Here is a 288,358-nt window from a genome sequence, read left to right as displayed (position 1 = left end):
TTAGACTGTTCAGGCTCAGGAAGTAGCAGAAATCCCAAAGGACATTCTGTTCTCAAACTTTTCAGCTCATTTTTCTGGCCTAGAAACCTAGCTAATACAGACAAGTTTAGGTAAACATCAACACCTTCTGGTTTGACTGTCTTTGAGAGAGATTACATTAGAAGTATGTTTAGATGTAGAAAGTTGAAATCACAGTCTTCCACATAATTGCTCCTTAAAGAACAAACACACTCATCTTTTTTTCGTGAGTTTTTCAATACCCTAGACTTTTGACATGAAGTTTCATAGTTTCAGGCATACTCCCTTAAGTTACCAAACAGTATTATGTCTGCCAATAAGGACACTTACAAATATAACTTCATAGTTTATATCATAATCAGCTGACACCATTGTCTTCAGTCTAGAAATCCGATGTGGTCATTTTAACTAAAAATCCCACTGAAGGCCCTTAATGAAAAATTATATTCCACAGCACTTGCAGAGTTGCTTTTACAATACATCATGTTCTTGAACAGCTTCTCTGGGGAGAAAATCCTGTGGTACATGTGGGGGTGCCAGAAGTTTCCCCTCTCATTGCAGTTTTGCAGTTGGCCAGCATTCCTGAAGCATCCTGGAATAGAATACTTTAGACTACTCTGGGGACCACAGCAGGTTTCCAAAATGTTTTTATTAGTAGTGAACTTAATAAACAACTTAATAGTAATATACTAATCTTGATGAGAAAATATGCTTTTTGTTTAAAACAGCGCTTTGGTTTGGAACGAAATTTTGAGGGTGGATGGTGAAGATGGGAGGAAGATTCTCAGTCCTTATTTCTGTAAATTCTGTTAGTTGACCAATTTAAACCATATTGTCATCCCCTTTAGATCCATTTTTCCTCACTGCATATTTCTTAGTTAAGAAGAAATCTCTCTAATTTAAGAAGATAGCTCTTTATTTTTATTCTTGGCCCCTAATTGTCCTTATATGACATTAAATCCCTTCAAGCAAATGATGAGATCTGTGCTCCAGTTTTATCCTGTCTTTACTTGCTAGAACCTCTTTTAAGAGAAGCACATGTGTATATGGGCTAAGGAAGAGAAGATGGTTTGTGAAAAAAATCCTTTTCCTTTGAGTAAAAAGTATTGAATACAGTTCCCCCAAACCACACATTTCTGGCATTTTCCCGTTGTATGCTTTACTTTTTCTGGAATGAGATGACTTCTCTTTTTGCCTTGTATGAAGGACAATGACTAGAGAAACAAGTAAAGTCCCTCAAAGCACTGGCAGGTGACTTTCATAAACCTTCCAAAAAATGCAGGCTTTAGACAGAGACAAATGCTTTAACAGAAACAAGATTTTGTTGTTGTTGTTGTTATGTATCTGATCAATAGAAAGATATAGAGATTCTCTTTAATCCGTGTAAGGCCTTCTTATGGCCTGCATGGCTCCCTGTGATTAGCAAGGAGAAGGTATTAATAAACTCACATGTATTACCTCTAACCCACCTATAATTTGAAAATCTTCCCCCAAACCACCTGTGTGTACATTTTTTCTCAATTCCTTTTCTATTTGCAGTGTGACTCAGTGGGTTTTTCTAGGAGTAACACACCAGAGAACACAAGGTGTGGATAATGATATTTCTTGGGGCTTTGAAGGTTTCCTGAGGTCCAACTGGCAGAGTTGTGCTGCCTTAACTCTTGTGGAAAGGAGCCTTTTAGCCTTTTGCTAGTGTCTGCTAAAGTAAAGACTTTTTGAGGGCAACAATGGGAAAGAAAAGCAAGGCCTTTTTAAGGAAGAGGCAGGAAGGAATCGATGGTCTCCTTGAACTTTGTTCAGGTCAGGACTGAGTGGGAAGGCTGCAAGTAAATATCTGGAGAAAGGTGACGCCACATACTCAGGAAGGTCTTAGAACAAATCATCAGTGGCTTAACAGGATGAAATGCACAAGTAATAGCAGTTAAGCACAACAACGATGTAAACTGAACAAGACAGAATATATGTGTTACACTGGGCATAAGATGGCACGTGTGTTGCAGGCAGTGCTATGGTAAGGTGTAGTGGACCACCTCTTCTTTCCTCTGAGGAACAACACTAAAATTTGTGTGAAGGAAAAAGCAGCCACGGGATATTGTCTGGTTCTCTTCCTCTTTTCAGATGTCCACACTCTTTTCTTGCCTGTGACACAATAACGCTGGTATGTCTTCTCCAAAAGTCTTATCTCCTGAAGTGATGTGACAATCCAACTTTCACTAGAAAATGAAATTTTTAGTCCCTGTCTTGAAGAAAGGCTAACTGCCTCACCGTGAGTAATATGAATGCAAAATCCCGAGATAAGTCAGAAAAGCATTGTTCCTAAAATTACCATGGTATTTTCACTAGATCCATAATTTTTGAAAGTTTGAGACAATTAACTCTACAAAATATTGAGAAAAATGCCTTTACGTTTTCCGACAACAGTCTGAGAAACCCTTTGCACGCAGCTGGTGGCATTCTTACCATCATCTCAGCACCTCACAACAATGGTGTTGTTTCTAAGGCATTCAAATGGTTGTAGGTTTTCTATATTTCAGATATTAGTACATTTCAGACATTAGTAATATATTTTTACTAATACCACAGAATTCAGGTGTTTTAATGAACAACAGTCATTATACTGTAAAGCATGTCTTCCAGATCCAGTGCATTTGCCAAGTATTCTTTTATTACTTTTACCTTCTAAAGCTATTTTTCAAAGGTCAGGATACTTCCTAGTTTTCCAGATATTTTTATTGTGATGATGTTTAAACAAAATGAATGTATTTTTAAGAGAGGAAGAAGAACCTCAACATTTAATTGCATCAGGTTTCTCTTTTTGGCCATTCTGACTTGGTTTAAGCAATGAAAATATGTCAGACTCCTTGGAATAAAGCTTATTCTAATACTAATATTACCAATACAACTACTCGTAGTACTTAAATAGAAATCTTTTATCATTAAGATTCCCACTACAAAGAATAGTTTGTCATAACATTGATTTTTTCATATGCCACCACTCAAATTGTAGCTGTCAGGTTGTCTGAAGACATGGATATTTTACAGGTCAAGATTTTTCTTAAAGCATGTGCTCTCCCCATCATACAGATTTCTCAGTGAGCTGTGTAATGCATAGGTAGAAAGAGTTGTGAGCTCTAACTTACACAAGATTCACCTATCCAGCTGTCCTTTCTTCTTTCTCCTCCAAAAGCCATATTTGCTTTTTATTTGCCATGCAATAATATCATAAAGCAGGACTTTCCAAACATGAAAAAGACAAACTCCTTCTAGTAGGAGTTAGTTCTTCCATTGAAAAAAAATAAAAAAAGAAAACCCTCCACTAGCTGGCATGCATGATTTTTGCGCTCCTTTAACAAACAGCTCATCTTCCAAAGAAGACCTGTGTATTTCTGTTACTGTTAGCTCTATTTTCAGTGCCTTGTGGAGCCATTAGTTAGTCTAGTAGGTTAGAATCAAATTACTGAGCAAGGAAGAGTTGTTCTGAGTGTCCCCAGGGACAGCAGCATAAGTGTTTTTGCACAGCCGTGATCCTGTGCATCAGGTTGGTCTGATATGTAAATGAGAGGAGCCTCAGGACTAGCCAAGATATCTGAGCGACTGCTGACTGACTAACGTCCTCCCTGCTCTGGTTCTGAGAATAGTACAGCCAGCCTGATTCCTGTCTCTGAAGGGTGTCTCCTGCTTTGCGCTACTTTTCTGTCCTCTTTGCTCCCCAGCAACAACATCTCGGTCTTAACTGCTTGAGCTGCATGGGCTAGCTTTGAAACAAGTAAGGGCTAGATGGATCTAACAGGATTGTTCCTGCCTTTTAGGCTATTATGGCTGAACAGAGTCCTGTGTCAAGACTGGCATTTTGTACTGTAAATTCTCTGAGGTAGGATATTGTCTTCCATTCATTGATAGAGCCCCATAAAGAATGTTGTATAAATAAATAATGATTGTAACCATAGGTGGTCTAAACCGGTAACTTGGCCTCAAACACATCTCACATATAGGACTTTATGTAGGTCTTTTTACTATAATTCCTATTGCTTTTGACATTTTTACTGTGACTAATCCATGATTTTCCCCATAATTTACCGTATCAGAGTCCAACCCCAATACTGCTCTATATCATAAAACCTGTATGTCTGCTACTGTGCAGTGTGACATGATTATTGTGTGGCTGCCTTCTCCATCAACCCCACCAGACAAGGCGAGTCCACCCAGGAAGTAGTCTTTTTCCAGGCTTGTTAGTACAGAATTTCTGCTTTCTGCTCCATTCCCTAGTGGACTGCAGCCTGCTTTATAAAACTGCCATATTTAATATAGCACAACACAGCTGACTCAGTTAATGTCTCTTACTCCCCTAGAGAGTGGTATGGCCATGTGGCAATGATCTACTGACAGCTTAGAGTCACTGACAAGGCCAAGTGACAAAACTCACATTATTGTTGTCGGCACCATACCTGAGGCTGCAGATACAAAGCAGAGGAGGTCAGAATCTGGTGTTGCAACTAACAGTGTTGAATAAAAGTACATACTTGGAGGCACATACCCAAGCATATTTTGTGTGTGTTGTAAGTTTAATCTGGAAGGGCTATTCAAAAATATATGCAAATACAAATACACACATATGTTGTGCATATTCTATCTAAAACTAAATTAAAATTTTGTTCTGTAATACTCCTACAATGAAACTGAAAAGACTTACTTCCACTAGATTTTAGATGAAGCCAAGCATTTATACTTTAAATATTGTGTGTATGTGAAATGAAGTGTTTTACTACTTGTATTACAGCTCTGAAAGTACTTAGCTATTTTTTATTTAGAAATAATGCTCTGTGAAATGATTTCCATTCATTGCATCTTGTCCTCCATAATAAAATGAGTTTTCACCCACGTACTCTTTTTCTTCAGCTGTTCAGGTTTTATTTTTGCTATGATGGTCCAGTGGAAATTCATCTACCTTTGCTTTGCAAAAGGGAAATTTCAAGTTAGATTTGCAAACTATTTTATGTTTTACTCCCTCTGGAGCCACTGGAAAAAAAAAATATGTGTAGCTGAACTACATTTAACATATGTACTGATTAGAAAGTGTTTAATCTTTCTCATCAATTACTTTGGAGACTTGGAGCTTTCAGTGCCTCATAAGGTCTGTATAATTTGTGAGTGGGTCTTTGTGGAAGGGACCACTCTGATTCAAAGCAAGGACAGCAATCAGGGTGGAATTAACAGGTCATCTTTTGTTTGTTGGAAATGTGTGGTTCTAGTCATGAATGTATAGTGCCCTGTGGGGGACCTACAGTAACTCAGACTGCTGGCATAGAGATTTTCTCTTGTTCCTGCTGTAACTGTGCACGAGCACACCCACACCCCCCAACACCCCCCTCCCAACATACCTGTATGTAAATACCTACATTCATACAAACACAAATACATATTTATATAAGTGCTGCCTTTCCCTTGTTATGTGCCAAAATATCAGAATGATTTGAATAATTATCTTCATTAAGTTTTTAAATGAAATTGACTGAAAGGTATGTATCCTTTGGAGGCTGCTATGCATATTCTCAGCTATATTCTGATTTGCATATCTTTATTTTTCTTGTTTGGACATACTGCACCAAGTTCTAGGCAAAGAGGAGTGGTTTGTCTGACACAGTGTCAGACAGCAAGCTTCTGTTTATGACGATGTCTTCAAAATTTTGAATGGTATGCCCAAAGAAGAGTGAGGTGGAGGTAAGAAAAAAAAAGAGTAGGGAAAAACAAAAGTGGAGGGAAATATTTTTGCAAAGACTCATAATGACACAATCCACATCAACATGAGGTGAAAATTTGAGGTTTCTAGACAAGACAGTTAATGTAATCAGATTCAGCAGGTTGTACGTGACTTGAATTAGTCAGGGGATCTGCTAAGGGGTTTCTGGTTAGAGAGCTGCTTATGTAATAGAGGTGGATGAAATAAAATACATCTCATTCTGCAGGGGATTGGTTATGAACCCATCTAGTTCTTTCAGGCTAGAAAGCAGATGAGAAATTTCATGGCATTTGTCTTCTCCTGTAAGAGTCCCAGAACTTCTTTGTTTGGCTCAGGTTGCTTAATAGCAAGAATGATTTTTCTTCTAGTGCTCTGGCTCCAGCGAAGAAGTACTGAGACATCCCAACTACTGAAACATATGAAAGCAGAACAGCTGATCTTCCTCAGCCTGCCAGAACGGGGTGAGAAGGGAGCCCCTGCGAGGAAGTCTGTGTGTGAATAAGGGACGAATGGGGAGAAACATTACCACAGCCTGCCCCAGGGCGGAGGGCTAGCGGCTGCTCCCCACACCGACTGCTAAGGTAATACCAACCATTCCTTTGGCACTGAAGCAGGAACTTGTGGTTCTGCTTCCACAAAGTACAAATCCTAAAATCCTTTCAGCTTAGATTTCCACGCTCGGTGTCAAAACTGTGAAGTCTGAACCCCCAGACTAAGAGGTCTGTTTGCCTGGGATGGCTTCAGTTCTATTTTAAATGTAATCAGTTTAATCATTTCAAGTTTGGAGCATGCCCCCTAGGCCTGGGCTGCGCTAGGGGCCTATGGATTTGCCCCTCAGTTTTTAGCAGTGAGGCCACATGCAAGTCCCTCAAGAGCCAGGCTGTTAATAGAGTTGTGCATGAAAGCTTCCCGAAAAAGGCCCGAAGGACCTATAGGAAACCAAGAACAATGCAGCAGACTATCAAGATGGCAAATGGAGAAAAGAGAGAGAGAGAAAGAAAGAAAGAAAGAAAGAAAGAAAGAAAGAAAGAAAGTGAGCCTAATGGGATGAACTAGAACTTATCAGGACAATTAAGGGGGAAAAGAATTATAGACAGGTTAAAGTGAGAGGAAACACATTTTGAAAAAAAGATGGAAGAGAAACAGTGCCAAGACAAAGGGTACAAAGCCCCATGAGGTGAGGGTATGTGAGAATAAGAGTAAGAAAGAACAAAAGTAAGAGAGAATTTTCAGCCAGATGTTTCATGTTTTCTTCTGTAAAAATGGATTAAAAATCTTAAAACAGAACCATGCCTCCTGCTACATACAGCGGTGTGCATAGGCTACAAAATCTGCCATAACCTCAGCTAATGAGTTGTTAAAGTCACATGGTCAAAAAATGCTGATGTTACAATTTCAGCAGCAATGTTAATTATACTTTCTTTTTAATTTATGATATAGTCTACAGTTCACAGAATATTAACCATATCACGGAAGAAAAGCCCATGTACACGTGAATGTCTTTGGGGGAGACCTGAAGTTTTGAGAAACCTAGATCTTAGTTTTAATCTCCACCTGGCTTTTGAAGATACATCTAAGTCAGTTGCTGTGTAAAGCATGTAATTAATTATAGCATTAACATATCTCTGAATGGAAGGAATAGTATTTAAAGCAATTAACACACCAGAATAACTTTGTGAAACCATATTGCTTTTAAGTACAAGTTTGGTGGGGGGGGGAGGGGGGGGGAAGGGGAATTATGTGAGATTGAGAACATCCATTATTTTGCAGGATTGGGCCCGTTAATAAACCTAATGAGAGTTTTAGGTAACAACCCCCCCCCCCCCCCGATGTCTTGACTTTACTGTCACGTTTTTAATGTAAAGCCTGTTATAAGAAGATACTGCCAAACTGGAAGTTTATATGATATAGTTTTTGGACCTATAAAACTGGTTTATAATTCCTGTGCTAAAGCTGTCCTATTTAAACTCATTACGCTTGGGAGATACATACACTGTGTATTTAAACAAAAGAGTAAGATTTTCTTGTTTAAACCTCCCCCTTGTCCCCTTCCTGTTTTCTCCTTTCCCCCACTTTCTCCTGATGAATGGTCAGCACCAGGTGACAACCATGAGAAATGTCTATTTCCCAATAAAGTTCTGTTCTCCAGATGATAACATAGTTGACAGCAGTACCGAAGCATGATCTCTTTCAGCTCATGTCTCTTTAAGGTCTCTGTAAATAAACGGACTAAAATTATGGTGCTGAGAGAGGTCAGAATAAAAATATTTTCTCATTTAATAGTCTCCTTTTTTCTTCTCAGTTGGCTGGAATTCACATTTTTTTAACCACTTTTTAATAAATTCCAAGTTTTGGACACTCTGCATTTCTATACAACTTGCAGCTGGAAATAAACAGACTCACAATGGCTGAAGGTAATTCAGCAATTATAAGTTTTTATGAGGATAATGAAGTGAGAGTTTCTGGAAAAAATATCTTTGCGAACTATCTCTTTTCCAGAACCTTTTCCTTGTTTGCAGGATAGTGTCCCCTCCTTTAACAGTTACGATTTTTCATTAGATTGCTAGATTATCTTTTCTCATAAAAAAGACAATTTTTCCTATGTTCCTCTTACTCCCCTTTCCTCACTATTTATTAGAAAGATGGGTTACATGACAGCATAAATTATTTTGACAGCTATTCAGTGAGTGCAGACCCTGGTCTGTGTGCAATAGCTTGCTTATTCTTGTCTTTTGCGTTGACCTTTTTTTGGAAGACAAATGCTTTTGCATCCTTTGCTCTCTGTGTATTTATGCTGTAATATACTTTAAGACCATCTTCTTCTAAGCAGGTAAAATATCTTTTAGGCTGAAGATTTCCCTTTAACCCTTTTGAGGAAAACAGATTCTAGAGTTCTTTCTTGAGCCTGCAAAAAATGTGCAAATTGCTGTACTTTATGGCTGCTGGAATATTGTGGGTACAGCTGAGACCCATTAAAAATAACCGTTCTGTGTTGAACACATTGATGCCCTCTAACAAAGGAAAACAAGAAATTTAGGTGAATTTGCTGGCACACTCCTGTCTTGTTTCTGCTTCTGTGCTTTTTTGTCATATTGATTCTATAAATACATAAAAGCTCTTTTAATTGACAGAAGGAAAAAAGAGGTACAGCACTACAGAGTCAACACTGCAGGCTCTGGGATGTTATCCTTCCATGGATACCAGGCTGTAGCACTGGGGCAGAAGTACTCCTGAACTCTGGACTTTTGTTCACTTTTACACACTAGGAGGAATCTAAGGGAATAAGTGGGAAAAAACTGAAGCTTGTATTCTGTTCTTTCAGATGCTGTGGTTTCCCAAATTAATGTTGATTCCTACTCTGCTTGACAAACTTCTGTTTGATTTTATACCCGGCAACTATGAGCTACCCTAGGAACTTAGCAGAAATATTTGTATTTTTCTGACTTGGAAGCTTGGTCTCTAACAGATTTTGTTTTCTAAAATGATAAACTCTCCCTGTGCTGTCTGAAGGAAAGGTTGGGTTACAATATAGAAGTGCATTTTCCATAGTATCTATTTTATTCTAGAATCTCAAATTCTTTTATTAACAGTGGTGAAAACAAGGCTGGGAGTTATGTAAATATTATGCCTATTTTATTGATGGAAAAAGACTGGTAAAAATGTAGCTAGATGAAGGTCACTAAAGAAAGAGCTTTGGATTGGGACTAGAAACTGTATGCCCAAATCTACTCAAATGTAGCTCAGGGTTCATGAACCCTGGGCTAGGATGGTAAAAGTTGCATTAGTAGAGACTGAAGTTACTCACATGTCCGGGAAGGCTCCTCTGCTTCTCTGAGACATCCTTCTCAGTCCCTTGCAAACCCTTTCCTCCTCCTGCAGGCTTCTCATCAGGAAAGAGGTTTCTGGTGGTGTTTGGGCTTGGGAAAATTGCCTTGTGGGAGGCATTTGGGGATATCTTCTAGAGGCTGTTTTAACTGGATTCTGCCAGTGGACCTTTCATTGTACTTTGTTTATCCATCCCTGGTAACTGTAAGGTGAAATCCATGAGTGGTGCTAATGAACCAGCATGGAAAGGCCAGCACCACACTTGTGGAGACCCTTGGGGCTTTCTGCACGCTGCGAATGGGAAGCGGTGCACAAGCTGCGGCAGGCTCAGGCCAGGGTCCTGCGACCTGGGCAGCTGCAGTGACCATGCACCACCCCTGAGCTCAGTAGCCTGTCTGAAAATTGTGCTAGCATGCTCAGAGCTAACCTGGGGTCTCTAACATGATGCCAAATAGTATTGTGAAGTGCCTCTAGTCCTTCGCATTAGCCACTAGACAACCCTGATGCAAAAGAGAAGTGCTGATGTGTTTGACTCGTTATGGGCTTAGCTGCTTAGCCCACTGTCTTCCTCTGTATTGAGCTTTCTGCTTATGACACTACCTGCAATCGCAGCAGATGATGAGACACTTGTAGTCCTGCCAATCTCAAACACAAAAAAATCAGGAGATAGGCTCACCTCCCTTCTCAAGAAATATAAGATGCATGCATTCCGAGGTTGAAATTTGCTTTTGGGTCTTCAAGCATTTGTAGTAGTCTCCACTCATTTTCAGCTTCCTTCTGCAATTGTAAAAGTTAAGGACTCACTTTTATACATCTGAAAGCTGAGATTCCTGTGCAGCTGTTTGATTATGAGAGCTGCAGCCTTAAAAACTTAATGCAAGGTTTGATATAAATTGCTGGACCTGTTGCTCTGCATTTAAGCTTACCCTTGGTTTGATATGTTTGCATATGTGTGCTGCTGCTACATGACTGCGATATGGTAGGTTACAAACAAAACTCCTCAAGCAACTGAGTAGCAAAAATAAAATAGCTGTCAGTGTGAAATGAAGCGATTTTACATCACATCTGTACATGCATGTTCCACACTTTCTCCATCATCCTGACTCTTTGGGTTGCCTGTAGACAGGGCTCTATGTTTATAACTCCTGAAAATTACCACCTATGTTATGCTAGATTTCACTAGCTCTGGAGAAGTTAAAGAAATAGCATAGCAAAACTATCCAGCTGAGCATTTCCAGTGTTGAATAAGAAAATGAAGCCATTATGTCAGTGAAAGCACATTTTGAAACTCAGTGCTTGCTTTTAAAAGCAGTGCTTAAATTAAGTTTACTAGGTCTTTTTTTAAACTATTAGACTTCCCACAGGGGACTGGGATTTGGGTCTTCCTGTTTTGAATGGTTAGAAGTATGTCTGTTTTCTCCCCCTTTCTCCGCCTTCTGAACTCCAGATACAGCAAGTGTGCTTTGCTGGAAAAAATCCCCCTATTTTGGACACCTTCTCTTGTGCAGATTCACTTAGTCTACAAGCTGAACGGTGGTAGTGATGGTGCAAGAATTCATTCTGCTTTAAGCTACAAAAATTTACTTGGACTGAGGATGAAAAACAATTCACACTCAGTTATTCCAGAATCAGTGAAGAATACTAACTTTGAAAACTTTTCCTCATGCTTAACCATACAATAGCTTTTAGCACATAGATGTGGGATGCAAGGCGTGCACCTCAAATTTTGGAGAGTGGGTTTTGTTCAGACAAGTATCTAAAATTTGAGAAGCTCTTTTGAAATTTATCCAAACCTCTCAATTCCTCAAAACTGTTCTCACAATATTGCTATCCTAGTCTCTGCTCACTAGTTTTTGTGTAATTTTCCTTCTACTTAAGGTGAAGTTCAGTCTTTTTCACAATAATTTATTACATCTATTTCTGATCCTGGGGGGGGGTGGTGGGGGGGAAGAGAGAATGCTTACGAGAACTTTAGCAAGCTGGGCTCTCAACATTTCCCCCCCCTCCTCCCTTCTCTCCACAACATTCTGGTTACGTGTTCATTCTGCAGTGTTTTGAAGCTGGATGTAATACTCTAAGGTAAAAAACTAGCTAGTTTGAGCTAGTTTGATGAGTGTGCTAACTGCTTCTCCATCCTTTTCTTCTATCCTATACCATATTCCTCTATGAAAAATGCTGTTCTGAGATGCTATGAACCATGAAACCTGGGCTGCTGGGTCTAGACAGCAAGCCTCACATAGTCTTGATGGGTATTCTTTGTGGTATGGAAATATGTTTCACATGTTGTGGGAAGAACTGGGATTTAACTGGGGCGAGATAGCAAAATGGTGGGCACAAGCTTTTTTTGAAATCATCTTTTTCTAGTTCCTGTGGTATTGTAAGACAACGGGTGTTATGTTCATATCAGCACTTATCCCACCCTTTATCAGCAGAACACAACACAATAGACTCACACGTGCAGGCTGTATCAGGTCAGGTGTAGATGACTCATTTTTCTTTAAACAAAAGGTTTCCTACCTCTCGGTAAAGGGCAAGAGCTCTTCTGAAAAGAAAATTGGAAGCACCTTTTTTAACTCTCCTTTTCCTCCATCCTGCACAAATCCTCCAGGCTTTCTAATTTTCTGTAGCTTCATAGTTTACATACCACGAGCCAGCCCTGGAGTCTGTCTCCATTAGCAGGCAGGCAGGGCATAGGGGCACTATCATGGGACCTGTTTTGATTCCCCAGGTCTGCAGCTGATGTCTTGCAAGCTTTGGTTGAATTTAGAGCAACTTGAAGGCCACCCTAAACTGTCAGCTGCTAATGGCTCCAAAGGAGTCATCAGCCTGTTGATGCAGCATATTTGAGCAGATATCCTCCTCTTGATGTGCTTTCTATAGAAGCTCTGGTGGGAGATGATAATTACAGTTAGCTGCCCTGGGGGAAGTGGAGTGGCCTCTCAGTTTGAGTCTTTAATTCCTTTTTCTGAGATTCTTTTTTGGTGAGTGCTGCCTCCACAGGTATGACGATGTCAGCTTGACAGAGGAGGGGAATACTGAATATTGCTGTTTCGGAGCTTGGGGAAAGTAATGACTTCAGACTTTTTTGAAATCAGTAGACTGTACTGTAATCTGGTAGGTCTGACTTTGCTAGGAAGTATGTCTGGGTATCATTTCATAACTGTCACCAGAAGAGCTTTTCTTTATTAACTGTGCAAGTTCCTCTGTGTTTGTTATTCCTGCCTTGAAGGTAAGGCATTAGAAACAGTAGTGACAGACAGCTGGAAGCATATCTCTGGCAACAAAGTTAAGGAAATGCAAATAAAAGAATTTGATTCACCTTTGAATCCTAAAGTTTCCCTACAGCAGAGTGCAACCCACACCTTTCCTCTTAACTATATGAGACATAAATGGAACATGTTTGTTTTTTATAGACCTCTGAAACTGTAATAAAGCATTTATATAAACTTTGGCGAGGTTCCAGGGTTGTTCCTGCCACTGCACTTCATGATGATTTAACACTGTTAATGTCTGTGTAGCTTCAATTATAATGTCGTTATAATTTCATCTGTTTTTTAGAGTAAGAATTGTGATATTTGGTATTTTCTTCAAGCTTGGCCTTTAGAGATGTAAGAATCTCATCTTTCACATTTATTTGAAAGAGGAACAGTTTCTGTTCTTGTAGTTACAATGAAAAGCTTGAAATGGAAGCTTTCCACAAAGGAAGACAAGTAAAATTCTTCCACTATCCTGAAGTCAGTGAACATTCAGTGGATATTCATGAGATTTTTTAGAAATCTCATGATTGAGAAGTTATGAAGAACAGCACAAGGCAAAGCAAGGCAAGATAAGGGTGGGATGCAAAGCTGGAGACAGTGCTTTGCATATTTACAGATTTACATTAGTTGATGGTCAGTCCTCATAGCTCAAAATCTAGGCATGATCCAGTCCAGCCACCTCTAGGATGGCTGTGTTTATGCATCCCCTGTGTCAGATAACTGAACTATTCCTAAAATGTATTTCTGAGCATATTTTAACAAGCCTACCACCATACCTACTATTTCTTCTGGTAGGTGTGGCTACTGTGGAACCAGAGAGCTCTCTGCCTCCACAGTGAACAGTTTTTTAATTGCCTCTTGGTTGAACTCTAAAACAGAAAATGTCCATCTAAAAGCAAGGTTTGTTTAAATCAGTTCAATGAGAGAAACCAAAGCATACATACCCGTACCAAAAACTGAGTCTTTGGTCAGCACTACCAACCAGGAAGACCTGCAGTAGTAAAACACCTTCTTTCCAATTGTAATGATAGTTTTAGCAACTAGCCAGGGAATTTGTTACTGGATGGATTTAATTACACATTCCTTAAGGTTAACCACAGACAGCATGTTTATCTAACTGCACAATCTGTGAGCTCTGTAATCTGGAAGCAAGTGGATCATTTACTATACTCCAGGAAGATGACATGGAGGCCAGGGAAATCTACTGTGATTTTAGTATCCAGGCAAGATCTGAGTTTCCATTTCTTTGTTGACTGTAGTAATACTTGTGTGCAGACAAGAACAATTGTGCCCCTCTGCAAGTCTCTGGTAAACTGCACTTCAGCCTTTCTGCAATGTCAGTGGACAAGGAGAATTAAAATAAGCTCCTTCTATGGCTTGCTTTTGTGACATTTAAAAAGTTATGCCACTTGAAGGTATGGTCAATGTAGTTGCTGCTCCACCAACATCTTTTACCAAACTGAAGGAGATACTAACCTTCACTGAACAGTCTGGATGACACATTTGCCATCTGGAAATTACCATCACTACTGCCTCATGCTGGTATGCTTGTACTTTTAATTCCTTTCCAGGATGTGTCCTGGTTTTATGGTTTCAGTTTATGTCCCCCCTTCACTTCAAGACAGTGCCCAGATGTAGCGCTTTCTAAAGTAGATGTGCAAGTTTTGGGATAAAGATATTGTTTGTCCCTTTCTGTATCACTAAAAGTGTTAAACAATTCTACAAACTGTCTGAAAAACATGTTGAGCAAACAGCTTGTCCTGAACTCCCCTGGACTGACTGTCCTCACTAATTTACTCCTGCTACTCTACATGAGGATAGGCTTTGTCTAAAAGACAACTTTAGAGGACGACTTGTAATACAAGGAAAATTCCAGCTGCATTGTTGCAATCCAGCTTCTGCCTTTCTCTTGTCCCACCTGTCTGTCATGCCTCTTTTCGTTATGTTTTCATCCAGCTTTCTGCACCCCATATTCCTGATTTGATTTGCAATTATTGTGGGGCTTATTGTGGAGAAAAGTACTGCCCATGATAAAGAGATGCAGACTCTGCTTGAATCTTTCGATGGAAAATTCTTCTGAGCTTTTATTTCCCTGCGATGAACCTTACAAATCCTATGTGGCTGACTAAATTAAAGGACTCAAAATAAATGCTACCAGGGTCAGCTTTCAGCAAAATGGTTTCCAGAAAGGGTGGGTTTAGAAATGCAGATTCTAGTTCCATGCTTAATTATACAAAACATTTGAAAACTAGATGTCTAAAGAAACGAGTACAATCTTTTCTGTGGAAACATATGTCACGGACTGAGACGGCTGCACAAATTAGAAGCAAGATATTCTTTAATGTCCTTAAAAATAAACTGATGTTCTTCCGAGGGATACAGATGGTGCATGGACTGTTACATAGCATGGCTTACTGCCCCTCCTATAACTTTTTTCTTGTGGTTCAACTGTGGGAAGTATACCCACCCATCTATTCCTCCCACCTTGTTATTCACCTTTTATGCTGTGAAAAATGTGCACATGTAAGTAGTCGGTTTCTCAAAGATACTTGTAATTTAGGTATTGCAGTATGTATGGGGGGTTGGTGTCCCACTCTAGTGTGCTGAACTTGAGAACAAAGGCTGGGGCTTCAGCTGCTTAAAAATAACCATGAGTTAATTTGTCGTGCCTAATTTAGAAACTTATCCAAACTCACTGCTTATGCTGATACTGGAGCAGGATGTGCAGTATGAGTCCCATACGAATGTATTTAAAATCACTGCCTGAAGCAGATGGTTACTCGACAGAGTTTCACACGGACAAAGCAGGAGCACCATTTGATGAGACACAGATGGTGCTCCTGCTCTGGTCTTTCAACCCAGTTAGTTTTCATGATCGTCCAGCCCCATGTTCAATACCAAGTTTTGAGTGCTGGTCAAGATTTAAAAGATATATAGATATTTCTGTGTGAGGGGAAAGCAACTGAAGACACTTTGGGGTGCTTAAGAGCAGGACAAGCTTTTGCGTAGACTTTCACTAGTGCATTGGTAAGAATGGTCTTATCAGTAAGATATCGTTTTGCAGTTTGCAAGATCTAGGTTCAATTCCTCACTCTGCTGCACATGTCCTTTGTGAGCTTGGATGGGCAGCTTAATCTCTGAGCTGTAATGTTCCCACTAGTGAACTGGCAACAGTACACTTTGACAAATCACTAAATCTATATTAGAGTGGGAGTTATATGAGATTTAGAGATGTTCCCATAGCTGTGATAGTGAAGATCACATATATTTCTAAGCTGGTTAACCAGGGTTGAAGTTAGAGTCCACTCAGGTGGCTTGGAAAGTGCAAAGTTTTTTAGCTTTATGTTTTAAATACATGTGATTTGGGGGTTGAGAGATATCAAAAGAGATGTAAATAGGCAGAGGAAAATAATAGATATGAGCATCCTGTGAAAAAAAGCAATTTCTTTGCGTGGAGGTAAGAAAATTGTCTACAGAACACTGGTATGAGGTTGGCCTTAATATACTCATAACATACATGGGGATAATTTGATAATAATTCCAGTGGCTGAAATTTTCCTGGCCTTCTCTCAGCTTGGAGGAGGATTTTCTTAATGAATGCTTGAGTTCAACTAAATTAGTTTTACCTAAGTTCAGCAACCACTTTCTTTCTACACCCATTTTTGCAGTGTTCTTTTTAAGGACCTCTTGTGGCAGTGTGTAATAAAAAATAAATAAAAAAGAAAATTCATAATGGGAATTGTTTTCATAGGTTAGTGCTTTCTGAGTCTTCTACCGGAAAGAGACTTTTATTTGACTGAGTTATGGCCCATTAACAGCTGTGCTTTGCGCATGTGCAGCAAATCCATAAAAAAAGCACAGTTCCCTTATGGCATGTTGATAATAAAAGACGTGCTGTGCATATGGCCAGCTTAGCTGCATATCCAAGCAGAAAATCCTGAAAGTGCGCATTTTTTATGCTGCACAATCAATGTAGTTCTTATTCTACAGACATAGTTTTGTTGTATCTTGATGCTTTATGGCTCATCCTTATAAACATTAATGTCTTATAACATGCTTCAATATAAAGGGATCTTGTAAGGTTTCTTGGACAGCCAGTGAGTCAAGCAATCTATGCTTTGCATTTTGACTGCATTCAGTAACTTAAAGCTGAAATATTATAGCTGGAATGAGGGAGAATGCAAATTGCAAAGCTGAATCAATTCACAAGGTAGAGGATGCAGATTTTATCAATCAGACTGTAGGGTGGTTAAACAAATAAGTAGTTTATTGGAGCAAATGAACTCATGCAGTATGTTCAGCAACATTTTTCATGTAGTGTATGTTTCTTTGTGTGTCTGTAAGCAATCTCTGGAGGGAACATTAGCTGCAGACTTAAATGATGAAAAAATCTAGACAAGAGAAGACAAAAAAGAGTAAGTGCTGTCTAAAGGAATTGTCAGTCAATACTTATGCCTTAATCTGCAGTGATAAATTATCCATTAGCTTCGTGTTTGTTATCATCCCTAAGGAAATTAATATAAATTTCATCCAGGAGAGTGCCAACTTTTTGTCGTATAATCAAGATCAGAAAGAAGGACTTTGATAATGGTAATGACAGAAAGCTTTCAGGCAAAGCAAGCTACTTATTTAACAATGTCTGATGTAACCTACGGGAACAGTTTTGTCATGCAAATTAAATGAGAGTTTAGAAACAAGAGCCTCACCTCTCTGCTTAGTATGGTAGGAGTTAAGCATGATTTACTTAATCATTTCAGTGAAAGTTCTCATGAGTGGTAATGGAGAAAAATGAAAGAAGAACCAGCTCCATAGCATCTTTGCCTTCCTTGCTCACGTTTCTCCATATCTGTACCGTACTCTGGTGGGCTTGTGGGCCCCTTTCTGGGCACTGTGTTAACTCTGTGCCTGTCTTGGCTGATGCAGGGCTCTGGATTCCCTCTAGGACAGTAAAAGGAGAAATACTCTTAGGGAGGCAATTTACAGGGGCTAACAATAGCCACAATGGGTGGAAGTTGAGTGGCCTTCAAACGGGAAGCTGTGCAACTCGTTTAAGTGAGGCAGACGAAAGGACTGGCTGGGACAGAACAACCTTCAGTCTCCTATGTAATTTCTGCAGGGGAAGCTGCCATGTGGCATGGCTATTGCTAACACTGCACTTACTGAGGTCAGTCTTTATACATGACAATAGATGCCCAGAAAACTGGGGACTGCTGTTTTTTCTGCCAAACATAATGGTGCTGCCTGTAATAAGACTGTGTTATTATTCAACAGAGACAGTCAGTACTTCTCAAATCTTTCGTGAGCTAGAACCATAAATGCTTAGTAAATGAAAGGGGCTACCACCCCGGCCTGTGAAGAGGCAGTACACACTGTATAACTGCAGGCTTCATGGGGAAGGATACACCTACCCATTTTATATGCGTACGTGTGCAAAGTAATCTCACCACACGCTGCAAAGCAAACCACTGCGACGAACCAGCTCTTGCCAAAGAGATTGCATCCACACTGTGAGAAGCCTCGTCTAGGGACTCTCACCGTGGGCTCAGGAGCTGTGTTTATGCTCAGGCTATTGCCCCTCATCCTTGCCTGAGCTAAGTTGTCTGAGACTTGTTCAAGTTCATAGGCTATCATTTGTGGAACCAGCACCCCTGTTTACCCAGTGTCAGCTTTTGTGGATCTGTGAATGAAAGCCTTTATGGAAATGTTACCTCTTGCTACTTTTTTTTTTTTTAATTTTAAGTTCAGGGAATTTTGCCAAAACCTTAATGAGAGCATATTTAGCAAATAATAATATAAACCACAGGAAATATACATACAGGAGACCTCTTGTGAACATTCCCTAGGGCTAAGATGTCTTGGGATTTAGAGAGAGTTAATCATTATTGTAACTGAGGATATGAGACTGCTTTATGAACCAACAGAGCACAGGGGGGAAGTGAATGCATCTGAACCATGTCTGAAGAGTTTGATCCCATGAACATCCATGTTGAGTGTGCACCTACTGTGTGTGTAATGTAGAGCTGAAACTCACTGAGCACTTTCACTCTTCGAATGTGTAGATGGGCCTGAAGCGTCCATTCAAACTGGAGCCTGATGCAGTGGACCGCTGGCTGTTGACAACACTTAACTGGAGTGTAAAAGGCTCATCTGCCCCCTTTAGCTCTCTGTACCTGAATTGTGCTGAATAATGAACTCGCAAGTCTTTTTCTTATATGAGTTTTTGGCATTGTTTACTATAAAATGAAATCCTTGTACACAAGTAACATCTCTGTTCCCATTCTATTCAATGACATTAAAAGTTCCTCTCCTAAATAGCATTAAGGATCTGTTGTAAGCTGGCAGAAGCCATCAAAGCTAAGGCTAGTACTCCATCCTTAACTCGCCCTGTGTGCTTTTATTTGTTCTCTAAGATGGATTGATTTGAGAGATGGAGCGCTAGCCTTAACTGTGTCCTAGACTTTCTCAGTGCAGGCCAGTTCCTGACTTTTTTTTTTAATATTGGATTTTCCCCTCTTCTTCATATGTAATGTTATTTTTAACTGAACTGTCTTGTTAACCTTGGGACATCACTGGAGCTGAAGACCGTTCAAGCAGTCATAGCTTGATAACTTGCTCCCTGTGGGCAGCTCTGCAGAGTCTGTCTGAAAAAGCTCATATTTAAAGTGAAATAACTGAGTAGTCCCTTCTCTTTGAGTTCATCTGGAATTTTCTTTTTAGGGACAGTTTTAGCAGAGGGAGCTGCAAATGAGTGAAACACCAGAGTCAAAACAAGGGGCTGCTGCCACACTAATTAAAACAGAATTCATTTGTATAAACTGGGTCTCCTCCTGCAAAAAGGATGAATTAATGTAGGGCCCCTTTCCCCACAGAACCCTTTAATCTTCAAGGAGTTATATTTGTTAAATGAAAAATAATGCCACTTTGTTTATTATACTTTGCTTGCCAAACTTGAGTCCTACAGAACCTGCCAAATGTTAACTTTAAATTTAGTATGCTGAACAGCTTTCCAAATGTTGTCATACTCTCAGAGAGGAGCATGAGCTGTGAATTGTCCTGCATGGGAGATATTAGCAACCTGCTACTATAGTCTACAAAAGAACAGTTCTGAGGAATATATGGTAAAACTGGAGTATTATGTCACTAACCTTTGGGACAAAAGCCTGCTTCTGTTCTACTTGTAAAATATTTTAAAGGAAGAACAAGATCAATGAAGTCTTCTTTTTTACTCTTCCATTCTTACCCACACATAAGACAACAGATACATAGCATAGTAATAATCCAAGAAAGTATATCAAACAAAATCAGAAATGTACAAACTTGCCCATGGAACATCTTCCATTTTAATAGCATATAGTGTTACAAAGTGCAGGTGAGATTTATTCAATTTTTCTCTCCTTGTCTTTCTCTACTGTGATTTACTGTTGTCTATGTTTACCTCTAATTAATGAACACTCCTGCTGGTGTGAGTTATTTAATAGAGAGCATTTTGTTGTTTTATCTGATTTATGTTTTCATATTTATCATTTTAGCTCTGTTTCTAGTGATTAGGGAGAAGCATAACTCAGCACAAAGCAAGCAAAGAAAGCCAGGGGCAAGAGCTGTAATGAAGTTAGAAACCTTAGCACAAGCGTTCTTGAATTTGAGCAAAACTGCATCTGCATTATAGTAAAAAATCATGCTTACAACAAATATGGGCAAACATTTTATGCCAAAAAGTTTTTAAATGCCAAAAAAGTTTTTAAGTGCCAAGCCTGGGCAAGGGAAGAGGTCAGATCTGAGGTCTGCATTCCAATGTTGCATCAGCTTTGGGCTTGGGTCAGCTCCAGACTGTTTTGAAGATTTTTTTAAGGATGTGGCCCATGCATTTGAAAAACTGAGAAACTTTACTGCTCTTACGTATTAGTCTGAATTCAAGCATTCACTTGACTTCTCTTCTGAAATCTGATCCCTGATCAATAGGATGTTTTAACTTCCTGTTTTTAGTGAATAGTGCATGTCTGGTTTTCCCGATCAATATGTGAAGGCTCTTTCCGTCTGAGAACCTGGTCTTGAAATATAAATACAGTTCACAGTATGGAAAACTGTGCTTCTTTCCATACTGCCTAGGGAAACTGCACTATGAATCCAATACTGTTGCTAATAAAATTTTCATCATACAGAAGAACTTAAGACTCATGCATTTTTGAACTGATATGCTTATGCTTGAATGGTTGTAATTGCTAACTAAATGAGGGCTTGTCCGTGTGTGCATCCCTTTATACTTTTAATAAAGAATACTTGAATGTGCACTTTAGGAATTTGAGGCAAGTGACAGGTTTCATGTCTTATTGTGTTTTGTTTAACCCAAAGACATTTGCTGGAGTGAAAGAGAGAACGTGTAAGTAAAAGTAAAGGGCTGGCCCTTTCTCTTCCTGTTAATGGGCAAGATGATGCAGTGACTAAAGGATGTAGGTGTTAGGAACAAGCTAAGCTGTTCTTTCTAAATTCTACTGGTGTTTAGAGGGGCATTTGTACTGCAAATGTGCATCAGACTAGACATGCAAGTGTAGTAACCTCTCCTATTTCCTACTATGATTCTAATTAGTCAAAAAGCACACTGCTCCTGGCCATGGCACAAGTACAACAGGAACCAGACTCAAAGACCGTTCCCTGTTGGCAGGCTGGTCTGCTGTAGGACATTTAGAATAATGAATTACTTTGGATTCTGGGCCAGCACTGGTACCATTAACTTGCCATGGTTAGATGTAATGAAAGCCAAGAAAGCATATAGCAGTATGGTAAGCATGAAGAAACATACATTGATTCCTGAAAGCCTGAGCAACTCAGTGCTTTGATGTGACTGCAGTGTCCCCATCAGTACCCTCAGGGCACAATCTGGCCAAAAGCTTTGCCAGCACAGTCCTCTCTGTGGCCACCTATATTAGCATTATTAATATACACCACCATGGGAAGAAGAAGCATGTGAGAAGCTCTGAAATCTACACTGAAAGTTGCTATTTTGTTTTGAATAAAACATTTCTTTATCCTAGATCATTCTTGTGTGAAAGTATTTCCAATGGCACACAGAGGTATATGCAGTTCCACTCATCAAGAAATTGTCACCGGTTCAAATAATTTTTTTAAAAAAGCCTTAGAAAATAAAGTTTCTCTGTTCCCCAGAGAAGAAGAAAGGGGATTATTATGTCTAATAAAACCTCTCTGTTCTTGTTTCACCTTGAATTTTTTGCTCGTTGGTGGCTGGACTAGGAGGAAATGTTTGTTTCTGTAGATTTTTCAGTAGATAGACGTTGCGTGACATCAGTCTATGGAGACTGCAAAATCATAAGATAGACATAATGTATTGTCTTTACCAGCCTCTTCTTTCAAATTTCTACATCCATTAAGGAGCATAAAGGAGCAACATGTATGTTTGCATTCTTTCACTGAAGAAAAGATATGAAGAAATTTGGCCATTTTGTAATATCAATAGCACTGGGACAGTCAACTTTAAAAATCTTATATCTTGCATGTATTGACGTGTCAAATAATTGTTGAACGGGATGGTGGTGAAAAAGAACTAAGGATAAAAACCTCCAGGTACTTACCTTGGCCTAGTACTTTATAGATGCATTTGAAAATTTAGTATTTTTTTCTAACCCTGGAGAAAATGCAGGACAATGTCTTTTTGTGACTTCTCTTAGAGAGGAGGTACACTCTGAAAATGATCGGCTTGGGGTGCCCTTGAAATGATTTTTGTTGACAGAAGGAGGAGCATGAGAGAACCATAATGATATCATGTTTTCATGTTTCATGAAAAAGAGTTAAAATAAATTTCGGGGAAAAGTTCAAGACATTCTCTTAATTTACATTTACTTCTGAACCTTATACATAAACTGACCTTGAGAATATGGCAATCTGTTTATTCCAATACACCGTATATACTGTCTGCATAAGCTATTGCAGAGTTTCATTTAATAAAAAGACTTGTTTTTGCCTTGAAACAGCAAGATTTCAGCGTCTTTCTCCCAGCTTTCACCTTTTCCTTCCTGAGATTAAAAACAATTATTCAGACTGAAACCCAGGTACTAATACTCTCTCTAGTTTTAGAGTCCTTTGAGAGGCAGGTCCAGAGCCTGGCCTTTCTGCCGACTTCACAGTGATATGGATCAGGCCCAGCGCATGCTATAACTTACGTTGCCTATTATCTGTACACAGGCTTTCCCCAGGGTAGTTTTCAATCTGGAAGTTGCTAAATGGATTGCTAACCTTGTACCATCTTGCCAACCTATCATTTTCTTTTATTACTTTTGATCTTCTCCCATGGAAAACTCACACTGACTTTCATGGATCAGGTTCAAAAGTAGGACAACTTCCCAACTCTGCAATACATTTCATCTCTATTGGTGAGACTTCTAAGCAAAAAAAAAAAGCTTAAATGTGAGGTAAAATATACATCTTGTGCATCTTTCAAGGCAGAATTTAACTCATTTCTATTTGTATTGTCTGTTAACAGAATTGGGAAGCTTATTAGGCCTTTCCTACTGTAGTATTTCTTACGGTAGTATAGTATAGTAAAGTATTTCTTACTATATTATTCTCTTTGCTGGCAAGTGTCAAACATGCTGCACAGGTTTTCCCAGCATCATGCTGACAACTCATGTTCATCTATATTGCCTCAGTGGTATAGACAGTTTCAAAGGAGCTCAAGACCTGCTCTAAAAAAATTTTGGCAGTCGCTGTGGGTTGAAGCAGCACATATCGCCACGGGTAAAGCAACAATGCAGTAGTGTCCAGTAGAAAAGCCATGCAGTAGCAGTATAGTAATAGTAGTGATGATGATAATAATAGTAATAATAAAAGGAATTACAGTAATATGCGGCAGCGCTGACTAAGATCAGGACCCCCTGATCAGGACCCTATTGTATTAGCCATCGAAATAAACAGTGGAAGGTTTCTCCTGATGACTTTACAGACTAACTAGGAAAAACAGATAAAGGGAAAGACAGACTAAGGTTGTTATCCACCTCTAATACAAGTGGCCATCCTGGATGCAAGGGGATTATGCACAATTCCATTAAATTTCATCCTTGAACTGTTTTCAGAAAGAGATCATAAATATACGCTTGCATCTGAAAAAAACTTCTGTTTCTTCAGTTTTCCATAAAAGCATCAAAGAAAAGCTAAATGTCTCCAAACACTGACAAATTAGACATGCAGTGAAATGTAGGTTTCCAATTACCTATAAGTAAGACTTATATTCCACCAGTTCCGTGGCCCAGGACTGAGAGCTGCATTCACATCTTCTGGAATCTGAATCACTTCCTTAACTACAGGTCTGTTCTATATCTTACTGCAAAGAGTAACTGAGAAATACAATGCAGAGGATGAAAACCTTAGCAGAGGATTTTATGGGAGAGAAAAGTAATGGTAAGGGACTACTCCATATGTCTTAGATATTAGCTAGAGGGTTTTATCTCTATCCGTAGACCAACCAGCCCCTGTGGACTGAGAAAGATGAAATAAAATAAAAAATGAAATCTTAAGCGCTGAGTTTTTCTTGAGTTATTCTGATCATTTGACTTGGGAGGGAAATTTCTACCTTTCTCTCAGAAAATTGCATAAAAACTATCTGCACTCTGCATACTGGAGAAGAATTTTGCTTTGGAAAACTATAGTAGTCAGTAGTTGTTTATTTATAGTTACAAGCCATGCATTTGTGCGTATTTAATATCCTGAGCTTTTCCCTTACATATATAATTCTTTTCAGAAGAAATCACTGCTTGGGAAACTACATATATAAAGTGTTGTTATACTTTCTTGTTTAATTCTGCTCAATTTTTTCTTTTTGTTAATCTCTCTAACTGCTTCTCTTGCTCTCTAATCCAATGTTTATGCTGAATAAGCACTGAAGAACAAAATGCAGCACTGTCTGTCTATGACTGATAGCAAACAAAGCTTCCAGACAATGCAGACATTTCATTAACCTCCAATGCTTTCAGGTGCAGAATCATAGTTCTTGGCTGAGTTCAGTGTCAGTGCTTATGTAGGTGCAGGGATTCAATGACTGTTGATTTTAGTATACCTAGGTCTAAATCAGATTTTTTCCTAGCATAATGTACAAAGAAAAAGAGCATAAAAGTTTAATATATTTTTTGTGTGTCTCTTGAGTTTTCTCATTACTGACCTGGGATATTGTAAATATTTCTCCAAATCCAGGGAATTAGCTGCAAAGTCCACTTTATGGAAGTTTTCTTCTTGTCTGATTCAGCCCGTGAATGGGCAGATAGCTCTATGAGAGCCTGGAGCGGGTTATACCCAAGTGTATTATGTATGAGCTGCTTTTGAGGGGTGCTGATGCATAGCTGAACTTGGGCTTGGGTGAACCCTCTCGTATAAGCCCCGTGTTAGCAAGAACATCTAGATTCTCAGCTAAATCTACAGGTAAAGCACTGAGGAGTTTGAAGGGACTATCAGTCACCAGGAGAGATCAGTAAGCAGGAGAACAAGTCACTTTCAAAACTGACTTTCCACTTTTGGTGGAATTTCGAAAGGCAGGTATGTTTGGTGAGAGTTACTTCACTTGCATTTAAAGCCAGTGCGCTATAAGCTTCTGTCTTTGCCTGGGGTGAATAAACCTACCTGTCTGGCGTACTGGTTAGAGCTAGTTCTCCAGTTAAATGAAGGTTGCGCAGATGCATCGGCAGTGGGAATGTTAATGATGTTCTGTATAATCATCTATCCTCAGCCCAATCATATGATCTTTTCTTTCAGTTAATCAAAGGCTTCTAGGGAAGTCTAATGGCTTGTGTTAGGTTGGGGGCCAGCCCAGATGAACAGTCTGTGGACTCTTTGCTGAATAAGGACGAGGCTATTAAATAAGTTTGCTCCCTGGCTCTACATTAGTCTGTGCAGATGTCTAAAGGAGTGTAACTGAAATGAAATGAATGCTGGATGAAAGAAAAATATAACATTTCCCTCTTTTGGGTGGAGTACTGTCATTGAAACTAAATCCATCATTTCCTTCATCTTGTAACAGGAAAGCAGGATCTGAATCTGTGCTCTTTCATGCCATGCAGCTAGGTAGAACCAGGTCTGTTGTTTATGACAGCTGCATATACCTGCTATAGACAGTACAATAAAGATATAAATTGACATTGTACAGCAAAGACAGATGCTGAAACTATGAGACCTATTTTCCACATTGGCAATGACATCTGCAGCAGTCAGCAAATACACTGACATTTCCATGATAACATAAGCATTAACCAGAACCTAGAGTTTGTTTTTTACAAACTATTTAGACACAGTCTGTACCATAGTGCTATATGAGCAGGACTGAATCTCTAGCATTAGAAACTGGTGCTCTCGCCTCCAGAAATAGGAAGTGGCTGTGTTCCTCGCCGTATAAACATCTCTCTTTTGAAGAACGTGTGGTTCACAGCACCCGAAGAGTGTAGTGGCACATCGTAACATTGTATGATGACTAATATCTCTGGAAGAAAACACACATCTTTCCATTCCTTTGATTATTAAAACTTTAGTACTTTTGCTGTTCTTAAGATAAATGTCTGATTTACCTAGAGGAAGGTGGTTCTCACAGACAACTGAAATGTTGGAGAAAGCTTGAGGCAGGCATACTTGCTTAAGAAATAGCTTGATAAGAATTAAGTCTAAATAATTTAGTGTGTATTTGTTTTTGGTTGCTGGTGTTTGTCTCTTGTATTAATTTAATTAATATCTTTACTAAAATTTTCTATATTTCTGGAAATCACACAGTTGTTAACATTTTAGCTTGTTGTTAACATTTATATGGAACTATAAGGTAGAACAGTGTCTTCCTTAACTTACTGCATTTTTATTACAGGACAGTATTTACTTTCTGCTGCACAAATAAGAAAGTTGCTACTTTTCCATTTTAAAATATCTGTCCTGTGTAACGATCCCAGAGGAAATTAGAATTCCAGTGTGCAATGCACTATGCAAACACTTAGGCATGAATCATTGTCTTGAAGTCTAAATAAATAAAAGGCTAAATTTACGGTTTGAATTAAAGAGAAAGTAAAGACTGACAAAGAATTGTTCCTCTTTTGCAGTTGGAAAATGGAGTCAATGCAAGATTAAGTGATTTGACATGACCAGGGTCATATAGGGAATCTGTGGGAGCTATTGGCATTGGACAGCAGTCTCCAGACTGCCAAGGTTAAATGCAGAACCTTCCGTCTTCTTAAATCTTTCACATGTTGATCTGGTAAATGGAGTCATAGGGTGGCAGAATGACTGCTTTACCACACTTTTCATTAAGAACATGTGCCAGAGCTATAGCACTTCCTGTATTTCCCCCTTTAATGAAGCCTCATCTACATATCTCCCACAAAGCTCTCTTAAGCTTAGTCTCGAATGGACCTCTCATTTCTTCTCCCCATCATTTTCCCGGTCACATGTTTTTCTTTCTGTGGTAGCAGCACTCACATTCAGACTTAGTCAATCCTTAGGCAGATGTTTAGACCATAAGGAGAACTTCCTTTGTGCAGCAATGTTTTTTTTTTTCATTTGTCTTCATACAGCAAGAAGACCAGGTCACCTCAGTGCCCCACAGTAGTTTATCAGCCCATAGGTTTATCTGGCTTTTTTTCCTCCCTTGCTGTTGCCAAAGGAAGAAGCATAAGGAACTAGTAAACTCTGCTGGAGAGCAAACAAGCTAGGCTATATTCGATCTGTTTCAGGGAGTTACTTTCTCATGAAATTCAATCACTAGAATGAGAGTTCACCTCTTGTTTTAAAACAAGATATGCCTGATGGAGTCCTACATCCTGGCTTACCAAACTCCAGGCTGTTCAATACATTGTAAAATGAATTGTGCCTGCAAGTTATGGCAATAGTCACTTTACTATAAACACAATTGCCTGACACTATCAAAGTATGCACAATCCCTCCTGAATTACAATGTGAAAAGACTTTACAGGTAGCTATGTCAAAGGTTTAGAGAGCAGAGCACTGTCACTGATAGAAATATTATACCTCTGCTTTATAAGGAAGTTACAGTGAGCATAAGGACGAATGCAATGCTAAACAATGTTATCATCGGTGCACTGGAGGAACGCATTCACTTCCAGTAATGTTACGGAGGGGGTGACCTCAGCCAGTATGCAGCATACAGTTGCAATCGTTAAACTTTCTCGACCTTTTGTTCACAGTAAAATGGTGTCCTTCAGTACAGCTGAGATGGAAATTCTCCTCCTGCTTGTCTAGTCACTCTGGTGAAGTTTATTTATTATGCTATTTATGCTATTCTCTATTTAGCGTATACTAAAAGGGTCCATATAAATCTAAAAGCAAGAGGGAAGATTTCTTTTTTTAATGTGCTCTCCCTAGCATTGCGCTCATAACTATCACATACACCACATGATCAAACTACAGCCCATGTGAAAGCAAAGAGGATGCAATAATACGGAGGCATCCCCCCTCTGTTTTCTGGGATTCAGGTTCCCAGGGAGCACGGCTATCAGTCTGGACAGTTTGATGTAATCCTACCAGTGGAGCTGAAACTATCTGGGCTCAAGGATTTATTAGTTGTGAACTTTCATTTTTGTTTTTACTGGGATAGTGCCAGTAAATAAGTCACCAAAACCACTAGCTGAGTGTCATTTGATAGGAAAAGGCTGGGATCACAAGTAAGCCTTCTGTCTTTAACAAAAAAAAGTGCTGAGGTAAGCAGTGTCAAACCCAGCTGCATCAACATGATGGTGGGAAGACAAATGAGAGCTTTCTCTGCTGGATACAGGGGATAGGGAGCCTACAGCTCTGACAAACCTCCTCATATCCCAGAAACAGCTGTCATAACTGAAACTGCAAGGGACTGCTTTTTAAACTACTAGCTTTGATAAGGAGAATTCTCTCACCGATCCTCTTTCTAGCAGATAAACAAGCTTGTGGCAACAGAGCTCATCTGAAAGGTGACTGGAGATTTAAATATCTTCAAAGGTTTCCAAACCCTCTTTCTGTAACCTCTCCCAAACTCTCCCAAAGCCTTATGCCCAGCCCTGAGCCGGCATTTCTGAAGTGTCTGTCTCCAGAGAGTGGGGCTGCTGTGCCACATGAACTCCACAATTATCACGCAATGTAAAGCTCCCTAGATTTTTTCTATGGGAGGTTGAACTTTACAAAGTTAGATCTGACATTGACACTGTCACTGGCAGCGGGGAATCATTAAATGAGCCACAAGAGAAGGAACAGGGGGTCATTTCAGAATAAATATTCAAGCGATGACAGTTTTGAAGTGTGCGACTGGCCTCTCCCAGTGCCTATTCTGGGGACAGAGAGTCAGTTGGAGTCAAGGGTGATGAAATGTGTGCATTTACCATCTGACCTACTGCACAGAGGCCAGGTGTGGGTGAAGCGTGAGGGTCTAAGCTCTTTGCGTGCGTGTGTGCGTGTGTGTGCGCATGCACGTGCTCACGCATACGTGTGGAAAAGGAGGAGAAACATGAGGAGGGGGAGGGAAGAGCTTGGTGCTGGTGGTGGAGTGAACTGGAGACAGGGACGGCTTTCTCTTCGCAAGGCCCATCAGCTCCTTGCGGCTGTTGCCTGGGCAATAGCTGGGGAATTACGAGGAATGCCCGGAGACGATATCCTTCTTTTGGGCTCGCAGACAGAGCAGAAGGGGGAGGATGGCTTTTCTCTTTCTGTTTCTTCTTTTTATATTCAGCAGATTAGACAGGCGGGTTGCTGTGGCGACGACACAGAGGAGGTCTCCAGCACACCTGCGCCACAAACAAGGAGTCCCACCAACAGGGACTTAAGGAATTCTGGAGGCAGTTTTTTCCTGTGGGAAGCACACTAGCAAAGGGGAAAAGGAAGAAAAGAGAGGAGGAGGAGGCGAAAAAAAAGGAGGAAGAAGAGGGATGGGGGGAGGAGAAAGACGAAGAAAAAAGCAAATCAATACTCAGCTCAGCTGCGCAGCAGTTGCAGCTTGCAGGTTACAAAATAGGGTGTGCATAAACAAGATGGACACAGACTGTTCATAGAAGCCCCCTGAGCAAACTGCCACGAGGAAAGAGAAAAGACCAAGAGTTCTTTTGGCTTAACCTACTGAGTATCCTGCACATTGTGAAATCTGTTGGGGAAACCAAAATGAAGTATCTATGGAAATGGCAGAACTCAGACATGAGACACAGAGATGTGGATGGGGCAGTTAAGGCTGGAAACTGAAGTTACTCTTGTGCGCCTGGCTGAGAAGATGTATATGTGCTTACATATGCACATAAGGATGTAAGATTTAATTTCTGAGATGCACGCTGCCTTTATAAAAAGGGCTGTAGAGTGGTGTGAAAACTGACATTATATGCCTTCTTCTTCACTAAAAAAAAGTATCAAGAGGTAGGCAGAGGTGGGAGGAAAAGGAAAAAAAAAAGCTTTTATAACTAAGGAGGTCCTAAAGGCAAACATGCTGCTCTGGAATGCTTTGGCATCTCTCCAGCTTCTCCTAATGAAGCAGTCAGCCCTGTGCAGGCTCACTGTCCTTGCTTCACCTCTCCTGGACATCCCCCTGCCTCTTTCATAGCTGTTGTCCTGTCTCTCCTCTCTTTCCCTTGTCCTTTTTTCCCCTCCAATTCCTTTCCAATCCTTTTCACATTGTCATTTCTTTTTCCAGCATCTGAAATGACTGTTTGCATGCCTGCAACACTTTCCCATGCAAATAAACACATCAGATTAAATAAAATAATAATAATAAAAAAGTGTGTAGGAAAAGGTAGTGAATGCACAAATGAATCTCTGTTACTGTGTATGCCAAAGTGGCGCCATTCAGAGACTTGTTTCTCTGCTCTCTCTCAGTTTCTCTTCATTGGAAGGGCAAAGGCTCCCAGCAGTCAGGATGTTTGATAACAGAAGAAAAAAGCTTTAAATTTTCAAAGTGAAGCTGAGAGTTCAGCTGTTCTCACGACCGGTTTCGTCTTTGTAAAGAGAGCTACATTTAGACTATTTGTGAGGTGAGACTAGAAAAGCCAAGTTTCTGCTGTTCAGATTTTAGTAATTTTGATGCTTTTATGGAAAGTAATGGTTTGTTCTGGTCTTACACAACAGATTTCCCCTTCCTTGTCCCTACAATTGAAAGGCTGAGTCTAGCTTTCCTTCTGGATATACTGCATTGTGGTAGCTGTGGCTAGGTTTATAGATAAAAGGCTCTGGAGATTATTTAAAAACATCATAATTGTAAAATAAACCTATTACTCATAGGTTTATTCAGATTCTGAGCTTAGAGTTCATATTAGTAACGTCTTTGGAAGAACAGCTATTCTGAGAGATTGCATGTGTTTTCTCTCAGCTAAAGTCAGTGTGTAATGCTTCCCGTCTTCAGTCAGTCTAGACTGAATGGGGGGCCTCACATAGGGACATGTTTTAACTAGTGGATGGCTGTGTTTTTTTGATGTCCTATATTGTGTTCTGTTCAAGTGATATCTCAAACTGAACTATATTCTGTACAGACAATCCAGACAAAGTGATGAGGGAGAAGATATATGATCCTGAGTCTGAAGGCAAATGTGAATTGACTATTTAAAAGAGCAGACACAGCAAGCCCACAGAGCTGGCTGAAGCCAGTGGGATTCTTTCCATGGGCATCAGTGGACTTCTGATCAGGCTTTATGCATTCAGGGAATTAAGCTGAGTGTTTACTACTCTTCATCTAGACCTAGGAGTTCACCTGGAAGGAATGAATGTGATAGACAAGTCAGTGCGCAAGCCTGAACTACATGCCCAGAAGGAAAGAGAGATTCCTGCGAGATCTCAAAGTGAGGGAAATAAGAGAGAATTCCTGAAGCACCCATCCAGCTCCCTTCCTACATCCTGGCTTCTTGCTACCATGCTTCCCCCCGCAACTTACAGGTTCCCAAGACGCATATGGCCTTGCCCAATCTACCCCAAGCAAAGCACTTGGAGAATAATGACACTCTCTTCTTTGAGGGGTGACCAGGTCTGTCTGTGGCTGGTGGGTCTCCTGTGCACCACAACTCCACAGCGAGCCAGTCAGACCCTGGGAATTTACATGGGACTGGAAGGCTTTGTAGTACAGTACCCATTGATGGGTAAAAGAAAGGAAAGGAAGACAACATCTATAGACATTGGAAGTATTTTCTGGTATAAATGAAGGAGATGTTACTTCTAAGGTCTTATCAGAAGAGTGGGGCCAAAATACCAGATTCTGAGTCAGATTCTGATCTGTTATGTTTTGCAAAGCCTAGCACTATTCTTTCATGCTAATGGAGTCACTCTAAACTTATAGCAGAGCAACTGAGTGGAAACTAGCCCATGGTTATTTGTGGGTAATACCTTTTGTTGAGCCTACTTTCAAAACCCAGTAATGTATCTAGGGGTGTAATCCATAATTTCAGTGCTATTTTTCTGTTAAACTGCAGAAAAGATTGAGGCAAATTATTTTAATGATGCTAGAAATAGGCTTTGCTTATGTTACCACCTCCCTGTGAACTTTTACATTTCCATATTTATAGAAGCCAAGCTTTACTACAGGGCAGTCTATGACTATATAGCTGCAGCTTCTTCTTCTTCTTCTTCTTCTTTTTTGAGAAGAGAGCAATGTTGTTTCTCCTTCAGTGGATACTACTTCATCAGAAAATATAAAACACAAATAAGACACTGTAGAATCTAACTTCTCTGAAGTGCTTAGATGAAAAAGAATTTAGAATAAATAAGAGTGTTTTTTAAGCACGTGTAATAAACACAAGACGAGACAACGCACTTGCAGAGGAAAGAAGATTTTGATTAAAGCAGCATTTGGTCAGTGAGTTTTAGTTTGTTTTAGTTACATGGAAAATGATGGATTGTTTGTTTATAACTGAACTAAACTGAACTTTCAACCATGCTTGACAGTTAAATTTAAAAGAAAATGATATGGAGTGGTCCATGCCTGATAGAGAAATGCAACATGTTACGAATCTACCTAAAATACAAATTGAAAGAAGATTATCTTTGGTCCGTAATAAAATAGATGATAAATCCTTCTTTAAAAATACTGCACAAAAAAATTTTATGTTTTGCAGCCTCTGTTGACTTCCTGGAGGAGAGAAAAAAAGCAGTCAAAGGAAATTCAAACTGCCTTTAGAGTCCAACCATGTGCTAAGTGAGTTTTTACAGAGGCCGTAGGACACTGCTATATGCTGTTTAGTCTGAAAGCTTTTAAAATGCCAGATACAGGATCTGTAATTCCCTTTTTAAGGGTTACAGGCATTGGTCTGGAGAACTAATAACATCCAGCCTGAGGAGGCATGTGAGCAGAGGATCTAGGAAGGAGCTACTGTTAAATGGAAACTGTTTTCCCTGATTTTCGTAACCTTAGATTTATTCCCAGGACAAATGGGAGGGTGGAAACGGATCGGGTCTGTGCTTGCATGGCCCTACCTTTCTGGAAAGAGGGAAGCGCAGTGGGTTGATGTGCTGTGCCACGTGCGTGGCAGTCTGTGGGAGACCTGCTGTTCTGATCTGCTCTTCTCGCTGGAAGCATAAACATAAAAGTAGCTCTGAGCGGGAGGGAAAAAGGACATATGGTAAAAATCAGGGTCGTACTGCATGGAGAGCCCCAGGCAGGCTGCACGGCAGAGTGAATTCCCTGCAGAGGCTGCAGGAGAGGAACACAGGTTCCCGTTATGCTCTCCCTGTGCCTGGCCATTAGCTCCAGTGCACGGGCTTCTTCAGGGTCTCAGAAAGGGAAAATGATACTCTACAGCTGGCTGACACCCGCCCCTCTCCTGGCCTCCATGAGGAAAAGGGGAAATCTGTTTGTGCAGTGCCCCTCGAACCAAGTTATTTCTGAGTTCGTAAAGAAGTTCAAAGCCCTTCAAGATGAAGGACTATGTAAAAGTGAGACAGTTATCAATATACTCTGAATACCCATGCAAATTAAATAGCATGAATGTGTTTGGAATGAAATCAACAATTAACATGTTCCTGCCTGCAAATATGGAATGTGATGAATCAACATGCTCTGAACGACTTTCCAAATACTAGCAATGTATCTATTGCCAAACTATCCAAGCAATTCAGTACCCATTTAAGGTACCCAGCTAGGTCCATGGAAAGGCATGTCACTATTGTATATTCTCATTTGCCCTCTTAAAAGCTGTTGTTTAAAAATAAACATTGCAGAAAGCATCATGTTCCATATTTAAGCCAGTTCTGAAGTGCAACCACCTCTGTGCTGAAACGTGGCAGCTGTTTAGCAGTGCCTATTTGACCCTGCCTACCATTTTAGGAGAAGCGAAGAACAATATATAAATTGAAATTGTAACAGAATTTTAAATGAAATTTTACTACTTGGAATTTGATGAAGAAATTAGAAATAAATCCTAATTCTGTTGGTTTTCACCAAGCTAGGTACTACTGTAGAGCTGAGTGACTACACTGAACACCTGAAAAATGATAAGTATTCTATCTTGATTTAGTTCTTCCCTCTTTGTGAAAATGTTGTTTTCAAAACAGTGTTTTATTTTACAGATCTGGTATGAATACTCATTAATCTCATAATTTGATGCTGTTTTCCTGAGATTTTTTGAGCCTTCAATGTCCTTCTCAATAGTCCCTGTGGTTTGCCTGCATTTAAGCATCTGATTTGGAATAGACAGTGACATTAAGGATTAATTCTGTATGCACATAAAAGTTTAAATCCCGCTCTTCTTGCACACTTCCTTTCAGAAGTAAAGTGTTATGTTCTGTTAATGCTAATTGTTATTACAGAGTCCCTCTTTCCCAAAGCACTTTGGGAGCTCAGTGTCACTCTGGAAGGCTGCTCTGGCTCAAGCTCCTCTGTCCTTTTCCTCAGCCAAATGTAACGTATGAGGATTAAAGACTCAACATGTCTTCCAAAGTTTTCAGTGTATTCAGACTCATGGCCATGACTTTGATTTATATTTTTATATGTTAAGTAAAGTGAATAAATGGGAAGCCCTGGATAGCTGATTCACTCAATGCAGTAATACTCTGAGTAACAGCAGAGATAAGATTGTTTCTTGGAAAGACTTTTGAAAGTCTTTCACAGCTTTTGCCAAGACTTTGTACATTATACATGCATGCGAGTATGTGTGTGTCTGATTTTGGTTTTCCTGTTGAATAATTCTACATGTCCTGTACATACGGTCCCAGACCTAAATTAGGACAATTGATAATAACATTCCATTGCCATGTCATTTTTTCTGTGGATTGTGCCTGTGTGGTCTCTCCTGTTTTTTGAGAGATTTGTTTTTCTTGAAGTTTTTTCATTATTCAGCCTATCACAGCCACTGGAGTCTGGCTGACGGCTTCCTCTTTTTTTTACCTTTCTCTTTGTCTAGAGGATTTTCTGTTAGGATTTTTAGCTTCATTAACTGACATGAGCAAAAACTAAATACTCTGTCTGAGACATTATATATATACATAGTATTGCTATCTCAGTCTGGAACTTGAAGCATGATTGTATGTGCAGCACAGTGCACTAATTTGAGTTTATGGTGCTTTATTTTTCATTTAAAAAACAAGAAGGGAAGTAACCAAACTGCCGTAGTGCCTTTTACTGACCACATAAACAGCTTAGGCCTGCAAGCATGTTCTGCAGTGTTATTAGAGGATCTGTTACTATTAGAATGGCTATTAGGCAGCCTGAAAACAGATAGTCCTGATTCCTCAGCCTCACCAGAGGTACTACAGATAGGTATGAGTTCAGACACTGGGCATTACAGGCCAATGGGCCATTGCTGTGTTGTGAGAGTTAGGAGGATAAATACAGCCAAGGATACGGGCAGAAGAGATGAAAATAATATTTTTGTCCCCCCAAATTTGGGGAATGTGGTCCGCATGGAGTTTGTTGGAGGGTTTTTTTCCAGTTGTGCTCACAGAGGTTTAAAGGCCTGAAATTCACTCAGCATTTGAAACTTTTCCCAGACAGTAGGGTAAAGGCAAAATTTCATAACAAAACCAGTCAATGCTTTCAAGTTTTGTGTGATGCCTCTGGGTTTGTAATATGTTCTTATGCTTTGAGAATCTCTAAAAGGGTTGGTTTGACCTAGGATATACACTATCTGAAAAGCACTTTTGGCATAAAGCCAAGATGAAACCGCAGCCTTTATCATGAAATCTATTCCTTTTCAAAGAGAGCAAGAGATTTTTCTGCTTTATCTATCTTACAAAATCAACTTTCCAAAACCAGATATACACCATCCTTATTAATGCATTCTTCTTCAGCAGCTGCTGCTCTGATACAGATGTAAGTGGAACTAGTTCCTGAGCACTTCCTCTCCATCCCATTTAGTTAAAGAATAATATGGAGTTTGTCAGTACTTGCAGTTCAGTACATTTTCTGCCTCCTTTTTCTCAGTCACCTGGTAATCTTAGGGTTAACAAACCATGGATTTGGGTTCAAATTCAAAGCTGCAAGCAGAAAAGTGCTTAATGATCTCATCCTACCTCTCTCCCCTTGTGACCTGAGCACTTAGCCAAAAATCAGGTTATTGCAGGTTGTTCCAACTATGAGGAGCAATTGATATAGGGCCAGATATCTTTGATGCAATCCTTATTTACAAAAAAGAGATTCTTTTTTCCCTGAATATGGAAAAAAAAAAAAGCAGAAGATAGCTGTTTGCTCACAACTTCAAATCTCGTGCACCTCATACTAAAAGCTGTTTAAACTTGCTCTCATTTCCATACTCTTTGTATTTCTATGGCTCACGTTTCATGTGTGCCTTCTTTTCTAAGCATTTTTATTTTCTTTGTTCTTTCACTTTGAGGCCATCGATCCTTCAGAGAATGAAATCCCACCAAGTCAATTTGTGCCATTTTTCTGGGCAGCAAAGAGTGCCTGCATCGACACAAGGGCTGTGTTTGTTTCAGCTGTGAAAGTATTTAGTAGAGCTTAATGGTTTCTTTGCTAAAAGCTGGCTGTTATGTTCATGGACCTTCATCCTAATGGTGTAACCCCAGCCCTGCAATTAACTTCTACTCAAATGACTGATGTTCACATAAAATACAGAGAAAATTTCGCAAACTCCTGAAGTGGGCATATGAACATTAGGGACCAGGAACAGGATGTAGGAAGACACTTGTTTTAAGTTTTTCCAGAACGTCTGGATTCTACGCATCAATCTTAGTGTAGCAGTTCTTCAGACAGAGATGTGGATGACCAGGTATTAGGATACAGCTGCTTCACACTTCCATTGACAGAGACACCTTAGAGGTACTGAATGCAGCTATTCTTCACCCACACTGAACTGATTGCATCTAAGCTTTTTTGTGGCTGAGTAAAAGAATATTAATCCAGTGAAGAGTCTGGAACCGGCTAGTGCTCACATTGGCTTGATATAAGCTGTTCATTCCTTCCCTCTCTGTCCTGCTTTCTACCTTCATGACTTTATTTTAAGTGTCCTGCCCCATCCCCTTTCTCTGCTCCAAAAGCCAGGGTAGGCTGCTCTTGCTAACTCCTTCATTACACTCAGTTCCGTGCTTCCATGAACTGTGTGTCTTTCAGTAAGGAAGGGCCTGATTCAGCCTTGGTAAAAGCAGAAATCTTTCCATTACTAGGAATAGGCTCAGGCCTCAGTGAAAGAGAAGACAAGGAGAACATTTCCAGAATACTTCTGGTTCCTGCCCCATGCCACACTGCTGCTGCTGCAACAATTTGCAGCAATGTTAAGAGCCCTTGAGCAATCCTCTCCCACCCAGAATTGTCTGTAGAGAGAGTCTGGGATATAGGGAGAAGCTTTGGTAGTTCAAAGTGTGAAGACCACATTCCTTATCAGCTCCCCAGATGGTCCAGAAACAACAGAACCTTCAGACTACACATTGTAAAGATAAACTTTAAATTTCCAAGGAAAATATACTGTGGAATTCTCACACATCCTGGGCACTTTCTCACTCTGCTGAAATGATGCACTGAATTGTAAAACTCCTGTTGGGGTCAATTTTGTCATCCCATCATGCACTGAATTCTGGAGTCAGTCTAATGAAGCTGATGCTGTTAATAATTTTAAATTTACGCCAGGGCACTGGAGATCAGGCTGAACTGGGTTTTCTAAGGCAGCATGGGAACAGTCTGTTTGTGTTGAACACTTAAGCTGTCTGCTACCCCCTTTGTCTTCTTCGCCTAGTCCATATGTCCTCTTCCAGAGTGGTATTCTGGGCTTGGAAAAACAGAAGAGGAAGAATACCAAGGAAACAAAATAACTCCAAGAGCTCAGCAGCTCTGCTATCCCACCATCTGTTTAAAAGGGCAAAACAATAAAACAAAACAAAACTTGTGGTCTCATAGCAATCTCTGCAAAGAAGAAACAGTGCTATAGTTGAAATTCTCTGCAACACTCTTTGGATCAAAATATTACGACAACAAATAGAAGTGACCACATTTAAGGGGTACTCAAAGAGCTAGGCCATGACTTGGATTCTTAACTGTTGTTTGGAAGTGAAACCTAAGAGCAGAGAAGGCGGAGGGAAAGAAACCTTGCGTTAAGCTGGCATGCACCAGTGAATAAATGGCTGGCATTTGCAAAGCTGCATTGCAGGGGAGCTTTTAACAGTTTGCCACTGCCAGCTGATGTCTCTTTAAGCATCACTGCCAGGAAGCCAAAACTGGAAGCAGGTGCAGGGGCAGAGGAACTGAATGTGGAAAGGGAGAAAAAAAAGAAAGAACAGAACTTCTGTTGTTAAAATTCTTTTGCCTTCATTAAAACCTAAACAAAGCTTTACTTTAGACTTGAATAATAATTTTTAGTGTGATAGACTCCTGCATACCCATTTCGCCAATCCTCTTACATTTATGCACTCAACTAAAAGATTTTTTTTTCCCCTGCAAAGCTTGGGATTGTCTGAGAGAATGCTGCATGCTGATTATAGCAGCTTTCCTTCAGAGACTGAGAGCATCTGCTTCTTAATGCCCCTTGCCCCACCCCCGAAGCAAACCCCTTTCTGCAGCCTCCCACCCCCATTAGTCCAGGGCCTGGGAACAGAGCTGGTTCCTCAACTCAAACCTCTCTATTTACTGTGCCATGTCGCCAGTTCAGGCCCTTAGTGTGCTGCTGCCTGATAAGACACAAGGCAGGAAACAGTTGGTGCTAAGAATTTACATTCTTAAAGACACTCATGTGCTGCTCATGTTTTTTGAAATGGCTTCTGTACCTTTTCTTAAGCCCAGCTACACAAAGTGGGGAAAGACATTACTGCGCAGACTTGCAGGGTAAGGGTAAGCTGTGTGAGATGCTTTGTGAGAGGTCTTGGTTACTGATGGGGTCCCTGAAGGAGAAGATAGATTCCTCAGTAATAAAGAAAACAAGACCAAAAAAGAAAATGTCTTGTTAGAATGGCAAAAGATCAAGAACTTGAAATGCACAAGGCAGAAGGTGGGGACCTGAGGCTTTTCTTCAGTTCTTTGCTAAGAGCTTTGATTTTACGAATCATTTAGTAGTTACTGTTCCCACAGGTTAGACAAAAAGTGTGACCTCTTTTAACAGAGTCAGGACCTTGGGCTTTCTTGTTGTTTTCTACCTCTTAAGAAATTCCTGGTGTCCTCAGTCAAAAATTTTTCCTTTTTGGTTTGCTTTCCCATAGAGAAATGTAAGACACACTGGACAAGATATTAAAGTTTATGTGTATGGCTTTACTTCTGTGTGTCCTTGTGTTTGAACTATTATTATAAAGTGATTTAAAGTAAAAGATTAAGAAATCATGTTCTTAAACACTGTGATTTTAAAACACAAAACTCTGTTTTAAGACCAGTTGTATTTGTTTGCTTATTCCTCACATTTCTCTCAGAAAAGATTGTTAAAAATAACCTGGTCAGTGTCTTACTATTTTGCAGCAGCACAGTCCTGACAATGCCTTGATTTTCTGGTTGTACAAATACTGCTTAATTTGAAGGAAAATCCTCACACTTTTTCAGTTTATACTGCATATTGTATGACTGCCACATTTATATTGACACTTAGTTTTCCTCTATTTAACTTTCCGTTACTTTCCAACTACTTTTTACTCTCCTTTTTCTGAAAATATCCAGGAAATTAAACACAGATTGGTTGTGTCTAGTCTGTAACTCATCCTTTCTTTATAATGGCACCTTGTTTGGAAGGTGCTAAGTGACTGCTTTAAAGCGATAATTCAGCCTCACTTCCTCTGGGTCAAGAGGAATTGGAAGCGTTCAGTCTGCCTCAGGATCGGAAGTGCACAGAAGGCACAGTGCAAAAGTGAATTTACAAATGAGCACTGAACTCAGTCTGAGCATTGCTCAGTAAGCGTGAATTAGAGTGTGAGATAACCCTTCAAAATGGAAATTGGTGTAGACATTGCAAGCTTTTCAAAACAGTTATCCTGGGCTTTCAGGATGTTCCCTCCAACTCTCACAACCTGTGGAGACATAGTCTTTCTTCAGATGAAACGAATGACTCCAGTAACTGGAGTTTCTTACAAAGGCACCAAAATGTTTGGTAAAATTAGAATGGAGGGTGAGTCTGTGATCCCTTCAGAAACAGAGAACAGACCTTTTCTGTTCCCTGTGAAACGCCACCACACAGGACAGAGCCCAAAGGTGTGAGAGCACCGTGACCTTTTCAACACACAGGACTTTCACAAGCCCTGTGGCTTTAGATCCCCTACCCCCACGTAGTTTTGACACGTCAGGAGTTGTTTTTAAGAACCTCAGTGAAAGTGAAGTTGTCCCCCTATCTTTATTTGCAGCGTAGGTCAGGCTGAAACTTACGTGGGGGAGGGAGAGGTACGGGGAATATCCTGCTCCCATCCTTGCGTGCAGGCATCTTCCAGGCAGTGCTCTGGGTGAGGTTGTTCGGAGTCCATGAGAGGAGGGCGGAAGACCACAATCAGTGATATGCATTCAGGGTGCATTCTGGTGTGTGGTGGAGAGGAAGGCAATAAGGAAGGCACTATTCCTTTCGTGTGCCTCTCTTCCCCCTGGTGAGCAGACTGGAAGCTTTTGCATAGAGGATGGATCTGAGGCCCAAGGGAATCAAGCCAGAAACTTCTCTCTCTGCTCTTCATTTTAATCCTTGCACCGACATTCTCCTAAACATTTAAAAAGACTGGAAGAAAGCTTACATTTTAAGGGATTAATGCAGCAAAATGGAACACTGTACCTTGAAGCACTTCATCCCTGCTAAATGCCACCATGACTTATCTGATTTTATTTCTGTAGCATTCAAGAAGTCATTTAAAACTCCAAACACTTTGCAGTTTTTGTGCATGACTAGAAGTTTAAAACAATGAGTGTTCGAAGCTAACAAACATATATTTGTGAGTGAAGAGATACACAGATAGGTATGCACACAGACACGCACACACTTTAACCAAAGCACAATAGCTTATGAACAAAGTCATGAAACTGCTAATGGTGTACATTTACTATAAACTGAACTAGTTTAAAGATACAGTAATAAGGCAGAAAATATTACAGTTTTTAAAAAACCAAACCCTAATACAGCCAAGACCTATTAAATGAAACCATAGATGAAGGGAACTTATGTCATCAGTCTTTGACTTTTGTACATTTTGAACATCATCCAAAAATGGTAATCCACTGTTTGAAATATTATAGCAGCAGAGAAGGAGAAATGGTCTCCCCATTACAAACATATAGCCTCAAACATTCACATCCTACTGTAAATATATCACATACTGTATCATGTTTCTTATGGAAAATAAAAAATTTTAATTTTCTAACCCTTTTGTCGAAGGTTAGTGTTTGGCAAAATGAAGACACTAATTATTCTTTTCCATTTTACTCTGCAGGAAATATGCTTTCTCTGAAATAAAATAAATTATTTTCTATTTCCATATTCATCATGATCTGTATATATACATATTGAAATTCCATGAACCTTAAAGATAATTTACTGTGCTTTCTTAGTCTTGGAACTGCACTGTTTTTATTTAGTGCAGTGCTGCACTTAATGATCTCTACATTTATAATGTGTTGCTTGGATAGGCTCTGAGTGTCCTGTGTTTAGAAACACAATAATAACAATGTAAAGTATGTAACTATAAATCGAGCTACCTTGAATTTACCGATAAGCAGATCAAATAAAATGGCATAAGTAAAATTCACTATCCTTTGAACCAAGCATTATTCTTGCTGGAAGTATTGTGTAGATACAGTGCCAGTAACACACCAGAATACCTTCCAGGATTGGATCCTCAAGTATTTTGGGTCCAATTTCTATAATAAAACACAACGTTAGACCATCATTAGTTTCTGCTGTGTTTTTAAAACCAAAGCCTGACTCCTAGCTTTTCTTGTTTTAAATCCTGGTAAGTTGTATGAGGACTGTTGTTCTGTGTCATAAAAGTGACTCTACTTACATTAAGAAAGCAGTTGTTTCATTTCCCTTTCCAGCACTCTTTCCAGCAAGTATCTTTTTTATTGTTATTTTTTTGGGTGGGAAAACAAATATTGCCATCTAAATGGCTTGCATAGTATTTACTCAGTATTGAGTATGAGAGGGCATGAGAGAAAAGATTCATAATGACTGTTTCTGGTAGTAAACTTTAACAGTGTGGTGCATTTCTTTTCACTTTGGACTTATCCAAAATATAGTTCTGGTTTGGCACATTTTGTGCAGCATCATTTCTGACTTAGAAGTTATATATTCTCTCACAGTTATTTGTGTTGCTTTTATGATATTAAAATTTAGTATTTGTTTCTCAAAGCCTGTGAAATTTCATCAACACCTGGCAATTGTCACATTTCATGTAGCTATGAGAAGGGGAATGGAGGAGGGTGTCCCATGTAAGCAAATAGGAAGTCTGGCAACAAAATGAAAAAAGATAAACAGGACATAAAAATTGTGAAGCCAGAATCTCTGTTAGCCAAGATATATAGAATGGGAGTCATGGTTTCAACTAGGGAGGAGTCAAAAAGAAATAAATAATACTATTCCAGAGTATTGTATTAATGAGAGTGGCAACTGAAATTGAAGGGTTACATAATTCTTCACTGTGCATAAATAAAACCGGCAAGGTAATGTGCATTAATACTGTATACATTTGGCTAGGTATTTGGGCGTGATTCTGTTCTCAGACATGCATGATTTTTGGTGTTTTTTTCCTGTAAGTGTTGCAGCCAAGAGGAATGAAACGTGGATGCCTAATGCATTTCCTGTTTTTAAAAAGATTATATGAATTGGGAAAAGTTTGTCCTTATTCAGACATATGCACCTTGTCTCCTATAAACTCTTGAAGTGGGACTCATGCAGGCCATAATTTATGCAGAAGTTGGCTGCTGAAATATTACTCCAAAGTAATCTTATCACTTAAAGCATACTTTTTTTCTCCAAGATGCTGTACTATCTGCATGCTCTGTTTCCCCTCTACATCCTCCTTTTTCCTCTCTTCACTACCCATGTCCACCCAAATTTATTCACCTCTTGGTAACAGGGCAGTTCCTTTCAGCTTGTTGTGTAGCTTCTTTTTCCAGAACTTTGGACTGACCATAAGTGAACTCCTCAAGCCACAGAAGGCTTTCAGCTAGGATAAGAATACATGTTTTCTGGCTGCTTTCTAAGTAGAGAAAAAAGTCAGATGATCTTGTAGATACAGAAGACCCAGAATATCAGGAGCAATTGTAAAAAAAAAATAAATAAATAAATACTGTAAGCAGTAGTAGGTAATACTCTACTACAATAGAGAAAATCACACAATGCAGAGTGAAGATTTTGTCTGAAGAGAACTGCTGAAAAACCAAGGCACTATTTAACTTGCTCTTGCTGCTAAAGGAGATTTAAGCCATTCATAGGTTTTGTGTGTAAGCCCTTTACAGAGGGGATTTTTCTTTTCCCTGCCTATACTGGGAAGAATAACCTATGTATCATATTTCCTCACATATTAATGCTAAGGCCATAAATTTATTATTTTCATGGATTTTCATAGCAAAATGATGCTTAGGCCCAAAATTTCTGGCACATTCAATTTTTGAGCTGGAAATGAGCACTCGGCAGGGCTGTCTTGGAGTGAAGGTAAAGTAAGCTGGGGTCTTACCACCACTAGAAACAAAGATCAGCCAAAGGCAAACATGAAGAAATTATAGACTTTTACTACTTGTCAATAATAAAGGCTTCAGATTAAGCTGATTGTCTGTCAGGAATGATGAATTATTTCAGGGGGAGGTTGGGACATTAGCAAGGGAAACTGAAAAAGAGTCCTGCTACTGCTGATGCAAATAGGCAAATGACAGTAACTCTTTTAGCATAACTGGGAATCTGTTTCTGACTATTGCTGGGATTCTTTAATGCTTCTCTAATCACTCTGACTTGTGAGAGTGCCAGCTAAGGTGGGACCGCACAACTTACACTAAAGTCAATTGGCAATGAGGGCGGTTTCAAAATCTGCTTCAAAGTTCTCATGGCCTAGGGGCTAAACCACTGTCATTAGCAGGATTAAAATTGGCATAAAATATGGATGCACTTGTGCTGAGATTTTTAAAGCTGCAGGAGGGTTTTAGACAACAGCTTCCATAATATTTGATAAGCTGAGTGCTTAGACCACTGTTTTCATACACTGGAAAGCTCCTACTTAATTCTTCTGTTCCTTAGTTGTGATTTAAACAGTGGTTTCTCAGGTTTTTCAATTTATTTTTAAATTTCAGAGGGACAGTGGTCCACAAAGAGAACATATGTGATTGCAAACTTTATTATTTCAATAACTCAGTGTCGCTTTGTTTACCTGAGGAAAGCAAAAAGCATCTAAAACCACTACTTTTTTTCTCTTCGTAGGGGGAGAGCTGTCTAGCTCAAAGGAAAGAAAAACATTTATTTTTCAAATTTGGATGGGAAATTGAATACATCATTGTAATCTGGACTTTTTTTGCTCACTGTTAATTATCACTTTTAAATTACAACTGAGTCAGAATGACAATTTCAGATAGGATACCAGTGTTCCTCCAAGTCTGGGAGGTGTTCAGTTTTGGTTCTGTTTATTCTTTAAATGAATAATAACAACATTCTTACATAGCATATTCTGTCAGTAAATCAAATGTTTTTACAAATGAGTCCTTACCCAAATTTTATGGAGGGGAAAATAAGAAACTGGGGTAGAATGGCATGTCCACGGTCAATAAAAAGCTCAGTGGCAGTTCTGGGACAACAAGAACTCTGATCACCTGAGTATCAGTCCACAGGGACTCCCTATCATTAGTGATAAGTAAGGCTCCATAAACTCAGCTGTTTCACTTGGATAAAACACTCAAACTTTGAAGAGTAATCTGAATAATCCCAATCTTCTGGTGCTGAAGCACTGAAAAAAAATGCCTGTCATCTGAAGGAAAGCAGAACATTGAGTTGTGAGGCAAGGCAGATGCATTGTGAAATTTATGTATTTAATTCAATCAGGTTCTGCTTGATAATAGTTTCACGTATTGAATTTTTTCCTAAAATAAAATTTTTCCTGAGGCAGAGGTTTTTCTCCAATTCTATTGGTATGTTTCTAGCCAGAACAACTTTAATTTTCTCTGGTGGTCATCCAGTTTTTCCTGACCATTCTGACTTTATCATTGCAAAGAAGAAAAATAATAATTTATTTCTTTTTGAAATCAATTCTTTTGGGGCATCCAACAATAAGATTATAACTATTGCCCAGTTTTCAGAGAAATGTTGTTTTGTAAATGAGATTACAAAGCATTTTACTTACCATTGGGTAGTACAGCAGATGTACAGCATTGCAAAATGGTAATGGTTTCAAATAAACTTCCACACTAAACATATTGCGGACTGCAATGCCACTCACTTTAATTGAAGATGGCCTATTTTTATGTGGATGTGTGTGCAGAACAGTAATTCTTAAATGAAAACAAAAGCAGACATAGCTAATCTGCTTTACTGCAAGAGCGTGGACTTGTGCCTAGAAGCAAATTGATAGGACAAGGATAACGCCTTTAATGTTTATTAAATAACTCCATTCTGAATAGGCATTTTTCATTCACGTGCATCTAAAATGGCTGTTCAGGTAGGGCTTTTGGTGGGTGATGAAAATGAGAGACAGGCATCTACTTAGTGCTCTCGTATGTGCTACAAAGAATGATAGAAAACAAAGAATGCTTTTTTAAAAAAAGAATTTGAATAGGTCACAGATTATAAATCACTGGAAATCCTTTATTTTCAGAAATGTAAACCATATGCATGGATGAAATAGCTGATATTATGGTTGTTATGTAAGTGTTGCCATTTTAGCATGAGCCACGAGTTTGTTTTAGAAACAAAGCTCATGGTCATTTGCAAGTGTTTAAAGACAGAATGAGAATAAAAATGGGCTGAAAAACACTCCTACGCCCTCCTCATGCTTATTCACTATATTAAAGATGTGCTTGTTGTCAAAAGCAAGGATTTTAAAATTTATGATAGCTAGAGTCATTTCATCTTGGATATATTCATTTCTGTCTACTTGTTTCAGTGAAGCCATACTTTCAGAAGAATGTATCAAATCCATACTGGTCAAGGAATGTGAAATTTCAATGAGGTTTTAGCTTCTCATATGAAGTATGGATCTGGTCCAGAGTGCAGTATTATAAACCATGCATACGTTAGTGATTTTGTGCAAATATTTAAAGATGAATCTGCTCTAATTCATATCTACATAATTAGTTCAAACTCAGATAAATTAAGACTTAAGACTCTGCTCAGAAAACTAATGGCAGGATGGGAACTTCCATCTTTCAAAAAAATGCTTGCTAAGTCTGCTGACTGCTCAAGAAAAAAACAATAAAACCAAAAGTACAGCAACGACAAATGTATTTCCCTAAACTTAACCTGTGGTCTGAGAAATAAGCTGAGCAGTTTCTCATGTAACATTGTTAATAATGGTCTGCAAACCAAATTCTACCCTAATTTTTACCTCTGCAATTGCTTTAGGTTTTTGCTTCCCTAAGAAATTTGCAAAGATGAAAATTAGAAATTATGTATTAGAAATCTGTTGTACAATGTGAAAGGAGACAATCCAGCTCAAAGCTTGCTCAGTTTCCTGGCTTGTGGAAGAGGAAAGTCACAGAAACATTGTTTGTTATTGCTAGTGTAAGAAATTATGATACTGAACCTACCAAAGGATAAAATCTATTGAAGATATTTTTCACAGGAGCAGTATATTGCCTGTCTATTACTTTGATGAAGAATTCTTTTTTTTTTTTTTCCTAAGATGACCATTGCATGTTTTAACAGTAATATAAACAATACGTTAAATTTGGAATGAAATGTCCGTTGATGTCAAAACATATCAATAGGCTTTCAAAGATAAACTGCCAATGTGTATTTTCACTGGCATAGTAACAACTCCTTGTATGTCAATATAAGCCCAATTTTCTTTGCTAAATTTTGCATAATTAGAATATACACTGAAGCCTAAGATGAAACCAAGAATGTGCTTTGTAGTTTAATTGCAGATGGAGTTGAGTCAAAAGTTTGGATCAAGTTCCAGCCTTCTTCAAAGCTTAGGGGTGTTGGATCTGGGACTGTGGTAGTATTGTACGTCAGTGCAGTCGATGGAGACATTCTTACCGGGTTACACAGGAGTTGTATCAGGCTCTCAGAATGTAATGTAAAGGGACAGTGGTGAACAGTACCATGAATTTCTTTATTACAAGGGCATGGACAGTAGTATTTTGCAAGGAAAAAATGCTTAACACTAATAAGTCTGATTGCATTTGCACTTCAAGAGTTCTGTTTATAATATGACTGTTATTACCAAGGCAACTAGCAACTAGCAGTGGAAGTATTTGGACTAATTCTGTTTGATATACCAGCTGAGTATAAAATACAAATGTGAAAAAAGTTAATTTGCACAGTCACTGGATGAATTTATTCTTTACAATAAATGCATTAGTCATTTAACCTCAGATGTATGGGGGGTGACCATGCTCTTTGTTAAGCTCCTACAACAATTCTCACTTCTTAAGACAGCTTTTTTTTTCTAGCCAAAGGGAAAAATAATAGTACTATATCAAAAATATGTCTAGAAAAAGAATGTTTTTGGCTTATCTCTAGCTAAGAAAATACTGTCCAAATCAATTTCAATCACATTTTATGCAACAGAAACCAAACAGCAATACAACTCTCTGAAGATAAACTTTAGTTGACTAAAATTTGTACTGGAGCCCAATTTTCTAACCACATAGGGCTTCATAACATAAAAAATAGTACCATTTGTGTACGTGTGTGTGTATTGCAATATCAGCCATCTGCATGCAGCTGGGTAGCTAGTAATTGCATAAGCTGGGCCAGATTTTCATCTGGAGCTTCTACATACCTCCATGACACCAGAAGATATGTGCTGGTTTTTTTCCTACGTATTTTGTATGTCACAGACAGTTACCCATCCTTGTTAGCTGGGGTGTAGTGTTTCTGCAGCAAACAGTGCTACACTAACATCATGTGCGAGCTTCTTGCTAGGAGACTGTAGTACAGCATCCTGCAGTTCTGAGTATGCCACTTCGGAAGCACCATATAGAACTGGCACCAGTGGTTTTGATTAAAAAATTAATTCCCAAAAGGATATGTTAATAATGGAAACTGAGGATGTGTTGAACGAAATGTATAACTTAATGGAAATCTCATATGACCTTACTGAACTGGTGAGATTCAGACAGGAGGATCATCAAGGTCTCATTTGATTAGACATTAGTATACACAGAAAAAGGATGAAACATGCTAATGTCGTCCTGTGAGGCTATAAATACATGCAGGTAAATACATACCCCAGATATTCTGGATTTTCATTCCTCTGTAAAACTGTATAGTGATTTTCTGTGTCCTGCCTTAGCAGGCCCTGGAAATTCTGGAAACTTCAGAGAGAGCCATTCTGTAAATGTCTGCTCTTTAGGGTTCATGAGGCTGGAATAGTCTGTAGGGGTCCTAGTGGTGTATCAAGGAATGAAGCGCTGAATTCAGATAGCACACATGCTGGGCAAAGGGTAGACTGTGTCGTGGTCAGCATGCAACATTAAGAAAAGATAAAAACTGTCCATTGATCTTTGGATGGAAGGTCTTTAGGCTCTGTGACCTCAATGACGACCAGCAAAGCTACTGGGTAGAGAGAAAAAAATACAAATTGACATTACTGCAAGTTTAAAAGTATCTTCTATTTTTTACAGAAGGAAGAAATTGAAGCACTTGGAGACTGATATCACTTACATATTCAGAGGCTGGGTTTACAATGCCAGCATGCAGTCAGGTTCTTTATAAAGCTCAGTTTTTATGGATCACTTGTAGTGATAGGCCACTTCACTCTCTAAGATCTTTCAGGTTTGTCTTTCTTAATGAGGAGACCGTTATGAAGAGTGACATTTGAAGCTGTGGTTTTATGACAAGACTGTTATCCTTTGTGAAGGGGACAGAAGCCACTAGCTTATTTAAATAAAGATTGTCAGGGGATAACTACCCACTTTCAGTTGCTCTTTACACTGAGCCAAACCTATAGCTCAGGAGTCAAAAAATGCTTGAAGTGATGGAGCAGCAAGAACGAGGCTGCTTCACAAGGGAGGATAAGCCAGGAGCTGAGGGCAACCCCACACCAGCCAAGGATCCCAGCCGGCAGTCAGTGGTACAGTTGTACTTCTGTAGCCGTAACAGCTGGAGGATGAGAGGAAAAAGCAGGGTGTGGGGGAGTCTCTGAGTGTGTGAGGGTCGTGGTTTATGCCAAGGGGGACAGTTTCACAGGTGAGGGCACCCCTTGGGTACTCCTCCCATCTATAGAAATGACTAGGGCTAGGGTAGGTCAGGGCCGGCTAAGGATCTGGGTGCAGTGGACAGACTCAGAAGCCACAAAACTCTGGGCACACTGGACTGGACAGTCCACTGCCCTGGATGGTGATGGTGGTGGCATCATATTTGGCTGAGCTGATGCAGATGTCCCGAGCTGCACTCCCTTTGTGGTGGTCAGAGCAGGGGGTGTAGCTGGGGCATGTAGCATGTCTGTGGCCTTTCTCATCACAGCAAAAGCATGCTTATTCCCTCCACCTGTGTTCCCACTCTTGGGAAGCAGGGTGAGTTTCAGTGCACCTACCTCCAAGGGCTTCTCCTCAGTGGCTCGTAAGGAAGGTGGAGGAAGGTGCCTGCGGTCTCTGATGGGTTCAGGTGCACTCTCTGGTGCGACATCGAGTGCCTCTCCAGAGTGACAGCAGGGCTGGAGATCTGCCCCAGGCTCTATAGCAGCTCCACCCTGGCTGTCCCATCCTTGACGACCGCTGTCAGCCCTGAGCTGTAGTGGGACATGAGGGCTTGCGGCTGACTGACAGCCCCGCTCGGTCTGGGACCCTCAACCACGGCTGCAAGGCTGAGGTCCCTGAACAGCTGCTCCAGAGCAGTGAGCAGGGAAGCGGGGCTGTGGGCAGGGACCACTGCTGTCTACAAGGGGGTGGCCTCTGCTAGGCACCCACTGGGGACAGGGAAATTACTGCTGAGGAATGACTAACATCTGTGGGGTGGGCAGTAAAGATTAGCCACATCTGACCTGTGGCACCAGGGCCCATGGTGCCCAGCTGTGGGGGTGCTCCTGGCTCCTTGTGGGGCACAGCCCCACAGCAAGGCTATGGGGCAGCCTTGGCTCCCTGTGGGGCCCGGCCCACCTGTGGGGGGTTACAAACACATTCAGGGTCCTCATGCTCTGTTATATTTACTCTGCAAGTCATTCATGAATTGATTTTTCCAGTCAGCATATTTTGTGAGCATATTGTTTGATTTCTTTTAAAACAAATCTGTGATCGGCTATGCATGAAATCATTATCATAACTTGAGTTCAATTATTATTTCTGAGCATGCTGGTTATCCAGGGCTAACTAGTTAATGGGTTTACTGAAAACATTTATGTTGGGGATCTCTGGATACATCAAAGTAGACATAGACTCTTCTCTCTTCTCCTCAGTTTTTGCTTATGATGTAAAATCTGTATAAAACACTACAATATTGATTTATTTGAATGAGATGAGAATTTATCTGTACTACAGACAATATTCAGGAAAGGACACATTGAAATAAGTCCTTGTTTATTTGTACAGATGGATTATACCAGCAAGTCTTCCACATTTTAGGACTGTCCTCAGGAGATGAGACTTTGTTGTTTGGTTATTGTATAGCAGTAGTTGTGAACTTTTTGTTTTCTTACATTAAGAAAAAGTGAAATTCCTGAGAGCTGTAAGAACATTGAATTGATCTTAGATTGTGTTGTGAGATTTCAGTAAATTAAAAAAAAAAGTAAAATACAGTGAAAACAATGCTACCATTCATAATTATGAAATGTTAGTTGATAGTCAATTGTTAGAAGACAGTCAGCACTTCAGATGCTCATATCTCAAAGTGAGCTATTAGTAATAAAATACTCGCTGCCTGTGAAGAATTATACCCTGCCAAGCTCAGCCATTGCTGTTGGAAGTAAACTCGTTTATTTGCACAGATGGATTATCCTAGACTGCATTTCTGTTAATGTCGCTAGTCCCATCGATGTCTTAGGGACACAGCCTAACTGAAAGTGTGTATTTGGTTCTCTCAGCATGTGGGATCCCCATTTGGGTAAGTGGCATTGATGGGGCAGAACTAGCTGAATGGCTATTTTTACTCTCTGTCCTCCAGTGAGGACTCAAGCACAGAGCAGTTTCTGGCCTCTGCAGCAGGGGAATTTTGTGGCTTTTCTCAGTAAAACTGTATCAGATCACTGACATTTCTTTTCCCAATCCATGTGCAAATATTCATTATATATGAATTCTTTTTGATCTTTTAAACAGGTTTTTAACAGTCTCTCTTTCACACTAACCATATATACCATTACTGTCTTAGGAGAACTGAAGAAGCTGAAGGGAAAAATGAAAATTATTTTGACTATTGCTCTATTACCTTCACTCTCAGACTTGGCACCTTAGTATCCTGTCTGCATTATGTTAAAAGCAAGTCATTGGCTTGCATATAAAAAGTTTAGATTTATGTGTTCTGCAATTTCTTAAATTTCATACACTGGACCACTTGAAAACTTGAAAGAATTGAATTGTATATAGCAACTGTCAACCTAAGGGCCAGCCCTCTGATTTATATACAGAAATAAAGGGTAAAGTTTCAGGGTTGCCAAATTGTTCACTTGAAAAACAAAGTAATTACAAGAGGGAAAGAAATGGAAGAAAGCCTTCGTGTTTACTGTCATTCTCTAATGGAACAAAGCAGTGCTATTGACTGGTAACCCCTTTGATAGGTTACCCTAATTATCACAAAGAAGGGCTATTTTTTCCTAGGGACATATCAACCATGAATTAGCCATTGAGGGTCAAGGTCTATCCTCACTGAAGAAAAAATATCTTAAAAAATATAACAATCTTTTGAGATGCCAGCTGTTAAATACCCTGTCTTCCCTCTGGCAGCTTCTACAATTGTATAGCAGTCCTTAAGTCTTGATGGGACTGTGAAGATATTGCCTTTGAAGTTAGCTAATAACTCATGAAAAATATGAACTTCATCCAAATTGAAATTATTGCTAAAAGCTAAATTACATAATGCAGTTAGATAGGCAGGAGCCAGCTCTATCTGAGAGGACTGGGATGGATGAAAGCTTGCCTTCTACTCGCCTTCCCAAGGGAGGTGAGACTGACATGCAGAGCGACCCCAACAAGGAACCCTTAGCTAAAGTTATTAAGACAACAGTCCACTAAGGAAACGTTGTTCTAGATGCCTGGATGAGAGACAGGAAACAGAGGAGTTCAGGCAAAAGCTTTGACTGAAAAAAAAAAAAAAGTCTCCACAACAGAGCAACAGGAAAGGTACAGAGATACAGTAGCAAAAAGCTGCATTGCAGCTGGGGAAGGAAAAGTTGTTTGTAGCCAAAGAGTAAAGGAAGAGTTGTTCCAAAACCACAGCCAGAAAAGAACAGTATCATTGTTGCTAGAATGGAACAGGACTTTTTCATTACACCAAAGTGGAATCCTAGTCCCATGAAAAACAGTAAATAAAGCTTTTATTAATGCCAGGATGGCCTATGATTTTCCACTAACCCATTCTATGATACCCTTCATGAAGCTGCTCTACAGCTCTCACTAACAAAGAAGCTAGACCAGTAGCAGCTTATAGCTGCTGCTTCAGAAATAAAAATACCTAGCTTGCTGAGCTGGCAGCACCTAGCTGTGCCTCATTAATATGTTATCCCTTCCCTCCCACCACACATGGCTGCAACTCCTCAGGTGGAGCAGTGTGATGTACTCCTCACTCTACAACCTTTTCTGCTGCCTTTGTACAAAGCGGGTCTGCTTTGCGCTTCCTGCACTTCACTCACGCTTACTGATCGTATGCCTCTAAAATTTTTCTCCATCTCTAGTTATCCATACTTCTTTTTCTTATTGTCAAACTCCATAAGACTTTGAAGAAGTACTTAGGGTTGCAAATACACCACTTTGACACAGTGTTTGTCCTTTGAAATGAATTTCACCCTGAAGCAAATGCTCATGGCACGTGTTTGCTCAACACAGGACGTAGCTTTCTCCACTTTTTCCCTGACCCTGCCTTCGCATCCCATGCCTTCAACAAAACGGTTCTCTAATTTAAACAAAATGTTTACAGTATTTTCCTATGAAAATTGAATTTTGTTTGGGGGGAAATGGCAACTGGATGCAAGGGGAGCTTCATGCCACAACACAAATATTTTGCTTTTTGGAAAGATAATGAAATGCGGGGGAAGAGAGGAGAATAAACGAAGCTATGTGAAGTTCTGCCCTCCAGGAAACCAGCAATGGCAGGTCCTCTGAAGTGTTCAGAGTATATCAGAGTATCCTGAAGTATATCAGCTTTATGGAAGTTGAAGGATGAGATTCAGAACTGCCAGCAGCTCTTGAAGAAATTCTCAAAGGGCCTTCTGCTTCTGTAGTGTTTCTGTTTTCAGAGTGTTCACAGGTAACTCCTGGCTGGCACCCAACAGGAAATGAGAAGAAAAAGAGACAGACAGAGAAAGAGAGAAAAAACAGAAAAAAAAAAAAAACAGAAAAAAAAAAAAAGTAGTTGTGAATTTTGCCATTTTGGCTGCTTGGTTGCCTGCCTGACTTACCTAACTTTGGGGAAGAAAAAACCAACTTCCTTCCATTTTAACAAGAATAACTTGGCAATTGTAATGAATCTTCGCTGTACTATAGTCAGCACAGTGCAGATAACAGTTTCAGACTGCTGAGCAAAGTCCTCTGACGCACAGACTAATCTGCAGTTGTGTCACATTTTCTGCATGTAGAGGCAGCAGACAAAAACTTTGTAAGTACTGAAGGTTTAGCTATAACACTTTTGATGAAGCCTGTAAAACTCACCCAGAAACACCCTCCAGGTAGAAGCCTAAACCTAGCCTAGCTCCTATCAGACCTAGTAACACAGACAGTTATGAGAACTATACCAGTTTCAAGCCTAATACTTGTCCTGCTAGAGGAAGTGAGCTCCAGATGCTATCCTTCATGAGAAGGCAAATCTGGTATCTCCTCCTAGCTTCACATTTCAAATCCTTGCTTCTATGCCCATCTGGTCCAAAACTTAATTACAAAGGTAAATCTGACAAACCCACGCCTGAATCAGACCTGTTTGACCTCTCTCTGTAAGGATAGCCTGGCATCCTCTGTCTCATCTGGTTCCTGCTCTGGATGCTCAGTCTCGTCTAAGCCTCGTGTTCTGGAATGGATACAGCCCTGGTTCTAGACTGAGCCTTTATCCTCATCTGAAACCTCATTATGCATCCAAATCAGAAACTTTGACTGGGTATCGCTTCTGTTGTTAGTCCTTAATCTATGAGTCCTTTTGGACCAAGCCATTGTTACTAGCTTTTGACTGAATTGCATACTTGCTCTTATATCCCAAACTGGCTTTATTCCTCATCCGTAGCACAATTTAAAGAAGATGGTATGTATATATGTGTGTATGTATATATGATATATATACACACATACACATATATAAGTGTATGCACATATGCATAGTCTCAAAACTCTGCTTGACTGAATCTTGGCTTGATTCAACTCATTCCTAGGTTGCATATGTTACCTCAGATGGGAACCATGCAATTCTGAGAGAAGGCAAGCCCATGGAGGAAAGCAGCAGGGTTAGGCACCAAAGGCTTGCAGAGTTACTTTGTAGGGATGTTAGCTTTTCTCTCTAGTTGAAGTGTGTCTGCAAAGATTTTGCTCCACTATAAGCTCTTAGGAACATGGTGGTGACTATTTTTGTAATGGAAAAGGTGATTTACACAATGCTTAGAAAACATTGTCTGGAAAGTTTTTAAAAATGGTTACAGATCTTAGAAGGCTGGATGCAGTCTAGAATGTATGATAAAATATTCTATCCAAGTAAAGCATTTAGTACTGAGCCTTAAGACAGTCTTAGTACTTCAATATTATGGTTACAGTTTATACATACTCACAATTCAGTATCTGTTTTACTAATGCAATAGAACATGTTTTTCATATTAATTTAGATAAAGAATTTCTTGGCAAAATATTAGAATGAAGAATGTGCATATTGGACTTCTGTCAGTTATTTCAACAGGAACAAATATTGGCATGTTGATATTTTTCACTCTTCCATTTTAAAATAGGGGTTTTTTTTAGAATTATAAAGTCACACATCATTCTTTTTTCAATAACCAAGTCAGCAATTACTGTGAAATATGATCATAAAAAAAAAAAAAGAAGAAGGAAAGAATAAAATCAATTCCCTTGCCTCCTTCTCAAGAACTAAATTTATCTGCTATCTGATTTTCTCAGTGTTTTCCAGACTTCACATCACAACAGAAATGTTTGGGAAACTCTCCACTCCTTGTGATCCAGACATGCAGCTGGGCTGTGGGGAGGTGGACATGATTTGAACTCCCACATCATCCTCTGCCAGGTAAATGCCTATTATACCCAACTCTTGTTTCTCCTGACATGTATTTGGGTTATTCTTCTCCATTTTTTCAAGAAGATAGCCTGCATCAGACTGAAATTTTGTTGAAACAGATGCATTCATATGAAAAAGTTTCTATCTTGTTGAGTTCACTTTTCTTATGAAAAAATGATTTTGTCAAAAACCAAGAAATAATTCCTATCTAAGCAACATATGCATTTGGAGAAACAATGCTGTCTTTTTTCAAATTCTAATGTAACCAGACCTAACTGCTAATACTTAGGTAGCACCTAATTATAGCCAGAACATCCCTGCCTGAATTCTACATACTAAAGCATTCGTGATTGTGACTTACTATGCCCTAAACTATGTTACCAGGAGTTTTACATTAGGAACCTACAGAAGGAAGGATCATAATATAATTTTGGTCTCCACATATGTCAAAACATCTTCTAGTTCTGAAATCAGGGACAAAAGATTGAAGAGAAAATGTCCCGATGGCTTTGTGGAAAGGTAGTGAAGGGGAAAAGGGAAAATCAAGCCAAGGCAGCTTAAATTCCAAAGGCCAAATTGCTGCTGGACTTTCTATAACATCTTAGAATAGAGGGGACTTGGAGCAATGCTGATTATCAGGGAACCTTTATTAGATGAAAGAACAGTAGTTGGTGTTATGCTGAAGGGACTAAGCCCTCTTCTTAACGCAAGATAGCATGAAGGTATGATGTCCAGGGCTCCGGGAGCAAGACTTCAGCCTCAAGTCAGACAACAGACTGTCTTATGCAATTTTTTAATGTCTGCATGACTTGCCTGCCCCCTAAATGCAAACTAGACCGGAGTTCCCTCTGGAATGAAGCACTGTCCAACTTCGCCGTCCTCAGCATGACCAACATGGTTTGTCCGCATAGAACTTGTCTGTTGTGTTGCATAATTCTGATGAGGACTCCTGTGTTGCTGCACTGAGTTGCAGCTGTGCCAGCAAACTCCCTTTCTACCTTGTCAGGTTATATTCATTTCTAAAATAGTCTGGTTAGTTGATTAGGCTAAATTGCTTACTCTAAAAAATCATTTAAGTATTTATTTACTTGTTATTTGATGTTCAGCTGTTAGAATAATGGGCAATCACCGCTTATCACCAAATTAGAACCTGTTTGCAGGTTTAGGATGTCTCTTCATCCCAGAGTTGTTGCAGAATATCTCTTTACATGATAGACTACAGAGTTTCAGATTAATTTCTCTCCAACTGTTATGCATTTTTTCCAGAAGATCTTTCTGCTTTGTTTGCTTTTAAATAGATTTAAAAACAATGGTTAAAGAAAAGAAAAAGAAACCAGAAAGAATTGTTTTCTTCTCACACAGAACAAAGAATTTTACTAAAATAGAGAGCAATATCATTTCTAAAACCACTGTCTCTGCCTAATCCCCCCTCTGTCACTTCCTGCTCTACTCCCTGCTGCTTTTTAGCAACCAATAGACTCTTGCATCTTTCCCACTTTGCCTCTTCTCCTTTCTCACAGTAACATTTTTAATCGGATTTACTATTTAGAACATGCATTATCATGTGCTAAAACTGTAGAATCATGTTTAAAATGTCAAGAAATTTCTTAAAGAGATTAATTTCTGTCACAAAGGCACTGAGATCATTAGTATTGCTAACAGAATCACATGAACATTGTTTTCCTCTGAGGCCTGGGTGTGGTGCTAGGTGGTAGCTTCATCTGTGAGAAAATGGATCAGTGTAAGAATGGGACCTTGTCTTTTCTGGGGCATGAATGTTGATATTTTATGGTGGAGTGAAACCACATCAGTCTTGTGAGATGGGGCATGATACAGGAAATAAATCTGTTTGGCAGAAATACTCATCCACAAGCAGACCTGTTGCCAGCTAGGTTATATTTGGGGAAAGAAAAGATCAGGTGCTTACATAGTATGGAAAAATGTTACCACCCCATCTACTCACACTTCCAGGCACCTTCCCCTCTTAGAAGGAGAGAGAGAACTGTTAGGGTCCCTCTGCCTCAGAGGAAGAAAACCATGATGCAATCTCTCACTTTTTGGTGGGGTGGTGGACATGAACCTGGATGTAGCTAACTCTTCTGTTCCCTCTCTGCTAACTAGGAGACAACAGATCTTTCCCTCAGAAGAAGGTAAGACACATATTTGGGCAGGACAGAGTTAGGACTGCTCTGAACCCAAGGGAGAGGCTATGCAGCTTTGGAGCAGAGACTGGAAGGAGAATGATAGTTTTCAGGCAGATAGCTTTCAAACAGGGGAATGGACATCCCAGATTCACCCTTTTTTTATCCTACTTATCCTTTCTAGCTAGCTGGAAGAATGACAAGCCTCAGCACCTGCAATGTCCTTGTTACAGGATCTTTTGAGGATCCTTCTGAGTCTGCTGACTTCTGGCCTTCTTTTTTTTCCACGAGTCCAGGGACAGACATCTGTGAACCTAGTGGCCCATCTTGCAGTTGTATTAAGCAGCTACTTCTGCGAGGGTTATTGACTCAACAACTCTAGAAGAGCTGGAATTGGAAATACAAGCTGACTAATGAATGCAAAAAAAGAAGCAAGTTTTCACTGTCATCAGCTGGAGGAGGAGAGGGGGCATAGGTCATCCAGAGGGGCTGGTTTACCAAAGTTAATCCAGGGTTCAGTTAGCAGGCGGGGTAAAGAGAAACAGAAAGGAACTGGAAAATGTGGTCTGCTGGTCAGAGCTGGATAGAGCAGAATCCATAGGGAAACAGGAAGAGAGGAGAGGCTTTGAAAAATATAACTGAAGACAGGGGAAAAAGTGCCAGGAGAGATGTATTGTGTGGTCAGAGCTAGAAAAAGGTGTTTGAAAAGCCATGGAAGCAGTGAAGGATATATCAGATTTGTGAAAAGGAGGGAGAGCAGCAGCATTACAACAGAGGACTTTAAAGGAGGGAAATGTATGGAGGCAATGGGAGTGAGAAGAAATGTTAGAAAGCAGACAGTAAAAGAAGAAGGAATCAAGAAAACCATTGTTTACACTGGCTTTAATTTCTCAGTAATTACAGTGGAGATGGTACTAATTTGGAGCCCCTTTCCGTTCAGAATGGAGAATGTCAGTGCAGGATAAATTAAAAGTCTGGTATCGCAAGATCTTGGAAGTGATGAGTTAGAAAGTTACAGACTTCTTGTGCAACCTCTGTGGGGTTTTGCCTGCAATACCACACCAATTATACAGATCTTTGTATTTGTCAAACACACTTGTGTAAGCATTACCATTCACAAATGACCCATTCTTTGAAGATGACAAAGCATTCATTGTATAGGGCTTTATAAAACAATTATAACAGGTGAAAAACATCTGCATTCCTTTTTCATTATGTCTTAGGTAATTCTGGGAACAAGAAAGGTACTGAGCTGCTTACATGCCTAACAAATGTCATGCAATTCTGAACCTGACAAGCTAGTTAGACCTCAGCTAAGCTGAAGGAGAATAATGTTCTCATTGTCAAGCCAGAAGGAACAGCAGCTGCTATATGTGTAGGTAAATACACAGAAAGTGGAGACATTTATATGCACCCTGAAAACTGCTAGTTTATGCATTCTACCATTTCTGGTCACATCAAACTGCATAGGGAGAGAAGAAGTGCAGATTTCAATTTAGGTAATGTATATGCAGCTGGAGTGGAGCAGGGGACCATGACCATGACAATCTATCTCCTGCAGATTAATGTCCAGTGCAGGCAGGTATGTCATAAACTATGGTTTAATATGAAGAACCTCTCAGTGTTTCTCTCATTTTCACTAATGCATTGTGTGTGCCTGCAAGAGATTCACAGTAGATGTAGGGCTATTGCTTTTAAATGTTGCCTCTGACCCAGATAATGTCAAAATGTCTGAATGCAGGCTATGCTCTTTTTAAAAAGAGCATCTCTAATGTAATGCAAATGCACATTGTGGGGAAATTCCAGCTGAGAAAATGAGGCCTTATATTTCTAAAACCATATACATGTCAATAGCCCATTATTCTCCAGTTTTAAATGTAATTGCAGCCCTGCTTGGAACGAATTCCTGAAATAATAAAATACACTGAGTAGCAGTTACTGAGTCTCCTAGTTATTTTATGCCACCCTTTCCCACTCTGCAAAAAGAAAAAAAGTGGAAGAAGTAAAAAAGGAGGAGTGAAGAGAGAAAGAAGGAGGAAAGAATGGAGTGAGGAAGAGAGGCAGAAGATAAAAGTGAAAGTCATATCCCTTTCTTTTATATGTTATTGGAACACTCTGTGCAAAAACATGCTGGGCTCCTAACAGGCATTACAACATCAACGCATCTGAAGGTTTTGTATAAACGTATCTTGGTCCAATTTTGTATGACAAATTATTTCCAGGCAATTAAGAATATTTATAATTGTTTTCTTTGGTAGGAACTTTCTTCTATTTCCAAATTTCTTTTAAGCTCATGTCTCCTATAAAGCCTGGCAGCCGTCATTTTGGAAGAATTCTGTCTTAGTCATGTGAACGGCTGCTTGCAACCATCTTTTTCTGATAAATTTAACATGTGCATAGTACAGCCTTTATCACCAGTACTGGTACATTTTAAGGTATGATTATTTCACTGTGGAGTTTTCCCCCCTTGATCTTTTTTGGGAGAACTCCAAGAAACAGCTCCTATGATTAAAAACAATGTAGATGAATACTGCAGTGGGGCTGAGCTGCAGTATTTCTTTCCTTTCCTTGCTCACTTTTGTTCCTTCCGTCCTTTCCTCTCAAAGCATCAAGCCGCATACTTCTCAGTAAGTGGGTCTTCAATGGTTCAGCTACCTAGTCACACATTTAGGGTGGAGAATATACACACAGAGTTCCTGAAAAAAACAGTATGCTAGCAACTGATTAAGGAATCTGAGGAGATATTATGCAGTGAATCCCAAAATATATAGCTCTTTGGAATACTAAATTTAAAATAAAAATATATGTGTACGATAAATGTCTTGTGAAGACTGAGGATTCAGTTTTTCAGTGGACGTGGTTCTGCAGAAATGAGCTAATGCATTAAGAATGGACTTTTCTTCACAGTTTTACACAAAGCAAGAGGTAGCTGCTGATATCATTCAGAGTGCTTATTTGCCTTTTTGGTCTTTTTTTTCTCCTTTCACTTAAGGGGATCTAGGATCTTTCTATCTGACTTATGGAGGTGCCATTAATTATTTAAACCTTTCATCTTTCTTTAATTTATGTCATAGTGTAAGCATAAATTCCACTTTTTATCTGTTTCTCATCAAGCTGAATTTCTGTCATTGTTTGTAAGCCCGAGGATAGACAAAACTGTAAAATTAACTGTGCTTCGATCTTTGAAAGAAAAAAAAAAAAGGTACAGATTAAAACAGTCTCCTCAGGACTTAGAGCCTCTGGTAGTTGATTAGTCCCTGCAGTAGGGAAAATTAAATTTTGTGGTTGAGACCCAGCATGCTTGGATGGTTTAATAATGCTGTGGCCGCCATCCAATGGCTGACAACCAAGAACTGAGGTACTTTCTGTTCTCTGCTCCCTCATGCAACACCTGAAAATCCCGGGGCGAATCAAACAGAAAATTAAAGCTCAAAAAAACCCTCACCTGCAAAGCATGTATAAGGAACTCATTTTAGCACTTTCATGCTGAAGTCATCAGGACAGCAGCCCAAAAATGAGTGACAAAGGTATCTTGGTAAGTTCTTAAAGCACTTTTTTCAATTTGTTGTAGCTGCAATTGTGCTTGCTGTTTCAATGTATTTCTGTTTCCAGTGCATGTACCAGCCAGTCAAAGCCAAGTAGCAATCAAGTCACACAAAACACTTCAAAAAGCCAAATGAGTGATTATGAATAAAGGTACAAATAAATGCCTGTGGCTTCTCAAAAGTAACTGCGTGAGAAATTTCTTTCTGGCAGCTAAGCCCAGCCTAGTGCGCTGTGTGCACTCTGTGCTGCATCCTGACTCTTAACTGGACAAAGTGGTGGTTTGCACAATATATACAACCGATATGCATCAGGCTGTCCCTGAGGATGACTCTTTGGTGGCCCTGCTTTTCAAGAGAAAGATGGCAGAGAGTCACCCACAGGGGCAATTTGCCAGGTAACCTGGTGAAAGAAAAAGCAGCTGAACTGAAGTAGACTGTGTTGTTCTGAAGATAATGAACAAGAAAGGTTCAGCAAAGTTTGAGGTTGAATTTGGATTATGTTATGTGTAGAAAATTCTCAGAACAAATATGATATGAAATAACATTTTTGTGGTCGCTATAAGGTTTTTTTCCACATTGTTTTTAATAAAAAAAAAAACAACAGAAACTTGAATGTCTGGAAAACAGCCATTTTATACTCTAGTGCTGAGAACATGGTGGATTTTTCCCCCTCTAAGTCAAATTCCCTTTTAGATTCACAGTTTTGGCAAGTTTTGGTTGGAATTTTGCCACTTTTCCCCTTTAACTCCACATTCGCTGGGGAGAAAGGTGACGTTTTCTTTTGGATCCGGTGTATTCTCAGAACATTCTTGAAGAAACAGCTGTCAGCATTGTTCTGTTCTTGTTTAGGCTGAGCTCTTAGTCACAAAGACAGCATTTTTTTTATCATCGAACTCCAGTATAGTATCAGAAATCTGCAGTGCAAGTGTTGACTTAAGAACTATATTCTGCTGTGCTTTTTTCTTTGGATTTTGCTCGAAGCAGGATGGGGTGGAGGAGACGAATGAAACTGTGCGAGTTAGTCCTTAAAGTCTAATCTCCAGTTATAGTCTTTGAAACTATTTCCATGCATTTTCATTGTGTTCATCTGGAATGCTTGGAAATGAGGCCTCCAGGACTACACCGTGCTGTTTGCCTAACCCCGTCTGACATCCCCCCTGGTAGATTTGAAGCCAGTGGTCAGTTTCAGGAAAATTTGAGAGAGAAAGAGGGGTATCAAGGATATTACCTCTCCCTTGACTTTTCTGAGGAGTGGCAACTGGATGGAGGAGATGTAATTAAAATCAGAGCCCTCTGAAGGACCAGCAGTTGTAACTCCAGTCCTGAAGGCCGCAGCCAGACGCCAAATCAAGTCTGCCTGGTCAGTCAAGTCATATCCTGCCATGAATCTGCTGCGGCACATGTGGAAGCGTGGCTAACTGAACAGGAGGGGAACAGAGACAGAGCAGAGGACAGGGAACACAAGAGTAGGCCAAGGGAACTGTGCATGATAAAACATAAATTTATGAAATGAGCTGTTTTTTAGAAGATGTTCTCTGAAGGACACTTTTATGCCCTACATTTGGACAACAGCACACTCGGATGTAACTGAAACCTGAACTCAGATTTCACTTTCCCTTCTCTTTGTTACATTTTGGGAGCTGAATTAACCCACTGGTTCTCAACAGGCCCCAGTTTTGTAGTTCAATAGTATTTATTATTTATTCAGCGAGGTATTTATGTCACACCTTCCTTATGGCTAGGCCTTTGCTCCAGCAAATATCCTGACAATTGCACCTCCCAGGTGAGAGAGTAGTGCCATCTTCATGTAACAGCTGGCAAGCCAAGAAGGAGTCAGCGTGACTGATCTTCCCAAGGTCATACAAAATGCTCACTGCAGAGGTTAACACGGCTGCCCTGAATGCACGCCCACAGCTTAACCCGAAGGGCCAGCTTTGCTGGGCCAGCCAGGCTCTCTTTCGTGGGGGCACTTCTGCTCCCCAGGCGCCTGGGAGCCTGGCAGGAAACAAAGGGCTCCTGTGGGAATGCAGAGCACATCGGCTCCCAGCAAGGTCGTTGTGTGTAGGCAATATTTCCTCCCCATTTGAATCTAGAACACAGCGCAGCATTTGAAAAACCGCACAACCATTCTTTCCCTTTTTCTCATGTTTGAGCGGTGTTTTTCAGTTTAATCTCATGTTGATTTCACTGCTAGTCTGTATAAGCAAGTTTTCAATATTCTGTTCTGACATGTTTTGCTCAGTTTAGACAAAGTTGTTAGAGTTACCCAGGCTTCTTTTCCCTGTCTAGTTTTTAACCTAATGTCAGTCCTGTTTTTTCTGCCACTCAGAATAGCTGATGTTGTACATGCTCTCAAGGGCATTTACTAGTGCAATGGTTGCTCAAACTCTCAGACCTATTGGTAACGTTGTTTTCACAAGGGTGATTTGCATTCAGTCTAGAATGATGTCCAGTACGTGCCCGCAACTTAAAATATGCTTGTTATGGGTGAAGTGCATGCAGAGCCTCTTAAGAATTCACCCAACACAGTTAGATACACCCTGGTTCATCTCAATGTTATTCAAGGGCTAAATATCCAAAGTTTTAATTGAAAAAGCTCATTAACTTTAAATATGGCTAAAGTTGTTGAAAAAAAACTCAGTGGGAATAGTACATTTTCCATGAAGACTGACAATAAAAGCATTTGAGTCTGAAGCTATTAATCATAAAGTTGACTAGCATATTTGTGCTAGTCTGAGTGCTTAATTAAAAAAAAAGAAAGGAAACTTGTGCATGCATGTTAATTAAATTCTGCTATTTTGTTGCATGTTCAGTGGATCTCAGACACTTAAAGGAGCTTGAAATAAAAACAATTGCTTGATGTAGAAGCACAGATCTACAGTCAACTTGAAACAACTGTGGATTGCAGGTGGTACTTGTCCATAATGTAGTAAAGCAATAACCCTTCTTATTGCAGGTCATACTGGTAAATAAAATGCCATCACAACAATGTTCAAAGTTTGTATATATGAAATTTGTTATCATAGCCAGTTGAATTTAGTATCCAGCGGTAAGCGATGCTTAATAAGTAATGTGCAATGAAGCAACTAAAGAAAGCTCGTGTAGCTCCATACTGCATAGATTATATTGACTTTATGCTTCTGCACAGTATGGAAAAGAGAGAACAGCAAAGCTGTTAAAGTTTCCTAATCTTTGCATGTGATATAAAATGACCATGATGAGACAACACTATTACTTGACTTGCAGAAATATTACTGTGAAAAAAACATTCTGACTTCCATAAAAGGATTTGGTGTGATGTTGATGTGACAAATGCATTGAAATGGAGCTGAGCATCATATTCCTGTAACTGGAAATAGAGCTTTCATGGCTTCCTTGATACTCTTTTTTCCCCCCCTCTATTATGAATGCAAGCAGAAACGAGAATTGTCTGGTGCTTTAAAGAAGTGATTGTGCCATGGGAGTGGCACCAAGGCAGATTCTTCAGTCAAGCTCTTTTTCAGATGCACATGAATCAGAATGGGGGCATACACCAAAAAAACTAAGGAAATAATGTTGGGTAATACTGGTAATGTGAGAATGTCCTTCACAGTCTGCCAAATATGGATAGGAATTTCACAAGGACAACAAAAAGCATCCTCAATTTCTGAGAGGTATTCTTCTACAAGTTTTTATGCTCCAAACCCTTGAACTACAACAGCTGCTCAGAATTAGTCTAATAATTTCTCTAGCTCTACCTAAAATGTCAATTTTTCATTAGTTTCAAAAGATTTCTGTGGGAAAACTGGTAAAGCAGGACCAGGCTTCAAACTGTAATTTTCTTTCATAAAAGCAACAACTTTTTCCATTAAAATGAAATTAATAAAATTCCAGCCCAACCTCTCTTCTCCCTTACTTTCACAAAAAAATCTATTAGAAATACATTTCTGAGACTGATATGTATATACATACAGAATGTTACAGTAATACAGCATACAAATATATAAATTAATAAAAATATAAACTTGTGCAAAATCTAAACAAACCGTTGTGAAGTGTACTTTTTTTTTGTCTTCACATAATTAGATTAGTCTCATGATTCTAAGTGAAGAGAATATTTGTGCTGAAGTATGCGTGCCGTTGCTTTCCTCCACACTGCTGTTTTTTACACATTCAAATCCTCCAGAAGATATTGTACCATTATAAGGATGGTCATACATGGCTCATAGCTTCTAAATATATATATATTTTTTTCTGGTGGTCACATGTTGAGAAAGTTAAGAAGTTTTAAGATTGTGATAGAATTTTGTAGGTGTTTTAAGAGAATGTGACTGATGCTGGTTTGGACCTGACTCATAAAAATTGAGGTCAACATTTACAATTGCGGTTGTGCCACTAAGTTAGCCACCAAATTAGGCACTATAGTTAGCTATACATATAGCTATATATGTGACTATAGTTAGCCACTAAGAATCATTCTGAGTGCTTGGAAAATTCATGTATTTCAGCACAATCTTTAGATGCTTATAGCCTCTTAAACCTGGCCACTTACATACCAGAACAACTAAATTAAGTGCCTAATTATAAGACCCCAAATTAAAACAACAAAAAAAGTAAAGAGCTTTTATTTTCTGTAGTGAGGAGGGAATAAATAATGAATAAATTTGTGAATTGGATTGCTAAACCTAACCTGCAGTTCGGAAAGGTCACATGCACCCTCCTTCTTAGCTGTTTTTTTAAGTTGGTACTCATGAAACCAGTCTTGTTCATGAAAGTATTTGAAGAAAAGGCAAATTCAGGTATTTTCTGTTGTTCTTGATGAAGTCACTGGTTATATCTAATCTTTATACACCCAATTACTTGGTTGGAATGTGTCAAGAAAAGTGAACATAAAGTCTATTAGACAGCTAATAAATCTGGCATATCTTTCCCTTGTTGGGATGAAAATCAAGTATTTTTAAATCAAGCATTCTTGTATGTAGACAAATATAAGACTCTTTCCTGTTTAAAAATGTACAGGAAAGAGATTTCAAATATAAAAAATCTGCTGGGCTGCTTTTTGCCTCTTCTCCTCCTTTAAAGTGGTGTCGCTCTCTTCTCTTCTCTTGAGGTATTTCTTTTGCCACGGTTTCTGTATACAGGATTAAGTCCCTCAGCTGGGGAACAGAAACTGCACCACATGACAAATGTGACCATTTGCACAGGCTGAATACTGGATTCAAGGCCAAATGCGTGCAGAAATGCTAGCCTTGGGCGCATTGAAAGAGCTGTAGACCAAAACACTTCATGTGTTCATTTAGAAAAGTTACAATTAAGGAATTCAGTCCTACAATCATGCTCCATTTGCAATCAGTCTAAACAGGAAAGATCCCAAATATAATGAAGACATTGATTCAAGAGTATTTTTATTCAGCTGTAGTTAAAGTGAGACAGTACCTGCCTTAAGAATGGAAAGTTACTTATATGTAGATTTGTCTGAAGATCCTACTTTCCGGTAAACATCAAACCCCCTTCCCCCTTGCAGGGCGGTTTATTTCTCTTTCAGTTAAGGCTGAGGTTGCAAAGAAACTGGGTGTGATATTTACATGCCTGAAGGCAAATGTAATAATACACACCTAAACAGTTTTGCTGAAAGGTAAAAACCTTACATAATCAAGCTAGAAATCACGCCCCCTGCATCAAATGCTGGAGGCTTTTAAGACCCAGAAAATGTCCAGAAAAATTACTGGCTTTGGAATAGTCTGCCCTCAGACAGAGAAAAAAAATTTCTGATAGTTAGTAATTATCACTGAAAGGCACAAGGTGTTTTTCGGGACACATCTTATGATTCGAAATGCTTGAAGCATTTCATGAGAAGGATTGATCTACAGGGTGAAAAAATTGGGGGGAGGGTATTTTTTTTCTTTTTTCCTCAAAAGAGTTTACAAGCTTAATGCACGTGTCTGAAGCAGAGAATCCCTTCTTGCATTCTGAAACTGCCACTGGAGGCAGGAACAAGATGATACCAAACAAAAAGGAATACTTTTTGTCCTAATCTTAAAGTGAGTTCTAAGAAAACACAAACAAACAATAAACATAATTGGGGTGGATTATCTAAAATATGAATGATACTCAGAACTTTGTGTAAGCTTTAACACAATGAGACGGTCACATACTACAGCAAATGATTGATAGTGTGTTTAAGTTAGACTTTGGTTGATGTGGTATGTTATACTGCTGTGTGCTAAATTTTGTACTGTGTTCTAACCACCATAGCTTGCTACAGGGAGTAATGGCATGATGGAAAAGAAGGGACAGAAATAAATATGAAAGCAGGTTGCTGGAACTAATGAGTAATCAAGCAGTATTAGATTTTTCTTGTGAGCTCATTCTACAATAAGTGTTGAACAGTAAGGAAATCTGTTTCGGATTAGATGTCCTTGCCTGGCTAGTCTGAACTCCCTGCCTTGTCAGAGAAATGGGACAGAAATACTGCACAGTATCTCATGGAATATTGTTATTACAAGGTCATTGGCTTTTCATGCTAAATCTTTGTTCTAAGCATTGCTGTCTGTGCACAGGTGGGTAACAAGGAGAAACAGGTCAGCTCTCTGGAAATGGATTAAACCAACACAGGTATTTGAAGTACGTAGAAGCTCTCTTTGTTCAGCACAAGCACAGTTGTTTGTCAAAGAGACTTAAAAGGGACGATTGGAACATCCTAAACAGTCCTCACCAGATCCTCCTAAAATTAGAGTTGCTCTAAAAAGCAACATGGTGAAAACAATGCCTCACACGTTTTTAAAATAGGATCCATTCTCTGTTTGAAATTAGCCACATGCACACATTCCTCACTGACAAAAAAGGTACATATCATTATTTTATTTACATACATATTATTATATTATTTAAGGTACATATGGTTTCTAGTCAACTATAAATGGCAGTGTTAAAAAAAAGTATTTTCTAGTGCTATCATCTTCTGTGTATAAAAAAGAAACTGAAGTATGAGCTGAGGTTTCTTTTCCTGACTAATTTTATTCATTATCTGTATTAAAGAAAGATCTCCAACTGTTAACACTTAATTAATAATTGTATTGATAATGCATGAATCATGAAAGAAACTAGCTCATTGTCCCCTTGCTGGATTGGCTTCTGTGAAATAAAGAGGAATAAAAGTCTCTTTATATGCCAAAAAAAAAAAAAAAAAAAAAAAAAAAAGGTATATGTAACTCAGTGCAAACATGAAGCAGTTTTTACAGTCATTCTTCTAACCATAAACACAGCTTAATATGTAATTTAGGGTGCAAAGTGGTAAGATGAACTATGTAATAAATGAAATGAAAAAGGACAAATAACAAGCTTCCACTTGTTAAAGTCATTTGGAATGATGTCACTGAGCCAAATTCTGCTCTGATACCACATGTGAAATGGGAATTACTTATGTGTCCAGGAAGTTAGGCCTTCACACTGCAGCAGATGGCAATCAGAGCCAGGTAATGATGAAATGACCAAGTGGGTTTATAACTTTCTTCTTTAATGAATACCTCTTAAAATATCAGAAAACTGACAAATATCAGAAGAATAAAGCAAAAGAAAAGAATGTAATATTGATATGAGGGGGAGGTGCCAGTTATTGGATGTCTCAAAAAGATGGTGTATGAAGCAGACAGGAAATCATGGGGGTTAATTAGGTACATTTTGCATCATGTTGTGTTGTGGGGAAAGACATATTTGGTAGCTCAGCACATTTTCACTGCATTTATTGCTGTTGTGATCGAAACTGGTCATCAACTCCATACATTTCAATGGACCCAGACTGGATCAGGAAAATCTCTAGCAGAGATATTTCCTCTACCCTTCTCTACAATAGCTTTAAAAAACATCGTGCCTGGTCCCCTAGAGAGTGTCTCTGTTGTTGTTTTGGACCAAACAGGAGCAAGTGTTGGAGATGCTAAATATTTGACTTCCTCAGGTTTTTTAACTTTTGATAGGGTCATATCTTAAATGTAGGAAAAATAAATGTCTGGCAGGAGATAAAGAAGGCAAACAGGCTTGATGTAAGTGGTAGCTGTGACGTGCAGCGTGAGAATAGAGAGCTGGAAGTGATATCCCTGGAGGCAGCACTGGCCTGCTCTCAGGGTTCTTGGCCCTGTAATCAAGGATGTCTTTTACACATATTCATGTTTTAGACGTAAGCTAGGCTCCTTAGCCACTGATTTCACAGTTTTGACCTTACTTAGGACTCTGGTATCAGTATAAGTGTCACGAGGGGTTCCTGTATTTCACCTTCCTGACAAGGGCAGGGATATCGGCCTAAACACTCTCCCATATTGATTCCACTGCTGGAAGCAAGACGTCACGGAGCTGGCATCTTCTGTCTAAAGGAGCTTGAATACCCTGTTCCTACTTTCCCTCAACTGCTGGAGGCCCACCTTCTGTTTAGGCTCCTCAGTCCAAAGTACAAGTAGTTCAGTAAATCACTGTACCCACCTTTCAGTAGTTCCTTGAATTCCTTCTATTTCTGCTCTCCAATTAAACAGTTTTTTGAGATGCTCCCACATTATAAGGCCTTTGCTAGTTAAAATGGAATAAACGTAGGTATTCTCCATCCCAGGTTCTACATGGGATTTCTGTCCAAAAGTATCATACTCCCTTATAAAACAAGCCAGCAGCTTTCATTCCACCCACTAATTCATAATAAAATTATGAATCAACAATCTGATTGTGTCTAAATTAAAAAACAACTAACCCTTTCTTAAATATTTAAAAGCAGGTTTTGAATCATACACACACACACAAAAAAAAAAAAAAAAAAAAAAAAAAAAAAGAAAAAAGAAAAAGAAAAAAGAGAGAGAAAAAAAGGATGTTCTAGCTATATTATATATTGTTGAATTGAGACTTTGAGGACATACATAATGTAAAATTGCCATCATGTGCCATGGAGTCTGGCTGATCTCAGAAGGACCACTTAATCTACCCATCTTCATCTGAAAGCAAGATAACACTTCTCTACCTCAAATGCCTGTGGTGAGGATAAAGCTCATTAATGATTTTACTACCCTCTTGAATTTTGGCAGTCAGACAGTCCAGTGAAATGAAATAAACTGAAATAAAACACAAACTGCATAAATACATATGTACATAAAACAGCCTGAAAGCATTTCTAAATTTCTAGTTGCATAAAATGTTAACTTGCCAAATCCCTGTGTCTGTACCCAGTACTCCTTTCACAGCTCTGCTAACGATTCAGCACAGGCCCTGGTTAAGTCACATTAGGACTCTGTACTGCTTCCTAGTTATCATTATGCTCATTTCATACACTTGCTTCTCAGGGACATTGTGGAGATTAGTTAATCTCTGTAAAGTATGCTAAAAACATTAAGTAGTATTCATTGCATATGTAACAGCATGGTAGATGTAATAGTATAAACTAGGAAAATTACAAATACTACAGACACAGCTAGATCCATCAAATGCAGTTCTTAGGGCAGCCTCCTGCAATTACTACTTCAGTGAGAGAAAGATCAAACTGTTTAAATGGAGTCTGGGAATTCTTAATAGTTAGATATGGTCAGAGAAACCTTTCACAATTATCTTTATCCACCTCACAGTACAAGCGTAATTTCTACTGATTCCTAGATGGAACCTCTGGTCATGGTGTTCTGTAATGCCCACTATGACATTTCATAGTGTAAGTAAAAAAAGAAAAGCCAAAATGTATTTCCTGTGGTAGAGAGAATTTTACCTTTTGTGTCATCTGCTTAACTTTGACCACAATGTATAAATCAGCAGCTGTAACTTCAAGAATATATTTGTGGGCAACAGCTGTCTCTTTGCAATGTTGCTGAAAGCTGTATTCTCTGTTCAAAAACTTTCATATAACATTCAGCCATGGACAAGGCACCGGAATGAGTGTGTTTCAGGAGCACTGAGAACACTTATCTGTTTCCAAGTATGTATTACCCATTTGGGAATATAAAAGCCATGAATATTTGAGAGTGCATATTTATTTTGCAGAAGTACCTGCCCTGTAACCAAAACATGGTTATATCTCCCTGACACCATGAATGTATATTTGTAGGTAACTGCTCTGGTTTAGAAAATAAAGGAAAATCTCACAGATCTCACACATTGTGTCTCTTTAATTCCTCTAAAATAGCACTGTGAGTGCACACTGAAATAGCTGCAAGATCATTCTGACAGCCTGATCCAGACTTCATAATAGCATGTAATCAGACGTAACTCTGAGGACACTAATAACTGAATAGTTTTCACTGAAACCTGTTTTGTTTCTTTTGGCTTTTCTCTTCACTGTTTTTGATTAAATGGCATTTTTGAGAAAAAAAATTCTACTCACATTTTTGTTTTTACTGAAAGCTAATCTTATAGTGAAAAACATGGATTTCTATTTGGAAATATGTGGGAGTTTATTAGTGTTTTTCAGGGCATAGAAAAATGAACAGCAGAGGAAGAAACAAGAGAAATAACTTGTCTAGCCCAGCTCTAGCAACAGAGTTATGCCAGTCAAACAGAGAATGAGGATTCATGTATAAGTGCTAAATGGAAAGCATCATCATACATATTGTTGCTATGTTAATGGCAGGTATGTTATCCTAGAAAATAGCTCTTGAAAAAACATTCTTCATCATTCTAAATCTTAGGTATTCTGATATTCCTGTGTTAGTAAATATATTCACATCTTACAAATGCTGAGGAAACATACAGACTAGCACCATGGTGAACAGTAATACCTATATCTTTTTCATATCACTGATAGTACGGGGATTGTGTTGCTTCTATTACTTCACCTCCGATTACTCCAGGACTGGAAAGAGTCAGTCACCACGAGCTTGGCAGCTGCAGGATCCAGATGTAGCCCCTGGAATGAATCTCCCCAGCAGTGGCAGCTGGCTATCACTTTCCATTTTCTGGTGCTCTCAGCAGATTTGATATGATAGTGCTGTGCATCATACCAACATTACCCTTTTTCACACTATTTTCCTGTAATGGTGGGGAACTGACTCACTGTGGCATGCTTCTGAGGTGAGAGAGGACCAAATTATATACAGAGACCCTGTTTCACTTGCTTACATTGCTTTAACTCCAGTGACCTGAATGGATTTACCTTTGATTTACACTGACTGAGAAAAATAAGGTTCAAAATGCATGGTAGTTTTTCAAACTAGCAACAAAGCAAATCTGCCCCTTGCTTCTGTTTTTAAATAGTGCAGAATGTTCCAGCCAAAGTTCAGAAAAACTAACTTGCACAGTAACTAGGACTGAGAGAGGAATTCCTGTATACTCAGTCTGAACTAACCCTGGCACTTTTAGCCAGGGTTAAGTTAAATAAAAGAACAGTGAAAAGAAAACAGCTGAGTCTCAATCACCCTGGAGAATATGCATGGGAATGAAACAGAGCTGCCTGGATAAAACCGAAAGTATAGATAATACAAACTGTATGTAAAATACACTTAAAATACACATTTGGTATATAGACTTTGGGGAAAACAAAAAACCAAACAACCCTTCATACTGATTTCTGTTGAGAACAGTCACTAGGTAAGAAGCGACAGGCAGAGCAGAGCCTTGGCGGGTGGCATGCCACGCTTATTACCCTGTGGCACTAGGCACTTACTAGTTTGGATAATCTAACCATGGGTAACCCAGAGTTGGCTACATACGTGTTTATTGTGTAGTCCTCTGTTTAAGCTTTTTCTCATTCTTGGATTGTGATCAGTTCAACCACATGCAAAGCAGGAATGAATTGGACCTAATTCTTCTGGGTTTTCTAATTAAAATCAAGCTTTAACTGAAATCTATTAGGGGAAGATAAAATCTCACCAGTTGCCTTCTGTTAATGGCAGATGACACTGTGAGTTTCTGGGTTCTCTAGTGATTGTTCTTACAACATGTGCAATTGAATTAGTAGGACTGCTGTCTGCTGCTGAAATTGGAGTATGCAAGTATGTCCCAGCTACATCAACCAAAATCCCAACTGCATCATCTGAAAAGGGGACTGAGAGGAATAAAATACAGCCATGGGGTTTGTTTGTAAATATATGCTGCTAGACTTAATTGGAATATTTGTCATCTATTATTGTGGTGGCCAGTTCTGATTCTGAGGGAAGCAATTTCTCCAGGCATGTTTATGATTAATCTAAAGGACGACTATTTTCCTTTCCCCTATGCATATGGTAAGAGTCACACTGATGACTGACGATGATTCAGCTCTGAAGTCCCAACTGCATGGGCATATCCGGTCAGAGCATGCCTGCCTATATCTAACTATCCCAAATTCATTCTCTGCTTTTTTTCATGTAAATAAAGAAACATCACTTTAGGTCTTGAAATAGAGACTGTATGTGCATATCCTGTAACACAGCTTGTGAGCAAAAGGAGAGGGTAGACATGGCTGTGTGTGTATCCTTGGATACCCAGTCATAAAACACCCTCCGGTTTATGGCAGTATCTCACTGGCTTTAGTGGGAGCTAGTTATTACGCTTCATGGTAAGGCTGGCAGCTGCTCTCTCCAGTTCCTGATTTCCTTTTACTTTATTTGTCCAGCTTCTCTTTTTCTAAGGACAAGTCCAAGCCCCAGATCCCAATTTTTGCGAAAGTTTGAGTCCAGATCTTAATGGAGACTTTAATGGCATGCAGCCACCACTCCATTTTGTGGAAGTGTCCATTTGTAGCCAGTGAATAGCAAAGGCTTGAGCAAAGCTAGTAAAAGAATTTTTAGCACATAGCTTTCTTCAACTGTCCAATTAGTACTTGAGTTACAGCCCAACACAAAGATCTGAGCAGTGAAATCAAGTGGACTATCAATTTTTTTTTCTTTTTCCTGTTCTAGTTGCAAATTTAATCTCCAAATGTTTCCATTTTGTTGTCCTGGATTAGTGGATAAATGGGTAGATCTTTTTTTTTTTTACATTCCGGACAACATGGTGGGGGTCTGTTGCCTTTTCACTTGTTATGAAAATGAGGTGTGTGGAAGAATCTAACCAGGCTCTTCCACTCGCATTTCTTCCAAGCTGGCAGACTTGTTACATGATTCTGTCAAGGGTATGAAGGTAAGGGATGCCTAATGCAAAAAAAAAAAAAAAAAAAAAAAAAAAAGTGGAAAAAAGGGAGAAGAAAGAATTTGTTTTATTTTTCCCTAAAATGATTTTTCTTTTTTTCCCCTTTTTTTGTCGTTTTAAAAGAGTGGAGGAGGAAGGGGTAGAAGACTCATTTACTTCGCTCTAGATTAACCCTCAGTTGCACTGACACAAATAGCCAGTGATCTTTATTTGGATTTGTCTTCTGCTTATTTTTGTATCTCTTATTTTAAGCATCACAAGACCTTTTAATCACTCTTTGGGCAGGCTGAAAAGACGTAATATAAAAAGACACTGGGAACTTCAAGAGGTCCAAATATATCAGATTAGTATTACAGGTATAGGACTCTATCCAAACCAGCTTACGCCAGTGAACTCTGCTTTGTATCATTAATAATCCTGACACTTCCTTTGTGACCTAATCAATACTCGTGATGTCTGGAAGCGCCAAAATTTCACACTATTCTTTTAGGACGATTTGTTTTGGGGTTATTTTCTTACCAAAGCTAAAGTTGCAGGCATCCACTGCAGAGTACAACAGGATGGCTTTGCCATGAAGGTGCCATTGTGCCTTTTCTTTCATTAATATGAGAAAAAGTTTAGCTTCATTACTACTTCTTTCATTACTTTCTCACACCTAAAGTTATTGTGTTTTTTCCTCAACAGTAGTATCACCATTTGCTGGCATATGTTAATTGAAGGGAGTATATTCCCTGACCCCAGAAGCTGTGTAGGATCTTTGGTGGAGATACCAATCACAGTGATGTTCCTTATCTCCCTTTTTTATGAGGACAGCATGTCTATCAGTTGTAGCAGAAAGGGAGAGTCATTCACCTTAATTAGTGTTTTCAGTCTTGTACAAGAATACTGCTTAGGAAAGGCAGTTCTTTATACATACAAAATAGCTTTCCCACACCACTCACCAGCTCCAACTCAGGTCTCATGGCCTGGCAGACTTGGAGATGATTAGGGTAACCGAGAGCAGGATTACTGTTTGATGCCTTCAACAGCTTATTCTCAAAGGCCCACAAATAGCAAGTTCTGCTTTTTTTCTGTGCACGGTTCTATCAGAATATTTTTTAGTGCCTTTTTATTATTCTTTTCACCCACAGAACTTCTACATCTGGAGCAAAAGCAAGCCCCTAATTTCATCTTTCACCCTGAACAGGATCATAATCTAAGTGTGTGTGGGGAGAAGTATGTTATTAACAAGAGAAAGAAATAGCTGGGATCACCTGAGGCTGTGAGATGAGATTCAAACAAGCAATTGTAGTGATGATTTGAGAAAACGAGGTGATGGGACTTCTGAAACACACAGTCTGATCTGGGCTTGGCTGAAACATACCAGAAAGCTTAGGTCAGAGCTGCAAGGTTCAGTGCTTCTAAACATATATAATAAAGGACTTTTGCTATCTTGCTATTCCTTCCTGCTGAAGAAAGTTTTTGAGGCATGTGATTTGAGGACACATGCACCTTCCAAAAGTAGTACCAGTATTATTGATATCTTTTATATGTAATTGAAGAAAATGTATATTTTTGAATGCATATGGTTGTAATCGTCTAGCAAAATGGTTTTGTTCTAGGAACAACTGGCAGAGAAAGGAGGAAAAACTGAGAACAGTGCAGTCTCCGAGAACATTCTCACATGACTATTTTCAACAATAGGAAGATTAACATGGGAGAATGAAAGGCTCACACTAGAGTCACAGACTTTTTAAGCTCTGTTATCAGTTGTTCTAGGATATAAATTCTTTTCGAGCCTCCTCTTATTAATAAGCATGAAAATGATTGACAGCTTTAAATGAAGTGTAGGTGTATGTCAGATTCTTGGCAAATGGTCGGTGCTGCAGCTCTTGGGTGGTGTCAGGGAGGGAGAAACACAGTCCTGAAAAGACCTCAGTACCGCAAAAATTCCAATCTCAGCCCATTATCCTGTGCATATTTTTAATGTCTCCATGTTTTTTTCTGGAATATGTAGTTTTTAAAAGCTACGCACATACATTATTATATGGACTAGCTAGATCAATGTGTTTTGCTCAGAAGAGTTTGTATGTTCTATTGTCTCTGTCACATATTGTGGTAATTATCTTTCTCAAGTCTTTTTCTTTTTTTTTTTAAGACGAGAATAGCTTTTCTCCTTTTTTTATGATCATGTTACAGTTAACCCACTTCCACAAATAAGAGTAGTCAAGCAAAAATGACACGGTGTCCTACCCCAAATATTTGGGGACTACGCTGTCTCTCAGTAGTGATAAAATTTTCATTATAAAAGGACTCCAGTAAAATTTTGATGTAAGTGATAGACAGTGAGAGAAAAGTAAGTGTTGGCTTGTCTGTCTGCTGGTTTTCCAAATACAGTTCGGCCTAGGACATAACGCACGCAGACAGCAAGCACCGAAAACAAACACACAGAAAGAACCCAATCTCAGCATAGATAAGTTTAAAATAATAACATAATAAAAAGAGCAAACAATATTTTGCAGACATCGAACACAGAGTAGTTTACCCTGGCATGAACTGTGGTCTAATGATGAAATGATATTTGGCACTGCACAGCAGATAAAGCTCGGTAACAATGGCTGCACTGTAGCCTGTGTGGTTTATACATTTGCCTAGCGCCTTACTTCGGACAAAGAATTTAAAACAGAGGCAATGAAGAAAAAATAAATGAGTGGGTTTAAGTTTACTGTATTATAAATACACATAGACATTGCTGCAGATGTTATTCATTGGCAAATGTTGCCACACAATTATGCCGTGTGCTTCATAATATTTTAATGAGCTTTTACCCTAAATAGCAATGAAAATGGAACAAGAAGAAGCTCTTAAGGAGCAAAAAGTTTGGGAGGAGGGAGAGTTGTTAGATTTTTTTGTTTGGGGGGTTGTCTTTGGGAAATGCACGTGACAGATATTGGAAAACGTCAGGATCAAAAATTGTCTAAGTATAGGAAAACAAAATCAACCCTTATACATGGGTAGTATGCAAAACAAAACGGTTGGTTTTATTTACTTATTTTTTGATTCATTCATTTTTGTATAATTTATTTGTGCTACAGGAAAGTAAGAAAAGGTTATAGCGTAATTCAGGTTGGTTTTATTTTTTAATTGTGGGAGGGATAGGGAACTCTTAACTGGAACTGTTATAAAAGTGCTGTTAATATATTGTGCCAATTAAAGTCTTGAAATAAATAACAAACCACTTAATATGTGTTGTAAATGTCATGCTGATTTAAGCATTGTTATGCATAGATTAAATCTCTTTGGGGGATGGATCACTAGGCAGTCAGTGAAGGGTTTGATTTTTTTTTCTCCTAAAAAAAAAGTACAAACCCCAACTTTGCCAGGGAGAATTCCAGTGCAAAGCAGAGACGTCTGATAACCACATTAATGCTTAGCATTTTAATTCTATTGGTTTGTAAGAAAGATCTCTTTTATTCTCTGGATTTGGCATGCCACCAGCTACCTGTGCTGCCCCCCAGCCTCCCGAAGCAGAATAATCCGCTTGGATTTCATTTCGGCATACCCCCCATTACCAACTCTGTGCATCCTGCTCCGGCAGCTTTAAGCGCAGGAAATGGGCTTCTGCCGGGGCCTCCTCCCAAGCCCAAGCCGAGCTCCTCCCGGGCTCGCGGGGCGTCCTGCTGCCGATTCGGTCGGAAGCAGAGCTGGGCCCTTTCCCAGCACCGAGGGCGGGCTGTGGTGGCGGGGACAGCGGGGGACAGTGGCAGGCACGGTGGGGAAGGGGGGGTCAGCCCACGGCAGCAGCTCTCCCGGCTCCCTGCTCACCCTGTCCCGGCATCCGCAGGAGCAAGGCGGGTGGTGTTTGCTGGAAGTGCCCATGGCTGCGGCACGTGGGAATAAAGTACAAGTGGGTTACTGTGATGCAGGACTGCGACTGAGGTGATTTGAGCTGATTTGGGCAAATCCTTGGCTTACCTTTGGATAACTCCCCCCTTCACAGCTTTCTCTGCTCCACCAAGTCAAAGGACAGCAGCACTGCCATGCAGAGGTCATTCAGCAAAGTCTTCTCCTTCTCATTTCCTGAAATTAGGACTGAACTGACTGCAGACGGGACTGTAACAATTTGGCTTTTATATGCTTTCTAGCCTCACATAGGGACACATGAAATACAGGACTGGTGTATTTTGACTCTTCGTGTCTGCATTTTTACAGCAAGTAAGAGTAATATCTGGAGTTTATTTCCTTCTGCAGGGCATTTGCAAATACAGTGGGATGCGTAGGAGAAAATCAAGAGAGTTCCTAGGCTGGAAAGTGTCTGATACAGCTAATTCACCACCAGGGGATCCAGAAGTACCAACATCTGTGGGTGCAACTAATTCCAAAATTGGGATATGAAATACTTACCAGTCCTCCACACCCACAGCACAGCACCTGAAAGGAAGGAACGGCTGGCCCACCATCTGGGAGAGCACAGAAGGAGGAGAAACACAGCCTCAGGACTTCTACCATTTTCACACTTTTGTATGTAGAATCTCCCAAACTGTTTTCATTTGTTCACAAAACCCGGATGAGATGTCCTGGAGGATATCGTGAACAATGAAGTCAGGGTTCAATTAACGTGAAAGCCAAGGCAGGATTGTATCTAACCAATCAATGGAGAAAGCACAGATGGGTAAGGGGAGTTTTAAAAGAAGGCAGTAGAAAACAAAAAGTTGCTATGAGGGAAAGAATGAAGATTGCTAGATGCAGAAGATTTTCAAATTCTGTTTCCACTCATCCTTGTTTTCTTCCCTCACTCACATCTTGAAGACAGATGTCTGATTTGTTCCTGCTGGGTTTGAAATGCTGCAGTACAAGCTGAAGAACATGCTGATATCAAATTCATCCAGTATAAATTGTCAGAAATCACTAGAAGGACACCTGATTTGTAAAAGTGTAAAGTGTGCAGAAGTTAATCTTGGGATCTGAGGCTTCATCCTTAGAACATGTTAATGTTGCCCCTTAAACTATTACTTAACTAAAAAGCACATGTGCGTCGAACACTGGCAAGAGGCTGAATTGAACTTGTAGTGTCTTTTACAAATGTTCTTTCCCTTTGCTGCTGTCTTGAGATCAAAGACTTGCAAAAGGCAATCTGTCTGTAAAGAACAGTTTGGGAGATACAGATAGCTCTTCTTTTACTGGTTCAATTATTTTTGGTCATAAGTTTGAGGAAGGTTGACTCTTGTTGTGCGAGACTTCTACACTGAAGGCCTTTACCACAGATACAGCAAAATCCATGTCATTTTTGGACAAATGTATGACAGAAAAGTAGTGGCCGGCAGAGGAATATATAAAAGTTGCATTGGATTGGAGGGGGGAAAGGCATAGAACTCCTAAAGATATCTTTGCTAATTCTTCATAGCTCAGCTCTGTGAGGAGATTGTGAGAGCTCTGGATGCAGCCAGTGACTAAGCTATGGAAATAATGGAAAATGTCCTGCCGTGCTCTCTGTTGTTTTCTTGCACCTGTGGTACCACTGCAAACTACTGGTCAGCAAAGGACGGTTTATTAATGCTAAGAAATAGTCTTAATCCCATGATGTTTTCACACTGAAGAAAGTATTCTTTACTCTCATTGTCTCATAAATAAGGAGAAACTATCATAAAGGCTATGAGGTGCTTCAAGAAAGATGACCACATGCGAGTGTGTCCTTATTGTCCTGTAGAGTACTAAATCAAAAGTCTATAACATTGCTGGTTTGAAAGCAATATTTACTTTTTTTTCTCTTACTATTCTTCTCCTGTTTGAAATGTTCAGAATGGAAGTCATACATTTTTTAGAGCTGGTTAATTTTTTGTTTTCAATAATAGATTGTCTGTTTCAAAATTATATATATAAATCACATTCATTGAAAAATTTTCTTTGTTTGGCAAATCTGAAAATTTCAGACACTGTTTTTCCTTTGTACCTACCATTATTTGTTTTCACTGAATGCAGTACAGTCACGAAAAAAAAAAGTTTTTTGTTTTTGTTTTACTTTTTTCATTATGATACATTCTAAAGCTACCCATTTTGGAAAAGCGGCAAGGTATTTATAGCAATAATGGAGATTGTATGAAGATGATGACAGTGAATGAAATTTTCACTCTGTCCTGTAGACATTTTTGAAGTTGGAAAAGTTTGGAAAGAATTGAATGGAAAATGGGAGTGGGTGTTCAGAAGTGAAAAGGAGAAATAAACTGAAATCGATGTGACTGCTTAAATATCATCCTTTGGATTGTACTCAGTGACAAAGAGAGCAGATTATAACTGCTTATTTTCAAACTTAATATTTTTCAAAATATAATTGATGAAACACTTCGGAAAGATGGAAAACTTCTCAGTTTTGAAGCTCAGGTAATGGAAACTAATCTTTACAAAAATAAATTTCAGACATTTCCAGTCTACCTCTAATGAAAGTGGCTTTGGAGCTGTTTATTTATTGAATGTTGCTGCCTGATGGTTTATATTTATATTTGCGTTTTACTCACTTTTAAGAATTATGCAAGTTTTAAAACTTTTGGTAAAATTATGTTCTCTCTCTCTCTCTTTTCATCTTATAAATGATGTGTGCAGGATGATTGATAGAAGCATAAATTTCAGGGAGCTGCATTACTTGATGGAATGAACTACCACCAGTGCCAGCAGTACCCACTTACCAAACTCTTCTTTATCTTGCCACAGATGGACAGGAAAAAAAAATATATATATATAGGCTTATTTACAAGAGACAGGTGAGTAGCTGGACTATAAATCAGATTGTGATTTATCAGAAGATCTATTGCCATACATATTAGTATGTTTATCAGACAGGCCTCTTTCAAAGGATAAAACACTGTGTTGAGGAACTAAGAAATCTGCCTTCTTTTGTGTTTAGATGTTCTGTTTGAACATTAGGCTTGTCATCATTGTGGGTGACCAAATGCAAATTTATGGCACATACAAGTTATGCTGTAAATGGTGGACTTGGCACTCTCTTTGCTGTTCTTTCCTCTCTATGATGAAAACTTTCCAGATTATTATTATTATTTTGCAGAAATAATCAAATTTGAAGAGATATACCTAGTTTAATAGTGCAAACAGTGGACCTTGCCCTGAAGATCTGTGTTTGGTGATATTACATTAGCTCCTCTATAGCATAAAGTATTATTGTAATCTGTTAGAGATGAAGGAACTGCTGACCTGCAAAACAAAATGTCTCTTCCCAGATCTTGCCAAAAAAGCTTCAATCTAGACCTCATAGTCTACTGGGAAAAATACAGTGAGAAAAGCTTTTCAATCTGTCCTCTCTAGAGGATACTATTCCTGCTATAATGTCTCTTACACAGTGGTAATTCCATTGTGACTCTACAGTAGGAGAAAAGCACTAAGAGCATCAAACAGTGCTTTTCAGGCTAGGGGGTCACATCTTTCTATGTTTGTGTGGTGTTCATTGCAACATCTGTTATAGCTTCTGAATAGGAGTGCAGTACAAATATTAAGTGATAATTCTAGATCTAAAGAGAGAGATGTTATGGAACTCTGGAGTTTTGGTTGTGGGGAAAAGAAAGGTTTGCCCCCCCCCTCCATTTCCTTTCCTCCCTATTCAATAATTCTTACCAATATTTTAGATAAGGATGGATTTCTTATATCCTCATTTCTTTTAATCCCGCTTTGGGCGACCAAGAATTTACAGTGGCCATTAAAAACAAAAACAAAAACAAAAACAAAAACAAAAACCCACCCCTCTGTGTAACAGTTCACTGAAAGTAATAAAGACAAAAGAAGACACTCTTGTTCCATCCTCTCAACAGTTTTTGTTTTGCATACAAGCGAGAAGCAACATCATTCCCCAGGAGTCTATTCACCATTTTCTATTGTGCAGCACTTATTGATCCAATAGTAATTATCTTATTGAGATAGCACGGATAAAAAAAAGGAGCTGACAAAATTCAATGCCAGAAATAGAAATTCTGTGCTGCTGATTGCTCATGGATTGAGGAAAAAACCACCCTTCTTATAGGTATACTAAAATAATGTCATTTTCTTTTGTGTCTGTGCAAACAGACCTACTTTGCACCCAAAACTTATGAACTGGGCACAAATCCTTCTTATACTTGATGGGCAGTGTAGTGTAAAACAGATTTAATCTGTTTAATTCTTAGGTCTGTTTTTTTCAGCTTCACTGTGTTTTATAAAGGTGCAGAATATCCTTTAATACCTACGCCTGTACCATAATAGATGCCTAGGGGATACAGCCATTCTTGTACGTGACTATAGCTTCTGGTCCTTTGTGCTGAGGCCTGTCATATCCAGGAAAACTGTGACTGTATTGTACCTGAATACAGAAACAGCCAAAATATTGATTTGTGGGCCACATAAATTGTTGCCACCAAAATGAGTGTAGAATTAACCAAGTTGTCTTAGACAAGGGAGTATTTAGCCCATTGATTTTTATGCATCTATCTGGAACAGAATATTTTATATTTTTACTGTATTGCTGTGCAGAAGATCTATTTAAAACAAAAAAAGGTCATGAGAGCCTAGTGCAGGCAGGAGGACCAGGAGCAGTATAGAAAGTATCTTCACCACTGCTTTTTGTTAGACAGCATACCTCTAAAGAGTGAAGTTGTCAGGAGAGAAATGAGAGAAATGTTGTCACTATATTACCCCCCACTTATAACTACAAACAGTTCATTAGAAATGGAACTTTACCCAGCAAAAGACTTATGTTTGCTGTTCTATATACAAATTCAGTGGTTAAAAAAATCAATTGGAAAATATTCTGAATAGTGTAAACAATGTTAAGATCAGCAATTATGAGATAAGCACTGAAGTAATTTTCACTTGACTGGATGTGGGTGTGCAGGAGTAAGCCTACTGTCTAGTGGTTGATGCAAGACTTCCTTACATACCAGTTAGGGTTCATTGCTGCTAATTATTAAATGCGTTTTAAAGTTGCAGTTATAAAACAGAAAACACACCTGAATAGCATCTTGTGACTGTGTTGTAGTAAGTCTCTAGCATTTTCTCTATCAAAAAGAAAGTGGCTAAATAAGAGTAAGTAGCACTACATAATTTTTTCAAAAAAAATTTTTTAAATAAATCTCTTCAGACATACTCCATCCTGAAACTGAAGTAATTACTGGGATATGGCAGTGTGAATTAGGATCTTCTACACAAGGGAAAACATACCTGGAAGTTCAAGAGAACTTTATCTAAAAAAATACCTAAGTGCACCACTCAGCAGGAATCACAAAAATTGAGAGAAGGAACTCTACGCTGTATTTCTATTGCATATTCAGTATGTGGTGCATGAATCCACAGTCACATAACCCATGGCGGTGCATCCATGTCACTGAGCTGATATGCACAGTTCTGCTGAAACATGACCTATTTGGCCATGACAAACAATGGAGCAAAACAGTTTGGGTTGATATAGCTGGAGGCAAAGCATCACAATCACACTCGTACCGGCAGGTTATTATGAAACAACCCATTTATGAAACAATCCCTCTTGCTGGGAATTCTACATTTCCTGTGACCTCATGACTGCACACCAACACAAGGAATTCTTCTGCCTCATAAATACTAGAAAATGAAACAGGAAGCTACACCAAGCAAAGGCAGATTAGGTCATCTACTTTTGGCCAGAGGAGCTGGAGAACAAACATGGCTCAGCTGTGACAGACTTTGGCTGAACATTTTCACAGAAGTTAGTGCTTAGTGGTAATATATCATGTAAGTTATATCAGGGTGCTTGTGGTTGTGACAGAATTGCCAAACAGGACCAATATTAGCATTTGGATAAAAAAAAATAAAGAAAGGAGAAAACCTGTAGCCTAAGCTTTTTCAAGCCTGCCTTCTCTGAAGACATGTTTTAAAGAACATTCCTTGCCTCTGGAAAAGAGAGTTGGAGATTCACTTCAAATATTGGTGTCCAATATTCCTTGCACAAAGTTTCACTTTTGTAGACATCTAAAAGAACTATTCTATTTAACAGTCTGTTAGAAATTTAATATTAAATTTATTTCCTTGTTGCCAGCTAAAAATCTTGCACATATATCTTAAAATCCCTTACACATATACATATTCTGATGTTAATCCAAATGCTGGTCTGCTTTTACTAACATTTTAAAACAATAAACATTTTGGTTATCTTCATTGTTATCTGATATAATGCTGAAATATTTTGTTTGATTCTAAAGTGCCATTTTGGTATACAATTAACCCAAAGGAAGGCAAAAGCAGTGCTTATGTGAAGATGGAATTTGTTGATCAGAAATAACGATGAATTGCTGAAAATCCAAAGGAAGATAACAAGAACAAGAGGTACAATGAAAGGCTGGAGAAATTTGTTTTATTTAGTTTGGAAACCTGAGAGGAGGCTGAGATGTGATGGTAATCTTTCAGTACACAAATAGTTTTATGAAGGAAGCTGTCATCAGTTGCTGCTTGTGGTTACCAGGGAATCAAATTACTTTTTGGAGGGGAGGGGTGGGGTGACTTGGAAAAACAAGAAAAGCTTTCTTAAATATGATGAACTGAAACACTCAAACAGGGTACAAATGGAAGTTGTACAGTATATTTTGTAGAGCATTTTAAAAACATGTTGATAGACTTGTGTTGACAATGGCCTAGATTCTGCTTCTGAAAGGAACTGGATCTACAAGTTTTGTGGTGCTTTTATAGCCTAGCATTTCCACAACCACTCAAAATTTGGTTTTGATCACTTTGGCAATGCATGTGGTCTGACAATGTAGAACCTGTTTGGATTGAAATGGAAATCTAGAGCTCTTTCCGTAATTCTTTGTCCATGGTCTGACAGACAGACCTGTGCATATTGTAAAAACAACAACAACCAAAAAAAAACCTATTTTTTTTAGTTGGGCACTGGGAAGGACTCACTTGTCTATACATTAACAATTGCATCTGGTTTCAGCTTGGAGAAAGGTCAAGACCTGACTAGAGAAAATGTGAGGAAGGCCGGTGGGAAGACAGAGAAAGAGTGAGAATTTGAGACTGAACAGTGAATAAATGTGCCTAATTTCTCTGTTGGTCCATCTCTGTCTCTTTGTGCTCAAGAATTCTCAGGGCTCTGTCATTTCTTTTTTGTTCTTTCTGATCACCCAGATGTGCCTATAAATATGTTACAGTAGAGTAGGATCAGCCTTGATCATTGATGCCCAGAATTTATTTGTAAGTCATCTCACACTTTAACTTCCTTCATTCTTGGGATTCTAGGCAAAAGCGGGTTCACTGCCTCAGAGTACCAGAGATCAACGACCTAGTGTGCTCTCTGACTCCAGCAGTGCCCGTGGAGAGCACCAGTCCAGGCTCTGGAGTGTCTGGAATAATCAGATTTTAACTAGAGCTGCTGAAAACAAGCCTTTTTCATGGTGACATTTTTTGGCTGAAGCATCAAAATCAGTTTCTGTTTATGCAAAATGCAGCAGTGAGGAGTCTGAATAAGCAAGAATGTTAATAATCACTGCAATATACTGCAAAGTGTGGATTGTTTCCTTTAACACTTCGTATCTTTCCTCTCAAAGGTTTCCAGTGGCTTTGAAAACTCAAAGCATGTTTCATCTTTAAGATTCCCAGCTGCACATTGACCCAGACTTCAGGATCATTTCAGGATCTGAGGTTTCAGTTCACCCCGTTTCAGTTAAACACTCCACTATACCCAGAGTTGCTCACAATAACGGTTTGATCAGGTACAGCAGCTGGGTTCAAACTAATCTTTAGACTATCTTCAAACTGACTGTGTACTTAAGGATAAGGATCATGGCATTGCTTTCTAGGTGGGCAAAGTAAGGCATGGAAAATTAAGTGCATTCCCATTAAATGCTGCAGTGACCGATTGTCAGGGATAGGCAACAGAAGGCAGGAGGTCTTGTACCTCCCCCTTGCTCTGACCACCAAACCCCACTCCCCACCCCAAAGTGCCCAGGTGATTCATGCTTAACCTGCAAGTCAGACACTAAAGAAGGCAGTTATGCAGGAACCTGCTCTTTCCACAAATTACAGAGGAAGGTATATAACTACAAGGCAGTAAAGAGGCACTGATTAAATTTTGGCAGAGAGCAGGGTGAATGGAAAGGGTTGTCCACAAAGACTTACTGCTTCAGAGTTGGTGCAGGAAGATCACTTTCCCCTCCAGTGCTTGCTTTAGGGAATAACTATGCAAAGTTAAAGTAGTAATAGTAATTAAAAAAAACTTGGCTAGAATGCCTCATAGTATATTCAAAAAAATAAGCTATGCACATGCACCATCAATTTTATCCCAGTGGCATCGCTTAGCATAGTTAGTATTAAGATTTGGAGCTATTTTACATAAATAGGATGACAGCTCAACACAGTCGGGGGTGTTTTTATCGCCAGTTTAACTGGCATTAAATTAGTGGGTATTTAAGTGTCACTAAAACAATTTAGGGTCCAATTCACAAAAGTGTTGGCTCCAGTAATATTCTAATACCAATGAAAAATTGCATTTTAGGTTAATATAAAACTCATTTATTGTTTTGTAGCAGGCAACCATGCTATTTTGTTGGTAAGTGGCTCCAAAATGATGTTGTCTGATCTCAGTCAGAGTACATTGCCTCCCTGAGAACCATCCTATCTCACTATGAGAGCAGCTCACGGGTCAGTATAGTCCCAGACAGGTGCTCTCTGAAACTCTTCACCGGGGCTGTGGATGCACAGTCCTCTTAAAAAGTGGACCACAAGATCTGTAATCCCTGCGAATCAAACAGATTCATTCAGGTCTTTCAGCGCACAAAATACACCTACCGAAGTTGTCAGCACACTTTTTTTTCCCCCAAGGAAATGATTAATACATGGAAATAAAAAGCTCCAACTCTAAATTTGTTCCTCTCTTTAAAAGGTCCTGCTGTGCATGTATCTACTGGCACATGTATTATTTCTTTGTTTTTGACCAACACAAGGGATGAATTATTTACAAGGCCTGATTTCATATGCCTATTGTGTCTGCTGGTAAGGAGGCAGTATGCGGCAGCACCAGGAGAGCTGGGCGCTGTGCTTGCAAAGCTGTGTGATGTGCCTTCCAGGGGCTTATTGTGTGCTTTTGGGTTAGTGGAGCAAGCACACTGAGTTAACGGTGGCATCAGCTGCGGAGGCAGCTGTTTTGCCCACCCTCTGTGCTAGAGGAAATGTGCTGCAGGTTTTTTCTTTCTTTTGCTTTTTTTTTCCCTCTTCCCAATAGGGTGTGAATGAGAAGGAGTAAAGGAAAGATTTGGGGGATCAAAGAAAAATTAATGTTTCACAGTTAGTACTGCTGTTCTTTCCTTTTTTTTTTTTTTTTTTTTTCCCCCCTGTTTGAACACACATTGCAGCCTCCAAATTGTTCATGAGTCATGTCACTCTGGTAATTTATATATCAGAAGTTTTTTTTCTAGTGGATTTCAGGAATGATTTATTCTTTAGTTATTGCTTTATTTACTTACCTAATGGATTGATTGATGTGCCAGCATCCCTCAGGCAGTAGAGGCCCCCTGTTTCTGTTTTTTTCAAAGGAAGTCAATCACTAACAGACAGGAGTTTCACAAACATGCTAATGTCAGACCTTTCTTATTGTTCTGTGTTCATAATGAGTTCCTGTTGGCCCACATACAATACCTGTCACTGCCTACCCATTGAAACCAAATCCCGCACCAGGCAGTTGTGAGCTTGGGCAGGGACTCCATGATAAAGTGCTGCAAAAGGCTCTGGAGCTCAAGCAGTGATTTTCACTGGCCTGGACACTTACAGCATGGAGCTTCTTCAAGCAGCACGTTCCCCAAAGTAATCAGGCTGTCCTGTAACAACGGCAACCATTACCATTGCATCTGGCATCAGTTATTTGCAGATGAGAAATGTTTAGGCATAGCGGACTACCACAGTTGGTAGATTTGCTCAGGCGGAGACTTCAGATAGCCTGATGCTTTGTGTACTGCTCTAGCTCATTTTAATTTTGGACTGGATGCTCACTGAGGAGCAGTTAGAGAGAGCCATCATGGGGGACAGGGGAAGTCAAGGCGAAAGGACTTGCTCACACAGCCTTCGTTTCCTCCTCCACCCTTCCCACCACCTGCTGCTGCTCACTGTCTTATTTCTTGTCCTATCATCTTGCAGTGGATGATAATATACTTTAAAGAGGAAAGATTTTGTAAATCCTCCACGGAACTACCTTCATACAAATGTTGAAGTTTTAATTTAAGGGTGCTGATTTGCACCTTGCTGCCCCTGCTGGGCAGTTCCAGTTGGCTGAGCACCTCTGGAGGTTTGCCCCATCTCTAAGGGAAGCGCTAACGCAATAAAGGGATGTAGGTGAAGATCAGACTGAATGAACAGGGCATGAGGCTCGTATAAGACCTGCTTTTCTTCAGAAAAGCTTGATGCTGTTTGTTTTTTGATCTCTGAAGCATTTTACAAATGTGAACTAAGTCAGTCTCACAATCCTTTGCAAAGTAGGTCATAGGCCATTTTATACATGGAATAATTTAGAAAGCGAGGCAGAGGACTTGCTTACAGAGACAGAAAAAAAAAATACCGCCAGACCCAGAATAGGTCCCAGACCTGTATTAAACCTCTTTGACCATTCTTCCCTTGATTCAACATAACGGAACAACAAAAAGCAGCACAGCTGATGGCATACACCAAAGTGCATGTTATTTGATTCAGTTCAGCTCCTAACCAGCTGGTTCCCAGCAAATCAGAGGGGGTATCTGAGTGCTCACAAATCAACAACCGCTACTTCTCATCAAACTGTCTTTGTAGTTGGTTTGGCACCTTGCTGTACAGATAGGTATCATATTATTAGTATGGGGCTGAATACACTAATGATGAGGTAATGTTCCTATGGATGTATCTATGCTAACAGATGTGTTTGTACAAAGACCTATAATATCATTATGCAGCTGCTCAAATGGATTCATATTAAGAAAAAAAAAAAGCCTTGCTGAATAATTGTCCTCTGGAATCTCAGCTTTCATCAAAAATATTAAACACTTGCCTTGTGGCTGGAAGGATAATTTTTGAAATGTGAATGGAGTGACAGCCTGAGTCTGCAGTCAGCCTTACACATCGCTCTTAGGTCATTCAAACTGCTTCTATTGCTGTTATTATTATTTTAATTCAGAAGACTATTGGTGGTGCTTTAATTGCTGATATTACCTAGAGTCTTACTGATACTTTAACAGATCCACTGAGCATGCAGTCAGCTCTGCTACTGATCTTGAGAAGTGGATGCTTCCTGGGTAACATGGAATTCAGCTTTCTTCTTCCAGCATCCAACTTCATAATCCAACATCAAAAATAGTCAACGACTTTGGCTGAGTCTGGAAATTTAAACTGTCTCCAAAGCCTTCCTGAGGACCAAGCACCCTGCAGTTTCTCAATAGCTTCTTCTACAACACAAGTACGTATGACATATTCAAAGTCTATTCAACTCCTTCTCACTCCCCAGAGTTACTGACACAGAAATAAATAAATAGAAACGAGAACTGAAAAAGTCATAATGTAGCATAACAGCTATTTCACTGATAGACTGCCCTGTGAGAAAGGCTCTGAGGATGAGAGAGCCAACAGAAAGCATCTTCTCAGCTACATCATTTTAGGGTTCTTGCCAGATAATTTGTATCTAACATACAAATATGGCCCCTGTGTATGCCTGGCGCCATGCAGAAGTGTTCTGACGTGTTAACAACGCACAACAGAAGAGCATCAGGTAGTTATTAGAAATCTCAAGTTTTCCTTCCAAATAGCCAGCCTCCCAACAGTTTAATAAGTATTACACCCTCCCAGAAATGGTAGGAAAGCAAAGATATAAGTATCATTCAATAAAAAATGATGAAGTAACAGTTAATATGTCAGAAATAATCACATTTTCAGTTCTGTGTACAGGGCTTGCCTTTTGTCAAGTTAGATGAAGTAAGTTAGATGACTTTAAAAATACCATTTGAAGGTTTGAAGCCCAAGCAAATGCCATTTGATATTAGTTATGCTCCTGAGGAATTCTGAAGAGTAATTTCACAAATTTTTGAAGGATTACAAGGTCCCGACATTGTAATGAATGATGATTGAATTTGGCTTGAGAATGGTATAGAACAAGGAAAGCCTATGGAAATTTCTTTTAAGGATAATTGAAATCTGTGAATTTTTAGAAGTCTGAAAATCAGTGCAGCAGCCATTATGTCTATTAGATATAAATTGAACAAAGATAACTTAATTGCTAATTCAGATGAAATAAAAACAACAACTGAAATACTGCACGCATAGTGCAAAGTGGATCTACAAAGACTTACATGTTCAGATTAAATTCTTTCTCCATATGTTGATAGTCAACAGGCCCTCAAGGGACCTGCTGGAAAATTACTTCCCCTGATACTGAGCAGACATTTACAAACAGGTTATGTGAGCAGTTAAACTCTGATCCACCATTTTTAAATTATTAAAGCTTAACTAATCAGTTGCCTCATGAGTACCTCTTCAGAAAAAATGTAACACAGTCTTGGACATTGCAAAGGGATTCTGCTTCAACTCATGGCTGTGTTGCAAAGGCCCGGTGGGCGAATGTCTTGCTGCAGAATGGCTGACGGCTGCCTCTTGCTCCCCTAATCTGACCCTGGCTGTCCTCCACATCAAAGGCTACTGCTTCAGGAATATTCCCCAAGGTGCTTGCACCTTTCTTCTTGAGTGTTTATGGTAGTTGCACAAGGCAGTGTTCAGTTGGGTCCCAGATGTGCTTTTCCTGCAGCACTCAGCTAGTCATATTTACATCGAGATCAGCAAACAGCATCAAGAAAATCTGTGTTCAGACTGAAAAGAGAGGAGAAAAAAGGCCTATTAACAACTGTGCCAGCTTTTCTTTAAGTGTAGTAGCCATGAGTAATGTAACTATATAAATTGCACTGGAAGTTATTCCAGAAGTTCCCTCCCCCACAAAACACAATGAAAATATTTTTACATTTTACTACTCTCTACATGGTACTGAAACTATAGAATTGTGCAGCTGAATTTACGGCTACATTGTGAAAAAGCCACCTTGCAAAAGCATCTTGACAAACAGCACTCACTTTGTGGGCCCTGAAGCAAATAGGAGACCAGATCTGTTTCCAGGGTCATGCAAAACCCTGGTGTCAGGGAAGGCATGGTGTATTAAGTCACTGCTGACTCCAGCATGACCATAGTTACAGAGTCCAGTAAGCAGCAGATGAAAGTTTAACATAATCAAACTAGAGTGAGTCACGCTGGTCCCGTGTCTTGAGAGAGCCGGCCAGATACGAAGAGGACTGAATCCAAACAGCATGGACTGATTAAGTGAATGGGCAAGGTATTAGATGACACATTGACCAGATACATGCTGTTTCAAAGATAAATGTTGTCAGAGGGGAATTTGAATAAGTAAAGGGGGTGAGTATGTGTGTGGGCATCTAGGGGGAAATATAAATCTGAATATCGGTTTACTAGTATGGGAATGGATAGACTAACACGACTGTGGATGGGAAGCATGGCCATGAAGTGGCCGTGAATTGAGCTTCTGAGCATGTCCAATGTGAAATAGACATTTCCAGAAGCTAGAGCAGACCCAGCTGTGCTAATTATTCATGTTGTTAATAAGTGCTGTTTCTTCTTTCCAACAAACCTGCCTCCTGAGTACTTATTAAACACTGCAGTCATTACTAAACCTGTTTATGGGGAAAAGCTTTATCAAAGTGATGAAATTATCAGAGGAAAGCTTCAGAAGTAGTAAAAGAGCACGGTGGTGAATGATAACCAGAGAATGTTCCAATAGTTTATGAATTTGGCAAAGCAGCAGTGGGTCCTTTACATATGAAGATCAATTAAAAATGCCAGCCGCATTGTAAACATCATTTTCCATAGAACAGTGCCATACAATGTCCAAAGTAGTCCCTTAATACAAAATATCAATTTGATTTTCCTCGGGAGATTAACTCTCCTTTTGCAATGCAAATATTTTCAAGTGTACTAAACACATTCTAGCACCTCAACATAGGCACGAAACTATTTGCATGCAAAATTACCCAAAGTAGGCAGACTGGCACAAGCTTATGCTACCACCATATGTGCTGAAGAATTTGAGCCAGGAAACTACCAGTATCTGGACACTATTTACAATTTAAATTTGATTCTGTATTATTATTCAAATAGAGAATTTATTTTCTTAAATAGAGAAAATAAATACAAAGCTTCCATTAAAATTAATGCTGTATGCGATGCTAAGTCGACCCCAAAGTTATCTGATTATATTTTTCTGGATAAAAACTGGTTCAGAAAATGCAGAGAATTAAGTCATTATACCTGTGGCTTTTCTTTTTTTTTTAATTCATTGTGCTTCTATTTTTAGTTACTTTTTTTTTAATCTGAAAGCTGTATCCCTCATGTTTCTTTTGATATTAGTATTTGTACTTCATGTTATCTCCTACATGCTCTGTGAAGTAGGTTGTCACAGAACTTTCTAGTATGGTAGAGTAGAAACAGTACGTCAGCTGTACCGAAATTCTTTTCTTAGCAGGGATTCTGGGCCTCCCACAGCTTTTGTTTGCACCATGGCAAGTTTGGAGCAACTCCACAGATCTGGATGAACTGCTGCACTTTTATATTGACAAAAAATGGAAAAACAATTAGACCTGCTGTACAAATCAGTGAAATACCAGTCATGCGAAAACACAATTCTGCGTTTCATAGTTCCTAGAAGCACCGTTTTCCAGAAATAACAATAAGCATGAAATGGGACAGAGGGAGAGGGAAAAAAAAAGTCATTTTGCCTGCCATTTAAGCTATGCAGCACCTGACACACCTATCACTGATACCAGAAGTTAGCTTTGACAGTCCTGCTACGATGACTTGATGGCACGGGTGTCATCTGCCAAGGAAATATGGGCATGTGCAGCTGCACTAATGTGTTCTAGGTGGAAGAAGTACATGGTTTAATCGGACTGAAGCCAGTTTTGTGCCTATGTGTAAGTGCCAGAAATACAAGTCACAGATATAATTTCTGTGGCTTCAAGCAGCATAACCTTGAGAGGCTAGATGTTTCATAAGATCTTTTCCATGCTAAGATACAAGGTGGTATTTGTATCAGTATCCTCCGGTAAAATATATACTTTTAATTTGAATAGTTTTTAGTGGTAAGAAATACTTTGGTTTTTTGGCTCTTCTATACTTAGTGGAACTCCAAGGACCTAAAAGAGGTAAGTAAGATCGAAACAAAACAAAATTTAAAGAAAGTGTCTTCAAAAGCAGTTTTCAGCTCTGGGAGCAAAATAATTTCCAGCTGAACCTGTCAGATATATTTTTTTTTCCTAATTTATTTCCATGTGTAGCCTTAATTGAGTCAAACAGACTGGTAAGCAGACATGCAGAGTGGCTGGGAAGCGGGAGCTATCAACACGAATCACTTCTTCCCCCTCAGGAATAGCAGTGTGCTCTGCATTCAAGGGTGGAGCGGCAGTTGGAGAGCTTCCCTCTGGTCACACACAGCTTTGGTGTCAGATCAGTGGAACCACTCCTGTGGAAATCTGTTTTCAGTCGAAGCAGAATCAGGTGCCCCGTGTATCTGCTTCTAATAGAGGCCTAAAAACAAATTTAACATTTGCTTGACTCATAGATGAGAGAAGTATAAAGAGTGAGCACAGAAATTGGCATTCATTTTAGCTGCAGCATTGTCACTCAAAGTTAGTAGATATTCTTACAAATATAGAAAACAAAATGAAAATACTAGGTTTTCTTTTTTCATTCATGAAATTTTTACACAAACATTAGACTCTCAGGTGGTGTAAAATTGGCATAACTTGCTTCTTCTGAGCTTTGCTAACTTACACAAGTTGAGGAACTGAACAAAGACTTTTTTATTAACACAACTTTCCAAGGTAAATCCAATCAAGTGTGTTTCATCTCACCACAAGCCTGGCATCAAAGTATGTCCATATATCTATCTAATGTATGCCACTATCGCTCAGAATTGCTTACCCACAAACTTCTCTTCCTTTAAAATGGTTAGTGTGTCTCATTCTTAACTAAAGCTTGTTTTTGATCAGATCCTTTCTTCTTAAAAATAGTCATGTTTCATTCGTTTTCAGTCTTAGAAATGCTGAATAAATGCCTCAGTACATGAACTCCTTCCTGAGATTTCATTGTCAGAGCCAACATTTCTCCTACATTGACATTCCAAAAACGTTCCACAAAAGTACTTAAAATTTGTGGTTGTGTAGAAAGTTTAATGGAAATTTTCCACATTACATGTCTACCCTTGCATATTAATACCAGTACATTTTAAGCAGTGGTTTGATTTCAAACACTGAATTGATTAAGTGGAAGAAAACAGTCCAGTCAAAACTGGGTAACAAAAGGAATGCCAACATCTCCCTCTACTGACCGCAGTGGGGAAAAACAGCGGCTGCGCTTTCTGTTTTTTTAATCACAGGGCATGCTAAAAATGGCTGAAATTTAGGCTGTGCGATGTAATCAGCTGTCAGCTCTAGCACTTTCCCAGTTCACTCACTGGGGAAGTTAACTCATTAAATGCAAGCACTTCTGTTAACTCATGAGTTGCAGGCACTTCTCTTTTGCAGTTTCATGAGTCTTTTTGGTAGAGCAGTGAACTCCCCACGTGCATGATAATGAACTCCGTGGTGTGTTGCTCCTTCTGCCAAAATAATCAGCTTGCAGGCACATACTTGAAAGGACATCTTTACACACTGCAAATCCAAAAGGTAGTCTTCACTGCCACTTCTCCCTTCAGCTGTACAAAAATCAAATCCACTTGGGAAAGTCCTTGAGTAACTTCGAGAGTTCTGTTCAGTGACTTTAGACTACAAAGATGAGACTATAAAGGCAACTTTTGCACACACGAAGGGAAGGTAAGTATGCTTGAATATTAGGAACAAGGTCAGACTGTGGCTGGCTTTTGAACAAATGTGCAAGCAACATGTGAGAAGTTTCTCTGCCTCGTTTTGAGTATAACAGATGTCTCCTAGCTAAGAGTAGCCCTGGCAGTGCTTGCAGTGCAGAGGAGAGGCTGGCGCTGGGCCGACGGCCAAAGCCTTCCAGCCCAAGGGGTGATCGGTGGAGCACGTGGTGCCTGCCCTCTCCTTGAGGAGCAGGAGCTCCTGAGAGTGCCTCCAAAAGGGCTCTCAGCTGCGACATTTCTGTGTCTTTTGAGTATAGGTTGAGGCCTGATGTGTCTGGGCACAAGTTAGACTTCAAAGGGTCTGACTCCAAAAGGTCTGTTTCTATCTCTATGATTAAGTTTTCCCCCTTTATCTAAACTCACGCAAACCTGTCAACCGCATCACCCATCTCTGCTTAGAACTGCTATCCTCTGAGCACCTGAAATAACAAATGACAGACCTATCCAGTCTCACTCATTTGAAGTGAGCTGTCTCCTCTTACTTTTGGCTTCATTTTCATGCAGCCGTAAAGATTCACAGCATATATCAATGGGAAATGTAATATAACACTCAGAAGTTTTCAAATCTCACTCATTCAAATGAGTGTGACTTGACAAGTCTGATGTGATAAAATAATGCAAAGGGGTTTAAAGATTTTGCTTAAATGCACAATGAAATGAAACCTTTTTTCTTTACTTTTTTGCTGTTTCTTTTTTTAACTTTTGAAATTAAATCTAAAAAACTACATCAAACCGATAGAAAACAGGGAGATTCTCATTGTACAGCCTGTCATTTCTCACCTCCAGGTAAGAGTGCTTTGCAGTTACCTTCAGTTACGCTGGCAGATTTTTGTGGGAGGAGGGGAGGATGTAAGGGGACTGAGGGAGGTAATTGCAAAGATGTGAAAGAAGGTGACTTGTGTGCAATGGGGTAGTGGCTCTGTCACAGCATTCCTGCAAAAGAAGGAATTATAAGGGAAAAAAATAATTTAGCTGGAGCACAACTCAGCTTGCTTGGCTACTGCACTATAAATACAGAAAAGAAGAGAGGAGAGAACAGAAGGAAATAAAAGCTGGATTAACAAGATCACCCATCTGCTTCAAGAGAAGCAAGAGAGACAGTTGATAGATTAGGTTTTCAGCTGTTTGATGATTAGATGCTGTAGTAGGGAGCACCATTTTAAAATAGTTAGATTGATTTGATGGGAAAATATCAATACATACTGAAGAAGCAAAGGCTGTATGAGTGCTGGCAAATCCTAGTCTTCATAGGTGTTGGAGACATAGCAAAAAATGTCAAACCTGGATAGCTAGACATAGGCTCCTGTATTTCTCTTCAATACTTAAACAGCAGTGGATTAGTTTTCAGAAGAGCTGGAATCACATTAGTTCTGTTGAGGCTGGCAGGACCTGAAGGTTAACATCTCATTTAAAAAGCCTCCTTATTTATTATAAATGTGAATTCAGCTTCTTAATTCAGCTTCAGTTTTAAATGCTGGCCTCAAATGATTTAAATATGGCCACATCTAATGAAGAGGTCATTCTCTCTTAGCACATAAGCACAATATATGGCTAATAGAGGAAGTTTCATTGAAATAGACAATTGTCAATAAGATTTTGAATCACAATAAATGAGTGTTAAGGGTTTGTCAGACACAAGCTTTAAAGAAATAGTTTTAGGAGTTTTATAAGCTAACTTCTATAGAACTCCTGTGTTTGGTAACTGGGGACAATTTTCTTTATCTGTAAGAAGAAATACTTCTTTGAGATGGCATTTAGAAGAGTCTATCATAATTTTGACTGGCCATGATTGTAAAAGTTTCCATGTTGAGTATAGCTTTCATGAAGTACTTAACTGAATGTTAGGATTTGTGGTCCGTTCATGAATGGAAACGAAGCTCGAATGCCGTGTGGCTGCATCTTTCAGAAGACTTTGTGTAAATTCCAGAGTGTTAATTAAATACATTTTGGGCGGTGTTCAGTACCTCAGAGGACTGCACTTCTTATGACTGATAACTCCCTACTGAAGTGGGGTCTGATTAGAAAGATTTACATGTGCAAATCCTGTTCACTTTAGTAGGAGCTCCAGCTATAGCAGTGGGAAGGAAACAGACTCCTAGTCTAGCCTTTCTGCAGTTTCTTTTCAAACATGTGTTCCTTCATGTTATCAAAAAGAAGAAACTGGACTAAATGGACCACCGTTCTGATCCATCATGTGGCAATTTCTGCTTTCCTGTTATGCAGAATTAATCTCTGTATTAGAATTGAAGTGCTCTTCTTATTGTCGAACTACCTGTGCTTTAGAGTATGTGTTAGACTCCTGCTCTTGTTTAAAACCACTGAGTCCCACAGTGTCAAAGTTCAAGCATGCCATTATGCTAAATGTGAAAAATTATACACTGCTTGGCATCCTTACATAGCTACATGCTATTTCATAGCTATGACACTAATTGATTTGTTAGGACCTTGGATCTCCCTTGGGAAACAAAATAGGCAGACTGAAAAAGCCCTGCAGAGTGGTGATAGCCAAAGCAAAGGAGCCAAAAATTTCAACTCTGAGGATGCAGGGTCACAGAAGTCTCCACAAGAGACACCTGTAGACAACTACAGCTGTGTTTTACTTCTTCAGAAACCAGTAGAGCCTAGACCTTATCCCCACCTTCATTTTTTACAGAATCTCACAACCCTTCTCACTGGAAAGAACCTCAAGGTGCTTCCAGTCCAAGCTCCTGCTCCAAGCAAAGTCAACACTGAATTCAGACCAGGTTGCTCAGGACTTCATCCGGTAGGGTTTTGAAAATGTCCAAGGATGGAGATGGCAAACCCTCTCTGAGCAACCTGTTGTACTGCTTCATTATCCTCATAGTGAAATTTTGTTTCCTTGTATGCAGTTGGAACTTGTCCTGTTTCAGTTTATGACCACTTCTTCTCACCGTCCTGCCAAACGCCTTAGAAAAGAGCCCACTGCATGCCCCCAGCCCTCTGCCTGTGGGTACCAGAGCTGCTAAGAGAGGTCCCAAGGCTGCCCCTGCTCCTGGCGAGCCGGCCCCAGCATCGCAGCCTCTCCTTGGAGTGTCGGGCTCCTGCTCCGCAGTCTCGCTGCCTCCCCGAGCTCCCTCCACAACATCAACATATTTTTTGTACGGGGGGTGGGGTGGGGGGAGGTGCAAAACTGGGTCACTATTCCATATATGGTCTAATGAGTTCTGAGTAAAGGAAGTTAATCACTCCTCTCAACTTACTGTCTGGGCTCCTGCTCGTACATCCCAGGATGCCATTAATCTTTGTCACTACCACAGCACGTTGTTGGCACAGGCACAGCCTATATGGTCTACCAGGATCTTCTCAGCAGAGCTGCTTTAGCCAGTCCCCTGCCTGTACTGTTGCAGGGGATTAGTGCATCCAAGGAGCAGGACCTAGCATTTGTCCTGTTTCATAAAGTTCCTATAATCCTAGCTGATTCCTGCGGCCTGTCTGGGTACCTCTGAATGGCAGTCCTGCTCTCAAGCATATCAGCTGCACCTGTCAATTGGGTGTTTTATGCATCCAGTGAGGGTGCATGAGTGTCCTCCACATCACTGGTAAAGGTGTTAAGCAGGACAGGTCCAAAGACAGACCAGTGCAGTGCCTTACCTGTTATCAGCCACCAGGTAGAGTACAACTCACTACCAACTGTGAACACAACCATCCAATGAAGTTTTTACCCATGCAGTAGTCCACCCATTCAGACAATAACTTCCCAATGTGGATATGAGAATGCTGTAGGAAAAATGTGTTTAAAGCCTTGCCAAAATCATGGTAGACAAAATCCACTGCTCTTTTGTTATCCACAGATCTAGTCATTTCATCATACAAAGTAAACAAGCTAAATTATGGTTTATCCTTGGTAAATCCATGCTACCTATTCCAAATCACAGAATCACAGAATAACTGAGGTTGGAAGGCACTTCCGGAGATCATCTGGCATCCAGCCCCTCCTGCTCTAGCAGGGTCACCTACAACAGGTTGCCCAAGACAGTCTTCAGTCAGATTTTAAATATCGCCAAGGATGGAGACTCTACAACCTCTGTGGGCAACCTGTTCCAGTGTGTTTGACTACCTTCACAGTAAAAAATAAAACAAAAATAAATCCTTATGTTTTAATGGAATTTCCTGTATTTCAATTTGTGCCCACTGCCTGGTTGTCCTGTCAGTGGGCACCACTAAGAATCTAGCCCCATCTTCTTTAGTCCCTCCATCAGGTATTTATACATATGGATAAGATTCTCCTGAGTCTTCTCTTCTCCAGGCTGAACAGTCCCAGCTCTCTCACTATTTCCTCATATGACAAATGTTCCAGTCCCTCAGTTATGTTTGTAGCCCTTTGCTGGACTTGCTCCAGTATGTCCACATTTCCTTTATTCAGCCCAGCACTGAATCCAGCCCTTCAGGTGCATCTCACCAGGGGTGAGCAGAGGGGAAGTATCACCTCCCTTGACCTGCTGGCAACTCACTGCCTAATGCAGCCCAGGAAGCTGTTGGCCTTCTTTGCCATAAGGGCACACTACTGGTTCATGGCCAACTTGTTGTCCACCAGGACTCCCAGGGTCTTTTCTGCCAATCTCTGCAAAGCTATTCTCCAGACAGTTGGCCTCCAGTCTGTGCTGTTGCAAGGGTTTGCTCCTCCTCCACTGCAGGACTTTGCACTGCCCTTTGGTAAGCTTCTTGAAGGTCCTGTCTGCCCATTTCTCCAGCCTGTTGAAGTCCCTCTGGATGGCAGGACAACCATCTGTATCAACTAATCCTTCCAGTTCTGCATCATCTGTAAACTTGCTGAGGGTGTACTCTGGCCCATCATCCAGGTCATTAATGAAGATGTTAAACAGTACTGGCCCCAGTATTGGCCCCTGGGGTTCATTGCTAGTGACTGGCCTCCAGCTGGACTTTGTCATGCTGCTCACAACCTTCTGAGCACAGCAGTTCAGCCAGTTTTCAGTCCAGCTCACTGACCCCTTCTTTAGCCCATACTTTATCAGCTTGTCTAGGAAGATGTTGTGGAAGATAGTGTCAGAAGCCTTAGTGAAGTCAAAGTAAACAACATCCATGGTTCTCCCCTCAACCACCAAGCCAGTCATTCCATCACAGAAGGCTATCAGGTTGGTTAAGCATGATTTCTGCTTCATAAACCATGCTGACTACTCCCAATCACCTTCCTGTCCTTCATGTGCCTGGAAATAGTACTCAAAATTCATTCCTCCATCACCTTCCCAGGGACTGACACAAGGCTCACCAGCTTATAGTTCCCCATGTTGTGCTTCTTGCCCTTCCTGAAGATTTGTGTGATGCTTTTTTCCAGTCCTCAAACACCTGTCCCAGTCACCATGACCTTTCAAAGATAATCAAGAGTGGCCTTGCAATGACATCGGACAACTCCCTCAGCACTTGTAGCTGTATCCTATCAGGGCCCATGAACTTGTATATGTCCAGTTTGCTTAAGTGATCCCTAAGCTGATCTTCCTCCACAAACAGATCCTCCTTCCTTGTTCCAGACTTTCCCTGGTCTCAGCCACTTGGGATTTCTGAGGGCTGCTCTTATCTGTAAGGACTGGGTCAAAAAAGGCATTCAGCCTTTTCTGTATTGTGACCAGAAAGCCTGCCCCATTTGCTAGAGGGGTGTCACCTTCTTCTTCATGTGCCCAGAACTGGCTACGAGGAGGACAAGCTCAATGATTTTTCCCAGGAACCAAAGACAGACAGAACTGCCTGTAGTTCTCTGGATCTTCCCTTTCAGAGTAGACTGTGGCATTTTCCTTTCTCCTGTCATCAGGAAAATTTCCCCAAACCTTTCAAAGATGATACAGAATAGCCTTGTGATGACCTCTGCCAGCTCCCTTAACAAACATCCTTGGATTCTTCACCTCAAGCTGCATGGAATCACAGGGTCCACGATTTTGCAAGAGATCCCTGAGTCAATTCTCATCCATATCTGGCAGTACATCTCCTCCTTGAACCCTGTCAGGGGAGACCTGGGAGACCTCTTCAGTGAAGACGGAGGCAAAGATGACATTGAGTAACTCAGTCTTATCTTCATCCACTGTGGCTAGATCACCTGGCCCAGCATTTAGCAGCATGACCACATTTTCCTTGTTTATTATTTTCTGATTGTTGTGGAGATAGAAGCTCTTCTCCTAGCCTTTGGCAATTTCAGCCCTAGCTGAGCTTAACTTTCCTAACAGTATCTCACCATACCCAGGCAATGTTTCTATATTCTTCCTCATTTCCACTTCCTGTGTAACCCCATTTACGCTGAGGCTCAGTCATGAGTTACCTGTTTATTCAGGCTGGTCCTGTGATAGGTCTATTTGTTTTCCTGAATATCTGTATAGACTGTTCTTGAGCTTTGAGGAGATTGTCCTTGAAGACTTGCCATTTTTCTTTACTTCAGTTAAAGTAGTTCCCCAGTGGTTTCATGATTCACACAAAGCCTTGCCTTGAATCAGCAACAGCTGTCACTTTGCCATCTGGCTTTCAAGTTATTTTTCACAGATTGCTATGTTATTTACTGCTGCTTAATAAATGTGTAATATTCACAATATTAAATAACAGCATGTCAACCTTTCCTTTTTGCATCTCGTCCATGACATGCCTGTCTATCTTTGCATGCCCTTTGTGATCGGGTTAGGAGTTGCTCTAATATTGGTGTCTTTTAGGATTTCTGGTTATATCCCAGTTTTAAAGCAACTCTCCCTGAGGGACTAGCAGAGAGAAAAGTATTTTCCCCTTGATAGTGGTGCATTTCTGGTAGATATAAAACATACTTGCACGTCCTGGATCTCTACTGAATATGGGGCTAACCACTAAACCTGGAAGATTTTACTGAAAGGAGCTCTTGCAGACTCTTGTACAAATGGGAACTTGTGTCCTCGCAATAGCTACAATGGCTAGTAGGAGGAGGACTTTTCTATGTGTGTTAATCATAAGAACTGACGGGAAAACAGAAAGCACTCTCAAGAACTAGCTCTGAGCCCATCAGTATGGTATCAGGGCAGGCATGTATGAGTAAAGGTGATTCTAGAATGAGAGGAGGAAATACAGTCTCATGTGGGTAATTTACAAGGTGCCATACCTTTCAGTCTTTGGAAAATGCTCAAAACACAGCCTCAAGTTTCATGGGAAATTAGGTTGTTAATCTAATTCTTAACCAAACTCCACGTGAGTAATAGCCAACTCAGCAGCAATCACCCTTGATAGCAATCTGTACTGGAAGGCCCCAGGAGATATCCACACAGTTTTAAGACTGAATTGATAAATTCAGTGAAGAAGGATAATTTTACACATGTGTGTATGTGTTTGTATGTGTGTATATAATTTGGAAGAGTTTGTTCTTATAAGCTGCTCTGAGGGGTATCAGGGTTCTTTCTTGAATAATGTTCATCTTCCCTTAATTTGAATAAAAATTGCAGAGAACAGGTATGAATTGTTCAAGAAACAGTATTATAGTTCTGCAGTTTGCATAATTTCCACATTTTGATTTGTGGATATGGCAGCTTATACTGTTTGTGAACTGAAAAAGGAAACCCTAATATGACTGCTAGACATTATTCTTGTTTAGTGCAATATACCCTTTCAAGCCATATGCTCTCAATTTCCTTTCTTCCTTTAGCACCATTAATTGACATTTCTCTGCCATGAGGAATAAGCCACCTAGCAGCTCTTGCTCCTTACCTATCTAGGTCATGTTGATTTTTATTGCACTCTTCCTTTGTATTGACTGCTCTACCACTGTTTCCCATTAAGCTGAAATTTCATCACATTACTGCATGTTCTTTCCTCAAGGTTATTTCTATAAAAAAATGAAACTAATCCTAGTTCTCATTTCTGTAGCTTCTCTTCATATGTATCTCTTTTCTCTACCTAGCAGCTTGTAGGCATAAATGTAGGGTACTTTTGATATGAAAGCCAATTCTTCTGAACTACTGTACTTACCAACCCTGCAGATCAATCTTTTCTTACCTAATTTTTCAAAAGCTTTACCAATCCTAAGCCATACCAATGCCCCTATTTTTCTTCTAGGACCACTTTCTTCTACTTCCTCAAAAATTTTTGTATGTATGTGGTGCATGGTCTTTCATTTATCAGACCTTTTCTATTCCTAATTTAAAAAATACCAGACTGAAATAAATTTTATTTTGTTTTGGTACAGTTCTTCTAGCAAGACCTGCTTTAAACTCTCCCAGTATATTTGATTGTAGTGGGTGAAAATAATGCACATCAAGGTTTATAGTCTGCCTGTAAGATGAGCAGATGTTATTATACTTATGTGAGAAGGATAAACTAATGCACAGAGAGATGCTGAAGCTGAATGTGGAATAAAATCCAGATCATCTGACTCACAGAGCAGTGATTTGTTTACATAATTCATTTTGTTTCAGTTGTTCTAAGCATATTTCCAATCATTAAAATCACAGGAGCTGATCTTTACTCTCACTTTAGCCCTAAGAATATAGCACTGGAATTACTTCATGGATCTGCCTTGAGCTCTATTTTTCTTTAAATAAAATTGGAACAATCTAAGAGCAACAGGAGGATAAGCAATAAGTACACCATTGCAGGGGCAGATTGAGTCTTATGTAAGACTCAATCTTCTGCTGCTGCTGCTCTTATGAGTACAGGATGGCTTGTAGGCATGTGATTGAAGGTGGGAAGGGTTACACTTCTAGCATTTTTGACTATGGTGATGAGAGCATTTCAGCCAGCCAGGAGGTCTGAGACTATTCTACTGCAGCCTGGGAATCAAACTGGCTCATTGGCAGCCCAGAATCTAGGGATAAAAAAAAGACATTAAACCAATTTTTCTCCCATTCCCCTTGAGCTTTACTTGTTCTGTTCTTCATACTTGCCCGGTAGAGGGGCAGCTCAAAAGCTAACCAGGAAGGTTTAAGAATGTTGCATATATAATTCTCTTAGGTATAATTATGCAAAAGCTTCCCAAGGCTGTGTCTTCCCTGTCCTCTTATCTCTTTATTTCACACTCCATCATTGTCAGTGATTCGGGACTTCACTGATTCTGTCCTCTCTTTATTCCGAAGTGAACTTTTTAATCAGAATATTATACTCAAAATATTCTAGCTGTTCCCTCTGCTTAGTAGAACTGATTTAAACAAAAATAAAGGCCAGTCATGATCAGTTCCAATTCCATGCTTCATGTTTTGGTTTTAAGTTTTTAAGCATTCTGACAGTTGTGGTAGGTTAAGACATCGTAAGCATGGAAAAATACTGCTAAGGCCTCATTTTCTAAAAAAAAAAAAGGTTAGAATTTTTTGTTGGAATAAATCAATATTAATAAACACATGAATGAAAGAAGAAAAATTTAGAAGAATATTAAATAAGAATATTTAGAAGAAATATTAATAAACAAAAAATAGAGGTGGAAGAAGGAGTCCCCTTGGTCCTGAGAAGCAGGTTTCAAGACTTGGATCATGGTTATGTGGGTTATAAGCTGTATCCTGAGCTATGTACAGGGAAGCAGACATCAGAACTACTAATTCTGAGGAATGTTTTGCTCTGCTGGAGCTGTTCCTTCCTCACCTTGGGACTGAAATAGAAAATGACCAGGGAAACAGTCAGATTATGGTCTTTTTTTCCATTACTCCAGAAACTAAATTTACCCACTGAGAAGTAGGGAAGAAAATAAACTGGCCTAAATATCTCCTTTTAAACCCCCTCCCAAAGCCTCACATCATGGAAGGGTGCAAGGCGAGGTTGCGTAGGAGTCGTGCCATCCCCTTTGGCGTATGTGGAGGGGAGTGGGGTTCAATCTGCTCATGGGGTAACCTGCATGCTCCTTGTCCTCTGGGGTTCCCATCTGTCCTCTTGGCAGCTCATCCCCTGGTTGCTAGGAGGAAAGAGAAGCTAGAAGGGAGGTGTGTGGCTTTCTGCAGCTATTCACCTCCAGAGAGACTCTACCCTGTCAATAGGCAGAGCACAATAATTCCTCCCATTGCCAGTACCCAGCAATTAGGTGAGGCAGAGTTATGTCTCTGCCTCTGGCAAGGCTTGACAGTTGGGATGGTTTTGGGGTGTCACCGTGCAGGGTCCCCTCACGTTCTCCCCCAGAACAGCAGGCACCGCAGAAGCCAGCTGTGCGGTGCAGCTCTGCAGCAGCTATTGCTCCAGGGGAGCCTGGGGCTAGGATGAGGCTTCTAAAAGAAAAATAAATGAATTAAGTATTACCATCCTGTTGCTCCACAAAACCACCACCCACCTCAGCATGGCTGGGAGGCCTGGTTTTGTAGAATTAGTGAGGTTATTTTTTGGCTCTGAGATACACTGTGAAGAAACTGATGCTTCCGTGGTGTCCTATGGGTGTATGGAGAAGCTGCTATGATTTGTTCCTGCCTCAGTCTCCGGCACTTTAAAAATAACAAAGATGTAAAGTGGTGTGTTTGCTGTTTTGCTGGTGCTGCATTTGCTGTTGTTGCTGTTTTAAGAATCTCACTTGTCAGGGCAAATCTCATCACTTCGTTCCTCTTCAGCATCCCCCTTCCTCTGCCTCTGCCCACTCATGGGTGCCACCTTCTTCTCTTCTGTCCTCTTCTCCTCTGTCCTTTTTGGTGATGCCACTGGGCTGGACTAGCCACCTGCTCCCTGCTTCCGCCACCCCTGCAGAAACCAGCTCAAAGTGAGACTCTAATGCAGTAATCTAATCTGGAGCGTGCTATTTGATTTCAGCAGCTCAGTTGGATCAGCCATTTGCAGGGCTGCACACTTGCCCGTCAGCTTGGCAGGGCAAACGTTAACCGCTTCCTTTCAAGGTCTGTTCTGCTGAACACTGACTGCTGTTTCACTGTGAATCCATTCAGAGATGAAAGAAATGGCAGGTTCCCATAGGAAATATGCTACAGGCTGTAGTAAAGGTTGAATTAATTGAGAACTATAGACATTAAATTGTTTTCTAGGCATTATTTTAGACTTTGAAAGTTTTTAACCATGGACAGGAAACACATTCCTCTTTGCCCTTTAAAGCAGTGAAGAACTCACCTCAAGTTTGACTACCAGGTCTCTCTTACACAATACTCCCTGTTGTGGTTCAATATATGTTAACTATAACATTCATGAGAGACCCTTTCTATAATTACTGTGGTACTACCGCTATTTGGTGAATGACATAATTATCCTTTATATTCATAAGACAGCTTTAGATGCACCCACCCCCAAAACTCATACGAAAATTTTCAGTGTGACAGAACTTTTTCATGAGAGATCTGTGAGTGTCTGCATGCTTATAGGGTGCTCCAACGTCCACTGTGCTTTGTGAGTCCAGACATTCATACCTCGAGCTAAAATAAATTGAAGAAAGCTTTTAAAATTATTACACAGCTCATAAAATGCAGCACTTGCTTCTCACATGGTGTCAGCTCTTTTGGTTCTGCTTTTAAGTTCTTTCAGTGACTGAACTCATAGATGGCTCTGCTTTTAAATTGCACTAGGTGTGGTCAGTAGGCTGTCAGATTCCCTGGAAGGCAGTTTGCTGTTAAATATTTCATGTCTTTTTCCCCCCACCCCTTAGGAGACACATTTCTTGTGCTTTCCTTTCCTCTTTTGGATTCTTCACCGAGATGCAGTCCTCATAGAGTTTGACAATCTGTCAACAACTTTTTAAAGCATTTGAAGGGGGGGTGAGAAGGGTGGAAAACTTGTTCAAGTTCATGATCACCTTTTCCTGGAACTGAGCATGTAGGTTCCCCTCACCCACTTAAAAGTTAGATTCAATTTTAAATCTTGCTAGAGAAAGCACTGTGTGTAACATTATGGATAAAATAATTCTTCCAAAATGTATCCTGGCAAAACTGCTTACCCTACCTCTAGTAGATGCTTTGTTTAACATGTTGATTTTTACTTTTGAATTCCTCCCCGCTCCCCCCTGCTTATTGTCTCGCAGGCTCTTTGTGTGTATACATTCTCTGTGTGGTGTACACTGCCATCTTATTTTAAAGATCAGATTGTTTCTTTTTCTTTTCCTCCTCATAGTCAATAAATTCCAAAATGCTGAACTTTAAGTCCAGCTTTCAAACTGGTGGTGTCAGGACAAGTTCAAATTGGGCAAAATGTGTGAGCATGTGAGCCTGAAACGAATGATTTGCCAACTCATGACCATTGAAGCTGTGTTTTAGAGACTATACTTGAGATCTTGCCAAGCAAAACAATTTTATGAGCTTTTATTACTGTCTATTCCTAAAGGAGGAATGATAGTTCTACTGATCTTACCTCTAAGCTCTTGCTCTTCTGTTCACCTTTCCTGATTACTGTCAGTTTTTAGGTTGTGAAAATAGATGAAGCATAGGTGGCATTTACCTTTCAAATACAGAGTAGATCACTGATAAATTATGGTTAAAAGATGGAGTCTCTTGAAAATGTAAGATTCTGTCCATATCTGAGAGCTATGGTGCTTCAGTAGCTACCACTGTTTGATACTGTGATATACAATATTTGTTCTGAACAGCATGTGTATCCCTGTGTATCCCTGACCCACTACAGGGAAGCTGCAGAGCTCTATATTATGCTTATAACTGCTTTTTGGTAAATAAAGAAATTTGTGGAGCCTTAATTCCACCATGCTTACACTAGTTTTATATTAGTGTAAATTCATGGAACTCAACAGAATTCAGTTATTTATACCTGCGGTATTTACATGATGATGAATGAAATCTCATCACCACAAGAGGACAGCTATTTGTAGAACCATTTTTTTGTCAGAAATATCTAAGTGGATCTTGAAATATTCCAAATTTTTTTTTGTGAAAAAATCTGTATGGCAAGGAACTCCTGATGAAATGTGGGCAGAGTGATGAGGTGAACAACGGGGAGGTTACACTTCTGGCGTTCACTCTGTGAGGTGGGAGCTCGAGCGCTCAGGGCTCCCACGCTCCTCGCCTGCTGTGAAATCCAGGCCACCCAGGGTCAGGGCTCAAGGGCTCATCCGTGCCCCTGAGGGCTTCTGGGCAGCTGATTTTTGATTTACTTCTCAGGTGAATCACCATGGCTCAACCAAGAACTTTGCCACTCAGTCTCCTAGCACTGTTTTCCTCCAGAATGAAATACTTTCATTTTTTCAAAATGATCTTTACCCCAAATGCTTCCCTTCCCAGGGAATTTCAAAGCGTCCACTTTGTGCACCAAAACAGAAGATTTCTCCAGAATGGAAATGATGACTGCTGACCAGTGATATATATCAGTGCCTTGGAAACACTCTCGGCAGGGAAGCCAAGGAGTGAATTGGTCTGGATCAAATTTGAGGGATAAAGGAAGAAGACTAAAGACGACTTTTTGATAGTATCTATGCTGTACATGTCTGAGAATAAACATCAGGCTTATTCTTTCAGTCTATGAAATTGACACCTTCCTTGCATATTTAGCTCATCTCAACTCCACACCCACCTCTGTTCTTCAGATATTATATCTTCTACAGAATGTTTTACAGCTCAATATTATTCAGAGAGCAGGCTAGATCAAAGCCTGCTCTATACTGGGTGGATTAGGTGTGCACATTCATGAAGAACCCCAATCATACTCCTTGGGGTGTAATTTTCGGGGCACTCTGTCCCCAGTCTAAATGGCCTGGGTTTGAGCTGCCTCCGAACTGCAAGTCCTGTTGCTGAGTACTGACCTCAAGCCTCATCCCTCACCTCCTCCTCTCTGATTTTACCAGTGCTGATGGCATATATGTTTCCAAACGCAAGTTGTAGCTTGAGCTTCTTTGCCTACACTCATATCTCCTCTCTCTGGATCATATTGTGCAGCTTCTGCAGCTCCCCCAACCCTGAAAAAACATTGCTCTTTACTTTTCTTCTCCTTCTAGAAAGCTCTGTCATCTGCAATGCAGACTATTATGCTGAGATTGGCTGCACCTTGCAAATGGATGAAGGGAAGATTTATTATCATCAGAACATGTGGAAATTAGAAAATGGACTAATGGAAACCATTAATGTCCTCCTCTCAACAATCAGATGAATTGTAGATCAATACAGTATATTAATAGATTGGAAATGATTTAAGATGATATAAACATAAAGTCTCAGATATTAGATGGGAAGAAAGCAAGCAAGACAAGGACAACACTCTATTATATCTTTGAAAAATATAAAATACCATCTTCCAAGTCATATTTCCTGTCTAGTATTTTGATATCTTTGAAGAGATAATATTGAAAAACTGCTGTGTATCCTTCCATCGTACCACCTAACTTTGATATGAAACAGTCTGTCTCCTTATAAAAGCAAATCATATTGCAAGCCTATAACAATGAATAAATCCTTGTAATCTATTCTACAGGTAAAATAATAATAATAGTCATAGTTTGCAGAAAATAATTGTTACTTTCTTTAATATCAATGGCTCTTTTGTTTGCAGTATGTGCATAATATTATAAAAAGGAATGATTGAATATGATTGATATAACAGTTCCAGTCCCCACACACATTCTACAAAAACCTCAAAGGAAAACCTCAAAGAAGGGGAAAAAGAAGAACTCCAAAGGAAAATTACTGCAAAAGTACTTTATGCTAAACTGGCATCAGGCATAAAAATAAAATAATGTCTGTAAGTGAATGATTCTTAAGCTTTAGGGACTAATTAAGTTTTTAATGTGGTCTCATTCTTTGGAAAATATTAGAAGTCCCATGATTCAAGAAACTTTGCTTCTCAAATAAAAAATTTGTGGAGGTCAGTCCATTCACATCTTCAGAACTAGGTTTTAATCAAACTTCCTCAATAAATTCTTGTTGGATCACTCTGTGTCACTACCTGGGGGAGTATTTAAGAATAAAGAAGATGATTTGAACTACCACAAATCCCATAAATGAGAGGTCAAAAAGGTTAGAGCATGGCAGTTCAGAGAAGAAACAAAAACAAACTATAAATTATCTCCACCCGAAGGACAGCGTGTTCAGCCAGACATCGCAGGTTTTGTTTTTCAGTTGCTAACAGGGCTTTCACACCCTGTCATGGTACTTGGTTTTAATGGTTTGTAGTAGGTCACTGTGATCAGAAGGAGAGATCAGGACACACACACACAAATTTAATAGGCCAGACTATAGTTGGGTAACTGAGGGATCACTAATTGGTTTTAATGGGTTGAATACATTTTTTTTTTTAATGTAGTAACCTGTAGAGAAAAAAAGGGGAACTTGCTGGTCCAATTAATTGGGAAGGGGGGCTTAGAATGTCAAGGGTGCTGACCAAGGGTGGTCAAAATAGTCTTTTCTGTTAATGTTCTTAGTGCATACAGGGAAAAAAAAAAGTAAAACTAGTGCATTTAAAAAGCTGTTTCTTGTTATTTGGGGAGTTTATGGGGGAAAAAATATAATGGGAGAAGACCCTGCTAAGGGATTCAATGTCACATCATTATGATCACCCTGAATTTATTTCATAGTAAGGTGCATGCTGTAAGCGCTCCCATTGCTGTTCAATTATACTTCAGGATAAGTTAAGTGTGCCATTAAAATCTTGTATTACTGACATAGGCAATATTTATTTAATTTAATTTTATGGCACATATTTCAAACAGGACAGGAAGAAATATCATCTGACCTTCCCAATGGTCAGAAAGTTTATTAGCATTATCAGACAGACTCAGGATCAAGACAGTGTGCCCATTAAGATCAAAACCACTGGCATTATGGGATCTGCTGTATTAACAGGAGGTATAGAGATTACTGAGAGGACTTAGTGCTCTTTCTGCTCTGAAACTGTTTGTCTGTTGCCATGGAAAAGGTATCATGATATCAAGAGGAGAGGGGATGACTCAAAAGGTTCAAAAGACATTCAGAAGTACTAGGGTTCTGGTCTGCAAAGGATCATAATTCTGGTTCTGTGCAAGCAGTATGAATGAAAGCAGAACCTGGAATGAAAACAATGAGGATTTAAACAAGCATGTAATGAAAAGCAGAGATGATAACACAGGTGTACTGAATGCCTCAAGAGCCTAAATCCTCCCTTTCATCTTTGAGTCCCTGGTTCAAATCCAGCGTAAGGCACTAGTGTCAAAAATCATTACCATCGGATATCTGTCCAGCAGCCTTTACAAAATTAGATGATGGCCACTGTTGAGTAATTTTCAGATATAACATCGCAACTGTTGTTAACTGGCCCTTGCTTGCAGGGTGCTTTACAGGGGAACTCATGACCTAATGATCTGAATAAATAACCCCCCCCCCCCCCCCGTCTTACCACTAAGAGTAGTTTCTCTGATGAAAATTGAGGTATACTGGTTGAGCAGAGCTGGGATAGCCCACACTGCTGCCTGTGCTTGCAACCCTTCCACCAAGAAACAGAGGACTTCAGTTTCCAGGGCTGTCAAAATGCCAGCTTTGTCAGCAGTTAAAAAAGAAAAGGCAAAGCTGATCATTGAATATAATCATAGAGGAATGGAGAGCTAAAGTTATTTTGGCATCCAAGAGAGCATGGAGAGACTCAACTAGGAAAATCTTCCGAATGCTAGGAGAAAATGGCGCTGAACTGCTAATGTGCACTGGAGGACATGCTGAATGCAAGGGTATGTGCTATAAGACATATCTGTGACAATTATGTGTGACCAAAAGGCAGCATTGACTTCTTGCTGTCAGACCCAGATGTCTGGATGTGTTTTATGCATGTTTATTGTTTTTTTTAAAAAATGCAATAAATAGTTAATTTTAAAAAATGAAGCAAGATTATCCAGCCCTGACCTGAATACTGTAGGCAAAATAAGACATGAAGGAATATTATTGAGGGAAATGAGATCCAGAAGGAAAAAAGTATGGATTAGTGCCAGTAACTCACATATAAGAACCAATTTAAAATCTGGAGGTTAAAAAGGACCAGCCTACCAGCAATTCTGATAGAATTTATGTTACACTTGAGGAAGTCTTGTGCTTAAATTGTCAAGAAGAGACTTGTCCACACAGGTTGCAGGAAGTGAGATAACAAAGCTAATGATTGTTTTTCCCATCTTTATTTAGGCAAACAGGGACAGATTTGTAAAGGTATGTAGGTACCTGGAGAATCTGACAGGTGCCTTAAACCTATCCAAATCTCACAAAGGTCCAAACTATCCAAATTAATTAGATGCTGACTCTCACTTAGACTCTCTTAATTCTACTGGTGGTGCCTAAATATTTCTGAGGATCTGGGGCTACACATCTGTCTGCATCTGTGGCTGCCTATATATCCTTGCAAACCTGGCCTGCATCAGCTAATCTGAGCATGCACATACCAGTCTGTAACCTCAGATCCTAGTAGTATCTCTGGAATTAATTTGCTTTCTGTAGTAGAGAACTTCTCCATGTGAAAGTTTTCTCCCTCTGTATTGTGCTGAGGCTAAACTACCTCTACAAATTATTTCTTCATTTGCTTTTCCTCCATTCCCTTTCTGCCCTTCCCATTTGGGACTCAGGAGTGAGCACTGTACTGGGCTGGCACCTGGCAGCACCTTGTCCATGGGTGTCACCTGAGCTGCACCATGCTCTCAGGAGCAGCAGGGCCTGTGTGGTTCTGCTAAGGAGAAATGACTGGGAGTCTCAGGAAAACTCAGGAAAACAGGGTCACACAGGGCCTTAGCAGAGACACCGTCTCTGATGCTGGCCCCCAGGCCACTGGTATATGAGGGACAGAGTGGAATTACGTTTCCCCCCACCTCTTGAGATGCTTTTGTGATAAAGGACAATCTGAATCCTTGTGCTTTCCTTAGTGTTTCAAACACCTTTTCCTGAAAATTGTGAACGGAAGGTCAGGGACAGTGTAAACAAAACATTGCATTGCAGGGCATTTAGTCCAGATGAGTAGGCAGTGCTCACCAGTCACAGCTTTAAACCACTAAGCAGGAAAAAGGGCTTGTATGTGAAGAGAGTAAATGAATCTTTGCATCACACTTCTGTGAACTGCACTATCAAAATACCAACAAAAAAGCCTTTTCCTGGTCCTTTGAAGTGTATTGTTTATGAGGTTTATCGTGCTCTTAGCAGAGAACCTCATTAAAAGCAAGAAGGCAGCAAAACTAAGCTCAACCTTTTTTCTCTATACAGGAGTGTGTGTGTGTGTATGTGTGTATAAATCCTTGTGTATACCATATGCATTTTCTATACAAACAGAAACAGAACTGGAATTTTCTAAAAAGCTACTGAAGTGCTTGAGTTTCTTTCTAGAATGATCAAATAGACAAAAATATCACTTTTGAGAAGTGCCACAGCTGTGAACAGAGTCCTTCTCCCTCTTGTAGACTGAAAAATCATCATTCTTTCATGCTCATGCTCAGTCTTTACATCATGGACTGATATAAATTTCTATGTCCTTCCTGAAAGCTGAGCACATTTGGGGCAAACCAAACGACCCACTTCCTTATAAGCTGCATCAGACACTGCAAAGGCCAGTCTGCTATGTCTTGAACATTTTCTGCCCCTCTGCTCAGTCTCTTTGTATCCTACCCTTTCAAAACTGTGTTCAGGTGTCCACTGCTCCAGGCAAATCATCAAATATCTGTCCTCGGCACAGGCACTCTGACAAAAATTGTTACAGATGATTTTGCTGCTCCTCCTGTTTTGCTGCCCTGGATATACAACACTTCCTGTAGACTCAGACGTGATCTTATTCTAGGCTGTATTTAAACATAGTCTGTCTCTGAGCAGAATGAATGAAACCAGGAGTCAGAGTAAATATGAAGACAGTTTGAAAAACAAGTAATGAAAACCTAGGCAGTGACATAATACCATAATGATTTGGAGACAAATACTTTGAGGAACGAATTGCCCATTCTGTTGTAAGTCAGGATCAGTTTTACATTTCTCTTCCCGCTGGATCTCCCTAGCAAGTTGCTTCTATGTACCGCCCAGCCTGTCTCAGTAAATACAGCTGCAGCTTCACTTTCCAGCTATCCTGTGCCACTGGGCAGGCACTGTCCAATGCTGGCTGCTCCGGGGATTGTGCCTGGACACTGACAGAGGATGTTTCTGCTCTGCTGTATGGGATCTCTTGCAAGGCCAGGCAGCACGTGCTGCATGCAGATTGCAGAGCTTAGCACGGAGCAGATAGCAGGGTCTGAAAAAAGTCCTGCTTCTTGCCATATTCCAATAGATTACACACAGACACTTAGAGCTCCCTAAAATCAAGCAGCTGCCTACCCTAGCTGAGCTCCTTGGGTGTTAAAACTGATGTTTTTAAAATGATTATCTTATCTGTATCAGCTGTCAGTGGCAAAGGCTGAGAAGAAAGGAGAGAGACTGTGATTTATAGTGAAATCATGTCATTTTTTCCAACACATGAGTGAGATGTTGAGTGAGATGATCATCTGGCTAAATTCTTAGCTGCCAACGACTATAAATATATCCCTAAGTACAGTATGGATACAGATCCCATGTTTTACAGAAGTTGTATGGTGCAGCCATGCTACACGCTCCATATGTGTATTTGCTGACAGCCCTATTCCTCTAACTATGACTCTGCTCACCAAGAAGCAGCTGTTGTGGATTGCCTTACCTGCAGGTCTCAAAACGTGTGGGCTTTCGGGTGCGTGCTGGGACAGTACAGCTGGTACACAACGGATGGCACCAGGGAGTCCCTCCTCAGAAGATGCATATGTGCTCGGGCCCAGTGTCAAATCTGCACTGCGATAAGCCAGGGAATTGCCAGCCGGAGCCCAGGAGTGTGTTCCCAGGTGCCAAGGGAACTGCAGTAGAGCTGTTGACTAAGTTTGTCATTTTGCTGTGGCCTTGGGGATGCTGTAGTTTAATGGGTTCGTTTCCATTTTTGCCATTGTTCATTGTAGTTAAAGACAACAGAAGAATTAAGTGCGGAGGGACAGCAGCTTTGAGCTCTTGGCTATTTCAGAGTACCTAGGAGAGAACCTGAGCAGGAATCAGCTGGATGGGAATGAAATCTGGAACATACCACGCAGACAAGGGAATTTTCTTTGCTTTTAAAGCAAATATAGGCATTTTCTGTACAAAGAGACTCAAAGATATTCAAAATCAAAAATGCACTTAAAAACAGAAACCCAAGTGACTGCATGTAACGGGGAAGCAGGTGCTAGTTTTAAGCAAAACTCAAGGCTTATTTAATAGCAAGCACATCTGGTCTTTAAAAGTCAGCACAGGTGTTTGACTTTTAATTGCACGAATTTATCCTGCTGCCCCATGTTATGAGCTGGAAAAGTCTGAAGTGAACTTTGTGATGGCTGTACAATTACTACAGGTGTTGCTAATTGATCACATGTTAGTTATGAAGTACTGAGTTTAGATCTATGACCTTGCCTCTGTTTTCTCTTGTGGTTCTTTACCATATTTCTTTTTAGAAAGATTCTCTCATTAATTAATGCTATACAGTTTCATGGTTCCTCTGTCTTTTTAACATTGGCCCGGCTTTTAGAATTGCATAGCAAAATCTGATGTGATCATCATTTTATTCCAAGCCTTGACAATATGATAGTCACTTGATTTTCAGAGATGTTTTGAAAACTCTGGCTTTCTTTTGATCTTTTTTGTGCTACATGGCAAAATATGGGAGGACAAAACCACGTTTAAATGAAAAATTTCTTCTGTAATCATTCTATTTTGATAATAAGAAAACATTGGGAAATCACAGAAGGGAAGAGTTCTTATTTATGAGTTGCAGATTATTAAACAGACTTTAAAAATAATGAATTACAGGCATATTAAAAAAAATCCAGTGATGACTTGTGGAACTGACAGTGGAACTAAACTGGCTTGGTTTAAGATAAAAATATCCACTAAATCTGTCTGTTGCATTACTGAACACCTGAGAAGGAAAGCTGCATGTTGGTACAGAATCTCTGTGACAAGAGCGAATTAAGTAGTAGTGGGGAATAAGGGAAAATAAACCTTTGAAGGCTATAAATGAGGTGAAAGTGTTGTAGCTGGGGTGGTGGGAAGGGTATTTTGAGTGCTGTCAGAGATTCTGACTTAGGATATTAGAATGAGATTCAGAAAAAGATTTAGGCAGGCTATGTTGTAAAAAATATCAACAGTGAGGTATAGGTTTTCTGTAAGCATCTAGGGAGAGGTGTAATTTCTGAATGGTTCTAATAGGGTGATTGGAAAGTAAGGAATCTAACCAAAGATCCACAAACTTAGGATCTTGGTGTTGTTCTGCAGTTTCCAGGTTCAAGGCATTTGTTGTGCTTTTGAGGATTTTTTAATTTGGGGGGTGGTGGTGAGGTGGTTCTTTAACTTTTAAATTCTGAGCTGCAGTTCTGATTCCAGCATATTTGTCTGAGTATCCTGTGCAGGTGGCACACTTGGAATGAAGCCGGTTTAATAACCAAGGGATTTAAGTCAGATTTATTTGAGATAAAAATAAGGGTAAATTAAGCTAGTTATGTTTCCTTCCTGCCTTTATCTATGTGACACTTCACTACCCTAAGATTGTGGAGGAATGAGACATTACAGATGGGAATAAAGCAGCCAAGAGATATAAGCATTAGGGAGGAGGGAGCTATTTTATTTTTAAAAGCTTTCTCTCTTCAAACCTGTCCTCCCTGCTGAGAAGGAAGGCAAGGTGAAGGAAAGGTTTCCCACCGAATTTAGAGACAGCAGAATCAGCCTGGAATAGTAAAAAAAAATTCTTCTCACAAAGGTGAAAGTCAGTCACTAAGTGTATGAAATTAAGAGGGAGTATGACAGAATCAGATGATGTTTCAAGACAAAGAAATGCATTTTATTGCTGGGAGAGGACAGGGGGCAGGATGAGGGGCTTTATTTACATCAAAAGTTTCATGCATCTGGAGAATGTCTGACAGGCAGCAAATACAAAAATGGACTGTTTTAGCCATGGAGACCATATTGTGAGGCTTTGAAAGCACGGCAGGCTTTTGGAAAAGGAAGGAAGCCTAAGTCAGAACCAAATTTAGGTTATTCAGTGCAGTTATCATGCCAGTGACAAATGTGAAAACCAAGTGAGCACAAATACAATGGAAGGTATTTAAATTTGGATGAGTTTGAAAACAAATGCTTGATGAGGTTCATAAATGTCAAACGAACAGATGGAGCTGAGAATGAAACCAGCAGGGAGATAAGGCAGAGATTGCTGCGAGCAGGGGTGGAAAACAGGAAACTCCAGTTGGTGGGCTACAGGGTGAGGATGAGGGAGCAGGGCCTGCCAAGATAAGAGCTCTGACAGAGGCGGATACGGATGGTCCTGGGGCTGCAAGGAAGAGCAGAGGTCAGCACGATCAGTTATGTGAAGAAAGACCCCTGCTTGCAAACCCTGGACTTGGAAGAAAGGGGCTGGGCGAGGGAGGTGAGGGGGAACCTGCTCAGTGCCAGTGTGCGATTAGTTCCCCAAAACAGATCAGGTCAGCGGTGTGTGTGCTGCATCCTAGCGTGACGTTGGCAGGTTTCGCGATCAGCTTGGGGAGCTCCATATGCTCCCGACAGGATATTCCTGCTTAGCCCACAGCCACTTCTGCCCGGCGGGGAGGTACACCATCCGGCGTTGTGTGGGCGTCTGGAAGGCAAGGGCGTTCTCGCTGATCTGCGTCTGTGCCTAGGTATGGCGCAGCTGTGTCGCATGCCGAGGGATCAGCTGAAGTGTCGCTATGGATGTCATGCCACAGACTGGAGAATACACGTTTTTGTCTTGGTGAAACGAGGTTCTTTAAAAAAGAAAAGAAGGTGCAACTTAATTGCCTTTCAGGCCACATGCTCCCCATTGTGGTGCCCACGATGAGGGTCTCCTGTGATTCAGACTGGGTTTTACATTATCTACCTTACAAAGTATCCTGATCAGTGCACATGTGATACAGCGAGCTACTGCGGTAGAGTTCTCCTAAGCAAATGACACCTTCATCGTAAGGCTAGGCTGTCTCGTAAGTCTAATGAACGGTCTATCTAAATGATCCTCTCCACCAGCACTGGAAGTACGCTACGGGCTCAGCTGATTGCAGGTGTGGGATGCCTACAAATTCCCATCATGTTAATTGTAGTAGATTTCATTCAGATGCTTAGTGGCTTTCAAGCTGTGGCTGTGTGCACATTATCAAGTGTATGCTGGTGGACCCCTCCAACATCATCAAGCATGATGTTTTTATATAAGCATTTATTTACTTTACATGCAGCAATGTCTAATCTACTGATTTTTAATTTTTTATTACAGTTTGACTGACCTTAGCATAAAAAAACTGCAAGAGATGAGACTTCTCTTTCCAAACTTCACTTTTAAATGAGCCCTGCGAAATTTAAAATGCTGCTCCATCTTCAGTTTTTTAACTTATTCTTGTTCCCTGCATCTCCTTCAAATTTCTTTGAATTGATGTGGCTAAATAATATTTTCCCTTTTTTCCTTCATCGGTTTAGAGTATCTATCTTGAGTGTAGTCAGGTTTTGCTATCCTGGGGTACCTTTTAGGAAGAGTGCTAACTCCTTAAAGGGTTTGTGAACTGCCCTGCAGTACTCACTGTGTTTCGGAGGCCATCAGACTGTGGTATGTATGTAATGAAACCTTTATATGCATTAACACTTAATAAGACATTTGATACGTTTGCCTTATGTTGTTCCTCCATATAGTTATAAGACTAAGGCATTGCACTCTGAATAATTTATTTTCCATTCTCTTTCCTGCTTTTTTAACATGAAGTTGCAACTGTGTCAAAGTGCCTTTCTTTTCTGTCCCCCACACAAAGGAGGGGCAGGCAATGGAGAAATACAAAATGCGCTTAATCAGTTCAAACACTTTTGTCTTGAAATTGAGGAGTTATGACACAGATCATGTTTCTCTTAAGAAGTAATGTGTTTAGGCTTCTGTGCCATTCTAGAATAATCAGCATACATATGTGTCACTTGAAGAAAAAATGACTGTAAGTAAAAAAAAAAAGTTCTATAAGAATAAATGTTTTTTACCACCAGATAAAGGCACTTTCACATGTTCTTGCGTGAAGGCTGCTCTGGAGTTTTTATTTCACTATAAATGGTTCTAGTCCAATATTCCACCCTCCTTACACTCATTTAAAATTGAATCAGAATTCAGATAAGGATTAACCACCCACAGAGTCTGGCACAACAATAGAATTACTTGCTAACTTTTTTCCTGCATGTTATTAGCAAAGAGAATCTAGGTTAAAGAGTTTCATTACGGAAATATAATTTTTAATTCTTGACTCAAAGTCATTTTTTCTTTGTACTCAACAATTGAAAAGTTTCCACATGCCCTTGTGGCCCAGAGTAATCTTTATTCAATAAATATTTCAGATAGCGAATAACACACGTTCTTATGAGCAACTGGAGAAGTCACTCAGCAAGGCAAATAAGTTGGTTTGATTTGCTGAATTGGAGTCTAGTACTTGGAAAGAAAAAAGAGTCAGTTCTTGTCTATTCTTCTCTTGCCTTTAGAGATTTGTTCAAAATAGTTAAAATCTGACACAGGCAACAAATATTTACAGTCACTTAGGATGTTTGTCTTCATATTTAAGAGTAGCATTTCTTTCAGTCATTTAGAATGCTTATAGTAGAGGACTAGAGGAAAAAAATAAATTCTGAGTTATCAAAGGGAGAGTTTAATTGGCTGAAATAAAATCATTATTTGTTCCAGCCTAATTTTCAGATGTTAACGTGTTAATGGATGGACAAATCTTGGATACTCCAAATGCCACGAAGTACAGATATAGGAAATGGCTGTTACTAAGCTTCAGAGGGCTCTTCCAAAGGTGGAATTTAGCCAGATTATTCAGTTTTCATAGCTGGGTATCTGAATATACATCATCAGTAATGACTTTCCAGAGGTAATTGTATATATATGCAATATCTTGACTAGAGTTTGGAGCTGTAGTTGCAAAGTACTGCAACATTGCTTGAAAATGTTACAGTGAAAGGAATGGTTTAACAAATTGCCTTATTCAAGCCGAAAGTAAAATGTTGATTTTAATAGTGCAAGAATTTCACTTTTGAGATGAGTGCAAGTGCAATGCATTTTTGCACCCTAGACTGTAAAGAAACTATAGTGGTACACTATGCAACTAAACTGTCATCTTGAAATACCTGCCTGGGAAGGTTATGCAGGAAGCTCAGAAAAGAGAGTTGGCCTCCAGAGTTTTAAATCAAGGCCCATCAGATGCAGTCTGTCTGTATGGGCTAGTGTAGACTGAGCAGTAACTCAATGCTAAGATAAGATTGAGCAGTTGGGATCATTAAAATAGCTCTGGGAGCTGGAAAGAGGTTTACTTTCCTAGTTTATTGTTTTACCAGTGCCTTTCATTAGCACTGTGTTGTCATATTACATAATTTCTTACCTATAGGTTTATTAGAGTGATTTGCTTGTGGTTTCTAACTGCATCTGAAACTAGGGGTGGGGCCAAAATACAGGAAGATTCCTCCCCTTGCAGTAGCAGAGCTTCATTTCTAAAGCCTTTCTCCTGCTTCTATTGTATTTACATTCATTTTTCTTCCTTAATAGTGAACTCCCAGTGAGGGAGTATATAATGTAGAGATAGAGGTCTTCATCTTTCAAAGACCAGTGTGAATTGTATGCACTCTGAATAGAGCTGAGTCCATGCAAATGTAGTGAAACTAAGCTTTTTCGAGATGGGTGCTGTAAGTTACACCACCGGGCATGGTAAAGGGAGATTCTATGACTAGATCCTCCTTCTCACATTTTATCTCCAAGGTAGGATGGAACAAGAAAAAAAAAGTCACATCTCAGCAGGAAAAGCTAGTTTTGGAAAATAATTCTTTCAATAGCTGACATCCTATTTAATTACAAAAGGCTCATCTTTCAAGATATCTGTTCTCCAAGAACTGTATTTCTTGTCTGAATACTTCATTTGCAAGGACATAATGTTCTCTGGTATAAAAAAACAAAAACAAAACAAAAATCCCAAACTCCACCAAAACTAATTTCCTTAATTTTCTTTTGGCCAGACTGTTACATTTCTATAGAATTACATCTATTCCAGAGAACAGAATATGTGGCAGAGTTTTTTCCAGGCATTCATAGCTTTTATTCTCTTAGGGTAAAATTTTCTGCTGTGCAAAAAGCCTGCCTGGGATCTAAGCGTACTGTAAATTTCATTTAATACTTATGGAGAGAGGGATCAAATGGCATATAATGTCTTCAACCCATATTCTGAGAAGGGGAAAGTACTACACTTTGCTTTGTCCTAGAGAGATCTCGCTTGCATCAGGAAGTCAAAGAAATGCCAGTATTTATCCTCAGAGATGTGTGAGCTTTACTTTTCACTTTAAGAACAAGTGCTGTGTCATTACAATGAATAGGGCCAAAATTCCTCTCCAGTATCCATGGGTTTTTTACATTGATTTTGTTTCCAGTGCTTTTCCCTCCTTTCATTGTGTGCTCCTCTTGGATATTTTCTCTCAGATTACTATATGAAGCTACAAATAATAAGCAAATATCTCCAAGTAACTGAAGAAAGAAAAATCTGAACTTCTAAATGTGAAATCATTTATCTGATGGTGGAACAGATGTGCACCGTGTCACATTCAGCACTGATCATCTGGCAGAACACTGAGGACCTGGGTACAAGAATGGCATTTTGTCTGTTTAAGTATGAATAATAAAATACAGTGCCATTCCTTCAGCGGAGAAGGTCAGTGTGAAAGTTGTTTTGCCTGATAATTGCCATCTATGCCATTTAATGGCCAGTGGCTTGGGCACCACCAGTTGGGATGTATCTCTTGTAACTTATTCAAAGCCCAATTAGACATTATCATTCCTACAGTATGTCCAGCTAGGCAGGTGAAAGCAAGTCATGAGCTTTGCACCCTGCATGTGCAGATGGGACCACACTGGAAGCCATTTAGACAAGCAGGTTCAGGACCGTGTGCTAGCTGACAGGTCTTGGTATTCAGCTCTGGATTAACCCATGTAAGTAAGGAAGTCAGAGCATGAGTGGAGCTGGCTTTAAACTACCTTCATACTATCCCAGTCCACCTGATAAAAGCTCAACAATACAGAATAAACTTTACATCACTAAACTTACAGAGGTCCAACCACGCAATGAGGTGAAGTGCAAAACAAGAATTGCACACAGGAACAATTTGGGAAAACTTTCTAAGAAAATGAGTGCTTGCATGTTTGCAAGGAGTTTATGAATGGAATAAATTTGTGAAATTTGCCAGTCAAATGCTTTTCCTGTAAAATATTTGCATGTTTCCATTTATTGTTATAAAGCTGGTCAATCCTTAAACACTTCTCTTCCAAATTCCTGTTGTGGGCCTGGAAACAGATTGAAAATGACCAGCTAGTTAGAGAGACAGATGGAGCACGGCCTTTTTTTTTTTTTCGTTGTTGTTAAGAAAAAGGGTAACCAAATTAAGTGCTCAAATTACCATGACCAACTAATGCATGCTATTTGCATGACTTGCTAACACTTCTGCACATTTCAGGAAATTCATTTGCCTTTGAAAATTGAGGCTGTAGTGTTCAAATGAAGTGCCTACCCTTCAACTCAGTAGGTGCTTGATGGAGCTGAACAGCTGCATCGGCTTGAAAAGAGTTGCTATTGTGCATTGCTCATTACGGTCCTGAGAGCAAGAACTGGCTGCTGCCAACCAGCCTTGCTCTCCACATTCGCTGCTAGCAAGTGCCCTCCAGTTGAGAAATTGATGCCACTGAGTGGTTTCCTCTGTATTTCTTCTTCCCCTGAGGCTGTATCCCCATGAACAAGCCTTCTCTTCTGTACTTATGCTCCTGGAGATAGGGTAAGTGTAAGGGGTGCTGTTATGGGTGATGTAGGTAGAAGACAAAGTGCTGGCCTCTGGTGCTTCATCACAGCTGGTGCCTTTTTCTGTGGCTGTAATCCCTTGATAACACCCCTGGCTGAGTAACATTATATGCAGGCTATTCAGTCCCTGCTGTAGCCCATCAAGAAAGAGAAGAACATTGTATTCCTAGTGCTGATTCACCCTGAGTGCCAAGTGCAATAGCGCTAGCCACAGAAAAGTGTTATATGCATGCGGATGTCATTCCCTACATGCTCTTTAAAGGGTTGTGTTCTCACCAGGCAGCAGACCCGTGTTTGATGATGACCAGTGCTCTGCCGGCGGCAGGTGTGTGCAGCCTTGTGGAAGTGACACTGTCGGCCCCCGTGGAGCAAAGGACCCTCCACAGCACTTGGTGGTGGCCTCTCCCACCAAGGGAGCTGGTGGGTGGACAGACTCCAAGGGAACTGCAACCCGCTCACCCTGCCCGGGAGAATGGAGGCTCTGGCTGATGCTGCTGGGCCTGAAAGCAGGGAGAAAAGGAAAGAGCTGCTTGCAAACAGCTCTGTTTTGAGAGAGGCACAAGTGAACCAGAGGCTATTTTAAGATTAAAACAAATACGGTATTTTTGACAGGACAGGGGAATGTGCTTTAGCCCTTTATCTCTTGCTAAGCTACTGGGCATTTAGAACAGAGTACAGCCAAGTATTTTTAAAGGCTCACTCTCCCATTATGGTATATAAGGGAAGCGTCACTGAGAACTCGTGGAAACACCGGGAGAGCCGGGCGGCAGCAGCCTGCCCACCATGCTTTCCACTGTCAGATAGTGAAATACGGTTTACTGATTATGCGGGTGTGCATGTGTGTGGGGCGAGTGTCGGCTGGAAGAGCTGCCGGTATCTTGATTGTCCCATCCTCCACAGGACAGAGGTTTACTATGGTTTTGAGGGTGTAGTATGGTTTTGGAGGTAATTTCCTCAAACCAGCTCTTCTGCTGTTCTGTGACAGTAGCGTGGGCTGTGATAAGCTCTGGTAAGATCTGGGGCTGTGGCAAAACCCATTAGACAGCAGAGGAAACACATCCCTGTCCAGAATCAAAAGCCAGATCCCTCTTTCCCTTTCAGAGCTTGCATTAGTCGAATCAGGGAGGTCATGCTGTAGTGCTTATCTGCCATAGATCAGTAATCATTATTATTGTATTTTTTATGGAAATCTGAGTTTTGAGGCTGTGAACTCAGAGCAGCCTCACAAGAATAGGTATGATCATGACCATTTCCACATGAACTGAATTTTTCATTTTAAAATACAACAGGTAACGCTCAGTTCTAATTACTCATTGGATCCACATAGAGATACCTTCCCTTAGTGCACAGCCCTGCCATCAAACTTATAAGTAGTACATATCTTCTAGCACTGGAAGAAAATAATCTGGCCATGGGACAATGGTCCCTAATCAACACCAAGTTGCCCTGCTGCTTGTTGGACAGCTGTGGAAATGTTACTGTGTGTCTGTGAATGAAGGTGAAAAGAACGTGACCTGGAAGATAGTTCTGTGGATTTGCATCACCAAAATAACACTTTAGCTTCTTCACAAAAGAGATTTCTCTGTTCATATTAAATTTTCAAGGAACTTGGAGAAAATAACCTCTCTGGAAACCTGAGGGTATGGAATATTTGTTGAGAAGGGAAACATCTTTGTTAATGTTCAGATTTTGGCCAAATTGTTCTATAGTTTTGTGTTTGCCAGGGGAATTGCTCTCTTTCACCCCCTCACCCCCGCAAGACAGGGATCCCCTGTTCTTGTGATCTTCATCCATTGGGCTATTGTAATGTGATCTCAGAAATCTGTTCATTTCCATGGTGAGGCATGGAGGGATAAAAATAAAACTAAAAAGAGTAAATGATATTCTTGTATTTCTATTGCCTCCAGGCATTGGCAGAACTATCTCTCATGTCACATTTCTGCAGTAGCATCTCTTGGCTTCCAAGAGAAATAGAGCTTGTCTCTCTGCATTTGAGAAACAGGATCTCCTGATGCAGGACCCCTGGAAACTCTATGGGCTGCTCAAAGAATGGGCCTGTGCAAAGGAATACGGTGTTGTGAACATGGTGTGGAGGCAGTTCCTTAAATATGCCTAACAATGGTCTTTAACACTGTTCACCTCCCTTCCCTTCTGCACCTCCACCCCCAAGTGTCAGATGACTCGCAGCATTTTTTTGCCAGTATGGAGCGAATGTTAATTACAGGATTATTCTGGCCATTTCAGGACACGTAACCAGCTGGGCTCACTTCTGTGTGCGGGTAATAAACACCATGCACATTTCCTGTTTCCTGATCTCACACTGGGTATTTATATATGTAGATCTGGTGGTTGATTTCAACGTTTATCGCTGTTTCCCAGATCATTTCCGGCTTTCCTTTTCCCAAAAGCACACTCCTTCCTGAATTATATCAAAGTAAAGTACATTTCTGGGCGGTGTACACTTGTTTCCGGACAGGTAACACCCAGCAGAAGCAGATAACTCTGGAGAGTTGAGGTTTAAATATGTAGATATTTTTGCAGAGCTACTGAATCTCAGCACAGCTCCTGCACATCCTACAAATGTTGGCAGAAGACAACTCCTTGCCAGCTGGTGTGGATCAAACGTTTCCTCACTCTTCATTTTACTTCAAGCTACGTACCATATGGCAGGTGGTGGTGTGCCTAAGTGTAAAGGAAGGACAAGGCTGAATCCAAACAGTGAAGTTGCACCTAGTCCCTCACTGCCAGTGCACTGTATTTTCTAGTGTATTGTCCAGTTTTATTTCATGATCTAGTGCATATGTGATGGCTTTTCTTGCACATAAAATAACACCTTTGGCGGTAATGTATGCACAGAAGTTGTATTTTATTGGCAATCTTATTGTAATAAGGTCCGCACATTAATAGCTGACTGTTTGTTTGTTTGCTTGTTTGTTTGTTTATGATAGGCTTTTTACATCTCTTCAAGCTTTATGTATTCTTTTCTTTATCATATGTTAAGCAATTCTTTACCCTGAAAAGATATTTATGTTTCAAAATGAACCTATATTTGTGTTTAAAAGTCCACAGAGCATTTGCAGAAGATGACAGTTTGATATCACTGTAAACTGAAGTCTTCTTTTTCCTCAGTAAACTGTTCTAGCACCAGTGGGAGAGAGGTCTGTACATAACTACTAATCTGCTTTGACCTCTTCCTGGAGGAAAAGCTCTCAAAATGACAAACTTTGCCCACATACCTCACTTACTCGGGTTTTGGACCCATCTGGGAAAGTCAACAGCAGTGCCACTTATAATGGCTGATTTCCTTTCCTTATCTGGTAGAACTGAGCAAAGACCACAGAGGTCACTAATGCAACTTTTATTCAGTGCTGTATTCTGACTGGAATGATCTGAACTATTGAGGTCCTTCTATATAAACAACTTCTTAGCTTTCTCGAATCCTTACACAAAGATTCAGCCAAGCTGTCTCCCCATGCCTGCCCTGCCCCCTGCAAGTCCTTTATATCCAGGTAACTCTTTACTTTCTCTGTCCATAGCTTAAAAAAGTAATACAACTAAGATTTAGTGGCAATTTTTCAAAAGTAATGTAGGGGTTTTGCCTCATGGCCCTCATTAAATTTAATGAGTCATATGACTAAATCCCCTCACAAAATGAATTTAAAGTTTAGAGAACAGTCAGTTAAAACCAACAGACATGCATCTGGAGCAAGGAAGACTTACCCTCATTGGAGATACATCAGATGGATGTGCTGCCACTCAGAGAGACTTGACAGTTAGGAAAAATAAGCAGAGAGGAGCTCATGAAGTTCACAAAGGCAAGTGCAAAGTCCTTTTCCTGGGGAGGAATAACCCCATGCACCAGTACATGCTGGGGGCCGACCAGCTGGAAAACAGCTCTACAGAGGTGGACAACAAGTTGGCCATGACCAGCAATGGGCCCTTGCACAATGAAAGCCACCAGCTTCCTGGGCTGCATTAGGCAGACCACTGCCAGCAGGTCGAGGGAGGTGATCTCTATTCATCCCCGGCGAGCCAGCGCTGGGTCCAGCATTAGACTTCCCAGTAGAAGGTGACATGGACATAGTGGAGTGAGTCCAGTGAAGGGCCATTAAGATGATTAAGGGACTGGAGCATCTCTCATATGAGGAAAGGCTGAGAGAGCTGGGACGGTTCGGCATGGAGAAAGAGAAGGCTGAGGGGGATCTTATTAATGCGTATGGGTATCTGAAAGGAGGTTGTAATGAGGATAGGGCCAGACTCTTTTCAGTGGTGCTCAGTTCTCGTACGAGACGCAATGGGAGCAAATTGAAACACAGGAAGGTCCATCCGAACATGAGGAAAAATTTCTTTACTATGAGGGTGACTGAGCACTGGAACAGGTTGCCCGAAGGGGTTGTGGAGTCTCCATCCTTGGAGATATTCAAAAGCTGACTGGACACGGTCCTGGGCAACATGCTCTAGGTGACCCTGTCTGAGCAGGGGGTTGGACTGGATGATCTCTACAGGTGCCTGCCAGCCTCAATGCCTCTGTGATTTTGTGATTCTATCACTGGGCCAGTTAAATGGGAAATTAGATGGCTTTGTGTTTTATTGTGAATTCTAGTAAGAAAAGAAAAGTGGTACTTAAATGGTGGAGCAGCTGAACAAAAAGAAAACTTAGGCAGTAGTTTATTTTTCTCCCTTTTTGGAATTTTTTTCTGAGCAGGTTAATTTCAATGAGTTGGGGGCAGTGAATAGATTGTAAAATCAAATCTGAAGGTAGATGGTTCCTTACTGCATTTGTAAAAATGCTTCATTTTCCTGAGAATACTTTCAGCTTTGAATAAGGCTTTGAAGTTCTTAATTTTAGACCAAAAGATAAGATACCACATGAAAAACAGAGAGAGATTGTATGACTTTTTAGCAACTCTTCCTGAAATGTTCAGTGAACTTGTATAAAAACTTGATTACATGATACTAGTAGATTACAGCTGGGTTAATGCCAGCAAGTTACAGACTCCAAGAAAGGTGAAAATCTCCTCGAACTACAGTGAAATTAATGCTGCCAAAACTGAGTTGAACACTCTCCAAAAGTATTTCCAAATAAAACTCCTCCATTACTCAGTTGGGTGCCAATAAACAGGTCAACTTTAAACCTTGGAACTTAAAATGCAATGAAAGCCAAGAGCTCATTTGCTACATTTTCATGACAAGAAGCTTTTTTTTTTTTTTTTTAATTTGAGCTATTAGAAGGCACATTCTATATTAAAAAAAAAAGCTGCATGTCTTGGCTTTATTTAAGTTACTGACTTTATTATGCTATTCTTATGTAGCACAAAAGAACAGGAAGAAAAGTTCCAGGATGAATTCTCTTCTCAGTTAAATTGGTGAAAATAAAGAGTAGTCATTTTGATTTATACTAGTGTAATTGAGAAGATGATATGGTTTTTATTTGGAAATTTACTGTGAGTGCCCAGCAATTTAGCTATCCTTTCATGCAATTTTTTTTTTTTGTAGTGAAAGTTGGTCTCATGATACATGTTTTAGTAAATTAACTCATGATATTGCCTGTACACAGTCCAACTTGTCAGACTCTGTGCATGTATAAACATGTAATTGAAACGTCTTAGTGACTAAAAAAATCAATAAAAGGTAGTAGTATAAATAAAAATACAAATTAGAACAGTACAAAAAAAAGTATCCACAGTTTTACATGTGATTATTTTTTATGTTTTTAGCATCTGTTATACTCTATAAACGTAATTTTACATGTACATGTTCTATGGGTCTTTGATTTCTGACAGAACAATGTGAGCCAATGTTAGCTTTTGTGTTACTCCAATGAATGCTACCTCAGTGATAAACTTGGTACTCTACGTTGTTTTATCTTGTACCTTATTTTCAAAGACCTCTTGAGACATGTCTCCTGTGAGTCATGCTGAGAGTTGGAATGGGACATGGAATGATCTTAACAGCTCAACTGAGCTTCATTAAAGTCAGTATAAATGAGAGTGCAGTCCTGGACTGAGTGATGAGCGCTGCCCTGTGCATAAGTAATTTGCAGAGAACATCTCACGCAACATTGGAATAAACATTTCTTCAGAGGAAAACCATAGAAGATTTCTTGCAGCTCGGCACGCAATTGGAAAAGGAAATACTCTCGATACAATTCTGCAGAGCACCTTTCACCACAAGAGGGAAGTGGGCACCTGAATGTATTTTACCATCAATATTGTAGATACTTTGGGGCAGGGAGGGCAATTGACTTTATACACTCATGCACATTTAGCTGTCAGATTGGCAGGTATGCAACAGTATACCACATTATTTAATGTTGTGTGTATATATATATATGTGTGTATGTAAGTATATATGGCATCTGCTGCTGACCAATAGGCTTCTTATTGTGTGACTTCTCTTCTTGAAACTGTATTTTTATATTAGGATTTTTAATTTTCCATTTCAGTCTGTGTGCATCTATACATATTGCTTCCAAAAATTAACCTCAGTAGATATAACTAGCTAAGGCCAAACTCTAAGATTTTAAAAATTAAAAAAGTGAAAGGTAGAAGAAGAACAAATAAACTGATTTACTTTCAAAATGGGAATTGAAATGGAGAAAAGGAATTCAGAGAAAAAAACTATTCTGTTAAGTCTCAAAACACTTCAGAAAAAAGGCTGATAAAAGACTGAGAAGAAAAATGATTCACCATGTAAGAGGGAAAAAGTGAAAGCAGAAGCAGAAAACAAATATTTAGAGCAGAAAAGATGAAGAAGAATACTCTTAAGAAAACTATTTGCAAACACAAACTGAATAAAAATTTAGAATAAAAAGGCTAAAGGAAAGATAAGCAAAACACGAAAATGCAAGGATTAAGATTATTAGAACATACGATATATGTACAGGCTGCTGCTGATTTACAATACAACCACAGAGAAAAATCTCTGTCCCTCAGTTTCTACCAGTGCAGTGAACCTGTTAGAAAGATCTGAGATCTATAGCTGATAAATGATATTAAATACAGCAAGTTTCTATAACATTTTACTTCTTCCTACAACTTTCTTACTATTTTTTGTGGATGAAACGGGATTGTAGATATACTGGTACAAAGGGGAAAATAAAATCCTGGAGTGCCACGTCTACTGCGGCACACTGCTGCTCCCATCCCCAGCCCAGGCACAGACCCAGAAATCCCCACCCTGGAAGCACAAAAGGGTCCATACTGTCAGCTCCTGGAGTAAATCCTGCCATTTGCTCTCCCCGAAACGCACCTGCAGGGCTGCTTTTTGCAGCCCAACTAGACAATACTGAAAGGACATCAAGTTCCTAATCTGCTGTAAAAAGTCTGATGCCAGCAACTCCATAAAAATACTCACAAATACATCTGGAGGATTAAGGCATGTGGCTGTATGAGAAGGTGACAGGAACGGGGTGAGGGGAAGTGTGCGCGAGGTGGGCAGCGCACTGGAAATGTGGTTAGGGATGGGAAGAGGGCCAGGGAGAGCAATTTTGAGTATAAGGAGCTTCTTGCTTTAGTAAGTGCAGCATTTTCATTTGACACAAGTGTTTTGATATGTGTTTCTTATGATAGTCTTCCTCTGTTTTTCATATATTTTTTGATTGCTTCTGATGGGACATATACCAGCATGCTAGGGGCCCTGTGGCCTTATTCATTTATTATTATGACACAGCTTGCTAAGGAATCACAGATAAATACAAAGCGGGTTTCAAGATAAAATGTTTGTTTTTTTCAATGTCTTTACAAATCTTCTTAAAATATCTTAAAAATCTTCTGCAAACAGTTGAATTTGGTATTTCCAGTACTGGTGTTTTCTTGGTCTGCTAGTGGACTAATTTAGTCTTAAAGTAAGGATTTTTATGACTCTTCTTCAAATGAAATTCTTCCTGTTAGCTAGGTCTAAATGTTTGCCTCTATCAGTGTCAATAATGTTGTATATAACTTATGCCTATGGAATGCTGTGGAATATGAAAGTAGCTTCTCAAATCTTTCTTTATCTTCCCCTCTGTTTTGTGAATTTTTTTTTCACAGCTTTAGGTCAAGAGAGGAAAAGTTTCAGGTCTGTTCCCTGCGCTGGTCACCAAAAAAGAAAAAAAAAAGACTCTGAAATGAAGTAATTAATTTGAAATAAACTTTTTTTTTATTAGCCCTCACATAGAGAAATTGTAACTATCATACAGCTTTAATGGAAAGTTTATTCTGTTATGCCGTGAATTTCCACATATAGACAAGCACTGAAAATGGAAAAATATAAAAAGAAGACTTATCCTTGCAAACCCTTTGTGTGGATCCAGCATCTGTCTTAGGCATACCAGCCAGCAGAGACCTCTAGAGGCTGCTCATGGCTTTATCTTCCTGCACGTTGGCATCCATCATACAGGAGATGCATCTAAATACTCCACCATCTGTGGGACAGCCATTTGCTCCCATGGTGTGTACATGAAAGTCCCACAGCTTTCCCATTTCTGGACCATATGCTGCTCTCATTTATATCCCATGGATTTGGAACTGAGGCATAATGTAAATGGGAAAGCCTAGTTATCTGGCTCTGCTGTTTAATTTATGCAAAACTGGGGCACTCTCATTCTACAAATCATATGGCATCCATTTCAGGAATCCATCTATTTGCATAAAGATGGGGGTGTCCTCTAAAGTAGATGGGAACATATGCATATACACATCTGAATCACCGAATTCACATTTAGATTTCTATTACTACCTCATCTCCAGCTTCCATGATATTCCCTTTCTCACATTTAGGTCAGATCATTGCAGACACAAATAGGAAATTTGCATCTGGGCTAGGTTTCCAAAAGCCCTCAATATTTAGGTGGATATGCACTTTTCAGTCAGCCACTCTCTATTTAAAAAGTCTCCTTTTACTCAAAATTCTATGAAGACTCTTCTTTCTCTCTGTCAATAATACACTTCTGACCAATTTAATCCGTGAACAATTTGGTTCTCAGTAGATAGCAGAGGTTATTCTTTTTTTCTTGTGACTTAAAGTATTAAGTTGTCTCCACCAGGGACGTAGACTGTAATCTGTGTTTCCAGTCAGATGCTATGGGTGGATTTTTTTTAATTATTTGTATTATGGGCCTGGTGAGAATCTGCGATCAAGCTCATATTGTTTCCATCAGTGCAAACTGATATGCAATTTTATTACTTTAAGCAGTAAATACTTTCAGAACAGCCCTGTGGCCAGCATCAAGTAGTGCCACTGAAGGCTGGACTTTGACTAAGCTAATCTCACCCACCCTTGTGGGAGCCAGTCTTGATCAGCTGGGTAGCTGCGACTGTCTAGAAAAAGGGGTTGGGGAAGGTGCAACAGGGCAGACTCCTCGTTGCGTTTGCTACTCACTTGCATGCCGTGTGCTTTTCTCAGATGACATATTTTCTTCTATTGCCCTGACTAAAGGCCAGATGCATAACGTTCGAAGCAGTCATTGGCTAGGAGTTAGATGCCTAAAAGCCTTTGTGGATTTGGACTTCAGTGCCTCTCTCATGGCGCCATGAAACTATTACTTCTGCAATGAGCCACTGTACCACTGAAGCAAACCATTGAAAATCTGCTGGTGCCACCACTGGGCTTGCTTACTTCTGTTGCTATAAAGAGTTTTATTAGGGTGGGTTGCTCTTCATGACCCATTTGGCAGTATCTCTCATAGCTCTGGCTATGAGGATCCTCTTCAATAAAATAGCAGTCTAGCAGTCTTCAAAAGAGACAGAAAGGAAGCAAAATGGATTGCATAGTTGTTGTCTTCCTTGTGCTACTCAGTTCATCCTTCACTTAATTTCTGAAACGCTGCCATACAATATGGAGCTTAGGGAAATACTCAGCTGCCCACTTCATCTTAACCTTAGAATAAGCTATCAAGACTCCTTATCTCATCAAGCTATGCCAAGCATTCACTGCAAAGCTACAGAAACTGGAGTCCAACAGCACCCTGCTATCTCGTGGCAGTGTGGAATAGGTAAGCTGAGTCAGAACTGGTGTTTGCTGAATTCCTGAAAAGAAGCAAGGAGGTTGAAGGAAGGTTTAGCCAAGTTGCATATGTTGGTAAGTGATGCCACCATCTGGTGCACTATCATTTTTCACAGCAGATTGTCCTGACGCCCTTCCTCAGCTGAGCCGTCACTGCGAGGACTGTATTTGGAGCTCTGTCCGCCTGTGCTGGCCAGGGGTCCCCTTGCGACCAGGGTCAGGCCAGGCTGTGTAAGGAGAGCACCACCTGCAAAGCCAACAGAGGAGCTGTGGGACAGAAAGACTCCAGCAGGGAATGTTTTGTGTTTCTCTTAGACTTTATTATTTCCCTGCTGGAGGTGAATTTTGTGAGCTAGGGGTGAGGTCAAGCCCCCTCAAGGCTACTAAAACTCTTGCACAGAGAATACAGCAAAGATCTTCCTTGTATGGGGAAGGCATGACAAAGGGGATCCTCAGCCAGCAAATATTAGAAAGATCTGAATGATTATGCAGCCTGGTGCTGTTGCAATTCAAGATGCACAGCCTTTTATCACATATTGAAGTTCTTTAAGTAAAATGCAACGGTGCTCGACTAATGACCCTTCTCTCTCAGAAAGGCAATGCTTGTTGTGTTACGTTGTATGAAATTTATCTTCTCTCTGCTGGTTAGCTCTCCTTTTAGTTTATTTATTGAAAGGACTAATTTTTCCCTTGTATTTTATCAAAGAATTAATGAGTAATTTTAGATATTTAGATATTTTTAAAAAGCAACAAGTGGAAAGATTGTCTCTTTTTCAGAAGAAGCCCTTCTCATGTAGTACCTTTTTCTGTGTGGTTGGTAAAAGTACCAGGGAAACAAACCAAAAGCTTTGCAGTGTTACATATCATGCTCTCTTTTCTTTCAGTGGTATGTTGATTATAAGTGGCTAGTCCATGCCTTAACACAGAATGCCCGTTCTTCACCGTTTTTGATCCTAACCACATTTCCCAGGCTATATATCAATCATGGTTTCCTCAGTGCCTGATTTTATTTCTCTTTTTTTGTGTTTAGAGTTTCACTTATCTGGCCAGAGAACTGAAAGTGACTGATGCATCCTCATTCTAAGCTCTGTAATCACCCTCCTGTACTGGATATTATGTCCAGTATATAACTTAATGCTAGCTGTCAGGTAATGATCAGCAACAGATTATTGCCTTTCATGAGAACTATGGAGAATGGAAATAAATCAGCCTGTTAAGTCTGAAGAAGAGATGCTAAGCTTGCTATGACTCATGAAACCAAGAAGAACAGACCTGAGGCCTCTAGAATTACCCTGGCCTCATTAGAGAACAATGCCCATTTCTCTATTCATTTATGAAACATCCCAGCTCATCACGGTAACTTGATATTTGTGGCTAGGACACAGATGACAGGAGTCAGAGGTTGGAGGCAGGAGCATATGCCTTGGTAAGACTGCCCATCCACCTTCAGGATTTTTATGAGAGTGTCTAAACCCTGCAAAGTAGAGTGACTTGTCCACGATGGCCTTAAGTTGATAGTAATATGTCTGGATTTCCTCAAAGATGGTTGTTTTATAGATATTTTTTTCTTCTCTCTGCTTCTCCTTCTTCAGTTTCAGGTGCATGACTCAACTATTTTTATTCTGCATGATGGTGATGGACTTTGGTTTTTGGAAGGATGAGTCTTCATTAGAGTTTTGTGTTTTCTTTGTCAATAATGACATCAGCAAACACCTAACTTATGGTGAAGAATCTAACTTTGTGTTCTACCTTAGGAGTTAGTTTAGTTAGTTAGTTTAGGAGTAACTAATTTAGCTAGTTAGTTTAGGAGTAATTTAGGGCTATCAGCTATTGCAGGAAAGAATAAAGAATCACAGCCTTGAAGTACAAAAAATTAAAATACAGGAAAACAGTATCTTGAGTTATTTTATGTTTTTAACGTGATTATAAATCTACTCATTCAACATATCTAGTCTTGGCAGCTAACCTATTCATATAAACCTACATACACATGCATATTTGTGAAAAAAGATAGATGTGTGTAGAATTAAAGCAGGAATGTAAAATGTGTTTTTTTCCAAACTAAAGCACATTCCTTATGCTTAGCTTGGATCTCATCATATGCTTGAAAAAAATCTCTCTGCATATTCCTTCCTCAGAGAAAATAGAGCTTAATCATGCCTCTTGCAGCTTTTGCTATTTTTACCTCCAGTTTGTAAAACACTTTACTAGCCTCAGATGAGAAAGTGGAAGGCAGATGGCTGTCAGAGCTGTTCAGATCCAGAGACAAAATCCAGGCCTTTGTATTTCCAGGTTCATGTCCTGTGAATCAGTTTGTCGCTTATGCAAAGATATCTGCAGGACATGGAGGAATAGAGAAAGAACGCAGTCACTGCTATATTTTAACTGCAGGTCCTCTTTTTAACAGCTGTCCCAAGGTGTCCCATGGCAAACACTCATCTGCATGACATAGAAGACCCACAGCAGAACAGTTACAAGCATATAAAAACAAAACAGCGAAACTGGTGCTAGAATGAGAAGGTCTGTTAGAGTGCAGCTTGGTAAGTATTCACCAACAGGGATAAAGGATGGCACCAGCATGGAAGTCAGATCTTGTGCTACCTCGGATTCCTCGTCTTCCTGAGGCCGAGTCCGAGTGGGCGCTTGTACCGTGAGGGAGTGCTGGTGAGACCCAGGCAGCCAGCAGGCACTCCTGCCCTTGCCACATCCTTCCACGCTGGTCTCCACAGAAAAGAAACTTCAGTGCACAGCCCGGGGGGAACCACAGCAGGATACATCCAGGCACCTGGAAGTCAGTTTAGCCTCATCTTTCATTTCTTTGGGCTTACATTTGTATCTCTGTGGAATGCAGTGAGGATAAAATTTCAAATATAATAGGGAATGAGGGTCACAGACATGAACAAGAGGTAGAATTTGACACCGTATAAATGAATATCTGACTGTTTCTGATCAGCTCTCACTTTGTTAGGTGCCACTTAAGATCTTGGAAAACAGATCTGCTTGTGGCAGCTAAAACAGTTTACTGGGAGGATACTTCTTATTTTAGATTCTAGATTGCAATGGATGCTATAGGCCTGATTAGGTCAGATGTAAGAGAAACCAAGCCTTAGTAAAGACGAGTTATAGTCCTCTCAAGCCTAGCCTTGTGCATATTACCTAGAAAGATCAGAGAAAACTACAGTTATCTTTGATGAGGTTTAGCCATGTCTCAGTGGTTGGATTTCTAATTCCAAGGCTAGCTGGCAAAAAACAATAGTCTCAATACCTATTTCTTTAAATGCTATGTATTCACTAATGTACAAGGAAAGGATTTTGAAAAGAAAATGGATGATTAGCACTGATCTTCAGCAAGTAATGAAGATGGCTGCAAAATATCTTTAAAATTGTTTAAAAGATAAAATCTGTATAAGCACTAGATGTTGTAAATCAATCCATTTAAAAAATACAGACTCAATCTTATCCAAAACCCCATGACCACGTGTTCCATGATAAGCTAATTTTCAGGATATATGCCCTATCTGCAGTAATGAACAGGAAGAATACGCTCTGCTATCTTGTAGTTGAGTCCAGTGATTGTACTGACATCTACTGGTACAGTAATATTTATAACTAGTATGTGACATATTTGAGATGAAAGATTAGAAACTTGTTAGCTGTGGTACAGAAAAAATAACTCTCTGCAAGTAACTTCTTTTTTGCGCTAGAACAAACAACTATGTTATTTTTTGACATCTTTTAATTAAAAAAAGGAATTGTGTTTTCTGCAAATGAAATGCCACTAACATACTTTAAGTATTTTAGCAACATGCAGAATGATGTAAACTGTCTCTGGGAAGAAAATCTTATGAATATGTAGTGGCTGCAGAAGAGAAATGCAGAGGAAAACTAGCTGTGCTGGGTTGAGGGATAAGGTAGTGGCGATGCATCCAGCACATGTCTGCAACCCTGAGTATCACAGTTAATCTCTGTGGAGATCCACGCAGGAAGAGGTATGCTGGGACTGAGGGTTGCTCAGGGGAATGGCAGAAGCATGCATGATGCATGAGACATTGCAGCACTTGTCCTACAGAAAGAGACTGGGATGCTACAGCCTGATTCTGCACCTGAAGTAAGTGATTGCAGGGACACAGAAGGGCATGACCACGAACTTAATGTTACACATAGGTTTACTGGATCAGGGTTTAAATTGCCCTTGGGCTACTATTACACTGAACTGCTGTGCCCTCACTTTGACACTGCACATATCCTGCACCTGGCTTCTGCGTGAGGACTAAGAGACTCCTATCCCTCTCCTGCATTTCTCTGTGAACGAACTTATTTTGACACTTCTTGGAGGACTTTTTAATTTATACCTGGCCAAGTGTACCATAAAATGAAGGGAATCTCATTAGAAATGAATATACTAAAAAGCTGTCTGGGAGGGAAGAGTATATGTGAACTATTGCTTTTCACAAATCGCTTTGTTAAAAGGACAAAAAAGACAACAAGACAGAATTGTTAAGTGTAATAAAATTTCCAATGAAAAATATACTCATGCATTTAAAACACGAAAGATGTTAGGTTAGTCTTTTTTAAACACCAGCTTGAAAGCTTTCAATAGGTAACTTGTACAACATTTTAGATGTTTTTGTATCTCAAAACTTGAAGCAGAAAAAATAAGTTAAGCCAACACTTTTTAAATAATGTTTCATTGCTGGACTTCAAAGTCATATTACACAAAATGCCTGAAGTTAGTAATGTTCTCTCTAATTTTGATTGAGACTCCCATGACTGCAGAACAACATTCTTAATCTTAACCACAGAAGGGAGGCAAAATAGTCACTGTGCCAATTCAGGAGTGGACTAGAGATGACCTAGATCCTCTGTGATTTAATAAGAAATGTGTGTGCTTTGTCTCTCAGAAGCTCTTTGAAGTGGTCTGTGGAAAAGCATATTTAAAAATGAAATCTGTGGGATGTGCATAGCAGCTGTTGCTTGATTTTTATCACCATCATTAAATTTACCTCGCTAACAATATGTGCAAAAAGTCAACATAACACTGTATAGGCCGGTGTTAGTTTGAGCAGAGCTGCCCTTAAAATGGCTAATTTATGTTTGATCTGCAATCGGGCAGAAAACTACAGAGTTGCACACTTCTTAAATGTGATTATATTTTTTTATTTCAGGTTTGGCACTTTCTCAAAACAATGAAAAAATATGAAGCTGAAGCTGAAGGAGCAGTAATCGTGACAAGTGATTATAAGCTTAATTTGAGAGGTTAGAATAGTAATAGTTTATTATCAGTAGCTTTGAATATTAGAATATTTTGCATGTGTGAAGATCTCAGATTCTTTATAAATTAAACATTCTAATTGCCTTAAATGAATCCTTTACAACTGAGTCATTATAGAGATACATGATTCACTACAGTTTACTAAGATAAACTGCTGAGTGATAGGCATGTCCTTTAGTCACTAATGGTTTTCCTTTACTGATATGATATAAGCTTTCCAAAAGCATGGCAAAGCATGAACATTTGACCCAACCTAACCATCTTATCATAACATATTTTCAGTGTGCCATTAGAGCAAAGCATGATGAATATTAAATCATTTTAAAATAAATGGGTATTATTTTTAAGATATTTAAATATAGTTAGCAACAATAAGAAAAGCGGCTTTTAGTTGGAGCCTTCAAACTGAACATTACACAAAGGCTATTTATAAAACATAGCACTTTCACAGTGTTAATTTGTGTGAATTACATTCTGTTTATTTTTTTCAATACCAAATAATCCTTGCATATCTTTCAATAATCCCTAAAGCAGTGGCAAGAGAAAATCTAAACTGAGATTCAGAGATGCAAAGACTGAATTTATTTAAAATTTAATTGAAATGCTGCTGTAACCAGCAAAGCTAAATATTTGAAAATGAGAATTTAACATCCCCACACAGACTTAAAGCTAATCTTTTACTTTCAAACTGTGGGAGTATTGCAATAGAGTTTTGTCTTTGTAAAGGGAGACAAAAATGAGCATACTGATAAGCTGTTATAGCTGCTTTTAGAAACTGTTCATATAATTAGATATCACAATTAAATACCAACCTGGCTGGATTTGTTACCATATACCTTAAATGCCTGTAATATTTTGCCACCTATGGTCAAAGCTATCGCATACTTGATGACAGAACACATCCCGTACCTCTGAAGCAATGCCCCTTCATTACATATACCTCTGAAGGAGAAAACAATGTTTGTACTCTGAATTTGTCAATTCACTGATGCTGAGACCATTAAAGTAACTTTAAGCATACCAGTCTGACTCCTGTGTTCTGAAACATTAGATTTTACATAGTCTCTTCCTTTGTTAAGATCACTGATACCTATTTTAATAAAGCTTACCTTCTAGTAAGCAGTAGCATTTTTTCCAGGAAGGCATGCAGCCTTTGTGAGAAAGCTTAGCAAGCAGAATATCTATTGCTTTACTTCATAGTTTACCCTATATGTAATCACCGTCACTGTTCAAACAAAAAATATATGCCGCAGTTACCTTCTGATTTTGTCTGCTTTAAGTAGCCAAGAATTGGATCTAGAAAAAATACATAAAAATTGATTTGAGTAATGTGACAATGATAAACACATGAACTGACATGTTGTTTAATTACCCTGGACATGAATCTTGATATTTTGGTGCTTTGAAAATAAAACATCATTATAAAAAATTCTTATTTAACTTGCCTCGATGAAAACAAGCCATGTTTCAGTGAGACATCAGTAGACATTTCACTATCTTATGCTTGGAAGGTCTGATACTCAAAGTGGATAAGATAGGATGCTGTTGACCATATAAATTTAGACAGAAGGTCCGTACTGGTGAACTGCCTTGCACTATCTGACTGCGCCTAATGAAGAGTGTGAGAAAATTATGAGCAGAAATATGAGACTTCCTCCGACTTTTCTCTATAGAGACTTTTCTCTATACTCTTGTTTGTCATGTCTTCATATTTGACAGCCTTGAATAGGTTTTGTTCTGTATTTCTTTCTAACACTGTACTGATCCCATGCAAACTTCTGCCTTGCAGCAAGGAGTTCCATACATTCTGTACAAAGAAGCATCTCCTTCTGCTTTAATTGGTACCTTTGTATCTGGTCTTGGTTACAAGGTCTTGCTACCAGGTCTGGGTTACAAGACCTTCTAGTTTAGGTTGATGTCTCCTAGTGTTTGTACTGGAAGAGACAATGAACTATTGTTTCCAGTTTTCCTTCTTCATGACATTTGCTATTCTATGGAGTCCTTCAATGTTGACTTCTTGTTAGCAAAAATTGTAGCAGCTTTTACTGAACCTGTTGGGGAAATACGTTTGATGCTGCACCAATCAACTAATTTGTGCATCCTCAATTCCAATCTTTTAACCTAAAAACAATGCCAGTAAGTTATCATAAAGTAGAACAGTGATGGCGTGTTAAAAGCTGGTGTGCACTGAGAATTGTTTATGCCCTATAGTAAATATTTGATAGTTGGATATGTCAACAGGATGCAACTCTGGGGTACCAGGAGCAGTATAGACATGTTAGCACAGCACCCACCTGGGCTAACATGCTCTCCTGCTCAGGAGGAATAATCAGCTTTGGCAGAGTACTGCAGGAATGTGGATCTAATGTTTCTCGTAGCCAGGCTATCTCTGAACATCTGAAAAGGCTGGGTTGCTTATCTCTGTATGGCAGTGCATCATGCCACATAGATACCTCTGAAGTGCCAGGTAGTAATAACGCTGCTGACAAAATATCAGGATGGGTCCCACAAGCAGCTTGCGCTACCCTGGGTGGCCAATTCTGCAGAGAAATTAATGGGGACTAGCTGCCTTTCTTGCTTTATGAGCTTGTAATAGATTTAGTAAGTTCCAGTGATGAGGTACTCAATTATATTGTACACATCTCCTCATGTGACACTTGGTAAATGTAGTCCTTAAATTTCTCTTAGTTTCTCTTGGGTGTTCTACTGATTTATTTACAATTTTGAAGAGAAATGAAGAAACTTTTTTTTTAACCATCTGCCAAATTAATTTGAAGTATCAATCTCTTCTGTTTATTCTCTCCAAGCTTCTACGCTGAAAGTCTATCAGATTTATTATTTCACTCATTGGAGAAACACTTACTGAGTTTTAACAGATGTTCAAATTCTTTAATTTCTAGAGTTTGCAATTCCCCCATGGTCTTAATGAGTTTCTTCTGTACCTCTGGGTTATGAGACGTTTATGTTCTCACACAAAATTTGATTTCTCAAATCTCCCATCAAGGGTGAAAAATCACCTACCCCCTGCAACTAATGCCACACTTGTAAGGAAGACACCCTTGCAAGCAATGCTTGACTGTTACTGCTCTATTTGGTACATGCTTCCCTAGCTGAGTGCTGATGCTCAGGGCCTAGTAGAAGCTGAAAGTCAGAAGTCAAAACTAGTACAGACATTTCTTCTCAAGACTGTTTATAACTGGGTATAAACATACTGTCCCCTGAACAAAATTACAGAAGCAAAGTGAGTCTTATTGCACTATTCCGAAGATGAATTTGTCTGTTAAATGTAGTTTGAACATTTCCTGTACAATCAATACAAAAGGATTCAAATCAAGATGTTCCCAAACTGTAGGGGATTAAGTAAGAGAACTATTTGGGCCTTCTCCAAAGACAAAAAGTAGAAGATAAGAAATTTTGATCTGGATCCAAAAAATGTGATTAGTCCAGGTTGGTATGGATTTGCAAATCCATTTGCTTGATGGAAGAACTGAGATTTGTGCAGAAAGCATTTGGTGTGTCAGGGAAGCATACGGGGCCAAAAGCTGCCTTAGTTAGGAAGAATATAGACAAGGGTATTCAAATCTTTCTTCCCCTCTGGGATTCAGGCACTTGAAACTATTCAAGGGGAAAGGAGAAATACAGAAACCTCTCTCTTGCTGGCTGCAGCAGCTACTTTCTTCTGTCAAGAGTAGCATTTAACAAAGCAGATGTGCATTTCAGACCATCTTTATGATTCAAGAATGTCTGTGCATGTTAAGATAATACGGGGTTACAAGATTTAATAACTTCAATATTTTTGTGCCTTTTACTCTCCCACCTTCCTGCTATTGCTTGGGCATTTAGAGTTCTGTTTTTTTAAAGCTGAAGTTTGGGAATGATACAGACACGAAAGAGGAGAGCATAGGAGGGAAAAGTTGGGGTTTTTTTGGTTGAGTTTTGTTTATTTTCTGAAATGGCATTATTATTCTTCATTCCTCCTGCATATAAATTAGATTCAGAGTTCAAATATCAGTAACAGCAGCTTTAAAATTCATCACTTTGCAGTTGTTAAATCCATTTCCTCTTGGTTGTACCCTTGGCAACAAAAATTAAAAGGCAACCATATGATGGAAAAAATTGCAGCTCATCTGAGCCTGTCTTTCCATAACGCAGGCTGAGATTCTGACTGGTTGTAGACTTGATGTTGGCTCAAGCCAGAAAATTGGAAGAAGCAGGTTTATGAGTTACTTGGGACCCTGTCCTGTGCTCTGTACACCATAAACGCTTAAAGGCTGGAGATAAAAATGGAGACTGGGTTAATGACAGTGGAGACAACATCTAGCTAAGAAAGGAACTGTTTTCTGCATATAAAATTGGAAGTACAGATCAGCACGCATTTTACTTCTGGAAGTGAGGGGTTCAGCTTAATACAGTTGTGTGCATTTATATGAAATGTTCATTCTTATTTTTAATTATTATGGAAGTTTCTGACACGTACTGAGCAGCTAAGGGCTAATTTTCCCATGTTACATGTCTAAGTCTTTAATAGCTTCTCATGGCAATGCCACTCTGAGAAGGAATCCTTATCTGTAAGAGAAGCAGCTGACCAAAACCAATGAGGCGTACTTTAATAGAAAAGACGGGATTTACTGAATCAGCTTCCTGCTCTCACACAACTCTTTTAGAGACACACTAAATTTGCGTTTGTTTCATTTGCTAAAGTCATTTTTATTTAAGACTAAATTCCTATTTAAAAATGAAATAAAATCAACCTTACAAACAGTTGTCAGATACTTGTATAAACGGGCTTATTCCAGAAACATCAAATTCTTTTCAGCTTTCAGTCAGTTCAAACCTATTTTCCAGTTATGCTCATTTACAGTTCTCTTAGTGTCTTCCTAGTGGTCTGTAGGAATCCTAAACTCCTTTGCACTGGCTACCAGGGAAGGCAGGTCTGGTACCAATTAAAGCCATTTGTAAGGATTTTTGTATCAGTGAACCTGCCCGACACCTTCAAAACTCTGTCAGTTACAGAAAACCTCATTCACATCTGGGCTCACAGCTTGTAGCTCGGGACACCAGAAGTCTCCTCCTTTCATCCGACTTGTTGAATAGGAGATGTTCTCAATATGGGAAAGCTTCTCCACTTTGCCTGTCTTTGCAGGTGCTGACCTTGCTAGACAAAATAGCAAGGGTATGAAATGACCAGCAAATTGCTAAAAAAGCCTGTTTCCTGGGTAGCCTTTTCAAGAGATTAAAGCTACTTTCCTGGGAGATGCTGGTTGGTCATTCTTAAATGACTGTTGTCTGAGCTGACCTAGAGGAGGAATATACAGTTCACATGTCCTCAGGCAAGGTAACGTGAACTTTGTATGTTTAAATTTTAGATCCTCAAAATCTCCATAGTGTGTATCAACACTGTGTTGGTAATTCCTATTCTGTAATAATCAGATATCCTGCGGCTCTATGTAATAATGGTATTAACTGTAGTTAATCATACTAATACTACTAAATTTAGTCCTCAAGTGAAGTGCAGATACATCATAAATAAAGCGAAAGGATAGAGATGTATCTTTGACTCTTCTATAGATGTACAGATGTAACTTAAAACTGAGAGAGACTATGCAGGACTAAGCAGAAACAGACCCCTTGGAAAAGCATCTTCTGGAGGGCTGGGGAGATGGGTGGCTCGCAAAGCCTCTCCCTGCATAGAATTACTTGGAAAATTTATCCATAAATCCTGTGGTCATTCATTGCCCTTTTGACTAGTTTACACTTCTGATGCTGCTCTTTGCCTGAGCCTGGAAGTTATTGTTCTGATAGTCCAATAAGTAGGCAACTGTTTATCCAAAAAGGGTCATAGTATCACTGTTTTGGGGCACAGATAGCTCAAGGCAGCAAATGCAGAAATGTATTTCTCCTATGCCTTCAACTCTGAAAACCACTTAAGTAAATCCAAATAGAAATATCTCTCCAGTTCTGGAGTTTGGGACAGAAGCAAAGAATTGAAACAGGCATATTCTTAAAGCTAGTCTGTATTATACAGTGTGTAGGAGAGAATCTCAGACACATTAGGTGAATAGTGTGTATAGTGGAAAATACTAGCTATTTGGACACTACCACATATGGGATGATGACATCCATGTGATAAACTGCAGAGCCATATGACAAATTGAGTCCATGCATACTGGTCTGCTTTACTTTAGTTCCACTAATTCATCTTCAAAAGAATTCATTCTGAAAATAAATCAACCTGCCAGAGAAATATTTCCTCTTCTTCCTACAAATATGGCTCCCGTCCATCTATAATACACCTTAGTTTAGCTGGCTGCAAAACTAGTTAATTACATGGCCTTTTTCAGACAAATTTATATCATTGTTCCAGTATACCACTACTTAGAGAAGAGATACTATCATTTTCAATACCTAACATTAACATGAGCAACGACATACAAAATCCTCCGCTGGTCAGTTCTTCCCACTACAGTTTTTTGAAACTCAAGGCAGTCTCATGTAGGACTACCTATTTTTCTAATACAAAGTTTATTAAAAAGATACCTTGCCTTTTTAAATACTGAAACAACTACTGCATTGGTAAGTACCCCATATCACATGTTCCTTCCGGACTGTGTCCCCTGAAGCATTTCTGAAGAAAGTCTTTTAAATTACACGTTCTGCGAGTGGGGTCTGTCAAGCCTGTGGTCACTCTGAGGAAAACACATCACTTTTAAAAATAGTCTTAATCTGACCAAACCAGATTCTCCTTGTAGGTATTCTGTGTCTGAAAAATCTATGATAAGGTTAATATGCTTTGTCATTTATTTGGCTTCACTTTGCAGCTATGGGCAAGGCCTGTGGTTTTAAACAATCCTGTTTGTGTGTAAATAAATGCCCTTTTAATTTGCCGTAATTTCAAGTATTTTGTTTTGTAGTTATGAATAATTAACATACCTTTTATGATTTATTTTTACTCCGTTCTACCTTCTGGGGCATACTTTCTCTTCCATGCACATGTGTAACCTCCAATAGCAATAATAACAGTTATGAAGTATGTCTCCAGGGGAGACAATTTCCCTAAAAACCTTTAAAATGTAAATCTATGCAACATTCTTGCCAAAATGTATGCTCCAGTAAGTGAAACTAATATTCTGTACTTGCCAGCACAATAATCCAAAATGGAATAAATTCCAAACACCAAACTTAAGAGAAAGTTTGTAATTTTAACTTTGCATAATAACATGCATGGTGTTACCTCCAACTGCATAGTTACTTCTTGCCATCTGACTTTTGAAGCATAACTTTTATGTTGAGGTGAGGGAGGAGAAGAGTGTTATGTTTTATTTGATTGTATGCTTCTGCTAGTAAAACTTCTGGAAAATGTAGTACAAAAGTACTGTGTTCTAACCAGTTCCATGAAAAACAAAAATACTGATGCAGCCTTGTTTGGACAGATAAGGATAGAATGCATAACTGCATGCTTAATATATTTAGATTAGTGGTTATAGCAATTAGGATCACAGTTACCTTTGATCTCAGATTGGTTTTCTACTGTTTAGTTTTACCTAACGCAATGGATTGCTTTTAATGCACACATCTGGGAATAACATTTGATCTATAATTATTACTGTTTTCTAACAAGGAAGGTTGTTATTAGTTGTGTTTAGCCTAAATTATGAATAAATGCTCTATTGGAAAGTATAATACTGTGTCTATGTATACACACATTCACATGCATATGCAGTGGCAAAATTATGCTGTACGTATTGAAGGTATAAAACCTGAAATTTATTATATTTTTAATTAAGGTAGTGTTTATGAAAAAGGTTTACTGGAATCTTTCTTTGTGTTTTATTCTTAATTCAGAAATGGAATTTGTCAAGCAGAGAAGCCAACACTTATACGTCTATGACTATGTCTATATAAATATACAAATATATAAATATATAAATTATATGTGTGTTTTTATATATATATACATAACACACACATATATATTTACAAACACACATATAACATACAAAGCAATGTCTACACACAAATACAATACCCAGAGTGGTTAAACTAAACAACTCTGTGAATACACCAATTTCTTAGGAGATAGACTGACTTGTGCCATAAATGCTGTCAAATGTCCTTTAGAGGCAATATCCTTTTTCCAGGGAAGTCAGTGAAATAGAGTAGAATCAGACTCTCTCTCATTTCATTTGTTGGGTCCTGTTCCCACTACCATTTTAAATGACTAGATTCCCAACAGTGGTCTAATGGATAACTTAATGGATAACTTAATAGCCTTCTATTTCTATTTCTGAAGACTTTTTTGTGCATTTACTTTTCCTTCATGTCTTCTAATAAATCTATGTAGTGCACTGTTAATACTAATCTGTGCTATTTTACCAGCGAGATGTGAATACCAGAAGTAAATCAGGAAGACAGACATCTCGTCCAATATTGATCTTTCTACCATGAGTATTTTTTAAATTGGCTTCAGAAATGAAATATTACTGGGGACTAATATTAGACAACATTGAATGTTTTTAATTCCTCCTTCGTCTCCTGCTTAAGAGTCTTTTCTGACAGAATATTACATTAGGGCTTTTGCTGTAATGATAAGTCTCTGAGGAAAGCTTGTTTTACAAAGCTATTTGTAATTTTTATTTAAAACAACATACATATGTGTATGTAGGTAAATTGATTAATCTTTAGTCTGTGAACACATTTGCGCTTTGCGTACAAAGTAGATTCTCTTCCCTCCCAGTTTAAGGATAACGGTATCCTTCAAAACGCAGCATGATACCACTTAAACCCTGCGCCCTGCGCCCAGCGCCCAGCACCCAGCACCCAGCCCACCCTGTGGCACCGTCAGCAGTTTGTGACCTTCTTTCTTGGGGAAGCAGCTGGAGAGGTAACACGGTTACCATCGTGGAGTCAGTAAAATGACTGTCTTCTTGTCCTAGTTGGTAGCACTTCCTGTGGAAAGCGGAGAAGAATAAACATGAATTCTCTGTTGACGTCTGTCTAGTCATCTCATCTATTATCAAGTAGATCTGCGGGACAGCTACTGTACTCCAACCCTCAATAGTTTTCTTCCCTAAAACTGTGTCTGCATGAAGGGAAGCAGTTATTTTAAATGAGTTCATGATGTTACCGTGATGCAAATTCCTGGTACAGATGTGCCGTGCATTTATCAAGCAGCTAGGTTTGTGGGTACTGTTAAGTTAGTATAATTACATCCATGCAAAAACTTTCAATACAGGCAAGGCCTAAGGTAGCATGATTCTTTGAACTTCTGTGAGTATAATCTACTTAATATATACTTCGAGAGCCATGGCATCTGAGTAGAATTGCAGATGCAGTTCTACTTGAGAATAGCAGATTGCACATTAAAAGAATTATCTGGAAGAGACATCGCACACAAATACAAGTTGCAATGGGAAGAATTATCACACAGCTGATGTTGTTATACATCAGAAGGAATAAACTGCCATTTGGACCTGTTTTTGGCCAGTCTGAGCTGAAAATATGCTTACTAGTGTCACTGTATTTTATTTCAGTGGGATGCCATGGTTAAAGCCACAGCAACAGAATCAATAACAACAATAGTCTGATTCTGCATCCAGATGTGGTTCATTTTATTTATTAAATAATGATGTATGCAAACAAGCTGTACCTTCTTTTTAAGATTTCATTCTGGAGTCAAGCAACGTGGAAAGCTGGTGGGACACTTTACAGAGCAGTCACTGTTATAACTATAGCACACAGACTCTCAATATTTAATTTAAAGGATCAGTATGTTAACCAGCAAATGTTGGATCAAAAAATGTGAACCTGTGATTTTCAGATCTTGAAAGTGTTTAATTTTTCTCAGGTAAGACATGAAAGAATGACTGTTAACGAGGTCTGATTACATACATGTTTCATGTACAGCAGAGAAAAAGGTAGTTAATGATCTGGAGTTCTTAAGTCTGACAGCTGTAATAAATAAGAAAAATATGGTTTGGGGGTAATTTTTTTTCAGAAGATTACGTGTAAAATTAAAAGAAACAAAATAATCCTGGAAGTGTACAAAGAACTGTATTTTTTAAACCTTACACAAGAAATTTCCAGCTTGTGAAAGTGCTGGTAGCAGGGTTGCATTTAACAATCCTCTTTTATATATTAGAATGGTATTCCACTTTATCTCCAAAATAATGACTTATTAAAAATTGTTTGTGGGATTAAAATAAGAAGAATCCTATCACACAAATACGGGAACACTTACAATTCAAACTGGTTTGGAGAAAAAAATCAAACGAGACAAGCAAAATAACAATGCACCAAGCTCCTGCAGACTAGCAGATGACGCATTCAGCAGAACAGTCCAGATCTCCTTTTTAGCTTGAAGAGTGTTATCACAACAGAGCTGACTGAGTAAACCTACTTCGCAGCAAAAGGGGGAGGCTGTGATCCTTATCACATTGGCTAGAAGAAGCAAATTTAACAAACAAAAAGCAAAATACTTGGACTTTTTGCTGAACTGATTTTTGTTGTCATAGCAATCATTCCAGCCTGATGTTCTTTACTCGTGTAACGTGTGTAAGGCACGCAGCATCTTCTGCTTTTTACTTAAGACATGAATCCACAGTTGCTTAGAAAGAGGGATAATCACCTCCTATTTAGTCCTATGACATTATTCATCGTTTGGTCTTATTTCATCATGTTTTCCTGCTTCCAAACATTTCCTATTTTTCTCCATTCAAACCCGGGCCCTCCTTGTCCAAGCTGTGTTGGGGGAGAAAATGGCGGTTTGTGGGGGGACGAGAAGGGCACGGCACGCGCTCGCGCTGCTCCGCTGTGGCAGAGCGAGTCACAAGGCCGGGCCCAAACTTTTTAGCAGGCACATCTACAAATAGGGAAGAGTTTGGCAGAGAGATGGTGCACAGTATCTTTTTAAATATCCGGAGGGGAGCGTGTTTGCACCCGGTTAATTTTACGAGCAGACCTTCGAAGTGGGAAATCACAGAAAATTAGTGCCACCCCCCCCCCCCCCCCAAATTAGCGCAAAGCTATTTTTAGATCTAATCAAGCTGTTAGCATTCGGTGCGTGCTCAGCCACCCCGCCCCGTCCGCCGCCTTGCCGGCAGCGACACGGGGAAACTTCCCTGGGGGGAGGTGTGTGAGGGGGCAGGAATACCAAAAAAAAAAAAAAAAAAGAGAGAGAGAGAGAGAAAGGAAAGAAAAGAAAGGAAAAAAAGGAAAACCCAACAACGGCCGGGAGAGCCCTGGGAAGCCCCAGGCCGATTCCTCCTTCTCCCCCTCGCTTCTTCCCCGCGCCGTGCCCAGCGGGCCGGCGGAGGCGGTGAGCGGGCGCGGGGCCGCGCTGCGCTGCGCGGCGGCGGGGGGGCGGCGGGCAGGATTAGGTTTCCGGGCGGCCGGGGCGTGCCTGCGTGCGCTGCCCCCGCGGCGCGGCGCGGCGGCGCTGCGCGGGGGCGGGCAGGGCGCAGGCGGCGAGCGGGGCCCGCGGAGCCGTCGCGGTAAGCGGGGCGCGGGGGGCGGCGGGGCGCCCGCGGGGGGCGGCGGAGGGGGCGAGCGCCCATCTGCGGCCCCAGGCAGCCCTCCGCCGCCGCTAAAGTTTTGAGTTTATTTTATTCGAATTTATTTATTTTGCAAAGGTTTTTTTGTTTTTTGTTTTTTTGGTTTTTTTTTGTTTTTTTTTTTTTGCTGGGGGGAGGCGGTGGCGGTCTGGAGGAGGAGAGAGGCCTGGGAGCGCGGGGGGCTGCGGGCGGCGGCGCCTGTTGCTGCTGCCCGGGTGGAGCGGGCGGGGGTGGCCGGACCCCCCTCCGCGCCGCGGCTGCTGCCGGCCCGGCGATGCGCGCCGGCGGTGGGTCCGCGGGGCTCGGCCGGCCTGCCCGCCCGGGAGCCATCTCCGTGTAAACAAAAGCCGGGTCTCCTGTTGCTGCAAGGCGGGCTTTCATTTGTCTTTCTCTCCCTCCCTCCTTTTTTTTTCCCCTTCTCCCAGCGGGGAATCTTTTATCCTCGCGGAGTACCTCCTCTCTCACCCTTGCTGCTCACCTGCTGCGCTCTGAGCGCCCGAGACCTATTCTTGAAGGTGTGTGTTGCCAGCGGTGCCGTGGCGGTTGCGGCTGCCTCCTCGGGGAGGGCTGAGCGGGCCTCTGCAGCCCCGCGTCCCCCTGCGTGCGGGGGGCTGCCGCGGCGGGAGCGGCAGGGGACATGCTGCGGACGTGTTGCATGCGCAGTGGCCCGCGTCGGGCCCGGGTGGGATGTGGATGCCGGCAACCAGCCTCCTTCTGCTCCGCTTGTGCCAGGGAATTTGCGCGGCGCTGTCAGCCAGCGGCTGCGGGGGCGCGGGGCCACGGCGCTGAGACTCAGCCCTCGCCCAGGGGCGACTGCCGTCCCTGCCTTGCTGTGGGTTTAGTGGGTCGGCGGTCCCGGCCGCACCCAGGGTCTCGCCAAGTCCTCTGGCGCCAAAACCCATTAAAGTGAAAAGCAGAAAAACCCCGGAGGCCCAGCCAAAACCACTCCTTCTGCGCATCGGATTCGTACGAAAGACTCCATAAAACCTGGCTGGCTCCTTGACATCGTTGCAACTGCTGAGGAGAGGTCACCAGTGTTTTCGCTCATATCTTCCTCTGTCTGTTGTTTTATTGATGTTAGGGAGCTCTTGCAGTTACGGTCTCAATTATAGCCTTCTAAAGACTCAGTGCATATTTATTTAAACACATTGATCTACATTATGCAGTGGATTTAGAGGGGCAAAATGTAAGCCCAGATTTTGCCTTTTGATAGATTTGGCCAATGGAAACTGCATAGGTTGTATTAAGAAAAGGGTGTTCTTTTGGGGTAATTTCTTTTCCTGTGTCGTTTTCTGTCTTTCCTTCAAGGCCGTTCATAAACTATTGTAAAGAATAGTAGTCTGTCACAAAGCTGACAGTTTAACTCCCTGTACTGCATTTAACAGATTTGGTTTGTTATTTTGCTGAACATTGTTTCATCCTTTTTCTCTCCTCCCCCATTTTTTTCTTCAGTTGTGAAAATAGCACCTTGTCCATTTATATTTTTGGTCCTCAACACCTGCAGGAAGTTTTGCTAGTACAACCTGTTGAGTGGAAGATGTCATTCCTGGTTATGGTACCAGAAGGTACAGCAGGAGTTTTTTGCCCAGTCAGAGCCGTGGCCTGCTGGGTTGAAGGGTCTGAATTCTGCTGTCCTTGAAGTGTATTTTGAAATGCCGGTTGGTATCAGTGTCAGCAATGTGTTTCCCTAGAGAACAGCTGATTGGGAGGGAAGAATCTGAACTAGGAAGGGGGAAGGTAGTAAAATGTCCTTGGGAAACGCTACTTGCTGCTCACAGGCAAACGGGAAGATGTGTAACACTAGAAAGAAGAGTGTAGAGCGAAAATGTCTGAGGACATATTTAAATAGGTATTAACTAGCAACAAGTTTTATTACAGCATCCCCTTAACTCCCCCCCCCCCCCCAAATTTTTATCGATTTTGGCATAAATTTTTTGTACTTCCATCTTATTAACAGAAACATGCAGGTAACGGTTGCTGGTTTATTTCCAGTGATTTGCTTTGTGCTCTCAAGAAGTTTTTCTTCAGGAACCTGATACATTCTTCCATCTCTTAGCATGAAAGTGCACTTGGAAAGTTAGATCGGTATCAGCACTAGGGAAGAAGGAGCTGCACTACTTACATGCTAATTTTCTGTCTGTCTCTGTGTCTGTGAGCTCTGGGGGGATTAATGCCATACAACTTTTTAGTCACTCAGATCACTGTAAATGGTGTGTTCCTGCTTTTTCTTTTTATCATTCTTTAATCACTGTAATGAAAACGATTGTGAAGACCTTTTAAATCACCTGGTCCATGTTTCATATAAACAAACTTAAATTTCTGCAGATAGGATTTAGTAAAATTTTCCATCTAAATGGCTTTGCCTTGAAACACCCCATTTAAAGCAGTTTAAAGCTAGTGGAATGCCATGCTGGTGGCGTACGGTCTTACCATTCGTAAGGATAGTTTTGATTCACCATTGGAGATCCCAGCAAGAGAATATCTGAGTATGTCATTTTGTTTTCAGTGCCCTCTGTTCACTGAAAAATGCTTTAGGGTACTGCTGGCTTCTGCTTCTGGAATAACTGTCCCAGGCAGTATTGGAGTATTTCTCGCACAGGTTTTCAGACTTGGTCCTGGCATCTGAGCAGCCTTCTGCAGTGTTCTTGTTACATGTTGTAGCAGTGATCTGCACTGCTCTTCCTGTGCTTTCACAATACATAGTATTTACTTTATAGTGTTTTCAGATAGTAAGGAAAAAGGTGACTATTCAGTGGGACCTTTTATTTGTTCATTTATGCATACAGTTTTCATCTCTGTGAAGTGTCCAATGTACATTAGGAGATGCAACTATTGTAGGAGATAGGTTTAATTAAGTTTAATGGAATTTAATAAATACAGGCATTAATCCCTATGCTGAAAGTAAATAGACCATATTAACCTTACACATAATTGTTTTTGAGATGTAAACGTGCTTGGATTTGATATACTAATTCAATATATGTAGTGAGACATATATGTTGTGTATGCTGAGAAGTTGCTTTTTGGTTTTTGAAGCTAATCCTGTGTTTTAAATGTTTGAAAAAATGATTCCAGTTAATCTAAATTTAAAATATTTGATGAGAGACCATTTTTTCTAAACAGGTTATCCATTTGTTAAATACTTTGCTTACTCTCCCCTGCCCCCACCAAAAAGAAAGGTTACCCAGATATGTTGTTGTCTTTGCATACTACCTATTGTTTAGTTCTGATTAACCTGCATCGCACACGTTTGTCAATAGGTGAAAGCAATAAGTATATTTTAGGCCCGATTCCAAATTGCAATTATAGCTTGTGCATCAACTAACAGGAATATTGCAGTCATGCAGAGTAGCTTCCCGAATCACAGAACATTATTAATTAAAATGAAGTGGGTAGATAGCTTATTTATCCAAAAGCATTATAAGTTTCCCTTAAAACAATATTGTGACTTGTACAAAAGCTTAAAATAGTTGAACATTGAAAATCCCTTGTTCGTAGTTGCTTCAAAATACATAATACTGTTTAGCTCTATCACAGTACTCTTCTGTGACATACAAAGTTACTGCTTTTACCTTTTAAAATATTTTTGGTGCATTCAATGTTGTGCTAAATTTCAAGAGGCTAGTGACACCACTTTTCAAAAAAAATGCTTGCAGTCTTAATGTAGAATTTATATTAGCTTGTGAACTGCCATTTTATTTTTACTTTGAATATTTCAGAACAATTTTTCCTAAGTGCAGCTTTTAAATGTAAATTTGGGGCTTCTTGTGTTTTTTGTCTGTTACATTCCAGCTAGTCACTGGAAATCTGCTTTGTGCCTTGTGGAGCAGTGCATATTGCTTTTTCTTGTATTAAATCCTTAATACAAATTGCTTTCACTTGTATTGAATCAGTTCTCTCTTCTGTCATCCGGAGGTGTGCAGTCTAAGCACTCTTGGCTGATGAAGCGAGCAGTTGGTGTTAATTTTGTACATTGCTGTCCTGTCAGTAAAGCAGTAGGCTAGCATTTTTTTTCCAGTGCCTTCCTTTATGTTTATTGGTTCTGTTTCTGCTTTCCCTGCCTGTCACTGCTCTCCAGCATTTATTTATTTCCACCCCCTTTCCCTGCATGCTAAAGTATGCATATCACTTTCATTAAGAGCAGTAAAGGCCATACCAGCCGGGCTACACTTGTCAAGTCTGTGTAACATTGCTTGTAATTCTAGGAGGTATGTGTGTAATAACAGAATTGCCTCCATGGGAGTAGAAGAATAAATAGAAAGTGCGAAGTTGTTTTTTTCAACATCCCTTGTATGTTTTTGGCTGTTTTTATATAGATGGAAAAAACACTTTTTCCAGGAGTCCAGAGACCACCTTAATTTTCTTCACATGAATGGTAGCCAGTGTGAGGAAGGTGATTGAGTGCAGCTGAACATCTCCTTCTGTAAATTGCAGGCAAAATAAAAGTTTTAGTAGTAATTAGTATCTTCCCTTTCCTGTGTGGTTTGGTTTTCATTCCCTTGCCAAGTGGTGCTAAGACAACATGCCTGCTTGAGTGGTAGCCAGAAAGTAGGGGAGGGAAAGGACAGGAGATAAAAACCAAGCACGAAAGGGTATCTCCAGCTCAGCCAAATTCAGGCCCAGGTGTTGAAACGTAGATTAAACGTTTGAAATGCTCATTTTGGGGGCTGTAAGATGTATGTTATGGTTACTGTGCTGTTTAATTGGATCAGATTTGGTTTTAATCTCCCACACCTCCTAGCCAAAGTTTGGGCCTGGATATCACTCTTTCTGTCCTATCTTGAGCAAACTTCCAGTAATGTAAGAGCTATAGGACAAAGCCTGTTACTGTAGTTTCTATCTTTGGCAATCACATGTTTACTAATCCAGTGCTATGAGCATTAGTTTCCAAGGTATTATCTGAAATGGATTTGTGAAATAGTAGATGGACTATCGGTGAATGAAACAGAGTAATTTTCCTTGCAGAAAGTATACCATCAAGCGTAGAAGTGTAGTTAATGGAAGTGGGTCAGCTGCTCTGTTTCGTGCACCTTCTGGCTGTTCAGCCAGAAGGCTCGGATAGTTGCAATGAAAAAAGGGAAGGAAAGTCAACATAAATTTCATGGCTATATTTTGTAAATTCTTACACCTGTGGATTTTAGTGTTTTAGGACTGGGCACTAAGAAACCACAACTGCAGCCTGTCAACTGTTTTCTGGCAACTGGCCTTACAGAAGAAGGGCACCTTAAAAATGGGGGTGAGAATATATTTTCATGAGTCAGCACAGGAAGGGTCAAATTTCAGAAGTGCAAGTGCATTAATAATTATTTAAAAGGGATCATCTTTAGCTTTTCACAGAATGATAGAATAGTCGAGGTTAGAAGGGACCTCTGGAGATCAAGCAGGGTCACCTGGAACGCGTTTGCAAGGATTGTGTCCAGATGGCTTTTGAGTATCTCCAAGGATGGAGACTCCACGACCTCTCTGGGCAACCCATGCCAGTGCTCAGCCACTCTCACAGTAAAAAGTTTTTCCTAAGGTTGAGACAAAACCTTCTGTGTTTCAATTTTTGCCTGTTGCCTCTCGTCCTGTTGCTGGGCACCACTGAGAAGAGTCTGGCCCCATCTGCTCCACACCCTCTTTTCAAATATTTCTACACGCTGATAAGATCCCCCCTTTGGTTTTCTCTTTTCCAGGCTGAACAGTCCCAGCTCTCTCAGCCTGTCCTCGTAGGAGAGATGCTGCAGGCCCTGCACTGTCTTAGCGGCCCTTTGCTGGACATGTCCCCTTGTACTGGGAAGCCCAGTGCTGGACCCAGCACCCCAGGCGTGGGCTCACCAGGGCTGAGCAGAGATCATCTCCCTTGACCTGCTGGCAATGCTCTGCCTAACGCAGCCCGGGAAGCTGGTGACCTTTCTTGCCACAAGGCTCATGCTGGCTCATGGCTAACTTGTCTCCCAGGACCCCCAGGTCCTTCTCTGCAAACTGCTTTCCAGGTGGTCGGCCCGCTTTTGTGCATGCTTTAGGAGATTACATGGGTCTTACAATGTACCTTGGCTAACGTTATCTGTATTTTACACATTCCTATTATGAAACAGGAAGAAAGAAAGGAAGTGTGTTTTTATTTTCAATGCCTCGTCTATCAGATACCTGTGACTTTAAAAATCTGAAAGTGAATTTAACTTCGTATTCATCTAGCAATATTTCTTCAAGTTGCCAATAAAAAGGTCTAATTCAGTTCATGTTCTTATTACTGTAAAGAGATTAATGAACTTTAGTACTGAAACACAAAAATAGTTAAATCTACTTTAAGCTAAGCTTGTAAGCTCTTTGAGGGCATGAACAGTATTTGTATCATGTATAGAAGGGCTGGTTTTGGCATAAGCCTGCTGTAATACAGTTTGCCAAGAGCACAGAAAATAACAGAATCAGAAATAAATTTATCTTTTGTGCATCTAAAAGCATGTGATGTTATTATAAAAATATTCACTATAGCAAATTTGGTTCTTTCAACAAATAATCATGTATGCCTCCATATTTCTCCCCAGGCAAGGTTTGCTCCACTGCATAATTATTAAAATACCTGGAAAAAAGCTTTCTAAAGGCCAGGGATTATATCTGTAATGGGTGGTGGTGATTATGGGTATTTGCCTATGTGGTGCATTTTGGACAGATGCATGCTTGCTTCTCCACTACTTTTGCTATGTATTTTTGACATTAAGCTGGTGCTGACAGGTCCCACTTGTTGGCACGGATGTGACACAGCAGGAGCAGAGTCACGTGGCTCTTCGCCATTTCAGAGCTCGGGCAGGCGTGAGCGCGGGTCAGCATGGACTACAACATGTAGAAGTACCTTGTGTGGCTGACTATACTGCTGATGCCTCTTTGGCCTGCTTCTGCGTCAGAGGAAGCGTCTTGAGTGAAAACATCCTGATGGCAATTTCAGTCTGCGTCCATCTTTTTGCCACAAACAACAAAAGCATTAAGCGGGTCAGCTGATGAGGGAATCTCAGCTAATGCAAACACAAAATAAGGAGATTTAAAGAGAATTAAAATACACTGAGGGAAAAAAAATGATTTGCTGACATTAGGACAGTTCTTACAGTATTCCTGCCTTTAAAGGAAGATGCAGACAGGAAGTGTAACATAAGAATCTTAACAGAGCCAAACATGTCTTTTTGTTGCAAATTAGATATAATCATCTTCATCTATGTAGTGTATTTAATGACTTCTTTCAGTAAGTGTCCGTTTTGAGAAAATGTCCATTGTAAATCATCAGAGATCTTGCCTCTAGGCCTGCCTGAGCACAGTGGTGACCTTGTCCATTCTCTCACTTGTGAAACACGCTTTTCATACCACACCAAGAGTAAGATTTTAGGCAAGTCTATAAAAAATATCAAGCAAGATGTAGCTAGTCCAAAAAGATATGGACTGTCCTTATGGCTGTTCTCTTTTTGAGGCAGTCAGAAGCCAAAGCAGAAGAACAACAACTCTGTATTTTTATTTTTCCTGCTCAGTTTTTCAAAAGGTGGAGCTGAAGATCTAAAGCCCATTTCCACAATCAGTTCTCCCAGTTGCTTGTCATTGCACCTGTGCTGCCCATGGGTTGTGCTGCTACACGTATGCATGTGTGGGAGTGTGATAAACAGGATCTCAAGACTGGAGTGACTTAAAAATCCATTTTTTTCTTGTTTTTGACTCAGTTCTCTGGTTGCATTCACTATAGAGCCCTATACTTACAGTAGAGAAAAATCTGGAATGGTGAAATAGGAAAGAGCTGTGTTAGTTGGCACTGCCACTGAGGAAAGCGGCATGGCATAAATGTTGCTATTAGTAAATAGGAGCTCTGAATAAAGGATGTGATGGTGGTTTGTTGATATGGAAGTACCCTTCCTTTGTAATCTAAAAAATCCAACCCTTCCCATGTGAAATAGATATTTTTGTCTTGTTATGTAGGTTGACAAAGTAAAAAACACAGGGTCTTCTTTGGCCTCATTTTCAGATCTGGTAATCAAGTTCTGGCGTTTACCTTGCCAACTGAGAGAATAAATTCATAAAAAGCTTGTTTTATTCATTACTGGCATGTATAATTGTGTACTTTAGATCATGGAATAAGGTTACTCTGACAAGGTTACACTAAGGAATTGAATTTCTTGCCTATCCCAAGGTAGTAGATCGTGATAAAAAGAACCTCAGTGAGTCAATATCGGTGTATCTGCATGTTCAGATGCAATAAAAATAAACTGATATGAAGCTTCAGGCTTGTTGAAACCGGAGACATTTTGGCAATGGAACTTAAAGCAATTTTAAATTCACTTGATTTGGGTTTTCTGCACAAACTACAGAAAATACAGATTTGTCAAAATATTCAGCCGGGCTTGTGATCCTTGTTGTCAGCTTTTTTCTCAGATTTATTGTGGGAATTGATGCGTGCTTATTGTGTTTGGGTTGTATGACTAATGGTCCTTTTGAGTTTTACTTGGGCTTTCTTATACAGTTATCTGTCAACAGCATCCTTTACCTATCTACCTCCTGAGTTTCACTAAAAACTTACCTTTCCTGAATGAGAGATCACAGCTCTTTTTACAGTGATAAGCTCACCAGATTTAAATTGGGTTTGTATCTTAAATTTCATTGCTATTATCAAGAATACAAAGGTACAGTTGTGAAAGGTACCAAAATAAAATGTACATTTCAAGTCACATATTTGGAATCCTCACGTGTTTTTTTTTCTCAGTTATCCGTCTGCATCAAATGTATTTAAATACTCCAGACTTCTTAGCAACTTCAGATAGGCACAGAAAATAAAAATAAGAAAACAAATAAACAAACCCCACACAACAAAATTCAGATGTTTTCCTCCCTGTGTGGAATTTCCACCTACCTGGGTCTGGAATGTGTTGTAATGGAGGTTGTAGCACCTGGGTCCTGCAAGTCTGTGTGACATTAAGGCTTTGTGAGTAAGTGACTCTTCTTTTTAAAAGGTGACTTCAAAAATGTGCTATGGCTTATTCTGAGGCTCTTATATTTGCACTCAGAAATGTACTTGAAATTGTCAACATAGGTCTTGAAAATGGTTCCCATGGGGAATGTTGTTATGAATCACTGAAAAGTAAGGAAATGTAAAGTATCAGTGACAGCTGTGATTCATAGCTTCTGATGAAAGTAATGAAGGAGTTTGTGCAACTGTACACAGACAGCATCTTTGATGTGGAAATGTGAAAATATTACAAGATACATTCCTAAAAACAAATTGCAGGCAGGGTTTAAGCTCCAAAGTGAATCTGAATAGGGTCAGTTCTGAGGTTATTTTAATTATCCAAGGCGACTGGGTTTTTGTTCATGGGTTGTTATTTTTCCCTTGTTTTGAGAAGTTCTTTTTTTCCTTCTTCAAAGCTCAATACTTAGGATTCCGTAAATGTGACCCTTTTCCCTCTCTGTTATTTTTCAGGGAAATACTGTTTTAGCTGCCTGTTATCATTTGGGAATAGAAGCTGAGAAGCAGAAGACATGTTGGAAACAATTGGTAATATTTTTTAATATTTATCAGTCTATTTTTGTGACTAAATTAAGTGTGCATGATAGATTTAGGACATTGCTGTACACAGCTGAAATACATTTTGTCAAAAATAGCTACTGCGCTTAGAAATATGTGATGTATTTTATTTTTGCATTTTATATTGGAAAACACCACATTTGTTTAGTGTATTTAATTCATAGCCTGTTGTCTTGATTTCATTAATTTATTTTTTAATAGAATTAAAACAGTTTGTGTGAAAAAGACATTTTTTTTTTCATTGGGGTATCGCTGTCACTTCTTATTTACAGTTGCCTGTAGCCACAATTCCTGCAACTGAATTTTAATGAAGGTTCATTCACATTTGTAACACAGTTCTTAATGGACAAGAATGTAATTTTCTTTGGCTTCAGTCTTGTGCTTTGCCTGTGACTTCCTGATTAAGACATGTTTGGGCTGGGATTTTTGTTCGGATCTGAACCGTTCAAGTTCTCCGTAGTTTGAAAGAAAGAGGGTGATACATTAAACTCCGTTACCTGCTTGTGTGTGAATGTTTCTAAACTGCTGCTGACGGGATATGGATATCACTATAGATACGCATCGGGCCCTCCAGGCCGTGGAGCGCTTGCAGGCGAAGCTTCGGGATCGAGGTGACATTGCAAATGAGGAAAAGCTGAGCTTACTGAAATCAGTGCTGCAGAGTCCTCTCTTCAACCAGATCCTCAACCTTCAGACTTCTGTACAACAGCTGAGAGATCAGGTAGGGAAATCCGTCTCCCAGGGGCAAGAGGAAAATTGAAAAGTTGCAAAATGTGTGTGTGTCTTTGCATGTTGAATAGTGAAATTAAGTAGCTTAAATCGAAGCTGATCCAAAGCTTCAGGGAACTGAGAGAGAAGTACCTGCTGACTTTGCTGGGCTTTGGTGAAGCCCACAGTGTGTGTGTTTACGACTTTTCTCCTAGTAACCTTTTACTGCCCGTCTACACCGTACCCTGCTAAAAATGAGAATATACGAGGAAAATTGTTCTTGTAATGTGGACTTCGTAAGGAAATGAGGATTGATTTTTTTTTTTTTTAATTATTACTTAGAAATAAGTGAATAAAGACAAGCAAGAGCTCCTACTAGGAGCACTATATCCCTCCTCTTGCTTGGGATAGAGCGTGTTACTCTTCTGCATGTCCTCTGCGGGGATAAGAAAAGGAGCGTCTTTGTTTTAAAGATTCAGTTATTACTATTACTTTATTTTTTTGTTATTAGAATAAGAACTTGAATATAAAAAGTAGTTCAGCAATTGCATTAGGACTAGACGGCGTCTGGCTCTGCAAATGGTTGTTGCTGTTGACTGCTGTGAGATGGGCAGCGCCGTGCCTGGTATGCAGCAGTGCTGGAGTGGGAGGAGGCAGCCCCTGCAGTCTGCCCTTGCCGTCCGCCTGCAGTCGCGTCTGGCCTTGGACGGGGTTGCCACTGGTGGAAAGTCCTAGCGTTCTGCCGGCTGTTGCAGCAGAAAACCGCAGTCTGGCTTTTTGTTGTTTCTCATTGATCATCTTGATGCTATTTTACACAGACAAGAAATACACTGGAATGGTATTTACAGTTCCATACATTACCCTGTTTTTCAAATTTTGAACATTTGGTATGTAGAGACTAGGTTACTTGAAGTGATTGGAGTGGTTAAAAAATTCTAGGGGAAAAGTTCGTTGTACTGTATGAAAAGGACAATCTAAAACTGACCTCCACAGTTTATGGTGAATTATGTGGTTTAAGGCTCTGGGAACACATCCTCAGAAGTGAAGGTATGCCTGAAGCTTTACCAGGAATTTGCTGAAAAAGCAAATTAAATTCCCAGTACTAGACATTAACTGTGAAGTTAAAGGATACTTCTCTACTTAAAACCAATCACTGAAACTAGTAAAATGCAGCAAGTAAACTGATAGCAGAGAGAGGTAGTTTCAGATATGTATTTTTTAAAAAGCAAATCAAATGTTCAGCTGCCCTGTACCTACCGGTTTATCTGTGCAGTAACTTTAGGAGTCTGTGCTTGCTGGATGATACCTCTCTAGTCTAGCAGCCACAGGAACTATTTGTATTCTGAGCTGTGCTAATATGAACACTTGCAGATGCAAATGTATGTATCTGCCTATTCTTAGATTTGGGTCAGCTCTTTAGCAAGGAGCCCATAACGTCTCTGTAGAACCATTTCTTCCCTGGATTTTAGGTTACAATATTAGCTGTTTTCTCTTTGCTTTATTTAAGTGTTTTTAAAGAACACTATTGAAATAGGACAAAGAAGAAAATAAGAAAATAGGCAGGAAATAAGAAAATAGGTTAAAGAAATTAAATTTCTTGATATTTTCAGAGGCTTAGTTTTGTTCAAGGCCACTCTTTATTTTTCTCTTTTTGGTTGTTTTGTTGGTGTTGTTCTTTTGAAACTCTTAAATTACTGGTTGGTGAAAATTGCACGGCACATGAATGGTGGTGCAGCTTTTTGGCCAAGCTCTGCCAGACTGAGGAAGGAGGCAAGATGTTTCCCAAGCATTTGGAGTTGGAGCTCTGTTTGGGCCATGATGTCAGATGGTGCTGATGAGCTGTGCAGTGGCTAGGCATTGTGGGATAATAACCAGTAAAGACTAAGGTAGCTAAATTTATTTTGACATTTCACAGTGACCTGTACCGAAAGTTGTATAGTGGAGTCTCTTTCTTTTCAGATTTAAATGGAAGTGACAGTTTAATAAGTTGTTCATTAGTTTTTAATTGTGAGTTTTCAAAGAGCAGTAAGAGCCTTGCAGACTCAGGAGAGGGCCATCTTTCGGGAGAGAGTGGGAGGAGAGAATGGGAGCAGAGGAGCAGTGGTTGCAATTTATTTCTAAATTAAACTGATTTGTTCCAGGCATCAAAAGTAGGCCACTAAATGAGACCTTCTTGTGAGTGCGTAGTGACCTCATCAATGAATTTGAGAGCAGGAGATAATGTCATGTGGAGCAGCCATATACAGAAAGCATACAGATGATAGCATGAACCACATCTTCTGTTTGTGCAATGAGTCTGGAGAATAGGTTGAGAAATCTGATAATTGTCTGCTGTATTTTCCCATCAAAAAACAGGATGTAAATGTCTAATTTTCACATACAAATACTGCTTGCATTCCTGCGACAATTACTACCTCCTTTTAGGGTCTAAAATGTTAGACTGCCTGTTTTTTTTTTCCTACAGATAAGTGATCTTCTAAGCACCAGATGAAGATCTGAGAAAGCTTGTATTTCTCCATATGTGGTGGTGTTCTGGAATATGATGCCCAGCTTCCTTAAAGCTTCTGGGTGTTAATTGATCCCTTCTGGGAAATTGATCCCTTTCACTGCTGGTGTGTGCTTACCAGGGATCTCTTGAGTGTGCGTTTCTGTTACGCACAGTGGTGCGGACTTACTGGCATGTTGCTCCATCTGAATGTTGGTGTTCTGCATGCCGACTTTTAATCTGATACTTTGATGCCTGTTTATACGTGCTTTAAAGACTTTTTCTTAAATAGGCAAACAAGGTTTGTTTATACTGCAAATCTGCCATTGCAAAGTTAAGAATTTGAGTAGGAGAACTCTAGAACATGAATATATTGAATGGGTGTTTTTTTGAGAATTACTTTCATGACTTCACCAGTCACTTGAACTGAGGAGCACCAAAGTAACCAGGTGTTTTTTCTCCCTCTTAATATCTTTGTTTTTCAATGAATGTTTGTTTTCTGATGCTAAAGAGAAAGCTCAGTGTTTGAAGATAAGGGAGTGACACAAAATAAAAATAGAAATTGTGATGTTTTGAACTTTTCAAATGTCTAATTAATGTTTTCTTTTCCAAACAAAATAATAATATTCAGGCAGCAGTGGCAATCCTTCTCTGTCTGTTATTTCCTTTCCTTTTTGTCTCTCACTTGTCCAGCTCCTCCTCCGCTCAGCTCAGGGCTCTACCAAAACAAAAAAATCCTTTCCTTGGCTGGGCTACATTCCTCGGATTTTTTTTTCCTTGCAAGTTTGACCCTAGTTATTTCTGCACAATGCAGGAATGGAAGAGCACCCTCCCTGCAGTGCAGCCACATACTGGATTACACGTGATGGCTGGGTGCTCATCACTGCAAAGCAAATTTAGGAAAGATGCGAAACAGAGAAACTATACCTTTTGAGTTTTCTGTGAATAGTCCTTTAACTCAGTGATTTGCACAAATAAATGAGAACCTTTGGTGATTATTTTAAATGCCTTTCTGCAAAAACGTTATCTGTTCTGTCGTTTGAAACAAAATATTTTGCATGCTCATTAAAGGAAAAAAAAAAAGCTAATTTAGGAATCTGCTTGGTACCCGCTGGGGCGGAGCTTGTTCTCAGAGCAGTGGAGGTGCAGTTACCAGAACTGCCTTGGAAGGTTACCAGGGAGCGGGGTGTCTCCTGAATAGCTGGTGCTGCTTTTTCTCCTTAAAAGAGGAATTTGGGGGGAGGGGGAGGGGCAGGGGGCCTTCTACAAAGGGACTTTTCGGTTAATTCCTCACTCTCCACCTCCCCCTGCAGGATTTTCATGGTCCCTGAGTTATTACTTTTGTTATCGATATTACTGGTGTTGACCTTTTTGTTGCTCAGCACACCCAAACATCAGATGAAATATTGCCTCATTTTGCGTGTGATCTTAAAAGGCGGTAACTCAAAGCCTAAAATGCAGAAGCACTAGGAATTTGTTCTTTTGAATGCTGAGATCTAAAAATGCTGATTCTGTTCCTCTAAATGCTGATATACTGCAGACATGAGTGGAACAGTTTCTTTTTTATTAAAAACATCTTAAACAGCTACATGTAAGCAGTATTTGATTGCATTTAGCATCTAACTGTGTGTCTGTAGCATAAGTTTTATCATACTCTGTGGTATCAGTGAATTTTATTTTTGTCTAATGCCAAATTATGTCAATATTGCAGATGTTACATACAGTAAAGAGAAAGCCAATCAAGGCAAATTAACATAAGCCAAATTATAGAACAAAGCAATATTCTTTCATGCAGTACTTACATAATCACAGTGCTGTGAAGCACTTTCGTGATGGAATTATAGTGATTTTATTACTGCCAAGTAGTGCAATTTATATGTTATGAAAAATATTTTTTGCAACCACAAGAGCATCATCTTTCTAAGATTTCCACTTGTGGTTTATTTTTCCCTCCGGAATGACCTATACTTGTGTGATTAGCAGTAATACACACCAGTTCTTCTCAACTTTTCCCTGCTAGGAGCTTGTATTTGGGGAGTGGGAGCGGTGGTGAAGAAAAAGAAGAGAGGGGTCATGACCTTTCCATTTCCAGTTGATATGGGAATTCTGAATTCCTGCCTTTGGGTTCATTATAAATGTCATTATAAAATAGCAATGTTTTGAAAGTGTGTGTGTGTTTGGGGAGAGAAGGGAAGATTAATTCTAAAATATATGTTTTGCACAAACAGATATGCAGCACTTTATTCTGTTAACATTTTGATCACAAATCAGAAGCCAGTTCATGTGAGGTAGGATTTCCATACTAAGCATGTCCTCCCTTGAACATTTAACTCTGTTTCCTTAAAAACAGATGTAATCCGAATGAAGTGCCACTATCAATTACTACAGAAGACCTAGTATTTCACACTGCATTCTAGATATGCCATAGTCAGAGTTTTACTGGAAATTTGAGATGAAGCTTTTTAAAGGTCTGATTAAACTGCTGTAGATTGGAGAGTTCATTTTCCTATTATATGAAGTGTGCAGCATTTCTTTTCAGTGATATTTCAGCTAGCATGCAAACCTTGGCAAGCGGGGTGGTTCAGTGCTGTTTTCTGCAGTGAGCACAATGATTTAGAAAAGGAATATCTCTCCTTGACTTTATAACGTCCGTGCTACCAGATCCATGTAGAACGGCCTTTGAGTGCACATTAGAACGAGGTTGGGTTTGAGCCTCAAAGGCCACTTCAGCATGCCTTGGAAGTGTAAAAAGATGACTCATCTGAAATATTACCCAAGTGATTCCTCAGGAATATGGACAAAAGAACAAGATCGCTGTGTGATGGAAATCACGGAGATCAAAACGTGCTGTTTTTCCTCTTTCCAATTTTTTATGGCAGAGCAGGGCTAGGTGCTACTGTGTATTGAATTCTTTTCTTTCTAGTCTCTTTTTTTTCAGACAGTTTGTAAAATAGGTTTTCACCTATTAGGTTGGGATGTTTCCCAGGCAGATATTCAAAAAATGACATTTATTCTATTATGTTTTTGTAAAGCACCCAGACTGAGAAAGAATTGTGTGAACACCATAGTGACTTTTTCATGACAGCAGTTTTAGCAGAATGATTTGATTAATTTAACAGAAGGACATATTTAAAAAGTTGAAACTGATGCAGTAGTCATTTTAAAAAATGGAGTTTAGAAAGTAATTTAAAAAATAGTTATGGATTTTGAATTTTTTTTGTTCATTTTTGAAACTTAAAAATAAGAGTTTGAGGAAAGAGAACTCCTATCTTCTGTACTGAAGTATGGAAAGCTGGAATTTTTGCACTGTAGAACTATTAAAAGTATTTAGTGCCACACTGTTGTAGTCTTAAATTGAAATTATTGTGCCAGGCAAATATGAAACAGATTGGTGTGAAGTAAAATAGTTCTTGTTGGTAGGCAACAAGCGGGTGGGACAACAGACCTCTGCTTCCCCTGAGGTTTATTCATTTGTATAAAGCAGCATCTCCCTTCTCCCGTTCCCAGCCACTCCATTAGATGGGTCAGCAGAGTCCTGGCTGGAAATGGGCAGTTAACTATGGCTGAGCAGGTTGGAGATTTTTTCTTACTTTATTTTCCGCTGTGAGAAAAGGCTGTCTGTCTAAAGGCAGGGTTGTGATTTTTCAAATCATCCTGGTGATTTTAGACTGTTTAGTAATTTTGTGTTTAAGTATTGAGCCCGTGCAGAGATTCACAGCGGCAGCCTTAGAGTATAGTCATGCAGAAATCCTGATCAGTGAAATTTTAAAGGGCGCTTTGTTTTCTGTAGAATTGGTGAGGTTCCTCCAATATCATTTTTTCATTGCAAATTAATTGATAAATTTATCTTTAAAAATCTGGGTTCTGTTGAAGCAGCTTGTGCAGACTTTTTTACCACTACCTAAAGCAATACTTCAGGCTGCTGTCCTCATATGGACAAAAGAATTCTAGGCAGAGCGCAGAAAAAAAATTTATATTATTTCCATCAATTTGTTTCATATATTATGCTGATAATTTGAAACCTTACATCAATTATAAATGAACAAAACATTCTTTTAAAAATTTATAATATTGAGATACTAAATATTTTTAACAAACAGTTGGCTAACCATGATACTGTTTGATCAGTAGGATGAGTTTGTCTGTGGCTGTAAATCTATACTGTTACCACTCTTTTTCAGGTAAATATTACACCTTCCATACATACCACTAGTGAGTTCCCCCAGCTTCTCCATCATGGTGTGAGTGTTGGTTCCTCACCACATAATGAGTCCTATTTATTGGCTCAGCAGAACGGCAGCACAGCTAACGCGCTGGAAGCGTCGATGAAATCCGTCACTCCTCAGATTAATGGGAAATCCTCTAGCGATGACTTTGAGCAGCTGATCAGAAATATGTCCCAGGTAACTGTGTCTTCTGGTAACCGTGAAATGTGAATTACTGTTTATCTGGTAGATTAAAATACATGTCTACTTATTTTAAGGGTATTGAGTTATTAAGCAAACCTCAACTCTTTTGCTATATGAAACAAAATTAGCCTTTAAATTTAAGGAACAATTGCTAAAGGAGAACACGGTCTTGGGAGAATAGCCTTGACATTGTCACTGCCTAGTTAGTGTCCTTAGCTGGTCATCTCAGGTCTGCACACCGTGTGCAGTATGTGTCCTTCTGTGCTCGTGTGTAGGACAGCCGTCCCGTCCCGCGTGAGGGGACTGTCTGTCATAGCATGCTCTTGAATGCATAACTAATGAAAACCTTGTTTTGATATTTGATTTCAAATAAGATGGAAAATTCCTTTTTGGCCTTATTGTGCATTGTTCTGTAATCTTACAAGTATTTCCTGTGGTAGGCCAAAATCGTGTGCAAGTCCCTCAGTTCTTGGGGCTGACTTTGGCCCAGAGCGTATTCCAGCTTTTTTCTAGTTAAGCTGTAAAAGATGATGGAAGCCTTCTGCCATTCTCCTGGAAAGCCTTCTACGCAGTCCTGTATTTTCCCTCTTTCTGAAATTCATCCTGTTATTTCGAGTTCTGCTTCAAAGCTGTGCTGTACCCTCTGAAAATGTATAGACTTAGGAATCCTGCTTTAGCCACTGCTGAGCTCAGACTTTTGTATGAAACTATTTTTCCTAATATTCTCTTCTTCAGGGCTGCAATAATTTTTATTTCTCAAATGTTTTGTATTTTCAGCTTCTATATCACAGTGAGAAATCAGAACTGAACAACTGTGTTTCAGTTATTAGCTTGTTTAGCCTTCTGCAGCTGTAGCAGTCAAACTGAAACTCATTTACCAAGCTGTTTACCACACTCTCATGCTACTTTTCAACATTTTTAATATTTATACCCTTTTCTTTCTTCTGCTGAACAGGGTCGTCTTGTTGAGACCATTGAGCTTATTAAACCTTTAAGCGGTGGTCTGGGCTTCAGTGTTGTGGGCCTGAAGAGTGAAAACAGGGGAGAACTAGGAATATTTGTTCAGGAAATCCAGGAGGGAAGTGTGGCACATAGGTAAGATTACTAATGCAGTATTTCCCTATACCAAGTATTAACTTGACACTGTAGTTTTATTGTTGTTTTTATGGCACAAGGATGTATTCTCTGTTAGTCTAAGCCATAGCTCTAGCAGATTTAAAATTACTCATTACTGCAATTTTTGTAACATTGGAACAGAGAAGCATATGATCTGTGCTTGAATTTTCCTCAGATGTAGTTCCTCTGTGGTAGGCTTATGGTATCTTGCTCTCAAGAGGGGAAACAGGGAAGTTGCAGTTGTGAGCAATATAGATTTTGACACCATTGATTACACTGCTAAATAATTTAGTGCAAAAAAATCCAATGTAGTCAATCACATTGTTTGTGGGGTAGGGTGCCACTGAGCACGTGTCAGAAATGCAGTGTTTAAGTCAAGCAATGCTTGATCTAAGTCCTTAGACTCTTAAAAAAGCTGACGTTACCAGAAACTCAGCAGTAATAATAGCTTGCTGAAAGTACCTTTTAGAGTTTAATCGTGATCCCACAAGTCCTGTTGAAAAAAAAGGATTTTTGCTGTAAGAATAGCCTGTGGCAGCAAGCAAACTCAGTGGTGAGCGGCAGCAATGCTGGTCCATCGTAGACTGATGGTTGTGTTGCTCTGTAGTGTATGACTGCGCATGGATTTGCTGACCAGGCCCCTGGTGGCCATTAGAGCTCACATGTGGTGTCATCGGCACATCGTGCAGGGGCCGAGGCACCGTCTCCATGCGTCTGCAGTAGGGAACAGTTTTCTGGTGACTTGGGTCTGAACGGTGTCATTTTAAGAGTGCAGAGCATGGCTTACACAGTTAATTCACTTAAAGAAAAGTAGCTTGCTGTATGTCATTATGATATATTTTAATTTGCCTGAAGCACCCTTTCATTTCTTGGGTTTTTATTCCCCCTTCAAATGGTGTTTGCTTTTGCTCCCCTTATTTCATAGAGAACGCATCTATGGATATCTATCTATATCTGCATTGAGGCATATCTATACCAAATCAAATCTTGGCTCACTGGCGAGAGCAGAACTGTTGAACAAATGCTACAGGCTGCATCAATAATAAATCTAGAACAATAATAAATCTAGAGCACTCAGAAAAATGGTTCAAATTCAGAAGCAAAATATTGCGGCTTGAAGCTAGATAGCATTTTTTCTGAATGCTGTTGAGTATTTTGGCTCCTGTACTATAGATGCACACAAAAGCCGGTATGATAGGCATTAGTGTTTTTGTTGCTGGCCTTTGTTTCGTCAAGCATTGCTGCATAGGGATTCTGAGGATGTGACCTTCAGAGTCTTTGCTTATTTGTTGTAAAAGCAGTAGAAGCAGGGGAGAAGACAGAGGGTAACTCATCTGTTTGGGCCTCATACACTTCCTTTGAAGTAGGTCTGGGGAAAGGCTCAGTATGTGATTTTTACAGTAGTGCTTCCTTTATCAGTGAGTGAAGAATGGTTTTATAATTTATTCAGCTTTCTTTTTTTTTAATTTAGAAAGGATCTGTTTTTTTTATTATTATTATTTGATTTTGTGCAAAACAAAATTAGCTTCCCTAACATCTTGATGAAAGTGTGTTCCACTCTGCGGTTTGATGAATATTCAGAATGGGTGCACTGAACAAAGTAAAGCACTTGGTCTGTGAAGCAAGAGGCTCAAAGTCGAGAATAAACATAAGTTCCTAGGCTATGGTTGGGAGCAACTGAGATCTAATATGCTTAGTCTCGGATGGGGATACAGGGAGAAGAAAGCTAGCTCAGGGGGTAGCAGCCAGGGGAGAGTGGCAGTGGGATTAGCTTCAAAGGAGGCGATCACCAGGGTGCCACTGCAGCTCCTTGTAGCAGAACTGCAGGGAGAGATTAAAAAGTGGGGAAAATAGAGAACCGGATATTAAAAATACTGGAAAATTGTCAAAGTATTATAATTTCTGTGGGAATGCTTTTTGTTTTTTTCTTATTTGTTTGTTTTGTTGTCCTCCTTCCCTCTTTATACATATGTGACAGAGATGGAAAGCTGAAGGAAGCAGATCAAATCCTTGCTATTAACGGACAAGCCCTTGATCAGACAATTACGCATCAACAAGCTATCAGCATCCTACAGAAAGCAAAAGATAATGTCCAGCTAGTTGTGGCCAGGGGCACTTTCCCTCAGCTGATCAGTCCTGTAGTTTCCCGATCTCCATCTGCCGCTAGCACAGTTTCAGCCCATTCCAACCCGGTGAGTATACCCCAAATGTGTCTGTGTTCAGTTCTGGGCATGTATGTGCTTATCGTGTCTAGTATTTTGAGACGTTTCTGTACCTTGTGTGTGCATTTCCTTCACAATCCTTGACCATTTTTCTTCTGTATATCTGTGTTGTACCTTTTTCCGTGCAAATAATGGAAAATATTTAGGCTTGCTGAGGAGATCTCGACCTTGGCCATCTTCCTTTTCCCTTCTGCCAAACTCTAGGTATCCACCAATGCAAATAGAGCACGTTTGTCTTCCATTATAAAGTTTTATTTGGAGATAGTAGGAAACAGCATCTTTTTCTCTCTTTCCCCTCTGCTTGGGCAAACAGAAATTTCTGAAGCATTGCAGTCTAATCTGCACCACCAGCTGAACAGGTGCTTCTTTGTTTGTTCCTCTGTTGTCTTTTAGCAGTGGAGCTCAAATAAAGCAACAGAGAGAGCCATCAAAATGCCATGTGTGGGGAGCACACTTCAGGACCCACAGAAAGCAGCTCTGCTGCAGTTCCTTTCTTTTGAAAGATGTAGTATTTCTAGGTACGGAAAAGATGGTTCAAAACCAAGGTGGTATCAACTGCACATTTCTCTTGATCTGTTTTTCATGTAATGGACCATGTATTTTTGCTTGCCCTAGGATGGAATGGCCTGTCTTCTGTTCCTGTAGGAACAAACATCTGACTCTTCAGAAATCTGTGGCTTTTCTTTAAGGGAATCTGAAATCAGTGTTATACAGTACGATGTCTTGAAAAAGCAACTATTTTATTGTTTATTTTAACCACTAGTGTAAAATATTTAGTGAAATTCAGAATGATTATTTTATTCTGTATGCAGATTTATACATATAAAATGGCTTAAAACTTCTTGCCAGCACATGGAAAGGCCTGCTTTCTTCCCAAGTTCCTGTTACATACTTCTTTCTCAATCTGATCACCTCCATTTTCTCTGTATAGCATACGTTTCTTGAAAAAGTTCTTTTTGAACCTACCACAGTTCCTCCTGTTGCCTGCCTGCCTGCCTGCCTGCCTTCCTTCCTTTTCACTGTGTTTTTTTTTTCCTTTTTTTTTTTTTAAGTGCATGCCTTTCCCTTATGGTCTCTTAGGTTTCAAATACTGATGGAAAGCAGCATATCCTGAGCTGTGCTTTTTCCTTCTGGCTTTTCTTTTTAGTCATCAGTTTATGCTAAGACTATGGATACCCAAACAAGTACCTCAGGGCTTTGAATATGCAGTACCTTGATTAGTTCAATATATCTACTTATATGTAAGGTGCTACCTGGCAGAGTAGCTGGTGCACTTTTAAATTTTAGATTAGTTTATGATGTGATTTGTCCTTACACTAGAAGCAGTCCTGTGAGCACTACAGTAATCAGTTCAGTACCATGGAGCAGGAACTACCATTTGTGTTCTTTCAGGGCAGTTGCTCTTCTGTCACAAAATGAAGCCTACCACCAGAATTATTTCATTCTAATACTGTCAACATCAGATAATCCCCAAATCTTTGTCTGCTACACAGGAGGCAATTTTGCAAACATATATCTCATAATATCTAGTGCTGCTTTCAGACTTAATTCCACTTGTGAATTGGGCTTATGCTTTCTTTTGTGCGTTGTTATAGTAGCCAGTTTGAACATGCACATATCTGAATTTTCAGTCTTGTGAGAATTCCTTTAAGCAGTACTTCTGTCACTGATCCCAGTGGGCCATTAAGATGGACAGTCCTAGGCTGCTTCATAAATTTATTCAGCAATCGGGTTCTTAAAAGGCAAGACCCACTGTTCAGCTCCAGTTTTTACCACAGAAATTCCAACTGCGAAGGCATGAACAATTTATTATGTTAAAAACTATGTACTCTTATTCCTAATGCTAATTGTTAAAAAGGTCTCATGTTCCCACCCTCTTCTTATTCTAAAACCTACCTGGGGAATAAGAGAAGATGTTTTGTCAAGTTTTAATACATATGACCTTAATTTAATGATTTGCAAACATACTTATTCATTTTAGGTTCACTGGCAGCATGTGGAGACCATTGAGTTGGTGAATGATGGCTCTGGTTTGGGATTTGGAATAGTGGGAGGAAAGTCAACCGGAGTGATAGTTAAAACCATCCTCCCAGGAGGGGTCGCTGATCAGGTAAATTCAACCCAACCTAGCATTTGTCAGTCAGTACAGTGTGAAGTTATTATTTATCTCTCTAATGCTGTTGAGCAACAGTAACTTTTCTCCTCACAAGTGTAAGAAAGGGAGCAAGGGTTTATCTCAGTAAAGGTGTGTTTAGTGCATGAGGTCTGCACTTGTAAATGCAAAAGCTGGATTAGGTTTTAAATCCCTTTTTCAGACCGGTTACAGTATACCTGTTTTGTGCAGGTGCATGTACACTCCTGTATCCGACCCTGATATCCTGGTCCTAGTCCAGGAGAGGGACTGAGCAGCGACTGTCTCTGTTCCTGCCTGGGGGGCTCACACCAAGTGAGTTGGGTCAGCCCAGTCCATTCCAAGCTCATCTGGTGAATAAGTGTCTGTACAGCACTGTCTGTGCTGCTGCTGCTGCCGAAGGGCACCTCTGCCGTAGTGCAGGTCAGGGGCTGAACAGGCACTGAGACCAGTCAGCCTTGTATCTGCAGGAACTGTGCCTCCAAGAAAGGGCTTCGAGAGGCGTTGACAGAGCCAGTGAGCAGAAAGATGGATTCATTTTCCATGCTTGGCACTTCAGTAGCTTTCATATAGGCTAATTCCCATGAAGCATTTTTATTGTTTAAAAAATAAAACAAATGTGAAAATAAAAATAAATCAATAGGAGAATAAGCCAGTATAAAGCAATATCAGTAACCAGATCACAGCAAGTGTGAAATGCATTTATGCATTTTGTTCTGAAGATATGGCTAATCACAAGGACAGATTTTTAAATAAAAGCATGAAGCTTCAGTGTACTTTTATATGCACTCACTCGGAAGTGTGTTTGGAGATGAAACCTGAAATTCTCTAATGTACTTATATATTTTTTAAATATCAACAAATAGTAACCATAATTGGAAGCATTTTTTTCATGCTCAGGTGCATGTCTGCTTGAAAAGGGATTTGTCCTCAATATTTCTGTGGAAGTCTGTAGTAAAATTAGTAAGCGCTATGGTAACCTATTTTTCTTCTGCATGCTATCAGGATATTGAAGTGACATTGAAAAATTAAAGTTACTTAGCCATATCTTAAAAGTGACTACAGCCATGTAGTAGTTTTCTAATGAAACTACTTTTCTGATTTTTCTGTGATATACCTGAGGAGGGAAGTGGCAGGATGTTACAGATTTTTTTCATGGTTTTTGTAACTCACTGGTTACTTCCTCCAGCATGGCAGATTATGCAGTGGAGACCACATCTTGAAAATTGGTGACACAGACCTGGCTGGAATGAGCAGTGAGCAGGTGGCCCAAGTCCTGAGACAGTGTGGAAATCGAGTGAAACTGGTAATTGCAAGAGGTCCTATCGAGGATCCACCTCCACCAGCAGTCCCTCCAGGTACACCAGTACCGACCTCCACACCAGAGAAAGAGGTAAGTACCAGCAAATGTTCTTAACTTGTGGCAAACTTTTACTTCAAACTCTTTCTTTTTTATTTTTTTTAATTGCTGTTGGAATACCTTGCACATGTGTGTTCCTCTAGAGCCAGTATTTTCATTCCCACTAGCAGTGTTTTCAGCCTGTGGACCGGGACAATTTACATGCCATCAGTCACAGTGCACTGAATACATCCTTGAAGCCTTTCAGGATCCAGGCTTGGAGACAGAAATGTGATCCAAATGACTTCTGGGTTGATTAATTCATTAACTCACTTCTGATTATGCAGAAGTACTTTGGGAACAACAGAAACCAATCTTTGCTTTAGACGGAGCAAGCTGGCTCTGCAGCACTTCTCTGCCTGCCCGTCCTTTTCCTCTCCAGGAGCACTTTTCATTCCCATATCATTGCAGCCATCAATCAGACAGCTCCTCCCTCTGCCAACGAGCTCACAGATGCTGCTTCTTTCCAACGTCATCTGGCATTGCTCGTTTGCTAGTCATCTTCCAAAAAACCAGTCCGCCAGCTGCTACCCTTATTCCCCTGCCGATGGCTGCACTTGCTCTGCTCTGTTACTCTCCAGACTCGTCGTGACTCCATCAGCCACTTTGAAAGTGCTGTAAACGTCATAATGTTTACTAAAGTTAAAGCCACTACAAAATAGGTCATTGGTGTGTGTTTACAGCAAAGTCTAGTTTTGGAAAAGTGAGGAACAGTGGTGTTTTGTCATAGGTCATTGGTGTGTGTTTACAGCAAAGTCTAGTTTTGGAAAAGTGAGGAACAGTGGTGTTTTGTCGTATGTAGTTATGACCAGATATGTTTAAGTGTTCTGAATGCATGAAATAAGTTAATGAGAGAAGAAAGAGGTGGTTGCTTTTGGGTCTAACATAGATTCAGTTTATGCCCTACAATGAATTTTTTCACTTTAGTTTTCCTGTTTTCCTCCCAGATAGAAGTTGCTTTTCAGATAAGTCACTTAAAAGAAGTCTTCTCTAACAGTTCCTTGCATGATTACATCTTTTTACATCTATCCATTTTAGTGGTTTCTATGGTAAAGGGCAAAATAAGCAGACATAATCATCCCTTCTGTTTTGGCTATAAGTTGGACTAAGAAGGTTAATCTTAGCATACACACTGAGTCTTTTCTGAGCGAATGAGAGGAGGGATTGGGATTTTTGTGTTTGTACAGCACTCAGAGGCATGAGGGCCTGGCTGTATTTTTGATAGAGAGATCAATAAAATGAAAATTATTTATCTGTAAAGTAGTTGTCTCAGAAGAGAAGCTGAATTTGATAATTTCATCTGTACTCATTTCTTCAGTATCTGTCTTTCCACGGTTTTGTGGTGTGACGTTGAATGCCATGTCTGCGGTTTCAGGAGCACGGGTGGAATTTCCAGGGCTGAGGGCTCAAATGTCCCAGGGAACCAAAACCAACGTCTTTGCCCCCTTCCTCTCCATTTCCGTCCTTTTCAATACACATCTCCTGGCAGGAGGCAGGCTGTTTTTAAGTAGCTGCCTCTGCCTGCAGAAAGTCTTATTCTTGGAGGGAGCACTCAGTGAATGATGCTGCTGCAGCCTCATTAATTGGGGTCTGGGTATTAAACATCAGTGGGGTGGAGATGGTGATGGGCGCAACTCGGTCTGCCTGTTCCTTCCTGGCAAATACAGGATGGGTGAAAATGTCACAGTGCTTCAGGCTATCAGTGGGAGCAGAGGAACAGGCACTCCTCCTCGGGTCCCCGGAGGTCCCTATCCTGTAACGATTCATGAGGTCATGGAAATAGGAGCAGGTTTTAAGTAGCATTATCTGTGGCCAGAATAATTCTGTATTATGGAGCGGAGATGTAGTTAAAGCTGTAGAATTTTATTTTCCTGTTGTTGGGCTGTGTTTCTGGATGGAGTTATTGTGATAAAGAACTGAGATTAAGTTCTCATTTAGCAAGTAGTGTCACAGTTCTCCTGGAGTCTTTCTTTTTTTTTCTGCGTGCACATACCCATATAGTTGTCCAAGCGAGTTTAGTTAGTGTCTATCTGTTTGCCATATCATCAGTTTAAACAAATATGCTACTATTTGTCATGGAGAAGAGACTAGATAAAATAGGGGTATAGAGAAGGATCTTAATAGGTTTGTACTGTATATATGAATTCTGATTTCAAATGTGTGTTGAAGTTTGTTTAAATACAGTGACATTGAAACCCTAAATGTGTACTCATGTATTGACACATATCAACTATGGAACTATCCATTTTAGACAACTGGAGGATGAATATTTTTGAAAAAAAAGTTTTTAAAGTAGTGAAGTTAGATTCTTTGAGTTTTTTTTTTTTCTTTTAATATGAAAGCAATATTGTTGAAATGGGGTTTTAATATGCACTATCCTATGGTAATCAAACCACTTTCATTAGAAATAAATAAGTGAATTCGTTACCACAGAAGTTCTTTGTTACAGAAATTCAGAGGACTGTCGTGGGTGTTAGTAGTGATTGTCAGTATGTAACTAGCTGGAAGTGTAATTGCTGCTTTCTAAGACAGAAATTTTAACTCCTTCTAAAAACAGGAAGCATGGTTGTTTCAATAGAAATAGCTTTCATTATATTTCAAACTTGGTGTGCATAGGAAAAATTTAGCTAGAGTTACTGAGCAGAAGTTTAAACAAATAGACTACAAAATGTAATCTGGATGGTTCTTTTATTAACACAACAGTCTGTAAAGCTGGTACTGAGGAAGTTCCAGAACTGAAGCGAGCTACAAGTTATAGCATAACTTTATAACACAACATGTTATAACATAACATTTAAGCATGGGTTATATAACTTTCTATAGGTGACAGTCAGTGTTCAATTTGTTCAGGTTTCACCAGTCATTTTAGTTATGAAATAGTGATTTTACAGGCTAGAGGGTTAGTACCCCAGGGGCAGTGAGGACGGGAGGGCATGACTCAAATTGCATTGTTATCTATGTGTAATATATCTGCTGAATGCCAGAAAAAAGAGCAGAAGCAAATTTGCTGCTTTCTTGGTAACATTTGTGTTTAATGTTATATTTTAGTGTTAATGACGTCAAAGAATGTGGTGGACTTTCAAAAGAAAAGTTTCCTTTCTAATCACTCTTTTCTTATTAGGCAGAGGCTTCTGTTGACAACTGTGAAGATGGAGAGAAGTTTAATGTGGAACTCACTAAAAACATGCAAGGTTTAGGAATAACTATTGCTGGTTACATCGGAGACAAAACCTCAGGTAAAGTTAGACTCCTAGGGCTTGCTTCACATTCTGTTGCTTAGAGTGGTCTACTTGCACTACAGACTTAGTTTGAGATTTTGTATAGCATCTCTGAAAAAAACCTTGATCCGCTAAAACTTTTCTAAGGCTTGTAACCAAAAAAAAAAAAAAAAAAAGTGTTTTCTTGTGGGAAGTATGAGATTCAGATTGCAAACAATAAATATTCATTAGAAAATCCCTCCTCAAAGTCTTACCATGTTTTTAAAATTCTGTCTTAGCTGAAGCTTGTCATAGGTAAACATTTCTAAAGTAGACTGAGGCAGCCACTTTTATTAGGACTGACTGGGCTTTTTAAATCACATTTTCATTTTGAAACGCTCTTATAAGATAATACATTAATATTTGGAGCAGTTGAGCAGTTCTAGGAGAGCTTTTTTCTTCTCTCTCTTTTTTTTTTTTTTTTCCCCAAGCAGTGGGTGTAATGGTGCTTGCAGATGAAGAATTCCTCACAGTGACCTCTGAATAGAATAGAGCGCAATGTTGTTAGCTGACCCCTTCATCTATTGGAGATTTACGTTACTGTATTTGGGAGGCCACCAGTAGATTAATTTAAATAAATGAATGCATCAGTGGTCATGTGCAGTTCCTTGTTTTTACCCATATTTCAACTGTATTTTTCAGAGAAATTATTCAGAACTCTTAGGCCTCCTTGTTTGGCAAATACAATACTGCCATGAAAGACTGATTGTGTCCTAACACTTCACAAACAGCTGCTGCTATGACTCTTACTCGTATATTTAATTTTAGAAAAAAATATGGATAAGTATATCCGACATCATTGGTGGTTTATGGACATAACCTGTTGGCTTTGAGAAGCTGGACTAAACTTTAATGGTCTGTTAACTTAGCCTCCATAGGATGAGTGGTCAGAATTTATGTAATTCTACTTTTTAGCATCTTTGAGTAAAGCATTAAAAGGCAAATTAAATTGTAGAATGTGCGATAGATTTGATATGTTATTTTAGCTGATCTAATATTGGAGTATCACTAATCCAGATTTTAAATTATTTTGCTGCACACAACTATATTAAAAAAACTTCCTGCCTTTGGAACTGATTGAGCATCTCAATTTTACAACTTAACACCTAGTTAAGGAATTACTGTGTTATCACAGAAGCAGCAATAAAACTACTGGACAAAGAGATCTGCAACTCAATCTTTCTTCACCTTGGCTTATAGCAACTTGTCATATTACCCTGTAGCTGTTACAGGATATAAAGACACTGGGAAATTAGGAAGACCAGCCATTTGATTATTCACAAAATTTGGGAACACAGCAAATTAAGAAAAAAGCAAAAGAGACAAATGTAAAATGTTTTGCAAGGAAAAATGTAGTGATGCCATGGCTTAAATATATTTGCTTTCTTACTCTTCAAAAGTTAAGTCTAGTCATTAGAGCAAAACACAGATGCCTCACTGCTGACTTTTATCATATTGCGGCTGGTTAGAAGATGAGTATTAGGTCTGCTAAGGCATTGAGGTGTCCTGAGAGCTGCTGAAAACATTTTTAGTAGATTATCTTCCCATCAGAAGTTATTTGTTCAACTAAAATGGATTTCTTTTTGTAAAGTGTCGCTTCCGCAGGTGCTTCGTATATCTGACCTTCTCCCCTATTCAGAATCAATGGTTGCCTAAAACAGAAACCTTTGTTACTGCTGTGTTTTTTCTTTTTTTTTTTTTCTTTAATTGGATCAAATGCTGGCTTATAGCTATAGTTAAAAGCTCATTCAATATACATTGTAATCCTGCTTTCTTAGTAGTTCCTGCATTTGGTTATCCAAACATTCATTTTCTTGTGCAGATGTAGAAAATATAATGATTTTAACAGGAGAGTGATAAATAGTCGCTAGTGTGCTCAAACTGAATTTTCTCTCCCATTAGTTATAAATCAGATCAAGAATTAGAGATACATTTTTTTGTCAATGTTGGTTTCAAGATTTAGATTAAATTAAACTAGAATTTTTGTTGTTCTTTTGCTGCAGAAAATGGGATCGAGGTTGTTAAATTTTGAGTAAAATATGGTAGTGTGAGCTGATATTAATCAGGCTCATCCTTTTGAAAAATAGTAATACATCTGTTTCAGTTTAAGCGTACTTTCTTATTAATTCCTTATCTCACTTGGAGATTGTGTTTTCTTTCTTTCTCTCCCTTTGGCTCATGTCCTTAGAATGAGATTGTTGCATTATTTGAATTATTTCCATAATAAATTAGTTAATTTAATTCTCTCTGTTTTCTTCATCCCAGAACCTTCTGGTATCTTTGTGAAAAGCATTACGAAAGGCAGTGCTGTTGAACATGATGGTAGAATCCATGTTGGAGATCAAATTATAGTTGTAAGTAAACACAGAAAGGAGGCTGACACAGCTGTCTTGGTCATGTATGAAATCACTTGCCTGCAGAAAGCTCTACTTTTTAAAGTTGCAAAATAAGGCTCATATAATACTTCTTCAAAGCATTTGAGATTGGCCTTTAAATGAGAAGTCCTTTCTTTCATCTAAGTATTCGATCACATTATCTTTTGGATTATGCTATCTGTGCAGCACTGTTTCTTAAAGAAGTCTGTGCATGTGTGTGTGTCTTAGTAGTATGAGCTTTTTAGAATGCTTAGGAAAGGCAAAGCATGGTTTGACGCAAATTAAGCAACTGTTTTCAAAATAATTTTTAAAAGTATGTCACTAAAGTTTTGATGCATAGAAAATATTTGTCAATATTAGGAAAAAATGCATAAAAATGTACGTCTGTTTTGTGGTGAAAATCGAGACATAAATTTGGGGACCACTTTTTTGTCGCTGTCTCAGGTGTGACCCCTCACTTGTGTGAAGGAAGCACTTAAAAGTGCTTGCTGTTTGTCTAAATACATATGTGCCTGCATGTGCTTAGCTGGAAATATGTTTAGTTTTTATAATGATTTAAATGCTGAGTACAAACTGAAATAGAATGTTGCTAATTTTGACTTCCGCTGCTGTGGCAGAAGGAAAAAAATGATTTGAGTTGACCTAATACATAAGAACAATAAACATTTTTTTAAAATGTTTTGCTTAAGTATGACGGAAAAGAATAAATAATACTAGCTCATTTTATATTATTTTATATTCAGAAGAGCACTGGAGTTGGAAGAAGTTCAGAGGAAGGCAACAAAACGATTAAGGGCCTGGAGAGATTGATTCTTCATACAGGAAGGATTAAAATGATGGGACATGTGTATTGTGTAGACAGACTCAAACAGCAGCTGGGGTTAGGGGAGAGATCATTGTTAGGCATATTTGAGAAATTATAGTCACCAAGGGGTGAAAAGGAGAAGGAATGAGGTAATTTGGGGTTTGCAGAGGAAAGGAGAATGGAAAGGTCTGTATACTAGGAGTAATCAGATGAAATTGAACAACACCAGGTTAGGTCTGAGATTCAGAAAATAAAATTGAGTTATTAGATAATGGAATAGCTTCGAACAGAAGAGGTCAAAAATTCTGTTGCTTAAATTATTTAAAAAAACTGGCCAGAAATAACATCTGGACAGATGAGACAGTGATTGGGAAATTGGACTTCATTGTGGACAGTAACAGACTTCACTAATCTGAGATTACCTGACTCCAGGACATCTGTGCCAGGTATTTCTGGTTGTTACCATGAGTGGATGTGTCCCTCATCGCCCCCGCCACCCTTGCCACTTATCCAGGTGGTTTCAGCCTTTCTGCCCGGAGCGGGGACGGCTGGGGCGGGGAGTGGGCGCTGCGTGGGCTCTGCCCTCTGGCACCGTGACGAGCAGACTGCCTGGCACCACCACGCTTCCCAGCACCAAAGGAAAAAAGTGACTGTGCCTACATTCTGTGGGTCATGTCTTGCTGGCTAATGATCTGCTTAATCCTGCAGGTGGATGGAACAAATCTTCAGGGTTTTACTAACCAGCAAGCGGTTGACGTTTTGCGGCACACAGGACAAACCGTTCGGCTCACTTTGATCAGAAGAGGGCTTAAGCAGGAAAATCATGCTCAGCCCCAGGAGGACTTCAGTGCTGCTGTTGAAAAGGACTTACTGCTCCAAATGATGGATAGTGGCACAGCCAAGGGTAATTAAAATGGCCTTTGCTTCAAAGTTTGCATGAAGTAGTTTTCTTCCCAGTTACAAACTGGAAGTAATGGGCCAGGTTCATTCTGAGTAGCTATTCCTGATGGCAGAGCTGTTTTATGGGTGTACACAGTTCAGAAGCCATTGGCCAACAGTGGGTTTGCAAATGGTGAGATGAGACTAGTGATTTTTCAGTGGAATTCCTTAACCTTATATTGTGTGTTGAAACCCATACATCATACCTTTCAAATCAGTGTGTTCAAATATCCACACACATACTGGATGTATAAACAGATTTTTTCAGCTACTTATGTCATAGATTGACGTCAATAGAGGTATATCACAGGTCACAGATTAAGCCATAATCACCCCCTCACACAAGATTTTGAAAGACAAAGTAGCGTGTTCCCTGTATGGCATCCTGTTGTGCCTACGTTCAGCAGAAATTGTGAAGGAAATGCTCAAAAAATGCTGTTTCTCCTGCCTAAAGGCGTTCAAGCCAGGTGACAGCCAGCAACATACCTAACAAAACTGTTGTAATAGAACAGGCTTTCTAAAAGTGTAAAGTCTGTCAAGTATGCAGATCCCAGAGTATATGGGATTTTCTTTGTGCAGCATCAGATTCTTGAATTGCACACAGGAAAGAAGAACAAAAAATGCAAGTATGGCTTTTGCATGTGTGCGCTAAGGAATGCTAAATTTGTATGCTTTCCAGTAACCGTTCTTTCAGTCGTAAGGAGAGATGCCGCTACTTACAGATGTGTTTTCGTTTTTAATTTAAAAATGCAGAAAGCAAAGCATTAACAGAAGACAACATATCTTTAAAATACAACACTTCTTCCTGGCCCTTCGTTCCCAAACATGGATCCTCTGAAGTTGTATAGAAGATAAGACAGGCATGCCAAAGAGCTTGATTGAATATTACAATGAATAAAATAGCTGAAGACTCTTCTTCTTTTTCCAGAAAACAGTGAAACAGTACAGGAATCTCCATCACTGCCATACAGCACCAGTGCGGTAAACATTGGAGAGGATATTAAACAACAGGAAACAGGTTCCCAATGTTTAATATTTTTTTCTGTGAAAATGCATTTTGTTGTGCTTATAGAAAGAGCAAATGTTTTGTGCCTTTCCGTCTCACATGTGCTCTATATCTGAGGTTGTACAGCTAGAAAGTGGAAGTAATCATATGTGAAAGCGTGTGCTCTGGGTGCTAGAGAGCAAATACGGTCATTGACAACTGCTATACATGCCTGAAAACAGTAATTATGTCTGTGTGTCTGAGACATTGTGTGAAGCAGTGTGGTTTTGCTACATATTCATCTTTCTTTTTAGTCTAATAATGTGTTTCCACTTGAACACCTTCATTAAACTTTTCCCCTCCTTGCTGCCCTCCCTGTCCACCACCATACCTCATCTTTCCAGCTCCCTGCAGTTACGTGGCTACAGCTCTAGGATTTTTACCTCATGTGATAAACTTTTTGACAAATTCCCAAGTCTGCATTCATTGCAATCCATGTTTTCTGATAATGCTTGAAATTTGTTTGCTTGTGACTCACTGTTATGGTCCGACTTTCTCATTTTCTTTACAGAAATTTGTATTTTCCAACAGGTATTTCCTTTCCTTCTTAAGCTCTCAGGCAGAGTGCTATGTTTTGGAAGTCCTATCTGGTGATGCATTTTCCAAATCAATAGAGCACTTGATGTCTGTCATAACATTTTCTTGCTTCTGGAGGTAGAGGAGAGCTGAAAAACATCACCTACATGCGTTCTGTAGCATATATCTCTTCTATGTATCTTTTCATAACTTCTGCTTCCATTATTCTAGAGAGCTGAAGAATTGCTTTTTAAGAGCTTCCCTTCAGACGCTGCCAGGTATTCTGGTTTTGGGGAAGTATCGTCACATTTGAATGCCACACAGCATCTAAGCAGCTGGCTTTATTTTTAATAAAGTTTGAGAGCAGTGACTAGGTTTAAAACACTTTATAGGGCTATTAGCCACTTTCATTTTTAACTGAGATCAGTATGAGTTGGGAACTTACCTGTTTGTGTGTTTGTATGAAGATCCTAGCCTTTGTCTGCGATGAGCGTTCAGATTTGAAGAGTTTGATATTTCCTGTGTGAGCAGCCCGGTCCTTGTAACTTAAATAATTATGTTTCTGTTATATCTGCTGTGTTTATTAGGTATTCCACTGAAATACTGTTTTTCTGTTTTCTATCATAAAATCTAAGCCATTTGAATGAGGAGAAAAATGAGGAGAAGATGATGATTTCTCTGTAGTTTGAGCTTGTAGATAGGCTTTCAATCAAGTTGCTGCAGTTTGCTTTCTTGCTTGTCATTGTATTTCTCACAGCATCATTCATTCTTTTCTCAGCTTCTCTTCCAATAAGCATTTCATTGCTATTTCAACTATTAGAATTATCTCTATTTGTACCTGTGTGTGTGGATGTGAATCTAATGAAAAAAAAAGAAGAAAAGAGCTGGGACTTGCATTCCCTCACTGCCCTCTAGGGCCCTACAGTTTCAGGAAAATCTTTTCCAGTCATTCTCACAGTTTTGAGAACAGTTTATTTGATTTTTTTTATTTTTTTCACTTGGACACTCCGTAAAAGCTTGTCCACATATATGCAGGGTCTGTCTGAAAGGAACCCTATGCAGTGTCATGGCTGTTGATATTTCAGCTAGCCCACGAAGTCAGTCTGGGCAGCCCACGTACAGCCTGGTTTAACGGATGCCTGGGACATGTAACTTTTTCATTTGTTTTGTGCCCGTTCTCTTGGTAAGGTTGCATGAAAGTTATTAAAGACTGACGCTAACTTAGGTATTTGTCCTTTGAAAAAATATAGTTAGTTTTGGGGGCTGGAGGTTGATTTAATGCTGTTGGACTTCCAGCCCTTAACAGGCTAACTGGGAGGTGTAAAGTAGGAAACGGTATTGAAGATGCAAGAGCTGAGTCGAAATTTTGGCCGTGGCTTATGCCCAGCACAGGTTCGGTGTTATTGCAGAGCCACTTGGGCAGCCTGTGGCTCTCGACACCCCGCGGCGTGTGGGAGGTGGGGTCCCTGCCCCTCCTCGGCTGCTCGCTCTGCCAGGGTCTTAGAAGTGCAACTTGAAGGGTGGAGAGTATTGGCAGCAGAACAAACAAACGGCATAATTTGTTGGTGTAATTTGTTGCAAATCGGTATGCTGAATCTAATACTGTCAGTAAGTGGTTTTGTTGAGTGCAAGTGGAACTTATGAGCTGAAGGGGGACAAAACGTCATTACCTCATCTTTTTGAAAGTTTTTCTTCCGGTTAATCTAAACTTGGTGAGGCAAAACATGTCAAGTTTTTACACACACCTAGGAGGGTGCTGGTATCATGGAATGATTCTGAAGTCCTGCATGACCCACTTACTTTTCCAGTGATAAGAATAGACAAGAGTGTTTAGTTTTCATCATAGTAATTTCAGACATAACTTTTAGATTTCCAGTTAACTACTGCAGAAGAGGTAGCTCTGAAGACTAAATGGCAGAGAATTATGGGTTCAAATTATGAGATAGTGGTAAGTAAACTTTTATTATTATTACTAAATACCTCTGATCCATCTCTTATAGTGGTTACATATAGATATGTATAATGTGCATGGTACTTGTGTCTTTATATATACAATGCATTCATATGCTCCTTAATCTGCTGAGATGATTTTATTTCAGTTATAAATTTTGAATATAGATATATATTTTTCTGCAGTGACTCTGGAAAAATAATCACAGGCTTCAAAGGTTGATATGTCTTTGAGTACTGATAGCTGTTTTGTACCTGCCTGGGGGGAAAATGTGTATTAGGGAAAAATGAATTTTTTGAGAGGAACATCAAGACTTGCTTGATTAGCTGGAATTTCAAGCTAGTGTCTGAAACCTCCTACCCACCCTATAGACTGAATGAATTGCCCACTTGACGTAGTGATCTGAATAACACATAGGACACTTACTGTAACTAAAATTAAAAAACCCAATATCTGAGTTTAGGACTTTATTTCAAACATATTTGCCCCAGACTGTATTCTCTATAAAAGTTTGTACACATGTGTGGTTGTCACATACAGCTTCCCCTTGCATATGCTGAAGTAATGCATTTATTGTGATGAAAGTTACAGTTTCTACCTGACTCTCCCTTGATCCAAGTATTTTTAAACAAATTCAAATTTGGGTTCATGTAGCACCTTCCTCATCTTGCAGAGATCATATTGGATGAGATTTTGTTTCAGTTTCTGCACTTCAAGGACTTTTTGGTTGTTCTTGCCTCAGAGTCTGAAGCACCACAAAAAGATAGATGAAAAAATAAATCTGTCTTGCTCACCTTTTATCTGCATACATGGGGCAACATAGGCATGTTACCCCAAATGTGTTTTTTTGGTCCTTTGGTGAGCAATACTGTGAATCTGTAGTAGTAGTTTTCTTTCCAGAATAGTCTACTATTTTGTGTTTGCATAACTTTCACTGAGTATGGCCTGTACATCTTAATTTTTATGCAGTATTTGTATTTCCCTCTCAGTGCTTTTCATCTTACTGGGAAGTTAAAACTGGAAGATTTCTTTTGAGCTACTGTTGTTATTTCCCTTAGTGTTGTTGCAAAATATAAAACCCAAACTGATACTTTTGAATGTTTTTTTGCAGCCTGAAAGGTTGCACTGCACATGACTATATTTCTAGTTGCTCACTTCTGAAGTATTCACTTCATTGTAGGTGGATTGAAGTGGAATGTAACAAATATGGCTTTAAATATATCAAAAGTAACTTTTTCTCTCTCTTCTTTTAGGTGGTTGTAGTTAACAAATTCAGTGAAAGCAGTGGGTTAGGGATAAGCCTTGAAGCTACAGTGGGACATCATTTCATCAGATCTATCTTACCAGAGGGGCCAGTTGGACGAAGTGGCAAGCTGTTTAGTGGTGATGAGCTGCTAGAAGTAAGAAAAAATTCCGACCTTATCTTAGTCTGCTTTCAGTAAGATTCTTGTGAAATGACTTGCTTTTCACAGGTTATGACTTGGGAATGTAGCTTATCTTATTGCATATCAGTGCTAATGAGAAGTGTTCGAGCAATCATTTTGTATGCATTCTTCTGCATATTTATTTATGTAAATAAATATGACATGCATCTCTCAGCTAATAGCTGATTTTTCAGAGATATAATTCAAGGTTACCAGAAAAGAATACTTAACAAAAGAATTAAGACTTAATAGAAATATCTCTACCCCATGACAAGAGTAAACAACTATCTTCTAAACCATTTTCTTAGAATTAAAATGTGAATTGCCTTCCCACGAATACAGGAAATCAAAATGATCCATCTGTTTTCATGCTTAATATGCCAATTCCCACATAAACGCGGTAACGTTCCTTATTTTATTCCACTCTCTTTCATATTCATGTCTTCCATATTGTACCAGGGGATTCTTGCCTAAGAAGTGCCAGCATTCATGGTTTTTTTAGGTTTGAGGCAGGCAGTTATGGGACTTATCCATTCAGCTCAAAACTTGTTTAGGTGCCAACTCTGCTAAAAAAAAAATTCGATGGAACCATTGACATTTTCTATTAATAATATTTTTTAAACTTTTTAATTATTTTTCATTATACTTCTACTAAACATTGTTTATTCTTTGTTTCTTGAGGTAAATGAAATCTCTTTGCTTGGAGAAAATCACAAGGATGTGGTCAATATCTTGAAAGAACTGCCTATTAAGGTGACAATGGTGTGCTGCCGTCCGGTAGCTTGCCCTGTCAGTCACCCAGAAGTACTGGACAATCTGAGTCTCTCTGAGGTTCAGCTCACAGAAAAGGTATTTTGTTTTAAAATTATTAAGAGAAGTGTTTCCTTGAGCAAAACATACAAAGTTAATGTAGAAGATTAGAAGGACCTTTTAGTATTTTGGGATTTGGAATCAAATAAATAGAAAAAGACAAATTATATTCACTGACCCTAATATAAGACAACCAGAAGCTATAGATACTGGTAAGCCATGGACAAAAAAAAAAAAAAAAAAAATCTGGAATCCAAGAATTATCTACCCAAGTACCTAAAGTCTGTTCTGCAGGTGGGCTGTGTCAGTATAGCAAATTGAACTATGTGTTTTTTAGAGACTGAATATATTTAATCTAATTTTGAACTTAGCTTTCTAGTTTTATTTTTTGTAGCTCTCAGTGCAGACTCTCTGACATACGTATTTTTGTCATTTATAACTTCAAAGCTCTGGGCAGCCTTCATGTGCTGAACATGTAGAAAGGGGCAAGGCACAAAGTTTGGCTTGTCGTTAGGCTTTTTATGAAATGAAGGGAGTAGAAAAACATATATACATGTGTATATGTGCCTGTGTGTGTGTTTGTGTGGGTTTTTTTAATGTTTTGACTCCTGTCAGTAGTAGTATTTTGAGATAAAGACCAATTTTTTTAGTATATGATTTAGTAACAGGTATTGCCTTTGTATTTAGATAAAAATATTAATGAGAGTTTTCTACAGCGATTAGTTTGACAGAAATTCTATTTTGTAAATATTCGTGCCAATGAGTGCTTTAATATATTTACAGCATAGGTCTTATTAGAACGATACATGATTTCTGTGTTAAATCTGTCAGACATGTTTGTTACCTATACTGAGTGCTTACACTTTCTCTATGTTTAGGGAAACATCACTTAGTTTTTTATCTTGCTTTGGTGAACAGAGTTTAGTCTCTGCTAATTCATGAACGTTTGTGTATATGCAGTTGGTGGATATTCTCTGTTTTTTCCAGGCTCACGTAGATCTTGGATTCATCGGTTCCTCGGACACAGAGGGAAGAGCTTTGGAAATCGCTGATGAGGATCAGAATATGGAAGAGGTGCAGAGCTCTTCCTTGGCAATGTGGGAAACAGAAGTACAGCACATTGAGCTGGAGAAAGGGAATATGGGACTTGGATTTAGCATATTAGACTACCAGGTAACTTGTATATTCCTTCCTCTGAGTAGAGAACACAATACTTTGCCTTGTTTGGATCTCATTATGTGGTCTAAATATGTTTTTTAATTGTAAATGTTAATGTAAACTAGATAAAGCTACATGGATGTCACTATTAGCAGGCACTCCATTAGCTGTGTTACTTATTCCTCTTACTATGTTAAGACTATAGATTCTATCATATTAATCCAGAAAAACAGTAGTATACGATATCTTTAGAAACCTCATCTTCTGGTGCCTCAGGAGCAGTGAGTGATGCACACAACTTAGTGTAGTCAGGCATCTAGCCATATTTTTTGTACCTGCAGTTGAGTGCTTAGAGCTAGATCCAATAAAGGACTTAGGTAGTTAATGCAGGATTTGCTAAAATCCAGAACTGCAATTCTGAAATCCCTTGCTTAGCCGCTGTCTAACCAGGACATGCCTGAATGCTCCAGTTCATTTTGCATTTGACTTCAAAACTCCTGGCCTCCAAGTCTGTGATTCTTGGTGTGTCCAGATGTTGGGGCAGCTCAGTACCTGCCTGCTGCCTGGGTGTCGAGATCAAAGAGCAAACACTACTTCATTCAAGACAGGCTCATGAATTTTAGAGAGAGAGTAGACTGGAGGTTTTTCTCTGTTTCGTATTGTCTCAGTGAGTATTTTTTCCAAAGTCAAGTAATTTCTTGCCGTGCTCAGTGTAGGCTTCTGCTCCAGTGTTTGATGGTGCCAGATTACCCAGTGTTAATTACCCAGTTCTTCATTGTACCTTGTCCGTAAAAGCATGTTCCTGTTCGCATCCAGAGTTCTCTTGCAGATGGAAATTATGCCCATAGGGCACTGCTTAGCATTACTCTGTGCCCTAGTGGTATTTTGCATTTGAAAACTGATAAAGGTATGTGCAAAGCAGGGAGGTTTAGTAATGAGCACAAAATCTGATGATGAGAGGCATAGTTAAATATCTGTTCTATGCAGCAGTGATTACAGTTTAATGTGTTACTTTTGGTGCTCTGAATTGAGACACTATAGCTGAGCCTGAGTATTTCCAGTCCATGTCAGCCAAAGTAAGGCAAATTTTTCAACCTCAACCTTCTGTCTCTTATTAAGTGTTGAAACAAACTAGGATTGCTTGTGTGGTCGGGTACTGCATTTCCTTTGTGGATGATGATAATGAAGAGCTGTGGGAAGTGCCTTAAATTACTAAATTAGATTGATTATATCCTACAGTTCTAGGTATCTTTCTGAAACTTACTTATCTCTATTCGGGTTTTGGGATTTCATGTTTGTGATTTATTTATTCAGCATTCTTTCCTCTGTGATGTGGTTAAATCCTTTCAGTTTGTCAGTGAAATTTATTCTTTTATCTGAGATTGTGAACAATAAACTAGATTTACAGTACATATACATTCTATATTTGTGCTTTGCTATTTCTTTTGAATTTTTAATCAATTTGCAATGAATAGTGACTGAAGTTATGGACTGTGTTCATATTAACGCCTTCCTCATGTTTTACGCAGTGGCAGGCCTGTTCATATCACACTTTACTCTAGGAAAGACTCTCATGTACACTACAGAGGTGATTTTTTCCAAAGAAGGTGTCATGCAGTGTCATTTCAAATGACCATGTAAATACTTGTTGGTGAAATAGTGAGGAAAAGTGTTCAGTCCCAAGTAATATCTTCAGCAATTCTGGTTGTAGTTCAACTTGTAAATTGTTTTATCGCTCTATGGCAGTTTCCTTATTGCATTAATTGCCATGAGCCTGTCAAGAAGCTTCTTAGTCTCTTTCCTTCCCTCTCCCTCTTTCTCTCAGATTAGCTTGGAACAGTCTCTTATTCCTGTATTTTTGGATGCTGATTTTATGGTATGCCTCTTTTCAGTTGTACATCTTGGCATGGAAACTTGTTACAGTTGCATGCCAATTTGTAAATGTTTGCTTTGCTCTTCTTTTTGGTATCAGAAAAGCTGATACTGTGTTACATTTCTTTCTTTCTTTTTCTTTTTTTTATGTGCATGCACACAAGTGAATTAAATGTGTTGGTAGCATTAACATGTATCTTTGTTCTTTATGAATATAATTCTGTAAGAATTATGCAGAGGTATTCACCTGTGGTAGTTGCTACAACAGAACTGTGTGTTCCAGTTCTTAAGTATTTGATGGTAGCATGTTTATCAAACTCAGTGTATTGGAGAGTGGGGACTATAAAGCAGTTTTCTTTTTAAAAGCAAACTTCACTTTGTTGTGTCTTGTTGATTGGAGAGTGTTGTTCTGGTATATTCCTCTCTCTCTTGCATGCACAAGGACTTTTCTCTTATAAAGTGCTTTCTCAACTGAGTGAGATCTGGTGCCATGAAGTACAAGACAGCTCTTGAAAATAAGCCCTTTGTTCTGACAGCTGAGTACAGGGGAGGCTTAAGTCTGTGAAGTTTTCCTTATGGCAGAAATACTTGAATTTCTGATGTGTAATTATTTATTACAGTAAAAAGTGCACTCTGTAGTTTAGCAGAATTTTATGCTGGAGATGGAGCATCACCTGGTAATAATTTTCACATTTAAGACCTGAAAGTAGGGGCAAGCCTAAATGTATGGACAGGAGGGTAAGTACCTGCTGAGGCTTCATCTGGAGCAGGAACTGATTTCGATTCTTAAAAGTTAATGCATAGAAATTGCCCTCTCAAGACATAAAAGAATAAATAAAATGGAATGCTTTTCTTCTTTCATCTGATTAGGATCCTGTGGACCCAGCAAACACTGTGATTGTAATTCGCTCCTTAGTTCCTGGTGGTGTGGCTGAGCAGGATGGCAGACTTCTTCCCGGAGATCGGCTCATGTTTGTCAATGATACCAACTTGGAAAACGGCAGCCTGGAAGAAGCGGTGCAGGCGCTGAAAGGAGCCCCAGCAGGAACAGTCAAAATAGGAGTTGCCAAACCATTGCCTGTAAGGATTTGGGAATTAGATGGGTACTTTTCATATCCTTTAGGCTGGTATATAGTGGTTCTGACTTCCACGTACACTTTGCATGCTTTGGGTTATGGTTGGATGGCTCAAAGCATTGGTAAAACTATCTTAGCCAGGTTCCTGTACCTCCTTGCATATAGCAGGAGCCTGCGCAGCATATGAACCCCGTAGTGTTTCCAGGACCTAGCATGCTTGTCTTCTAGATCAGGGATTGTGGCTGAGAAGACAGCAAAGCATCTTGCAATCAACATAGTCTTTCAGGGCTGCAGGCTGCCAGGCATAATTTTGCAACCTTCACAAAATCTTGAAACGTTTGAGATGGTGGCATGAAGTCAGTTTTAGGTTGTTTGTCTGGAATTTGCAAAGTCTGCTTTGCAGAGTCTGGTCTGCTGTAGGTGTAGCACATGGGAAGTTTTTGTATTCAGACTGCACATTTTATATTAGATGAATGCTAAGTAGCCTTCAGCTCAGATACCATGGGGTCTACTGGTTATTTTGATATGTCCATAAATAATGCTGGGCTTGATTTTAGAAGACGATATCTAACAATTAGAATTACTAGGTAGTGTGTCTGCAAGGATGCTGTGAAGTTGCACATCCCTGCAGTTATCTTTTAGTAATTCACTCTCTCTGCTTGGGACAGCTAAGAATCCTCATTTGCGTGATGTCTAAGTAAGTCTTCACATACTTTTGAAAATATAAGTGCCATAATTTAAAAATAAAGGAGAATTTAGAGGATTGCCCAGGATGGAAAAAGCTATTTCAAGATTACATAGGGATAAAATTAGAGAAAGACCCCAGGGCTTCCTGAACTGAGTTCATGTCCTCACTGACATCTCAGAGGAACAGATTAAAAAAACCCAGTGCAGCCCTCTTGACTATTATCCTGAATTATCCAGAGTAAAGTCAAAGTGTGGACTGGAGGTCCTAGTGTGTTACATTTAAATCAGTGGAATGGCACTGGTTTATATGAGCAAAGAAGATTTGGCTCACTGTTTTTGGAAGCCCAAATGATGTGTTTTGGGTTTACTTTTGCCTCTTGTGAAATGTGTATCTTGCAGTCCCTGTGGATGCAGATTTCAGATTTTGTTTCTTAGTGATTTTCTGTGTGTGGAGTGGGAAGGAATGGGTGATTTTTAAGTTACTAGGAACTTTTCTCTCCTTTCCTCTGTAACAGGGCATCTTTTTAGCTTGCTTTGCGAAATTTTTTTATGTGGTAGAGACTGTATGTTGCGCACTAACATGCCTTGAAAATGAACATTTTCATGCTTAAGAAAATCTCAGCTCAGAGGAGGACTTGTGTGATTGTTCCGTTGCTGTTCCCACCATTACGTAAAGCTTCGGTATTTGAATGTTAATGTTTCACTTGTTAGACTTGCTAATTATTTAAACATTTTGAGTAATCCTGGGTTTTTTTGAAATACTGGACAAACATACCTAAAATCAGATTATGGGGGGAAAAGATACTGGTTTTCAGTGATAAGTATGTTTTATCCTTTTGTTGCTGCTCCACCCAGCAGCTACAGTCTTAATAGAGGCAGTCTGCGTACTTGTTAACAGGATTACTTGGTGGCTAGCGAGGCCTCTACTATTGGGCTGTGTTCCTGGTGGAAGCTCTGAGAGCATTTTGAGAAAATGTTTAATAATAAGACCAGAAATCTAAAATGAATTTAGACTAAGCTTGTGGGTACTGTGGTATAGCTGCATACATGTTTTTTATTACTTGTGCATATAAAACAACATTGTGAAGCTGAATCAATTCAGGTAAATTGAAAAAAAAAAGACACAAAAGCAAAGCTTGTTTACTTACCCAACACTGTGATTGTGACTGAGATGAATTCTTTGCTGCATTTGGTATTCATTTGCCTCTCTGAACTCCCTCACGTAACGCGCTCTGCACGTCCTCTCTCCTGGCCACTCATCCAACTCAGAGCTTCGTTCTCTCTGCAGCTGTCACCCGAAGAGGGCTATGTCTCTGCTAAGGAAGATTGCTTTTTCCGCACTGCCCAGTCACTTGAGGAGGAGGGCCCAGCTGATGCAGCCCTCTTCCGTGCTGAGCTGGCTCTGGTTAGTGGCCCAACTTACCAAAGATTTCGTTAAGTCCTTGCGTTTTGTAATGAAAAGGGGTTGCTTTTTCACTGTTCATGCTTACTTTTTGGTGTTAACTGTCAATGCACTCGCTCTTCCTCCACCATAGCTGGGATGGGTCCCCACACGGTGGAAACTGGCATCCGGAGATTTTGGCTGTTCGCATGAGCTGTGGATCTGGCCTGTGATATTTTAGTTGCTGGAAAACAAGGAAATACTTTGCTGAGATTTTCAAAAGCGCATGGCCACCCACTTCTGCTTGCATCCATTGAGCATCCCGTTGAAAATCTCACCTTGTTTAGAGAAATGTTCATGCACTTATTTTATAAATATATCTCTTCACCTATATTTCATAAATTAACTCTTCCTACTTTCCCAGGTACCCTGAAAAGTTTTTGGAACTCTCTTTTTGCATGTAAACCAGCCTTATGAGGAATGCTGTCTATCTTCAAATGTTGCCAACACTTCATCCTAGCAGTATTCTTTAGACTTCAGCATCAATCAGTGATTATGAGATTTACAAAATTAAAGGGTGTTCACTTGTACAAAGAATACAACTTAACTGAGTATTCAGTGCCTTATATAGCCCAGAAGTTACCAGTAGTAATTCAGATAAAAAAGACAAAGGAAATAGGACTCTACAGAAAAAAAAAAAAGTGTTTATGTTTTCCTGGTTATTCCTACTGATCTGGGTCTGATATTGGAGCTTACTATGTCTCCATTTTGTTGGGGCATGAGTAGGGAAGCAGATTCTACTAAACAATAGAATTTAATATATAAAAAAACATCCAAACTAAACAAGAAAAAAAAGTTAAATGGATCCTTCCTCATGGAAAAATCTCTGAATTACTGATTCTAGTATGTTTGTTGTCTTTTGCAAATGACAACCTGTTTTTAACAATGCGCTTTTAAAGAACACTGCCTGTCTTCTCTTCCTTGGTTTGGTTTATTGGTACAATAGTTAGACTACTAGTTATTTCAAAATAATAGGATTTAACTTCTTCCATTCATTGAGAAGAAATATGAAGAAAACAAGTTATCAGAAATACACTTTAATTAAAAATATGTGGAAGAGGTCAGATAAAACGTAAAGACATAAAAATTGACTTCTATGTGTAACATATAAATATTTTTAAAATAATGCTGAAGGATAGTGAAAATGTATGGCAGGTAACAAAATGGTTGAAGTTGTCAAAACTGGCTGTCTAACTTAATGGGCAAAACATGAAAGCGAATGAGCAGTTACACAGCTGGGAATGGGCTTGTAGGGTGGACTCACAAGAAATTATTTTTCATTGATAAATTGGCACTCATATTCTAAAGATCTTTTCTCTTTTTGCACAATCCTTTTTTAGTTCCAGGCTCCCTTAACATTAATATATATTTTCCAGAAGATGGACTGGGAGTAAATTACTTCAGAGGAGTACTGTGAATTAGATGCTGTTTTTTTGAGGTTGAGAGAAACAAACAAAAAAGGATCATGTTTACCCTCCAGAAAAGAATACATCTTCTGGTGTCACTGGAGATTATTGTTATTGCTGTTGTGCATCTGCCATGATGATTTCATAATATGATTAACCGTAAAGCCTAAAAAACATGGCACATCTCTGATCTCATCTCTGCAGATTACTGGCTGGGTGCCCTTAGCTTCCTTCCAAGGGTTTCCAGTACGGTCATGATTCTGTGATCACTGAGCTGTTTTATATTAGCATACATTGCTTTCTTGAACTCTATCAGAGGAGATGAAAATAGAATCAAAGTATGGTATGTGAAGCACTGTGTTGTTGTTTTAGGACTGAATTTTGCTCTACTACTTGAAAAAATGGAAATCTTGAAAAAAATTACTTAATTTGAGGAAAGAGAACAAAAAAGATTGAAGAATACTGTCTGTGTCTGGAGCACTTTTTAAAATTTCATTTCTTTTTGTAAGACACTAGAACCGTCCATACTAATCTTCTTGTTATTGAACGTTTTGGAAATGAAAGTATAAAACCATGTATGTCATAAATGTTTCTTATAAATGTTTTGGAAAGTATTGCGCTTGCCAGAGGATTAGTTTTTGTGTGCTTTTAGAAGCTACCAAACCTATGAAGTTGGGTGGGTGGGGAACAGTCCTGAAATGTGTCATTTAAGTGAAGCTTTTTATTGTTCCATCATTAATTCTTGTAAAAGAAAAGAAAAAGAAGAAAATCCCTAAACAAAAACCAGTATTGACCACAGGGAGTATGACAGAATTTTCCTAACACCTCATACTTCTAATAATAGGCATTAGCCTGTCAACTCTAAAATACATTTCAGTTCAGACTCCAACTTTGTTTCACATATTCCTTGCAACCTCTAAAACTGGAGTAACAAGAATTGCAATGAGAGGCAGAAGTCTTGCGTACCCTGCAGCGCATGTAAAATTCCATTGTAAAGCCTGGGGAGGGGAAAAAAAAAATGAAGCGAAGTGCCAGTCAGTATGTAGCGGCTGAGGTGCATGTGTTCAGGGCTTATGTGGTGCGGAGGTAAGAGAGATCCTGGCTGATTAAATTGCTGTTGTTGTTAGGTGGACTCCAGCGAGGCAGATCTAGCGGACGAGTCCACCTTCGACTCGCAGTACTCCCCGGACCATGACAGCACCTTCCAGGCGTCCATGCTAGCACTGCGCGGCAGCGCCTGCAGCGATGAGCTCAGCTACAGCCTCTCTCTCCCGTCGTCAACTCCCAAGGTAACAAGGAGGATGGGTTTTTTGGGTGACAAACCTTGATTGTGGCAGTGAAAAGGCTCAGTGTTCCTGTGTGGCAGCAGTGTTATTAGATGTAAAGGCATCATGCTGTCACCGCCCCATCTGCACCTACGTTTACTACCAGATAAGGTGCAGTTTTGTTTTGGGGTAGTGCTGGTCTGCACTGAGTAGAGAGGTCCGCGTTTTGGGGTAGAGGTCCGCATTGAAGAGAGAGGCAGCTGGAAAGTTCAAAGTTGGGCTGTGTTTTGCATAGTCAGGTGAACTGCTGTGAGATTATTTGCAATGTTAAAATTGTGGTGAACAGTCTGCTACAAAGAGGTTTGTTGTTACTGCTTCAGAGCTATTTGAAGAGTGGTTACGCAAAGTAAATGCATTACCCTACAGTATTTTAGGCATAAAAAGCAAGAGCAACTTTCATAATGAGTTTTGCTTTTATACTATGTGGTTAGAGTATTTGATAATTTACAGTGTTCTTGAGTCAATTGTTCACAATGATACTGTAATTAAAAGTGCATCTGTAGCTTATCAAACCTCTGGTTGCTAATTCATTAGAATATAAAGTCAGTAAATGGAGATAAGTTCCTTCAGAGTATTTTTATTCTTGCCAGTCACATACCTATGTTGAGTTGTTTTTTATATCAGTGATGCTGTTTTGTTTCTCTCCATGGTTGTTCTTTCTCCTTTTTCTTGGCAATCTACAGGTATATTTCCCTAATCCAGAGTCTTTAAAGTTGTTTCTTCTAGTATTCGTTGTCTCTGAAGGCAGCAACATGGATCTTTCTTCCAGGGTTCTCCGTATATGGTCTTGCACCGCATAGCTGCCTCCTTTTCTTCCACACCTGAGTCTCAGTAACTGTCTTTATCCTTTCTGGACTGTGTTCAGCCCATGCAGGGTGCTTGTCTGAAGGCTGAGTTCATCTTCTAATGGGCTCTCCTAATCCACAGTAGAGCACCTCTTTGCTGTGCCGATGGGACAGCTTGCATTGTTTAACTGTAATTGTTACTTAAAGGGATTACGCATATTGCATGCTGGGAAGCATTTTATGAGGAACAGGCTGGGTTCACATTCTGTACGGTGCTGAGGCCGTCAGAAGTCTTGGGTTATTTTCAGCATTGACTTGAGGAGGGCTTTTGTTCACTTTTTTAAGATCGTGGTCCTGACATGTCACTGTTCCTCTCCATGCAGTCATTTGAACCAGTGTGAACTGACTGTTAACTTCTCACCAGATAGCATTTTTGCTCTCTGCAGAGTTATGAATGACTGCATGAAGTAAACGTGTGAGGAAATCAGTTCTTAAAAGAAGACTTTTAAAGCAAATGTGTAATGCAGTGAACAAGAAAGTGCTATTGGATGCTATGAGGAATGCAGAGGTATTTCAGCTATTTCTGATGATAAGGACAGCTGAAATACAGGCTCTGAATGCCTTTGCTGTCCCTTTTAAAATAGATGGTGTGAAACTGTTTTAAGGCAAAGTAATGTAAATGGTTTAATGCAGCCACACATTCCTGCTGCTATGAATTCCTGAAGTTATATTTACTTTCAAAGATTAAAGCATTGACCTCTCTTTAAGTGAAACAAAAATAAGAAGGCGTATATACTGCTGCTTTGTATCTAGTAGCATATGGAATAAATGTTGAATATGATCTGATTTTGGTAGTGAGTGTGTTTTCACTGATTTGGAAATGGATATATGAAAAGGCTTAAAAGTAGACATGCCAGCTGTTACTGAAACCTTATGAAATCGTTTAAATAGATTAGAGTCATGGTGTTCTGTTCTCTAAAAGGTAGGAAATGGTTTCTTGATTACATCATGCAGATTAGTGTTATTTAGGCTTTGCTCAATTATCTTCTCAGAAGTTACTTAAAGCAATTGTTCACAGGTGAACAGTTTTTAATGATTGTCTGGGGACAAGTTTCTCCAGAAATAGATGCCTGTATTGTCCACTTTTTTCTTCTTTCTTTTTCCTGGGTTGTACTGAATTGTGCATGGTGTTTGCGCTGACATCTAAACAGGAACTGGCTAGCTTGCATCTATGTCCGAAGTTTGTACTTAGATGCTTCTTTATATCAAGAAAACCGAAATGTTAATTTGCACACAGCAGAAAGAAAGAAGCAATTGCCTTTGAGTCTCATTTAGTTTTGCTGGACCTTTGTTTTAAGTATGACTGAAATTAGGGAAGTCCCCCATGAGGGACTGTCTGCTTATGTTTATATTCCAGGAGGTGGTATTTTTATTGTCTGAAAAGTGGATCCTCTGATATCTTTAGTTGTATTATTTGCTTGCTTTTAGAAATGTGTTGGAGAGCAAGCATTAAAGCACTTTGTGAAAAGAAGAGGAAAGTTCTAACACCTTTGGTGGACAATATTGCAAAATGCCACAAAATGCTTTTGTGAATTTTGATTTAATATCTTCCATAAAATAAATTGGACAAACATGCTTTTTCCAACTTCTGGGAAAAGGAATAGAAGTATTAATAGGACCAGTAGATAAAAAGCTGAGACAGACATAGGTAGAGGTTCTTGTGTCCACTTTTACTGTTAGACAGAAAAATCACTCATATTGATATAGAACTTCTGTGTCCTTGATACATCTTATTAATAACTAATGGCCTACATATTTTCAACATTACTCTGAAAGCTCAAATAGGGAATATTTAAAGTTTTTTTTTTTTTTTTGTGATTATCGGAATCACTTATATATGAATATATGAAGTTAGTAATCTTGGAATCCTGAAAATATAAGCAAATTTTGTATGGAGGGCTTAACCTTAGTACTGCAGCCATTATCAGTGAAACTTGCAATAAGGACTGTTTGCCAAACTTCTGTAATAACAATGTTGTATTTTGATGGTGTCATACTTCAAAGCCTCCATGATCATTTTTTGCTCAGGTTTGACTGAGGTTTCCTTTGTATTCCTCCCTTGTATAAAAGGGATATCAAAATATATATCACTCGATTAACTTGATTGTCAGATTGTAAGCTTATTGCCTAAGCTACTTGAAATTTCCCTTACCTTGCTGTGTTTGCTGTGTGTTTTGAGAATAAAGATCTTGGTCTTACAGAGTTCCTCTCCCTGAGAAAGATGATTGATTGTACCCTTTGATTTTAATAACTTGCTGGAGTTATGTCTAGTTTGATAATGCGCGAGATGACACTGCTGAAATTAGTGGAGTTATGTTGATGAGTGCCAGATTAGAATTTGGCCTCTAATGTTTGGCAGTAATGTTACTTGTTACTCTCGTGGATTTCTGATACTACAAATAGGAAAAAGTTGTCTGAGGAATCAAGTAAATTTTATAGTAAAAAGCCTGTTGAGATCTACTGAAGATACTGCCATGACAATAAATGTATTTACATTCTGTAAAATTAACTTCTATTGAAGATTTTAGCGTAACATATACATCTTAATTATATTAGAAAAGAGTGTTGGTTGTTTACCGTCTCCTCTGTTTAACAGGCTGTTGGGGAGGAAAGCTCAAACACTGCAGCTGATTTCCAGGTATCCAGCAAGAATCTGTACAACATAGATCTGAATCAAAGAGCGAGAGAAAAAATGTCCCTAGCGGGCAAGAGCTTGGAAACTGCCACTGGTTTTACTCACAAAGAACTTCTGCCTTTGGATGTTTCGGATATCAACCAAAATGAAAATGAAAACACAGCAACTTGGGCTGGACCTCAGCCAGCAGCAGAAGATGCACGAAATACAAACCTTGCTACTACTAATCAGCTGGATCCCACTGGAAAAGTAAAGATTTTTTAAAAAGAAAAAAATAACCATAGAAAGACTATATTAAATCATAAAAAATCTCCTACAGATATCGACGCTGGCTAACAGCCATGCATGGTTATTTAATTATAAATGTCAGAGTCAGATGTGATAAATCACATCAAAGCATATGGATATAGAGCCAGAACAGGAGATGATTTATGGTAGCCTTTTAAAGGTAGCCATCTCCCAGAGACTGGAGGTATGGGAGTTATAAAAATCCGCTCATTTCTCACAGCAGTAGACACTGGTGAACCACTGTTGGGCAGTTGGCCTTGCTAGAGCAAGGCATTTCTTCTCCCCTGTTAACCTGCCGAGGCGTGGGAGGCACATAGCTAGGAACTAGGACTGGGGAGCCAAGGAGTGAATTTGTGCGCATGCCCCACGTCTTGGTGCTCATGCGAGGTCACGCAGTTCAACTCAGAAACTAGTCTGTCCCACTACAGTGTGTAAACACAATTTTTCCTAATGACAGTCACTGTGACATGTGTTTGTATTCCTACCATGCTGTGATTTTTTAAGGAGTTCTTAAAAGAGCTGTTGTTTCTTATAATTTTTTTTCAGCTTTTTTTTTTTTTTTTTTTTTAAGTCTTGGGATATTGTTAGACATCTGTGGTGAGTGAGTCAGAGAGCCCTAAATTCATGGCACTAATTTTAAGAGCATAACTGATGTCCCTAAGTTAAGACCATACTTTGCCATAGACTTTCTGTATTATATGGATGAAAACAGAAACCTCACATAGATCAGTCTCATCTCTGATGGACTGACTTTTCCACTGATTGTGTAAGGAATCTGTATTAATTATGCTCCTAGTTTTGGTATAAGGTAGGATGAACTGAGATTAGGCTTTCCATCTTGGTGTTCTGGACTGATGTTATTTTTCTTTGTGTCAGGACCAAGTGCTTTTAATGGAAAAGAGCTGCCCAGTGTCTGTGGGTGGAAGTTCCACAGTCCCAAATTCAGTCAAAAACATGTATGAGAGGACTATCACTATCGCAAAAGGCAATTCAAGTTTAGGTAAGGTAGCTAATGTTAACATTTTGTGTAACCTATTCAGGAACATGGTTTTCTATTTCTCCCCTATGTTTTCTGTTTTGAAAGAAGTGACTGTGTATTTTCATTTTAGTGGGAAAAGCATGAAAAAATATTAATGTCTGATTCTTTGCAGCCCTTGGTCTATTCAGCTGTGATGATAGTGGATACAACTGTTATCACCTTCAACAGAGAAGTAAAGTGTCCAGTCTCGATGAGATTTTCTTTTTTTTCCCATGAAGAAGAGGAGTTCAGTCACTCCTAAATGTGAATAGCGTATTTTAATACACTATTTTTTATTGTCTCTAAGTTTATGTAATACAGTGAAAAAACATGATATAGCCAAGGAGTTCTGTACTGTGGCATGAAAAAATCTTTGGTCAAAGGGTTGCAGACTAGCCTTTCAAGTGTATATAAATAGCAAAGGATCCTGCTTTCTGGGGTTACTCCAAAGGGTCTAAAGAAGCTGTTCACTTACTTGCTATTGAATTGCATTTGTATCCTCGAGTGCCCCAGTATTTATGAAAATCAGATCAATGATTCCTTTAATGGGAAACATCTTTAGCTGAGATGCTTGGCGTGCTTGGATAGCTACTGGCTTTACTGACCTCACTGCCAGGGTGCAGAGAAAGCAGGACACAGTGCAGTCCCAGGCATTTGGATTTTGTTAAAACAATTTTGTTAGTAATAACCTCTTAGCTAAGTAGAGCTGTGTGTTTCCTGTATGGCTGTGAGTATTGTAAATGGAGTGAGCATACAAAGCACGTTTCATGACACGGATAACAATAAAGCATAAAAATATAAGCCTGGGGTGGGGTGAGAACTGTCAGACATTAGAAGCATGAAAAGCAAGAATAGCCTGTCATTGTGTATCCATGTAATGAACGTGAATTATGCTTTCTCCTGGGTTTTGACTGCAGACTCTTTCTTCCAGTCTGTGCTCTGGTCTGGTGTGCCGCCTGGGCACGGTGACCAATTTACACACATGGCTGCACTGCTTTTAACTTTCATTTTTACAAAAGGAGCTAAATCAAGAGCTGTGAATGAAGTTGAAAGCTGCAGCTGCATCAATTATTTCAGTTGAGAACTGGCATTTTTTTTTCCTTTTGAATGACATCACTTACAGCTTGCAATAGCTGTTCAAATTCTGCCATAACTGGAGCTGTAAGCTTTTGAGTGTGATTCAGAAAAGTAAGAGCACTGAGCACAAAAGTAAGAGCACTGAGCACCCACATGAAAGAGGGCATTTGTGATAGGATTTCTGTGATATATTGGTGACTTGGCAGTGGCATTTACATTTTTCACCTGTAGCTGTCTAGTGTGTGATATCAGAGTTGCAGTTATGTTGTAATGAGGATGTCACCATAGAAAAGTGGAGTCGTATTTTTCTCAAGTACTACTATGCCAACCTTAGTAAAACTGTGTTATTGGCTTCATCAGGCAATAGACATAGGCTCAGAGTTTTAAACCACGTTAGTTGTTTCCTAAGAAATTGGCTTTCCTATGTGTATTACCTGTAATCCAGTGCAGAACTATGTCTGCATTCAGATGTGACCGAGTAATCTGTGTGAGGACATCTGTAGAGAGATCTTTGTTGGAAGGATTATGTGAATGTAAATACTAGGGCATCCACCCTAGAATAGCACTTAAAATTTCCATCTGTGATGTGTTCAGCATTGTAACACCACTAACCTAGGAGGCAGAAAACAGGCAGTATGTCTCTGTGGTGTACGTTCTCTAATAGCAGGGGATGAATCAGAGGCATTGTGTGTCTGTATCATAAGTCTGATATGCCCATATTTAAATTATATGAAATACAACTAGCCTAACTACAGTGGACATAATTACCTGGAAAATCCTAAATATAAATCTCCAGTCTTTAATAATTCCATAATCTTTCATCTCTTTAATATTAATTGCCATCATAAAGATGGGTTTGTGTTTTTTCCAAAATACTAAATAATCACTTCCACATACCAAAATAGACAGGTATATTCCTGTGTCTAAGAGTAGTATTGGACAGCTCCTTGCTAGTCAGGGCCACCTTCTTTTTATAGTTTGACGGCTATGCTGATCTCAGCTGCAAATGGATGTGGGGAGCCAAGACCGGTAAAAGCTCTGCAGTTTCTGGAAGGAGTCCTAAAAAGCACAAGTGAATGTTAGTGTTGTTCTCTAAGGTTGCAGTATTTTTTTTTTCTCAGACAGATGTAGAGGCAGATGTTTGTATGGTTCGCTGAGTTTGTATACCCTGGGGGTTAGAGCTGTTTTCTAAAACCTACTCAGCCAGTTCATATTCTGTAGTCTGTCTCCCAGAGTATCAGTTTATAGAGTAATATGTTCAGTCTTTGCCTTCTGTAGCCATGTGTGTATATAAATGGTTAGATTCTTTTCATAATTAGTGTTGTGGGAGCTTTTGCTGTGGGTGGCTATCACCTTGGAGATCCTCCTCCTTCCGTTCACAGCCTGGACAAGATGGTAGAGGTCTGCAGATACAGGACTGTGCTAGCAGGGTTTGTTAACTTGACGTTTGCTTGCAAAACCAGGAGAGCACAAGTGGGGTTGTCACTGCCTCTTTCTCCAGGAAATCTTGCTCTGTAAGGCACTCCTCCTTCAGCTGCTTGATGTTGTTAGTAAGGGACAGCTTCTGTGTTTGTCCCTCCACAAAAAAGAATAAAAACAACTTTTGTGATATTAAGACGGTAGAAGTCCAACGCCATTGAGGGGAGAAGACTCTGCTATCCCTGTAGGTGCCTTTCTCTTGCCTGGCTTAGGGCAAAGCACTTTTTCCTAGAGCTGTCATCGAGGTTCATTTCCTGAGCACCAGCTGCCCTGAAAATAACAGTGAGAACTCGTGCACGTGAGAAGATGCACAAAGACATGTGAAACCCTATACTAAGAATAAGTCAGAAGCAAAAGGGGAATGAGGAGGGGGGAGGAATGAGCATTTCTGTCTCACTTCCCTTTAGGGAAAAGAATGTGGGGTTAAATGGTGTGTAAATCTAGAGAAGCAGTGCACTGCTGTGCCACAGGTAGGATCGTCATGTAGGAATCAAGGAATATTCTGTATCCTTCAGTAGTGTGTGGGCTCCTGCAGGATGCTCTGCTGAGCCCACCACGGGCAGCGGGAAGGCAGCAGCTGTCTCCGCTGGGGTCTGATTCAGGCCTTGCGCCGGGGACGAAGAATGTGCAGTTCAGCTGGGTTATTGGGCCCACGCTTCTTTGGCATTTAATCCTTTTAGCCTTAGCCACCTCCCTCTTTTCTTTCCAAACAGAACCCCCACAAAGCACAGCAAAATGTGAAGTATGAACTCAGAAACGTACAGAAGAGTGATGAATTTAACTCGTTTTAGAATCAATTTAATTACCCTTTTGGTTGAGATCTGTTTGTTCTTTTTCTGTTTGTTTGGTTGGGTTTTTGTGGCTTAAATTTTCTCCTGCTCTCTGTTTTTGTTTGCTTCTTTGTTTGTTTGGTATTAAGCTTGGTATATGAGACAACACAAGGCAATTATAATGTGATTGTGCTTTGTAACTCCTGTCTCCTGTTGGGAAGAAGGAGATGCAAGGATAACATGAGCAATGCGTATAGCTTTGCTGACACTGGCAACTTGGTTGGCTAGCTTTTAACTTCCTAGCCTCAGTTTACATTCTCTCCTTTTGGACTCAGAGCAGTAGAGAGTATTTTGACCTTTATAAAGGTGAGGATTAACTGTTGTCTGTTGCATGCCTGTTTCACTGTAGGGATGACGGTAAGTTCCAATAAGGATGGCTCAGGAATGATAGTCCGCAGCGTCATCCACGGAGGCTCGATAAGTCGTGATGGACGGATTGGTGTGGGGGACTGTATCCTGTCCATTAATGAAGAATCCACCTCTAACTTAACCAATGCACAAGCCCGGGCTATGCTAAGGAGGCATTCACTCATTGGACCAGATATAAAGTAGGTAAAGCTAGAATATGAATTATGGTAGGAAAAGGCTAATAATTAAAAATTGTCCATAAATAACCTAAATCAGAATTTTGTTTGTTTGCTTTTACCATGTGAATTCACCCTTAAATTGCAGCTTCATATGGATAATTCATCTTCAAATTACAGCTTCGTGGGTTTGAAAGATAAAATCATTTGTGCAAGGGACTTCGAATGTTTTTAGAAAAGCCATTGTCGTTAGTTATCATCATCACTACTGTCTTGAGTGGCTTTACTGAGGAATAGGATGACCGTGAGTATTTAATTTGGGTTTGGTTGGATTTTTTTCAAAATCAGGCTGTTTGATCCAGGATTGTCATTTTTAGAGAGTTGCAGGTGGAGTTCTGCATTCACAGTATGACTCTTTTAAAGAAAGTAAGGCTTTTGGTGAGGTATTTGTGTTTCTGAAACATGAACTGTCCTGGCCATTGCACAATTGATTTTATTTGATGGATATCTTACTAATGGATTTTGCTTTTGACTGCCAGACAGAAAGTATGACACGTGATGTTAATGCAGAAAAATAATGTTTATGAAATTTTCAGTACATCTGTGAGAAACAGTTGAAACAATCTGTTTTGCGAAGTCACTTCCAAGTTTTTATTAGTATATATAAAGGAGCTGTTGTTCTGGTACATAAATGTTTATTCTTTGGAGTACTCCTTAAAGCTTGCATTTTTTAATAGAAGGCTTGAAAAATCCACTTGCTTGATGATGAAAATTTCTTCTTTTCAAGCTCTGTCAACTTACAAAATTTTAATTTTTTTTAAAGTGATTTTTTTTTCTAGCTGTTATGGTTGTGGAGTTAACTTTGCCAACATGCACACCATCTAGAAGTGGCAGGTTCCTAAGTGTATGGACAGAATTCCAGACCTGTAAATGCTGGACTTACAGCTCAAAGAAACTATTAGCTGTTTTTCTGAAATCCATGTTAACGTGGATTGGATCAGGTCTGCTGGCGGCATTACTGGAGCTGTCTGTACTAGAAGCCTCTACTTATTTAGGAGAGTGGCTTTGAAAAGGAACAGCTCTGTGCAAGTGACAGGTAATCATGTAGTTTCTATCAATCAAATGGGCATTTACGACATTCCCTTCTTCCCCTCAGACTGTTATAGTTTTGAACAGATCTGGCTTTTGAGGGAACAGCTATGCAGGGAATCTTCACTATAGGCAGTAGGTTTAATTGTCGACCACATAGCCGTCATGTGTTTAGGATTTAATGCGAGCTTCTTTAAATGATGGGATATGCTCATATAATGAATTACATTATTGTCAATGCTGTCACACATACGAGTGAACCAGTAGTGATAAAACATGAAATTGAGTATTGTTCTAAGCTTTCAAACTGTATTTTAATTCCCACTGCCATTACTGAAATCAAATTGGTATGTGCGCATGCATGTGCCTGTATGTCTGCATAGATACACAAATGCAACAGCACCATTTTTCTTTGAGGAGTCTTTTATTAATGCCAAAGTTATGTAATCAAACACAGATGTGTTCATTATTTGTGCTTATCCTTTTTGTAGCTGCTGCATTTTACGCTATGTGAACAGAATTTTTGTTTTGTAGTCATAGTCGTTTTCCAGATATGTCTGGACGACAAAAATCTCATCTAAGACATGAACATTCAGCTGTCCTGGGAAGACGCACCAGCTTTCTGAGAGATCTTACAGGAAAAGAGCAGTTGCCCTTCAAATTCTGACAAAGATTTTTGGCTTTCACTTCGTATCTTTCAGTGCATTGCTGTGATAGGGTTTCAGAATGAGGCCAGCATCTTCATTTCAAAGAAAGGAAAGACCAAATCCTTTGGTAGCTTCCAAAGCTTGCAAGAATAAGGACAAAATTTTTGGCCTACACAGTTTTGGTAGAAAGCTATTCTGTCAACATAACTGAAGTTCTCTTTAATTTGTACTTTCAAGAGCAGTGTGAGATTCCAGAAACATATTATGATACAAATGTCTGGGGAAATGTCCTGTATCAGATATTTGGAGATAGGGAGCACTATTTTGATTCCTATTTGCTCGGAAGGCTGAAATACAAACCTCCTGCTGCAGAGCTAACATGGTGAACCACCATGCAGGAAGTATCTGTGATTTAAGTGCTTGCCTTTCAAACAAAACAAAAATTGAGTCTCTGCGTTGTTGTCCTAGGGAAACAGGAGTGCACAACCTCTCAAATGTGGCCACCTTGATTATTACTCCTCGTTGTCCATACAGGGCTTCAAGGTTGGGACCTCAGCTGTTAAGCTGAGCTTTTTTGGGTACCAGAGTGACCCCAAAAGGTGATTCAGCAGAATTATTTTAATTTCAAAGCTGTGTTTTCAGTGGCAAATGTTATTTTCTGAGCAAACATCAAGCCATTTTTACTTGATACATAAGATTTTGTTTTATTTTATTCAAGGAAATTTGATTTTTAATAGTTCAAGCACCAGCAATCTGAGTTCCAGATTTGTTTAATTTCCCCCTATGTGTGTGGAAAACCAGATGTGTGGCCTTACCAGAATGCATTCTGTTTCATTTCTCACTCCACCTTGCCAGGAGTTCTTACATTTCTGCAATAACAGCTAGGGGTTTGTGCTCAGCAGCAGCTGCTTGTAACATCTGCAAGATAATTACTGAGCTGAATCAGAATTCACCTGCCTTAAACTGAAGTATGGAGATCAATTCCTGATCAAGGAGTACAATATTCATTGCAATTCCATTTTTCCGTGCTTGTTAATAATCACTGCTATAGACACTAATAAAGTGCAAATGCTTTCTGGGGGAGATGTAGACAGAGTGGATGTGGAATGGGAGAAAGAAAAAGGAAAAGAAAAAGGAGAAAGCAAAAAAAAAAAAAAAAAAAAGCAGCTCACACTTTTAACTACCTAAGTATGCCTCGCACATTCAGCATGAGACATTGACATTTGTTAACACCATTGTAAAAAGATGCTGCATCATATGCTTCACATTCTAGATCTTCTCCAGCACCTGCTGATGATCAGGCCCTCTTTTATGTGTGAGTATTGGTGATTCAAAAACTCGTTATGGCTCTGTGTTGCAACTTGTCTGTAAAATCATTTCATGCTTTTATGACATCCATAATGTCAGGGATATATCCAGATATAGGTACATATTCTGGGTGTGTGTTTGTGTGTGTGCATGTGCGTGTGTATGTAGATGCAAAAGTGTGTTTGTGTGTACGTGGATGCGTATGCTTCTACAAATCTTTATGGCTTTAAAGCTGAAGATTGGAGCATGCTTCCTAAGACTGGAATGAACTCACCTCTATTCTAAAACAATTATATTTTTAATTTTGTCTATGTTAGCCATCCCAGATGTGCTCAGAGCACCTGTGTGTGTGTGTATAGGGTTCACTGCTAGAATTGGCATGAGTATGATGTACTGATATCTGGATTAATCTCAGTGTCATATTTTCTGTGGCACTTACTTACATTTTACTTTTGTCACGTATAAAAAGGTTCAAATTAGACCTTAAGTGTTAATGACAGTAATTTGTCCTGAACATTTTACATACTTTGTTATTTGGTTTGTTGATGTTTCAAGGTTTTTTGTGTGGCTGTTCAGTCAAGCATGTGATAAATGTTCCTCTGTACTGCATGCAGTGTTGTGTTTACGAGATGTTTTCGTATGTACACCATTTGGTGTTTCCATTGTCACTGCTTTCATTGCTAGTGCATATCTGGGGGGGGGGGGTTTGTATCTCTCAGAAGAGGAAACAACACTTTCTCCTTAGAGCTGAACAGCTATGAAAGAGCAGGAATGATTGAACTTTGCATATACTTTCCCTTGAAATTGTTGAATTGTAAGAAATGCAACACAGTAGTAAAGCAGTCATTTGCTTGTTTCTTCTGTTTTCTCTGTCTTCCTCCCCATTTCCTCGCATTTGCCTCTCTTACTCTTTCTTTCCTCCCTGTGGCATTTTAAAGCAGAGACCGGCCCAGGTGCCTGGTTTGTTATTTCCCCCGAAGCAGTAGGTCAGCAGAGGTCCTTACGCCCGCACGCTCGCCGTTATGGGCCTGGCACCGAGGTCTGGCTGGGGGCATGCGCTGGGCAGGGCAGGGTGGCGGTGGGCATCTTCAGACCTCACTGAGACCTCCAAGAAGGGAACTGTGGTAGCTATGAGAGACGAATTTGATAGCCGTGAGGTTATATCCGAATACTAGAAAGGGAACAAGTTCTTGGCAGATGCAAAATCCAAAGGTAAATCCAAGGGCATCAGTACAATCTGATCTTGCTGTACCTCACAGAAAGCAGCCTGACAAATGGAGGAGGAGAGATAGCCACTCAGCAAAGATGAATTTCTACTGAACACACTCCCTAAAATTCTAATTTTCAGCAGAGCTAGCTTTGTGCATTTATCTTCATTTCAGTAATAACGTGCAAAGGAGAGAGGGAGGGGGGACTCTGACTGACTGTCACATCAATAATATAGCTTAGCTAATAAGAGCAGCTAGGGAAACCTTTCCAGTTAACTGAACTTGGGAAATTAGCAAGCAAGAAGCACATGAAGTCCTACAGAGAGCACACCTTTTCCTGCATTTGATCTATGTAATTTAGTTTTAAATGTTTATGATATTTTGCAATATTCAGGGGAATATTCTGGTTTATATTTGTGAAATAGATGAAGCATTATTGATGTTTATTTTCAGATAAGAGCAAACAGCTAAAATATATGGAATGTTACTTTACATAAAGTTAGTTAGATCTATATATAGATATAGTTAGATCTATAGATAAAACACTAAAATAGAAATAATGTAATTCTCAGAAGAGCTAAAATCTAATAGCTGCCAATGATACAATCTAAACTTAAATCCATCTGTGGAAATTAATTAGATAATTCAGTTGCTCAGTTTTAAAATGCCAGGTTTGCCAGGTTTAAAATGACAGAGCAAACTGGTTTACTTCTCAGTTTCTGTGCACTGCACAGTACAGATACCTACCTAACAGAGCTGTGGGGAGGTATTACTAACTAATGTTAAGGCTCTTTGAGAGCATCCTTTGAGCTGTAGCTTTCGAGTACCCTAGCACAATGTTAGTTATTCACTGATATAATTAATCTAGAAGGTATCCCAGATGTTGGAGAGCACATGCTTTCCCTCCTCCTTTAGCTGATCCCTCATGCTAATGTTGCATGAAGGTATGAGGTGAGGGGGAAGGACTGCTGCTACCCTTCAACCTTGGGACCCAGCAAAATCTTTTGCCTTGTGCTCCCTGCATGAAAGGACTGGGCAGGAGTTGAAACATGCTGGACACTTACATCAGCAGTCACTCTCTGCTGTCTACATCTGGGCTGAATCTTGAGCCTTGGTGCATCTGTTTCCCATTTAAGAGCCTGCCATTCTCCTTTCTGTGCTACAAACAATAGCTTCCAGCTAGAGTTGAGCATGAAGGAGATGGTCCAAATGTTCCAGCCAGCAGAAACATTGCTTGTAATTCTGGTGTCTTTATTGCAGCAGCCTTTCAGGGGAAAATGTATAATTTCCTACTTATTTTTATGGGGTGAAAATTGATGAATTTGAGGAATAGGTGTACATAACTGGATGAATGATGCATTTTCTTTCACTGAAATGCAATTTGCACATTTTGTGGCTTTTATAATGGCAAAAGTCTTACAGGCTTACTGGATGGAACATCTGTAGAAGCCTTTGTCCCTGTGAGAGTTTTGTGAGCAAAATAGAGCACATTAAACACTTACGGAATTGGAGATGGCTGATGAGCAGTTATGGTCACTTTCAAAAACTGAAGAACTTTTCAAAGATTATTTCTAAAATCATAATTTCCATTCTTTCCCCTCTTGGTTCTCTCCATTTCACTGTTTAGGCTTGGTAGAGTAGGTGTGTTGCGCTGTTGTGTGTTCTTTCGTTCTGGCATGCCCTCAGGAAAGACAGATAAAAATCAGTGACCTTATGTTGACTGTTCCTTATTGTGTGTTACCTTCTGAGCATTTCAGAATGGAAGCACTTTGAATACATGACTTACTGTTGTGCTTGAAAAAAGGCTAGGGCAGAAGAGGGAATAGATTTCAAGAGAGAGGAAAAAAAACCAAGTGATAGTATTTAGGGACTGTACAGCCTTAGTAGCCATCTACTGCACTTTTCAAGATATGGTGGCTATGAAGGGAGGTAGGGAACATGCTTGGGTATGGATGAAGAAGGCAAATAAGGTATTCTCTATGATAATTTGGGTAGAGTGTTTTGGATAGAGAGTGTTAGTGATACAAAAGTTTATTTGCTCTGCTTTCTGCCACTTGCTGTATTCAGCAGAAAACCAGTGGGAAAAGGAATCGTTGGCAGTTTCAGAGAGTGATGAACAGGAGAAGGGCTTCAGTAAACGAACAGCCTCTAAGCTGAAGGATCCTCAGTGGCTTCCATATCTCTATGAAGTAGTGAAAATGTTTTTTTTTTTTTTTTTGCCCTGCCTGTTCTGTGAGGAGATATGCTCGTATCTTTTTCAGTGATGTGATGGATGGGAGGGCATCCTGTTTATTGAGGTTTTTTTTTTCCTTCAGCCTTACTTCTTGGCAGACTTTGAACTATTAGCTAAGCTGCTTTTTGAACAACTAAAGTTTTTCGACATGACAAATGTTGGTTATAGTAGGCTTATCTCCTTTTTGTAGAGGTCCTCAGTTTGATCGTGATGTCCTTTTGCAGCTAAAGGGAAGTTTTTTAAGAAAGATTCCTCATGTCTTATTTTTCTTCCTTCTCTGTGTCCATCTGCGCCATTTCTCTTTCTGGTGTTCAACCATGATCGGGTTATACCAGGGCTTCAGGAATCTGCATGTTGTTTGGCCAGTGAAATGTGACTGTCTGACTGTCCCAAGCTGGCTGGAAGTGCACAGTGATCTGGCAGGAAGGATCTATGCACAGGCAGAGGATTGCTCCCTGCAGCTTAGATGATGTGGTGTAACATGTTTGTGTGTCCAAACACATGGATTGTTTTTCACCAAAACCCAGAACAGATCCAAAATTTCCCTAGAAACCACAAAACCTTCTGCATACTGACTTCCAGAAGCATTTTCAGCCAGCACGTAGAATGCACACCTCCCACATCCTGCACTGTTTGTCTGTGCACGAGGTATCTCTGTTTTGAATATATCTTTCAGCAGGACTGCCTCAGCTGCACTTTGTCACTCTCCAAGCACCATTTACTTAAAGTGCAGTGGCAAACCCTAAACAAACTGTGTGCTGTTCAGCTACCTAATTTGATCATACATGCTTATTTGTGTCAAAGTCACACGAGTTGTGTATAATTTTGTCTTCCCAAGATACCAGCATAATGTCTTTGAAGTCAGTGGCTGTATGAAGTAGTCTTTAGAGACTTCCATATACCCATTCCTCGCACCCACCAAAGGCATGACCAGCACTTCTGATGTTACTTTAATCACGTTCTATTTTTTACAGTATTACCTACGTGGCAGCAGAAAATTTAGAAGAATACCGAGCCAGCTTAGGACAACAGACAGAGGGAGCTGTGCCACTTGATCTTTTTTCTTCACATGCTGTCAGGTGAGTCAAAAGACTCTACTCCCTGACGAGTCTCTCTAGTTTAACTTTTTCCGTATACTGATTCTGTCCTACTCGGGGAAATAAGTTTTGGTTTAGAAGATTTGAAAGATGGATGATCTTCTTCAGACCAGCAGCCATCGCAGTAAAAAGTTGTTGAGAATTCATTTTTTGCTTTGGCTAGCAAATTGCATAAGTGTTTGATATATGTATTAAGGAGATTGTGTGCTGTTTCTTCCTAAATTTCTCTTAAATTCTATATTGATAGACTTTATTTCTTTTACTTGCTCGGATAAATGTTCTATCAAAAATGCAAACTGCGTGCAGGTATTCTTCATTAATTTCTTCTAGACTTTTTTTTAAAAACAGCTATCTCAAAACAGCAGGAAAAAATACTGATATGATATCATCATATGAAAAGATACAGAACAATAGAAATATTTGTTTCCATCAAATAGGAAGTTAGACCATGGAAGTTTCATAAGAGTGAAGCGATCTCATTTATGTGTGACCACGCATACTGAATGCTTGCAGTGTTAGAATTTAGTATTAGTTGTCTCTCCAGAATGTATCTGCAAAGAACTGTGCTGTCCTTTTCCTTTGGTTTCAAAAATTCATTACAATTATAAGCCAAGATATTTGAAGTGACTATTTTGTTTTCTTCCGGTTTTGTGATCTGGTCTTTGGGCACTTCAAAAAGACTTGATTTTTAGAGAATGCGCATGATGGTTTCTGATAAACATTCTTTGTGAATATCTGAAATTAATCCCTAAAAGCACTAACTGTTTTTCAGGGCTGCTGTTGTTATTCCTTCCATTTTGGAAACAATAAGCAAAATGTAGTCTTTTTTTATTCTGTAAGGTGTCACTTGATAAAAACTTAATTACAGAAACAAGTAGAAGGGGAGTTCCCAAATACAGTATGTATTCTAGCAGTCTGCTTATGAGGAGGTTTTCTTTCAGCATGAGGAGAACACTAAGGGATAAATATGGGTCTAATGCATTTTAAATGCTTAAAATTACTTTCAAAGTGGGTTTCAGCTTTGTTCAGTAAATAAGATCTTTTAGAAATATGTATTTTTGCGTCTTCTGGAAGATTATATGGTTCTTTTATTCATATCATAACTGCAATTCACAGGTAGTATACAAATTCTGACACTGGCAGCATAGTCCAATACCTGAAATTTTGCTGTGAAATCTACTGGGTTTATTGGCGTTTTAAAAATGGTTTGCATGTTCCTGTTTATTCTACAGGGAAATTCCAGAACTTCCAGAACGTGAAGAGGGGGAGGGAGAAGAAAGTGAACTTCAAAATGCAGCTTTCAGTAACTGGAACCAGCCCAGAAAGTAAGTGCGGATCCAGTTGTACAATGAACATGTAAAATCTCATCTCCAGAAGTTCAAAAAAGTGTGAAATCATTAATATATTTCAAGAGGAATAAGAAAACAACAGAAATCGTGCACTTACATGTATTGTGCATTGCAAGAGTAATTCACTATTCATTTTTATTGTCATTGGGCTAAATCCCTGCAATCTAACAGTTTGTTTGTTGCCTTGATAATTTGCCTTTATAAACTAAATCTATGGGATCCCATAGGAAGAGATGAAGAGAAGGAGTCAAAGTTTTAGTTAGAAGCCAAAATAAAATGAAAGGCAGTAGACACAATTATAGACGCAGTAAATAACTCCCAGTGAAAGACAAAAAAACTTTGCAGGAAGAGCTATTCGTGAATGGCTTTTTTACAAAAATGTGCAGATAGATGGTTCTTCAGAAGGTGGAACAGAGAGGATGTTGTTTTAATCACAATAGATTTTCATTTATTCTCGTCTTTGTTTTTGTCATGGCAGGGTTGAACTTTGGAGAGAGCCTAGCAAGTCATTGGGGATCAGCATCGTTGGTGGACGAGGGATGGGGAGCCGCCTGAGTAATGGGGAAGTGATGAGGGGGATCTTTATCAAACACATCCTGGAAGACAGCCCAGCTGGCAAAAATGGCACACTGAAAACCGGAGACCGAATTGTGGAGGTACTGGCCCGCTTCCTTTTGCTAGCAGCACCGCTCACACCTCAGGAGTTGCCTAGATGGATGCTCGGACCTGAGGCGATGGCTGTGTAATTGCTCCAACTGGCAGCACTTGAGCCGTACAGTGTTTTATAAACACTGTGGTACCATCTGCTGATACTTGCATGCAGACAGCTTTAAGTTGAATATATGTCTGCAGTGTAGGTGGCTGTTCTGTATATGCACGGGTCTACTCAGCTTGTGGCTCTGCCTGTCTCTTTTAAAGCCAGAATGTTTAGGAAAAAGCTTAGTTTGGTGAAGCTAAGAAGTTCTACCAGTGCATACTGGATAGCAACAAAAATAGACAGAGATTGGGAAATCACGCAAAGAAATGCCAAACTTATCTCCCTCTTAGATCTTACTCTAGTCCCATCATTCTTGCACACCTTATGCAGGAATTAAGGAATTAATCTTTCTTTTTCCTGCTGACATGAGGATAACTGAATTTGATAGGGGGGTGTTGCAAGGCAGCTGAGAGCTTGTATCCATGCCTGAGGACGGGGAAAAGAGTGGTTTCACAGAGAGAAATTTGTCCAGATTTTCTCATCTCATGTTTAGCCAGTTGTGTGCTTTTACAGCCATTTTGGCTTACTCGTTCGAATAAATTGGTGAATGAGCATGCTAAAAGGCATTTATCTTTCCCAAGATGGTTTTCAGTAAGTCAGGCATTACCCCATCTCCATCATCAGGCTGCCAGGAACTGCGCTTCTCTTCTCCCTCCTGGATGTTGTTAGCTGACTTCACCAGTGCGAATGTAAGGAGCCGGATGGTGGAGACTGTGACTCTTCCTCTGAAAGAGAGTGAGCCTGCTTTACACCGTGACATTCAAACTGGTGGTGTACAGCTGCCCTTGATACAAGATCCAAATATAAGACCTTGAAATAATGCATAAATATAAGCAGCACTTTCTAGGACAGGATGGAAGATCTGGTGTGTAACAAATTTGGAGGTGGAATTTTGCTCAATGGGCACAAAGTTAAAAAATACTCATTATAACTGAATATCTGGATTTTTATGAGTGCAGTGATCGTCTCTGTTAATGGTGCTTGTAGACGAGGAAGTGGGTGAGCAAAATTAATAATTAATACTGTGTGAGTGTTACTGAATGGATGGTTTCTGTTTCTCAAGTTGTGATGTACCTAGGCTTTCCTCTCTACTAGTGCACATAGTATTTCAGACAGAGGAGGTCACAGAACTGTAACGTTACTCTTCATTTCCTAGGTTTAGAATATTCTCTTTCAGATCATTTTCTTTCTCTCCTTATTTTACATTGGATGGTTAAGTCTAAGATAGAATTATACAGTTAAAGAGGCAGAGGTAATCCTTGTTATATAACTTCTTGTGCAAGAATTGCCACTAACAAATAACCTGTGTTAGCTTGTAGCTTTTATTGTGGTCACTGTGAGAATGCTTTACTGATGCTAGCTAACCTCACCATAACATGATTCTTACCTGGAGAGCAAGAGAAATTATTTTACATGCAAGTACATAGGAAGGCACAAAGAGAAGCCACCAACGAAAAATTTGTTCTTAGCCATCCTTTGTAAATGCTCTCTTTAAGAAGAGAGAAAGCTTTTCAGCTCTAAAAAATTAACATCTGGGGAAAGTGTCTAACAGCTAAAATTGGTCTTGTGTTGTTTATTTAAAAAAAGAAATAAAAAAATTAAAAAATATTGTGTACTGACATAATACCCCGTAATGAAAGATCCTCCAGCACTTACAAGTTTCAGTTTGTTAAATCTTACAAAGTGCTGGAGAGGTAGGTTACTCTGAGATAGGATTTACTTGAAGCAATGCTATCACTGTGTTCTTATAATTGTATCTCTTGTATCACATTTCCTGTGGGAAAACATGTGGAGCTAGAACCAAGAAAGTTGAATAACCTGTTTTTAAAACCATTGAGAATTTTTAAAACCTAAAATGTGTGGTTTTGGTCAGGGAGTCATCCCAGTTCCTGTAGGAATAAAAGGGGACTGTTTGAAGTCCTTTCAGCGCTCTTGGAAATCTCAACCCTGTATGTGCAGACTTTGCTGCACTTCAGGCCAGGTCAGGTCAGAAACCTCTCTACTGACCACAGTGGTTTGGGCTTAGGTTTCCGTGGAAGTTCCCAGATCAAAAACCTGAAGCTGATTCGTGATGCTGTTAGCTTCTTGTGATGATAAGATGAGGCCTTCCAATTACAGGTGGATGGAATTGACCTCAGAGATGCCAGCCATGAACAAGCTGTGGAAGCCATACGGAAGGCAGGCAATCCTGTAGTCTTTATGGTACAAAGCATTATAAGCAGACCAAGGGTAAGCATAAAGAATATGAAAAGAGACACAATATGTAGCAATAGATGAAATAAATGTTCAAGGTGGTGGTGTTTGGGAATGGGATATTTAATCCTGAAACTTCCATCTCAGCTGTTCTAGGAACAAAGATTTGATTTAAGTATTATTTCCATTTAGAATGAAATCGATTTGGAATTGGAATTACCCTCCAGCACGCCGTCCTCAAACTATTTTGAAAAGCCTCAAGAATGATAATTTGTTGGGGGGCAGAGTAGGAGTCTAACTAAAATCAACTCTTAGCGATTGACAGCATGTCTGAGGAGCGCATGCAGAAATACAACACCTGTTAAAATATTCACTGGACATTAATGAAAGGACCTAGAAGTACACGGAAGTTTTCCGTCACTAAGCTGCATGGACATTGCAGACACAAGCTAATGGGCTTTAATAGTGTTGCTTGCATCACTTGAAACTAAACTTCCTCATTGTAGAGTCTATGTAAGCTGCATGTTTATTTACTAGTTGTCTCATAACTCTTGTTCCCCAGCCAGAGTCTCTTTATAGCCCTGCTTCAGCTTCTGCTCCCTGTGGGCAGAAACCTACTAACCCATTTTACCGTCAGTCATCTCAGGTAAAGTCGCATGAAAAAAATCTGTTGAATGCTGGGTTTTGGTACTGGAGATGCTGAAATGGCTTTTGCATTTGCTGTGACGTGAACAAAATTGCCATTGCTGAATAATCAGGCCACCGTTTGGGATGTGAAAGATGCCATTACTTTATCAGAACTTACTTTTCTTACTTAGAGAATGCTCCTTTGCTATTTTGAGTTGCGTTTTGTTCTCTCTTTCTTCCACTTATTAAGCTTGTTGGTTGTTTCTGGATTGTTTATTAACAAATTTTTTTTTCTCTGTAAGCAGAAACATTGCAAATGCTCTTACTGTACACATGCGTTGTGTTGTGATCTTTGTAAACAGCATTATTTTTATTGTCTTCATTTTCTGAGACTTGCATCTGTACTTTATAATAAGATCTTTAAGGGAATTTCCTGCCTTCATTCATGTGCAGTCACCCAGACAGCTAGCTGCCTGCGAACAGTAGCTGTATTTAATATGGTACTGCAATGTATTTAGTAAGGCAGTCATTTTCAAGTGACATGTTGCTAATGAGTCAGATTCTTTTTCTTTTTTTCTTTTCTTCTCTTTTTTGTTTTCCTCCATTCAGGCTGCTGTAGGTATAGTGGGCCTAAGCATACAGCAGAATGGCCCAGATAATGCAAATGGACTGTGTTGCTGTGAGAAAATAGTTCAATAGTTTTGCTTGCAAGCAGTTACCCATCAAATCTGTGTTTCATACTGGTACTGCTCTGTTTATTTCTAAGTAAGAATTGATCTGTCACTGGGGTTATGGTCTCAGACAATCTGTAGGACTATAGCATTATGCTTTATAAAATGCTCGCATGCTTCTGGTACCTGAATATCCTGAACACATTTGTGAAAAATACACACAACAGTTAAAAAAAAAAAAAGTTTTTTTTTAAAAAAAACCTTTAGTTTTTGTTTTGCAAAGATCAGTAAACCCCCCCCCACACTTTATTTTAGTCTTTGTTTTGCTTGACCTAGATTGTGCAAGAAAACATGCTTCATGCATATTGTATAAAACACACCTGTGTTGGCAGACTGAGGTGCTCCATACTTTATAATGTTAAGCAGTCCAAATTAATACAATGTAGTTGCATGGGTAGAAATTTGAGCTACCAGTTGTCTCTTACATGCTGTGCCATCATGTCAAAACATAAAAGAAAAGATTTTGAACTACTGTGGTTGATCTGTTTTCTGTTCTGCTAGGACTTCACTGTTTATATGCAAAATGTTTGTGATGCTTTTTTAATTTGCATAACATTTTATCAAGTTACGGTTTAAAATTTTATGCAGATAGCAAATGTGATGGTTAAAGTGTAGTAGGATCATTTTACTCGTAAATTACTTTTCCCAAGACTGTCTTTATAGAAGACAATGTCAAATGTGAATTGCATGTGTAAGCAGAAAATCTTGTTGTATTCTAGGGAAAACTTTGCCTGTTGACTTTGAGTGGCTTGCCAGTGGAGAAATCTTGTTCATGCACAGCTTTACTTCCTCAGTACTGAAGATACTGTAGAATCAAGACATGTTGTTTTATCAAATTACATTAATTTTTGTTTTGCAAAATGAAACCTGAGAAAAAATATTTAGAATACATCTTCTGTTTTCAGGAATAAAAAGGAAAAAAAGCTTTAAGAAGATATTTAAACAGCAACATATATCTGGATTAAGTTATCATGATCTAAATTTATTAGTTGATTTAGCAAGCCTTTTACATTCCTTTCTACTTATTATGCTTCTTATTTTCCAGCAGCATTAAGAGACATTACAGCAAAGAGACATTCAGGCAATAACCAGAAGGACATGTCCTTTTTAGAAATTATTTTTGAGTATTTGTTTGACCACCTTTCCAACTTACTATGCAATATCAGAGCTGTTCCCTCTTTCTTTCAAGTAAACAAGTTTGTTCAAAAGAAATCTGATCTTAAAATAGAGTGCATTACAAGAACTGCCTAAGGAATATGAAAGTTCAAATTATATCCTTTGTTTTTTCTAAATACTAAAACCCTTTTGTTGTTAAAATAACATGATAATAATAAGCAAGTACTTTGTACTTTTTAAGGACCAGAGAGTTTTATTTTATTAAACTATAAACTGTACACACATGCTCATGCATACAAAGTGATCTGTCAAAGGTATCATGAAGTCTGTTGTAGAGTTGTCTAACATTACTAAACCTTCTGTTTTGAAACATACACCGCTGGTATGTCACCAGAGAGGTAATTCAAACAATGAGAATTAATCTGCAGTTTTCAAAATAAATTAAACCTAAATTTGTAATGCATTATCACTAAGATTTACATTTATTCAGATGCAGGAATCCACAATTGTGTAGTTATTAATATAAATGTGTAAGAGTGTCTCATATTCTGAGATGCTTGGACAAAATTTTGCAGATACCACAACAAGTAAATTTTCTGTTGTTCAAAATACTGAATTCTGCACTTTATGGTTGGTGGGCTAGGGCAGGTATGAATGTCAGTGCTTTTCTCTGCCCTCTGTTTAACACAGCTGGTATAGCCACAGAGTAAATGCAGTTTTGCCTGCGTTCACATGTCTGTAGCAAAGTGCATGAAGTGGATCTTTTTTATTTAGCACAGACTGCAAAATAAGTATGGTTTGTTTCATGAGTCACAAAGGTTTAATCTGAAGTTTTTGCTTAGTTTCTATTATGTTTTCCTTTTAGAACCCCTCTCTGGCTTTCCTGCAGAACAATCTTTTCTGTAGGCCAGCTGTCTTCAGCAGCACTAATCCGTTTGCTGATGCTTCTCAGTTCAACACTAACAAGGTTTGATGACAACAGACTGTCTGCTTTTGACTCACCAAACATTATATATGCGCTTTTTTGCCATTTGTGTCTCTCTGTGCTTGTTTTTTTTTTTTTAAACCAGATTTGGATAAAATATTCTGCTGATGAGGATGGAAAGTCTGTGTAGTGGTTTTAAAAGACACAGACCAGCATAGAAAAGTTTTGAAGAAGTTAAAAAAAATACCAGCTCCATTAATCATAACCACTCAATCTGAACTAATCAGAACTGCTGAAAGAGTAGTTTGTCCAATTACAATATCAGTCCTTGTGATATCTGTTAAAATATCTGCCTGAGCATAAATGATCTCTCATCAGTGTGAGATGTTTTGCTGTTGTGTACTTTGTTTTCCTGTTATGTGGTTAGGACTTTCCAGCTGTGATTTCTCTTGCTTTGCATGAAAAAAAAGAAAGAAAGAAAGAAAAAAAGAAAAAAAGATTGACAGCTTTCATTTTATGATGGTGAAAATATTTCCCCCTTGCTTCTTGGAAATTCTTTTGATGGCCCATGGACAGGATGCTGACATCTTTGGAAATCTGAAAAATGTTAGATTCTGTTTTTTTGTGGTTAGTGCATACTGCATGTTATTCATTTTGGGAAATTGACCTCTAACACAATAATGAATAAAGGCTGAATTCTTATGTGCATGCATTTCTGATTTAATACAATAGCTTCTAGCTGCCTGTACATCTTCGGCGTGATTGTGCCCTCTCTCATTTTTTCTGTGTTGCAGTATGTCAGATGTCTGAAATGTATAAAGTACATTTATAACATGTGCTGCATAGCTGTATGTATGTTTTTGAAATCTGTATCCATATTGTTTACAGTTCTGAGGAAAGGGAGTAACGTAAATTTTAACATAAAGTGTAATATAAATGATGGCTTGTTTTCTATATTTTCAAAAGTATTTCAGAAAAAACGTTTCACATATTTACAGACAAAACCTAATTTTCTTTGCAGTTTCTCCATGATTGTTTTTTAAAAATACAGATAAGAATGGCCTTTTGCCTTCTCTCCCACTTCTTCTGCAGGAGTGGACTAAGATTCACATATATACAGTAAGATACTTTGCTGAATCACAGTTCTTAACAACTCCTTAAAAAAAATACAGTTAAAAATTGTCTGCAGTTAGTAGAATGAATCTATAGTTTAAACCAAGTTGTTCATTGATAGGAGTGTGTATTGCCAAAGGTACTGTAATATATGGATTGCTGTTTTCTGTTACTGTAGGAGGTATCGAATCCAATTAGGGTTACCTTCCGTTGTTCCCCAACTAACCCTTTTGCTCCCACACCATTCAAGGTTTGTCGTGATTCCAGTGAGTGGGTTGTACCCTGTGTGTGCTGTGCGTTTGTACATGGCGTGTGATAACTTCCAAAGTACTGCTCCTTCTTCCACATGTACCTCCTATGCTGAAAGTGGAACTGCTCCAAATTTGCTGCCGTTTTTTAATATTTGCTTGGCTGTGACCAGGGGGACCCTGGCAGCCAAATGAGTTCATGTACTGTCTTGATGCTTTGCATTTTAAATGACATAATATGAAATATTATGTCATGGCACATTGGAGGTATTTGATGAGTTAAAACGGTTTAGTTTTCTCGAACATGGCCCGATTCAGAGAAGAAAAGTCTTATGTGTGTGTAAACAGAGAGAGCCGATTTCTGCTGCTGGAAGTGCAGCGTGACAGACTGAGTTCTGAATGCAGAACGTGGCCCCAGGTGTTTGAATTGTACAGTGACTCTCTTCTTACCCCCCTCACAAAAGAGCCTTGCTTTTACTTTCATTTTAGCATTTCCTTAAACATGAAACATTCAAATTTATGTATATTTGTGCAGAGATGTAGAAAGAAGCATTTTTTTCATCAATGAAATTTTGATGGCTGCAGTTCATAAGGGATTATGTGTCAGGATGTAGCCATGTGTCCACACCTTATAGATATTCCAGAGTTCCAGAGTAATGTACTGATTTTGATTTTAAAACACATAGACTACAGAAAGGTCTATTAATCTAGTCAGTTCACACATTGTATTTCCTCATTTTTTCTGTACATTATGTAATTCTGAGTTAAACCACTGGGAAGCAGTCCAGTAAATTAGTGCATTTATAGAACTAAGTCACCCTTTCTCACCTCCTTGAGGTAATATTCTGCTATTTCTCTGTGTTGGATACATGAATTTTTTGTAATGAAAAGACATCTTGAGTTGGGTTTCCACCCTACTCTGACTCTGATAGGTAAAAATGTCTTTGCTGTGATTCTGCTACTTCAGTTGAGGTTTATATAAAATCCATCCTGCAACTATTAGCATATTTTAGAATATAATTTGCATAAACTATAAAATAATTTCTACATGCAAATTCATTCATATAAGGTATCTCAGCTGGATACTGTGACCCATAAATTGGAAGCACAGACTGACAAGGCTGATAAAAGAATGCGAAAATTCATATGGCATTTACATGGCGTTTTTAATGCAAACCATTGCCTTGGGTGCCATTTTAACACTTCCGTCAGATTTTGCATTTATTGACTTCTTAGTTAAGTTCCTAGAGGGAGTTTTTGAATGAGAGGAAAATCTTTTCCAACCAGAGGCAGAAAGAGGGAACTGAAATAGGACATTTGCATTTTCTTTAAGTCTTTGGAGTATACAAAGAATGAAGGTAGCTTATTTCCCCTGAGAGATGGGAACTTTCTTAAATCTCAGTATGCATAAATTGGTAGATTTCTAGTTCTCTCAAAACCTTCACTTGAAAGCTGCACTGACATACAGCCCACTTTGAAGTCTTCCAGGGTGTATGTTATTATCCGTTTCACTGTTTTCTTGGGCAAAGAAAGTGTCTCAGTGTTTTTGGCTTGCAGAGATGCCATCTGAGGTGCTGTGTTCAAACTTTTGCTAACTGAGGTGCTGAAAACTGAAATGATGAAAAACTGCTAGGAAGCCAGGACAATACCTGAAAATCCCAGTCCTTGAAAAATGTTTCTGTTTTTCGCTGAAGGTTGATGTTGTTTATATCAGCAGTTGATTTGCCAAGTACCGAGTTCTCTTGTGCTGGGATGAGCTTCAGAATGATGATATTCAGGCATGAGTTTCTTGCCTATATGTTACTCTTGTTTACAGTAGTGAGCAAGCCAAAGTGATACAAATTAATGACACTTAGCCAAATCTTTGATCCAAGTCCATGTTCCCGTATACCTTAGGGAAACTGACCTGAATGGAGTTTTGACAGAGTTTGGATTTAGGTATTTGACAATTATATTGCAGTATTCATATGTGTTTATACTTTGGGCTTTTTGTGAACATGAATAAATCGCACATATCAAGACCAAAAGTATTTTTCTCCTTTATCGCTGAATCTGTATCTTTATTTATTTGATCTCCCCCACACAGCTGACAGGAAACCAGTAAATAAGACAGTGCAATTACTGCGGATTTTTTTCAGTTATCTGTTTTATTTTGTATTTAAATTTTCTTTCAGTTAATACTCTATTTATTCTCCTTGACTGGAGGAGTTTTTAAAATTACCTAGTTCTTTTCCTTCCCCTTTTCTCCTACATGGCTTCCAAAGTATATCAGAGGAAGAAATTACATTTACTGGTTTTTAAAAGTAAAATAAAATTCTTCCATAAATATGATACTAAAAAATTACTTCAGCCTTCATATGACACTTTTTCTGAGATGTAAAGTGGCACATAAAACTTTACTGAATTGGGCTTTGATTGTCAGTTCTGTTTGCTTCAAAGTACATTTTGGAGTGAAGTTGTCTTTTACCTTGCCTAGTGTCTGTTTCCATCTTTGATCTCTTGCAGCCTTTCTGTGCCGTGTTTTTCACTTAGAGTTCCTGTTGCTTGGTATTTAAATTTCAAAGCCATAGTCATTGCCATTTTGACATTTTTGTATACTAGTTTGCCCTACACAGAGTCTGCCTGTGCTTAGCCACTGCATTTTTCTTATTCTCCACAGGCATCCAGTCAGTCAGATTCAGAGCCAGAAAAGACTTCATTTTGTAACTTGCCTCTGCCCCCTCCTGCAGCATTTTCAGGAATGAGCTGTGATGTTGCACAGTCATCTTCCAGCAAAGTCCCAGAGGATGTGGAGAAAGAGGACGAGTTTGGTTACAGCTGGAGTAAGTTTATCCTTTGTTATAATTTTTGAAATATTCAATGTTGAAATCTCATTATAGCAGAAGATATGGTGAGTCCACTTTGAACTACTTTATTTTCATATGCTTCGTGGTTTGGGTGTTAAGTGTTGCTGTCAGCGTTCAGTTGTGCTTGGTCAGATGCATGCAGTGAAATATTGGATTTATTTGCTGCTGTAGGATGCACTCTGACCTCTGTGTTACCCTGTGGTCCAGAATCACTGTTCACTTGTTGGACTACTTGAATAATTTCACTGTGCTTTAGATAACTGATGGCAGTGATGTAAGATAGTTCCTGTTATCTGAAAGTGCCATTACAGTCAAAATTATTGCTTTTCAGTGTAAAGTCTTTTTTTTCTTTTTTAAGAGTAGCTTCAATATTTTCCAGAGCTAGAAGGAAAACAATAGGAGTACTATTGTAAATCACCTAAGGCTTAGCTGAAGAGAAAGTGTGGTGCACACTGAAAATTTCTTATCCAGTTTGAGATTCTGCTGTTAAGTAATGCATGTTGGAGACTGACCTTGGCTCTCCAGGTGACTTGTGAAACTTTCTAATGTGAATCCAACCTCTGTTCCCACACTTTGCATTTAGGAAAGATTGTACAGCGCTATGGAAATCTACCTGGAGAGCTACACATGATTGAGCTGGAGAAAGGAAGGACAGGTCTGGGACTTAGTCTTGCTGGTAACAAAGACCGATCCAGGATGAGTGTCTTTATAGTGGGAATTGATCCAAATGGAGCAGCTGGCAAAGATGGCAGGTTACAGATTGCAGATGAGTTACTAGAGGTGAGTTTTTGCAATTTGTCCTAAAACTCAAAAATATTGATTTGAAACAGAAATAAAATAGTAGATTCTTGGTGCAATATATTGTGTTCTTCAGTGAGCTGTATGACCTTGAAATCCCCAAGTTACCCACGCTGAAATAACTGTTAGCAAATTTTTATTCTGAAATGTGTCAGATAGTCTCAGCTGGGATTTTTTTCTCATATATATGTGTGCGTGTGTATGTATGTATCCATTTAAAATGGCTAAAAATGGTTGAAGACAGCTGCTTTTGTATTGTGGAAATGTATGGGAGGAGGATGCGGTATGGACCATAGAAAACACTGAAGCCCATTAGTCCATCCATCTGTGGAATGCTACAGACTTTCAAACTACAGCTCTGTCTAATGGAAGAATATATTTATGCTGTATACCTTATAAAATGAAAACTAAAAAGGGGAAATCAGGAACAGATCCACTTGTATCATGGGCTCTGATTGCATAACCAGGCTGTTCTCTCATGGTATCATGAAGAGCCCCAACAGCTTAATGCACATCTAACATTCTCACTGTGTATATGAGCATAAGGTGTTTTTTTGTTTCTTTTTTTTTTTTTTTAATATTGGCCCAGTTCACTTATGATATTTGCAGATGTATTTTTTGCTGTAACTTTTCCCACTCTCTCCAGAGTAGTCGGTAACATGTTACTCACACAGAGATACTCCATGTAACTTCAAAACTGTATTTAGAGGTATGCAGGGATGCGCTGAGGAGATGGTACAGTGAAGGAAGCGTGAGAGTAACAAAGCCTGAGAGAGACCCTAGGAGAGCAACCTGTATAGCTGGCTGGTGCAAACTGGGAGAAAAGCCAGAGAATTAGTAGTTCTGTGGACCCAGCTGCACTGAGGGACTTGCAAGTTGCAGAGTCCAGTGTTACCTACTAGAAGGATCTCTTGAGTCAGTAAAAATGTCCTTTTTTAAAAAAAAAAAACCTTAAGGCTGTAGATGCTGAGTATCCTCAGAGCTCATGGCCTGAGCCAGCTCTGAGGTAATCCGTTTCTTACTGTCCACACTATAAATATGCAAGATGACGCTAGGAGATGGTCTCAACCTGAGCACTCTTCAGGAAGGAAGAGTCTGAGCTTACCCTTTGTGTTCACAAGCCCCTGTCCATCAGTGGTGGTGGGCCGTGCCCCATCATCAGCTGCTTTTCCTGGTCATGGTCCTTCACAAGCACATGTGAACAGCAGAAGTACTGCTGCATCTGGATTATCACCTCCTGTGTGAATGAAAAGGACTGAGTATCCCTGCAGCAATGCCTGGTAGACACAGCCTGTGTGAGGGCTGAGGGGTTGCTGTTATGTTCACCACACTGTTGGTCTCATTGCTTGTGTTGGTCCTACAGACCTCCCTGTTAACCGCTTCTCTGTAGTACCTCTGTGTGTGTTGCATTATTTTCTCTTTGTGTAGGTCCGAGCTGTCATTTTCAAATCCTTTCCCCATTATTAGAGTGGACTTCTCCACTGCAGCTTTGCATTTGCAAGAACAAATGTAATTAATGAAATGTAATTTATGGCCTGATTCTGCTAACTCACATTAATATCTCCAGTGTGAGTAAACTAATTCTACAAACATTAACATCTCCAATCATATCTGAATCACATGAGCATCGAGGGGTTTCAGCGAATCTGCTGTCAAATGAAGACAATGTTCATAGGGTCAAATCTTTAGACTGTAAATATACCAGCGTTCAGATCCCTGTGTGTGATATGGCTGTCTCAGAGTTGAGATTCAATGAATAATAGTAGTCTTTTTGCTGGATATAGGCAATTCATTTGTTATTGGTAGAATTTCCCATGACTCTGCTCTATCCCTACATCCATCACGAGGTGATCAATGACAAGTGGAAATAGATGATGTGCCAAGTCAATCCAGTATAACCCAGAGGAGGACATTTTTAGCACTGTGACAGTGTTTGTCTGAGAGGGAGTGAAAGCAGGACACAATATATTCCAGAATTCTAATACAATTTTTAAAATGCAAGTGATGTGGAACAGTGGTGTGTCTTTAAGGCTTATACATTAGTTTAAGAGAATTAAAATATTCTGAGACATAATTGTTATTTTCTTTAAATAGATAAATGGGCAAATACTGTATGGAAGGACTCATCAGAATGCTTCATCAATAATCAAATGTGCACCATCTAAAGTCAAAATAATCTTTATCAGGTAAGTTCTGTTTAAAGATTTGCTAAAAAAGTTTATTTTTAGTATGCTCAGATTCTTGCACAGAGAGTGTTTCTGTTTTAATTTTAAGTTTGGTGAGGCAGATGTGGTTGACGTGCTTTTTAGCACAGTACTTGTTGAATATGTCATGTGTTTTCTCTTTTGATATTTGCGTTGTGACTGTCAGAAATAAAGCAGAAAAAAGAGCTAGACTTAAACTTGTTTGAAGAAAGATGGTGCTGCTTTATCACATGCTTTAACTGCATCTATTGTAGAAATAAAGATGCAGTAAATCAGATGGCTGTTTGCCCTGGGAAGTCAGTAGAGTCTTCGCCTTGTACTCCAGGGATTCTTCAAAACCAAGAGGTAAAGCAAATTTTTGTTTTTCTCATTTCAGTGAGATCTTAACATTATTGTGGATAGTGTCCGTTTACTAAGCAAATAATGAAAAAGAAAAGAAATTCAATGAAAAGACAAATGAGATTTTAATACAGCCGTTACAGATACTGTGCCTAATTCTGTTTTACTTTATGCTCATCTAAACTGAGTGGTAACTAGTACTTGCATAAAGAGGGTTATAGCAGTTTAAATGGATCCATAAGACAATCAGACCCACTTTGAATGTCTGTTTGTGTGCTACTTCAGTTCAATGCAAAATGTACTTGAATTTTGAAAACAATTGCTCACAGTTATGTTTTCTTTCTCTGTCAGACTGATCTCAGTGCTACGAATGCCAATGTTTTTGCTGACTTTAGTTCATATAAAAACATTCAGCACGTGGAGCTCCCTAAGGTACATTTTGAAAATTAAATTTACATCAGCGACGTTTGTGTCCATCAGCTTGCTCTGTGCAATGGAGTCCTTCTTAAGGCAGACAGACTCTGTCCCTTTCTTACTCGAAGATTTCTAGGGATCTGCCCTTCCTGTTTGTGAATGGACTGCGAAACTTCCCTGACCTAATGACCCTCTTTGGCAACCTCATAAGGCTCTTGCACTTCATTTTAATTTTCTAATTACTGTGTGTCTCAGGAAGAAGGCACCTCTTGTGCTAGCTGCAAAACTTCTGGTAGCCAGGGGCTGTGGCTGAGCATAGCGCGGGGCTGCCAGGTCTCTGCCCCCGGCACAGTGCAGTGAAGGAGGCAGCTTGAAGGAGCTTGGTAGCAGGTCGTGGGGGGCCAGTGGGCTCCCCCATGCTGTCCTGCTGCAGGATTTCTGTTGGATCAGACAGGTTCATTGAAGGAAGAGAAATGCATGTTCTGACCACAACAGAAAATTGGTTGCGGTGTCGTGAGAGAAGATGGACTGCATTTAACCAGAATTGGTTTCATACTGTGACATATATCCACATTTTTCTAGTGGTTTAGCACCTGCTTGATGTGGCCTCAGGTAAATTAATTGCCTGAGTTGTTCCAAGTAAATTAATTAGCAGATTATGAGCACGGAATCCCCTAAACTAACATATACATAATAACAGAAATCATGCATTTCAGAGAAAATGGCCAGGTGTTCTCTAATTAGCAAAGGAGCCAAGGAAGCTTAGGAAAATTGCTGCTGCTGCTTATTGGCATGGAGAAGACAGTTGCATCCCATGGACAGAAGTGCTGAGACTTTAGGACTGTTGTGTAGTTGGTAACCTTGGCAGGCATCTGGCCTTTCCTTATAAACGTGGACTAGATGTTACAGATTATGGTATCCAGATGATTTATTTCTAGGTGAAAGTTCTAGAGAAATTTCACTCTGCCACAACCATGTTCTGATTTTAAAGGAAGAGCTTGCATTTTTCCATCCTCTGTATTTTCCACTTCTGTATGTACTTTTTCTGTGGTTTCAAATAATATATTTAAGCAATATCATGAAATTCTATTTACCTCAGTCCATAGTTTCCAAATATTCTGTGTGTCTTCCTCCTCTTTATGAATTTAACAACTGAATCACAGTTGATCTAGGTTTCTCGGTATTTAAATGGGTTTGAATTTAAAGTGTTTTAGATATATCTAGATAGCTGATATGCTGTTGGTAGGTTGGAAAAATCTGCTATTTTGAAAAGAAATTAGCTTGCAACAAAAAAGATTGAGGCACTGTGAAAATCCAAACCTTTGTTATGTTGTCAGGCTTCACTGGTCTTTAGTGAATGTGTTCTAACATTTCGATAAATGCAGCCTAATTATCTGCATTTTTCTGTTTGCGCCAGGATCAAGGAGGATTGGGAATCGCCATTAGTGAAGAAGACACGATTAATGGAGTAGTTATTAAGAGCCTGACAGATCATGGTGCAGCCGCAAAGGTGTGAAAACATTTAAAGTCCATGTAGGGAAGGAAAAATAATTTTTGGAGCAGCATCCAGGGCTGATATTTTGTTTTCTGTTTTGTTTCTAGGATGGACGAATCAAAGTTGGGGATCAAATCCTGGCAGTGGATGATGAAATTGTTGTGGGCTATCCAGTAGAAAAGGTGATTCTGGAGCATCAGGAATATTGCAGAAACTAACCCTAAATGCTTGAAATGGTTGTGTCTCTAACAAAACCAAGGTGTCCATGGCCATACTCTGACTGCATTCTCAAAGCTAGCTAAAGAACTGAAGACCCACAGGCTTTGTCTGGATGAGAAAAACTGTTGAAAATTAAGATAGAGCCTGAATTGAAAACTCAGTTGCTATTTTTCATTAATTCACTGCATGAATAGTCTTGCTCTGTGCTGTAGTGTTTTTTCTTTCTTTCTTTTTTTTTTCTTTTTGCATGCATATGTGTCTGTGTTTCAGATTTGATGCATCATAGGCACCTAATTGTGGAATAAAAGCCATAAATTATTGCTGAGTGATGACTCTTCCTGGGCTCTTCCACTTTAAAAGTATTGAAACCAGTAAAATTAATACTTGTATATTTTAAACCAGCAAATTGCATCAATGGTATGTCAGGTCACGAACTGTGCTTATACATGGGAAGTGACTGTGATAAGGGCCTTGTTATATTCCAAGTCTGGTATTTCGGCCGCTTAGAGAAAACTAACTCCTTTGCTAAATAACAGGATTTATTTCTAACTTCTAGCTCTACAAACTCAGCTTGGGTTCTGTAGTGAATCAACGAGGGCTTTTTTATGGCACCTCCCTTGCTACCAAAAGAGGTGTTTCTTTAATGTGAGAAAATCATTTTCCATTTGTTAAAGGCTGGTTAGGATAACATCCGTCTTGCTCTCAGAGTGCTGCTGTCTCTGCAGTAAATGTCAAAGGGGTAGTGAGGTTGTTTGCAGGGAATGGGGTAGAGTTTGGAAGAAGGGACAGACTGGTTGAGTAAGGACTCATTTTTGAAAAAAATCATTGTTCTAATTCTGCTGATATGTTAAAGGCCTGAGCACAGGTTCTTCCTGTGCGGTGGCAATGCATTTGGAAAGTTTTTTCCTCTGAAGGTATATCTTGAGTTTGTTTGAATTCTGTGTTACAGCCCAGCATCCTTCTCTCCATCCTGTAGTTTAGATATTTTCAAGCTTTTCTTCCTCCTGTGTGTTTAATTAAGGTGCTGGGATGGCATAATATCATGTTCATTTAAATTGATAGATGTTTTGGCATTGACTTCAGTGGGATCAGAACTGGGCTCCACCCAAACATTAGATTTTTCCACTAATTACTGTAAACAGATAATATTTCATCCAGAGAAGCTGTCCAAAGGCTGCTGCATTCTCATCTGATGTAGCGTGGCATAGTTTCACAGAAGCTAGTGGATTAACATTAGCCAGATCTGGCCCTCAGCTATTAACTCTGTTGCCATTTATCATGGAAAACATCAATTTTTGTCCTTGTTCACTGCCTGGAACAACTGCAGGACTGCAATCCTAGCTCCAGTTTCCAGAAAAGTTGTTCTGCCTGATCTTTGTTTTATGACTGAACTGTCCAGTTACTCTTCTTACCATCTGTTCTCTTTATCATTCAGTTTATCAGTCTCCTGAAGACGTCCAAAACCACAGTGAAGCTTACAATCAACTCAGTGGAGCTGGATAGCCTGACTGCAGGACCCATCCCTGCCGGCACTGCCCTAGCAGAGAGGAGGAACATCCAGCAGCCAGCAACTGTCCCCCCTTCAGGCTCACCAGAACCAGAGGCCGTCAGAAGTAAGCTTCCTCCACATGTGTCTAGCTTCACATGAGGGTTGTAAGATAAAAATGAAGACCTATCTTATAAATACCTCTCTCCTTCTTGTGCACTTAGCTGTCTTCTGGAATGTAGGTCAATCTAAATAAAGTCATGAAGCTCCACACCTAAGACCTTCCTCTAGTCCTCACACTGGCCAGCTGCAGAGGTGGGAGTGTGGAGGAATTTCCTCCTCCATCCCAAAATCTGTGCAGTGAGTGCCTGTGCCATTCTAGGATAAGGTGGATAAGTCATTTCCTTTAGAGTGGTGAGAAAAGTCATGTCATCCCTCCTAGAACAACAGAATGTGCGAGACTGTCTTGTGATGTATTCCTGACCAAATCCAACTTTTCCCCGTTTAGACTGGAGACTTGAGACACAACTGATTGAAATGGTTATTGTGGTTATTGATAAAGCAACACACCACTAAGAAGCTAATAATATCTTAAATGATTAATGAGTTCATCACAGTTAGTATTAATTTACATGTATATCACCACAGTTATTACTTACGAATGGTTCTGTTATGTATTATTATTAGTAGCATTGATACACAGTTGTATTAGTATAATGAAATCTTATAAATTTCATGACAGCTACTAAGTTGCAATTCTGTTGTCTTTCCTTCTTCACTTAGTATTAAAGTTCCTTAAAAGTCTCACTTCCTACCCCACCTTGCCACATCAAGTCTTTTGGACACAGACCTGATGGAGAGTTCAGTGTGTTGTCTGAGGAGGCCTTCCCTAGTGTACTGTGGTGTCCACAGCCCTGCTGTTTGCAGATCTACTCCCCACACCCCTTTGTTTTCCACCTGATTATATATGTGATCCCCATTTTTAATTTTCCTGAGCCCCCCTTATCACTGCCCCTGCACCTTCTTTTCTCTGAACAGATTCTTCCCAAATAAACAATCCACTCCTAATTTCTTTTTCCTCATTGGTCCCATTTCTGCTACAGCTGTACCTAAATTTGGTGTTGCCAGCACCAAACCTAGTAGATTTTGGCCCAATAGAGTATTACTAATACAGCTAACTAGATAAGGGCCACTTTGTATCCCAAGGCTCCTTTCCAAACCTTTGTTTGATGCTAGTGACATTTCATTTATGTTATATGTCTTTTTGACAGAATTATCTTACTTTAGCCTTAATTCCCCTAAGCATAAAGTTTCTCATCTTATGCCAAAGGAATTTGTGTAATGGAGCAACAGAGCTACCAGTAAGCTCACACAGCTTTATCCTTGAATCGTTTCCATCGCCCTTCTGGTTTCCACCAGAGGGCTTAGCTAATTCTGAGGCTTACTGTTCCAGCAGGACCTATTGTTGTTCACACTATACCTAAGTATTTCTTTAGTAGAAATGCATATTTCTGAATGGTCAATTTCTCAGTTTCGGTGGAACTTCTTTTAATCAGCACCCTTGTTTTAAATGCCTAAAATGGGTTTAGATGCCTGATTTTACCTTTTGGAAAAAAGTAATTTACGTGTTCTTTTTAAAACCAAGCAGGACATCAGTGGTAGACATGGTCTTAAAACTCCAGGTGTTTTGATTGCTAATCCTTTGCTTTAATTATCACAGGATTTCAAACCCTCTTAGTATTGTTACCTCCCCCTCCCCCCTTTTTTTGTCTTTTAAAGATGAGGAATTGCCCAAAAAACTGAGCTAAAGATCTGTTTGCAACATATCAGATATGCTAAAGTTATTTATGGTCACACATAAACTACTGTATAAGAACATACCTTGCAAAGTCAGGAGGAACTTTTCAACACAACATATATTTACACTGTGAGAGTACATATTTACACTGTGAGACTCCTTCCTTCCAAAAGCTGTAAATGTCAAAAGTGAGTTAAAAGGTGGACAGGCATACTGGTGTAAATAGATAAGCCCTTGTTGAGGGCCAGTAGATCTAAAAATGTATATGCATCCTTTGGCTTGTCTACAGATTGCTAGAATTAGGAAATACGACAATATTTGCCTCATATTCTTTCTCTAAAAACATGGTACCGATATGAGTCAGAAACAGAATATTTAGTTAGATGCACCTTGACTTTACTCGTTACATAAGTGCAGGGCTGACGTCCTTGCACACATTTGTTTAACATACAGTATGTGCTTCATTTATCAGTGATCTGTGTTTCATCTTTGCTGGAATAGATGTTTAAATTAAAATCTATCTTAATATAAGCTATGTGTGTTCCATAGTGTCTTTGGCTGTCGAAATTATAAGAGAGAGTTACGCAGTACAAATGCAGGGTGTTGTTTGTGATACAGTTGATCTTCCCAGCAAACTCAAAACTGTCAACATGGTACCTGATGGCATCAAGACTGGGCAACTGTGACTGAAAGCGCAGGACAGTACTTGCCTGAGGGGAAGGGAGTGAATGGCTGCATCATTATGTGGGTGTTTTGAAAGGAGAAAGTATTCTGTAGGTCAGCTATTGCTGTTGGGTTATCAGTGGACTCTATTTTAAAGTCACTTTTCTGACTTGTACTGTAACAAGGGTGTTTAATTGTTGTTTTAGACACAAGCAGATCTTCAACTCCAGCCACACTAGCTTCTGACCCAGCTACATGTCCCATCATCCCTGGATGTGAAACAACCATTGATATCTCCAAAGGACGGACCGGTCTTGGTCTGAGCATTGTTGGAGGAGCAGACACTTTGCTGGTTGGTTGGAAAAAAATCTGTGTCCCTCAAGTGAAATGGCAATAATGACATTAAAATATCCGATAGAACAGATTTTGTCTTCATTTGGAGATGCCAAAGGAAAACAGACAGAAAAACAAACAAACCAAAACATTTTAATTGAAAGTAGAAGTGACCTTCTTAAATATTTTGATAATTTGTTCATCAGTCATTTAACTGTGTGGTTTGCCAGTCTTTGGTTAATTTTATTAAGATTTTTCAATAGCTCTTGTTTCAAAGCCAGGGCACGTTACACTTGCAGTGCACAAAGTAGATGTTCTTGCAGCATGCAATGCATTTTTGTTATTTATCCACAGGGAGCAATCATTATCCATGAAGTATATGAAGAAGGAGCAGCATCTAAAGATGGGAGATTGTGGGCTGGGGATCAGATATTAGAGGTGCGATGTTTTTTTTTGATCACTGTCTATTGTCATTAACTAATTACGCATCTTCTATTTGTGTGTTGGAAAGCCTTGCATGGTTTAGCAATGTATGCTTACATTGCAGGTGAATGGGATTGACCTCAGGAATGCCACACATGATGAAGCGATAAATGTCCTCAGACAGACACCACAAAAAGTTCGTCTGACTGTATACAGAGATGAGGCCCAGTACAAGGAGGAAGATATGTATGATGTACTCAATATAGAGCTGCAGAAGAAGCCTGGTAAAGGCCTTGGACTGAGTATAGTTGGGAAAAGGTATGAATGTGCGTGGAGGATGAGTGTCTGGGACTTGGGGGGCATGCTTGTACTCTCCATTGTGGTGTGGTGCTGATATCCTTTGGGCTTGAAGGCAATGCATCTCTCTAAGGATCATTTATTTGCCCAAGCTAATTGTCCTTTCCGGCAGGAGATATCCAAACATTGCTCAACACAAAAATGAGAGGACATCATATTCTCAGTTGCAAGCAGGAGCCTTGAGAACTCAAAGAGTGAAAATGGCCTTTCAGCATTGTTGTAATGCAGAATACATGTGTGTGTTTGCAGAAATGATACGGGAGTGTTTGTGTCAGACATCGTGAAAGGAGGAATAGCAGATATGGATGGCAGATTGATGCAAGGAGACCAGATACTGACAGTGAATGGAGAGGATGTTCGAAATGCTAACCAGGAGGCTGTTGCAGCTTTGCTAAAGGTATCAGTGAAACTGGAAGTAGATGAAAGTATAAAGTTGGGATCCAGATTTTCAGAAAGCCTAAGTTTTATTGAGAGTGTGTTCAGGCTGTTACTGAGATGGCAGTAGGAATGAGCTTTGGTTCCAAATTTAAGCTTCCTGAAGGTTAAAGCATTCAGATTTTAATACATTTCGTGATGAAACTGGGAATAGTGGTGGCACCATAGGGCTATAAAAGACTGTTATCTAGATCAGTCTAAAATCTAGCACTGTACTTCTCCAGCAAGCTGTTAGCTGGTTAAATATCTCACATTTTTAGAAAGATATTTAGAATTGACTTAAATGATGAAGAATTCTCCAGATTTGTTGTCCCAATAGGTGATATTTTCACCGTTAATAATGTGCATCTAATTTCTTTTGTGTACATCCAGTGTTACCTTGCATCCATTAAATTCTGTAATGCCTTTTCCAGTGAAGTAGTCATCTAGTGTCAGAAATCGCTTTCCCACAAAGATAACTGAAGTAACCTCAGATTTGCAGCTGTTCAGGAACCAGAATTTCTGTTCACAAGGAATTTTGCGTTTCTGATCTACTCCCCCTATTTCCAAATCTGAATGAAGTCAGAAATACAGAATTTCCTGTGGTCTGGCAGGAAGTCCAGCTGGTCAGCCAGTTTGTCTGTTCTCCATCCAGGGCTTTGAGACATTCCTGCTGTATGTTAGGATTCCATCAAGTTAGCATTTTCCGATGGAAAATTGTGCTACTGGAGAATTTTTAACAGACACTACTCATAGCTGACTCTTGGATGTATAGACAAGATCATGCTTCTTTGCACTCACATTAAAAGGTAGATTTTTCCAGGTCTTGAAGAGTTCCTGGAAGATTTTGGTTTTTTGGAACACTTTTCCTGTGTTTTTAGCACATGCCCATTAGTGAGAATGCCAGAGCTGGATGTGTGTTAGGGTAGTGAACTCATTAGCATGCTCTTCTGGGGCAGTAGTACTTTTCCATTCTTACCTGATACTTACACATCTAAGGACATGTTTCTTCATATGATGTGCTTTTACATCCCTACTTAACTAAAGTACTATTTTATTTGGAAAGTTTCCTTCATTTTTATCAATTGGTGAGGGTTTTGGAGTATCTAACTGAACACTCTTAGTTCCCATTTATCATTCATATTTTAAAGGTTTAAATACTTCATCTTACTCAGTAGTGGTTGTAATTAATTGCCCTAGTTCTGAGAAAAAATAGCTTTTAAAATAACTTTCATATTTTGCTGTTAAAGGTTCTATTTAGTTCATGTAGTATAAATGGAGTAAAGCATGATCTCTCTCATGTAGGCAGTCACCATTTTTAATTCAGGAGTCAGTTCTATTTTCACCCACAAGAGTAAGATCTAGGAGAGCTTTGTCTTGAATTGCCTGAAATATATTGTGTTAGAAATATGAAATAAATTTTGTGGAACATCCAAATGTATTTTAGCTAGCGTGAGTCCACCTGAATGTGTCCTCAGGCTTAAAATTCTTCCTGTTCTTGCTATTTTTATTTTTAAATATCACTACAACATGTGAAGAGCTGATGATTCTTTTCCCTCATTTGACTTGGTGATTTATCAAATGTGAGATTTGGGGAAGAGAAAGGAAATCTTAATAAAAGTGAATATGAATTGATTTATTCACAAATTCAGCTGGAAAGTATTACCGCCCAGCTTCACACATAATAACTTCTAAATCTCATTTGTGGGTTTGCATTTTATGTGAGGATGTGGTAGTTTTAGGTACATAGACTGCTTCCTGAACTTTCCATTTTGGACAAGAATGGTCTATATAGTCTGATATGAGTGAGTGCATAGCAGTAGGAAAGACTGCTTTGGCCTGAACCCTGATCATGTGAGTCCCAGAATATAGAAGAAGTCAACATTTTTTAAAAATATAAAGAGTGATATGTAATTAATCTCTTCTTAGTGTCATCCCTGAGAGAACAATAACTGTTTATGCTAGTTACAAGGTCTAGAAACCTTATCTGAATGGCTACATCCTAATGTTGATTTTGATACATTGGTCTGTTGCTTACTGTGAATTTTCGGACAAAAACTTGAGCTCCTCTTAGATAACACAGCTAAAGCATGATAAATAAATACAAACTTCTGTAATACTAAGTTATTTGGCTGCATGGATAAAGGAGTCCATATTAACAACTTCCCAGTGGAAGAAAGAAAGAAAGAAAAGCAAAATAGTAATAAAACACTGAAATTTCTGTATTTGAATACATTGCAGATAGATGTTTTTGTTTTAACACTTCTAACTGCTTGCGTTATTTCGGAAGTCCAGATTTTTAAATGTTGTTTGTGGTGATTACATATCTATCTGCTTCCAAAATCAACTCGATGTCTTGGTTTCTAAAAACTTCCATGGTGAATTTTCTTCTGAGATATGAATTTCATGCAGCCATGTAGATACCTAATCCTATAATTAAAATCTCAAAGAGTAATGGAAGGATTTGCCAATGTGCGAAAAGTCCGTCTTACCTAACTTCCTGTTAGGAATCAGGTATAAAAAGGTCAGTTAAACTACAGATGGATGTTTGGAAAACCTACTCAAAATCTGTTTACTTATGTTGATCTAGCTCCAGAGTAACTGGTAGTTTCAATAGCAGGAATAAGATGGCTAACTACCAGTTTAAATAACATGCTCTTGGTTACATAAACAGAAATAATGATTGATAATTTGAGGTTTTGTACAGTTTTTAGTGAATGCATTGAAAATACTCCACTTCTGTTAGTCTTTAAAAAAATATCTTGAAAATATATCTTGACATTACATACATCAATACTCCTCCAATTTATGTGAAAGGTAACAGAATTAGGCTCCTTCATAATTTTCATGACTGCATTGTAATATTAATTAATCCCAAATAAACCCTCCTCTTTATTGACTGTTTTGCTGTACCTAGTTGATAGGGCTCTGATCCTGCCATGAACTCAGTGTTCATTGCAGGGTTGTTAGACCTGTATTTTCCCCTCTATTTTTCCATCATCTAATAAGTGACTTAAATATTGAAATATGTTTTAATGGGACTCCTGTAGTTAGAAGAGACACATTATAAATTACTGGTTCTTTAGTGTTCATTAGGTACAGTAAGACTAGAGGTCGGAAGAATAAAAGCTGGTCCGTTCCATTCTGAGAGGAGAACATCCCAGAGCAGCCAGGTTTGTAACTGTAAAACTGTTTAGTTTGGAAGAAATCAAATGTGGTTAAATAATGAAAGCAAATAAAAAGAACTGATTTTAAAATGACAATGATTTTCCGCGTACCCGATCCAAGATGAATAAATGTAGGAGCTTTTATGTACTTCACAGCTTTCTGGTAGCCATTTTATATGTTCATTTTTGCACATTGTATCTGTTAAAGACATGATCCAGCCAAAAAATTTTTCCAGAAGTGACTTTGCTCTGTTGCCTAAATATGATTTCTAGGACTTCATCCTGGGAAGTGGAGAGAGCTCTGATTCTCATGGATATCAGCAGAACTTGGAGTGGGCTATAAGCCTCTTGGTTACTTTAGAAGTGCCTCTGCTGTAAGGGAATATTGTTCCTGGAAACTTAGTGAACTTCTCCCCTCCTTTCCTATTCTTACCATAATCTTGGTCACCAAAAGCAGCAAAGTCGCACCTGTTTATCAGGCTTCTCCAATAAACTCGAACAATGTTGGTCTAATTGTCCTTGGACAATTAGATTGTCATTAGACAATTAGTGTTATAAACTTCCATCAGTTTCTGTGTATGACTGATCTTGATGCGATAGCAGCTCATGTTGTGGTCCTCAGGTGATGCAAATTGGAGAGTTTGCAGTAGGAGCTGTATTTCTGAAGAATTCATAGCTCCCCTTAGAACTGCTCTGGTTATAAACTGGGTATGCAGATCATAGAGGGGTGAAGATAAATAGTTCATCTCATATCGTAATTAAGCAAAGAGATGTTTCTCTTCTGATGTTTGAAGTTAAACAGGTTAAGACTGAGTAAGAGCTGAAATGTTAGATTCTTTTCAAAAGGTAGTGCCGGCCAAGATGATAACATGTAGGCTATGTGGGGTCTTAATCTACACTGTTAAGTTAGAAGAAGCTCACAGTGGAGAATGCTTTGAAGGGTCTGTGCACAGTAGTGAATTAGACACAGTGAGCCACATTGCTTCTTTACATTGATTCACAAGTGTAGCAAAAACTTTTCTGGGATTTGTGCACATGTAGCTGGATGGAAAGTCTAGTAGTTTTAGCGGATGGAGTGTCTGGGTGAATGCAGGAGTACACATGAGAACACATGAACGTTTTATTTGTCTGTCTTCTGTATTCTGTCCCTACCTTGATAATTGTGGCTAACTTTTGTGCCAGAAAATCCTTATGAAATGATAGAAGGTGCAAAAATAAGGTCACAGTCTGACCCTCAGAAGCAGAACTTCAAAGCCTTGTGCAGGGGTTTAGCCATACAATCTGTGTTGGTCTAATGACATGTTTTAAACTAAGAGCCATCTAGAATGCCCTAAAAATATGTGGCGATTTAGTGTGTCAACTTTCAACTAGGCACAGAAAAAGTAGTAAAATAGCTGAATATGGGAGATTATGGTTTTACTTTCTAGCAAACTGGGAGTCTGAAGCTGCTGTCTAATCCCAGTGTAACACTGTATTTAGGTCAGTGAAGGAAGTGGCAGTCTTTCATCATTCAGTTTTCCAGTTTCTGGTTCCAGTGCACCTGAGGTCTTTGAAAGTGGTCTGAAGAAGAATACCAGTAAGGTTCCTTTGCTTCTTTCACTATTTAATACCTGTGAATTGGAAAGCTGAGATCTTTTGCTTTGTCTAAAACATCATCATAATGTACTGTGGGCCTGAAAGTAATTAAAATGCTGAGGTGATGGTTATTGTACAGTACATCTTATTTACCTTTAGATAGCCTTTTATAAAAGAAACTAGCAGCTTGTCACACCAGCAGTTCAGAGGGTGAGAATGTAAGTTGAACCAGAATTTTCTATTTAATCTAAGCATGTCTTCCGTTAAGCTATGTCATTCATGGAAATCGGTGGTCAGTTGCTGATACAGTATAGTTATTAGGATAGATAAGTGGGTATTGGGATAGATGTGGGATAGTTTTCTGGTGCTCAGATTTAAATCAAGGTTACTACCAGCCCAAGTATTGCTTGAAAGAGTTTTTCTATTTTATTTGAGCATTCTTGGCAGTCTTTTTCCAGAAGTTATTTAAATTGAGAGAATGAATGAATGACCTTTCTCATCCATCCTAGAAGAAGTATTTCAGTTCTGTTAATGTAATGACAGCCACTTTAAAAATCTGTTTAAAACATATACATATGTCTGTAATAAACTAGCGAAAAGTTAAGCTCATGATAGTGGTTTGGATGACTTTAATGGAAAACTGTCCTTAAAATGCTAGTTTAACTTAACTTTTTGAAATTTATTTGACAGCAGCTTCTGAAATACAGGGATTAAGAACAGTAGAAGTAAAAAAGGTAAGCTGTAATATAAAATGATATGTATCATGAACATGTTCTGTAAGTACTGTCAATAGATGTGTTTACATAAGGGTAGAAATCTAGCCCTTTTATTCATTTCAAGTCACAACTGTGTGACTCCCATTGTTTGTATTCTTGTGTAAAAATCAGTGTGGCTCATGCCATCATATTTTATGACCCGCTTTGAAAATGAAGGGAAAGAGCTGAGGGGGCTTTGTTTTACTGTTGTAAGATTAGGTTAAATCCAGACTCAGTTTTAGTGAAGCCAAGGGAATTGTATTAAAGTCGCAAGCCCATTGTTTCAGATTTTATATTTTTCTCATTGCATACCTTTTAAATACTTATACAAGAGCTGGGTTTTCTCTGCACTGTTGATTCAAAAAATTGTTGATGTGTGTATTAGGAGACTGGTTTTGATTCTCAGCAGATTTTCAACAGTGAAATTCAATTGACTTAGTCATTTTCAGGATTAGAAGATCTAAGTCAGAGACTGATTATCAAAAATGTGTTTATTTATTTGACTTTATGTGTCATCCAGTTTCTTTGATTACATAGCTTATATTTGGAAATTCTCTTCTCAAAGTAGAATTTGCAAATACCACTTTATGATGGTGGCTTTGGTTCGTAGGTAGTGGAGTAATGTGCTGTAGTGAAATAATGGCTATTTTTGTCTTTCAACAGTGGGACACTAGGGGGAGCATGAAGATTAGTTCTAATCTTTGGGTGGTTCTTAATAGGAGATTATTACTAAAGATCATGTCATACCATCTGTCCAGTTGTTGTTGCCCATACCCTCTATACTTTACAAATCTGAGGCTGACTTCTGTAAGTGTCTAGTTAGGTTAAGATCAGACATACAAGTTTGTTAGCAAATTTTCACCTGCAGCTGATAGGAGGAAAAAATATTTTGTGCTTTTTATGCTTTCCCAATAGGAGGCAAAATTCATTAACTTAAAAAGTAGCTTGAGATAATAGCATTCTGATTTCCATAAGATAGGTGGGTTGGATTTTTTTGAGTTGAGCCTACAAATTCTCTTCGTATATTTTTCTTTCCAGAAAGATCTAATTCTTTTTCATGACTATAACAGGGCCCTGCAGATTCACTAGGAGTAAGCATTGCTGGAGGTGTAGGAAGTCCTCTTGGAGATGTCCCTATTTTTATCGCCATGATGCATCCAAATGGAGTTGCAGCTCAGACTCAGAAACTCAGAGTAAGTTAACTGTTAAGGACTTTTTAAAGATTTCATTGCAAATGCACAAGATTACCAAAATATGGTATAGCCGTGAGTGCTTCTGGCTGTAACAACAGTTTTTGCTGTTTAGATTGACAGTACAGTAACTCAGATTCGTGACATGCTAAAGGGTAATTTGTAAAAGGTATTAATATGAGAAAGAAGTCCTAAAGCAATCTTGGATTGCAGAGCAAGTAAGGTTTTCAGAATTTGAAGTAGGGAGTTCACAACAGTAAGTTCTGTAAATAAGCTCCGATGATTAGTGTGGAGGTCAGCCCTGCAACTGCACCTATGCAGTATGTTTTATATCCCATGTTTTCCATACTTGACTGTTTTAAGATAGAGTTAAAATAGAAGGTGAATTGCTATCTTATCTCATACTGCAGTTAGATGTGTACCATATTCAGCCTATACCAGAGTTTGGCTTACTTTTTCTACGATGAATTTGAATCATACTCCTTGGGAAATGAAGGGCTTATTTCAAGATGAGTTTGAACACACAATCTCTGACGTTAATATACTACTTCAGCCTGTCTACCTTTAAGTGATGCACAAAATGGACTTCTGTTTTCTACATACTCTATGTTTCTCAAGTATTAGTATCAGTTCTATAAAGAATCATTATTTTCTTACACTGAAAAGAATAAGTTACACTGAACTAATATAATTTTTTAATTGTGACATCAAATTTTCTACCTCTGTATCAGCTCATACTCTGGTTCACTTTGTGCCTTAGAGAGAAAATGTACCATGAACAACCGCTAAATTCTTTCTTCATATCTCACACTGCTGATAAAAACTAGCTGAATCCAGATATTCAGATCTGGTGTTATTGAAAGAAAGTGACAAGTAAATCTGTGCAACTGAACTTTTTATTGATAGCTGGATATTCTACTTCTGCAGGTTGGGGACAGGATTGTTAGCATCTGTGGAACATCTACCGAGGGCATGACTCACTCCCAAGCCGTTAGTCTCTTGAAGAACGCTTCGGGCACTATTGAGTTGCAGGTAAAAAAAGAATCAGTGACATTTGGAATATCCTTTGTGGAAAGGCTACATTGCAAGGTAATGTGAGAGAGGCAGTGGGTTCCCAATGCATACTTTTTTTCTTGGAATTTTAGGAAGTTGTCTTTTTTATGTAAGAAATAAGGCAAGTTATGGTAACTAATTTTCTGAGCACCATTTTGTCAGCTGCTGCAATGATTTGTCTGAGGATCAGCATTCTCATTTTACTGACATATGAGCTCTGTTCTTAGGTTGTAGCTGGAGGAGACGTGAGTGTCATAACTGGTCAGCAGCAGGATCCACCTACATCCAATCTTTCATTTACAGGGCTAACTTCGACCAGCATTTTTCAGGATGATTTAGGGTGAGTGACTATACTATATACAACCCCTGTTGCCTCTTCTTTTAAGTGGGACCCCACCTAAAATGCTTATAAATTCTAACAAATTGTAAATAAATTGTTTAACGTAATCATGGCTGACACACTTGGTATACATGACACCCATAGGTCACATTTCGTGATAAAATTCACTGTGCTGCTTTTTCACCCCTCTGTGGAGTTACAGTGTGATTTTGATTTCTTCTCCATAAATACAGCCTCTTCCTTGTGCCTTTGTAACTGAGATTAGCTGATTCACCTAAAACGTTTGTTCTCAGACTTCAATATCAAAGTCCTGTCCAGAGTGGTACCTGTGTTTCCATACTGGGCTTTCTAGCACCAGACCATCTGTAACTTCGAGCACCAGACCTGTAACTCCTGAGTAACGTGTTTTGAAATACTGCAAGGCAGAGCTCTTGCTGTTGCTGAGCAAGTTTTGCCTCAAACTCTGTGATAAATCTGAGGCATTTTTCTTCTAGGAATAGGAAAAGGGAGAATGGGGTTCTTTAGTCACACAAACATACTTTAGAAAACAGAATTTTAAGGAGTTCTTACAGCCAAAGTATATTTACAGAAATACACTATGCCTATGAATGGTCTGTTACAACACATATATCCAAATATGCAATCATATATCAGAGGAGGAGAGGAGCACTTAAACCTTGCAAAATGATGTTGTGGCTATTTTTCGGCTTCTTTTAGCAAATGTTACAAGTTACAGGATTTTTAAAGTAGTTGTTTGTTGTGGATTGTACCTTCTGTTCTTTGAGGTTTGAGGTACTGGTGTGTGGCTAGTAAGCACTGCTAAAGGAACCTGCCAGCAGTAACTATGTTGTGAGCTGGATCGAAAAGGTATGAAAGGAGGATGTGAAATAACTAGCTAAATGAGGGCATTAAACAGAATTAGTATTTTACATGAATTGAAATGTCCAGCACATTGTGATTTAGACATTTGTAGTTACAGTGGAAAGCAAAATGTATGGCTTAACTTGAAAGGAAAAATATTTTGTGTCTACTGTGCTACATGTTAAATCTTAAAATAGGAGAATGTAGAAATACTGTTCTTTCTTTTTTATAGACCCCCTCAGTACAAGACCATTACGCTGGATCGAGGACCAGATGGCCTAGGCTTTAGTATCGTGGGGGGATATGGCAGTCCCCATGGAGATTTGCCCATTTATGTAAAGACAGTATTTGCAAAGGTAAGTGATTGAGTGTAAATGTGTTTAGTCAAGCCATTCTTTAGTTAGTCCTCAGCAGCTAATTTCCTAAAGCATGGCCTGGGTTTGAAGCCAGACTGTTGCTGACAGTTTCTAACTTCTTTCCTTTGCTAATGCAAGTATTTGTCAAAATGCATATGGACCATTTGAAGGCTATAGTTGTAGGAAGATTCAGAACTTCCACACTGCATATGGCAGAGTCTGTTTCAACTGTCAGAAGCTGGAACTATGCTCATACTTTGAAAAATAGCCTCCCACCTCGTGTTGGGATTGTCTAGTCTTCAGGTAGTAGGTGGGACCATTTTATTTGTTTTGACTGAGGGTCTGAAATGCAGATGAAGACAAAATAATAGAACTCAGTCCTGACCTTTGGAGAGGTTTAGGTCCTGCCCTAGATTCGACAGCTTGGACTGCCTGGAAGACAGTCCTGACTAAGCAAAAGGAATCAAATACCCCAAACTTCTATGGTAAGTACAGGGCTGGGTTTGATTACCAAATTTGTAATACCAGTTGCTGAAACCTTTGTCAGGTCTTGAAAAAACTTACTATTATCATTCCAGAGCTTGACAGTTACACTAGTAAGACCAGGAGGGTCGTAGGAGTGTGGAAGTGCTGTAGATTCAACTTCTAGATGAAATTCAACTTAGAGTAGTCAGGGCATACTGCAGAGCATACAGACTGTGCTGCTGTTGACTACAGTCAATAACACAGGATCACAGAAAACAAAAAAGGTTTAAGGGCACTGAATCCATCTTATTAAGACCATAATGACAGTATGACTGGGAGAAAAACAGATGCATGCATCTGCAATTACGTGTTGTATCATTGCAGGGTGCAGCAGCAGAAGACGGACGCCTGAAGAGGGGGGATCAAATCATTGCTGTGAATGGGCAGAGTTTAGAAGGGGTGACCCATGAGGAGGCAGTTGCTATTTTAAAAAGGACGAAAGGAACAGTCACTCTGACTGTTTTGTCGTGAACCAGCTGCCCAGAGGAGTAGGGTCAACCAGACCGTACTATTTACATTCCATGTAGCAAAGAGAATGGAAATGTTTATATAGCCTTCTTGTTCTTCCAGCTTCACAGGACCATGTTACTTCACTGAAGAAAATAACATTTAATCATATTTTTGTATACGATAGAAGTATTTGTCTTACTGTCAAAGCACTGGGATGGAGTTATGTCACATATATGGTAAAGATGTGGATATTTTTTCCTAGTAGTATTACGATGATGACTTGTGATCCACCAAAAAAAAAATTGTTTGATTTTTGATTTAATAACCATACAGGGAGACTGGAATGTTTTTCTCAGAGGCTTTGAATATTTGAAATATATGGGAAAAATGTTGGATAAAATAAAGTCAACAAGGGGATGGCAAGAGCAAGAATCATAAACAACAGAAAGTGTAACATTACTGGAGAAAGAAAGTATTGACAAAATATTTAAATTTTGGAAGAGAAAAGTAGGTAATGTGGAGGCAGATGATTTCATAATTTAGATGATTATTTTCATTATTTCACAATGCCCAGGTGGAAGAAGCTGGGAGGAAAACTTGGGTTTTCTATTTTGCTTTGTTTTGCTTTTGTTTTTTTTTTTTTAAAGTTTCCTCAGTCATGGTGTATCCAAAAAAAGGAAACTATTTTTTTTAGTTTCATTTAGGTTTGATGTTTTTTGGGGGGAGGTGGGCAGGCACGGGAGGTATTTCAAAGGGAAGGGAATTGCGCTCAGGATTGAAAAATCTGTTTGCCGGTGGAAACTTTCTCGGATAAATGAGAGCGCCCAGCAACTGCAGTATTAGAAGAATTTAGCCTTTTCTTTTATCATAGTAGTATTTTCTACCCTATGTGGGTTTCCCAGTGTGAAACGTGTGCAGATGAAGGCTGTCCTTTTCCAACATGCAAGATAAATTCAGTCTCAGCGCTGAAGTTTCTAAGAGCTGCTTGAAGCAGACCGTGAACAAACCACTCAAGGCAGGTTTACTTTGCTACGCTGAGAGCCTTGCAGATACTCGTTGAACTAAGGTGGAAGAAGTTAGCGTTACAGCTGTAAGTAGCAGCAAAGCTAGAGCCATCCCTGGATGAGGAGGGCTGAAACTAGTAGCTGGAGGGGGCAGAGAGCTGGAGACCCTCACAGCAGAGGGACGGTGAGCGAGAGACAGCGGAGGAAGCTCTTCCTGCATCAGCATCAGGAATCAAGCCGAACCGGGGGGTCAAGGGCCACAGACATTATTTTTGAATTACCATTTTTTCAGACACAGATACATAAGCCAGTGTCTGGTAAGTAAGACGCAGTCATGGGGTTGTTCTTTGGGCAGCTCTGTGGTCAATAAATGTATCAACATCCTCAGCTTCCTAAGAAGTTCAGATCCACACTAAAACGTTTTCCCAAAATCTTACTCACCGAACCCTCCTAGCTTTGCCCTGCCTGCATTGACAGGGAGCTCTTCAGCTTTTATCAGTCTGCCAGATAATGCACACTTTGGCCACAGTTTGCCTTCCTACAGAAAAATTCCGTTAAAACTTTTGAGGGAGAAAGACAGATAGCTAATTAGCATGCTATATATCCTTGTAACAGCAAGGCTCTTTGTGTTGATTAGCAAAAATGCTCTAGCAAGAAGGCCAACATGTCAGCTGTCGTTTAAGATAAATTGCCGAACTCAAAATACAGGAAATGGCTCAGGCCATTATTAGACGAATATGGAAGAGACAGAAAACTAGCATTTGTTTTAGTGGCAGATGAAAACAGTATTAGGAATGTCTGTGAAATAGTATTAGCAGAGTGATAGCTAGATCTAAGTGGATTAACTAAAAAAACCCTTTTTGTCTCATTAACTGTTCTAGAAGTTACAGTGTGGTAGGCAAGGACGAAAGAAAACAGATGATACCATTACTGGAGGCTGTTGGTGATGAATTGGTCTTCTGTACTTATTCCTGGTTTAGAGTGAGAAATGCCTACATTAGAGTATGTAAAGTCACTTTAAATAGTATCTATATTTGTAACAGAAGTAGTGTACAGTTATTTTATTACTGCTGTTGTGTCTGAATGGAGGATTTAAATGAATAAATATGAAACTCAGTGATGAAAAGTTGCAGGTGTGTTTTTGGCTGCTTCACAATGATATGCTAACACTGTTCATTCTGTTGTGAAAGGTCAGTTCACCTTTTTTTTTAATTAATAACAAAAATTAATGGCATTACTCTTCATGTGGAACTTAAAGCAACCGTTGGAAATGGCTTTATCTGGATTTAAAGATTTTCCCGTCTTCATTCCCCAACTCTTAGCAAATCTGTGAGACCAGGTATCGAACTATCTAGGAATAAGAAGTTGATTTGCTTTTATAAAACAGACAGCATTAACAGTTGAAGTCCAGACTGTTTAAAAAGAAGTTCTTAAGGCATGGGATATGGCACGAGTGAGGCATGCAGCCTGGGCCTCTGCTTTTAGCTGTGACCCACGCCACTGTGTGAGAGACAGTGCAGGACCCCCACTTCCACCAGCCCCACTGCGGAAAATGTTGCATGTCCGTGCTGCACGGCCTCTACTTACTGGCTGCCACAACTGGACCGTGAGGTGTAAAAAATTTTGCAAACTCAGGATGTTCATTTTTCGTTGTTGTATTCAGTGTTACTTTTATGTTCCTGGGGTTAGTCCTGCAAGATGCGACATACTCTGGCCCTGATTCTGCCAAGTCCTCTAGTTTTGAGTATGTATTGGTTTTTCATATGACTGTGTTAACTATGGGACTTGACAGGGCTAGAGCTGAAGGGCCCGGCATCTTATGGGATCAAACCATTATCTGTTCAGCTATCCAGTCTTTTGTTTTAATTCAGTGCTATCTTAGAGTGGTATTAATAAAAGAGACCCTTTTTTGAGTGTGGCTCTGGACTGAGGACAGCTGGCTCGGGGGTATACACATATTCCATTCCTTGGCCTTTAGGAGGTATCGTTGGCACGGCTGCCTTCCTGGTGATTCCAGCAGGAGAATCCCTGCTGGATCTTATTTCTGGGTTAGCTTTATGGAAGCAATGGTAATGACATTTTCCAGTTGGAAGAAAGGGTGGAAGTTAGTAGCCATTGAAGATCACCTTCCCTTCACCCTATGCAATCTCTTTTTGAAAGAAAAAGGAAAAACTATACATTAGGTGGACCATGACAGAGACTTGCCTAAATATATCTATATGTATACAAAGTTGTCCTCTTTGTTCTCAAGTGGCAAAAAGATGTTTTTGGTTTAGTGACAGAAATTTGCAAATAACATGGAAAAACTGACTCTCTTTAATAGTGTTTTGCAAAGTAAGCATTGTTCCAAACTGAAAGAGACATTGGAAAGAGACTGGTGGTTTTATTCCCCCCTTTTTCTTGAAATCATTTGAAACTGCTAAGAATAGATAACATTTGTTACTTCCTTTACAAGTGCTATTAAAACTGTATCCTTATCACATTCAAGACCTGCAATATATACACAAGATATTTTTGTGTCTTTCGGAGTTGCAGACCCTGCATCTTCCTCCACAGCTATGTAGATCTTGATTCATTTTATTCCATAGCCAGTATTGCAGAGTTTTGTATTAGCTTGTGAATTTGTGCCACAGATATTCAGGAAAATACAGATAGAAGCAGGTTATACTGGTACCTTTCAAATACTTGAAAATAGTATGCCTACTAATAGGAGATGATGCCTGAGTAGATTTAGCTTCATCAACTTTTTGCCATACCTTTTCTTTTTTCGTATGGTAATAACTTCCACAATATTAAGGTTTCTACTCTCAAATAAAGCAAACATTTGAAATATGGAGAAACACATGAGTGTTGCTCTGCTTGTCTTGTAGAAAGAAGAGGTAGGTAATACTAATCCTGAAAGCTGCTTACATCTCAGGCAAAGCTACTGGAATTCTCCAAACTGGATTATTAATTTTTAACTCAAGATATTTTAGTTGCAGAAGTTTGTTTTTACAAAAAAACTTCTTTGCAACGAGGTTTGCATTGAGACTTATATAAAATAAGGGGTTTTTTCATCTAAATACTTTGTGGTCACTCCACCTTTTTGATCTTCAGCCAGTTTAAATATCTAACTTTTTTATTACATAAAAGTAGCATTTGGATAATCTTGAAAAAGTCTTACCTGTGTTTGTTCTTAGCTGAGAGGGCTATATCGGTTATTTTAAGTGTTTGCAGTTAGATGTTGTATGTCCAGTTTACTTGTAGATAGCCAAATGAAAGGGGAATTTTTGTTAAAGATGAGAGTCCTCAGATCTGTCATCCTTTGTTCATGTTTTCTTGTATTTCAGCATTTGGCTGTGTCTTATGTTTAATTAAGAATACACTTTGGCTGAGCAAGATAGGCATTATAGCTAAAAGGGAATAACATCTTATATTTTGCACCTTTCTACACCTCTTGACAGAGTGAATGAAATTCTGCACTTTCAGGAGGAAATGTTCTTTCTGAGCATTTCTCTGGGATGCAAGATACCTCTTTGAGACTCTCAGCGCTGGACAACAGAGCTGCACAATTTGGTGTGTTTTCATAGTGTTTTTTATACTCCTAATGCTTCGTATCAACAGGAGGGAGCATGTTACAAGACTGGGAGGGCAGTACCCAAGGGTACGTTTTTTCAGAATACCTTTTCTCGGGTTTCCCTTACTGCACGCAGAGCAGAGGTAACGGAGCCTGAGTTTCATGTCGGGCACTTTGCCGGAGTACTTGGGCAGAGTTACGTAAAAGGTCTCCGTGCTGCACTTCACAGCCCACAACGTTCAGGTACGACGTTACTACAGGGATGCTGCAGCCTCCAGGTCCAACACTTTTGAGTTTCCCGTTATTGGGAATTTACCAAAAAAGCAGTGGGTAGATGAGAGGAGCATCTGATGCAGTTGATAGAAAATGATTTAATCTCTACCTGTTTTGGAAAAATCTTTCTGACTGAAACTGTTGTAGACATACACATTTCGGTTTGGCTTGGAAAGAATCATTCCTTAGTTAGTGTTAAATGTGAATGTGTCTGCTAGTGTGCAGAAAAGTCAGTGTTGCAGATGAATTATATAAATATAATCCTAATGATTAAAGCAGTGTGCCCTGGCAAGTCCTGCTTGTGACAGGAACCACTGAGGACAGCACATAATGATCATTGTCATATGGGGAAAGTATTAACCTTTGTTACTGTGACAAAGATCAGAAGATGACTAGAGGTGACTGTTTATTTTTGTCATGCTTTTTTATTAACTCCAGACCAAACACAACTTACTCTTTTCCCCCAAATTTATACTTTTTTCCAATTTTAAAGTGCTTGCAGAAAGCTAATAAGGTGTTATTCATATGATATTCTTTGAATGAAAAAGTAACTCAATCATGGTTTCAGATAGGTCATTTTTGTTGCCTTTGCTGGATATCCACAGAAGCAAGTACTGAAGGAAAAGTCACTCTTAATATTAGACTTCTCCTAGACAGTTCAAGCAAATCCAAACTGGCTGTCTGGGTTGGAGGCTTAACTTTCAGTAGTTCGGGATTCACATAGAACAAGAAACACGTTTAAGAAACCATGTTAGTGTTGTTTCACGGTGATATTAAATGCTGGAAAATACTAGCTTCCCGTGCAGGGCTCTACAGATGGTGCATATTAACTTATGCAGCCTACTAGTTTTAAACATATCTAGGACCATCTGAAAATACAGTGTCTTCATGGAGACCCTGTTCCTGCTGTCATGTCACTTAGGTTGGGGAGGCTGCGTTCTCTCAAATGGCTCTGCAGATGTTCAGTTGAGACAACAAAGCTTTGCGTATTTACTTTTGCACTTTACACAGGACAGTTCAGACTTGTTTTTACTCTGTGAGTTAAAAGTGCTTTAATTGTTAGCAGAGACTGGATTTGAACCTTTCTCCTTTCTGCATGTATCTAGGTGGTTCACTGCGTAAATTCCCATATTCTGGCTAAATTCTCTAACTAGTAGTCCTAGGTTGTCATAAAAAAGCTTCCTTTGCAAGTCACATTTTAATATGAAATAGGTCCAGCACCATTTTGGAAGAATAGCTGTAAGTTTCTGTCATTCTGTCTAATAAGAAATTCTGAGTTTTTGGTCCCAGGTGGACAAAAGCTCAGATACTGTTTGATGGAGGCACTCGCTCTCTGAGAGGTGTAGTGGTTAGAAACTGCTACATAGCACTCCCCGTATCCCTCTGTGATGGGATTGCGGTTGTCCTCAACTCTTTCCCAGGTGCCATGCAGATGACCTGCAAAGCTGGGGAATTTCACTTGTAGTCCTAACAGGCAAGAAGACCAAGAATATCTTGGCTTTCATTCAAAGATTATGTAAAGGACCTGCATTTGTTCCATATTTATCTCTAGCTCTGTCATATACTTCCCGTTTCAACTATATACATATGGAAAAAATAATTTCCTCAAGCTTAGTGTCTTCTAACCAAATATGTTCTAGCACCATGCAATAATTACTTAAGAAGAAATGTTTGTGGATGCAGTCTCCTGGTGAAGCTTTAACATCTTTTACAACACTGATTGACAGCAGTGATTGCCTTTGTGTTAAGTTTTGCATTACAGAAATTTAGGTGTGGCTAACAAACAAAGCTTTTCCAATAAGTATGAATCTCTTACGGTGAGGAAGCTGAATTGCTTGAGACAGGGTGGGGACCTCCTGAGCCAAGATGAACCTCCTATTACGACTGAGCATGTTCTCTTTTCAATCTGGCCCTATCTTCCTGGAAACAACTTGACTTTTGTTAGTGCAAATTACAGCTGACCATCAGAATTCAATATGTGCATTCTCTTGCTCTCTTAGAAGAGGTCCTTTATTTTTCTTTTTGCAATATCTAAAGCTGGAGGAAAAACTATAACTGAACCTTTGCCTATAAATGCAGATTTATGGAAATTCAGTGTTCAGTAGAAATAACTCATTAGTGGCTGATTGGTTGCCATCATCTGGTGTCCTCTTCTTTCCAGCATCAGAAGTCATAGATTATTCAAAACTGTTTATTTTGCTAGCAGCCAAACCACTCCTGTGCACACTGTTTTATTGCTTATTCCATTTTGATTCGTGTGTGTGGGGTGCGCATATGTTTAAGGGGAAGATACCAAAAACTATTTTATAAAAAAGCTGTCTGTATATGTACACATATATATAGTGTTAGCATTTTTGCGAATAGTCCTGGATAGGTGCTAATTGTTAAACCTGCAGATACTGCCTTCCAAGCATTATTTGTTCATGGAACAGTAACAGTAGGTACTGTAATCCTTTTTTATCTGTAGATCTCAAAGAATTAAAGTATTTTCTACATATTGATGGTGGAGAAACTGCAGCACAGGAATTATCCATTGTTTCCTCATTATATTATGATTGTCCTGATTCACAGTGTATATTAACCCATCTTTCCTACTATCCTGCTATGTTGAAGAATGGAGCATATTCCTGCTAGTACCTTCAGGGGCAATGAAATCGTATTCAAAGTTGAGAAATGTTTGGATCTGGGGTTACTTAGCCAATGTTTCTGGTGCTAAGAGAACCTCTTGAAGTGTGAATTAGACCCCAGGATTCCTCACTGGTAATAGCTCTTTATTTAGGCTCATGTTAAAAATCTCATGTTTTAAGTGCATGGGACTGTTCCTTTTATATAAATATAGGCACTGGACTCAGTATTACTCAGTTCATAGTTTGACATCTTTACTCATTTGTAATTTTTAAGTATACTTACATATTTCATTCACTCAGATTTAAGCTTAAACCTTAATCTGTTGGCCAAACAGGCAAACCTCTTTCTTTGTCCTAGTTGTTGTATTGTGTTGACCAAGCCCAAAAGTGGCAACAGCTTTGAGGGACCTTAGTTTCTTAATGCCAAGTGGAAGATAAACCAAGCAAAATCTCTGGCAACAAGCAACAAGGAGACAAAAGATACTTGCTGGCGCCTGGCAGGCTGTTCACTTTTCTTTAGTGTGAAAACTAGCTGAAATTACCTCTAATCTGAATTTCCAGTTCAAAAGTGAACTGGAACAGTGGAGGGGAAGTGCTCACATGTTTAGGCACAAGGAGGGCTGGAGGTAGCCACCCGCAGTCAAGATAAGCCTGTCTGCATAAGTGTTTCTTCTTTGGCATTGTAAAACAGAAAATGTGCTTCTGCAGTCAGGCGCTGGCATGTAGCCAGCGAATTTGAGTATGCTGAAGCTTTGTGGGAAAGTCTGTTTGTCTTTAGTACGCAGCCCCACATGTACTCCTTGAAGACAAACCAGCCATGGACGAGGGAGCTAGGTTTGTCTCTTAAGTGCAGAGATCTATGTAGCTGCATTTGTATGTGTTAATCATTTTCATGACTAGCCACTAGATAGCACTAGAGAATCAAGGAAAGTCTGAAGTAGTGTGGGATTCAAAGATTTAAAGCAAATTGAAGCACTCCAAAACCAACAACCAGTGAGTCTATGCTTGGTGTTCAGCTCTGATCAGCAGCCTAATGGAAATTGTTCAGTCAGGAGAAAGTTATTTTAACTTCTGGTGTATTTAAAATGTCCACACACTGCTGTATTCCAAAGCAAAATGAAATAAAATGTAGAGAGAACAGTACCGTCACTTCAGTCCTCTTTTTAATACTCTTGATCCTTATTCAAGGCCACAGACTTCAACAGAATACGCATTAAGCCTGTAATGTTTCATATTGGCCCTCACAAAATTACGAAGTAAAATTATGCCTCCGAAAACAGATCCAGGACTTTTATTCTTCCTGAACAGAAATTATTTTTAGAGAAGGTAAAAATTATCTATGCCTGTCACTTTCTGAAGGTTTTCTCCAGCACTTGAAAAATTATTTGACATTTTTAGCTTTCCAAAAAGTGCTAAAGATAGTAAGAGAAATCATTACTGACCGTCTCTGTGAGAAGCCAAGAACTGATGTTTTTAATATCTACTATGAAAAGTAAAAAAGATACAACCCCTGCTTGCTTACTGATAGCCTTTCAGTAAACCCCATATGATTTTTTTTTCCCCTAGGGGCTAGAGAAGAAAAGAGGGTCATGAAAGAAAAGCATGGGTTACTGTATTCTTGTGCTGTGCATTTTCATAGGTGTCTGTCTCCTCTTTCAAACCATATGACATTGTACAGGCAAGAATTTTTGATTCTAGGCATTTATACACATTTCTGAGGAGTGCAGGTAGGTAAGCATGGTGCCATGGAAGATAAAAAGCTTCTGGCATGATCCTCTGAAAAATAAATTCCTGGCTTTAGTTTCAACATGTGCTGTGAGTGATCACATATCCTGCTGTTATTTATTAACAGGGTTTGTATACCCAAATGCCACATCCTACTTTGATAAAGTACCTCAGGAGTTTATGGCAAGAACCTCAGATTTGCAAGTTTGAAAGTCATGAGCACCTGGATAGGACATCTCCTAAATGCTTTTCTCAAAGGGCAGATTGATAATCAGCTCAGGACATGTAGCTCTTGTGGATTGTGGATTCTAAAGTCACATTAAACAGAATAATATCAAAGTATGCAACTATACCGGCGCTAATTTGCTATAGGCATGCTTCATCTTAGGTACACTAGATTTCAAGGACAGCAGCCTTGGCTGTCCCTTACAGAACCTATCAAGGATTCCCAGTAGACTGAGTTGATGAACATATGAACTCTTTCAGCAAGTAAGCTCTTTCTTCCAGAAATGACAGCCTGTTATCAGAAGATGCATGGGCAGTCTCTGAGGTTTGCTTACGCGTATAGCACATCCAGAATATCATTACTCAACAGCTTTCTATAGAAATTCAACTTTTCCCTTTATGAGGGAAGTGCAGGTTTAAACATGATAAGAGATTTAACAGCACTAAGGACTGATCATCTATTTCTCCACAATTTAAATGAAAAGTCTGCAGTCCATCTTTTCCCTCCCGTGCCATTCCCTCAGCTCCAGCTCAGAGGGCTGAACTTTCTTGGTGATAAGAGTCAACTATGCTTACACAGAGCTGAGCAGGGTTGGTCAATCATGCTTCTAGACTGCTTCAGGCTCTCTTCAGTAGTGGACAGCTATTTGCAATTGGCAGGCTAGTGAAGCAGTTACCTACAGGACTGGAAGGTGGACTAACATCATAGTGCAGCTAAAGCAAGATTAGCAACTGACATTCTACCACAAATCCTTCCAGCCTCTTTGTAGCCTTTATTTATTGCAAGTATAAAACTATACTAAGTGTGCCCTGACTACAACTATACTTCACTCTGAAATGCAGCTGATTTTACAGAATTTGTTCTATGATTCATTTCACTCCAAGTGCCAGTAGCAGGGAAGCTGTTTTTGTAAGTGCTTTGCAAACAAGTTCCAGCAAAACTGATCTTTATCAGCTCCTGTTGAAAAGGCTGCACTTACTGAATAGTGAACAGGCCAGTTAAATTTTAATCTGGCTTACATAAAGATTGTTCTCAAAGGAAAGTAGCACATATTGACATTGTTCTCACACCCATTAACTTGCAGCCAGAAAGTAAAAAGGCCAAAAGATATTATAAAACCTCTATGTGTGTGTGTGTGTGTGTGTTTATATACATACATATATATATATATAAAAGTGGGTGTATGTGTGTATATATATATATAAAAACAACTTCTAGCTAGGTTATGATAGCATGACACAAACTCAATTCTTTCTGCAACATCTCTGCTGGCTTGTCATTTTTGAGGGGGGGGCAGAGGGTGGAGGTGGTCTTTTGCGGTAGGAGAGTTATGTAATTCAATAGCTTTTTATGGGGAAGAGTCCTTTTTGGGGGGACCTGCTGCCAGCAAACTGAGAATCTTTTTCATGTAAAATTAAAGGGGTAGTGGGCTTGTGCCCAGAAGCCTAGGTATCTCATGATCTGGAAAGATTTCTAAGAAAATACAAAAGGATACAAAAGAAATACACTCAAGCAAAAGACAGTATGCATTTAGCTCATCATTACAAGTGATAAAATTTAGGTGAGTTGCCTACATTCATTTCCAGTAAGTTGTTATGTTTTAAAGCAAATGATGCTGGCTGCTATTTTTGCGGAGGATCTGGAGTTATTGCAAGAAGGGAAGCAGCTATTGAAACTCTCCTCACACACATGGCAAGATAAACTACCTAGCTCTCTTAAGGTCGGTAGAGTTGCCCCAGTGTAACCTAGAAAAAGAACAAGAAGACAGACTGGTGCTTCAGTCCTTTCACTGGATTTCTGACATTATTTATGTTCTACAGTGAAACCTGAAGCAAGAATTTTTCCTAGTAAATATCCTCTGGTCTTTAATATTTATCTTAAAATATTTACAAGGCTTATTTTTAATTTATGTTTAATACTTCTTTACAAAGGACATAATTTTTTTGGTAGGGAGTTAAGAACAGTTTTTCTGTGTTGTAAAATCATGCTTTAGGATATTTTAAGATCTAAGAACATATAAGTTCTATAGCATTCCAAACTCAGATGTCATTTACATACCAGTGATGCCTAATAGTCTACATCAGAGACCTTTTGGATTTATACCCGTGTACCTGAGATGATAAAATGGCCTGAGACATCCCATGCCCCGCTTTGTATACTGCCATTAGCATTAGGTCTGGCTTCATGCGCATGCAAAATTGCTTTTAAATCACCATGGGGAACATGCTCCTTGAATCCCTTCTTGCCACAGGAATTAAGTATCAGTCAAAATCCTAGGAACTGCTGTAGCTGGAAGGTTAGCCAGCCAGGCTGCAACAGCCTGCTGCTGGGTAAAGTGATAAGGCCAGGTGAGAACGATATGCTCACCAGCATCAGAAGCAACAGGACATGAAGCACCTCAAGAGCTACAGCACCAGACTTTTCTTTTCCTTACCTCATTTTCTCTGAGTCTTTGGGAAGTTATTCATCCTCCTTTTTAACTGAATCCAGCCCCTAAAGTCAGCAAGGTAGGTGAGGCTGTTCATTAAATGTAATGAAATAGCCAAATGATGGGTGATGCAGTCTTTGACTGTGGGTAAGGATCAGAACAGAGAAGAGTCAGAAATAGGAAGATGGCCCTCCATGTTGTCCTAAAAGCTGTGTCTTATACTAAAGTTTGAGCTAGGCTAAATTCCTGGCTCAGGAAAGCGACATAAAATTATATGGCTTGTTGACCAAAAATAATTGTGGAAACCACACTTCACACATTTTATTAGTGATGATTAAACCTGGTTTCCTCTTCAGTGTGAATGTGGTTTCAAACTTACTTGTACCAACCTATGTGAGCAGTAGATTGCTTTCATTTGCTGACCGGTATGACTCAATAAGGAAAATATGCCAGGTAGGAGGCAGAAGAGGGACTGGAAATGAGACAATTCTTGTCAACAAGCTGTGCGCTTCCCAAAAGGGCAGGGTTAAAGTGTGTGAAGGAAAGATGGTAAAATAGTGCGTAAGTGGTGCTACGTATGATTGTTGCTGACCCAGAAAGTGACGATAAGCAAAGTTACCTGAGCGAAAACTTCACAAGCCAAAGCCTGTTCTGTCCTGTCTGAGGAGGGGTGCAGGCAGGCTATATATTGCCTTTCCAGTGCTTTATGTTCACTCCTCTAGTGCTTACAGCCCAAGTGCCTGAGTAAGGAGTGGCTCAGAGAGGTCTAGAAGCTTCCTGCCTAGATATTTCTGCTCACTATACGTGCTCTGAGAAATTTGTACTCTATCACTTCAGAATCAGTGGGAAGATCTGCAAGCAGTCTCCTTTCTGGCTTGCTTAAACAGCAAATTTAGTCTTCCATGCACCACACCAGAGGATTAGATTTGTTCATTTAGATTCCTAAAGCGCAGCTAAAATCAAAGAGAACCCAGCTGAAATTAAAAAAGAAAAAAAAAAAGAAAAAAGGAGGTGTCTCTTGTGAAGTGCAGTTACCCCCAAAAATCAGTCTCCAAGAATACTTTAGCATTCAGGAAAGAGATGAAGCTAATTGAGGTCAAACAGTGGCTCAGCTGCAAGATGGCTAATGTTTCAAGGCAAGCTCAGTCCTAAAGAGAAATATGGTATCTATTGTGTGCTTTATTGATAGACTTCTAAACAGCTAAGTGATATGGGAAGAGAGATCTGAATTTCAGCTGGAAACTGTTCCCCCTCCCCTGTATAATTATTATTTCCCTCTTGCTTCTTTCAAAGAACTATAATTACTACTTTAGCAAATAAACCTTGCAGAATTAAGGCAACTGCAGTAAGCAGCTGTCTTCGCATCAGTGATTAAATCAAGCAGTGCAGGTTTGAAGTAGATTTATAAAGCATACATTTGTGGCCAAACCGACTAAAAGTAACACACCCCTTACCATCTGCTCAAAGAAAGCTCCCAGGACTCATGTTACAAATATCCCCTGGAACTCCTCTGGACAAATAACTGACAAATGCTTTAAGGGAATGCTTAGTCAAGTGGATGGTATAACAGCTTCTTGGCCTTCTACTGGCCAAAGCAAGTGCCTATTTTGCATCCAAATAAATAGACATATTTCAAGCCAGAGTGTAACTGTGATGTGAGTCTTGCTATATAATTCAGTACATAAAAGGAATAGATTCAAGTGGTTTATGAAGAAACTAGTTCACATACCCTGATAGAATATAAACCATGAAAAAAAAAGAAAAGTAAATACTTTCATTTAACCAAGACAAATAGGATGGATAAATAGGATATGTATATATTCTATTCCAATGTTGATAGAACTATTAAATGGTATTTAAGAAGTGTCACTGAAACGCACATCCCTACAACATGTGGATTCTATTACCATCTGCTTTAGTTCATGAAACAGAGCCATTTCACAAATCCTCGTCTTAATGTAATATCCTCAGCTTAATGTATTAACCCATTGTGATGTATCATAAATGGTCTCTGAAAAGTGGCATTCCTGGCTCCTTGCCAAGCATAGGTCACCTTCTTTTTGAATAGGACCCATATTTCTTACCAGTTACACTGAGTCAATCAACAATTTTAGGCTATTTAGGGGGGGAATGAAGTTCAAATACAAGATTATAATGTAGAACTCATTCTGACAAGGCACATTTGCCTGTTTGTATCCAAAAAGGCTGCAGTTCATTGCCAAAGGGAGGAGCGATGGGAAAGTCAGCAAAGGCCAGATTTTTAGAGGTCTGTGCGTCAAAATCTATGCCTTCTCTTCTCTCTGAAAAGTCAGGGGTGGTGAAGGAGCAAGAGAAAGAGGACAGGCAGATGAAGCCAGAGGCTGCATTTTGCAGAGCGAGCAGAGGTGGTGCAGATCTCAGTGCTGCTGAGGTCCGAAACGCTGTGCATTTCCCGGGGAGGAAACGGTGCCGGGCTGCTGGCAGGCCAGAGGACATTCCAAGCACTGTGCTTCAGCCTAATCTTATCAAGTGTTTGGTTTCACTTCCTGCTCAGACAATAAAGTTTGCTCTCTGATTCAGGTCAGCGTTTCATAGATCAGAGCAGCAGATATGCAGGGCAATGGCAGCTGGGCTGAACAGTTATCCCCCTTTCTGAATCACATCCCTTTCCTAATCAGAATAAGTTAGGACCTTCAAGTAGCTGGTGCATGGAGTTTTGGACGATTCTCACACAACCCCTCATTTTACCAGCAGTCGACTACAGCATTCTGCTCTGTTAGGCTAATGCAAATTTTGGCTCTCTTCCTCCTCCCTTGGTTTCTCTGTTTTTCAACAGCTGCAGAGCATGGCAGCAGTAGTTTTTTAAGGGTTGTTAGCATCGTGTGTCACTTTGCCCTGATTATCTGTGAAGATGTAGTAAGACGCTTCCAGAGCAGTTTAGGGAAGGTCTAGCGAAGTGGAACAATCTTTACCTGACTGTTGCTTTTGTGGTCAGTAGCTTCTGATGTTGTTTCTCCTGCTTCACTTTTATTTACCAGGGACATCAGGGGAAGATGATAGATTTTCTTTTTGCTCTCATTTCCCTGTGAGTGGTCGCAGAGCCACACGTTACTCTTTCTGTTTTCACTTCAGCATTTCTAAGATAGTAAGATATGAATTCTGAAGTAGATTTTTGAATCACAGATGTGAGATATATAAGTACTTTTTAACTGTGTTTCCCCAAATCTGGTTGCTCTTAGATACAGTTAAGCAATATTTAGAAACACAGAGCCATATAATGCAAATCACAATGTCTCATCATAGACTCTCTTGATAACAAAGTGAAGGAGTCAGCTCTCAGAATATTTCAAAAAGCCAGAAGGCCTTGCAGATTTTCTTGCAAACCTCTCAGATAATTTCTTGAAACACCAAACACCTTCAAAGTGTTCCTTTCAGCAGCTGTCTAGCTTCCTTCTCACTGACATGGGTATATATTTCCATGTTATTAAAGCTATTTTGCACATTGTCTTCTTGCATAATTATTCATTCCGTTGTATGAAAACACTGCATTTTAACACCCTGTGACAACTTAAAAAATATAGCAATAACTTAGAATCTAGAAAGCACGGGATCAAGACCTTCTGCTTGCCAGGCGCAATGTCTGGACCACTTGGTGCTGTGCAAAAGTGGTTACAGACCAGTCTGGAAAAACAAACTGGTCTCGCTCGTAAACCAGTGTACACTGGACAGCAGCAGTATCGCTTATTCATGCCAAACTGCTATTCCTCTGCACTCTGCATGGCACGGCGCAGCAGCACAAAGGCAGGTCACCTGGTGGGGGGCCACCAAATGCCATCGGACACGCGGTGCAGCACCAGGCACACCAAATGGAGTGCCGTCAGCATGGGCTGGGGCGCAGGTCCCTGTCCTGGGGGAAAGCCACTTTGGAGAGAAGAGGTAAGGCCAGAGGCAAAAGACGTGGAAGAGGACCAGGCAATGACTCCTGGCATACTAGAAATGGCTGGTGATTTGTGAAACAGAGCAGAGTCAAGGAAAAAGCTGAGCCTGGTCATGAGACCTCTTAACCTCCGCACCAAAACAGCAGCAACAACAAAACACCTAACTACCATGGGCAAGGGGGAACCTCTCATTTGTCGTACCTGAGGTGCAGGAAGATGTCAGCAGAGGCAGATCCTTTCCACCCGGTGGTGGCCTTTAGTTAAAGAATACAGATTATAAAATTAATTCAGCTAAAGAGATTGACACACCTCCAAAAACTGCTGTGGTTACAGACATTATCACATTCTTGTTTATCACCAAAGCTAAATATAGTGTTTTCTTGAGATATTTCTTTGAAAAATCTTTTAAAATTTATTTATTTATTTGAAATATTTGAAAAGATCAATTGTTTTCAAAATGACACTTTTTTTTAACTTGAGAACCTGAAATCAATATGGTTAAACCTAGATTCACAAAAGAGATCAGGCCCATTAGAATCTACATTTTTTGTTGTCTAGCTACTCACTGGAATTACTGAGCACCTCTGTACAAAAACGTTAGAAAAATCAAACACCTATGAATAGAACTCTTAAAAACAGTTTTCCCATTAATTAGTCATATGAACTAGTCAACTGAACTGTCTTCTTACATCTCATCCCTCACCTCACCCACCGGCCCATTTAGGCTATGAACCTCACTCCTCTCAGAATTCAAAATCTTGAATCTGTTCCTCAGAGTAGGCAAGCAATCCTTTTCATTCAGAAAGACATTATTTCTGAGTCCCATAAGGAACAGGGGTGATCCTCTTCCACTGACCAACAGCACAGCTGTCAGAGCATTTACCACGGGGGTACCTACTCAGCCTTCTTAATGACGAAGGGTATGCTGTTCTGCTTCTAAATAATTAAATTTTGGGCATGCACCCTGTATGGAGTTAGATTAAGTGTATGGATCACTAATTAACATCACTAATGTGAAAGAGGGAATTGTGAAGCTGTATAAGGTGTTTAGTGGATGAAAAAGGGGATCTTTCCCTCATTTAAGAGTATAGTAATCATAGGCCTGGGAAGGCTGAAACACCAGAGCCAGTGTAATTCACTAAAAGTGGTCAAGTGGGAGAATATACATGTTTGTAAGAACATACTTGATTTGATATGGTGTTGACCAGGGAAGTTGCATTTGGTCTTGGAAATTTCATTGCAAGATAAATGTCAAAATATTCAAGGGAACTTGAGGCCCAATACAAAAATCAGTGGTCATTTCTAGGGTCCTCAAAGACTTTGAAACAGCCGCTGACAAATTGAGATGGGATTTGGTTTTGATATTGGCACAGAAAATGAATCACAGCAATAGGCTAAAAGTTCCATTGTAACTCTTCTGCTACTTGTCTTCCCACGGCCTCATGCTTCAGGTAAACAAGCAATTTTGAGTGGTAGGTAGAGCTCTAATCTGTTTGTTTGTTTTGAATTTTTTCATGTATTATCCTTTACCAGCATGGTTGAACTCTAAGCCTAAGGGCTGGCTCCAGTTTGTCAAGACCTTCTGGTGGGAAGCAGTTTATAGAAAACGCCTGTCAGGACAGCATAGGAAATATGACAGCTGGGCATTTCTTTCTGTCTGCTCCCTGCCCTCAGCTTAAACTGGGAATATCTGTGTAGCCCATGGAGGTGTTCCAAACTGGTGCTGGGCAGCACTTGAAAGATTAGAAAAGATTATGTCTTTCACCCCTGGGATTCAGAACTATTGCCATCCACACGCGTAAACAGGAAGTCCCAAACCTAGTGAAATGAAGGAGGGAGAAATCCTGAACACACTGAACCTGATAACAATGGTCCAGTTGGTTTTAAGAGAGAAAAGATTTCAGTTTGAAAGTCTACTGCAGAGAGTCTCAGCAATGGGGAAATAAACCCTCTCCAGCTGAGATGCTCCAAAGAAAAGACACTCCAAAGACACTGAGTTGTGCTGGAAGTATTCCCACATGTGTCCTGAAAATGTAGTGTGGAGAGTCAGGTAGGCAACTGTCCTCAGCTGAGTTGCATTTGCCTTTGTCATGTGATGATGACTTTGATATGGTTGCAGGGAACAGTAATGATCTATTTAATGCATAGCCTGTGACAGGTTAATAATTGAAACCCAAAGCTAATGTTCCAAGGACACAGTGTTCAGCCCTTTATTTGTATCCAGATCTTTGGCTGGTGACTGGATCTAAACCCCTCGGCTTGACTAACTGTCCTGGTATCTCTTCTGTTAAAGAGAGATAATAATGCATTCCATGAAAGGCAGTAAAGACAAGTTAATGGAGCACATTGGAATAGGCCCATGGTGTTTTGTTTTAAGTAAAGAACACAAGGTAATTCTTCAAAATAGACTCCTGAAACAAAGAAAGCTGCAGTTTGGTCATTCAGGATAGAATAACGGGTACGTTTGTTCCAGAAAAGCAGACAAACCAGTGGAGTTATATCATGAATTTCCCTATTAGACTTTGCATAGAGGAAACTTTACTGATGCTAAAATAATATGTCATTTGTGTCCAACACTGTAAAGAGGACTAGTTCTTCTCTACCAAAGAAATTATTCCATGCAAGAGAGGATCTTATAGACAGTGTATAAAAATATCTTGGTCTCTGACCTTATTTACTGGAGGTTACATAACTTCTCCCAGATAATTATTTCGCTGTATTGATGAAAACCTATTGAGCTGTTATTTAATGCTTTGCTACTGCCCTGTGCTTTCAGAAAAGAGGTCATGAAAGGATCTCTCTCCGTCTCCTTCTCACTCTCATAAAATTGAGCACAACTTCTTGTCCCAACTCTGTCCTCCTTTTCTCAAATGAAAGGCTTGGCACTTTTGAAATTTCTATCTGGGGCTCAAACTAAAAAAGCTGGCTTCCTGTGAATCATGGAAAAATACACTTGCCAACAGAAAATCTGTAATCAAAACGAGGTGCAGGCGGAACTGAGTTGCTTAAACACAAGTGTTTAACATCATTGCAGATCTTTCATCATATCTGAGACATCTGCATAAGGGTGGAAGAGAAGATTCTGCCCAGCAAAATTCATACTCCAGGTGTGTTTAGTCCAGAAAGTCTTTGCTGTACCTCTCACTTTACAAATCTGAAAGACATGTGAAAAGGGAAATATCGATGCTTCCCACTTCAGTTTCTTTACACTTCAGCAGAAGTCCTCCTGAACATTGCCTTGTGCAAGCATCTATCTGTTTCTAAAAGTACTTTTTTTAGAAGAAGTGCTGGCAGATAATGGAAACTGTCCCACTGATTTCATGTGCACTCTGCAAACATGCCCAGTCTGGTGATTTCTGTGTACAGGAATTTGGATGCATGTTTACACTAACATAAAAGCAGGAAAAATGCATATTTGTGCAAACATGTGGCCAATAGATTAAGCATAATTTCCCTGTTCCCAAATCATAGTCTTCCTAGTTGACACAAAAGCAGCACAGGGGTCACTGGCCAAAAGTAGCACCTCCCACCTTGGATCATACTGCGTGGTGGGCCCATTTTCTACAACATCACAGAAGTCTGCTGTAAATGCCCACACTGCTTTCTTTGTATTGGTTTAAGAATTGAAGGAATTTTTAAGGCCTTATCTCCCATTAATTTCAGAGGTAATTTGGTGCCAAAATAAACCTCTGAATTTCTGGAACTTTGTCTCTGTCATGAAAGTGCTTTAATTTCACTGAAGTCTTTTCATGTATGTAAGTGTGCACTGGTATGCCTTGTTTGGTTGGGTGCTCTCAAACCTTAACTTCAGCAGTGATTGATCCTCTTCTCTCCTCTTCACTTATTTAAGCTTCTTGTGCGTCTTCTAAGAGAACAGAACACAAAAATGCATGAAAAAGATCAGTGTAGGCATAAAAAAAAGCAAAATCAGGAAATAGGAAGCTGAAGGAATCAAATGAGTCAGTAAAAAAAACCTCAAAAAACTGCAACCACTCCTACTTCTAATCATTTTGAGAGTGTATTGTTCCTACAGATGTGAACTCCCTAACACAGAAAAGTCATTTGAATTTTTCATACAATTTTGGTTGACAGGTTAAGTAATTAACTTTGTATTATATAAAGAATGCTGCCTTTTTTCTATTGGGTCTTCATTTTGCAGTTCCTAAAACCTGATTTCAAGTTCTGTGATCCTCTTATCTTTATAAGAACATTGTGCAATCCAGGTGGGTTCCTGTGACTTGATATTCTCTTAGGAGGGGATTCTCCTGTAGATCCCAACTCCTTGACTTCTACTTTTCTGGTGGAGGAAATCACTTTCTGAGGAACCTTTATTGCCTGCAAACGTCTGGCCGTGTGACCACTGACACTCGTAAGAAGGCCATGTGCTGTGTTGTGGGGATGCTCCTGACAGGTAACCCTTGCTGTTGAGACAGGATCCTTAGCAATCAAGGACCTGAGGTCTAGCTCTGATTTTGCCCAGCTGCATAACTGTGGCTCAGACAGCTGAGAAGAGTGATAGTGTATGAGGAAGAGCAGAAAGAAAGTTGGCAGAGGGATAAGAAAGGTAGAAATATAGGCAGAGGAAGGATGATTGGAGGATGACCTTTGGTGACCCAAGGACAATGTCAGGGGGCAGCTCGGCAGCACTGAGCACATAGGCCAGGAGTCCCTGGGGCTGGCCCTTCTCCTCGACCAGCTGACACTTGCTCCACCAGTAAAGGCACCCTGTCAGGCTGGCAAGCAGACGTAAATCCTACCTCTTCTCTGTGTGTGTCAACCAATAAGCAATTGTTATATATTCTTCAGTTGTCCGTATCTTGCTTGCAGGGTGTCTGCATAGGACTAAAGCAGCCCAAACACACTGACTCAAAAAGAGATGTGTCACAACGGTAAATATCAAATTGCCTGAAGATTTTATTTTTAAAGGATCGGTTATTTATTGAATTTTTTTTAGTTATTTAATTTTGTAGGATTTCGACCTCGTGATCCTGCTGTTATACAGTGTATTGCTCTGAACTGAATGGATTGAATCTCTGAACTGGGTGACTCTGCTGAAAATGTAGGTCTTCAAGTGAGTCAGTAATCCATGACCGCAGGGGGGAAATGACCAGCAGACAGCCTGGGTCACGGATATATGCAAGGAGCTGTTTGTTACCCGTGACTAAGCTGATAGCTGGACTTCTTCAATGACCCAAATAGTGGTCAGTGCCATTTTTACTTAAAATCTATTTAGAGCAAAATGTTTCTATGGAAATAAGTCCTGTCCCCCTCCCCCCCTTTTTTTCCTCCTCCCTTAGTTATTTTTTCTTCAGAATTCTCTCCTTCTTGTTATTACATTATAAATTATTACCCAAGCCTTCACCAGTTTCATGTATTTAAAACAGCTGGTGTGACTTTAGCACACCATGATATTTTTGAAACTTGCTGATTTACAGCTATAATTTTTAACTTTAATTCTCTCTTTTCATGCTGCTTAATTTTTTCCATCACTTTATTTGTTACAGTTGTCTAATGATGTATTCATGTCACCTGTGAAAAATATCTCGTGATGAAAGCTAGTAAACATATTGCATTCATAGAGACTCAGGGGGCAGACTGTTGCAAATAGAAAGATTTCATGCTTGGATTTAATAGGTAGGAAGTCATAGATTAATTTTGGTATGGTGCTTCTCTGAATGCAGCCTGCCTATTTATAATGCTCTAAGTATAACCTTTCCTTTTTCATCCTTACAGGCTGAAGCAGAAGAAAACAAGAGCCATCAGATTTGAGTTTAGATTCTGGGAGTTAACGTGCAGTTCAGTTAGATAGCTTTTAATTTGGACCCATGGTCTGTAAGCATAAAAGTTCATCTACAGATCACTTGATCTAAGATAAATGGCTGGCAATTCTGAGAAGCTTTGTCCCAGCACCGTTTGAAAATGATACATTGATTGATATGATAGATTTGTAAGTGCAGCTCCAGTGATGCCTGTGACTCAGATTTTACCGCATTCAGTGCCGTGCTTACGCTCCTAGGGCATGCATTCTGTAACTAATAGGTGACAGGTGGCAGCACTTTTTAGAAAATCTTCCCTCCTGGATCCTCACATGTGCATACCTCTTTTTCTCAAGGAACAGTGAGATGTTTAGAATTAATGCAATGCTTCTGTTCTCTAAAATGTTTTCTATTACAGATAAAAATATTTCATTGATGTTGCTTTACTTCAAAACTTGTAACACTGTCCTACAGTGTACACTATGCAATGCTCGTTCATAGTATTGTGACTGGCTAATTGCTGTGATGGTTGTTGAGTTTCACACAGGTTATATATATATTTCAAGCAATTGCTCTATCAATATGATTTTCCTTTTGCATTTATATTACTAGTCTCTCTAGTCTATTTTAAAGTTCTAATATATGAACTTCCTGTTTTGTTTCCTATCAACAACATTGATTATTTCTAGTGTCAGTATTAACCTCCCTCACTTCCAATTCAATGTCAAACTGCAGCACAGAGCCATCAGAAATTTCTGAACAATGAAAAAGCACACAAAATGCTTGATTCACATGTATAAATAGACACACAACACACACACGCGTGCATGTGCACACACACATATATAGCTGCCTCTCTCTGTACCAGTTATGCATGCTGTGTATCACTCTTAAAGGAACAAATGAGATCTGAGCGACTATATATATATATATTTTTAATTCTGTGTTTGTTTGTTTGTTTTTTTCAGGAGAAAAGGTTCTCATTTGCTTGCCTCTAAAATTTCCAAAAACTTGTATCTGTAAAGAAATTGCATCTTCCTTATTTGACTCAGTGACCCGTAACATGTCAGAACTAGAAAAACTTTTTCTCTTTTCCTAGTGAAATGGGCCAACAAAGCTCTTGCTGAGATCTGCCAGTCTGTAGTTATTCAAAACTTAATGGAAGTTTTTGTTCCATGCTTTATTGTTGTATAGCTCAATGACCTGTGTAGCACAGATATAGATACCTACATAGGAATGTGCACACACAATACAAGGACAGTATTGTTCTTCTAGGAACTGAATTTATTTCCTCCAGGTACCACAGCTGATGGATGTTGAAAGGAAGATTTGTTAAGTAAGTGCCAAAGCCAACAAAGAAGGAAAGTTATGTTTCATATTAAACAAGTGTTATTTAAAAGAACTGGGCATGTTACTGGTGGTTGCTGTACTTTAGCTTAAGGCCATCACATTAATTATCTTTGACAAATTAGTCATGGAAGGTTATGCACATCTTTTTGCTGTTGTTCTATGCAATATACCTTTCACTGAAGCTTCTGTTTAACTGGACACATTCTTCCCTTCTCAAAAGTTATTTTAGGGTCCAGGCATATTAATATTACTGCATTACTTTGATTTACAATTAATTCAGACAAACATATAATGTTATATTAATCTTCCCATTAAAAGAATGGGAAAGATCCTCATTGAAGATTTCAGCTATACTTTTGGAAAAATTGAGGGACTATAATTTGTTATTCTACATCAGTTACCTTTCATGCTGAGGTTACAGACAGAAAAACTTTGATTTCTTTCTTCAGAGTGAAGGTCTGATGCATTTCTACTTATTTGATTTTGTAACTAGCATGGAATATTTGTAGCTGAACCCTTTGCACTTAACTGCCTGTTTTTAAGTACTATGCTAAAATATAAAAATGTCAGTGACCAAGTCTTCAGTCGAAATATAGGACTCATAGATTAAAAAAAGCTGATATAGTATATTAAAGCACAGGCATAAAAGAATCAATCTTACTATATATAAATTAGTGTAGCTGTATTGACTAGACGATCTGATCCAGCATTTGTCAGGAATTTTTTTTTAATCTACCCGTACTCCTGAGATGAATTTTAAAAATTTGGAGTTGTAAATGTACTAATAAGTTAGAAATAATGTTGATTTATTGTAAATCCATGATTGAACGCCCTCACTGCAGATTATAGCCAGGATGGATTTGACCTGTGCCACTTTCACCCTTTTCCTTTGTTGTACATTTCTATATACTGTGTGGTGCTTAACAGCTATTGCAACATGCCTGCATACTGTAAACTCCACCCCCTTCCTCCAGTTCCCCCCCCCCCCCCCCCCCCCAAAAAAAAAAGAGATATCACAATGAATGTGTTTGGGTAGATAAAATTGAGAGGAGTTTGTGATTTAAAACATTCATATGTATCCTGGCCTACGCTCTTGAGAACATGTCAAGAAACTGCATTCAGGGTGATATTCTTCCTTATTTGGTCAAATATGGCAGTGATGCAGTCCCGAATACACAGTGTTTCTGCGAGATTTTGCACTTTAGCAGGCAAATATGCCAATCATGGCCAGAGCTCTGTGGAATATTATACTGCATTTTGCAGCATAAATTTGGGTCTCTGTATGTTGTACACAGCATTTGGGAACTAAACTCAAAGCTAAAAGCACAACAGGAATATAACCCAAACTACTTATTTTCTCTGTTAACCTTGACTTCATCTGGTTGATGTGTGCTATTAGTGCACAGCCAGTCAGTGATCAGAAACCCAGCTGATAGGTATTTGTCTGTTGTTCTTCTTCCTCTTTCATAATGATGATTTAAGTAAATGTGTTACCAGAACATGGAATTCAAGAGTCACATGAGTACTGTTCTTTTAAGGGAAGAATTCAGTTTCTTCATGATATTGATGTAGAACATACTTTTCATTGCCCTTCCCTGCTGTCTGTCTTGCTGCTAATCTTGTACTTTAAGGATATATTTATATTCCCCTCACTAGCCATGACCTCAGATGTCTTTTCTAGCCTTTCTGGTTCCTTCGGAAAATCTCCAAATATGACATGCTGTGGTGTCTCTTCCTGATCTGGCATCTGCCTGAAAAACTGGTAGCAGAAAACAGAGCACATGTTTAAATTTGAATTCTACTAATAATAAGCAGGTGATCTTAACTCTGGCAAGCTACAGATTTTTTTTTTCTACTGTGAGAATATTTTCTCTGGGAAGCAAGAAAAACCTTGAACCTTCTTGGCTTGAACTGGAATTGTATTTAATCAAAAATATTTTAAAACTTTATTCTCCTTAGTTTTTAAGAATCAACTTGTGATTATCAACTAAATTTGCATAGGAATTACTAGACTGCACCATGCTACAAATCATGGTGTGCCTGATTATCTTACATGGTCGTCCAAATTCTTCTCCAATATTGGGTGTAGTGATAAGGGGACATAGTTATCGGTTAGTTATCTTTGACGAATCTGTGATGTATCACCACTGCCTGGTGGAAGTGAACGGATGGTGGCTGACGAACTCTTGTAAGTATTTCCTAGGTTTAGGCAAAATCAAGGAAGAAAGAAGCAGCCTGCGCTTCTTGTTATTCTATTTCTAGTACATCAACAGGTGCTCACCTTCATTAAGAATTTAACAGAAGAATTAAATAAGCAATAAAAGGTACCTTGTGTTTGGCCCATATCTGATGATATTACCCCCAAACTCTTTAAGTGTCTGGCCAAATTAAGTGTTTTGATGTTATTGCCTGGTAACTTAGATGGGGTAAAATCCATTTAAAACTAGAAAGAGAAGTGTCTTAACAACTTCAATCTGCTTTGTCCAAGCAGCATCCATTCATTTGGTTTGGGTGTTCCTTGCTGATCTGAAGCGGACAAATAGTTCCCCATCTGTTAAAACGATGAGGAAGAGAACTAGTCCAGTTTATTTTTTCTTATTGTGAAGGTCCAAGTTCTTCAGAAAGTTAGTCATTTTTGAAGTATTTTTCTGCTTCAAGAGTAAGATTTGGTCTCTATTCGCCAATTTCTGGGACCTTTGGCTGTAAGGGCACGTAATGAAAGCAACGCTCGTTGACAAGCCTACTTGACTAGTTCTTGGCGGTTGAGACAGCCTGTATGTGAACAGCCCACACACTCGGTGGCTCACAGCGAGACACTCCCCAAAGTTTCCCAAAAGAGTTGTGACATAGCTTCCATGCTTTTCACCCACACGTAAGTCTCTCTGTGGGCATCTGCCTTTCTCCAGTCCAGCCTCATGAGACAGTGACACAGTCCCCTTGGACAGCTGTTTTAAAGCACAAAAGCCTTTGTGTATGGGCTTACAAAAGCATGCAGAAATCTTTGAGCCAAGATATGAGATCATCGTGTATGTTCAAAATAACAACAGAAAGTGGACATCTCCAGGGGCAATGGCAACCTAAAAATACTCTTGATCAGCCTTGTGTGGGTTTTGGGGCTTTAATCAGGGTTTGGCTGCAAAAGGCAGCCTGTAAGTGTCTTAATGTTTGAACATCTATTGCTATTGATTTTAATCAATTACTAATTGTTAACTCATGCACAGGAATAAAGCAGACAGTCTGTGAAAGCTAGTCTCACTTTGAGAGAGTATCTGTCAGAACTTTTCACTCCACTCCAGATTTGATGGTCAACAAATACTGAATTTGTTGACCCATTTTGGTTTTGGAGTTTTCTGAAACAATGACCTGTGTTTGATTTAGTTAGTCCCTGTTTATATTTACTAACCCTTAGGGTCTTTCTTCATTACCCATTCTTTAATCTAAAATGTCACTAAAGTTTCTGGGAATTTGTTTTGCAGAAGAATACAAAGATTTGATCCACAAAGAAAATTTTCAAAGACCGGATTTAGGGATCCCAATATTGAAGAAATTATTAAATCTATAATGATAGTTCTTCATTTGTATTTTTCAGCGCATTATTCTGAGTCCTTTAAAGGTAGCATGGGAACTGAGACACTAAAGACTATGTGTAACATAAATGAGGAATAGCAAAATGGAACGCACCTCTTCTCAGTCACCATGGATAAAATAGAGCTATAAATAAGTCAAAATAAGAGAATGTGCTTTTGAGTGTAACATTTCAGTTCAAAAGTGTTATCCATTTACTACTTACCAAAAAAACTGAATCATCTCCCATAGCCCTGCACACTGGCCATAGAGTAGAGACATTAAAATTACTCAGACAAAAAGTGAAAACATACTGCATCAAAAGTAATAATAAGAAGAAAGATACAGGACGCTTGAAAACCTGACAGTAAGACTTCGGTTTATTAGAAATAAACTTTGCTTTAGAATTAGAATAAATTTTTTCTTTACTTCATTAGAAATAGACTTCACTCTTCAAGTTTCCGTAAGGCTCTCTTCTGCCTTAAACTCTTCTGTAGAATCTGAAATAAGAAGCCAACAACTGTAATTTTAGCCTTTTCTTTTAAATCTGTGAGTGATCAGAGAGGAAGGCATTAAGTATGACAGTCAAGATATAAGGCACAAAGAGAGGCAGGTACAGAAACACATAGGAACACTTTCCTTTAGCTGGGGTGGTTGTACCTGTTCCCATTATTCACAGGATGCACTCCTTCAAACGTGCGAGTGAAATAAGAAAACATCTATCCAAGGACTGGTTTTTTTTTAGTTTTCTCTTTCGGAAGTTCTTGTCTAGAAAGGTGCAACAATGGGCAAAAATATTATTTGTCTGTACGGAAGTATTTCCTACATTCCCTCTCACCTCTGCTCCACCAGAAGGAAAAGACTAAGACCAAACTTTAGAGGAAGGCATATAATGGAAACCTTTATAAAAGGGGGGGAAAGTGTCCATTTCCTACCTCTTGAAATATGACCTTCTTAACATACGGAGCAGAAGATCTATTACCAAACAGAGGTATTAAGCAAATGATGGACTTAGGTTAAGACATTGGGCAAAGACTCAGAAAAACCTGATCTGAGTACTTCATGCTCTTAGGCTGCTGTGTAACCTTGAGTAAGCTGTTGAAATTTATTCTGCCTGTTCTTACATTAGCCTGAGAGATGGAGACTGCTTCTACACTTTAGCAGTGTGAAGGGGACACTGTCAGCACTTACGGGTATCAAGCATGCATGTTCATCTAGGAGACTCTTGTGTTCCTCTGCTCTTTAGTTCTGCTTTGGACACGCATGATGGCCTTGACCTTCCAAATCAATTTATGTCCTGTTACAGTAAGGTAATATCTGAAAACCCTGAGAAAATTGAAAATAGCCTCAGCAAGAGCCTTTGTGGATCAGACAGTGATCTGGTTCCCAGAGGTTCTCTGAAATAATCCTGTAAATTGCTGGTGATCATGGAAGGGATCATAGTTATGGTCTTTCTCAGTCTTCTTCCAAAATGTGTTGAAAAGACTGTTATGCTGCACATTCCTAAATGCATAAGACCTTATTTTGCATCATGCAGTTCTGTGTGTCCTCATTGGATGGAAATGGGCTCCACCTAGGTGATTAAATCTCTCCTTTGTATGATTCACATATACGGTCTTCTAAAACTCATTGAGTGCCTTGTATGAGGGAGAAATCTGTCATTTTCACACTTGGTTTTGGGAATGCAAGATGTCAGTAACAGTAAACAAAATAATGGGGAGTTTATCCCGATGTGGAGTATGCCAGTGTGGACTCTCCCACTCTCCCCACTCTGCAGGAGCACCCACTCGCCTCTTGTTGTTTGTCAGAAGACTGCTAGAGTTAGCAAGTGATTTAAGTGGAATATTGCATTGGAATATGTTTTCTGTAGATGTGTAACACAACATACCCAAACCTTACAATTTAAGATGGCAATGCCTAGCATAAGCACAAGAGAAACAAAGATTTTAATGTGAAGAAGGGAAGGGGGAAAAATAAGCCCACAGATCTTTAGACATAAAATAGGTGTTCTGAAATCTTGGGAAGAATCCGAAAATCAAAGGGGACACACTGCTTTTTCTTAAGCAGAAAGGAATTTTGGAAGGCGGTATTGTTTGTGATATGTTCACACAACTTCAGATAGGGAAATTTTTATTTCCTTCAGAATGTACAGACCAAGTAAGGACAATCAAAACTCTGAATGTTTGGGACATCTTAAGTTAGAGTGTGTAGCAAAGGGGGCATGTTTGTATGCAAATGGCATGCATGGGACCTGCAAGGCCCCCTTCGTGTTAGGACAGATGAATATTTTGAGTTGAAAACATTAATTTGTTGACCACAGCTATTTCTGAAAATAGAACAACTCACAACATAAGTCTGGATAGATCCTTTACTGCCCTGAGCTATTTTACTTCACTGTAATCTGCACTTCTGACTTCTCATTCATGTGGCCTGTGAGCTGATGAAAGGACTGGGACCTTGGTGACTACGCAGGCTATTTAAGTACTATCATATTAAAAAAATCTGTTGGATACTTGTCTGAATTTTTTCCTGAGCCATATCCCACATCCATCAGATAATGCAGTCTATTGGGTCACCTAAGATGAAATAAAATGCTTGTGACCTAGGAGTGAACACATCGCACATCTAAATGGAGAGTCGGGATCTGATCTGATTTACAGTGATGTAGAACCAAAAGTAATTTCATGGAGGTAAATCTAGAAAATTTAGATTTCTTCTGGTATGAATGGAAATGAATGTAAATGCAAGATAATTCTTCCTGCTGATCATACTGCAACAACAGTTGCTTGCAAATTTCTTTGGTCTTAGTAGACCTCTTGACTAATTTTGATTTGATATTTTTACAGAAATCCTTAAAAAACAAAATGAAGTTCTGCAGGAATTAATGCAGGAACATTTACCAGCTCTTATTAGTATAAATATGTCTTGGTAAAAAATGAAGCATTTTCAGATTTGGTAGTGCTCAGGAAAAAAAAAGAAAATGATATATGGGTTGGACTGAAAAATAATAGTATTTCTGGTAAGTGAGCTTGGTGAATAAAAGGGATCAAGACAAATGATTTGAATTTCTTTCATGAGTTTGTTTCTTTTATTGTAATTTTATTCAGATCTTTGTTTATGAAGTCCATTTCAGACTTTTTTTTCAGAGTTACCGCAGAAACCTGACATATGCTAAGATAAAACCACTACATGGTCTGGTGTTACCCAAATTAAAAACTTCATTTGTAACATTTGGAGAAAAACACTTGCACAGCAAGAATAGTGCTTAGCACTGCACTCTTCCACTGTACCAGGCTTTACTAATTGTGAATCAGGTGATTTGTCACTGGAATCAAGGTTTCAAGGAAACTGAATTGAAATGAACAATAGAGAACATAACATGGGAAAAGTGGTTAAGAAATAGGAATTAAAGCAAAAATGAGTCATCAAGTAAAGTTATAATTGCTCCCCTAAAATCCAGCTGTGCTATTAGGGAAATCAGGTCAGGTCCCAGCTGATTTTCTGATATAGTCCATTTAACCTCTGACTCCACAGCAATATATGCAACTGATAGACATTGTCTTCAACTGAATCAACACTAAATGTTTTCTTTTCTCTCATACAAAGAAAAATTGCAGTACACCTGACATTTATAGGAAAGGCGTGTTTTAACCCTTGGATATTTGCATACTCTGACTTAAAAACTTAGAATGGATTTGTTTCTCAATCTTGAAAAATTCTCTTTCCTATTCTATTTGCTATTCCTATCTGCTATGAAGTAAATATTTTAGAACCATAACAATCTGTTGAATTGATATGGATTTAGGAGGGTTGCTTTTAAGTACTCTGTTGAATAGGAATGCCTTTTAATTACAGCAGTCCTAGGGATTTTGGGGCAGTTTGTTTCCATCATAAATATAATGAGTACTCTTGGGGCTCCAAGGGGCAAAAGCTCTCTAATGGCTTTTGGTCACAAAAAGTGGCAAACGATGCTCCAGGAAAGACATGTTCATGGCTTTAGTGAGTAGGTCAGTTGCAAATTGGAGGAAATGGTTGAAATGAACTATATCTACCCACAAGTGAAAGAATGGGAAGGCAGCTAAACCAGGCAATTCTGAAATGAGAAATAGAAAAACTACAGGCATTTGCTGGATGTTGATGTGCATCATGTTAGTCTCTGAGCAGCTGCACTCATGGACAATGTGCTGGTCAATGCCTTTTCTCCACACGACTTGCACTGCCACCAGACTCAATGACATGCCCCACAGCGGTTCCTTTTTTCTGCAGTTGACGCAAGTGGTGGTACATACACTGCTGCACTCATTTGAATGTGTTGGTTTGGCATCATAACCTACTCTGAACTGTGGGAGAAAAATGCCAGAATTTCCTTTTTATAGGTCCTCCCTATCACTCCCAATTACTAATTTTTTTAAGATATCTAATAGCAAAGCATGCTTTTAAAGTTGCCTGGTCTGGTTTTTAAAAAACACTTGGAAAGGATTACAACAGACTAAACAGTATCTGTGGTTTAGAACATGTTAAAGACTGTCTTGAAATTACTGTTTTTCTTAAATTTTATTTTCTGCTAGGGCTTTTTTGTATTACTGATAAGAAACAGACACTTTTGCCTCACTGTTTTTAGAAGGATGATGGAAAATTAAACATAAGAACTGCAGTATCAAAATAATGAGAGGAAAGAAGAGCAGTGGTGGGGCTAGGAATGCCAAAGCCAATCTGGAGTTTAATCTGGTGACGGATGTCAAGGACAAAAAGGGCTCCTACAAATACACCAGTAGCAAAAGGGAGAAGAGGGGAAATGTGGGTCTGCTGCCTAATGAGTCTGGGGCCCTGGTGACAAAGGACACAGACAAGACTGTGGTACTAAATGCCTTCTTCGCCTCAGTCTTTACTGGTAAGGAATCTGAGTTCCTGGAGACCAGGGAGAAAGTCTGTAGAAAGGAAGACTTTCCCTTGGTGGAAGAGGATCAGGTTAGGAATCACTTAAACAAGCTAGACATAAACGAGTCTGTGAGCTGTGATAGCATGCACTTAAGAGCACTGAGGGTGCTGGCCTATGACATAGCAAGGCCACTTTCAATCATCTTTGAAAGGTCATGGCAAAAAGGAGAGGTGCCTGAGGACTGGAAGAAAGTGAATTTCACTCCAGTCTTCAGAAAGGGCAAGAAGGAGGACTCAGGGAGCTACAAACATGTCAGCCTCACCTCAATCTCTGGAAAGGTGATGGAACAGCTCATCCTGGATACTATTTCTAGGCACATGAAAGACAAGAAGGTTATTGGAAGTAGTCAGCGTCGATTTATGAAGGCGAAATCATGCTTCCTTAACCAATCTGATAGCCTTCTACAATGAAATAACTGGCTCAGTGGATGAGGGCAGAGCAGTGGATCTTGTCTACCTTGATTTTAGTAAGGCTTTTGACACTGTCTCTCATAACATCCTCACAGGCAAGCTAATGAAGTGTGGGCTAGATGAGAGGACAGTGAAGTGGGTTGAGAACTGGCTGAATGGCAGAGCTCAGAGGTTTATGATCAGTGGCACAAAGTCTAGTTGGAGGCCTGTAGGTAGTGGTGTGCCCTAGGGGTCAATAGTGGGTCCAGTGCTGTTCAGCTTCTTCATCAGTGACCTGGATGAAGGGACAGCGTGCACCCTCAGCAAGTTTGGAGGTGACACAGAACTGGGAGGAGTGGCTGATACACCAGAGGGCTGTGCTGCCATTCAGAGGGACCTCGACAGGCTGGAGAGAGAGGCAGAGGGGAACCTCACAAAGTTCAAGAAAAGGAAGTGCAGGGTCCTGGCCCCAGGGAGGAATAACACCATGCACCAGGACGGGCTGGGGGCCGACCTGCTAGAAAGCAGCTCTGCAGAGAAGGACCTGGGAGTCCTGGTGAGCAGCAAGTTGACCGTGAGCCAGCAATGTGCCCTTGTGGCCAAGAAGGCCAGTGGTATCCTGGGGTGAATTAGGAAGACCATTGCCAGCAGGTCAAGGGAGGTGACCTCTACTCAGGCCTGGTGAGGCTGCATTTGGAATACTGTGTCCAGTTCTGGGCTCCCCAGTACAAGAGAGACATGGAGATACTGGACTGAGTCCAGCAAAGGGCTACAAAGATGATGAAGGGCCTGGAGTATCTCTTATATGAGGAAAGGCTGAGAGAGCTGAGACTGTTCAGCCTGGAGAAAGAGAAGGGCTTTGGGGGGGGGGGGGGCATCTTATCAATGCGTATAAAAATGGGGGACAGATAACATTTTAAAAAATAAAACCTTGTCCAGCACTTTCTTACCAGCAGGAGTTTGCTAGCTTCCTCTACTTTTGAGTTTTTAAGCCAGCTTAAGATTTATGTACCTTTTTTGGTTGAATCAAGTTTTCTGTAAATGAATGTCATGTGTAATTGAGACCTACGTATTCACAATAGTCTAATAATGAAATCTGTGCCCGTGTAAAGCAAGCATGCCAGAAAGAATCTTCTAAAAGTGCAGAAACAACAGTGGCAGATACTTCCTGCATATTCTCTGATGATCAATTGGGCAGCAAGGCATACAAAGAAAATTACAAGGGAACGTTTTCTTCACTATGAAGGATTTATTTTGATCTAGGCAAAATGATGTCACTGATCATTAAACCATTTTTTCAAAAGAAACAAACAAACAAGAGAATTTGACTTCCCAGATATATATAGATGGGGTAACTATTTTGGCTGTAAGGCAAACCACTGCAGGACTCCATCTCCATTTTGCCTGCTAAAATGCAGACTAATTCTTGATTGCACACACATTTCATAGCTGTAGCTACCTGTAATTGTTCATGGTGTCTGTAAGGCCCTGAGCCTGCTGGCTGCAGTAATGTGTTTGTTTTGTGGCCACGGTGGTGAGCAATGGCTATTCAGGCTCCCATCTCACTCAGCATGCCCCACTGATAAGACAGCTGCGAAATAACCTCCTGGGTACTTTGCACAGAAATCTCAGTCTGAAAATGCTTTTCAGAGTCTTGTTGCAGTTTGTCCTGTCACTGCAGCAACAAAGAAATGTATTTTTATTGTTTTATTATGTATCATGTCTTTTCCCATAGATGACCTTGTGTCATGATGGCCCTGAGGTTGTTAATTTTTGATTCGACTGGCGTAATGGAATGCAGTGACCTGTTTCATTTAAAATGCTTGAATATTTACATGATATGGATAGCATCTTTTTTTTTTCTAAACAAAACAAAAAAAAAAGAAAAAGCTCTGTTTGAGCGAGAAATAGAAAATGGAGAAATGTGCTTGGATCTGCATCTAAGTTCTGCCACCTTTCTCTCAGACATGACTTCCCTGCAGACATTCCTCAAACTTGTTAGGAATTACAAAATTATCAGATTTTAAAATAATTCTAAAGTGAACAAATAGCTGGTCTTTAAATGATCTCTTTTTCTAAAATATTGGTTTGCAGATTTGGTTTGCAGAAGTCGTGTTCTTCAGCTGCTTATTCCTAAGTCCTCTACTAAATTAACAAGTTAGTTGCTAGACAGTGTCCTGCATGCCAGCCTGGGGAGTTGTGTTGGTACTACCCTCAGTGATTTGTGAAATCTCAGTTATTGCAGATGTATGGGGAAAAAAGAGAACCTTGTTATTTTAAGAACCCTGCACTATATGAAAGACTAGTAAGAAAAACAAAAACCTCCAGCTACTGAACTGCGTGAATTTATTTATACACAAAAATAAAAAGAAGCTCCTGTAGTACATTGAGAGAAGAACAGCAATTCTAGGTTGGAGACCAGAATCAAAGCAAAATAAAAATTGCACAGATACACAAAATATTAACAACTTCAAAGCTTTCTGTATGATGTAGTTAATAACTACATATGTGAAATCAACATCTAAATTCAATAAAAATTTCACAATGCAAGGATGAAAGACCCCTGGGGCATTTCCCTTTCTTCTGGTCTCCCCTGACAATGCTCTGCTGTGTGGACGAAGAGCTACTACAGAGAAGAGCGTGCTCTCCAGCTGGAAGTGAGGAGGCTGCACAAAGAGCAAGGATTTTTTACTGCTGCTACTTCAGTTTCATTCTTGTACGAAGTACAGTGCTGCTTTGAACAGGCAGACATGGCTACAAGCTCAGAAATTATCACTGCATAAGTCTGAATCAGGTTCTTCTCTAAATATGTACAGACTGATTGCAGTAATAGGCAACCATAGCCACTTATTTTCCTCCTTTGTATATGCTCTCAAACGGAATGATGGTGGGGATGATATAGCCACAATATTTAACAACAGTTTTAGTGTATCAGCACAGCAATAGTGAAACATAGCTGCAATTTCATATGAAAACTCAACAAATAAGCAAACAGTAATGAGTAGCCTCTGGTTTGGGAAAGTTTGGATTGTTTATTAGAAGTACTTTCACTGATGTTCAACATAGAAAGAGTGGTGAACATTAGATAATTTACCTTTTTTATTTAATTCCTGTAACAGAGCTAAACCACAGAAATCATACTGCTGGCCTTGCAATGGAAAAAGAAACAATACAAGTGACCAGTATCTGCTGCTAATGACATACTGCTCTGGGAAGGCCTGACCTCTCTCTTTTACGTTAATATATCTGTAATCTAAGTTTTGTTAATGGGCTAGCCACAGTGTTATTGCCTACATGTTATGGTTAAATCCGCAGCTATTGTTAGCTCTGTATTTCACACTTCATCTTAGCAACTATTCCATAAACAGATAACTCTCAGCTGAAGTAAGATTGTCCTGCACACATTCAGTGTTTGATCTTGTGACTTTATGGTCATTTCTACATATTTTTGTGAAACTGTGCTGGGCATAAATCTTTCATAGCTATTTTGACTTCATGAACTACTTAAAAAACATAGCTAGGGTTTTGGGGACAGTTAACCACAGCTCTACCAAGTGGTCTGCAGATCATAGCTGTTGGTTTCCTCCAAAACTCTTGACACAGACAGACCAGCAGCATAATCTTCGTTGAACTTACCTCTGGGCTCAGAGCATGAACACATTGACACAACTCTCTGTGCTTCATGGCAATGTCCTGTTACATCCTCCTCATAGGGATATTTTCTCAGCCTGCAGAAGGAGAGAGGACTGAAAGCAGCCCCACGGTCTGGAAGGGGCTAATGCCACACACACGAGACACCTGAGTGCTCTGCAAGGGAAGGATGCAAGGAAACTAAGGTGAATCGGACAGACAGAACTCGCAGTGGTAGCTGCCTTTCTGGTTAAAGATATTTCTTCAGGAAAAGTTTGTCAGGTTTTAATTCCCGCCAGTGGACATGGGTATAATGCATCAAGAAGGGTGAAAATCTTCCTATGAATGAGACTAACATTTCCATGCCAAATGAAGACAGAATCATCAACATGTACTTAATAGTTCTTCTGCTTTTATAAATACTAATGTTTCTTTGACTGGGAGAAGTAGAATAGCAGAAAAGCCTCTTTTCCCTTGTTTCTCCCATAGCTTTCTCCTGAGTAAAAGCTGATATTTAATAAAGGTACAATGTATTTTCCAGACTGATTAGACTGTACAGTGAACTAAGATCTTTTATTATTATTTTATTATTATTATTATTATTAATAACATTTATCTTGCTTTGTGAGGTCATGAGGGAGCTTTTTAGAAAATAATAAAAATGAAATTGGAAAATGATGATCCTTCACAGCCGTGTGGCACAACCTTTGAGTGGGGAGGCATTTGAGAATAATTGAGGCTGGTAGTCAGTGTAAGCTGCAGGAGGAGCAGGAAGTTTTAACAAGCCTAGAGGGATGGTTTAAAGTCCCCTAAGAGCAGTAAAAATTAATATAATTTTTTTCTGCTACTGGCAGCTAGGTTCAGGGCAGATGGATGGATCATACTATTACAAGTCTGTGAGCAGATTCCATCTTATTTTCTGTATGAAGAAGCACAGAACAGGTATAAGAAGCACACTTACCTTTCTGGCATAACGAAATAGGCGTTTCAAGACTTCATTCTTAGTGTTTCAAATTTCCTTCTTATTGCTTTGGGATCACAGCCAACGTAGTGACAGTATTTATACATTGTTTAGCTTGTTCTCTGAAGTACTAAGCTGTGCTCTCTCTCTCTCTCTCTCTCCTTTTAATATCTCCAAATCTCCAAGCAGGGCACAAACTGTTCCATAACATTTCTTAAACAACAACCTTTAACAAAGAAGAGAAATACGCAGCACCCCTCTTGAATGGCTAACAAAACACTGAGTCAGAGTGCATAATTCATTCTCCACTGAATACAAGGTAAGATAAACAGCTGTACATTGCACGTACCCAAAACAGCTTGACAGAAACCTCGTCTCTTCTGGGACTTGAGCAAGACTGTTAATTCACAAGATATATTCTGAAATACACTCTGAGAAGCTTTGCCTTCCCCAGTCCTCCTGATTCTTTCCTTTGTATGTAGGCCATGACAAAAGAGAGCAAATACAGAGAGCTCTTCTCTGCCTCAGGCTCTGCTGCAAAAACTGTCCCATTTTTGGAAGAAAGTGGCTAGGTCACTTGCGTGGCCTGTCAGGACGCTGCATAGATTTCTAAAGGTTTATCCTTCTCTCCTGAAGGTGCAGGAACCTGTCAGGTGTGGAAAGTGTTCAGTAAAGCAGGGGAAGGTTATTCTGAGTTACGGCACTATGTGCTGTTACTCCATGTCTGGCACACCCAGGCAGACTGAAGAATCCCAAATTCTGCCCAGGGTATGGACTGCAGGCTCCAGCCTGCTTCTGCCACGGGAACCTTCTACTTGTCCTCACCCTGTTGGGCTGCTAACCCTTTCCACAGAGAGCAGTTTGTCACGAGGCTTGCCCTCACCCAACTCTCCTGTTTCTCTGAACTTTGTTAAAGCTGCTGCTTCTTCCTCTTCTGTGATTCCCATATGACAATAAGGGAGATATTAAGAACACAGGCAACTTTAACTGCTGATTTAATGTAGATGAACTGATGCATGCTCCACCTTCAGCTGTCAAAGTCAGACTAAGTACAGAGAGGTTGCACTTACTCTGTCCTACAACCTGGGGAGTAATGATGTTCTTCATATGCCAAGGATTACCAAAGACATTTATATTTTGCTAACATATAAGAAACTATCCATCATGTACAAGGACTTTTCATTTTCAGTTCCTCCAGACTGACTTCAGTAAAGAAGGTGTTAGTCGTAGTGGAATATCTTGCTCTGTCGCCAGCATCATGTTACTACACCATTGTTTCAAAGTGCTATTTTCCTTTGGGGTGGAAACTCACCACATATCAGAAGCAGTGCAGAAGGGCAAGGTAAGTTGCAACTGTTGGCTGAGAAATTGCACTTAGGGGCCAGAGAGGTTAGTTTCTGACTGCAGTATAGATCTGCAAAGCAGATTCCAGCTTTATTCAGGAAGAGCTTTATCTTACTAGAGGTCACAAAATGATTAGTATTATTATTTTAAACTCCAGTCCATGTTATTTGAAGCTAGTTTGAGTATGTCTAAATTACATTGGAAATTAAATAGGCAATCAAAATAGAAATTTTGGCCCTGTGAAATTATCATAACATATCTGTTCCTCTCCCTTACGGATGGCAAGAGAGTATGTTCTTGAGGAGGGAGGCAGAAAGGATGAAATAAATAGAGGAGCGCAGGGACATATATGGCTTGTTCAGAAGACAAGGATGAGAGGATTGTGAAGGGCCAGTGGAAATTTCAGGGATGATGGGTTGTGGGGGTGGGAAGGGTTTAGAAGCTCACTGAGATGGAAGAGGAGACAGTTGCTCCCTCTTTCTTCCACCGCTCCCATTAGCTCCTACTCTGCCTTGCTGCCACATGAGTGAAAGAAAAGAGACCAAGTCCCAGGGAGCAGCATGGGAGAGCTGCAGACCACCTGCAGGATTTGCTGATGCTGCTGCCAGTGGAGAAATGGAAGCTTGTGCTGGTGGGAGAGCCCCCTGCCCACCTCCTCTGCAGTCAGCAGGGCACTGCCAGGGCCGGGTGAGGTCCGTCATCTGGGCGGCCGGGATTTCTCAGCCAGTGTCTCTCCGACTTCTTCAAGACAGGTTACTGCGGGACCAATACCAAACCCGTTTTCTCACCAGTTTGATGTCAAGGCTAAACGTTCAGCTCGACTCTTAAAAAAGCGAAAGCAAAAACAACAACAACAACAAAAAACCCCAGCCTTGTTGGGGTAGTACTCGAGCCTTTCCCTCATTTCCATGCAGCAGTTGGGGTGGAGGGAAACGTTTGACCTTGTGTACTGCCGTAAGGCCTGTGCTTGAACTTACTGAGCAAAGGTGGTCTCAGTGTGGTATATATTCAGGAACAGCTGTCAGTGAGTCCCTAAACAGCTACTTAGGTTTATGTTTGACCTGAAGCGCTGAGTCTATATTTGATGTTGACGGCTTTCTGTAGCAAAGCGAGCAAACACTGTGAGGAACCAGGATCGCTGTGGGGGCTTGGGTCTGAGGAGACTGACTGGGCTGCCGACCGCAGGGTGGAGGGTGGCTGCACTCACAGGCAGCTGCAATCACAAGGTGCTGCTCACTTCAGCAGTTTCTGGTACCGGTTGACTTAGAACAGTCTCTCTGAAACAGGAACACTGCTGACCTCGTAAGACTTCTAATGAAAACGAAGGCCTTTGTTTGACCTCAGCTCACTTCTTCTTCTGGCAGTAAATTAGGGTTAATTTATAATATCAGATGAGCAGTTTAAAAGTCTGAGTTTCCTTCAAGTGATTACCCCCTAATGACCTCTGAGCAAACAACTGAGTGTGCAGTTGTCCTCAAGTGTCTCTGAGAGCTGGGGTTCTGCTCTGCAGATGATCCCTTTTCAGGGAATTATGACTTCAGTCACGCTTGTGTAAATCCTATGGAGCAAACTGGGCCTGTATTTGACTCTGTATGACCCTTGCACAGCAAAATTGAAACAGTGTTAGCATTCAGATAACCCCCAGCAATTCTGGGGAAGATTGAAGAAGCTGCTGGCTTTCAATAACATCCTTTTCAGAAGTTGATACTGCTTTTTTTTTTTTCACATCTGCTGACCTCATAAAGAGCCATGTCTTGAAATGCTGAGCTCCAAATGAGACCTTCGAGCACTTCCCCTCCAAGTATAGAAAAAAAAATAACACTGAGTTTAACTTCACTGTTGCCTAAACAGAAAATTGATCACGGCTTTCACCTCATATGACCTCGCTTCAGTAAATTTTGGCCGTTTGACTTCTTTTCACTAGTAAATAGCTACCTGTGGTTGTTTCTGAACTCAAATCCCTGAGAGCATATTTACTTAATATTAGATGATCTATGCAGCAACATATGGGCGGGTCATTAAAAAGAGTTCCCATTATCTAATTAGGATTAGTTTTCTGTTTGCCTTTCTGCACAACAAATCAAGGCTTGGCCTGCAGCTCTGCTTCTCTTCTCCCCTGAGAGCTGCAGTTCAAAATCCGGCTAAAACTTTAACTGACCTTAGATAACCCCTTTCCAGCAAATTCGATCTCTGGGCCCTCAAATGGCTGCCTCCTCCCACGTAACCCTGGAGCTCAGCCAACAGCCGGAGGAGCGCTCTGGGTTGGTTTCACCTCTGCTGGCCCTCCAGAGCATCCTGGTGGGCTCCAGCTGCAGAGGCAGGTGGGAAGGGAGCCAAAACACGGTGAGCCTCCCCCATCTGGAACCCAAAACCCCATTTCACTGGGCGCCCATTTCATATTGTGTGCACATGGTCAAGCTATATTTGCTTTCAATAAACAGGTCTATAAAATATTTATATTTTTTCTTGACATTGTAAGTCCCAGGGTATTGCCACAAACCGGCTTCAGAAACTCTCTGCTTCTCATTATCCCACCACCAAACAATGTTTCAGTTCTATTTTCCTTATACCATCAGTCTTCCATTAGCAAATCAAGCAGGTAGAACAATGAGAAAAATGTGGTAGAATAGTGTAGTAGAACAATAAGAAAATGATCCCATTTTTAATGTGGATCTAAAGCTCTTTAAATCTGGAATTATACTGATAAAGCAGTCCACCCTAAAATTATTGGCTATTTCCAACATTAATCCTTTTTTTAAACTTGTTTATTGAAAAGCCTGCCTTACACTTTTATTTTTTTCTTCTCTTCACATTATTATGCTGTTTGAGCATAATAATATACAGAGTTCCAATATTATGATTTAAAATTGGAAATACTGGTTTTATACTTATATCCTACAAAAGTGACTAGGCCCAAAGACTTAGCAACTAAAGCCTAATCAACCCAGAGAATAAAGCTTATACCACAGGACTACGGCAATTAAAGTTCCCTTTCACATTTTATTCATACAACATTTGTGTCACGTTTTCCTTAAAGTTGCACTGTAAATCTCATATAGAAAAATGAGGAACACATATCGTAGACCTATAAACTTTTAAAACATTTTACCATAATATCTTGGTAATGTTTTTAAAAGAAAAAAAATCTTTTTTTTTTTTTTTCCTAACAGCAAATTAAAATAATACCATCTGCTTTATAAATGATGAATTGATATTCCTGCTGGATTTTGAACCAAATGTAATAGGCCACATGAAGTTCTTGGCAATTTCTCACAGTTAAAAGATTTACTCTCCACTTTTCAATATAGAGGTGCTTTTTTTTTTTTCTATATAATGGCTGTACCTTGTTAAAGCAAAGGTAGCATTTTGTCCTCTTTAAATAACTAAAGCAGATTATTGCAAGCTCCTCATATTTATTTAGATTACGATGAGTGTGCAGTTGCTTTGCCCCAGAAGCACATAATGCAACCCAGGCAGCTCTCAGGGATGGGGGATGACAATGTACAGTCTGGAGAAAATGGTCCTGTGGTCAGAGTCCAAGACTCTTTGACTAGGTCCTTTTAGATATTCCATACATGGAGGGTGTTAATACCAAATTTATTTACTTGAAGATATTTGATATTACCTATGGTTTTGATTTTTGTGTTGAGATCAATTCAGCTGTCTTTGCAAGAGCTGTGGTCAGTCACACCCTACATTCTCCCAAGCTTCGTGGGCACGTGGCTCTAGCACATCTCCTCTGAGCCTTCTTCCACTACAGGGGTTTATTGGGCAGTCACACATGTCGGCATCAGTGAACACGATTGATGCATTAATTGTCAGGGTTATTTAATTTGGGAACATTTTGCTTGTATATAAACAACTACAGAGGAGCAAGTCCTTTTAGTTGGAACATGATAATCATACCCAGGCATGCTGCTGTCATTATCTCCCAGGAGGAAAACATCTGTGTACAGCAATGATTAAAGCAGCCTCTTAAACAGTTGGCATCTGGGGTCAGAAGCTTCAGGAGTTTGCCTTGCACTTGTTTCTCTGTGCCTTAGCCACCTGTTAGCTCAAGGACTCGGCCCTGCCAAAAGGTCTCAGAAGGTGTCTTTTAATGGTTTCGGAGGCAGTTGACCTGTGGTCTGTGTAATTATTATGTGTGCTTTTCAGTTCACCAACAGCTATCATGTTTCTCATCTTTCCTTTGAAAGAGGTGTATGGGTTTTTCTGTTTGTTTGTTTTGCTTATACTGCAGCCATTTCTGCCCTGCTCTGACGTAACTGCTGTAGTCTGGCTGAAATCATACACCTATATGTTTTACAGATTAGTGGCGGGTGTGAAGATTTTTCTGCATGACCCTACTTTGTGGCTTACTACTAAGGAATAGCAGGTCTTTTTCTTTTTTCTTTCTTTCTTTCTTTCTTTCTTTCTTCTTTTTTTTTCCTGTTCAGGAGATTGAGTAATTAGACTTATCACTATCACAAGGCTTCAGGGAAAGAGCAACAACACTACTCTTCTCCAGGTAAGAAAAAGATCAGTAACTTATTATCCTATCTAGAAACAGAGTTAAAAATCAGCACAGGGGTATGGTTTCTGCAGGTATTTCCTGAATAACACAGGGTTGTTCAGAACTGGCTTCCCAGAATGTCATCTGAGTGCAGTCAATGAGGACAGTTCACGCTCCTTTCCCTGCAGAGTGCTCTGAGGAATCAACCTCTCCTTAATTCCCCTTGGACACAGACATTTCTAGGATGCTAGCTGGGCAGTGGTATTACTAGTGTAGTCCTCACCTCTCAAGGTTGCACTGAAAAAAATCCCTGAAGTTCCTAGAGCTACCATGTGGAACTGTCTCCTCCTCTTCCCTAAAGGGGAATGACTTAATCTTTCCTATCTGGCCTTCAAAAGAGCGTCCTACCTAGCTCAGACTGGGTTTGGGAGTGGATATGATATTCTTGCTTTCTCTGGCTTGAGTCACTCCTTGAGTCACTTATCCTTAGCTTTATTTCCATTTCCGTTCTGTTCCTTATCTTGCCTGTTGCTGTGCTGCTCTTGGCTTCCTTCCAAGCACTGGCACAATACGTCTATGAGCAGATTCCTAGGCTATGTTTTATACACTGTCACTGGTCCTTAGTGTGTGGTCTAAACACGACATACATTTAATAAATCTGAGGATGGAAGAGCTCAGAATAGAGGGTACACATGGCAGGCTGGTTAGCCTATGGGATCCTCTGGCCCACTGGCTGTTGGAGACCCACTTATTGCAATGTCCTTCAGGCTGGTGGACTCCAGTAAACTGCTCACATGCTCATATTTTAACTCCTGGGTCACATGAAGGTAATGCTGTAAATATTACAAATGTCTTAAGAATTATTCTTCTAGGGAACTGTTGCAATTGCTAAAGCAAACCTCTGTTTCACAGTTTCTAGACAGTGACA

The 288,358-nt window shown here is 39.5% G+C and overlaps 1 protein-coding gene and 3 long non-coding RNA genes across 18 annotated transcripts; 3 read left to right on the top strand and 1 right to left on the bottom strand.

The window, feature by feature from the left end:
* Positions 1–24,083: 24,083 nt before the first annotated feature.
* LOC112981870 (uncharacterized) lies at positions 24,084–80,018 on the top strand. Its single transcript, XR_003258838.2, has 3 exons — positions 24,084–24,149; positions 55,526–55,649; positions 78,598–80,018. It is a non-coding gene; the product is annotated as an uncharacterized LOC112981870 (long non-coding RNA).
* A 15,732-nt stretch (positions 80,019–95,750) lies between these two features.
* Positions 95,751–101,855, top strand: LOC112981871 (uncharacterized). Its single transcript, XR_003258839.2, has 2 exons — positions 95,751–96,064; positions 97,932–101,855. It is a non-coding gene; the product is annotated as an uncharacterized LOC112981871 (long non-coding RNA).
* Positions 101,856–146,814: 44,959 nt separating this feature from the next.
* LOC112981839 (uncharacterized) lies at positions 146,815–150,804 on the bottom strand. Its single transcript, XR_003258834.2, has 2 exons — positions 150,238–150,804; positions 146,815–147,156 (listed from the first exon to the last, which is right to left on the bottom strand). It is a non-coding gene; the product is annotated as an uncharacterized LOC112981839 (long non-coding RNA).
* On the top strand, positions 149,267–247,379 carry MPDZ (multiple PDZ domain crumbs cell polarity complex component). 15 transcript variants are annotated; one of them, XM_064501568.1, is made up of 48 exons: positions 149,267–149,524; positions 150,185–150,274; positions 159,190–159,264; positions 159,849–160,015; positions 166,669–166,890; positions 167,852–167,991; positions 169,991–170,204; positions 172,216–172,344; positions 173,555–173,758; positions 176,886–177,000; positions 179,287–179,375; positions 180,910–181,105; positions 182,069–182,158; positions 184,570–184,649; positions 185,906–186,052; positions 186,758–186,925; positions 187,874–188,059; positions 190,787–190,996; positions 192,968–193,084; positions 195,654–195,815; positions 199,293–199,580; positions 200,496–200,619; positions 204,373–204,571; positions 207,557–207,598; positions 212,007–212,111; positions 213,362–213,454; positions 213,957–214,134; positions 216,354–216,464; positions 223,848–224,010; positions 224,618–224,814; positions 226,927–227,018; positions 227,291–227,381; positions 227,727–227,807; positions 229,207–229,299; positions 229,392–229,466; positions 230,939–231,116; positions 233,657–233,802; positions 234,138–234,221; positions 234,331–234,524; positions 234,813–234,960; positions 238,064–238,150; positions 239,624–239,720; positions 240,410–240,453; positions 241,545–241,667; positions 242,592–242,696; positions 242,945–243,057; positions 244,151–244,274; positions 245,124–247,379. In XM_064501568.1, the coding sequence occupies exons 3-48, from the start codon at positions 159,249–159,251 to the stop codon at positions 245,268–245,270; spliced, it is 6,174 nt and encodes a 2,057-aa protein (XP_064357638.1). In that variant the 5' UTR covers positions 149,267–149,524; positions 150,185–150,274; positions 159,190–159,248; the 3' UTR covers positions 245,271–247,379. The 15 variants fall into 15 exon arrangements, with proteins under 15 accessions (XP_064357638.1, XP_064357640.1, XP_064357637.1 ...); XM_064501567.1 differs by lacking the exon at positions 149,267–149,524 and adding an exon at positions 149,561–149,699; XM_064501570.1 differs by lacking the exon at positions 150,185–150,274.
* The last annotated feature ends 40,979 nt before the right edge of the window (positions 247,380–288,358 follow it).

Source organism: Dromaius novaehollandiae, chromosome Z (assembly GCF_036370855.1).
Source record: "Dromaius novaehollandiae isolate bDroNov1 chromosome Z, bDroNov1.hap1, whole genome shotgun sequence".
Lineage (NCBI taxonomy): Eukaryota > Metazoa > Chordata > Aves > Casuariiformes > Dromaiidae > Dromaius > Dromaius novaehollandiae.
This window is presented reverse-complemented; position numbering and strand designations above follow the sequence as displayed.

Coding starts and splice junctions, on each gene's coding strand:
- MPDZ (XM_064501570.1), top strand. Junction 170,205..172,215: donor TTTCAGCCCATTCCAACCCG/GTGAGTATACCC, acceptor TATTCATTTTAG/GTTCACTGGCAGCATGTGGA. Junction 188,060..190,786: donor TTAGCATATTAGACTACCAG/GTAACTTGTATA, acceptor TCATCTGATTAG/GATCCTGTGGACCCAGCAAA.